Genomic DNA, 288,358 nt, shown 5'->3' on the forward strand with positions numbered 1-288,358 from the left:
CCTGCCTTTCTTGCATGATCATGCAATTCCACTTGGCTGTAGCTTGCATAGAAAAGGAGTAACATGGGTTGAAAGTTGGGGGAGAGTTTCCCACTGGATTTCAATCCTTGCATGTGACTGACATTCCTGCTGCTAAAGCCATCTTGCAATGAAATTATGGCATTTATCTGTACAGACAATAGAAACTTTCACTGCTTCTTGGCATCATCTTCCACACTGTATTTATTATTCACATGGTGCCAGAGCCGTGTATACTATGCAGGGAACTTTACTGTCAGTGGGAATTACATGCTCATTTATATTGCTTAGATATTTCAAAGAAGTAAGAGAGCTCAAGATGGTTTCGGAATAGCATCAGCCTGTTGGATTTCTTGGCTTCTCCAACTCAATTTTAAGAAACCATCCACGCTAATGCCTTTATCAGATTCAGCTTCTGATTTACACGTGAGCTTTTTGTAATAAAACTGCCTTTGTTTTCCGTACTGCTCTGAGCACACAGATGAAGTGTATTAAAGCACTGAAAACTCTCTGACAATGGAGATCCCAGAAATAACCAATAGAGCTGGTGACAGCTGGTGATAAATGTTTGTGTAGTATTCATACAAGCTCAGAATATTTTTAATATAAGGCAGAAGCAGAAATAATGACATTACTGAGGAAAAGAAGTTAATGTCGCACTTCTGCTTAAGAGCAAACACCAGAAATGCCGGTAACTTCCTGAAGTTGCTCAAATGCAGCAGACTTACAAATCTAGATGAAACGGCTCGAGCTTTTGTGTTGAGCATGGAGACATATGGAATAACTCTGGGGCACCCAGTGAATTGACAGTGATGTAAAACTGTCTCGGTGTCTTCACAAAGGACATCTAAAAGATGCCAACAGTAGCAGCATCTTCCAGGGTCTTACACCTGTGTCTACCTGAAGAGGCATTCTGCAGAGTCAGCTCTTCGCACAGTGGCAGGGCTGCAGTCAAGTCTTGCAATGTAAGACCTCACAAGTGGCCCGAGTCCTGCCAGCAAGTAGCACCCATGTGCGTGTGTACGCCATCAGGACTTCTCCCTCATGATGTTTGCCTACCACCTTAGCACCCGCCAGCTGGCGGAGGTGATGGCTGATGTCATGCAGAGCAGAGAGGTGAAGGTGGGTTCTCTCCCTCCTTGCCCACAGGAACAGCTGCTCTGAGACAAGATGGAGGACAGCAGACCTTGCTGCCTCGGAACTCTCTTAACCTGCATCCCCAGAGGAGCTTATCACTGCCTGTGACTGCATTTCTGTCTGCTGTTCATGAGACTTTTTCATTCCTCCTTCCCCTTCAAGCTGCTTGGGTCTTATTACTTATACCACATTTGTGAGGGTTTTGCCTCTCACAAACTGTCTCTCTGAACATTCCATGAGCCCCACCACTATGTTCAAGAAAAAAATCCCCTTCTCAGCTGCTCTGCTCCGATGTCTGTTGTCTCTGAAGAGGTTCCAGAGGAACAGATTGCTCATTGCAGACCTGGTCCAGGTGCACTAATTTTTCAGAGGGTGCTGCAATTTACCCCACCAGCTACAGACTCACAATAACCACATGTTTTGGCCGGAGCTTTGCATCCAACTGGGCAAATGACTTGAGCTTTCCAAACTGGCCCTTTGATTGCATCACAGTGTTGCAAGGATTTCCTCATTATCCCCCTTCATTAGACTCTTCATTCCTCCAATCCCACTGGTTCTTCAATTTGCCTGGTTGCTGTTTCCCTGCTTCTAGCAGTCCAACCTGTGACAAGGAGCTCGTTCTTCTACAGCATGTTGCTTTTGACCATGTCTGCAGTTCCCGCAGAAGTCCTGCATGCTATGGCATCTGCACCACTGAGCAGAAAGGGAAAAACACTCCTTTGTTGAGCCTCATGTGCTTGATTGGAAAACATCCCAACTCCTACAGCTTTTCCAGAAAAGCCCTGCCTGGATTCCTAGCATACTGCATCAGGGACTTGGTGTTTCTAGGGTCTACGTTTCCTACAGAGGCTTGCTGCAGACACCAGGAGCCCCCAGCCATGGGACCCTGTGGGTGCTTCTGCTTTGCTGCCACAGGGGCTGCAAGCAGCCCCTGGCTGGTGGGTCCTGCCCAAGCTGAGGGCCAAGCACTGGGTGACCCAGCTGGGCACCCCATCCACCAGGTTTTCATCAGGGCCCGGAAACTGCCCCCCCCTCCTGTCCAGTTCATGAGCCAGGCTCAGGAGCAGGTTTCATGTCAGAAACCTGAATTTTGATGTGAAGTTTCCCATAGGAAACTTATTTTTTTGTGTTTGGCTTTTGCCTTGCTCTGAAGCTGGGCTCTGCTCCCCTCCTGCTCTTCTTCTCTACAGTTGTCCAGGTCCTCCCTCCTCTCTGAGGAAGGACTTTTCCAAAGTCTTTGCATCACCAGGTCCCTCTGACCATACCAGGCTGTTCCTGATCAGTACAGCCGGGCTGGGTTAGATGAGCTGGCGGCACATTCTGTCTGGGACATTGCACAAGTCCCATTCTTACCATGGTATATTTGTACTTCACCCATCACACCATAAAATACTATACCTGCAAAAGGTACATCACTGGCTCTTGTCCAGGAAGATGAAGGATGTGACTGACATAAGAACTGCATTTTCACATCAGGGCTGAGAACAAACAGTCTCATCACAGTTAAGGACCTTCATCTGCTTTCCCAGCAAGGATGCCCGGGACTGAGGGGTACAAAGACAGCTTTTGCCAATGCCCTATAGTTTGCAGGTGGCTTTTAATGAAAAAAAAAAAAAAATAATAAAAAAAAAAGGTGAGAAAGACTCTATCCCGCAGGAAGCATGGAGGGAAAAACAACATGGACTAGCTAGTGCCAAGCTTTCCTACTTCCCTGGCTCCTAGAAAAGACCCAGCTATGTGAAAGCTGCTCAGTGCTAGTACTAGTGCTCTCTGCTGCCACGGATTCACCTCCTGCTGCAGGCAAGAGCTTTGATTTTTAATTTAGGAACCACACAGCAACGTTCAGCAGGTGGGAGGGGTGAGATGCTGGTACTCCCAGCCCAGCACTCCCGGCTGCCTTCAGAGCCAGCTCCCCCAGCAGGAGAGCAGCAGGGGAGCCATGAAAACAAGTTCAGCCAAGGGAAAAAAAAGCAAGAAATAGCATTCTTATTACAAGGTAAACAGCATTAACTCTATCTTGGGGGAGTAGAGACATCACAGCGATAGGCTTTTCTGCCCACAAGCCATGGAAGGGCGGTGGAACGTGTTCCACCCTCCCCTTGTGTAACGCTCCCCACGCAGCAGCTGTAAATAATCATTTACCTCTGCGTGCTCCTCTTTTGCTGCTTTTTTTAGGGCCTTTCTTCTTAAATGCAGATCCTGGAGGGGTGGCTGCACTGAGGTGTGTGTGGCACAGCCTCAGCGCCAGAGCTGGCAGGGCTCTGCCACATGGGTCCAGAGCTGGAGTGGTGGCCCCGGGTTACTCTGTGAGCAAAGCTGCCAGCTGCAGTAAGGGGGATGGGAGAATGTGGGCTGCATTTGTTGTTTTTCCAGTGAAAAGAGCTCAACGGTTCATTTTAATTATTGTTTTTCCCAGATCTGCAATAGCAGATTTCCACACTTTGCAGTTCTCTAGAAAAGGTCTGGTAAAAACACATTGGCCAAAACACATCTGTCAGCGAGCCAGATCTGCTTGTTTACCTGACTCCATGATTTCAAAGCAGGTGCTCTGAGGAGTTGTTTGAACCTTTCCTGACTTCAGGTGCTCAGAAACTGGGGACAGAAAGGGGAGGCCAGTCCTTTCCCATGTACTGCTTTTTTTTTTCTTTTTTCTTTTTCTTTTTTTTTTTTTAAATGGGTAAAAAATGCCATACCACTGACCTAGACCTATGGGTTGTTTCTTTTCTGGAGGTTTACTGATCACTGGCATAGTGTAACATGACAAAAGCATCCTTTGGGGAACGTATATGGGATGGATGCTCTGGGAGCATGAGCAGAAACGCACCCGTACCCAAGCACACGGCCCTGTGCAAGGAGCAGGTGAAACGAAGGAGTAACAAAACCCTCTGCCGCTGCCTTCCTTAAGGGAGGGATGTGGCCTTGGCCCAGCAAGCAGAGTCTGCACAAGAGGGAGTCTAATTTACAGTGCCCTGTAATTTGCTGATGCCGTAATATGTTTAGCTTGGGGAAAAGGCTCTGTTGATGTTAACGTGTTCGCTCACATTGGAGCTGTGGTATGTTCCATCAACATGAAAAACAACACCACACTGGGCTGTGGCTAGACCATCCTTGTGAAAATAACGGGGCAGTAGCTCATCTGGGGCTGAGCTGTCAGGGCTTCCATGAAGTGGGAGCAGCCCCCTGAACCCTCCAGAGCCAGGTAGGATGTGACAACCCAGCATCTGCTGCAGTGTTGATCGCTCTTTGTTAAGAACTACTGCCCAGGTTAATTAGACTCAAAGTATCAGCACTGGATCAAGCAATATTTCCCTAAAGCTTTTGAACTGTCCCACAAATCACTGATGACAGTGTCAAAAAACAAAGCTCCAGTCCCCATCTACAACTTTTCCCCTAACTGCTGCTTTTTGAATCCAGACAATGATGACGAGGATGTTGTTGTTAGTACCAACAATGACAGCAGAAATAACATGAATGATCTCAAGGCATGGACTGGGGTGCCAGAGTGATATACCCTGCATGGACACCGGACAGACAGACTTACACTGAGAGTGAATAATTACTGCTTTGTGATCTGGTCCTGCTTTGGGATACAACATTGTCATGGCTCGAACACGCCTCTCCGTTTGCCTACAGATTTGTTATTAATAATTGCTTACACCTATGCAGCACTTGAGCTTGTGGGACTGCTTCAGGCTGTCTGCTTCATGTTTCAGGGTAAGTCTGCAGGACTAAGCCCTGCAGAGAGAGAAAATACCTGTTTGAAATGCAAGCTAATTCCAGAGCAAGTATTTATCTCCACAGGACTTACATGGCTCTTTACAGTTTTATCTGCACACCTAGATTCTTCATCATCCTTAGAGCAGCCTGCTGGGTTAGAACGGTGTGTTCACTCTGCTTACAGATGGGCAGCAGGCAAACTATAGCCCTGAGCCCTCAAATCACTGAAATAAAGGGAAGTGCCTACAGATCCATGAGGCTCTGAACTTGAGCCTCCTGTCATCTGTGCTGATGCTCCAACCTTCCTTCTCCTCCTCCACAAATCCACCATGCACTCAGGGAGCTCTCTGTGTGTTGGTTTGGGACTGACCAGCTGTGGTGAGTTATTTGGCTCCGGGTGCAGGCACAGGATAAAGATGGACCGCTTTGTCCTCAAGCTGCCCTGGAAAGAAGGAGGTTTCACTTGCTTCATCCTTGCTGGCCATGTGCTCTTACCTCCTTCTTTTTTGCCGTCTCTGGAGCTTAGCAAATAGTTCTCTGCCAGGTTTGTCACGTGGGTGTTCAGACCAGCAGAAAGCAGGGAGCAGGGCTGAGACCCTTCAGCTCAGAGGCAGGGGAGAAAAGTGAAATGGTGGGGTAGGACCATGCTTTTGGCACTGGCGAGCCCCGAGGCACGGCAGGCCAGCAAAGTTCCCAGGCTTTCTGCAGAATTCTCAGAAATGGTAACAGTAAGTAAGACTCTGTCTGGTGTTTTAGGCTGCAGAGAAATGATGAAGCTTTCCTTGCACACACCTAATTCTGCTCAAGGAATGAATTAGTTCTGACGCAGAGCAGCTCTTATCACCACAAGACCATGCTTTAATAGGAATTTCCTTACGATTCTTCCTCAGAACCTGGGTCAGGCCAGCTTTGAAAGATGATGACATCATGACCCACATTAGGAGCAGATGAAAACTGCTCTTACAGACTTGCACTTTGCATGAACCTTTTTCCAAAGAAGACAGATCAGGTGTTTCAGATTGAGTTAAAAACACTAATTACAGCCATAGCAGTAGTTCAAAATATGACAGGCCTTTTATAACATGTTTGTTTCTGTAGATCACAATGTCAATATTGCAAAAGTGTAGTTTGTTTCCATCATAATCAAGTTGTCTAGCACTGAATAATGGACTAGTGGAGGGTGCCTCTTTTTATCTTGGCATGCACAGAGCTCAGCAGTGTGTGTCAACACTGCGAACACTTGAAGGATTGCATTGCTTTGTCTGCTTGGACCCAAAAACACAAGGGCTTTGGAGGGGATTCAAGCTGATTCGTAAAGTACCTGCTCTAAGCCAGCTTACCCCCTCCTAATACTGGCAAACTTGCTTATCTATGTCCTGGCTTTCAGAAGTTAGCCCTCCCTTTCCTCCTATTATTCACCTGGGTAATGAAATCAGTGCGCTGTGAAAGGGGCAGTGATACATTCTGCATGCGAACTGGCAGAGGTTTCCATCCGCACTGCTAACCCCAATTCTTTCAGTATTACATAAATATTATCGTTCCCCAGCCCCTCTACGCAATGGCTTCAGTTTAGCTGTGCCAGGTGCTGTGCAAACAGCTCAGCGCTCGAAAAAATAAATAATGTATTAAGGGTGGGACAGAACCAAATATATACACCTAAATAGACTTGCTCATGCATGACCAAAACGCAGCAAAAGTTCTGGTGAAGCAGGCAGTGTTGCATTCAGTGCCCCTGAGTCTGCACCAGGAACTACAGCACCAGGACGCCTCTTCGGGACACAACTTGGCTGTTCCTACTGATTTTAAAGAAGGGATACCTACGGAAATGATAGGATAAATATAGCACATAGGGTCCCAAGGCTGACCACAATTCCATCCCTGTTTTGATCAGTTGAACATTTCTTTCAGAGTAGCTGCGGATGACACATGAAGTGGAGGGAATGCCCTGCTCCCTTCCTGCCAGAGGGGAGATGTGCAAGTAAAGCAATGCAAGTGTTTCCATTAAGAAGTTTAAAGAAAGGCTTGTTTGGGGTCACCTGTGACATGGGTGACTTTGATTCACATTTCCTGGACAAATGGGAGCTAAAAGCAGTAATTCGTTGACGACTTCCCACGGGAGATTCTTGCAGGATATTTGAGTTTACACTTTTTTGCAGAACTGAAAGAAGTTCAGAAGAAATGCTCATAAAAGCTAAACAAACGCTCTTCCTTCTTTCCCTAGAATTCATCTGCAAAACAACTCACAATGCAGCTAACCAAGACCAGAAATGTTCCTCTAGGAGTTGTGAGTCGTGCCTTTTCCTCTTAAGAGCAACTGAGGTAATTTCCTACAATAGGCTGTTGCTGTCAGCATCTGTAGTGGTGTTTTTCTTCTCAGGACGTGACCACATGTATTTGCAGAGACCACTGGTGCACTTGCTGATGGATGTGCCATAATGCCCAGCTTGGGATGGGACAAGGTGTCCCTCCCCACAAGCATGGTGCATGGTCTGCTCCTAACACCACTAACTCAGCTCTGGCTCCATTCTTTCCCATTCTCCTTGGAGCTCCCTCGGCAGTGCAGTCTCTTCCATGTCAGAGATTTCTTTTCTCCTGGTGGATGTTTCTTATGTGGATTTAATTCTGGCAAAAGGCAGTAAACTCAAGCTTGTGGAGGCTGCTGTGTGCTCAGACCAGAGGAACAGGGTGGGGGCAGCTTCCTACATGTTATATCTAGTTGACCAGAGCGGGTGGGGAAGGGAGGCTCTGGGCTCCATCCAGCCCAAAACCTGTGGGATGGCTAAGGATGGTTACTATAATGATGATATCTGCTTCCAGAGAAGACCAGAAGAATGTGGTGGGTGCAATCTAGGACACATTCCCACACCCGCCTCTGTATACTTAAGACTCATTCAGCTTGAACATCCAATTAAGCTTGATGGCAGCAATTAAAAAAAGCAGCAGTATCTGTTCTTACTCATCTGTGAAAACCAGTTAGTGAGATTCTGTTACAGATGATCAGTCAAATTTTAAGCTGACTGGTGAAGTTAGACTCTCAGGATAATTCTGCCTTTTGGAAATGGTGAGCATGTGTGTCAGTGTAACACAGCACAGCCTTACACAGGCAGCCTTCCAGCAGGGTGAAGTTTAACTACTCAGTACAGTGGAGAATGGGAATCTGCTCTAGGACCTGTGGGAGTAAAAGTGTGTTTGTGTGAGTGTGCACACATGTAAGTGACGTACACACGTGTAGGTGGCATACACACACTGGACTAATTTTGCAAGAGTGAATGCCAGAATGTTAGAGAAGATCACAGCATCTGCTTGAAAAAGGCTTCTAGCAGCATCATAAGAGTAAATGAACGTTAGGACTGCTGCCATTTGTAGGGCAATTTCTGTTATTTTTATATGTGATTCCCACTGGGAAAAAGGCTAAGTCCATCTGTTTGCTGTAACAACACAGGAAGAGAAGAGGTTTTGCTTTTATCCTGCTATTACAGCTACCTTTGTCATCATATCCATTTTCTCATCTGGTTGTGGTCTGTATTCAACCTATCAAAGCTCTTGCCCATAGCTACTGTTCAGTAAACAGTAACAAGCTACAGCCAGCTTTTATCTAGATTGAATTAAACAAGCAGCAGATCAAAGATGTAACATGTTTACCTTTCCTTATGCTAATACAGGAAGGGGTATACTGGACCCCATTAGGAAAGGGTTTTTATAATATAAACTCATGGCTTCAGCTGATTGAATAGAAAGCTCTTGAGTTCTGAGCTGAAATGTCCTAAATGTGGTTGACAAGCTTCTGACAACACTAGTGGTGACCCCCTGCTTCATTTGGGTGCTCATGTCAGTTCAAATCCAGAAATGATCCCAATCTCTCCAGACTGTTACTGTTTGAAAATTACATCAGATTTTCAGATCTGGAAGTGCCCCAAGGCAATCCTCAGCTACCGACTCTCGACTTTCATCAGCCACCAATACTTCGACTAAGCCCTTTCTCCTTTCGGATAAACAAACCACCCTTTGCCTCCCTGATCCCCATCCAGCAGAACAGTCATTCCCGAAAACGAAAGCAAGCTAATTTACTGATCTAAACTGCTCATTTCCCAACGTAATATTCAACGGTGTGAGTCATCTGGAAAGACTCTCCCCTTTTCCGTTAAGGTCAGAAGCAGTTTCAGTGGGGAGCAGGCAGGTCACGCTGCCTGAGCACAGCGCCAGGCTGAGCTGGCAGCACCGGCAGTGGAGTCCAGGTGGAGGAAGACTTCCCACATCTGCCTCTGCCACAGCTGCTTGCTGCACTGCTCGGGGAAGTATATTCTTTGCATGGTTAAATCTGGTTATCAGCTCAGTTACACCGTGGCAAGGCAAGAATAACTCCGTTGGAATCAAATGCCAGAGGAGCGTAAATAAAATCCAAAGCTGACTGTAATCTCAAAGGAGGTCAGGTGAACAAGATCGGTGTCATTGCCTGAACCTTCTTTTTTTAATGACCCTTTTCGGGTGCAAATAACTCAGTTTAATAAAGGTAGGTGCTGCCCCAGGACTCAGTGTAATTTGGGTGACAAATGAGGGATGGCTGGGAGGCAGGCAGCTTTGCCTAACATTAGAAACAGTTTCATATCTCTCTCAGAGCTGCAACAAGGAGGACTTTTCTTTGTGTTTCTCTCCTCAGACAAACTTCCTTTGTTCTGGTGCAGTTTCTCCTCCCCTGGAATTTGCTGTCCCAACTACCTCGCTCAGTCACGCTCAGGCTTGCTCCAACGCCAGCGTCTCAGAAGCCTTATGAAACATTAATGATCCCCACTCCCCTCGTACGCTGGTACCGAGCCACCCAAAGAGAAGCCGCGGAACCTTTTCCTGTGACAACGTTGGCCCACCAGCACCATGCAGGGAGCACAAATGGAAGGATTGCACCTGCTGGAGCTGGGACTCTGGGTACAAATATTGAGTGACTCAGATGTCCAGAGTGGTGGTTGACTCATTAGGAGCACAGGAGTCTTGTCTGAGTCCCATCTTTGCTGATGAGTGTTTTCATACCCAGGCACACCTTGACCAGTGTGGAGGACAGGGAGCTACTCAGAAGAACCACCAGCCCAAGGTTAGGGCACTCCCCTGGGAGGACCTCCAAAGTGTCCAGAGCAGGAATATGAATTAAATCTTCCACCTCTCACATGGACATCCTAACCTCCAGCACCTGAACAGGCTGCCTTTGCTCAAGCTGGCCCTATTTTTGGCTTTGAGAATGCATGGGGCAGAGGATGGGGAAATGCCCATGACTTCTCCTTTACAGTGTCCAGCTCGAGCTGCTCCTTTGTGGGCACCTTGGCACAGCTTGGTGAAAACTTGGGATGCTGCTGGGTATGTGGACACGCCTTGAGCGAGGAACTATAGCCTAGGAGCCTGGCCCATTCCCACCAGCTGAGAGCAGTCGATCAGCAGTCTCAGTGGCTGACTCAGCCCAGCTCTCTCATTCGACTTTACTGAGGAGTACCTCTTCAATCATGGTGTGACTTCAGACTCAGGTGAATGAGACACTCAATGAAGGAGTCACTCTAAGATTTACGCATTTGAGTGCAAGCTTAGCTGCTGCCTTAGGCTGGGGTCCTTGTCTAAAGGGCAACAGCAGAGTGCAAAGTCTAAGGCACCAAGAACCCTGCTGTAAGAACCCTCCTCCGTTTCATTGCTGCTCATGGAGCTGCACAGCCACTTCTTCACGCAGAATAAGAGCAGTCTGAAACCTCCTGCATAATTTTTAACCCTTAGCATGTTCCTCTACACATAGAAAGTCCTTTTGCAACAGGTAGGATCAAGCCTAGAGTCAAAAAGTAGCCCTGCATTCAGCGAGGGAATGCTCACTGCTAGTGTCAGAGCCATGCTGCTCAAAGTGCGATTGTGAGGCCAAGTTTTCCACATTAGATACGAGCTGGCGTTGTTGGAGGAAGCAAAGTTTCACCGGGAGATGTTGTTTCCATCAATGCTGCCTGCACCTGCCTGTGCAATACCCACACTGAAGTTATGAGGAGGGGGAGCAGGAAGGGACAGAGCTCTGTTTGAGTTGGTATCTACACCCTCACCTCAGCTTCTTGTTTTATTCTGGTTTGCATTTGCTCCTGTGCTTTGCAGGAGCAAAACTCAAGTTTCAGGAAGCATCTCATTAAATTTTCCGTATTTTGAAATAGAGTGACTCACTCTTACCGAGCCAGCCACTCTTTTGTCCTTTCTCTGTGTGCTCAACTGAGCACAGTACTCACCCCTGCCCCATGACTGGCCCCAGGGGTCCAGGGAGCCAGGGGTCCAGTCAGCAGTCAATGCTCATCACCTTGCCCCTCAAAAAATGTCCCTTTGTGGCTTTTAGACACAAACATGAACATACATGAAAGGGCAGTGGGTGGGGGCTTGTGCTGAATAATAAGCAGCAGCCAAACAAGTCGAGCAGGTCTGTGGAAGCAATTCAAGGCAGGCAAGCCAAAAAGATCGGTAAGGTGAGATGTAATTATAATCCCTCTAAGCTGGGACATGAGGAGCTGAAGGATCCACGATGCAAACATCAGCTGTGCAGCCCTTTTACACCAAGGGGAATTAGGCCCCAAGTAACAACATGTTTACAACTCCACGTTTGTCCTGGCCGAGCTAGCCCTGTGATGAATGCAACTGCGAACGCATGGTACCTTGGCCAGGCCAGAATCTTTTTGGGTGTAAGAGGAGATGGGGAAGAGGGACACAGGGACATAGGGAAACTTTATTATTTTTTTTTTTCCTTTCTTGTGTCCTATCCTAAAAGTTTTTAACTGGAAAGTGATTTATTCAGGATTGTTCCCCTGTTTTCCATTGTGTGTCATGTGCTTTACTGGTGTATCAATGACGAAGGGATTGCAGAGCAACAGCTCACATCCAGCAAAAGTAAAATGAAGGTTCAGAACCCAAGTGAATGGTCGCCAAACCTCTACGACCCTGTTAGATAACAAAGAGGCCAAAAGGTACCTTGGTTTTCACCAGGAAATAGCCTATGGAAGCATCCTTCTCATTCAGCTAACTGGCACTTGTTTTTCTTCAGCTGTATGAAGTTTGCAGTCTCAGCTGCCCAGCAGCACAGCCAAGTGCCCAACAAACAGCTAAAAGAAAACCCTACACTATAGCCAAAGACAAAGCTTAACCTAAATGAGCATCATCATCAGAGTAAGTGGGAGAGTTTCAAATTGTCCAGTCACTTCAGATAAGATACAACTTTCTACAGCTAAAAAGGCAAATAAAATCAAAGGGAAAAAAAAAAAAAAAGCAAGCAGCTGGGGAAATGCTGAAAGCTTTCAGGCTTTGTTCTTTCATCACAAGAAAGAAAGAAAGAGGGGCACGTTTGCCCTTTGTAAGTTGTATTTAAGAGCTAGACCTTTCTTCATTTCGAGCCAAGGGAATTTTTGCTTTTGAGTTTGAAAAAAGCAGAATCAGGGCCACGATTTTAAAAAAGCTTAAATCCCAGGCATGTTTTAGAAACAGATTCAAAAGCACATGCTCACTGCAATTATCTATGCCTGCGGTGTTTTCAGACATGTGGACTTCAGGAAAACAATAGCCAGCCCTGTTATCAGCACAAAGGAGGATCAGTTTGGAATTACCGTACCTGTAACATCGGCAGCCCTCAGCTCTGAGGGTTTCCAGTCCCACTGTTGTTCATCTATGAATTTCCTTACAACATGCCTGAAATAAAAAAAAAACAAGGCCATTCCTGACTTAAGTGTGAAGCAACTGGGAGAGCTGGCACCCTCTAAACAATAATTCTAAGCACAGGTGTTGCCTAAACCAGGGGGATATTCTGTCAGTGGAAACCTATGGCTTTTGAAGCAGGAAAAAATCAGATGGTGGGGGTACCTCAGCACTGGGGTGATGGATATGTCCCTGGCTGCAATATTCCTGTGTACAGGAGCCAAGACTGTTTCCATCCATTTAAAACAAAGGACCATGGTGAACCCTTGCAGCCCCAGAAGATAGTTTCATGGAAAGGTTTGGAGATGATAGCAAATATCCTCATGCTACCTGGTGTGATCACTCAGAGGCACACATATCTTGGGTAGCTGGGTTGGGCTGGTGAGGAAGTATCTCTTGGAAGCCCTCAGCTTGTTATTTAGGTTAACTACATGTGACTCTCATGTATTTCAGTTTAACACTCCCAAGGACAATATTGTTGAATCTCAGAAAGTTGGGTGGGACGCAGCTAGGCATGGGCAGTCAAGCTTTAAGGACTGAGCTGGAAAAAAAAGGTGATGGTAGAAGTCTGGTGAGTTTTAGCAGGTTCTGGCTCCCTGGAGCAGGAGCTCCAGAGGAAGCAGTCCTTCTGTGCTGTTTGTACTGCAAACTATAACGTGCAGGCAGCATCATTGCTTAACCAAAATGCCAGAAAACTCTTAAAAACATCTTAAAGATCTTGGGTCTCTATCCCAAAGGCTGCAAATCCTCAGTGGCCCGGGGCCTCTACGGTGTATCACTGTCGGGTGATGTGTGATCCTGTGGGTGGCTGCTGCAGCGGAGTGGAGCCCACGGCAGCCAGTGGGGAGGGGGGACACACTGGTATCTGCAGCAGTCATCTCGGCTCCTTTCACAATCGATGGGGAGAAACTGGGAGGAAGGCATGATTCACCCGACCTGCCTGACACACCGCATGCGTTGCGGCCTTTCTGCCTGGAAACTGCCCTGCCAGACTCTGCTGCCACTCCCTGCCTGCGTGGCTTGTCACCCACACCCCGCACTGCCACGTGCATCCTCCGCCAATGGCCCCTGAAACCCAGACCCGGGGCAGGACGCTGCCACCTCACTGCTGGCAGCTTGTGCTGTGTGAGTGCTGCCATGACACAAGGTAGCACTCCCAAACCTGCCTCTTGCATGGGTGATCCCTTGGCACCTTGAAGAGGGAACAAGCTTGTGTCACCCTTATCCACATGATCTCAGCTACGCTTTTTGTTTCTCCATCTGCCAGAGGAGGAGCTGAGATCTGCACCAGGTGTGATTCACGGCAACTGCAGCCTATTTGTGCCATTACTATGGGTAAGCCCCATGGTGATGATTAGCAATCACTTATATAAAACACCAGGTTTCCAGGGTATTGAGCACCTGTGAGCCATGATAAATTGTAGGCAGGGTGTTTAGGAGTTCCTGGACTCCTCTGGTCTCTGGCAGGGGCACCCATGGGCTCTCCTCTTTCCCAGGCTAACCAAAACTATGATGCTGCATGGCAGGGAGCCAAGGTAACAGCCTTGCCAGAGGGCTTTCCCCTGCTTGGAGAGATGATGGATACTTGTACCTCCCTGGCAGGCTTATCTTGAGAGAGAACCAAGCCAGCAAGAAAGGACTTGGGATGGAGAGGAGGTAGAGGGTGTGATCCTGGAAGGGAAGAGGCAGGACAGACTGCACTGAAGAGGGGATTTGGAGAGGGGGAAGCGCTTGGAGGCTTGGCTGGGGAGGAGAGACTGGTGAAGGTGTAGGGTGAGAAGGTGACAGTCGAATGTGGGGGTTCTGAGAGCAGCCTTGCTGGGATCATAGGATAGAGCTGGGGGAAGAGCCAGTGGAGGAAGGGAAATGTGGCAGATCGTTTCTCCCAGCTTTCTGCTGCAAATTAGCAGAGACAGGAGAGGCTCTGAGGACAGATATGGAGACTCAGTCGGTCTCTATCAAGTTAACCCTTCTCTAAAGACTTGCTGAGCAGGTAGCCCATCCATGGGTCATGCAGGAGCTAACCCCGATGTCTCATTTTTCTGTACCTGGTGGAAATGCACCACTTGCCGCTAACTCAGCACGTGCAGAGACTGGGTGAGTCCAGGCTGATGGCAGCGGGATGAGAGTGCCGGGTGGCAGGCTCATCCCCCCCGGGGCTCCTGGCAGGGACCACGCTGAGCCTTGATGAAGACGGATAACAGGGGCCGGGTGAACCGGTCCTGCAGGGAGCCTGACAAAGCCAAACAGCCAGCTTGTGTCCAGCTCTGCTGTGCGCTGCTAAGTCACCTCCATTCTCAGCCAGAAAAACTCTCTGATAAATAAGTCAGCCAGCTCTGTATTTACCTTCCAACGCTGGCCAGCACTGACATGCTTTGCAGAGCCAGGCCCAGCTCCAGCAAGAGGGGGAGCGCCCGGGAATGCTGTGGTGGGGAAGCAGGAGGATTTATAGCTGTTTGTAATGGGGGTTGGGTGGGTCACCTGGGCTGAGGGGGCCTCCCAGGTCCTTTTTCTCCCTTGCCAAGAAAGGCTTTCCTTGTTTGGCCTCCTGGACAGTTGGATCCCGCAGCCCCCTCCCAGGGAGCAGCGCCACTTCAGAGTAGCCGAGCCTGGGAACCGAACCCACGGGTAGGGCTTGCATCTCATGGGGAGAAGGATCCTGCTGCTGCCGGCGAGGAGTTGGGCTTGGGGGGCCGTGGGGCGCTCTGCAATGAGCTGGGCTGTGCATACCTTCTGTATCACTGAGCATTTCTCTCTCGCCAACTGACCATCTCTCTGTACACCCCCACCCTTCCTGGCTGCCCTCACAGTAAACAGCAAGAGAAAGACATTTTTCAGGGGAAATGGGGCCGATGCCTGGCCCAAGAAGGGTGCCTAGGGGTGGGCTGTTTTCTGGGTGCAATGGCTTCGAGAGACTAAGTGTTTTACCAGCCAGCAGAGCATTCTACAGGGACTGTAGCACCCTTATGTTATTCCACCCTAGACCGACACACACGTAGCTAAAGCTGAACATCCCCCACCTCTGCTCACGCCACCATCGCCTCTGCTCACTTGCTGATTTTTTTTTTTTTTTTTCCCTTTGCCAAGAATGCAGGAACCTGCTGCTCCTGGACGTCCCGGAGATGAGTTTCCGCCTCAACTGCTCCCGCTTCCAAAGCGGAGCTGAGAGTGCAGCCAGCCGAGCCGCCGGAGAACTGCACTTTGCCAGGGAAGCACTTGGCAAAGGCTGCTGGAGCACCCTGAAGTGCCGGGAGCAGCCAGCCTTGCACAGGGAAGGGGCGTGGGGCTGGAAGGGGAGACGTGCGGGGAACCCCGCATCCTCCCTGGGGTGTGGTACGGCTGCGGGGAACCTTGGCCACTGCTCCGGAGGGGGCTGTGTGGGAGGAAGGCTCGTGATAACAATTTTCCACAAAACTGGAAAACTTTGCAGAGCGTTTCATGACGGTAGGTGTCATTTAGGTTTTTCCCTTGAGAAAATGGCTATGCTTTCGGAAGGACTTTTTGCAGGAAAAGACAGAAATCGGAGGAAGGTCTAGCAGGCTCTCCCATAGCTAGACCCTGTGGACAGGGTCAGTCTTTCTGGTTCAGTGAATACTGAATATTTATGCTAATTGAAAAGCCTGGCAAGGCGAAGGCTGCCTCTACAGCTCCGTGTGGTGGTAGTCCCACTCCCTGTCTTAAACTGCGCAGAACACAAATTTCATCCTGTTTTCTAAGCAAATGCTCTGACATTGGGGTTAGATGGGGCTGTTGGTTTGGGTACTTCTGCTGTTGGCAGGGCTTCCCCCCCCCCAATCTCTGGGATTTCTTGCCCTAGTTAGGAAACCGGTTGCAGAGCATTACCACATTCCTCCAAACACGAGGACTGTTTCCCAGGCTGGTAAGCCCCGACCTTCCCATGCCGAAGTCTGTGGCCAGGTGAGGGTCAACGTGCTCCCCTCCAGCCCTGCCTTGCCGCCTGCCTCACCCACCACCCACCCGGGCTTTGCAGGCGGGGTTGCTGGCTGCAGCCCGCTGGCTGCTGCTCCTCCGGAGCCGCTCTCGCAGCTCCATCTGCAGGTGCTCAGCCCAGGCTGTGCCTTCACAGAGCTCCGTTCCCCGGAGCGTGGATTTCAAACCAGGCTGCATTGGGCATCCTGTTCTTGCACAGCCCGTTGTTGTTTGGCCCTTTCTGTAGGGTTCTTGCCGTTGGTTGCGACACCGGGGTGCTGCTCCACCCAGCTGTCCTCCTGTCTGCCCCACCACGCAGTGTGTTCTCATGCTTTGCCCTCCAAACTCTTTGAACCAGTCTGTGAGATCCTCCTTATCCTCCTTCAGATCTTCCCTTGAGACAGGATTTCACTAGGACACTAAGGAGAAATTCATCGTCTAGCTATGAGGAGAGGAAGGGGGTGTGGTGGTATCTTTAGCTCCCATCCCTGCTGGGACATGGGCTCCTGGTGTGATGTGAACCATTTGCTGACATCCACATTTTTAACTCTCCAGCAGTTGTTCTGCTCACTGCTGGCTTTCTCTGGAGAACAGGACCATAAAGCCATGGGCAGCAAGTCCTGGGAAGGCAGTCTAAGGAGCCTGCAGTGTCCTGTCAACATCTGCCCATGTTATCCCCCTGCCACATACAACTGTCCCTGGAGAAGGCAGGAAGGTGTATTTGGCCTCAGTGCAAAGTCCAGCAAGAGTTATACCAGAGCCTATAAGAACATTTTGTCATCCTGGTGCCCCTCTTCACTCAATGGTCCTCAGGACACACAGAGGACAGTGGCAGCCTGCCCCCAGCTTTGTGCAGGGCTGTGGCCAGTCCCTCTGCACACTGGCAGTCTCTTCCCTAGAAAGCCCACATCCTCCACAGACCAGAGCAGCTCTCACTGCTCCTTTGGTGGCTGTAATGGTTGTGATGGTGGCTTTTGTATACCTTTGAAACCACAGCCACAAGGTTATTCCATTGACCCAAGTGGTGGATGCTCATATTAGCATGCTATGAGAAGAGGGTATGAGGGTTGGGAAGACCTTAAATACCCTCATCTGCAACTAAAGCTGATAACCCATGAGCAGCCATGACTGAGGAGGGGCCTTCTGGTCTTGCATTACTAACAGCAATGCAAAGTTCATTAACAACAATCCTACAAAACCTAGTTTGGGGCTTACATGTGCAATTCATGTCCTGTTTGCTGTGTGAAAGGCACCTGCTCTGAGATGTCTGTGGGCAGAGCTCAGCAAACTCTCCACAGGTGAGAATGTCAAGGTATTGGCACAAACTCTGGAAAAACTGTCCAGGAAGAGGCTCCTCAGCCCAGGGCTGACTCACTGTCAAGTAAGGTTTCATGATGTTGTACTGCCGCTGTTGTACAAGATTTCAAGATAAACGGGAACACTGGCCTACGAGGCTTTTAACACGACAATTTTCCTTGGCACATGAAAACAAAGCTGACAAAATGAGCAAGAGATGGTCCGTCCATTAGGCCTCCAGCTCTGTTTGAGGCAAGGCGTTCAGGCTGGGTTGCTTATGGGATATGTGTGGATCCCATTAATCTAAGACAACATGAGTGTGGTCCCTCCTCTCAGCCAGATGAGCGCTTTGCACCTTGTCTCTTGTGCCCATGTGCACAACGCTTGCCCATCCATCCATCTGGAGAAGACAGCAGCAGGGACAGTTAGACTGACCACCAGCCCAGAGTCTGGGAACAGTTGGCTCCGAAGCTTAGGCTTGGAGAAATCCCACCACCTGTGACAAAAAGAGGGATAATGATGTCTCAGCAAAAGTTGTTTAGAGCTGTCATGGGGATTAACCTGCAAAGTGCTGTAGATATCCGAAATGCAATGTTACTATTACTGCCTTCCACTCAGGCAAACAATGTTCACTTCATTTGAGAGCTTAAAGCAGACTACTCTCATTATGACTCCCAGAAGAGTTTTTGCAGCCTTTTGTGTACATGACCTTGTCAGGGCTGCTGTGACCAGTTTGTGTGAAATAAACTGCCATGATCCTGTTGATTTTTTTAGCAGTCAAGCATGGTTCGTTCATCAGGTTATTTGGCTGATGCAGAGACCAATGCATCATTGGGATTTCAAGCCCCTGGACTAAGCCCAGTGCCTTTCTTGGCATAGCTGGGCTGCTGTTGGCCTGACTTCACCTGCAGGTTTGCAAGCTCTCCATCCTCAGCAAGCTGGCAAGAAGCACATAGATAGCATAAATCCACTTACACTTTCACACATGGTAAATCCAAGCAGTACAGTCTGGAGCAGAGCTTGCTCTGCTTGCTTCAAAACTAGAAGAGGGCAATTAGGAAGATATTATGTGATGGGAAAACGTCTGTTGCACACAGCTGGGAAAGCCAACAGAGTAAAGAGGATCTCTGTCTCTGAGAGGGGATGGGGGGAGCTGCTTACCAGCCCTGGGACAGCTTCGCGCAGTTGATAAGGTGGCTTTCTTGGAGGAAAGGAGCCAGGAAGGTGCCTAGGGAGAGGCAGCTAGCAGGCTGCGCCAGGCTGCAGCGGCTGTGAGGCGAGGAAAGGCCAGTAGGTGGTGGTGTGACCTTGGCACCTCTTCGTTACGGCGCTGATGCAGCGAGGATGGATCATTGCGAGGGGAGCAGAAGCTATTGTCCGGGGTTACCGGCCTCTCAGCCCAAAATCCTGCCATGCAGAACCCTATGCCCTCAGCTACAAGAAGCCCAGAATTCCACTGCATCCCAAACAACCCTGGGCATGCTGCTCACAGCCAGTCTTTGTTCTACTGAGTCCCTGGGGTTTGTTGCCCAGCCTCTAGCCGAGTGACCGTGTGGAGGAAGGAGGGGGGAGTTTGTCTACGAGCCAGCTGGTTCTGGCCTTCCTACCCTTGCCCCTTTCTTCCCCACTGGAATGCAGGGGCGGCTGTTTACCCGCCTTGCAGGGGAATGAAAAGCTGGCGAGTGAATCAGAGGGGAGGCATTGTACCCTGCTAATCCCCTTGAGTGGACACTTGTCAATAAAAGGCATGAGTTTGTTTCTCAAAGCATGTTTTCTGCCTCCTCAGTACAGCCAGGCAGCTTTGTCCCCAAAATGCTGACTGGCCTTTTCGAGAGGCTGTCAGCTGTAACTTCACACATCAAAACGGGACAGCTCAACCCCTCTCTGCCTTGCCTTTGCTATCGCTCCTCTTTTCCTTGGGTTTTGTTTGGCTTATCCAATATCTAGCTCTGTTACACAAGAATTATGCAAACCTAGTCCTTATCCTTCTGCCAAATTATTTTTCCTCTGACATTTCCCTGTTAAAGTGAGATGCTTCCCAGGCAGCAAGGAGTCATCTTACTCCTCCAAGAGGGGATGGATTCAATGCTGAGGCACTGCTGCATTTCTGTGGGAGTGAATGAGATACCAGAGAGCAGAGGGATGCAAGAGGCAGCAGCATGTCTCCTGGACATGTTACCACTCTGGCAGGATGGGGCAGTGCTGGGTGGGACAAAGTGCATGGGAAGAGAAAGGGAGGGACTTCCTACCATGGGCTGGTATTTTTTGATCTTGTATTTTAGAGCCTTAAATTCTCCCAGAATGGGAGTCTGGGCAAGGACCCCCACACCTAGCAATGGGGAGGTCTCCCTCGTGGCCATCTCCTGCCTGTGACACTCTAGGTTTTCTGTGTCCCCCTGGTTTTGCCTGCACTCAGGACAACCCTCACACCTTTCTTTTCGCCATCCTTGTCCTTCTGCTCTGGCATCAGTTTTCAACAATAACTTCCTTGCACTCCAGCCCCAGAGGAAGAGCTGGGAGGAGGGCAGCAGAGTGAGGAGACAAGGAGCTGGGTCAGGTGTTAGGGAAGTCAGGGAGACCATAACTTCTCTCCAGTGGTTCATCCTCCTGCCATGCCCCCCCACAATCACTGCACCTCACTGCATTCCGAATTTCTTCTGCAATACAGACCCCTTGCTTGCTTTCTACCATTCACGTCCTCCAGCAACTCCTCAAATACTCTGTATATTCTCCTATTCTCTCTCTGCAACACTCCTATAGTCCCCTTCTTGCCCTACCTCATTCCAAGCAGATAAGGGAAGCCACCCTCACTGCTCCAGTTTACAGGGTGCTGTATCCTCCTTCTCCCCTCTGCACCCATCGAAGCCAAGCAGCTGAGGACAAGGAGTGTGGGAAGCATTTGAACTCCCTGGGCAGCTATAGAAATCATAACATTGAATAATACCCTCCCATGCACCCCAAGCCTAGGGCTGCTTCTTGCGCAGGCAGCATGCTGAAGAACGTGGCCCAAGTTTTCCACACACTTGAGGCCAAATGCTGATTTATTCATGGCAGTTTTCCAATCAACTGGAGTAGACCAGGACTTAGACCGAGACACACAACCTCACTAATGTTTCACATAGCTGTACTTACTCTTGCAACATGATGGTCTTGTTAGTAGTTGGAAGGCTTCAGAAATGTGCAGAACAGATGCAGGTAATTTGGGGTTTCCAGTCTTGGGAATATTTTGTGCCCATTGAAGTCAGTGGGAAAGCTACCACCACTTCCAGAGGGTGCTGGAATGCCTCTGAGATATTTGGCAGAATAAATTTGACTGTCTTAATGAGTAAGGGAAGGCTTAGGTTTTCCATCAGATAAAATAATCAGCACCAGTGAGCTCTGGAAATGGTTGTGTTATCACTTAGGTGTCTCATGCAAAAAAAAAAAAAAGTCTTGAATGCAGGAAAAGGAGAAAAAAAAAAGATTTTTTTTTTCTTAAACCCTCTGGGCATTCAGAGCACCGTGAGTCACCTTAGAGCACTGACTGGTTTGGAAATCAGGGTGTTTCTTAACCACAGTTTGTTATGGGAACATGCAGCCCATGTCAGACAAGCTGGTATTTCTGTTCTGAGCAAAGAGCTTATCTGGCAAATGAGTCAAACTACCCAAAAGGCCCACATTTATCCCACTTCTATGGCACAACAAGGTCCAAGTCCCACACTGTGGACTCATGCAGCTATGTATGCAGCGGAGTGCATTTCAGGAGGACCTTTGAGATGCAGATTTCCAGGAGCTCCAGATGGCCCGTGGGTTGCTTCTTTCCCATATCATGGGTGTTTCCATGCACCCAGCTCACACATTGGTCTCAGGGAGGCTGTGTCTCCTCCTCAGCTACGCAGGGAAGGCTGCAGCCTCAAAGGCTGAGATTCAAACCTTTGCTGCACCTTTTCTTCTTCTGGTCGGTTATGCCATGCCTTCCCTTCCTCCAATAAGGAGGTTACATTTTCCTTCTGAAAATGGATTGAGAAGAGAGAGGAAGAGCCCTCCATGCAAGAGCGAAACCTCTTGCATGGCGTGAGGCCAATTCACCACCTCCTGTTACACTGATAGGTAACAAGGGTGTCACCTGCATGATGGGGGGGATATTCCTAGGAGACCTTAGGAATCTTGGACTAGATACAAAAATATCTCTGTATGGAAATTTCGTTCATTTGTGAGACATCAGGGACTCTTTAAAGAAGCCATGAAAGAAACAGTCATTTGAGCTTGTTGCTCAGGGAACTGCACGTTTTCCTAATGGGGGAATAAGTGATGGAAAAGCCTCCTTCCATTATCAAATCCTTATAACTGCCCCCAGCCAAAGGGGTGTTTTCCCTGTAGTGTATTTTCACTTTATATTGTGTTATTTCATCACTTTAATATCCTTTGCTTGTATTTCTTCAGTTCATAGCTACAGAAAGTAACTTCAGCTGTAGCTATCCTGCAGCCAAGCTGATGTGCTCCATGTAGGAGGTAGTATCCTGTGGGTGACCTTATGGTGACTTCACTCAGTGCCTCACAGTAACCTATAGATACTGATGCTGTAAAAATGGTTTTGTGAGAGGTATAAATACAAACACCATGAGATCACATATTCCGAACTATAACTCAATGCAGACTCTTGGAAGAAAATCGACTCAAAGCCCTCCTGGAAAAAGCTGTCAAGCACAGCACAATTCATAAATTTTTCCGTAACCCCAAACGTACCATCAAACAGGCTTCTTTTAGAAAGTGGTGCCATGAACCCCATGATGCCTGGACATTAGTTAGATTACTTGTAATCCATCCAGGATGGGGAAGGGGAAGGGCTATCTTGAGTCCTCTGTGTCCTGTATCTTGACACCTCACAGTGTCCTCTGAGATGTCCTCGGGGACCTCCATGTGAACCATTGTGCAAGGCCACAGGACAAGAGTCCAGTGCTTGCTCTGCAAAATGAGCCTGATGGTTTCAATCTTGTGCCATGCAGCAGCTCCCCTTACCCAGGGAATAATAACCAGCCTGGCTGCTTGAGGACAGTCCCAGCAGTAAAGCCAGTGACTAAGTAGATTGGGCCCAACCAACCCAGCGTTGACCCTGGGTAACGAAGACACATACTGTGCAGGAAACTGTGCTGAACCTCTGTCTTTCTGGACTCAAATGCCAGCAATGTGAGATTCATACACATACCTACCCACCAGTTTAATTTTCGCTGTCTTTTCTCTATACTTCTAGGCAAGCCAGAGCAAGGACAGTTCAAGCAGGACTTCTAGCAGCTTATTACCCTTGCTCTGGAGCCATCATCCTTCAGATTTCATTGGAGAAGATTAACCATCCTGGCAGATGCACCTGCTGGCATTCAGAATACCCAGCATCTGCTGTGCAAATGATTTAGTTACAGTTAACCTGGCTGTAAAAGGTACCATAGCAATGAAAATTACAGCATGGCCACGGGGACCTCAGACCTCTTTATATCCCATCTCACACTTGTCTATTAGTGTCTGATGATGTTGCACAAAAGCCTGGAGTGGGAAATCAAAAAGAACTATGGGTTTAATTAGAAACCACTATGACCATTTAACTAGGCATAGTGATGCTTTCCAACCTGGAATTTGCCCAGCACTCAAACACTTGCTATTTCAAATGAGTAAAAATGGACAGAAGTTATTCTACGTTTCAGGGGAAAATGGCACGTCCAGTCCTACAGACCCTCTAAATCCATGCCAAGGCCTCAGTCCAGCATAATCTTTAGTGCATCTCTCATCATACAGTAGCTGGGCACCAGGCCGTCCTAGCACAGCCCCTGCCAGGAGTGGCGACCCTGGCTCAGCGTGCTGCACATCAGCCTCTGCTACGCTGCATTTTTTTCTCCCTCTTTCCGGCAGTTGCTCTTTCATTATTCACTGGAGCAGGGACTGGATGCTGTGACAACAAAGTTTGTGCCACAATCCTGCAGAGTGCCTCCCAGACCAGTAAATAGTTGTTGATATTGAAAATAATCCATCCGGGCTTCTGTTCAGCATCAGAGGAGGAGAATACAGAGACTGTACAGGACCTCCACTGCCACCTCCTACTCATGCTGCTTTTAATGAGCTTTAGCCATGCTTGTCAAGGCTGTGTCTCAGCAAGGGGCAGCAGTGCAGGAACATCTGGCTTGGGAGGGGTGCCAGAATTTAGCCATGACGCAGGACCCCATCCCTCAGCGAGGTCAGCCCTGGTGACTGCTGCAGCGTTGCCCCTATAGGTTTCATAGGACAGAGCATGGGCTGGGTGCCCACCTGCACTTATAAGCAGCACCTCCCAGTAGAAGACCTTCCTCTGTGACTCTGTCAAATGCTCTGAGCTAAAGGTCACCATGTGGTCCATCTGCCTGAGGCATTTCCATGGTTTTGGAAAGTTTCAGCTATAATTGTCCTATTCTCTGTGGCTAAGATTTGGGACACTTATGTAGTTTTGAGCATTCTTGTCTCTGGTTTGTTGAGAAAACAAAGTGCTGCCCAAGCCTGGAGGTTTGGCAGGAGGTGCCCAACTTGAGTGGAAGGTTTTCTGCTTTCCCCAAATTGGCCAAGTTACAGATGTCTGAAATGTTGGTGCTTGTGGATGCTCACTGATGTGGCTGATGTTAATAGAAATTGTGTCCTAGATATATTAAATATGCCATACCCTGAAAAATCAGCATATTGGTGCCTCAGAAGGCACACCAAAATTTGTTGCTATATTTCGTCTTCATTTTGTGTGGATTAATTTTATACAGCTAACATGGAACTAATAGTATTCCTTTGTGCAAAGAAATTAATGAATGGCAGAGCAACATCTAGGGACAGCAGAAAACAAGCAGAGAAAAGCTTTAAGTGAAGTTGTGTCCTCAGAGCAATATTTAAATGCTTGCACTGAATATGACCTGAAGCTGCATGATGAAGAATGAGGAGAATACAAACCATGAAATTATTTTGTATTACATGAACGTCTAATCTGTGGCCTAAGCAAACCACAGTGCTAAGGGGGAAGGAAGCAGAAGGGGTAAATAATGAATGATATGCCCCGGAGGTCTCCTGTAGTGCATTTATATCATGGGTACAGCACGAAGCAATATAAAAACAGCCTTAGCTCTAATACCCCCTAATTTCAGAGTGTTTGGCAGTACAACTGTCACATTCTCATAGAATTTTCCTTTTTTTTATTCAGTGAATATACACAGTTACAACTTTTGCTTATGCCTCCCAAAAATATTGTTTGCTTGTCTGGAGGTGTGTAAAACTCATTGTTCTTCTATTACTATATTCACCCTAAAATCCACTCTAGGTGTGTGTCTGCAATGTGGGGACTCCATTCTGTTTCTCCTTTCTTCACGACAGCCCAGACTAGGTCTCTCCCACAAAGAAGCCACCTTTGCACGGCATTAGGCTTACTTTCATAATAAATTACTCCCAGGCTTTTGGATTACTGTGGGATGGAGAAAAATTATCCTTTGTTTTGCTTAGCCAATTTAGGAGCAGAGAACTTCCTTGCATTTAATGATAAAGGCATTTTTTTGTGGCTTGCCTTTGGTATCCCTGGCTCTTTGACCTCCCTCAGGCTTGCATTAATCCTGTGGATCTCCAAGGTCCTAGGCCTCTTTCAGAAACCTGGCCAGGCTCAACCTGGATGTCTCTTCAGCTTTCTAGTATACTAGATGAATGTCAAAACCACCCCTAACTTATAACTCACTGTGGGGTTAATTTCTGTCCCCCGAACCCAAGATGCCAGGGGAGGGAAGGCAGCCAGAGACTGGAACCCTTCTCCATTACTCAGGACTGGCTGGCGTGATGGGAAGGGGGAGATTTCCCTTGGTTTGTTTGTCATTGTGAACCCCTAACTCTGGATTCCAAACCTTTCACCCAAAGCAGGCCAAGTTTTGAGTACTCTTACATTAAGCTCCTAAAGAGCTTCAGCTGATTTATAGGTTCGGGCGGAAGACATGCAAACCCCTATGCTTTTTGGCACAAGTGCAGGTAATATCAAACCTATGGGCTTCCAATTAGAAACAGCATTTAGCACATATGTAGCACCTGCAGCCTTCAAAGTGCTGCTCGAGCGTTACCAGAGTCCTGGGAACGTGGCTCTAGAGAGGTAAGAGGCTCATGCAGAGACTTGGCTCCGAGTCTGTGCTCTCTGTCTGCTGGCTCAGATGCACATAGCAGACTTTTCCATATAACCATGATCTTCCTCTTCCCAGCTCGTGCCAGACTGCCTAATCATAGCAGGTGTGGCACAGAGAGCAGCAGCCTTTGGGTAGCAGCCGCTAAGCTAGTCAGTCCCGTTGCAGCAGTTTTGTTTGTCCTTAGAGAGTCTGGAAGACCTTTGTTTCCTTTTGTGGTAAAGCCCTATGGAAAATTGCTTGTTTAAGACTTGACATCTAATGGCTATACTAATAAGTTAGGTCTCATCCTAAAAGTATTCCTAAAAAGATTTTGCTCTCCAACTTTCAATGTCCATACTCTGTGCATTTAAAAAACATACCCAGACCAGTCTCTACACAACACTCTTAACCAAAATGCCTGCTCTCACCAGCTAGCAGTTGTTGTGTGAAACTAGACCTGACTACAGACACAAGGAAATGGATACCAGTCAACATGGTGAGTAAATCAGATGAATGCTAGTGCGTTTTTTTAAGCATCATAAGTTTCTTTTCTATCTACTTTTCTCTGTGTCTAGCTGCTTTCTGGTTTTATGTTGTGAGATCTTGAGAGATGGGACTTGTTTTATTATGCTGCATTTGTATAGCACTTTGCACAAGTCCTATGTGCTGCCATAACTTATATATACACACACACACATATATATATATATACATACTCTAAAAATTCCTGTGTATGTAATAGGTTATGTTGCTTCCTGGCCTCATGATGAGGTACACGATTAACCTATACATCTAATGCTTGGATCAGCTTCATTGCTGGTGTAAAGCAACATGGCTGCCTGGTTCTTGTCCTGTGATAGCAGGATTACTATATTTAACCTGGCAGTCACTGAAATATTACATGTAGCTAGAGATTTCTGTCTGAATTTCCTCACATGTATGTGTCACTGTGAGAGATCATTTTGTACCAAGCTGCGCCAGTTATCTCTTACCAGCTTTCAACCCTTTAGGGAGAAGTGGCTGCTCCAGGGACCTGATCTCAGCTCTGTGCTTCACAGACCTTATAGACTGTGCTGGAAATCAGCAGAAATGTCTTTGAAATAAGTAGGTAGCACTGACATATGATAAGAATCTGTCTCAAAGTATGTTTAGGGGAGAGATGCCTTGATTTTTTTTTTTTTTTTCCTCCTAGTTATTTGGGTAAAGGAGGAGAAAAAAAAATTAGCTAAGACACATATAAGACAAACAGAATGGTTGGAGGCATAGGTGTAGAAGAGGGTGCTCTGTATTCATGGGTGCCTGCCCAGCCTCTTTCCCTTTGATATGAGGAGAGGTGGCTCCTTAGTTCTCAAATGCAAGGATTTGTTGTCTCAGTGTCAGATTGCTGAATGCCACTGAAATGTCTCAGTCTCTAGTTTTGCTGTGCTAAGTTCAGCAGAAATCTCTATGGCCAAACCACTGCAGAGAGATGAAGCTTCTGGCACTGGTAGCTGATTTCCCTTGTATTTGGGGCTATCTCTGCCCACTTCTGCATGGACCCTGCTCTGTGTTCAGGGCAGAAGGAATTCAGCCTTGACATAGCTTTTAGGCTGAACACACAAAAACCTCAAGTAATGCTTTCTTGAGCACAGAAGCTCACTCTATTCACACAGAAACATTTGTGTACGTGCAAAGCTGGAGGTGCGGGATGGGAAGAATGAGTTGCTGTGATGTTTTGTGATGGAAAACCGGACACACAGTTAAAGAAAAAGGGTCCCATTTTCTCCTGTTCAAGCTTCATTGGGGAAACTCCAACAAAATCAGTGATGTTTGGCCCAGAAAGTGAGCATGTTGGCATAAGCATAAAATGAAGCATCCAAATGCTCACAGATGATTTATGAGAATTCCTAATGCCTTTACTGCCATTTCCTCCAGCCGCCTGAACTCCTTCCACACCATCCTCCCATCTGAGACCAGGAATTAGCCTCCTTTTTCCTAAATGCTAAATTTGGGGAAGACATCTGACTGAGCAGACCCTCTCTGCAGATGCCCATGGGGATGGGTTCAAATATTAAAGGGTTTCTCTTGAGATAAATGTGCTAGCTCAAGTCCCCTGGAAAACCAAACACCTCCCTTGGGTTTCTTTAGCAGGTAGTGTTTGCCCTTGTGGAAGCACTGTCTGTGTGTAACGGATACAGCATCAATTAGGGAAAATCTAGCACCAGCAGATGGGCTGTGTGATTTGATATCTCCCCCCCTGTAACATGGGCAGTGTTATTTTGCCTCGGGTTCTTTGCTTGTTCATCTCTTCCTGCTCAGTTAGTCCCAGAGCTTTTACATAGGTCCTTCTTCAGCCTCCATCTCGTCTTCTGTTCTTAGGGCAGGGGGTGTCTGGGGCTTCTGCAAAGCCATGGTTAATGCCCTGCAGAGACCTGCCAGAATTTATGAGGGAGTAAGAGGGTCACAGACCTTTGTTGTCCCTGCTAACCTGGCCATCATGAGCTTGAAAAATCAGTGCAGCCTCTCATTTCAGCTGGGGCACTGGCCTCCTGGTAGATCTTACTGACACCTCATTTCTGGGGAGCAATGGTCAAAATAGGCTCCTTCACTCCTATGTAACCTTTGGCTGGAGATGTGCTGTGCTGAGGACAGGAGCCAAAGGTGGCTGCAATTTTTAAGCAGCTGGGGAGCTGACGGTGGCTCACTGAGACCACAGGCCTGGGGAGATGCCCTTGCTTGCTGCTATCTGGCACTGACCCTGATATCAATGGCAACCCTTAGCACTGTCATTGCAGCTGGATTTTGCTGTCTTTCCTCCTCAGGCTCTGCCTCTAGTTGCTGTGCTGTGCATGAGCCATCCCACTTGGCCTAGGGGCTGACACTTGCATCTCTACCAGGATGCTGCTTTTTGGGGAGAGAGGGGTTGAAAAAAAAGATGTGGGCACAGCATCTCCGTGTGCCACAGATATGCAGGATCCTGAATGGCAAGCCACTTTCATGGCAAGTCAGAGAATATTCCCTGAAGCCCTACCTGGCAGCCAAACTCTGGCCAATGCAGTATGAGCCGTTTTGCTCAGATGGTTAACACAGAGGGAGAAAAGTTTCCCAGGGATGACTCACAAATTCCTGGTGGTGAATATGCTAAGGTTTGTCTGAGATGAGGTCAGCTTTAACGAAGCACTAATGCTGCAGAAGGGGGTTAGCTGTTGACTTGGTCTCCATTCCATTTGTGTACAAAGAGGCACCAGCAACAGCAGTCCAGCACTGGCACACATCCCTCTCCAAGGGCTGAGCAAACACAAGAAACTCTGCCAGCCTCTCCTTCGCCATCTCTCCCTACTGAATTAATATCTGCAAACTTGTCTGGAAGAAGAGTATCAGCAGTTCCTTGGGATTTGGTCAGCGCTGATAACCAGCAATGTAGCACACTTATAGGCAGAGATGGAAACAGAAAGAAAAACAGGGAAATACTGCAGGCAGTGTTAACACCAGACTTGCTTTTATTTTAGCTTTCAAGGTAGTTTTTCCAGATTTAATGATGTTCAATAGTTAAAAAGCACATTCACTTCTTCATAACCCACAGCATATTGGACGTCCTTGTTCTTAAGTTGTTTTGCTTTCTAGGTATTTGAGAGTTTAATAAGGTTTTGCGTTTGTTTAAGGAATTATTGCCGACCCAATTGAAAGATAATGGGACGCTGTAGCCTTGCCAAGTGTTTTTATGCTTCAGTAAAACAACAAGCAATTTACACAAGGCAATAAAACGATACCCTGCGTCCCCAATGAAGAAACACAAAGCAATGTTTGAAATGATGTCTAGCTCAGAAAACAAATCCACCCTTACTCAATGCACTCCATAAAATAACTTGGTACAAATTCCCCCATATGCTTTCCTTTTCCCAGAAGTTTGGAAAATTAGCACAAGATAAGCTTGAAAATCGTGTAACATATCAGCATAATTTGTCCAAAGGTACACTGCACTGCAAAACAGCAGACTGGCTACTCATTAAGACTTCCAAAGTGGCATAGGTTTGATCACATACTACCTCATCCTTCATTTCTTTTCTCTTTGGGCTCTGTCACTTTTAGAGCCTTGCCCTATTGTGTGAAATGCTGAAGGACCCCATCTGATGTAATGATTTGCCTCTTTACCCCCTCTGCTGCAGGGCTCAGGCATTTGATGGCATTTTCTACACTGTCATTCAGAAAATTTGAGAGGCTGTGCTGTCCTCCTGCCCTTTGAACGGCTCTTTTGCCACACCTATCCAAGGGCTGAGAGCATCCCTGAGCCCTCAGAGTGGCCTCTTGTTGCCTTGCCTACTGCTTCTGTGATGGCAAAGGAGGATTTTGGAGCCCACCCATGTCACAGTGGACACCTGCATCCCATGATGGAAGTGGCAAGACACTAATGCTAGCAGGGAAGTAAAAGCCCTATTCCCTCAGAAGCATGCTGTCATGTGTTTTGCCTCAAATTGAATATTGAGCTTCAAAAGCCTGCCTGGAGCTCCATCCAAAAGACCTCCTGGCCATAAGGATGCTCTGCCTTGCCGCTTCAGGGACTGCCATAGAAAAGAGATTTCAAGTTCTGTTTTGACTAAAGTGGCAAGAAGAGGTCTGAGCCCAAAATGGGCTTACTCTTTGCAGAAAAGGGTTTCTGCTGACTGTTCCAGTGGGAAATGAAGCCTGAGTTTTATATTTTGCCTATATGCAGTGATTTGCATTGTAAGTGTTGCTGTTGGTAGTGAATAAAGACTCAATTTCACTTTTGCAGATGCCAACTGAACTGAGGCCCTGAAGTATGCAATGGCAAAAAGCATGTAGAAAATCATAGCAACACTGCCCTTGATTTCAGCTGTGAGTCAGTGTGGAAACACGCTCTCCAGGGCTGTTTGTGCAGCCCCTTTCAAAACCCCTCAAACCCAGGATTTCCAAGCATGTTTTTTTTCAAAAGCTTGTAGTCATTCATAACAGCACTAGCCCTATTGGCATGAGGCACCCCCAGATCAGCATCCAGCTGTGGCCAAGGACCTTCTGAGATGCTTTTTAGGACTGCAATCTCCACCCAACCAGCTGCTAATCCCTTAGAAATGCCCTACACCCTGCTTGGAAATGCTCTGCTGACCTTTGCTTCATGGCGCCTGCCAGCCTCTTCAGCAGCTGCTGCTCAGAGTGACCCTCCTGGCTTATAACAACGGAGGCTTTTTAAAGAAATAAATATACAGTCTGGCCAGTTGCAAAGCCAGGTTCACAGCAATCTTTCCTGACAAATAAGGCCAGAATCTTCTTAAACAGAAACACATCCTGGCACAAAGATTAAAGCTTTTGCATATCTCTTTTGCCATTAAAATCCTACTTCTCATGAGAAACCTCCCTCCTCCTTCCGTAAAGGTTCCAGCCCGTTCGCGCTATCCGCTTGTCAGAGTATGATGGATTAACGCAGCAAAAGGTTGCTGAAGCTTTTAGCTTTCCTTCTCCGAGCGTATACTTCAAAAAGCACCCTTGGCCTGGCATACTGAGCAAATTTCACTCGTAGTCCTGAAGGCTTGGCCAGGGGGATGCTTGTGAGACCAGATCACTGTTCTCTGCAGAAATTACAGGGGTCAAAAAAGTAACCGCACTCTAATTTCTAACAGCTGAGATCTTTGACACAAGGAGCAGATACAAAAGCAGCACTGTCTGTGGCTTACTTATTTTTCACTAGAAGCTGTATTACAGAAACTAGAAAATTAAGGAAAACAGAGTTCTTGCTACCGTGTTCAGAGATCTCCTCTTGGCTACCCTCCTACATATTTTTTGGACAAGTCCCAAAGGTAATGCAATTTAGCAGAGAGGGAGCGAATGCACACTAGGGTCTATTTTTAGTGATTACAGTAAGGCTGAGGTCTGCTCCCCCCCAAGCCGAAAAAGGCCCTGGAGAAACTGCTGCAGCTGTAGTGAACAGCCTGTGCCGGTGATGCCCTCTCTGCTGGGGCACTCGCCTTCGGTACCTGGCCTAGCAAAAGGTGTCCCCATGCAAGGTCTCGGGGGGGAAAGTCAGGAGACCTGGTTATGTCCTGAGTGATTTCAGGCCACTCACTTCCCTGCCTGGGTGCGCAGCACCTTGCGTGCTGGGGATCTGCTCCCTCCAAGGCCTTCTCCTGCTCCCCTTGGAGAAACAGCCACTAATCGCAACAACATCAGCTTTTACAGAGCAGTACACCACAGGGAACACAGAGGCAATTTCCCTTCCCGTTCTTCAGCAGTATTTCTCTTCTGCAATTTCTCTAATTATAGGGAACGCTTCAGTGAGACAGGATATTTGCTCCTCTCCATTATCACCATCTGGATGTGCTGCTTTTGCCATATGTTCCCCAGCTGATGCTGCAGTCACCCTCCGCACTGCCACTGCTGGCTGGCCTGCAGCTGGTGTCCCTGGTGCTTGGCATCCTTAGAAGGGAAGGAGAGGGTGGCACAGGGGAGTTCAAGGCAGATGCTGATCCTGCAGGTTTCAGTGTTGATCTTAAGCAAACTGGAGTCACTCCATATCCTTACACCACTGCTCCACCATATCCCATGATTTTGATACCAAATCTTTCTATAATTTATACCACTGTGAAACCAGAGTAAATATGCTGCTGCAGGGGAATTTGTCCAGCTTTACTTCAGCTTTAATGAACCTAAAAATTAGCCATGGGGGGAGAGAAGGAAAAAGAAAAGGGAATGGAGGAACATGTCATTGCTTGGATTGGCAGAATTGTTCAAAAACTGAATGTTTTCCACTGGCCTGCAGCAGCTCTGCAAATAACTGTATTATTCAGGCACCCATTCCAGTCTCATTCCTCCACTCACCCCTTCCATCCCTCCCAGGCCTTCTTCCAGCAGGAAGGGCCCTGCGTAGTACTTGTGCAGCGTCCAGCTTTCCCCAGTTATTGATACAGGTACAAAGAGTGGAGTGAGAGGAGGAATGATGGTGCAATCTCCTGCATGCCTTGGCTGGCCACAGACTCTCAGTCTCCTGATTACTTTTGGTTGGGCTTCTTGGTTGGGGCTGATCAAGTGTTAGGAAGTTTCTCATGGGCTGGAGGCCAGGAGGTGCCCCTACTGCTGTGTGTTACCGAGCTGCTACCAAGCAATACAGAGTAGCTGCTATGGACCCACCCCCAGGCGAATCTGGGCTTGGTCCATTGCATGCTCACAGCCCTGCTCTGAAACCTTGGTGTTTCCTCTCATTTGCCCCAGGGCCACACAGTTGGCTTCAGCACTCCACCTCCAGAATTACATCTGTGAGGACAGACCAGGACCCCCAGAGGTCTGCCTATTACACAAAATGTTAAGAATTCAAGTTCTGCTTCCTTTCCCAAGGGTAATTTCCCTTAAGACAGGATTTTGCTGAGATATCCTGGGTTGGATATTCCCTTTCCACATCTGGGTGGGAAGCAGTGTGCCAGCAACCTGTCTGCCTAGCAGCTGTAGTGAAGTGAGTTTTTATGTGTATAGCATTAGCAGAGCATTTTAGGATTCTCTAGGATGAAAACTACTGCCATATAAACCTATCACCTTGCAGTAAAAATGGTTCTGCCAAATGCACTTTGGAGTATATTTAGTTTTAACCACCTCTGGGCCTCTATCTCTGCATGCACACTATGTCCACAATCTGTCCCAACATCACCCTCATGAAGATTTCTGAATTTTAACCAGGGCAGGTCTTTGAGGAGATCAGAGAGCAAGTACAGAGCTACACCAACTTATACTTAACTGCACACCATTTCTTCCAGTTTCCCTTGTGTTGCGGATGATCAGACTGTGGATGTTGATTTATGCCTTTTGGTCAGATTAGTCAGAAATGCATTAATTTACAAGAAAGGTGGACTGTGAAAGGGGATCCACAGAGAACCCGATACTTGTGAAAAAAGTGAGCTCAATGTCTTTCTTTTATAGTCTCTCAGCCCCCCACCTTTTCACTGACTGATAAAAATTAAAATTGGGAAAGACTGTCAGCACGAGAGCCCCCTGCTCTGTCTCCACTATGCTGCCAGTGGCGAGAGCCACTGGTGTTTGCCATGGTCCTGCTGGGGGACGGCAGTGCTTCTGGTTATCACCGCTGGCCCCGAGCCATGCCTCTTCCAGGGAGCTCCTCTCCGTGGTGTGTGTCCTACCATTGCCAAATTTGGTTTTCATTTCCTCAGTGGACTTTCTTTGCCTCTTGGGCTTCCCTTGCAGCTCTCTTGCCTCCTCTGATTTCACGGGCAGGATGTTGGGTTTCCCCCTGCGACAACTCTCCTTTCTCTCCCATCGGTTGCCCTCCTAGTGGGCCTCTTCCCCCTGCCTGACGTTTCCTTCTTTCTTCCCACAATAAGTCGGAGTCTGGCTCAAGTGGAGAGCTCTGCGGGGAAAGGAAATATTTACTCTCAGGGACCCAGTCTCTCACTGCTGGGCAACGCGGGGAGAAAGGTCTGTGGATAAAACCTTGCTGTTTGCAAGTTTTGGGGTGGGATGCAGCATCTACCTAAGCTGGCTCAGCAGACCCATGGCTTTATATAATCTTATTTTTAAATGTTTTCTAAGTGCTGAATGATATTTTGAGACCAGAACTGATAAAGGGAATGACAAAAATAATAAATGCATCAAGGTGCCCAGATTATGAGTTAATGTGTAGGAAAAATATGTATGAGGTCATGTAGAGGAAAATATAGCCGTACTGGATTTTGGGGCAGTTATATTGATTTTAATGGGAATGTTCATTTGACATTTCCACTAAAAGACACAATAAAAAAACTGCTTCAGACAGATCAAGGGGCCCTTGAGTATTTTCCCTATTGTCCCACTTTGATGCCCACATCTCGCTTTCACAAACTGTGAAATGTTGCTCAACAGCAGCTCAGTCCTCACTTTTCACATGAACAGCCATGTTGCACACAGCAGAGCTGCCACCACAAGGAAAACCGGAATCAAATCCACCAGATATTTACCCCAAAGGTTTTCATGGTCATGGTTTTCATGGGGAGCTCTTTCCTGGAGAGGTGGTGAGTCCACAGATATCCACACCAGCTGCATGGGAGCCTGGGCCACTCCATCCACACACTCTCTTCTCCACCAACAACCTCATTTTGGGCAGAAGAGGAGGTTTGCTATGTGTGGCATGTCTCAGCCATCCTCTGTCTTCTCCCTTCACATGCCACCACAGGGTACTGCAGTCATGTCGGAGAGAAGCGTCATCTGTGGCTCTGCCCCTCCTAGATGAATTTCACGTCCTTCAAACCTTACTCAAGCAAGCTGTTTCAACTAGCCTATCCCACCCTCATCCATTTACCATGTATGGGACCTCCTAGAGCTACAGCCAGACTCCGGCTGTGCATGCACATGCTCTGCACTTGACCTATCACTTTGGCAATGTCACCGACTTCGGTGCAATTACAGCAGTCATGAATTGAACACTGTTCACCCTCTGAAACTGAAACTGCCACAGTTTACAGCTAAAGTTCAGACTGTTACACAATGAAACTATTCACACGTCTCATTAACTCTGGACTATGCATTGAAAATAACTGTGTCATATGACTCTATGATTAAATTTTCGCAGTTTATATCATTTATAGGTACCTTCCTGTTCATAACAGCAACTCTCTCTAAATACGTAAAACATTTTGTGCTGTCAGCGTAGAAGTGCTATGTGGAGCACAATATAATAATTCCTTAGTGTTATTAATTGTTGTCACCCTAAAATAATATAGGCCATGGAGGTATTTTAAATCCAAATGCAAAGACACAGGCGTGTGGCCAACCCGTCCAAGACACCAGTGTGCTTGTGGTGGTTGTGTATTTTGTACTTTTTGAACTTTATTTTTATTGTTTTTTAATTTATAATGGCAGTAAAGTAGAGTCCAAGTTTCCAAGTAAGCCAAGCATACAGGCACTTGGAATTTAATAAGGTTATACTGTTGCCTACACATGGGAAGACACAAGGGTCTTCTGCTTATGTGATTTATGTGATTGTATTTCTCTGCTGAGTGCCAACAGCAAGCTTTGTGTTTTACTTGTCTGTGCTCTTGTATTAAGGTTTTTATAACAGATCCAGCAGAGGGGTTTCTGTGTATCACAAAGCACTTGCAGACTAAAGCACATGTCCAAAGCTTTGAGAGGCACAATGGAGGGATCATTGCAGAGATGGCTTTGGGGAGTTAGTTTTGGTTTGTGCTGCAGTAGAGAAGCGATGGCACATTCTAGAACACAAAACCTTGTCCAAAACAGGCAGAGATACAGTAAGTCACATGAAAAGAAGCAGAGAGACAGGCCAGATCAGGACAAAGAAAAGAATGAGCTGTCGAGGCTGGTATTAATAATTCAGTGTAGCAGAGAGAGATGTGGACAAGCCTGGGCCAAGGCAACTTTACTGGATTATGCAAAGGAGGATAAGAGATGACCTTCATGGTCTGTGTGAGGAAGGATACACAAGTGGGTTATGCACTTAGAGCAACATCGTAAGCAAAGCTTTGCTGGCAATCATTTTGTCCGCCTGCAGAGGTAATGTCTCTGCAGGTGTCAAGAGGAAGTAATTGAAAAAGAGGCTGCCATCAGCAAGATACGAGATGGACATGCTTTGGAGAAATGTCAGGACAGAGGCCTGCTAGGACAGAGGATATCCTGGGTTCTTGCGATTGTAGTTTATGGAAGAAGAACATAACAGCATTTTATCATAGGTTAGATGTCTGTTTGGGAGAAAACGATAGTCAGCTGCTCCCAGGTCCTGATCCTACAGAAATATTGCTAGAAGGAAGTAAAAGTGAAAAGGTTTAGGATGAAAAATTAAAGGCCTCCTGTTCGCCTGTGCTGACCTCAAGTCATCAGTGACCCATCTGGAGTGATGCGTCAGAAATAGGCTCAAATGTACAGTGGAACAGCTATGGGGAAGCAGATTTGAAAGTCAACAGCAAAGAAATCACAGGTACCGCCTGGAGCAGATGCGGTGGCATCCCCAGCATGCACCTTATATTCTCTCCATCCATATCCTGCTCTGTTGCAATGTGCGACATCTTGCTGTGACAAGAATAATAATTTACAGAGAAAATTCCTCCTTGGCCACTCATCCTTTCACCCCTCCCAAACCTAGACTAGTTTCATGTGACTCTGATGATGGATTTTTCCTAGGAGAGTCCCAAAATGTGATGCATGACTATTATTGCAGCACACCTATTTATTTGGTATTAATTTCCTGATATCTACTGACATTCACAAGCACCCTCACACCTTCCTGAATAAAAAAGGTGTTGGGCAGATGGAGGCATTCTACAGAATTGAGGTCTGGATTCAGGTTTAGATCACAAAGTACTTCAGTATTAGTTTTGATATATTCAATAAACTTGTACTTTTGTACATGAGGCAAGGACCAAAGACCTTCAGTGAGGGTGTGTTGTACTTTTCTGTCTGATTCAAAGCTCTCCCTCTTTCACTAAGGTACATGGCTGAAGAGGTCACCTGTGTTTGATTTGGGAATCATAAAGTTTGTCCATGAATTAAATACAAAGCAAGTCTACAAACGAAACAGAGAGGGCTTGAAACTTAGGTCTGCTTGTAAAGTGCATGTTGAAAACCCATTTTGAAAGGCATTCTAAAATTTGCTCTTATCTTGTTGCCAAATCATCAGTGGTTTGACCCACATATCAGAGTTTTCCTCAAGAAAAAAAAAAAGCTTCAGATGAATCTATTTACATAGGAAAAGGTCTTTCAAAACAACTGCACAGGGGCCAGGATCAACATCTGAACACGGCCTGAGTTGTTACATTTTTAGAATTATTCCTTTCATTAGAGGCATGAGGGATAGCTGAGGCATCTTGGGGCCTGATTCAGACCTGTAACATCCTAAACTAGTAATTTCTCTGCTGGGTGAAATCCTGCCTTTATACGTGCAAGGCTTCTAAACCCAGCTCCTTTCCAACTCTAAGAAGGCAAGCCCACCTTGCCTGCCATGCTGCTGGCTGTAGCAGATGCATTGCTGATTGTTATGGTTCAGATCTTCTGGAAGAACAAGACCCCCAATCAGGGGACCAGCAAACTTCTTTCCATGTGGTTGCTGCCTTTTCCTTTAGCCAGTGAGCATGGGTATGAAAATAAGGGTGGTTGCTCAAGCACCTAGAGGTACCCTGGATTGAGTGCCTTGTATGTGCCAACTATTTTTGAGCTCTTTGCTGCAATTAGGTAGCAAGGAAGCATCGAGCTGAGGGAAAGCACGAACTTTTGTGAACAAAGAAAGTGTGACGCTAGGCAGGAGGACTGCAAAGCGGGGGCAGTGGCAGTCTGGTCCTAGAGTGAGTGAGTGCCTACAAAGAAAACCCTGGAGGAAGTGCGGCAGAATCAGCCTGCAGGGTGTCAGAACTAAGAAGCTTGTCTTCACTGTTTCAAAAAGGACTTTTAATGAAAGGAACATCTGGATTAGAAAACACAGCAGTCTGAAATAAAACATTTTGCTTCACTTCATTCTCTCTCCAGTCATTCATGTGCTTTCTGCATTCCTTCCTGCGCAGGGCCTCAGTGTCATCACTGCACGTGCAGAGTTGTTGCTGACTTGGAAATAATACGGAATTACATACAGCACTTCTGCAAACAGATCATCTGAGGTGCATCCTTCAGAAAGTGCACACAAGGAGCTGGCTGCTTTATCTCTGATTTGGGGCAGGGCTGACTCCTAGTCTAAACTTGTGCTGGCACCAGTGGCACCTCTGTGACCCTTGAGAAGGTTGAAGTAGCCCTCTCATAACGTCATCTCCATTCCCCAGGAGTGCTGATAACCCTTCCCTTTCAAGGGCTTTATCTGGACCTGAGAACTCGTATTGCAAGGGAAAGTGGTTGCAGCACGTACCTCTCCTGCTGGAGATCTCCCTTCAGGGTGTGTTTCCCCTATTGTGAGTGCCCTCCCCAACACGTCCGTCTGGCAGGGCAGAAAGATGGAGGGACCCAAAGCTTTAAAACATTTTGTGCCAATTTGCAAGAAAACGACAAGGAAGATTATTATGAAATCTTTGCTAGATGAGAAAGCTTTTCACCAAGAACTCTAGTAAATCTCTAGCCATGTGGAGAAAAACTTCCCTTATGTGAAACTGTTGTAAACCATACTCCATAATCTGATCACTTGCCCAAAGAGAGGCTATTGAGCCCTGTTTCTGGTCCTGAGCGCAGAGTATAAACAAGGCACAATTTGATCAAAGCCACTAGAGCAGCAGAGAGGAAAGCCCAGCATGACCGTGAGGAACATCTGACTTGATGTAGTAACAAAATCTGGACCAAATGGGTTTCAAGCATCTCCCATTTGCAGCTGTTCTAGTCTATGAAAAGATAGCCAACATCTATAAAGATATTCCTGAAATGACTGAAATAACTAAGGCCACAATCCCTTGTGAGAGACCCTACTGAGCACAGTGCTGTACGCACAGACTTTGGAGTATTCGCGCTCAGAACAGCTTACAGTAAAGCACCTAATGGGACCCAGGATTTGCCCATTCCCTCTCACTCAGGAACAGCTGATTTCAGCCAAATTAACTGTTTTAATATGAAAAACTTCTTGCTGACAGGTGTTCAACACTGAGATTATTTAAAGTGCCAACTCAGATTTTTTTTTCATGTGTCACTAGGCCGCATTGCCAAACGTCTTGTCACAAGAATGCCTCAGAATTCATGCAAAAAAAAATGAGTAACATTTTTGGCAGGGCAGGGCTTTGCAGCATTGGAAGAGAGAAACTTTGTAGGAAGCGGGACAAACACACAGCTGGGAGCTGAAAAGGCTTCGCCAGCCACTCACTGTGCACATCCCAGATGATTTATTTGCCCAATTCCCAGCGGCGGGAGGCTGCCGGCGCAAGGGGTGGAGAACCCAGCGAAAAACGGCTCCGAGCAACAGCCTCGCAGAGGGACAAGAAAAACCCCCTGCGTACAGCGATGCCAGCCGCGGGGATCTGGGGAAGCAGGAGGAGGCGCGGGGCACGGAAGGGAAAAGCGGGAGGAAAGGCGGCTGCTGCCATGTCCATCACTCCGGGGCGATTTAAATTTCACAACGTCATTTAAAAAAAATCCCTGCAGCCACGGGGCGACCCGCGGAACGGGGATGCTCCGAGCGGCGCCCGGCCAGTGGTTGCTCCCCCTCCGCGCCACCACCTCGCTGCGTGGGGGGGCCGGGGCCGGGCCCGGGGCCGGGCCGGCGGGGCGGGGCCCTTTAAGAGGTGCCGGCTGCGCGGGAGGGCGGCACAGGGCCCGGAGTGCTCGGAGCCGCCCCGCGGCCCCGCCACCGCCTCGGGCAGAGCCGCAGCCGAGCCCCTCGCCCGGCCCCCGCTGCACCCAGATCCGTTGCACGGTGCCCGGTTCCCATTGCACGGATCCCCCGCGGGCTCTGCCGCACTGCACGGACCCCCCCCCCCCCCCCCCCCCCCGCCCCCGGATCCCACTACACCGTGATCCACTGCACGGTGCCCGGCTCCCGTTGCACAGACCTCCGGACCCCACCGCGGCGGATTCCGCGGACCCCCGGACCCTACCGCGCCGCCCTCTATTGCAGCCCGCCTCCGGACCCTCCCGCACCCAGCCCCGCTCCACGCCGCTCGGAGCCCCGCTGCACCGGACCCCCGCTCCGCAGCGCGCTGACCGCCGGTGCGGCGGGGATGGCACCCGGGAGCCGGCCCTGGGGGGCCCTGCTGCTGCTGCCGCTGCTGCTGCCGGCGGCGGGCGGCGGGTGCGCGGGGGAAGGCGGCCCGCTGGAGCCCTTCGACGCGCTGTACGCCAGCGGCGTGGAGGCGTACTACGGCGGCGACTTCGCGGGCGCGGCGCGGTGCCTGGAGCGGGCGCTGCGCAGCCGGCGGGAGCTGCGGGCCGCCCGGTTGCGGTGCCGGCGGCGGTGCCGCGGGCAGGTGCGGTTGACGGCTCCGGGTCCCGGTGCCGGAGGTGACCTGCCTTTCTTCGGCTCGGTGCTGCGGCGCGCCGGCTGCGTGCGGCGCTGCGAGGAACCGCGCCTGGGAGCCGCCTCCCGCCACCGCGCCGCCGAGGAGGTGCGCGCCGATTTCCAGCGCAGGGTGCCCTACAGCTACCTGCAGCGCGCCTACATCCAGGTAGGCACCCCCCGACCACCCCCCCCCCCCAAAAAAAAAAAAAAGGCTATCCCCTCTTCCATCCTCCTAGAACGTCCCAGGTGTGGTCCCTCCTTTCCATCTCTCCCAAGCCGCCGAGGTATGGTTCGCCCCTCCATTGTCACTGGTCTTGGCCTGTTCCCGACACAGAGCATCGTGGATGACAGCTCGGACTCTGTCCAGCCTTGGCTTACCTGTGCTTTTCCTGTTTAGTTATTTTCTTTTGGAGGAGGGATGGTTTTGTTTGTCTTTTAGTGTAAGATAGTGTAACTCTGAAATTGATTTGTCTTCAGTTTGTGGAGAAAATCCCCTAGAAACCCCCCAGTAACACCCTGCTGCCCTCTGCCAGAGCTCTTTCCCTTTCAGACAAACTGAACTGAATCATAGAATCATTAGATTGGAATAGGCCTCTGAGTTCATCAAGTCCAAATGTTAATATCACCATGCCCACTAAACCATGTCCTGTAGTGCCACATCTACACGTTTTTTGAACACCTCCAGGGATGGTGACTCCACCACTTCCCTGGGCAGCCTGTTCCAACGTTTGACCACTATTTCAGTAAAAAAATGTTTCCTAATGTCCAATCTAAACTTCCCCATGTGAAACTTGAGGCCATTTCCTCTTGTCCTATCACTGATACTTGGGAGAAGAGACTGACCCCCCCCCCCCCCTACAGCCTCCTTTGAGGTGGTTGTAGAGAGTGATGAGGTCTCCCCTCAGCCTCCTGATGTCATGTTCCAGGAGCTGGGAGTGTGCGTGAAGCTGGGAGGTGTATAACCTCTGCTACTGGGATCTGATGGTCTTTATCCCATTGTGTGATACGAAATACTTTGTGTAGCACTGTACGGTCAGTATTTAGCAATCACTGACATCTTGAGTATCATCCTCTTATCCCGGTAATTTCTGCCTTGTAGCTGTTACCTTCCCTGAAGAACATGGTGTTACTCTTTGAATTTCCTTGCCAAAAAGAAGGAAAAAACCAACCAGGAACAAACCCACAACAAAGAACCCTCCATGCCAGGACAGTTAATGGTATTTTTCTTTTAGTTCAAGACTTGCGTTCTGTCAAGCCAGGTACCTGTAGTAAGTATTCCTGTTCATGACTAGTAAGGACAAAAACTGTGGGAATTTTATTTCATGCCAAGCTGGATGTTTAAAACCTCTCTGGATTTCTGCTTTATTTGAGCACATTCATAACCTTTTAGTTGCTGTAGGCGACATAGGTGAAGACCTGCACAGTGGAGAATGGGGAGGGTGATTCTGCTGAAATCTGTTTCCAGCTGGAGAAGCAAACATCTGTCCTAGGCAGTGCCAGTGCCTGTGATGCAGTGCCTACAGAGCAGCAGATCAAGGAGACAAATAATCAGCTGCTGCATTTTAAAACCCTTTGGAAAACCATAGCTATGCTGCTTTTTCTGTACTTCCTTTTCTGCCATTGCCTTCATGTCATTTTTACAAGTCAGGGACTAGAACTTTGTAGGCTTAAACTCTGGTGTCCGTGTGCTGCATAGAGTTCTTGCAAGAAATCCTGAGAGTGAACTAGGACTATAGTTAGGCTCGTATGCAGTCTTGGTGAAGCTGTCAGAAATTTCCTGTGGTCCTTACCCTGAAAGATACTCTATGTAATGTCACCATCTGTGGGAGGTGACACTAAATTTGTCATGCTAAAAAATTAAGTGATTTCTTCTCCTGAATTCAGAGCCTTTCCCAGAGTCACAAAGGTTGCTCATGTCAAGCTCATCGAAAAAACTTTCCTCTAAATTAGTTTTTGTCTCCCATTTCAGTCAAATCATTATACAAAAAAACCAGATGATTTTGGGATGTGATCTGTTCTTCCATTTCTTCTTCTTCTGGGTCTGAGATTTTTATTTTCATAATTTTAAAAATGCATTGTAACTTATCAAAGCAATGCATTGAAAACAGTCTTTTTTTTCTTAGGTGTGACTCATCTTAATTTGCTTTTGCAACATCTCGAAATTTTATATTCATGCTAACAACACTTTGATTTTGCAGCTCACTGGTGGAGTAGTAGATGGTCTTGCTATCTGCATGGAAGCCTGAGTTTCAGGCACTGTAGCTAAGGGAAGGTACTCTTTGAATAGAGCTGTTTATGTTTTTAATACCTTTTTCTTTAACCCTTTCTGATGCTCTTGGGTCTTGTAAGCTGCACGCTGATCAGCTTTGTCCCACAGAGCAGCTAGGAGTGGTTTGTCCACATCCTTGCCTCAAAGGTGCCTGTGTGTGAGCTCTGTTCCCAGGATTTCTCTTTTGATCTGGCTCAACAAGTCTGTGCTCAGAACAAAATGCCCCACGTTGGATTTGCCTGCACTTGCACAAAACATGAGGTCTAATGTCTGGCACTTACATACACTCGGGTGTCAACCATACCCTCATGCCAAGGCTGAGTGCGAAGGCTTTGACTTGTTCCCCAAGGGTTGGGAGGCATCGGCACATGCACCCTCCAGGGAGACCTCACCTGCAGCATCCACTCGGCGTTTTGTTTGAGAAGGGGACCTGCAAAGTGGGGCTTGAGCAGAGCCCCCCTACATTGTGTGGGGGGTGTGTGGGCAGGCTGCGTGGCTCCAGGGGCAGCTGTTTGACCCCCTGGTTTGCTCCTTGAAACTGGAAAGGAAATGAGATGAGGTTAAACATCCTGCTGCGTCTCCTGTCTGGCCGCTCTGCAGGCTGCGTGGGGAGGCCTAGATGCTGGGCACTTGCGTGGGGTGCCGGCCGGGCCGGACAAACGGCAGGGGTTGGTGGCATTTGTGGTTTGAGAGAGGAGGAGCAGCCTGGAATGTACTTCCCACCTCCCACTCCTGCTGACCTTGTGCTTGTTTGTTTCTCAGGAGGGGAGAAACACATCCCTTCGGGAGGGAGTGACAGAGCAAGGAACAGATTAAAAAAATCGAAGGGTTTGGCTCTGGTGCGGTGCTTTGAAAAATGGTGCTGAATAAACATGAGCTAATCCTTGCAACACTCTGGTGGGGTATGAAAAGCAAAGGCTTTTAGTCCTGCTGGACAGACGCACAGGCCAAATGTTGGCTTGCACCATGCGTGCCTCTGGCACTTTTGCGGCAGCAGAGCCACCCCATGTGCCCTGGGAGCAGGCTGGGATCTCCCACTGCCTCTGGTCTCTCACTGCAGAGCAAGTGCCTGCACAGCCTGGCCCAGTTGTGGTGTTGTGAATTAGTCTCTGCAGTGAATTGGTGGAAAACTGATGTTAGAATTGGAGGTTTGGGACTTCTCTTTGCTGCCTACTGGACCATAGCAGTGGCTGCCATGGGCTGCATTGGTACTGCTTCTGAGCAGATGCTCAAGATACTCCTGCATGGAGCACTATAAAGGGGCAGGAAGGTGATGACATGGTGTCAAGGGTTGAGGCTGGGCCGGCCACTAACGAATGACAGATGCTCTCTATTAGCCCCTCTCCCCTCCCAGAAAGGGAAGGGAGAGAGAACTAGGGAGAGAGACTTACAGATTGGAAAAGAAAACTAAAACAGCTTTAATGAAACAACAACAATAAAAGGTAATAATAAAAATAAGAAAGCAATGAAATATATAAAAATATATAGAAACCAATACCGAACCCAACTCCCCTCACCCTGATTATGATATGTCACCACTGATGCTGCAGGGCTGGCACTGGGGCAGTCCCGGGCTGAACACGGCAGCAGACAGGGACAGGATGCAGGAGCTGGACTCGGCACCAGGTTCAGGGAAGCACGGATTGGGATTGAAGATAGAAGAGCAGACAGAGTCCTCCTCAGATGTCTGCCATCGAAGAAGAGAGATTCACTCTCATGATCGCTCAGCTTTATACTGAATATGACGTATATGGGATGGAATATTCTGTTGGTCAGTTTTGGGTCACCTGACCGGTTCACTTCTCTCTGCATGTGCGACCTTTTACGTGCTTGTGACCCTTTTCACTTATGACACTCCAACACGGTGTACAAGATTTAGCAGTGACCTTGGTTTCTATAAGACCAAGTATAAGCAGGGGCTTTTCTGGATACCATTGTTTGGTATTAACTATAAACATCAAGCATTATCACTCCTAGGAGCAGTCACTCTCTGGAAAAACATGCTGTTGATTTCAGAAAGTGCAGTTACTTAGAAAAGATTTAACTGAAAAGTAAAATCACTAAAACAGAATTACTTCTGGTTTAACCTAAACCAGGACACATTGTTAGGTGACCAACCAATGGTATCCCTTTATAAGAACATATCTGATCAGCCTCTAAGTCTATGTCATCTATCAGTTCCCTAAATAATTTCCTGATTTTATTTTTTTCTCTGTACTTTTCTGAAGTAGAAACAATGATCTTCTGAAGACCACTGTTCTGTTTCACAGATGTGATCTGAGTGTTTTTGGTGACTCTAGCATGAGTGATCGCTGTATCAATTACAAAACCAGGTTTTGCTTCTCTTCCACCCTACTAAACCTTACATCAAGGTCTCTTTCCCTCATCTCACCTTGTTCCCAGCCACAGCATCCCCTGACCTGTTTGCTGGGTTGATTGCTATAGCCTGTTTTCATTTTCTCTGTATATTGGTGTGCCGTTACTGAGCACTTGCCCCCATTTTGTACATGCTGACTCACAATAGTCTCATCTTCCCACTTGCCTGCATGCCCCGTTGCACATCAGTGAAGCACGGCAGGAATCATACATATGTAGTCTGTAACCACCAGCCTTGGAACTAGATGACAAAAAGCCTTTTAGACTGTGATTGGCTTTAAAACAATAAATAAAACAAGTCTTCCGCATATAGGGCATTGCTTCTCATTTAGTAATGTCAGATTGTAGGTGGAGCAAAAGGTGCAAGAGTCTGACTCTATCTGACTTGTTCTGTCCTTGTCTTGAGTTCCCCCTTGCCATGTCTGAGATGTGCTTCAGTTCTGTTGTCATCATGTTTTCATGTGTTGCAAGCGTAAAACATTAACGTTTAGGTTTTCTGTGTTGTAGGAGAGGCTGTTTATTTGTTCTTTAAAACTGTCATTTAAAAAAAAAAATCTTTTTCTGGTCACACAAACTTTATATAAGCAGCTTAATATTTCTAGTGGTGGTGTTTGGGGAGAACTTTGGCTTTGCACTGTTATCTTCTCTGCTGGGTCTTCCACGCTGGAGCTGATGGGGCAGTGCTGGAGGCACTGCTGGGACCTTGTCTTTGGGTCGCACCATGCTCTCCTGCCCCCACCCCCCCCGCCACCAAGATTTCTGAAATGCAACGCAGACAAAATAATGATTTGATAAAAGGAGGAAGAAAAAAAGAATCGGAGTGTGAGCCCAAACTTCAGAAACCTTTGTGATACAGATTATTGCCCTGCTCTAGTTCTCCCTTTGAAAACTCCTTATTTATGAGAATCCAAACTCAAGGGAGGAGACTTACGTGTGTAAAACCAGGCCTCTAACCACTCCAGACTGAATGTTCTGACTTCTGCCAGTGCTTACGTGAGCCTTACCAGCAGCCACACTTGGGCGTCTGTCTCTGAGTGCCTGTAATAAGCCTTGGGATGATTGTTAAAGACGTGTCCACTAAATTCTTCCTCCTAACTACTCACTGCTGCTGTCCTGGATTGGTTGGGTTAGAATCACAGCCCAGCCATGCCAGGCAGGCTGTTAGCAGGTTCAAGTCAGCCAGGGCAGCTCACCTGAGTTAGCTACAGGGGTAGCCCATACCACAGTGTCATAGTCATTATAAAGGAGGAAGGTTTGCTGAGGAAGGGGAGCTCCTGTGGGGTTCCTGCTGAGGTTCCTTCTGCTCCTCCTCTGGCCTTTCCCAAGGACTTCTCTCCTGTTGATTGTGATGACTGGATATTCATTTGGCAAAGTATAACTCTATATATCTGTTGGTGTTGGTGCTGTTTCATTAAATCTGTTTCACTTCTACCCACGAGTCTGTTCTCCTTTCTCTTGATTCCCCTCCCTGGCTGGTGAGGGGTTGCTGGGTGATAGAGTGACTGTTATAGTTTAGCCCCAGGTACAGGCTAAATGTAGACAGCTGCCCATCTCTGTGCTGTTGCACTGGGCCAGAGTCTTTTGTCTCCTTGACAGACATCTGGATTATGTACCTAGGGATTGTGGAGTAACTCTGAGTTCACACCAGTGTAGTTGCTTTGGAAATTTGGGTTGTTTCATTCAAAGGCTGATACTTTCCATGAAGGTTTTGTTCCATTTTCCTTCATGCTGCATTGGCTTAAGCAGATAATAGGGTCCTGTCTTGGTGTGAACCACAGCCTTTGGGGGAAAGGTGGTGATTTCACTTATGGTGTCTCATGGGTAGTGAGAGCAAAATCCTGCTACTATAAAGTCTTTGGGGGAGCAGCCTACTGAGGCTATTGCTCACCACAGCCACCACCTGTACTGCAAGGTCTGCCCGGTCAGTTGGTCTTGTTTTCATAGGATTCATATGACACATCCTAGACAAAGACCTATAACAGAACTGTTGGATAATCATTATTATTTGGATTATTGCTATTAGCAGTGTTTATTTATCTTTAATCTTGAGCGTTGGTATTACTCAGGTACCGGTTAAATAAATAGATCCCAGAACCGATCTCTTGGAACGTCACTTTATTTAGCTTTTCTGAGAGAGCATTCCTACTTTTTACCAGAGGGTAAATGTTAGTGCTCAGACAGTTAAAATTATGTAGACAAAAATAAACTCAGTTTATGGGATGGAAAACTCTGAGTCTTGATGGTTAGATCAGTGTCCTTGACCCCGACTAAATATCCTGCCTTAAACCCGGGACATTGACCCAACTGCTCCTGCCTCTGTTCTTGCTAACCACTTCAAATTAAGTGTTTCTGAAATGTTTCATTTTGGGTTTAAAGTATCAGAGAGGGAAAGAGGTGACCCAGTGGTTCAATAGTGACACTAGCAAATGCAGACCAGGCACATGTTTTCGTGGTGAAGGCGAGCTAGCAGTTGAAACCAATGTACCAAGAATTACACTGGACTCCCTTGCTGTCTTCACAGGAGACCGGTCTTGACTTTTTGGACTTGACTCTGGGCTGGTGCTGTACTAAAAGTTAGACTAGATGATTGTAGTGACTTTTTGCTGGTTTGTTTTTTTTTTCTATGATTGTTGTTGGGGTTTTTTTGTTTGTTATTTTTTTAATAGAGCAAATCCAAAAGCAAAACTATGGTTTTGCAGATTTTGACATTATTTCAGCTGATAGTAAATTAGCATGGCCCTGCTCAGCACCACTGCAAATCAGGGCACAAAATGGTCTTAGACCCACTAAGCTCATTTCATACAGGCTAGTAATCAGCCATTTGGTGGCCAGGGCTACTTTTTTTTTTGTCTTGCTAAGTTCCTTTTTCTCTCCTCATAGCTATGCAGTCATGCCAGGGCTCCAAAACATACTGGTGGCAGGTCCCAGCCTGTAAAATTTCTCAGGCTTTTGGTGCTGTGGCTTGGATGATGGAGAAGTGGTGTCACTCACATGGTTTCACTGGATCTTTTGAGGTCTTGATCTAAAGGCATCCCAGCACATGAGCTAGGTTAATATCCCAGCTTGATCAAAACTGGGCACCGATAATGCAGGAGAGCCCATTGGCTTTGGAGAACAGCCTCCTCCTGCTGTGCTGTAACCTGGGAACCTGCCCCTTCCCTGTTCTTTTATCTCCTTATTTACTGTGGTTTTTTGCACCTTGCTTTTCAGTTATGTCACAATGGCTTTCTGCACTGGCTGTTCCTTGGCAGGGCCTTCTGCTGAACTGCCCCGTCCGTGTGCCGCGTTGCGCTGGGATTTGTTAAATGGCTTTTTGTGTTGCCTGTTAAATCTCATCCATACGTCCTGGCGAGCTCTGCTCTGGCTTCTACTGAGTCCTTATGTTGTCCTTGGCCACAGGAATTACTAATGGCAGCTGACAATGAACTGCATGTGAATGAGCAATGCAATTTAGCCCTGCTAAGCAAACTTATGCCCAGTACTTGCTAGCTGTGCCTGAGTTTTCAACAAGGATTATTCCCATTTCCTCATACAACTGGTGATTTCACCGTGATGGTGTGGGCAGTAGTGACAAACCACGTTGGGAACTGAGCTGTTTGCTGTCAACCTCCTGAGCCTTGCAGGAGACTTGCTAGCAGGACTCTGGTCTTGAGGCAGCGCTTGATATCTGGAGCAAGGGATTCAAGGGGTTATTTATCTTAGTTTTTTCCTTTGGTGGTGGTATGAATTAGTCATTGTGATTGGGTTTGTTCCCAAGGAGTAGGGACCCCTGTACTCTGCACATGGCGTATTTCCATGTGTGTAATCTGGACCGAGGCCAGGCTGAGTTTGGATAAATCAGTGTGAACCTGGAGTGACCCAGTGAGGGCTGTGGAGTTTCTTTGCTTTTACACTGGGGAAACTGAGGTCAGGATTTGGCCTGTGCTTTTTAACAGTAACCGATGGCAGGAAGGAGGGCGCAAAGTTCCCTGGATGCTTTTATTTCCAGCCAATGTATCAGCAATAAGGTATTGACATTTTTATTTCTTGGCCGTGAGCTGATGATGACTAAGGAAGGCAGGGGGTCTGTCTGTGGGTGGGTTCAGGCAGCAAAGAGCTGTTCCTACTCAGTCTGTACCTCCCAACCAGTCATTCTCCTTTCCATGACAACTGGTCAAACAGACCCTCCAGAGCTGACGTCAGGGGTCAGGGATTTGGCCACCTAATAATTATAGCAACAGAAATAGCATCCCCACCCCTTCCTTCCCACATGCTCCTGCTGAATCCCGGCTCATAAATGTCCTTTTTTTCCTTTCTTGGATGGGAAGCAAAGCCCACATGTATTAGCTGGAACATATGGCAGAGTTTGGCTGCAGCCCATCAGTTGTGAAGGCCAAATACTCGCTTGTAGCTTCTTGTTCTCTTAAAAAAAAAAAAAAAAAAAAAAAAAAAAAGGAAAACATGTTCTTTCAGGATTGGATGAAAGGCTGAGTCTGTGCTCCTGCTGAGATGGGAAGCAGATAGGGTGTGGGACAGCATGCTGACCATGCTGTCGTGGTGAGGAACGTGTCCCCTCACAGTGTGGAGGTGACAGGCTGGCCACTGGGAGGTGGTCTGGTGGCAGCTGCCACCACCCTCTGCTCCCTGCCCTGATGCTGGTTCTCAGGTTAGACAGAATTCGCAGATGGGCTGCTCAGGAGAATGTCATTAGCAGCAGGGGTGCAGGGCAGCTGAGAGATTTTAAATGTGGAGTAGCCATGGGCAGGAGAAATTTATGTCTTTGTAGCAATAAACATTTTATTAAGGGCAGGGGGAATGTCTGGGAGGTGGTGGAAAACCCTTGAAGGAGAAGAAAATGAAGTAACGTCAGAAATGGACTGTCTGCACCACCAAAATATGCCTCTGTCCCAAGTTTCACACCAAGGCACTAACCTGAGATTTGTGCAGTGAATAGTTTTCCTGAATGTGCTGAATGACAGGGGTTCCTATGGGAGATGCGTTCAGTGCTCAAAAACTGGGATTTAGGTCCAAAGCCAAACTCACATTTGTGCCTCTAAAAAAAAATAATCTTGTTTCCACTATAGCAAATTGCGTCCTTAGGGTATGGAGTTCTAATTTGGTAGCAGATCAGAAGCATATTTTGGGTGTGCGGTTGGCTCCAAGGAGCAGTGCGAGGTGCTCTGCTGCCTTTCTCCCATCACCGGGTTTCTTCAGGGCAATACCACGCTGGGTGCAGCTGCCCTCTGATGCACATATGCCCAAGCTGTCTGTAGTCTTGTGAGTGTGGGTACCACAGCATGTAGCTGGTGTAAGTATGGTTGGACACAACACTTCCATCGGGAATAGCTGTGGCTACAATAAATGGCAATTGATGCTAATGTGGCTTCTCGCTGACCCGCACGAGGCTGGTAGGTTTCTGCCCTGGCAGAGCCAAACCTTTGCTTGCCACCTTGCCAAGCGGTATCGTTCCTTCTTTTGCATGGAGATGCTTTGTCAGGTCCTCTGCTCCCGATCAGTGCAAAGCCACCCTGGGTCTTGCATGTGCTCCTCTCTCCCAGCACAGAGGATTTTGCAATGGAATATAAACAAACAAACAAAAAAGGTTGATAGACAGCAACATGCTGCTTTTCACCATGGTTTTTCCAAAACAGCTGCAGTGGTGGCCTTGATCTGGCATCATGACCCTGCAGAAAGACAAGCCTGAGACCGTGCTGTTCCCTGTCAAGGTTAGAGGCAGGAGCGCTTGAATCCAGAGAGTCTTCTGCTTGCAGCTTTGCTGCAAAAACAAAGGGTGGGCAAATCCTGCATGAGAGTATTGCAAGTGGGGCACTGCCTAAACCCACAGCTCTTTGAGGTGGGGCCTGGACTCCCAAGGGTGTGATGGAGAGATGTGCTGAAATTCATAGCCCAGGGCTGTGGGTGCAACTTCTTTTGAAGATGGAGCCAGCCATATCCCTTCCCAGAAAAGATCAGTGTGGTATAGAGAGAAAGAGCTTGGAAAATACCCTTGAAAATATTTGCTGAAGGTGTTGCTGTGACTGCCCAGGGACTGAAGCGACGTCTGTTGGTTCCCTTGCTTAGAAAGTTCTGTTTTTAAAGCGGTTTTTGCCAAGGCACTGCGTGTTCTAAGGCTTATATATATTCTGGGGCATCCGTGTCCTGAGTTACTCTGTCTCTTTGGAAGCAGATGAGAAACTGCAAAGTTTCATTGAAATAGTCTGAAAGGAAGAGCACTGACTTGCAGTACGTTGCACTGTGCTGCTGCTGGAAAACACTACCCCATCCAGGGTTGTAAGCCTCATCCAAAGGATCTGTGAGCAAAATATTTTAGTGATGGGGAGGAAAATGCATTGTCTTATCCCCATTTTTCTTACTTAGCTGTGTAATAAGTGGAATTTTTATGCACTAGTATTCCTGAGATGCTTCGTTGAACAAAACATTTCATTTTGTTCTTGAGAGATGTGTAGGTAGGTTTGTTTTTTTTTTTCCCCATTATTCTACTAAACCTCATTCTGTTTTTAAGGAAGCTAGAATTAGTTAAAAAGCATTATTTTCAGAGAGTTCACCTCACCCATGTCCCTTTCAGGTGTGTTGCAAAGCATCTTACCTGCCAGGACTGCTGGCATGTCTCACATGTTGCAGGGGCTGAGAATGGGCTGAGAGTGTCTCACATGTGGGCAGAAGTGATCCCAGGGAATTGTTTGCAGGCTGTTAAACAAGAGCTGGGAGATGCACTGATCTCTGGAGGTGGGTGAGGGAAGGCTGTTTGTTTAGAGGGGACTCGAATTGCTTTTAGGAAAGGCTTTTATTGCTTGGTGGTGTTCCCCAGTCCTGCTGATCTCTCCTGCTAAGAGCAGGAGGTTGGGGCAGGGTTTGCTGCAGCTTGAGCAAGTGGTTCTGGTACATCTTGCGCTATGAATTACCATGGTGTGGAAACAGCACACTTCAGGGTGCTCCAGTGACTGAAAATCCCCGTTGTAGGCTGCTGGGGAAGCTGGTCTGCAGCTTTGCAGGGACTGCTGCAGCACTCCCAGCCCCGGGGCAGGCAGAGGGTATCCATTTCATACAGCTCCATGCAGCTGTGAGGCTGGTCAGCATGGTGTGGAAGGTGTTAAGCCCCTGCAGGTTGTCTCTTAATGGGCTAAGCCAAAATGCCGCCCCCAGCACTAGCATTGCTGGTGTTGGTGCGGACTGGGGCTCCTAACAGCCAACATAGCCTCCTCAAGCAGACAGCATGGCAAGAATTGAATTGCTCTTCCATTTGGTCACTTCTGTTCCCATCGCTTTAAATACTAATGACTTTTGGCAGCTGGTAGTTCCCCTCATCCCTTGGTTGGCAGTCTCACTCCATTTCCTTTAATGTAAGCGTTTCATCCTGCTGTCCAGATGCTGGTGGCTCTGCTGCTTCTGTGCAGTTGGTGCTCTGGGGTCAGTCACAGACTCACTGGCTGTGACTGCCCATTTGAGTTTGTCTCTTCCTCCAGCCAGCCACCTTGGCTCACTAGGGTACTGCTAATAAAACTTGATTTCAGATGGGATCCTTTTATAAGGCAGGCAAATAGCAAATAAAACCACAGTGCGCTGCTTTGGCAAGCAGTTTGTCCACTCAGCAGCTGTCAGCTGCGTGTCCCTTCCATACAGCCTAGACCGTGCTGCAAGCTTCTGGTAGCTCTCTGTGAGCATGTTCTGTGTGTTGTAAGGATGCAAAGGACATCCACAGGCTCCCACCACTCTTTATTTATGTCAGGTGGTCAGCTCCAGCAGTGCCCCATACAGCTTTGCCAGCATTTGAGCTGCCCGGGCATCCAGCGGTCCCCTCTGCCCAAACACTGTGGCAGACCCTGTTTTATCTGTGTGTGTGTGCATCCACTGGGCAGTTATTCAGCTCTAGGCATCTAACCCTCTTTGCTATAGAGCTTGTTCCCCAGGTGATGTCCATGCCTGGCCTCTAGCCTTCAGCTGGGTTACAGCTGAAGCCTGGCTTGGGCAGGCTTCAAGCAGCACTTTCAGGTACATGGGGGAGCTGAAGGTGTTGCACCCCTGGGCTCCCATCAGCATGATCCTTGTGCTCTCCTGCTGCTTCTGTTTCTGTGTTGTGCTTTCCCGGCCATCCTTCCAGTTCCTTGGGTTTGCTCTGTGCCACCCAAACTGGCTGAATCTTTCTCTCTGTGACCTGAGTATCCCTAGGCCTGCCTCACCAGTGTATAAAGGAGCAGACCCTATACACACTCAGTCCTTTAATGCTGGAATAGGATCTCATTCCAGTAGCCTCAATGACTCAGGCACAACATGTGACATCAGTGCCTGGTTTTTCCTGGGTGCCTAAGTGGGTAGTTCAAGCCTGGATGATAGGAAGGCTGCAGTGAGTAGTGTGAGGAGGTGCCTGGGGGAGGCAGCTGTGCAAGGCAGTGGCTTGTAGAGGACAAGGCTTGTAGCTCCTTGGCTGCCTGGGATGTGCAGGAGAGTTTAAGTTTTGGCAGCTAGACTCTCCAGTGTGACAGCTGAAACTCTGAGAGTGGAACTGTTCTATGATTCTTTGAATGTTCCCCAGCTCAGGTCTGAGCTTAATGAAAGAGATTTTCCCATCTTGGTGGATTCATTCCAGCCTGATTACTGTTTGGGTTTTAGATGTTCAGCAGAACAGTCCCTGGAAAATGACTTTTGCACTGTAGCACAAGGCTTTCCTCAGCGGTGTTTGTAACTCCAAGTCACTGTTATTTTAATCAGCATACTTCTGTTTTATTTTTGTATCCTGGCTGTGAAATCAAGCTAGATTATAGACTCCATTTTTAGCCTTTAATGTTTTTTTGAATCAAATCAAGCCAGATAGAGACCTAGACTCTTAATTTGCCTGGACTTTTTCTTTGAAAGTTACAGCACTTGAAGCTGTCCCTGACCTGCCAGTTATCAGTACACTCAGTTATCTTGAAAAATGCAGTGTAGAAACCATACTGTCCTTCATGATGCTTTTGAGAAGTATTAGATAAGAAAGGTTTACATGCTTCAGTCTTATTGTTTACATTCCCGTTTCTTTGTTGTTATTTACATGGTGGATGTTACTGTTCAGCTCCCAAGTGAAATTGTCAGCAGAGTCAAATGGTGGAGCCATGTTCAGAAAGGGCTCCAGGTCCTTAGGGATATTCTATGCTGCTCTTTGGGGTTGCTTTGGTATTGCAGCCAACCTGTGTGGAATAGCAAAGTCCTGCTAAGTAGGATTGACAGTTGTGCTCTTGCATGCTGTAGATGTGCATCATAGGCTCTTCTCACATGCACAGATATGCATAGAGCTGGGGTGATGAACAGGAAAACCCTACTGGTGTTTGCCTCTGCTGCACACCTGAGATGGGAGGGAGTGCTCAAGTGTCAGAGCCAGCAATGCTTGGCCCTGTGAGTAAGGGATTATTTCACTGGGATGAGAATGTACTCAAGCCTAGAAAGAAGCATCTTTGCAAAGTGATCAGAATTACTGTTCCAAGTGAAGCAGTATGCTGGTGTAGCTATCTGTGCTTCTAGATGCCATGGTACAGCTGGGTCAATAGTGCATTAAATGAACCACTGCACTGTCCATCTTACTTAAGGTACTTAATGCCAAGTTTGGAGGTTATCCTCTACTATTGAGGGAGGAGAGTTAAGCCCAGACAGCTGAGTACTCAACCATATTTAATTTTGCTCTGTTCGCTCTTGGGGCCTGAAAGGTAGAATTTGGAGAAAGGCAAAGAAGGGAGAAGGTGCTTCTCTTTTTGTAGCGTTTCCTATGTGCCAGGAGGACCATCAGCCTTTTGGAGGTTGTCCTTGTAGATTCTCCTGTTGCAAAACTGCAGTAGATTTAGGCTGCACTATACTCTTCCTTTTATGTGCCAGCAAGCTTTGCCCTCTGCTCTTACATAAACTTAGTGCTTTAGCAGTCCTGAGCATGGAGAACTAGATCTGCTTTTACTTAGCATTAGGAGTTGTGAAGCAGCGCTCAACTATCTCTTGTTTCAGAGCCAGGATGCTGCTCAGTGCAAGCAGAGCCTGTCCTGCCAGTGGCTGGTGACAACAGAAGGATGTCAGCGCTAGGGAATTTCAGACAGAGGTATGTACCAAATGCTGCTGAAAATAGCAGAGGTTAGAGCCTCCTGAGTTGCACACTTTGTTCTTGGTCTATCCTGAGGACAACTGCTGTGATTGCCAGACTGCACTGTAAGTTGGTGATGGATTTAGCAGAGTGCCCTCACAGGTGTCTGGATTTGAAATCTGGTGATATTAGCAATAAAACTTGCAGTTTTATACTGTGTAATGACATAGGTATATCTGTCCTTTAATCTGAAACCGCTGAGCTGGAAGTTGTTAGTATAAATGGAAGGGAGTGTGACTTAGATTATGCAGAAAGAAAAAGAGTTAGCAGAGTTGCTTGCTGTGGACTTAGAACAGTTCTAATGGCTCAGATTGATGCAGAACAACTGCATTGTGCATGGAACCATGTATTTTGAATGCAGTGTGTTGGGTTTTCATTCTGCACAGTGCTCAGGTGTGATCTGTCATACCTCATGCTTATACACAGCAACCACCTGATGGTCCCAACTGTGTTTTATTTGGGACTGTGTGACCCAGACGAGTACTGCTGTGGCCACCAGCAGCAGTTCATGAGGCAGGACAGAAATGGCTGGGTTTGGTCCAGCCCAGCACTCCATGCCCTGATTTGCCCATCTGTGGAATGAGTTTGATGTGCAGTAATTATACACCAGGCACTCGGCGTTGTAAGACATAACTGACATAACGTGTTTGGAGAGTGTCAGATGCGCTGCATGATGTTTGTGCACTGTGAGTGAGCTCCGATGGGAATAGCATGTATAAACAGTAGCAGATTAATTGAAGATGTCCTGTGCTGCAAGAGAAACGCCCAATTATGGAAGCGGTTTGTGCAGTCAGTAGTGCTGCCTGACTTATTAGCAGTGCATGAGCTAACTGTCCTCTCAGTGGGAACTGGTTATGCTGTAGTACGAACAGTCACAACTGTCCTATGTATGGAAGAGGAGACATACATGTCAGCCACGCGGGTCTAGGACAGGTCAGCTTCGGACATGACTCTCTGTTAGAGCTCCTTTGCAGACAGCAGTACAGTGTCTGTGTTTCAGCAGCACTGGACTCCGTACAACAAACATCTGTGGTTAGGTGTTCCTTATTACCTTTGCAGAGATCTTTTTGACTTGGGGACCTTCAGTGTATTTTATTCCAGATGTTTTTCCCTGAGCTGCTGCTGCTGTTTAAAGGGCCCTCAAAACCTGATGACATCCCTGGGATCTGAGGGAAATGGAGCATCTCAGATGAGTGGGAGCCCTAAATTATGACCAGGCTGCAGAATAATGATTCTCCTTGTTTTGGGCCTTTAAAGCCTGATAGGATCACTGTAGGAAATGTGACACAAGGGACTTTTTTGAAGTGGTTCCTGAGTTACAAACACTTTCTGGTTGGGATGTTGGCTAAATCTGGAAAGCCAGCTGCCTTGTCCAGGGGCAACAGCTTTCATTTCACAGAGCAGGGTGCATCTGGCTGAGGATGACAGGTGAAGTGGGGGTCCTCAATGTCCTGGACCCAATCCCATCTCATCATTGCACCACAAATTCCCCTGGGAATCTGCTCTGCACACCTTTCTATTTCTTTCTGCTGAACCTCGTCAGCAAAACCCTTACAATCACCACGAGCTAGTGCAAGGAGAGTCAGACCTGTCTTCATGGCCCAACCAGCCATGGGGCTGAGCAGGCTGACAGCTCATCCTGTCTGCAGCTGTGCTGCTTGAGGAGAGTAGTTGAGAGTGACTCTCCCTTTGCAGCAAGACTTTATCTATTTTTCATATTGCTTTTCTTTAAAAGGAAAAAGAATCACTGCTGGAAAAATAATTATTTCAACATCCATTGAGAGTTTTTTGGAAAGTTGATATTCTGCTTAATTTCAAATCCATGGAGTGAACTGTAATTTCAGCTTTGGAGCGTGTTTCAGTTTCGTCCTCCCGTGGGAGAGTCAAAAGAGAAATGTAAGTGAGAAAAGTGGGACAGGGAACAGAAACAGTAGAGGAATCGGGGGAAACGAGTCACAGTGTCAAATGTGCTTGGCAGACTCCTGTGCCAGACCGGAGGAGGAGGTCGTGGGGATGCCATCTTGTTGCGGGGCACTCACCTGTAGCAAGTTTTGAGGAGAATGAGTGGTGATGGATTCAGTTTGTTTTGAAAGGAGGAACGTGAAAAAAGGTTGGATTTGAACTTCTTTGTTCAGAAAGCTGGAGCAAGAATTCATGCTGGGACTAAAGCAGCTAGGCAGGCCCTGCTGCGGCTTGGAAAGAGGGAGCTGATGGTAATATCTTGCAGGGTCTTGACTCTGCACAAAGCAAACAGCTGTCATTCGTGTCTTTTAACTTGTCAGGTACCTTGTCTATATCACGGTTTTGAAGGCTGTGTAGCTTTGATTCCACCCCCGTAAAGCCTGTGTGCCAGGTGTCTGGCAAAGCCAGCGTTGTCATACAGGGGATTTGGTCCTTCCCCCAGGAGGGACAGATCCTCAGGCCAGGTAGCTGGAGAGGTTTAACCAGGGTTGCTCTAAGGTAATGCTCATCAGGTTTTCCCATCACTGAAGCATGTCCAAAATTTGATATTTTTTTTTGTCTAGATGCCACTAGTTGATTTCATATTTATAATATGGCCTTTCTTTTTTAGGGCATTGGTCTTCAGCAGTGAGCATAGACACATTTCTTTTCTGAACTACGGTTACATGTATTGTTACAGAAGAAAATTCAGAATGGACCTGATTGCTAACCTGGGAGCCATCAAAAGAGCAATTGCAAGCATCTTAGCCTGTTCATAAACACCCTTTCTACTACAAGTGAGGATTTCCAGGAGCTTTTGGCATTCGCTTTAGCAAAAGGGATATCACTGACGTGATGCTGTACCCCAAACTCTGCTTTATCTGGGATATATGTCTTGGTAGTCAATTACACAAGTGTTAGTACGTTAAACTGCTCTGTGATGTCTTCTGCAGAGCTGTGCAGGGAGTCTTGTGGATTTGGGACATCTCAGAGCTTGCTTGTTGTACACGCTTGTGTGCACTCGTGGGTGCAGAGCTTTAGGAAAGGTAGCAGTTGTATTCCTTGAATCCTTCAGAGTTCCCCACTGGAAGAAAACTTGGCAAAAATATGGCATCCTGAATTTGTACATGTTTGCTTCTTTGTTCACATTTGCTCATATCCCTGGAGGAATGAAATCATTTATTTGATTTGCCCTACTGCTTCACACTCCTATTTATGAATGGTAGGGAACAAGACTGGGAGTATGAATAGCCTGGCCGCATGTGGTTTTGAAAGACGTGTTTGCTTGCACATTCGTGTCCGCATAGAGTAGCTGGCTCTGAAATCCTATCAGTAAGGCTTTTGAGTAACTTAAAACCTTTCTAGTAGATGCTTAGAATTTCTTCCACTCTGACATTGTGTAAGCCCCTGTTGAAGTTTCATTACCTCAGTAACCACAGAAAAGCAGCCAGGCTTTTCACTGAAACCTTCTCCACAAAGGTCTGGATTCTTCTTTTTTTTTTTTTTTTTTTTTTCCCCTTCCTTTTCCCTTGAACACAGGGGATGGCTTATTGTAGTTTAAATACAGGGTAGAAGGCCAAGATCACATATGGATCTGCGTGGCAGCCATGGTAAAGATGGAGTATGAATGTGTCTTGTCCCCTGGCTATTTCTGTGCAACTCTGCACTAAATATGGAAGATGACCTGTATAATTTTCAACATAAGAAGGATATTCAGTGCTTTCTTTAGAGTAGCTTATAAAAGACTAGTCCCAAACAGCTGCCTTTTCATGGGCTGTTCTTGGTATTTTCCATGCTTTAAATAACTCCAGAGCTTTGCATCATGCTCTAGTGGGAGTTTTCCCCACTTTCTCTCTAGAAATTGTTCCAGAGGCTTATGTGCTGGTTCAGTGATTCGCCACTGGGTTAGCAGGGTATCGTGGCAGGAGCAGTCATAAGATTTCTCTACTGCTCCTTCTCCCAGGTGTGGGTTTCCCGGCAGTGGGTCTTCAGCCCTGCCCAAAATGGCACACATCCTCCTCAGCGTGAGTATCCCCTTACCATGTTCACCACCAAGCCCCATCAAGGTTGCTTCCAACCTCACTCCTCCTGCTACTGATCACATAGGTGAGAAGAGTTACCCAGGAACAAAAAATGTATTTTTTTCCTATCTTTTAGTCCTGGCTGGTTTCATGCCAAAAGACTGTGACAGTGTATGCCACTGCTATGTAGACAGCCCTAAAATCTCCTTGTAAAAATTTCAGGCAAATGTCTGCCAGCAGCCAATACATGGAGCTGCTGAGGACTTTTTCTTGCTGTGGGATACTGCTAGGACCGGGGAAAGATTTTAATTTTTGCCGTTTTTTTCCCCCTGTTTTTTTTTTTTTGGAGTGGCCTGACCCCAAACAACTGAAATCAACGGCAAACTGAACATCAAGTGAAAAGGTTTTTGATTTGAACCTCCTGAACTCTCAGTTTAAATCTGGTCAAGTTCCACTCGCCCACGCTTAGAGGGAGGCAAAGGAAAAGACCTTTTTAGATAGCAGGCAATGCATTATATGTGTCTCCCCAGACACTCTCATTGTCAGGTTTTTTATTCAGGCACCTATAAAATTAAGGGATTATTTTCTTTGGCACAAGATCATGCCTGTTTTCAGAAGCATCCAGAGTGGCTCTGAATGCTGTGGTTACTGCTGCTGAGGGAATCTGTGCCAGGCAGCTGCTCTTCATTTTTAGGGAATTTAAGAAAGTTCATAGTGCTTAGCTGGTGTTTTATGTTTAGTAAAGCCTCTATTTTCTCCCTCAGAGGTTCATTAATCACATTATTTGTTGCTTAAGCAGCAAGGTAGGAAGCAGAAATGATTGATGTTATTTGCTTATATACGATACAAAGTTGTTCGAGTATGAAAAAAAGATGAGAAGACTTCTTGGTCCTGAGAAAGAAAAGCTGTTACTTCTGTCTGTGCTGTGGGGGGTCCAAGGCAAGAAGCTTACCTTAGCTAAGCAAATAAGCACACAAAGCTTGTCTAACAGCTTTCCTCTTTCATGGTGGTGATGGCTTTTTTTTTTCTCCAGCTAATGCTTTTTTTGTGTGTAATCTGCGCAGAGCCAGTGTGCGGTTTGGCTCCATGCTAGTGGATGGGATGGTCAGAGCCAGTAACAGGCACACAAACTTCTGGAGTTGATGGACTTTCATCTTGGAGACCCTGCAGTGCATATACTGATGTGGAAGATAAATGACTGAGAGTGTACAAGTTCAGCAAAGTGAAAGGAGGAATGAGAGTTCCCTGCTCTTTGTGTCTGTAGGCAGAATCTGCTGGGCATCAGACACTCACCACCCCAATAAAATAAAAAGATATGAAGGGGCCAGAAGTTTGATCATGTGCTTTACCACAGATCACACCACAACCTGTTAGACTTACTCAGTTTAAAAGACTAAAAGGCCCCTGTAAAGTGCCTTCCATAGAAAATGTAAAAAAACCCCAACCAACCAAAAACAAAAACCAAAAAGCAGTGTGTGACAGAAGGGTAGCAATGTCAAATGGATTGGCCTGTGTCCTGCTCTGGACAGCATGGGTCTCTCCAATGACCTGAAGTCCATCCTTCTTTCTTCATTTTAAAATTAATTTCAGTCATGTAGGTACAGCCATTAAAAATCATGTGCAGGTGGGAGGGTTTGCTCTACACGTTTTCATTGCAGATAACTGCAGAAGGAAGAAGGCTTCGCTGCATGGTGGGGACTGGGCTAAACTGTGTCTGTGTTGGCAGGAGGACAAGAATTGTCTCTTCTTTAGCAAGCTGTGACTGTTTGATCTAAACTTGTTGTGGGGCAGCAGGTGTGAATTGCCTCCTGCAATTCATGTTTCTTCTATATCTCCTTCCTATGCCAGACGCTATCTGGTTCATCAGCACAGCCACTTGTTTCCACCCTGTGCTTCTGGTTAGACTTAACCAAATCCACAAGTGGGGTGTAAGGGGGAAACAACTCTTGGTCTTTCCTTAATATCCCCAAGACAAAGGTTTGCCACATCTTTCAGTGGATGGTTCCTCTCTGGCTGTCTCAAGTGTGATATGCAGTAGACAGGGCAATGAACCATTTTACCATAAAAGCTGTGGTACTAGAGCTGCTTCCCCAGGACAGCTGATGTTTCACACTCCCTACTGAGAAAGTTGTGCTGTAATCTGCTAGATAAAGAAAGTATTTTTATTTCACCTCCCTTTCACCTCTGAATGCACTGCTTGCTGAGGATCTGGCTGTGCCACAACTGCACATTTTTGCAACAGGAGGAGGAGGTGGCTTTCAGTTACCACAGATGCTGGCCTTACACCCTTACAGCTTGCTGAGTCAAGCAGATGCAGCCAAAAGATGATGTAGGTTGCATCTCAGACTTCCCAGGTTTTTCCACCCTTGCAGACCTCCCAGCTGGTCATTGTGGTTTCAGCTAAAAATAGAATTAAGGGACTTGATTCATCCTTTAGAGAAAGAGCAGAGGAAGGATGTGGATTTTCATGTCTCTTCAATGCAAGAAGCATTGTTGATCCTATGGCTTCAGGAGCTCATCACTTGAAGCCTTCTGAAATGTACAGAGTCTGGGAACTGCTATCAGCTCTTAGCCCTTCACTGGGACATGGGGGTTGCTGTACTGACACTGTGTCAGCAGAAGCAACACTGAATAGGTCAGAGTAGAAATACCAACATGGCTTTGTCTGGAAAGTCACAGAATGGACCAAACTCTCACTGAGAGCCATTTGGTCACAACATTTTGAAACCAGGAGCCTGCGGTTTGGTATCTTCTGCTGTAGGACAGCAACAAAGTAAGATTTCAGAAGCTCTGAGGACTAACACTGCCATGAACCTCACACTGAAGTTCTAGAGGCAAACGTTGGTGTTGGCCTCTTGGAGAGCTGATCGCCTTCCTACTCCAGCCCTGGGGAGTCAGGACACTTTCTGGCTGTGATGTTTTGGACTTTGATGCTGGCTGCTGCAGCACCTGGAGCTGGGAAACCTTGCTGGGCTGGGAAGTTACTGCAGTGCTGAATCAGAAAGGCAGATGGGGAAGATGCTAGAAGATGCCTATATTGTGACATTTGTCCCAAAGAGATTGTTTCCCAGAAGAGAGTTGTTATACTTCTTTCACAGCTTCAGTTATAAGCAACCAACCTGGAATGGAGCCTGGAAACTGTAGAGAGTCATGGGCTTTTTCATTCTTGGTTGTACACATGCCTCTTCACCTTGGCCCTTGAGAAAGAGCAGCGCTGTGGTTTATTTTCCAGCTCACAGCCAAGGCAGCCTCATCTCATGGAAATTGGATCCTCGCAGAAGAAAAACGTAGAGGGTGTTGGATTGTTTTCTTTGCCATTTATCTTGTTGAAGAGAGGGTGAAGGACTAGGAATCCCCTGATTAATATGAATTGTCTATAGTGTTTTGGGATGAATCCCAGTTTCCTTTGGTTATTTTTATTTTAAAAGGTGTGAAGTTCTAATCTGAATTCCATCAAGCAACTTGTTGATGCTTCTCATGCAATAGATAGTTCAGCTGAAATGTCTCAGCATGAGGAAACAGTCAGAGGCTCTACGGGTGCTCTGGGGGAGATCAGTAAATTAGGCTGAAGCTTGAGGAACCAGCTGAGGAGAAGGCTGATGAAGGCAGTGGTGCACTAGTGGCTTCCTGCCTATGCCTGATGCACTACAGATTGATTTTATGCTCCTGTGTTTTCAAAGATGCCCATGCCATCAGTCAAGCAATTTTTTTTCATCTTCCTCTTTCCCATGTCTATAGCAGTGGGTTCAACAGGATGCCAAGGAGCAGCAGGAAATCAGAGGTGATATGCTGCGTGGCCAGCACAGAGCTCCTTTGACTTCTGGTTTCATGAGGAGGCAGAGTTGGAAGAGAAGCAGTTTCCCACCTGGAATTTCTGCTTTGGGTGCTGGGAAGGTTATTAGGGATTCTGATCTTAATTAGGAATTTTCTATTTCAATTAAGATCCCTGCCAGATATACTCGAGCCCCATGCCAGATGTGTCATAAACTCTTCCCTTCAATTCTGCTCCTTTGAAGCTCCTTGCAATAACTGACTATGGATATGCAGTGAAGAAACCACATTTGGATTTTCTAGTGAGAAAACCTATTTGTCCCAGGCTTTTTGTTGTTGCTGTTATTACTCTTAGTAGCATTGTGTGCACTAGAAAACAGATGATTAATGGTATGGTTGGAGGGGGAGGTTTCTTTTTGGTTTTTTGTTGTTAGGCAACTGACACAAGAGCAGCTGTATCCACTTAGAATAAAGGTCCCTAAAGTGGCCAGCACTGGGCACTCAAGGAAGGACAGAAGAACAGTGAAAATGTTGTGACGCTTGCCTCAAATGCTTGCCCAGCCTCCAGAACTGGTGGCTGTGGGGCAGCATAGATGCGAGTGTGATGTCTGTGCCTGTGAGAGCCTTCACTGGATTTTTTTCCTCTATGCATTTGTCCGGTTGCTTTTGAACTTCCATAAAGGTTTTGCATCCATCATCTCTTCAAAATGTAATGACGCTCTGTGTGAAGACTTTCCACCTTACCTTTGGTCTGAAATCATCACTCCTTCCTCTTGCTAACCCTCATTGTAATGTATTTATTTACTGGTGACTCAGTCAACTCCTTCAGAAGCCTAAAAGTTCTTGAAAAAAAAAAAGGCAGTGTCACTGTGTAGGTAACGTTATTTAAATTGTCCTTTCATGCAGATGTTTGACATATAGATTTCTGTGCCATATTAATAATGTATATGTTTGTTTATGTGGGGGAAGGAGGCAGGATGGGAAGGTTGCTGGGGTGGAGGGATCACAGGGCAGTATGGGATAATCTAAATGCCAACAGAAGACTCTGCGGTCCAACCGACAAACGCGCAACAGGGTCTGCTGGGAGTGGGAACTGGGCAAATTCATAGCACAGATAGGATGTTTATTTTCAATATTAAGGGCAGGTAGCATTGCAGTGATTCCTTAAGAACTAGGGCAAATAGTGTGTCCTGGGAAATTTTCTGAACTAAAAGTGCTCAAGGTCCTTCAGAAATTGAAATTAATTCTGAAAAGTCATAGATGTGTGTGAATGTTGGGTTGGGAGGCACTTTAAAAACTTAACTAGTCCAACCACCTGCTATGAGATGGGTACATGCCAGATATTTATCAGATATGTTTTTAAAATCCTCCTGAGAAGGAGAATTCCAAATTCCCAAAGGAACATGTCCTTGAAGTTAGGAATTCCTTTCATGATACCTAGATAAACATTTTTGCATGCTACAAACTAAGCCAATGGATAGACCCTGGCTTCTCATCACCTTTCTTTTTATATGTCAGCCTCTTACACATTTGAAGGGTGTTTTCAGCTCCCCTCTCAGTTTTTTTCAATTGTATCTTGAGAAGACCCTCTACTTTCAGCCCTCCCTCCTGGACCTGACCTTTTAGAGCCATTTTATCTCTCTCTTCCATCTGGCCCCTGCTCCAACTCTGCTGGACTCTGTTTAGCTTGTGTTCACTTTTCCCAAAGCATAGCCTTTGCGTTTCTTGCTGCTCATGTCCTGCAGTGGGACTGCTAAGACTGATGTTATTGCGAGATATGCTGTCTGCAAGAGAAGCCCACATTCTTCAAATTATTCTAGCGCATACATTTCTGCAGAAATAAGATTATTTGCCATGCAGGTGTATCCTCTGTGTTTCTATGTCCAAGGCTGGGTTAAAATTATGCAGGGCTAAAGAGATATTTTTTCCTGGAGGAAAGTGCTTCTGGAAAAGGCTCTTCCTACTGAGGGAGCTGTCACAGATACAGACCAAGTGGGGGGTGACACTTACTCGACAATGCTGACAGCGTGTGCAGGTGAGCAGATGTTTTGGAGGCGATAGGATGGACAAAGGCAGCATTTCCTGTTAGAGATGGTTAATTTGCTGAGGAAGCTGGGTTCGGGGCCAAAAGAGCAAGAGCAGAAAAGTCCCGTGGGTGGTTTCTTGTGGTATTTTTCCGGAGGAGATGCTGATTTAATACTTCCTGTTGTTCAGTGTTGCAGTGGAATTCTCTAGTTCCCAGAGCAAGAGAGTTCATGCTGCTGAGCCCGTGCTTAATGGTGTGCAGTGCAATGGCTGCACATGCTCTGCCCAGACATGGGAGATGCTAGATGCTGCTGCCTGTTGATCGGGTAGGAAAACACTGCTGAATTCATGAGGAGGGGTCTAGAGAGCAGGGGCAGAGCTGCAGGGTATTGCTGTGGGAGCAGATGGCATTTGGGGAGCCCCCTGCCTTGCTGGGAGCTGGTTAATGGGATAATGGGTCATAGCATGGGGTCTGAGCCAGCTACACAGCACCATGAAGTTGCAACTAGTGTTGAAGACAATGAGTTCCATAGTGTTTCACAGAGTTGCCTGTGGTCACCTTTATAAGTAAATTCCCTTTCACTCGATAATCAATTATCTGATCCAGACAGAGGAAGTCCCTCATCATTCTCCTCCTCTGAGGTAGCTCAGATTCTTTGCAAATTAACTTATTTTAGAAACTGGAAGCACAGGATACAAGAACAATGGTTAAGAATCTCCTCCAAGTAGTGCTCAAGTGGGTGGAAACTTAATATAGGTCAGACTGCTATGCCAAATTCTGACTATCCAAATTGGGTAGCTGACTTTTTGCTTTCCTATATCCCTTCTCAGATCAATAAGCATCTCTATTACAATCATGTCTATGGTCTAAGCCACACAGAATATGTGCTCCTTTGGGCTAAAGCTCTTAGGTGAGCTCTCTTTAGAAAACTGGAGATGTGTTTTTCACCTTTCCCCCCTCACTCTGTGGTCTCTGACTCCAAAGAGAGCTGATAACCTGTCTTCCCCTCATCCTGGCTTCATACTTACCACAAACCGCTGACAAACAATAGCAGACCAGTCCATAAGTGTGCTGTCACTCCACAGCAGGGTCATCATGCTTCATCATTGCAAAAGAGCAAAAGTGATAGGTGTCTGATACCACGTGCTCTTAATACATCTACCACCTTGTGGTATTCATTTCAAACAGCTTTACATATACCATTTTTATTCTGTTTGTGTTTGGTTTACCAGAGTTAAAGAGTTCTAGTTAAAAACTATAGAATTTTAACTGGCCTTTCCCTTTTCCCTTTTCCCTTTTCCCTTTTCCCTTTTCCCTTTTCCCTTTTCCCTTTTCCCTTTTCCCTTTTCCCTTTTCCCTTTTCCCTTTTCCCTTTTCCCTTTTCCCTTTTCCCTTTTCCCTTTTCCCTTTTCCCTTTTCCCCTCTCATGGAGTTAAAAGTTCATTTGTTTATAGCTGATCACATTTTGTCACCCTTCCAAGCAGCAAGTAGTGCTTGGCAGGGTGATGCTGAGACTGCATGGGCCAAAAATTATAAATACCTTGAAATTAAGGTTGCATGGTCCCAATTTAATTTTTTATAGGGGAAAAAGCATTGCTTCATGTTACAGAAGGAAAGTGGAAGAAGTGGAGAAAATCCAGTGCTTCAAGCAAGGTTTCATCCAAGAAAGGAATCCAAACAACTGCTGTCAGCTTGTGGCCTCTACAGACAGAGGCAATTCCATAAGAGGACGTGAGCGTTGCAATGTACTCCTTTGTCCGGGGACTTGGCTCTGCTGCTGATAGAGCATGAGGAGAAGGGGCCAGTGATAACTCAAAGATGCTGTTTCCAAAATGAGCAAGCCTCCTCATGAACAAGGATTAGATGACAAGGGCCCTTCACACTGGTTAGGTAAAGATTTGGGGAGATGGACAGGAATGAGCGTCCTCCATAGATGACATCTGAGAGTGGTGACAAGTCATAGAGAGGACGGGGCATGCAGGAGGTCCCATCTAGAAAGTGTTTTTCCTGTAAATTCTGGATTTCAGTGAAACTTAGGTGGGAGGAGGCCGCATGTGTGTGTGACATTTAGCTTGCAGAGTTTTGGGACACTCCAAGGTCATTCTGGAGTATTGGCTACCTGGATTTATCCTTTGGATGTAAACCACCAAAGTTCTTACCAAGTACACGCCTGTGCTTCATGGTGTCTCAGTGCCTCACTTGTAAAATGAGTAGCCATAGATAAATTCATTGTATTTGGAAAGTCTTATAATGCATGCGTATTAAAAAAGGATAGATACAAACCTACATAAAATTCTGGGTGAGAACTGTTGGAAAGAAATTTTGGTAGGAGTTGAGCAGTGATTTAGGGGAGAGGTGATAGTAGGGATTATGGAAGAGTTGAACTGATATGTTCCTACTTTAATTGAAAAAAGATCCTAGGGAAAAAAATCCACAATAAATTTCTGTCTGGAGGTGGACACCAACATTTAAATACCTGCTTTGGTTTTGCCCTGTGGTATGAGATAGCAACCCTATTCAGCAATATGTTCTAGTTAATGGGTCAGTCTTCTCTGGAACGCAGAGATCAAAGGTTTTTAGAAAATGCTTCCTTCCCACATGGAGGGCTATTCCTAGTATTATTTTTGGAACTGGGATTACCAGAAGTTTTCCAGGAAGAAAATTGCAAATCACAGTGCTCTGTGGGCCATCTGCTTAATTTCTTCTTGTTTTTTTTTTATGCGTGAGACAGTTTGGAGCCTGTACATAATCAGACAGTCGTGTTGACTGATTCTGGCATGTCACAGAACAAACACCTTGTAGCCTGGACCAGATGTGGAGAGGCTAATGAGGTGTCCGTAACCAGAGTGTGAAAACCTGAAGCTGCAGCAAAGGTTTGGAATTTGATACTTCTTGAGGTAATGGAAATTAGTGCTTTAGGCAGAGTGCAGATTTGGGCAAAAGTGCTATTAAAGGCAATGAAGCAGTATATGAATTAGAAACGAGGGATGTTACTTTGAGAGTTGAAGACTGGCTAGAAAGTGACGTCCCTGGAGAAGCTTTCATGATGCTTCTTTATATTTGATTATTTTCGACTGCTGAGAAAACATAGCTCAAACATGTAATTTAAATTCATAGTCCGCTTTCACCTGGAGCATGATTTCGTATCTTGCACTGAGAGCCTGAGCAATGCTTGTGGGATTGTGACCTGACTCTCTGCGCAGGGTCTGGAGCACAGGAGTGGGTGCTGGGTTATAGGCTGTGAGTGGTGACACACAGCCACTTCTCCCTGCTAGACATGGGTAGCTGGAAATGGGGATGGTTAGAAAAGAGACTGTTTTGGAAGCTACTAAGGGATGCTGAAATTTCTTCAGGAGCAAGAAACTTAACTTCCCAGCTGTATGCAGTCCCCTCAGACCACTATCACTTACTTTGGTGTGCTTTGTCTTCCAGCCCCATAACTCAGAACTGTTGGTGACCTTGTTTTTCTCTTCACTTGATTTTTTTGACATCATCCTTGGAGTGTGACAGCCTATTGGGCAGCACAAGTGGCATGGGCAGAACTAGCTAGTCTCATAGCTGGAGATGTGGCTTTGCCTTCACCTCACTGGTACAGGATCCTTGAAATGCACATGGTGGGACACATCCCACCCATCTGTGGGTGCTGGGAGTCTGCATGCCATCATCTCAGAGCTAAGGCAGGTCCTCCATGCTCCCACTGCCCATTGCCTCCTTGGAAACTGAACCCAAGGAGTGATACCAGATGGGTACCAGGTGGGGCAGATGGGGCAACCTGTAGAGCGCAGGACATGCAGTGCACATAGTGGAATCAGGGCTATCCAGTGAGATGACTTTTAATCTGGAACTCGCTATTTGGTGTTCCCAGTGATTTCAGGCTGTAAAGTGCTCCCCATTCACCAGGGTGGGATTCCTGCCCTGGCAGCTGTGCTCTCAGCATAACACTGGTGTTGTGGGCTGGACTGTGACTGCCAAACTCCCCCCAGATCTGCAAAACTGCATTTAATTTTGAATGCAAACTTTTTATGGCAGCATTCTCTTAAAATGGCAAGGAATCACCATGCCTTGGAAATACCTGCGTAGCTTGGGGTATCTTGCTAGCACCCAGGTGTTGCATGTGTTAGACCATCTAGACAGATAGGAATAAATATTTTAAATCATTCTTCTTAGTTTAGTGCTTTTGCTTTCCGTTGAGACAGGGCTTTTCATTTATCTTCCTTTGGGAAACTCCATATGTTTGTTTTCCTCTGGCCTGCTTGGCATGTTGAAGCAAAATGATGTGATTGACCTTTACGGTTACAGATGAAGCCTAGTTTCCGATACTCGTTAATTTAGGATAGCTGCAGGAAAGTCTCAGAAGCACTATAGATATTGCAGATGAAAGCAGAAGCTGAATGGCTTGTAGAGTTCAGCACTTTGGAAATTTGTAAATATTCAGCTGAGAGAGATGTGGAGCGTGTGTGTGATTTACTGGGTGTCCTTGGCAACCTTTACCCTTACTGAAGCAGAGGAGGAACAGCCATTACTTTTTCTTTTTTTAAAAAAAAACAACTAGCAAGTCTTTTTAAATTTTGCCTGTGGCTTCCGTGAACTTATAGATTTGATGGCCTTGCTCTTACATCCCAGTGAAAGCCAAGGGCATAGAGAAGAGGCAAAGGAGGCACAGAGTGGTGGTGCTGCCTGGGGACCCGTACCAGTGTGCTGTTGCAGGCGGCTGCTTCCCAGTGGATCACAGCCGGAGCTGTGGCACTTTGGATGCTGTCCTCCGGGCATTGCTTACTTTGCAGCTGCCAAACGCTGTCTATGCAAGAGTCGCTCAGTGTTTTTCTTGGGGATTTTGGAACATGTTTTCAGCACCACGTGGATCACATGAAGCCCCTGGTTCCTGCTGGAGTGAGGAGGAAAGCTGGGCGCAGTTCCCTGCCAGTGCGACCATTCCTCCCCTTCCCCCTGATCTGCTTGGTCCCTCCCACGGAGTTTCTGAGGAGGGGGCAATAATCTCTGAATCCAGCTCCAAAGGACTAGGGAAAAGCAGCCTCTCTCCTATGCAGTCTGCTGTAATAAACCTTAGCCCAGAGCCTGTGGGACAGACGAGTAAATCCTCAAAGCCTGTGCTGAGAGGGACCACTCCATGTAACTGGCTTTTGGTGGCTGGGTTTGTACAACACTAAATGTTCAGCGAGGCTGTTCCTGTTACATCTCCTGGGCTCTGATTTAACCATGAGACAAACCGCTGCTTCTTGCAGCATCCCTGCCTGCTTGCCCTGCCCCTGAGCAAGTTGAGGCTCTAATGGAGTGAAGCCACAGCAATTCATGGGGTAGCTAGTGACAAGGCTGTTTACGTATCAAGTTCCCTCTTTCTAACCCAGTGATTTCACACTTTGAACACTGCTGTTGGTTTAATGCTGAAGCCAGGCTTTTCCCAAGGAACAGCAAGCTCAGCTGCAAGAGAATCACTTAAAAAACAGTTTCCTAATTGCTATTGCTTAATTAAAGGAAAGAGCATGCCAGCTCTGTGTTCTCATGCTAGGGAAGGGAGGCAAGCAAAGCTGGGAGGGAGAAATCTCAGAGGAAGTCTGGAGCAAAGTGGGTTTGTGCAGGTCTTAATGGTCTGCTAAATGCTGCTGAACTTTTTCACTGGGCTGCAAAAGCTGTTACAACTTTTTTTTCTCCTGTCCCTTCTTTTCTTCCCCAGACAGAGCCAACTCTCAGAGCCAGCAGCTTGGTATGGTATAGACTGAAGGAAAGGCATTGGGCTTAAAAAGTCCTGGAGGTTTGTTTCTATCTATCTCCCTGGTGGCTTTGAGCATGTGGAATGTGCATGTCTTGTGGTAGCCAGCATCTGGGCCAGCAAGTTAGCATGGAGCAGTGGAGCACCATGCAGTTACCTGCGTGGGTCTGAAAACAGTATGTGTATGGTTGTGTTTGCATACAGCTGTGCCCTCAGCTGAGGGACACTCCAGGCAGAACTTAACTTGTTTCAGCACAGCATCATGGAAATGTGCTTATTTTGTTCCAGCTGCGTTGCTCTGATGTCTGGATTGAGCAGTCCCGTGGCTTCCAACTCTATGGTGTGTGTTACCTATGGTCAGGTGTCTCTGCACCCATGGGGTGGACGTGCCTGGTGCTTCACCATTCTGACTCTTTGGCTCTAATTTTGTAGCTTTTTTTTTTTTTTTTTAGTAACATTTTACTACCTTGCACACTGGACTTTGAGGTCTAGAGTTAGGAAGGGCTTGTGTAGTCTTGGTCTCTTCACCGCCTGTGACGGGGTCCTCTCCTGGGAAGCTGGAGGCTGAGCAGCCCAGGCCTGGCTACAGTCTCCAGTGGGAAGTGCAAACAGGAAGGTGTTCATGTTCAAACTCAGTAGCCAGCTCCCAGCCAGCTTGTTTATAGCATTAACCGTCTGCTGCAATAGAAAGGCCGTGTTCAAACAGAATATCCATATGTGGGTCTTGGATGACAATGAAGTGAGTGAAGGTATGAATGACTGGGTGTCCTCTTGCTGCCTGGAAATGAATATATGCAGCAACTACCCTTGCGAGTTCAGAGAACAGTTTAGATCCATCTGCAGAAATGCACTGAGCCTCTGCAGTGGTTAAATGTCTGTTTAGACTTGGAAGGAAGGACTGGAATATAAGATCAAAGGTGGATGGATGAGGCTGTGGGTCTCCGCCATCTGCTAAATGCATCACAGGTAGCAGGGCTGGCTGTGCGGCAACATTGAATTCCCAATGCCTCTTGCAGAGGAGAATTCCCGTTGCCGGCATTACATCGCAGCCCAAGTACGCAGGCTGCGCTGCACCGCAGTAGGGTTTAATTCTTTTTCCAGACCAGCTTTTAATCCACTTATTTTTCAGTAGGCCTGTTTGAACATAAATGAATGTAATTAAATGTGTGTTTCCCAGTTGGATGAAGGCAAGGTAGAAGAAGGCAGCTGGCCTGGAAGGAGGCACAAAGGCTTTGAAACAAGCTGCTGTGGGGTGGTCTGGTGCTCTTTTTGGAGTTAGTGAGTATCCAATGAGGAAGATGCCGGGGAAAATGTGGCTTATACCCATGTGAATTGCTTTGATCAGAATCCTCCTGTTTGTTGTGGAAGTGTGTGGGACTCGGCAGGGGAATCGGTGAGAAAATGAATGTCTTTGGGATTTCAATTATTGCTATAGCATGTATGTGGGGGTGTGTACATGTTGTGCTATTGCTGTAGATCTGTTGCAGTTGTATCATCTGATGAGGTGCTGAGCAAAGAGCTCTTAAGGTCAAGGGGTATTGATGTCATTCAGTGTTTCACAGGATTTGACCCGCATGAATAAGCTAATAAGATACCTTGGTGTGTGTTATCACTCCAGGACACCGATTACTTATGAAACATGGTCACCAAACTCCTAAAGGACACTTCCAGGTCACAGAGACACAATGAGGTGAAAAAGACCAAGTCAGAAGTCTAGGTTTCTTCTCAATTATTTCCTCACCCCATTTTTTTTTTTGCAATTCCAGTTCAATAACGTGTGATTTCTCAAATTAGAGAGTCGTGTTCCTTGATGCATGCAAGAATGGGTCTGCATCTGTGTCTGAGCACAAGGAAGAGACGTAGTCTCACCCTGTTCTTTACAAAGAACCCAACAGTTAGCAGATTTGCAGGACAGAGGAAAATCTGCTGTGGCCAAAAAGAATTCCTCCTCTGTGACCAACCAGGAGTAGGTGTCTGGCTGGCCATCACATCATCACTCACACTGCTGTTTGAAACCTGGAAGGTGTTTTAAGGATACTTTTGGAAACATGAGGATACTTTCTGTATCTTACCGATGGGTTCAGCCTAAGCTGAACATCCCTTTACCTGGTGTCTCCTTTAGGTATGCTGGGGAATATGTCTTTTGATAATGCAGAAGTTGCATACCATGCAAGGTTGTCCTCTACATTTCCACAGGAGTTTTCAGGGGTGTAAGAGGGAAGAAACTGTGGTTATGCCTTCTTAGGCAATGTGGTTTGGGTCTGTTCTTAGATGCTAGTTATTACAAAATAGTCAAATCTGCTTGCTTCCACCAAGAAAAGGAAACCTCTTGGAAGTACTGCTTCCCAACTGCTGCTTGCCTTCATGTGTGGGGGAATGAAAAAATTGTGAGTAGGTTGTGAGTTTGTTATTCATGTGGTATGCAGGAGGACCCAATCAAGATGTGAAAGGGAGCATCTAGGTATGAACACAGGTAAATTTTAATTCTCACACTGCTATGAAGGCAATTCTTCATCTCTTGTTGGAGTGTGGGGTACCTTGAACTGGACCAGTGGCAATTCTCTTGAGTCTTTTGACTGATGTGACTGTGGAGCCTGTGATCAGATACAAACCTGAAGCCCACTGTGTGGGTGGACCTAGCAAAAGGAGTCCCACAACATCTGTCCATGCAGGTGGTGTTGCTTGGAAGTACCTCCTGGAACTGAATCTTTGGTTTACTTGCCCATCATTTTGGGAGGTGAAGTGGGATGTAGTTTCAGTGCCTGAGTTTAGTACTTTCAGAATAAGACTGAATATTTTTTTATGAAAATCCTCTGGAAGCTTTAAAAAAGCCAAAATTTGCCATCAAATCTCCCCAGAACTAAGTTCCTCCCTAGAGTGTTCTCCAGCATGCTCCCACTCAGGTCGGCACCAGATCAATTTCATGCTGGGGGACACTCAGAGTGCTGCTGGGAGCAGGTCAGTGGCCAGCCTGTGCATTGGGAGCATGGCATGGGCTCAGGTTTGGCTGCTAAAAGGGAAGGTAGCCTGAAGGTTAAGGGATAAATAAGCTGTTGCTATCACTACAGTTGTTGACCACTGCTGGCTGGTGGAAGATGATGCATGATGCTCTGGATTTCTTTCTCTTTTCATGCAGCCAATGCTAAAACATTCATGCACACTGAAGAAGCTGTGTAAGGGTCATTTCTCAGGCTGCAGAGGGCCAGGTTTTTTTCGGCTGGCAGCCGGCAGCTCCAAGGGTCTCTAGCATCTCCCATCAGTGGAGGTGGGAGAAGGGACAGGAACAATGTTTTTGAGTTTTTGGTGATGTGGAGTGTAGCTGGCTTGCTCCTTCCCTCCCTGCCGCAGCTCAGTGGGGACAGAAGCTGCGCTTGGAGCAGTTTGCTCACCCCCATGGTGACAGCAGCCACATCAGTGCTGCGTAGGAGATGGAGCACAGCTGCTCCGAGCGGGTGAAAGATGAGAAAGCTCCTGCCATGGCCTCCCCAGGCCTCTCGTCACGAATTCCAGAGCTGCTGCCTCAAAGTGGCAAGGGGGGACGAGGGCAGGGGACAAGGGGCGCGGGGAAGCCATGGGCCCAGGAACTGGGGTGGAGTGAACTCAGAACCATCCTGTTGCTTTGATGGGAGAAGCAGGGCAAGAGATGGGAGTCAGTAATTCCAGTCTTGGCTTCCACGCTTTATTACTGCTGCTTTCAGCAGACTTGTTTGGCGGGAGGAGCTGTAGGGGGGACGCGAACAATGGCTGCTCACATTTTCCAGCTGTCAGATACTTAATGACATTAACTCTCCAGCCCCCTATGTTTTTTATTTATTTATTTATTTTTTTTTTTTTTTCACTAGCATAGCCAGCTGAAGTGCTGCCAGCATCAAGCTTGACCTGAATCCTGGCCCTGATTGCTGCCCTTCACCTCCCAGGGGGCCTTGCTCTGCTGGGCTGCCTTCCAGCAGCAAAGGGGGTGTTTGCTTGTAGGAATCAAAGTGCAGAGCAGCTGAGGTGCAATGGGGGTCCCAGGTCTTCCGCTCGAGGAACTGTGAATGTACATTAACTAGGTGGATGTGTGGGAGGGAATTTTCTTCTCCTTGAGAACAAGGAAATATTTTTTTGTGTATGGAAAAGGCATCTATTCTCTGCATGGGCTACTGAAAGCAACAAAAGCCATCCTGTCTCAGCATCCCAGAGAAGGGGAAGGTTCAGGGCTTTGTCAACTCCATCATCCTGCTCACCCACAGCCGCTAGTGTCCCTACCTTTAACCCTTTGTAGCCCCCTTCCTGCAAAGGCTGGCAGATTCACATTGCTCATGCACTGAGCCTTCTCCCACCATCCCAAGCTTTGCGTCATAGAATCACAGAATCATAGAACAGTTTGGGTTGGAAGAGACCTTCAAGATCATCGAGTCCAACCTTTGCCCTAGATCTATCAACACCACTAAACCATGTCCTTAAGTACAACATGTACCCGTCTCTTAAACACCTCCAGGGATGGTGACTCCACCACCTCCCTGGGCAGGCTATTCCAATGCCTGACAACCCTTTCAGTAAAGAAATTCTTCCTAATATCCATCCTGAACCTCCCCTGGTTCAGCTTAAGGCCATTTCCCCTTGTTCTATCAGTCACTGGGCTGCAGGATCAATAGAGCTCTGAGCAGGCTGAGATTTGAGCCTCACATCCTGGGAGCTTCCAGTTGCATTCTTGAGCTCTCCTAGTACTAGTTTTGGGTTGAGGGGCTGCTGAGCTCGGGAGTATGCTAAGCTCTGCTGCAGCCTGGTTTGTTCAGTTATTGTGAATTAGCAGACAATTTACATTCAGCCTTTCCAGGGGCTAAGGGTGATGGGGGAGGAGACACTCAGACAAAGAGGAAAAAGGAAAAATACCTTTGGACTCTCTCCAGCTCTACAAGTTCTTGAGCTGAGGTGCACTGCACCACCTCTAAACTGATCCTTTCTGCCTAGCTTTGACTCCAGGCATAGAGTTTGCCCTTGTTATGGTATATGCATTATATGTAAGTGCTTGTAGGTCTGTACAAACATTGTACACAGTTTGCATGCTGTCACAACATACCTGCTGCTGTGTATGGCACACTTGTGTGTTTAGATGATAAGAGCTCTAATGCTTTCAGGAAGCTATGGCCTGGGAACATCCTGAAGGTTTACAGCGCCTTTATCCCCCACTGCAGGGTACCTGCTCTGTATGTGCTCTCATGCTTCCCTTACATCGTGTGCTCTGGGTTTTGCACAGGATCTGGAGGGGAAAAAAAAAAAGCTAATTTAGGAACACCCTAGAGAGTTCCAAGAAGTTGCTTCAATTAATTCTTTGGTATTCCTGCTTTTATTTATTTTTGCTGCCATAGCAGTAGGGAATCATAAAAGGTCAGTGCTTTAGTTTGTTGATCAGTATACTTGCACATTACCAAACCCTCTCTGCCCCAGAGAGCCCAGGCTCTGTCTGGGGTGTGATGGACCCAGCGTGTGAGAGCCAAGGCACTGAAGTCTGACAAAGTCTAAACTGTCGTTCTGTGTGTCAGCAAGGAGATGTCCTCTGCAGGTTTTGATTTAAGAGCTGAGAGCCTTACGGGTCAGACTCTTGAGCCACAATTCGTTATTGGGGTTAAGTGCCAGCCAAAAGCATTTTTGCTCCCCTTTGCACTGAAAGAAAGTGCACTTTAATGGCTTTCAGAGGTAGAAAATGAGGATGTCCTTCCTCCAGCACATCAGAGTGGGCGAGAGGACCATCCGGCTTGTGTTTCCCAGGAGCTTGCTGTAGCTTGGAGGAGACACTTGCCAATTTACCAGCAATGCAAAGGCAGGAGCGTGGGAGGATTCCCATGGAGTGGTGAGTAGGAGTTGATAGCTTGTACCTCACAGACCTCCTGATGTGCAAGAGAAAAACTCAAGTATTAAGGGCACTTGAAGGCTGTTGTTCCTGCAGACACCACATTATTCCAGTCCGCTTCACCTGCGGCTTCTCCTTTTTGCACCGTTTCATTTTCTGCTTGACTGCCAATGAAAGCAATATGCTATTTTGATATTATTAGTGATAGAAAGGCCTAATCAGACCTTTTCTTTCCTTGACAATATCTGCCCTGCTTGCCTGGGAGCTGATCCAGCCTGCCTGGCTGGTCACGCAGCGGGATTTCCAAAGGGCTGTGGCACAGCATCCTGCTTCCTTTCTTGATGCTTATCCCACTTACCAGGCACAGACAGCTGTGGGAAAAAGTGAGCCTGACTTTGTCATCCTCCTTGCTCTGAACTGACACCTCCTCAAGTTATTAATGTGGCTATCAAATCTCAGCTGTGGGCTGAAACTTGGCAAAGAAGATTTTTGGGCAAAGCGTGTGTGTGGGACAGGATATAACAGATTTTCCTGTAGGAAGCATCCTGGATCAGGAACATAAGCACAGAAGAGGGGTCAGGTTTGACTTGGTTGTAACTGCTCTGGAATGTGTATCCTGTAATGACTGTGAACCCCAAAAGCAAGGGCCTGCTTACTCCATCAGCTCAGAGCTGGTCCAGGCCCATTCCCATGGCCAAGTCTGCTTTCTCCTCGGCTTGCAGACTCAACCCAAGTGACTTGTTTCTGTTTCCCAGCAGTCCCAAGGGCAGCTTTTTAACCTTAAAAGTTGTCTGGGAGAATTAATAGGAGGGGTTCTGCACTGGAAACTCTGGCTGCTGATGCTTAGAGGTGCAATTAATTGTTGGGGTTTATTTTGCATGTTAAACTAGAAGTTATACAGGCAAATGCTGGAGTTGTAACATCTGGGTTTATGTTGGGAGCTAGGGCAGGTGAGGAAACATGGCACTTCCCTGACCAGGGCTGAGCTTACTGTTCACACTGTCCTCGCTGGTGTTGAGCTGATGTGACCAAGTCCTGCTGGAAGAGCTCCTAGGCCTTACCAGCGTGTGTCTTGGCATCATGTGTAGCACAGCTAGGCTGCTGTGGGCTAGCATCATGCTTGGTGCTGACTGCAGCCATAGGCACCACTCTCAGCTCTGTCCTCACTGAGCCTGTGGACATGGCTGGGTGGGTTCTAGCACAGTGTGGTCTCTTGGGTCAGTGTGATGGTTGTAAGTCCAAGTCACCGGCACTCATTTTTTTTTTCTAATCTTTATTAGTAGCACATTGTATGTTTAATCTGCCTAAGCAGACTTTGACCTGAGGGACCTGAAAAATGGGGTCTTCTTTAAGCCAACACAAAGCAAGAAATTATCTTACAAGTCTAATGCCAACCTGAACCATCATCACCATGCCTCCAGCTTTCTTCACAGCAATATGATTTGTGGGCAGGGCACTCGTTCTAGTTTCAGATTTCTTCCGTCAGTATTTGTGGCTGTGCTTTGCTGTATCTCTGACGCCTTCTTGCCAGCTAAATGTATGGTTGAGTCTTATTAGGGTCATTCATTACAGTGGTCAAAGTACAGTACGAGAAATACTGATTTCTCCCTGGGAAACTTAAAAAGGTCCCCTCTCCCTATCTGCAGATTTGATGTAATCATCTAAGCTATGGAGTTAACCTTTGGCCACAGAGGGCAGGAGGTGTGTAGGGACCCCTGCAACCCAGCCTGTCCGGTGATGCTCAGAGGCAGCCATGTCTTCCTTGGGAGGGTCCCTGCAGCGAAGAAGGGAGAAATGTGAGCTGGAAGGGAGCAGAGCCATCGGCTGAACACGACCCAGTCTGCTTCTGTGTGCTTGTGTCTGTGCTGCAGCTCAAGTGCCAGCCTGGCTAGCACAGCAGCTAGCTATGTAGCCAGTATATGAGACACAGCTGGATTTAATGTGCCAAATTAAGAGAGGGCTCAGGGAGTGGCTTTGAAGGGACAGGCAAACCTGGAACATCTTTTTTTTGGGCCGTTTTACCTGTGGTTGTATGTTGAGCTCCCCTTCGCATTAGGAGATTTGCCGTTGACTGCGGTGGTTCTAAGTCTTGATGCTTTCCTGCACCTGTGTGTGAACTCAAAACCATTCAGCTTTGTGTGTAGTGTCTGTTTTACTTCTCCTAATGTTCTACAGGAAAGGATAGTGAGGGAAACCCGCCCAGCACCAGCATGGTTGGCAGTACCCTACAGATGTTGACATGCCCATACAGTGCATCAGCTTGCATGCTGTGTGCCGAATGGCAGCGTGGACACAGTCATTGCTCCACTAAAGCAGGTAGTGAAATGCTGAAAAGGGTGTTTCACTCCAGTAGAAGAAAAGGTGGCTTGGCCAGCGCCTCTCTCTGCGTCAGTGCAGCACCATGTCGTGCTCTGACACCTCTCATGCTTTGCACACACTTTCCTCTTTTTCCATGCTGGACCCAAGCAAGGACTGCTGAGGAGGATTTTCTTTTGTTTTGTTTCACCAGTTTTCTAATTTAAGTCTCCCTGTTGCTTCCTCACTCCAAAACTACTTCTTTGGCAGGGCTGGGAGAGTGAGTCACGGCCATGGCCCAGGATCCTGCCTCCCACTTTGGCCAGCAGTGCTGCAGCTGGTTCAGAGAGATCTGCTCGTGATACTTTGGCTGCAGGGCATGGAGGTACTAACCTGGAGCAGGAGGGAGGCTTTGCTGGTGTGAATAAATTAACAGGTTAACGAGCAAAAATGCTTGCTCTGATGTATGAACCCAGATCATTTCCTAACGTGTTGCTTTCCAGGGAGAGGGTTGTGTGTGCTCACTTGGTAACTCCAGCAAACATCTCCCAAAGGCAGGATCACTCTGAAAAGCAAAACCACATGGGAGATGCATCTACACAGAGGCTGTCTCTAACATCACGGGCTGAAAAATGAAACCAGATTGTAAATGAAGCTTTTCCTTAGAGACTGAATTTGCAGAATTTGTTCTGAATAGGGGTAGCCTTTTCATGAGGCTCGTAGGCAACATTGGTTTTGTTCTTTCTGCTGATATCTGAGTAAGTGCCTTGTGCCAAAGCCACTGCTGGAAGAAGAAACACAATTCCAGTTGGCAGCGCTATGAAATTCAAGGTTTTCTGGGAGATATCCCACCTGGTTTCCAGCATGGTAGGACCCTGTGGGCCAGTCCTCAAGGATTTGGCTCCTGCATCCTACTGTGAAAAAAACCAGAGAAAGTAAATTTGCAGACCCTTAGAAAAACAGCCTGGTGAGTGAAAATGCCAGTGGCTGCTGCTGATAAGAAAGAGAGGGAGAGCAGCAGGAGGTAGGAATGTTTTGTTTCTGGTGCCTTATGTTAAAAGCAAACAAAAAGCCCTTCTTAAGGATAAAGGAGACTCTGAGAAGTGCTGTAGGCTGCTTGAGACATGCAGAAATTTGTCCACAATCTTGAGGACTTCCAGACTAGCTTCAAGAGTGTGTGTGTGTGTGTGTGCGTGTCTGCATGCTGGCCAGACAACAATGAACTGTTTGAACACCTTTTGAGTCAGAATACTGTTTTCTTACAGGGGGAAAGGGAAGGAAGGCTGGTGCTTTGGGCTTATATCAGCAGCCGTCTGTGGTGATCCCCAGATGCTCTGTGTGGATGGCAGGGCTGGCTGTGGCTCCTCTATGCAGACTGGTTCCTGAGGCACTGAGGTCTCCCACAGCAGCTGGTCTTCTGCAAAGTCATGGCTCTGCAAGGCTTGAAGCTCCTCTGCCCGAGCTCTGCAATTTCGAAGAGAGCTTTTAAAATAACGTGGGAGTCCGTGGAATTACCCTGCTGCGCTATGTCAGCTGTTGACACAGCAACATGACAGTATGTCATCACTTATTTCCTGCTTGAGGGATTGTAAAGCCTTTTTGCAAGATATGGGCCCATCTGCTTTCCAAAAGCTAAGCTTTATTGTATCTCTCTGGTCCTCACTGTCCTCTTCCAGATTTGGTCTCTGGTGACTTCCCTTAACCTTGTTCATGAGCTCTCTGGAGTGAGGGCATCTTAAAGACCTCAGTTGACTTGGGCATGGGAAAAGGAGTTACCCACCTTCTTGTATGTGTTTGGGGCTGCACTGGCCAACTGGTGCAGAGGGCCCTGCTCTGAGGCTGGCTCTTTGGACTGCTGTTATCAGATATGTAAGTAACAACTTTTCCGTGGTAGGGCTGATGAAGAGGACTATTCTGTGCAGTTAGTGGGCATGTAAGCCTGACCCCTTTCCCTGTATAGCCTGGAACCAGAAGTGCTCACAAGCCAGCTGACCTGTTGGGCACAAGAGAAAGGAGTGTGGTACAGCATGCGAGTGAAATATGGCAGTTGCCTTGCCTTACAGCCCTGGTTTGAGGCATCCAGGGAAGATGGGAAGCCCTCAGCCCATTCCTGAGGGAGAAGTTTGAATCTCAAGCTGCAGTGAGAAGCCTACCCTATCCTGCCGGCATGCCCGGGCAAACCAAGGTGTGCAGCTATTGAGAAGCTTAGCTGGGGCTCTGGCCCTTCTTGATGCTTCACTCAAAGCAACTCTGTTTTTTCCAGGGGAGTTGAAAGCTGCTACTGCTGTTTGTCTGGTGTAAAATCTAGCCCAGGGTTTCTGGAAAATTGGAGGTTAGTATTGTCCCTCCTGAACCATCACAAGACAGTGCTTTTGCTGCCACCAGTGCCCCATAAATCAGAGCCTTTTCACCTTGCCAATGGAAGGACAGGTCTATGTGCAACAGGGAATCAGACATATGGACGTTCTCATGGTAAACCCTTTGGAGAGCTGCTGAAGAAGGAGCTTGGCTCAGGTCTCATGTCAAGTAGGATGAGGGAGGGAAATGTCTCCAGCTTATTTGTGGTCTGGCAGCCAGAGAGCTTTCTGCTGCTGTCACTGGAAACCAGGGTTGGGTTTTTTTTATATTTGCATCATTCCTGGGATGTTTCTCCTGCGCGCGCCTGTGCCGCAGCCCAGCAGTGTGAGCTGAGCGCACTCTGCCAGACATCGAGGGCTTGTGGGTACAGCCCAGGCCCCTGAAACAGGCTCCAGGCTGAGCCCTGCCATGCCATGCTTTGCTGGGCTTTGCAATGTAGCCGAGATACCTGTGCCGTTCCCTGCTTCGTGGGCTTGGAGAGCAGCTTCAGCATGGTGAGCTGTGCTTCCCTGCGTGGGGAGAGGCTCAGGAGCATCCTGTGCTGGGGAAGCGCTCCCCAAGAGCGGGAGGGGAGGGATGCTGTCGTCATAGGAAGCATCTGTAAATAATAACCTGGAGGGCAGAATGCAATAATGGTGCTGGCTGTGCAAGTCTGCTTATGCCTCTGTTTGCCAACCAAGTCACCATTTAGGTTGTGCGGATTTTATTCTGTGGCCCAGATTTATTTTGGCTGGAAAGCTGCATGTTTCCAGTGAAGTTACACCTGCAGTGATTTATGTTTTGAATAAGCCTCAGCAAAGACTAAAGCACATTTGTCAAAAGTTCTTCATATTTGTACTTTTAAAAGCATCTTTTTTATTTTAATTTTTTTTATTTTAGAAGTATGCTCTGCTTTTTTAACAGTAGTCTGGGCTGGGAGTAGATGAATGTTTTTCCAACAGCTTCTTGAAATGAACAGCTGTTGTGCACTGAATCAAACAGAAGAACTTTGTGGAAAGTAAGTCCAAAGCGATTCTTTTTAAAAACAAAAACAAAATTAAATGCAATATTATGGTTAGGTGCACGTGCCAGGAAGCTCAGTGAGTAAATGAAACAATAGAGTTGTGACTTGGTCTCCCTGCTCATACTTAATCCATCAATAGCTGGCTGTAAATTTATGTTTAGAACAGAAATGTTGGAAAGTGGTGCAGCTCTCTCTCTCTCTCTGCAGCATGGGATGATCCGAGATGATGTTAGTGGTGTGTGGTGGTGTGCACGGCCTGGGAAACCCACCTTTCGCTGCATGGTCTGTGGAGTACCATTGGCAGCTGCAACCAGAACTTAGGTTTAATGGGTTTGGGAAGACATACCTATGGTTAGGCTCTAGGCTTCGTGGCTTACTCAGGCTGAGTAAGTGTGTTTTGGATCTTATGAGAGATCGGATTTGAAACTATAGATTATTTCCTAAGTGATGTCTTTTTAAATACTGAAATAACCCTCGAACTGTTTCTGAGGGGCTGCTGTGCTGCTGTCTTTGAACTGAGATGCAAAATGCAGGTTCTTCTCACTGGTTGTGATGGGATTTCTTAAGGCTCGTGGTTTCGCCTCAGCTGTTTGGGGTGAGTCCCACAGGATGTCATTACATCCTGGCCACCTCGCTGCGGCTTCTGTTGCAGTCTCTGCCCCTCGCAGTGGTGGCCCTGGATCATCTTTAACCAAATTAGAGGACTTTTGTGAACGAGACGGTGAATAGAATCCTTACTGGTAAGGTTTATTAATATAGTGAGCCATATTTTCTTTCAAAAATGCAGACTTGATACCAGACAGTGAGAAAGTGACTGGTTCGGTTCTGCTGCTCCAGGCCAGGGAAAAGTTAGCAAGCATGAAGTCTGCTAGATGGCAGAGTTCCTCCGCCTTCATCCACGTCATGTGCTGTCACTGGAGCTGCTTGCAGGTTTTATTTGCTAGAAAAAAAAAAGTCTTTTTTTGAGGGTTCCTGAGTTTGCAAATTGTGTTTTCAACAAAATGGAAACATTCGCAGAGAGCAAGGGTGAATCAACATCTGGCAATTTCCTCAGCCACCAGATTTTTTTTCTTTCTTGTGGATAAATGCAAAAAAGAATTTAAGCGAAGTCTTTGTGCACATAAAACCGTCACTGTCCAAGCATGATTGATTAGGGACACTTTCTATTTTCCTAATTCTCTTACTTAATCTTGGCATCATCCGCTTTTTCCGTCTTAGCTATTTCCACTGGAGATGAAACGTTTCTTTGCGAAAGGACAGGAGACACCCACCCACATCGGAGACTCCTTGGACAGACGAGCTGCTGTTCCCCACAGATCGTGGGGGGAGTGGGGAGCCACCCCTCCCTGGCCACAGCTCAGAGCAGCAAAGTCGCAGTGAGCCTGACCCTGTTTGACTTCTTTCTAGATCTCAGTCTCTATAAACAGCCTTTTATGGTATTTGCCTTTCAAAGAGGAACCAGGGTGTGGATGGGAACAGTGACAAAGAGCCACTTATAAGGATTGAGTGAGCTCTTATAGGAGACTGGTGCATAATTTTAAGATCAACAGGAAAATCTTGCAATGTCTTAAGCCCTGAAACGTCATCCGAGAGATTTAAATGCTGTCATTCAGCCTCTGAGCAGCCAGGGCCAAAAGGTTCGTGCTCTTGTTTACCAGGGAAACTGAGTCACGGAGATGCTGAGTGACTGGTAGAAGAATTCCCAGTAAGTCACAACCAGAGCCAGGAATTAAAAGCAGAAACCCAGACTCCCTTTGGAAGTGCTCGGAAAACACTGGGTTCTGGCAGCATGACTTCAGCTGTGTCCTCAGCGAGGGCAGACAGCTTCTCATTTTTTGCATACTAGAAAACAGTTTTGCCCCAGACAGCGGGTAATGCCTCTCAGCCTGCCAGGGTGACATCAGTAGTGGGGCTGCAGCCGGTAGCCGGGGCGCAGAACGTGTCAGTGCTGTGAGTAATAACAGCCTGTGCTTGGCAGGGGGATCCCTGCCAGCATCCCTGCAAGAGACACCACCGCCCGTGTATGCTGCTGCGCGTTATTCGTGCCCGGCTCCCCGCAGGCTCCGGGCTGCTGTTCATCCCGCAGTTGCTGGCGGGGCCCCCTCTCCGGAGGGCTGCCGTCCTTCGCTGGAGCTGCACCAAGCAGCCGCTTTCCCCGTCTCAGGCAGGCAGAGCAGAGCAAGCAGTAATGGAATAAACACCTGCATTGTGCCTACAAGTGACAGACACATCCTTTAGGAAATTGCTTCCTGGTGCCAGTGAGAGCTGAGCAACTGAGGAGCAAGTGCTTGGATAGCAGACCAGTGAAGGTCATCCACCACCGTAGATGCTTTTAAGCCCCTGACGTGAAGAAGATTGTGGAGGAGTGTGTCTCTACACCGTTTCCAGCAAGTAGGGCCATGAGAGTCTCAGAAGTTGGAGCTGAATATTGTATGTGTTGAAGTTTGTCCAGGATGTGGCTGGCATCCAGCCTGGCTCTATCCATATCTGCCCTCAGAACAGGAATCTGTGCTCGGAGGGAGATATTGGTGTATTTTGCCTCTGTGTTTGTTCCAATGGTGAACACAAGTGGTGAACACAAGTCTCATCTTTGAAGTCCTGTTCTGCAAGCACCTGTTGCAGATGTCCCTGTGCCTGAGCAGCAGCCCTTGTGGGACATGGTGTCAGGGCTCAGTCCCTGCCCAAGGACTAAGTTCTTCCTCCACTGCAGAGCACTGCTCTCCCAAAAGTGCCGTCTGCTGGCCTGAAGTGGGAAGAGCTATAATGCTAAAGGGCCACAGAAGCTGGTTACAAGCATGGCAGAGCTGCAGGGTCAGGATTTAATACATGTCAGAGGTAAGAGGTGCTTTGCTAAAGCACCCTGAGCCTGCAGCACTTCCCTGGTGTGCTGGATCTGCAGGGAAAGTCCAGGCAGGCATGCCAAGGAAATACAGGCACAGGCTTGCAATCTCCAAGCCGTATATGTTATGTACTGTGGGTTATAAATAAGCTGCATCACTAACAACATGTTTATGAGAGAGGCCAAGGAAGATGGTGGTACAAAAAACCTCAGCTCTGTTTCGTTCAGGCTGTTTGGTATTTCCAGTTTGATGCTTGGTCACCAACGCTAGAGTGATCAATGGGAAGTGCTGGCTCTGATGCTCTGGTCTCCCTTCTGAATTATACCAGTCCCCGGGAGTCCAGTCCATGGACTGCTCTTGCCCAGGGTAATAGGTCTGTGTCTTATTTCCAGCTTTTGGCTGTGAGGAAGAAGAAAGTTGAAGGTAGATACCTGTAGGAGGGCAACCCAGAGTCAGATATGTGGGATGTGCTGCTGATCAGCCCTTTGCAGAGGGCACATCTCTTGATTGCTGTCAAGGAGGGACATGTGCCCACTTTCTCCTGGGTCACCTGTTTGACTACATGTGCACTGCCCAAACTGGGATCTGACACATCCTACCCATGCTGTTCCATCAACTCTTGCGAAAGCAAAACTGCAGCTCACAGCTCTGCTCTGCCTTTCAATAGGTGCTTTCCCAAGCCAGGATAATAGGATTAGTGGAACTGCCTGGAAACCTCAGTCAGAGGAAGCACAACCCCTTAGCAGAAGTCTTCCTCGCCTTTCTTCCCCAAGTAGGTTTGCTGTAGGTCAGTCCCATTGGATGCGGTGCCTGCAGCCGCTGCTTGGCTGCCCGCCGAGGCGGGTGGCAGCTCCTGGGCAGCTCGCTGGGTAAAATCGCTGCTGCTGCATTGTAACTCTATTCCTGTGCATTTGTAGGGGGTTTTTTATACGCTAATTAACCAACAGTTTGATTTGATGGCCATATTCTGAGCACTGTTACAAGGAGCTGATTGTAACTCAACATCCCAGCCAGCCCCTGGCACAAAGGAGGGATTTGAAAGTGCTGCTCTGTGTGCAACACATTTGGCAAAGGCTCCTTCATCCCACCACTGGATCGAATGTCCTGATAAAGAAATGGAGCTTCTTGTGAGAAGCTTGTTTCACTCCTTCGAGGAATGGCATTAGGAGCCAGTGACCCTGAGATATGGTTCTGATTTGCCGTGAGACATTGGGCTCCTTACCTGCAAGCCAGAGAAAAATGATACCTCTTTGCAGGGGCCTTACGGGGCTCAGCTAAGATTAATAAGGGAGGGAGGGGAGATGAAATAGCTGTGATATTTTTACTGTTATTATTAATGGTGTAGAGTGAAGCCAGGGCATCTCTATGAATAATCACTGCAGTTTGCCTTTTGAGATTTGGCTGCATTTTTTCCCTCACGTGTCCTCTACTAATGAGAGCAAAGTTTGAGTTTGTAGGAGGAGGGCTCAGAAACCAACATTTCTCAGTGTCTGAAGAAAAAGCGGAGCATTTCCTGGTGCAATTAGGTCCAGGCTCTCAGGAAATGAAGGCCGTCTAGTTGATAAGTGTTTAGTAATGATTACCAAGCTACGGCTGGGGAAAGCGAGCAAAGTGTTTTCATTTCAGAAGCAGCAAATCCAGCTGAGACTTGTGGTGTGTGTCATGTATGGTGGCAATTGTCCAAGTGGTATGTGGCCTTGCTCGCTGAAGCTCGAGCCAAATTCACCCTGATGTAACTCCACAGGAGACGCTGGAGGTGCACCAAGAGCCTGAGCAACAGTGCACACTCCTCTGTAACATGCCCCTGGACTGTTGGAGGTGTCATTCTGGAGGCTGGTGTTACTCTTCTCTCAAAGCCAGCAATTCCTCTCTCAAGTAAAAGTGCTTGTCAAAGCTTATGGAGCTGGAGAAGGGCAAAAGTCACACTTGCAAGGGTAGAATTACATCCTCTCTGAATGAAATACATGTTTCTTCAATAGTACTGGGTAAACTGAAGGTGGAAGTGCATGAAGGTGTGTTCTTCAGTGTGCTTTTGTTCCATGTGTCAACCTCAGCTGCAGCAGTCAGAAGCCCTTAAGAAAGAGCTCCAGAATTCTTCTCCAGAATTTGCAGGATCAGATTTTGCTGAGAACACATTCAGCAGTTGCTGCATTGTGAAATCAATACAGTCCGTCTCATGTCAGCATGCTCATCCTGTCCACCAAGAGAGCACCCTTGAGACCTGATGTGCTCTTAGTGTCCTGGATGAGAGTATGGGTTGCGGGCCCCCTGCCTGCCCTGTTTTGTCTGCTTTCGTTTCAGAAGATGCATTTTTGGGGGGAAAACCTGTCCCTGTTTTACTCAGATGGGTTTGAGTTTTGGTGTAATGAACATTGGAGGAACCTGAGGAAGTTTGTAGTGCTGCTGCAATGGCTCTTGCCTTCCAGGCATGTAAACGCAACACATGTGTAGGTGTATTTTGCAGCAACCACCATGTCTTCTGAAAACACTAACATAGCCTAGCAGTAGGTCTTTCTCAGCTACACATCTACTCCAGTGAAAATAATATACTGATGTCTTAAAAACTTGCAAATCCCTTATTTATTGCATCTTAAATAAATTGTTCCAGAAAGGATTACACAGCTCCCTGGAGGATAGGTCCATCAGTGGCTTTTAAGCACAGTGGTCCAGAGACAAATCCTGGTTCAGGAAGCCTGTAAGCTGCTGGTTTTGCTGACGATGCCCTGTGTGCGAGGGTCACTGTGTACCTGCCATGTCCGTACGCTCTGCCCACAAGTGTCCACACCTGGCCATAGCTGGGAGATGGTTCCTGGGATACGTGAACCTTTGGCCTGAACTAGTTTGGCAGCCCATGCAGGTACTGCCCCTTGCAAGACCTTTCCTTTGCTTTCCAGACAACTGAAATTACGTTGCAGAACTACGTTTTCACTTCCCTCCTTGTTATTTCTCCATTCTCTACAAGCTTTGCTTCCAATGCAGTGCCTTGATGCTGGCCCAGTAGTGGTGAATCTGTCAGGTAAGCAGAGAAGTTTCTTTTCAAAGATGGCAGTTTTCTGCAAAGTCACCTAAGGTATAACAAGCTGGGTTTGCTTCCCCTTGGTATCAGTCAGTTCCCCTCATGGTGAGCAGAGCCCACTCCTGATTTGTAGGTGTTCTTTAGTGTTTGCAGAATGCTTATTGAATTCGAATGGTGATCTGATGATTTATTTAATCAGGTCTGCAGAGCCCTAATGCCCATCACCATCATGATGGTTTCGAAGCATTCAGCAGCTGCAAGTCATGACCCATCATTTTATGACTTGAGCCCTGGAAAAGGTATTCCAGAAACATTGTGTCTGGAAAAAAACATGGTAATTAAAACCTTTTCCTTGAAGTCTGTCAAGGGTTTTGGGCGAGGGGATGATGCATAGATATGCTATGAGTCTGTGTTCTCCTTGGGATTTATGGTTTGTTTGCTTCTCCCTTTGCTGCCCCATTGTGGCTCAGGGCAGAGGGAGATAACAACCTTTTCCTCAGCACAGTCCTGTTTGCAGCCCACCCTCTGGGGTATGCACTCTGCTTTTCAAACAAAGGCTCTGATGTTAATAAACTAAGCTGTCCATAATCACTGTCAGAATTAGTCAGTACCTTCTTCAGGAGATGAATTGCTCAAGGGAAAGGTAGGGAGAGGCAGTCTTCTAGCCTGGGACAGGGCTTAAATAAGCCAATTGACTGAACTATTTACATCAGAAAAGGGCTGAAAAAAAAAAAGAGTATAATTTTATCACCAGATCAGTGTGGCTTCCTGACTCCAGGATGGTCATGAGTAATCCATGTGTCCTCTCAGAAGAACATTTTCTAGGGGCATGTGTAGCTGTTTGGGTGATGTTGAGTAACAGCAGACAAGCCTATGCATTTTCACAGGAAACTTTGGCTCCCAAAGGGCATTCAACAGCTCATCATGTCTGACTTGCAAAAGGTGCTGAGCTATTGCTAAACCCTGGAAAGGGAGGAAAGTTTCTGCTGTAAGAATTTTTCTGTTTGTCTCGGATTTTTCTGTTGTGTTTTTCTTAAGTGTGTTAGTAATGGCCTCAAGTTGCACCAGGTGAGATTTAGATTGGATACTAGGAAAAATTTCTTTACTGAAATAGTGGTTAGACGTTGGAACAGGCTGCCCAGGGAGGTGGTGGAGTCACCATCCCTGGAGGTGTTCAAAAGACATATAGATGTGGTGCTTAGGGGCATAGTTCAGTGGTGGGCTTAGTAGTGTTAGAATAATGGTTGGACTTGATGATCTTAACGGTCTTTTCCAACCAAAATGATTCTATGATTCTATAGTCATTTCTATAGAGATATCAATGTGGAGGCAGCCTGGTTAGGAGTCTGCCCAGACTGTTATCAGTGTTATCAACCCAGTGCAGCTCTACTAGTTGCAATGTCCAGGGAGGAAGGATGCTAGAGAAAATTCACATCTAAACTGTAAAGCTGATGCTTTATGGGTCTCAGAGAGGGAAGATACATAAAAGCAGGAAAAATGCAGAATCTGGAAAACAGAGAATAGGTGACAGTTCTGCTAATTTTGTATCCAGTCTCTGACTTGCATTGCTGCATTCTTGCAAACATACTGGAGAAATGCCATCGATCCTTTCCAAGCAGAAGTATTGATATCCAGCAGTTTGACAGGATAAGCTGCTTTGCCTTATTCTTCTAGGCACATGGATGGCATCAGCCTGTCACACACAGCCCCCAGGTTATTCACCATCGCTTGTGTAGTATATGTTAATCAGTTCAGTCACAAGAGTATAACTTTCATTCTCTCATTGGCAGAGGAGGCTGTGTGTCTCTGTTGTTTTAATGAAATCCTTTACTCATGGGAAGTCTTTTGATACAGACATGCTGCAGCATGCTTTAGCCTTCATCCTCTTTAGAATAAACACTGTTAAGTTTGTTTCTGTGCCGATGACTCTGTTGTGGATTATACTTGTGTAGGGAACTTAGACACTGTAAGACTCCCCTCAAAAGCACCGTGAAGTGATCCTCTCCTAAGCATTCCCCATTCCATTTCCGTGTCATCACTGCTTCAGTTCTTTCATCACAGATGAGTTTGCTTTGTTTCTGGCCCAAATCAAATGCCTTCAGCTTCCTAAGGCTGGAAGACTTTGTGGAAATGTAGAATATTGTTATGTCCCTGTGACATCTCTGCTGCTGGAGAGAGTGCCCTGTCTGCTTCCTCCTGTGACTCACACTTACATGATGCACCCCCCAGCCCATTTAACTGCCTGCCAAGTTTGTTTTGTTCAGTTTTTCCCCTAAAAGCACACAATCAGTTTTATCTTTAATCAGATTGAAGCATTCCAGCCTCGACCTTCCTCTCTTCATGACCAAAGGGCTCCCTCGCTCCTTGCCAGCAGGTTTAGCAAGATTCACCTCCCTCCTCCCAGGTATTTCTGAGTCTCTCTGCCATGGACCACCTGCCTCTCTATCCATTATCAGACAATATATCAGATGAAACTCATTATTTGTCTAACAGGCTGTAGCCCACAGGACTCTTGCTGGTGGTCCGCAAGGAGGGGCTAGTCACATACTGCTTGTTCTCAGCAGCTCGATTTCATTAGCTTAAAATGCACAGGCTAATCTTTGACTGATACTTTCCCAGGTGTGCAGCGACTGGCGCTGCCACAGGGATGCACTAACAACAGGAGGAAGGACATGCATGAGAAAAACTCCACCCTGGAAAGCCTGGCTGACTTTATACCCCTTGTCTTTTAGTATCTAGCACTGCTTGTTGCCATTAGTCTCTAAGTGTGTTGCTTCTCCCATGCTACTCATCTCCGAGGGCCAGTGGCTCATCCCGAATTATCTGACCAAGGAAAACTCTAGGGTGTAGGATCCTCATGGGTAACCATCTGCACAGATTCCTGAGGGCTGAATACATCCCGCCTCTTCCAGTGAAAATTACAAGGAAGGCTCTTACTTAGCTTTCAATTCATGCTGGCATCCTTAAAAATAGAGAAAGAGCCCGTTTCTAGCCAGATGCAGCTTTTGGAGCAGCTGCTCAGAGCCTATGGTCCAGGGTGCAGGATGTTTTGCACCACTGACTGTGGTACGGCTATCATGTGTTGGCAGTGTGGTTTTATGTTTGCAGCTGGAGGGAAGGAGACAACTAGCTAGCTATCAGCTGATAGACATGACTTTTTTGTACAGAGCAATGTGCTGAATCCATGTACTGCCAGCTCCTGTCTGTGATCTTGGCTGTCATCTAATAGCATGGAGGGAAGAATCCCATCTACAAGAGGTTTCTTAAAGCCCAAGCTTTAAAAATACAGTTCTAGGGGTTTTGCTTTTTGCCAGGAGAGCCCACACTGCATATTATAGGATTTTTTGCTTGTTGAAAATACTGTTTCACACCCAACTTAGCTGTCAGCAGAGTATATTAGACAGGACTGTTTACACAGGACAAAGTCTGGCTCAGAATGTTTTTCACAATCAGTCAGATCGAAGGTTCAGTAAACACAAACACATTTCCCACTGCTTGCTCTGTGGATGAGTCCTGTGATGCCTCAGTGTGTTTGAGATTTATGTGGGAAGGGTCCTTCCTGCTGGGAAGTGGTTTTGCAAGTCACTTGCTGTAAGTAGTGCCCTGCTCCTTGTGCAGTATTTGTTACACCACATGTGCACTGAAGCATATGATGCTCAGCCAGCAGTGTGTGAAAATCTTCATTCATACCTGCCTGGGAACAGCTTAAGAGGAGCATGTCAAAGAGGAAGGAAGGAAGTGTCTCAGTCTAATTTGCTTTCTCAATGAAAAATGGCCTTTTCAGGTGGGGTGATACAGTCAGTCTGCTCAGCCCGTACATGTGTACACTGATGTAAAATACTTCTAGCATGGCTTAGGTGGGAGATTTGTTAGGAAATCTGATTTCTGTCTTGGTTAATTAAAAGAATTTGTTCCATGAAGAATATTGAAGTGGTTTGTTCAGTTTGGTTTTAAATTTCCTAGTGTCTGTCAGTTTCTGGAGACTAATTCAACGTCTAGTCAGCTCTTTTGACTGTGTAGCTACCAATCCGCTTATGTTTGTGTACTGAAAAAGTGCTTGTTGGAATAACAAAAAAACCCAAACCCTTCCTAAGTTTCCTTTCTCATGAGGACGTTTCCCTGTGCCAATTCTCCAAGTTTGTTCTGTTTTGGATTTGGGTCTACCAGAGTGACTGGTGAGCAGCAGCACACAGCGAGGCGCACTGGGGTGGTCTGAGAGGAGTCATCCAAAGCACATTGAAGGTTGTTGCATTTTGAAAATGGAAAAGACCTCTGAAAAGATGCATGTGGAGCCTCCAGGAAGGCATCACTACTGCCCCCTGTCACAGTAGTAGCAAGGATGGTCGCCAACCCTATTTATCTTGAGTTGGAAGACAAGAAACTGGTAAACTTTTTGGAGGGCAGGGCATGGTGCGTTAATGAACTCAAAGGCTGCTTCACGTCTTTGTCGCTTGATACCTATTCCCTACACTTGACTAAGGCCCTTTTCTGCCATGTGCTTGCCTTGCTCTCCGATTTCAGTGTTTCTGCATGTTGAGCAGGTGCCATTGTGGTTGCAGACAGCTCAAGCATCTTTCTGCAAATGCACGATCCCATCAGCAGAGGAAAAATTTCCTGATAACTTCTCTGGAGAATTTCTTCCTTCTCTAGTTGCAATACTAAAATAGTTGAGACAAGGTCACGTGCTATTTATAGCCATCTCACTGCTCCTTGCTTCTGCTTGCCCAAGCAGTAAGCTCTGTATAGACACAAGATTAATCCTTCATGACACTGAACCTTTTATTTTCCTTGTTATCTGTGCTTACTGACTCCAGAGCCTCACTCCTCTGCAGAGCCCGTTGCACTAAGCTTTTGATACAACACGGCAGCAGTGGAGCTGTAGAAAAGCTTGAAAAATCAGTATCTGTTCAGCAAACCAGGAGTTGTCTGGGAAGTTTGAGACTTTCGTTTCTAGGTCAGCTGAATGGTTTGACATTTTTTCTCACAAGCTCCATGCCAAGCTCATGCACTCAGCAATTAACTGAGGTTACATGTAGATAGGTCCAGTCTTGGCACGGCAAGAAACGCTGGGGTTTTGAGGGGTATGACACATTTTCTAGTGTATAAGCCTTACTTCTTTTTCCCTCTCAAAAAAGAAGTTTTATTTCAAACTATGTCTAAAGTGCTGAAGGTACCTTAATATAGAAGCAGATTGTATTATGACAGTCACACAGAATGCATGACAGTTGCCAGTATCTGATAATATGTTCGATGAAATGAGAACTCATTGTGAAAAATAGTCTCACTGTTCAATGTAAGCAAAGTGGGGGTGCACCATGCTTCCAGCTGCACGAGCAGACTGCAATGCTCATCTCACAGACCTAGTGTGTGCCTGTTCTGCTTCGTTATCCCGACTGCCAAGCGCCAGAGAGCAAACTTTAAGGACTGCAAGCTTAGAGTCATTGTAGCTAAACCCACAGTGCTGTTGTGTGGCATATCTCCTAGGGGAAGGGACTAAGGGTCTATGCAAGCTTGCTGAGCATCTGGCATGAGAGAGGCTTTGGTCAGAATTCATCTGTCTGCAAATAGTGAGAGCAAGTGTGAATTCAGAGCACATGCCTGCATGTGGAGCTGAACCAGTCTGAGCTGTTTTCAGGTGGGCATTAGTGATGAGGTGAATCCTCTGTATTTCCCTTTGAGGGACGCAGCAGCCAAAGTGATGATGAAATCAAACAGTGGATTAGACATTTTCCAGTGAGACAGTTCATGTCCTAAGCATGGCAGGTTAGTGACAGTGGCATTACAGGTACAAATTAGATTGCTCGGCATGGAGTTTACTGGCTGATATGTAGTTTGACAGGTACCAGAATGATGATGAACTGTTAAGGGACTGTTAACATTATATTACGTGTTTCATCATGCAGCCCTTGAAAGCTTCATAAAGGATTTTCTCAATGGTTATCAATGAGTATTGGCATCAATTGTATAGTGATGCTCAAAGTGTTCACTTGAGGTCCTTTCTCCAGCCTATGTTTGGTCCTGTCTAATGCTCTGGTTAAAACAGCCTTCCTAATCCAAGCCACTACTGCAGGTTGGAAGTTGCAGTCCCATTAAAGTCCAGGCCAGCACTGTCCCAGGTGGGAAGAAAACAAAGCATTTGCAATTTGCAGAAATTCTTTAATCTGAGGTTTTGCTGATTAAGATAATTTTCCTGGTTTTCTGTGAAAGGAAACACTCCTAACATTTGAATGAGGAAAAAAAAATACTTTTCATCATCAAAACCCAGAAGCACTGTGTTTTCTCCTTCTTGGCTCTAGCTGTTGGCATGGTGAGATCAAAATGGACAGGGTGTTCCCAGGGTGCTCTCGGCGCTGGTGTTCTGATTTCGTGTGTCTGTCCTCTCTGGCCTAAATACACAGGATTTGGTACAAAGCTGTTGCGATAGTCCAGCAATCTCGTTCCAGTGGGGTGAACAAGCAGACCTTAGAGCACATACTAAGGTTGTGATTCTATAGCTGTCATTTTTTCCTTGCTGATTTTCATTCAGTGATGATTGTACAAAGATCGAAATCCCCTTGTGTTGCATGCTTGCATATGCTTATGGTCCCTGGGTTGCTTGCCATCTAAATAAACAAAATGATTACTCTGTGGGAGAAAGGCTATTATTTGTATTGTTATTCATTTAAAACAATGGAAAATCAAGCATAAAGAAAACAAAATGTTTTTTTTCCAGTGCCTGCACAGTGAGATTGTGACAGGGCCAGGAACCAAGTCCAGGTGTCCTGAGTCCCAGCCCAGACCTTTAAACACCAAAATATCCTGCTCCTTGCAAATTCAGAGTGTTTTGGCAAAAGTTTCTCTGGAGTGTTTCATAATTAATGTCAGTGCTAGACTCTGAACATGTCTTACCAGTTAGGAATTTGCTTTTATATCCACACATCCACTTAAAAACTCCCCAAAACTTAGCAGCTGTTGGCATCTTTGTGTTACTTGAATGTTTCTAAGGCAAATAAGGGACATGATAAATTGAAAAGTGTTGAGTTGAGTTCTGCTTTGAGTCCATTTAGTGAACTCCAAAGGTCATCTCTGCTGTGAAGAGCCAGCAGGACGAGACACAGTATGAGCCTTGTTTCAAGGGTAGGAAAGGGATTTTCTGTTGTGTCTAGAAACCGTGATGACTCTTTCTATCTCACAGAGGTGGATTTTATCCAGGAAGAACTAAGCCTGTCCTAGGATCAGTGACAGTTTTTGACAGCTTTCTGAAAAGGAACTAGAACCAAAGGAAAAAAAGAACATCGCACAACAGACTATTGCAGCTTGAGTCTCTAGGGACCAGATCCCTTGCTGAGATGCATTTGTTCCCTTTTGAGTCTGCACAGACAGGATGCTGTCTGTGAACAGAAATCTGTGGTATGGAAGAATGCAATTCTCCCAAGCAGCTCAAATAGTGGCTTAATAGCAGTCCTCTGGATCAGGTCAGCAGCTCATGTGTCTCTTACAAATCTCTTGTCCCATGTTGAGCTCTCTAATTACCGTCTGCAGCGGCAGTCCCACCTACACTCAGCATGACCTGAAAGTACCCATCATGAGATGCTCTGGTTGGTCCTTTCTCCTGTATCAGATGCTGTCCAGCTGCAATGAGCTTTTTCATGATGAGATTATGTTGAGATGAGCTTTTTCAGGGTGGGATATATGTTCAGAATAGGAATGTCTCTTTTTTTTAAAAAAAAATATTTCTACACCAAAGGGTTTGGGGTTTTTTGTGCTGTCCTGGATAAAAATGGCTTACAGTCATTTTGCTCGCCTGCTGTGAAGCCAAGAGGTTATTCTGGAGAGTAGAGTCCTTAGGAAAACTCCAAGCTAAGGGCTGGAATAGATCTTGTTTTTGCAGTAAAAGCTGGCTTCCCTGCATATGTTGTCAGCACAGAGCTAATCCTGAAAAACTTCTGAAGTTTATACAAGACAAATTTTTTGCATTTCTGTGGGCATTGCAGCACAGCAGTGCTTTCGTGTTCAAAGGGCATATCTGGAGAAAGGGCTGAGATTGCCATCTGACCAGAGCTTTCATCTTCCTTTTGGAGGTATTCACCCATGCTTGTTTGGCCAGCTCTGCCCTGGCCTTTCTGGGAACTGCACAAGCAATTTTCACTGTGCTGGAGCAGCGGAGCAGCAGAGGTGGCTTAGTAGAGTTGCCTGCCTGGCGTGGGTCTGGCCCTGAGGCAATGGCTGGGCTTTTCCTCCAAAAGGTCTTCATGTAACCAGGCATCTGCTTTCAAAACATCTCCATGCCCCAGTGAGCAATGTGAGAGTGTGTCCGGAATGGCCTGTCTGATATAAAAGTGCCAATTTCACAAATCTCCTGGTAGATTTGGGTGTTTGCTCCCTTTTGATGTCTCTCTATCAGAATCACTCAGGCATCCCTGACAAGCTCAGCCAGTGATTTCCAACAGCCATGATGTCTCCAGTTGCCACCAGTTTGACTCATGATAGCCCCCTGGTTTGCTCTGCAGACTGTGTTTGCACTTGTCCTAATCTAAAACACCCCATATAAAGCACTGGGCACTTCTCAGGGGGATTTGCACCATGCCACGAGTCTCGGTGCATGTCCTGATGTGCTCCACATCTTCCCTGCTTCCGTCACCTTTAACTCTCCCAATCACTGTCATCTATCTCTTTTTTTTTTTTTTTAAATGCAAAAATTGTTTTAATTAGCTTGCTGCACTGTCTAATTCCACCTCATTTTGAGGAAAAGCCAAAGGAAACCTGTTACAGTAATTTTTTAGTATTTGCCACTTGGAAATTTTGTTTGAGAGTGGAGATTCAAAGAGCATCCAGCTGCTTCCTTTGCAACCAAAACACACTCCCTCCACACTGCCCTTAGAGAAGGTTACCTTGCAAAAATCATGCGTGTCTTCACCCTGTGTTTTCCCAAGTCTTTGCCAAGCTTTGTGTACAGTAGGAAAGGAGACATCATTCTGACAGTTAAACAACTGGGGTATTTTATTAATGCTGGCAGACAGCTCTGCTTTCCAAATAGGAGCAGATTAGGTGTAGGTTTGATGCTTCCAGGGGGACTCTCCTTGTCCAACCGAATCGGACCTGTCACTCTTGCCCCGCTCCAGCTATTCCTGCTCAGAGCAGAATTCGGCATAAAAAAAAGGACTTTTTGCCATGCTGTTGCTGCAGACAAGTGCCCTGGGCAAATCCTTTGCATTTTTTCCGTTAGTGTTTCACCACAAAGCTTTCACAAGCCATGCATGCAAAATTGCCATAGGATGTACATACGCAGGGGCATCACTTAATGAGAAGGCACCGTGATTTCACCCAGATGTCAATCCCACTTGGTTCAACAGGAGTTCATGTATTATCGGATGTGTATTTTAATTTTAAAGATGGTTGCAAACACTTCTGCGGAGGTAACAAGCAACCTGCTCACAAGGTGGTTGTTCAGACAATTAACAGTTCAGCCACATCTCTGAAGATAATCATATGTCAGAGACGAAACTAGTTATTATATGCCTGGTTGGTGATGAGTGTATGCCCTCTCTGAGCCCCTGAGAAATGCAGAGTACTAGGCAGTTCACAGGGGCTTGCTGAAAGAGGTTTTGGGTGTTTCTCATGGCTTGGTGGAAAGGCAAGCTATAGCTGATGCTCATTAAGTGCATGTAAGTATTAATCGAGTGTTAATGAGCCCCAAGGAAGCTGCCATTGTCTCCTGGGGATGAGCAGAGTCTTGAGGGCAACCATGGCCTTGCCTTACCTCACCTCACATGGCCTCTCTGCCCTGCTTCAGGCGTAGGATAACAGTGTGTGAAGCTTATGCTTCTCTGCAGGTCTCTTTTTCAGCTCTCGTCACTTTGCTGATTGAGTTGTCCGGTAGGTACGTGTGCAGGTTTCTGCAGGTGGGCTGCCATACCACGGTGGCACCATAGCGTAGGCGTGCCTGAGCTCACTGGCTCCGGTGCCTCAGGAGGAGCCTAGTAGCAGTGACACAGGGTTTGGTGTGGGTTTCACTATCAAGGAGAACACTTGGGTACAGCCTTGCCAGGGCTAGCAGTAGCCTGGTCCTGGCTAACAAGCCTGGCCGAGCCTGCTCAGATTGCAGACGTATCCCAGTGGCCTGACTCCACACCTTGCTGGTACTCAGTGGTGTTGGCTTTCTTTCAGGAACAAGTGCAGTAGCCATGGAAGTGGCCTTTCTCCTGCTAGGTCATGCAGATGTTTCACCTGAACATCTGTCCTGCTCCCTGAGCTCCCAGCAGCTGCTGTGGGTGTGTTTAGCGCTAGCATTTCTGTTTACAAGGCTTCCTCCAGGGTGAAACTAATGTCTGGTCTCAGCTCTGAATCTCTAAATACAGAATAACTTGATATACCAAGATAAACTCTGCTTAGTATCTCTGCCACTTTCAGCAGAGTCTGACCTTTTGCTGCTATATGCAGCTGAGCTTAATAAATGGTCCCAAGTCCCAATTTACAAGGAGAAGCCCTTAGTCTGGACCTAACTCAGCCTCCAAGGCTTGTAGGGAGAGCGGTCTCAGCAGCTGCTTTCCCCTCCTCTCCATCTCATATCTCATGAGAGCATCTCTCCACCTGGGACTGTGCAGGGGGTTGGAGCAGCTCAGTTCAAAGGATGAGCAGCTGGGAAATAGGCTGGACCCCATCACCGATTGACCATGTTGCAGACAGATAAGTGACTTGTCTGGCTCTTGGGAACTCCAGCTCTTCTGGCCTCCGTTGCACTGGGCTTTCCTCTCATTCAGCTGTTTTCTTTAGCCTCTGCATTCAGGTTTTCCTTGGTTATCCCATTATTGCCCAGTCCAGTGATGCCAAAAGGATGTCAGAAGTATAGGTGTCAGAGGGTGCAGCATAAACTGCTGTGTTCACTGTCCTATATCACCAGCTCACTTGGTCTTTCTTATCTTGTTACAGCTGAACAAGCTGGAGGATGCAGCAAATGCAGCCCACACCTTCTTCATGGCAAACCCTGAGCACATGGAGATACAACAGGACATCGAGAACTACAAGACCACGGCAGGGAAGGTCAGCTTGATTGACCAGGAGGCCAAGCAGCACATGGTGAGTCTGAGCTGAAGAGGTGCCTGGGTTAAGTGTCAGGCAGTCTGGAGAGAAGACTTTTAGGAGGCCGAGAGCATTGTCTATGAATGGAGATGTTCTTGCCAAGGTCCGTATTACAATACGGCAAAACAAACTCTCCCTTTCAGCACTCTCCTTTAAGGCAAGCCAGCTCCTGCTTTTTGAAGGCACTCTCTGCTCTTTGTTTGATGGCTACATCCCCAACCTGGTCCTTCTTTTTAGGGAACTCCGGAGTCATCCATGCCTGTGAACACGCATCAGCAGGCCACGTTGATGGATGCTTCCATGGGCACTGACAAACATATCTTGGCTTATTTGTGTTTCTTTTGAGCTGTGTTCTTCCACCTGGGTGGGGTACATGCACATGAGTGGCAGTGCTGGTGAGGATGAAGGGTGACAGGCAGGAGAGTGACAGCTTTTTCCACCTCCCCAAAGCAAAAGCCCAACACAAATGCTAGGGCCACCCCAACTTTCTGATTTCACAAGGCACAAGGAAGCAGGAGTAGCCGTTTGTTGTAATTAATGGAGGTGTTCATTAGGGGCCATTCTGAGACAGATCTGCCTGGGTCGAGAGCAGTCTTTTCCCTTGGCATTCAGTGTAGTTGCTGGGTAGGGGGGTAAAAACAAAGAAAAGGAATGTTTTTTCACATAATGCATAATCCAGTAGTGGCACTGAAGATTCCCTAACTATGGAGGAGTTAGGAAGAGGCAGGTTTACGAGATTCCACTGGTCCAAAAGTCCATTGATGGCTTAAACGTGTTTTGGTACAAGTGCTTACGTCTGGAAGGTACCCAAGGAGATCATTCTGTCCCTGCCTACTTATACCTTCTTTTGAGAAGCACCTGCAGTTGTCAAGGGGAGGATGCTGTAGTCTGAGCAGCATGGCCAGCTTACAGTCTTGTCTCCTGCCTTCCTACTTTGCAGGAGGACTACAGTGCTGGAGTAAGGCACTACGACAAGGAGGAGTACGAGCTGGCCATTGAATTCTTGGAGCGCGCATTGAAAGGGTACTACTCTGAGGATGAAGATTGCCAGATCATGTGTGAGGGACCTCAGAGATTTGAGGAACATGAGTACCTGGAATATAAAGCTGGCCTCTACGAAGCTATTGCAGGTGAGTTCTTTTTGCATCCTTAGGGTTCTCACCCTTGGCCCTGCAATGTTTTTAGTTACTGAGTTTGGGCCTTTGGCTGGATTTGGTGAAGTGTCTTCCCTTCCATCGCTGCTGCTGGTGAGTCATGCTGCAAGTGGTCCTTAGAAGGCCAGAAGATGCAAATCCAGAGGGCAGGGAACTAGAACATCTCATTTTGGTCCTGAGTAGGAGCTGGACTAGAAGAATTCTATTTCCAGATGTGTGGAGTGTTTGCAACTTTCCCTGAGAGCTGGAAGTATAGGTGCTTTAACATAAACTGCCTTGGTTTCCCCCTGTACACAGTCTCACATACCTAATCGGAATCTACACATTGCTGGCCGCTGTTTTCTGTTTTTCAGTACATATGAAGAGAGCAGCAGAATCCTCCTGGCCACACTCCAGATGGCCAGGAAAGTTGCCAAAAAGGCTCAGAACATAGATTTCCTCCTCGTCCAAAAAGATGGATTTGTCATTAGCACAAGCCCATCTAATTATGATCTTGACTGAAATCTCTGGAGAGAATTGAACATTGCTGTGTAATCTTCAGATTTGCATGTGTGGCTCTGAGCCAGGGGGGATTAAAATGGTTCATTCTCGATAGACATGAGATTACATTTAATTAGTCGTAAGGGAAAGAAGAGCAATAAATTAAGGTTTGTTTGGTGACAGCAATCTTATTTATCTGCTCATGGTCTTGGAGTTGCATCAAGTTCTGGCGTTTTGCTTCTTGTGTGGAAAATACTCCACTCAGATGCAGATTGTTTTTTGGTTTTGCATAATTCTGTTTGTGTCGAGACAGGAAATCTAATTGAAATGACCAAGATGAGACACCGCCAACATACCGGATGGGAAGCTGCCTTTGTTGGGTTTATTTACCCATGCAAAAAATATGAGAAGTGTTGACTTTTTTAAGGCTAACTTGGTACCAGCGTAACTGTCAGCTGATCATGCCTGCTTTTAAAGCCATGACCAGAATACCAAGGGCCAGATTGAGCCCTCCAAGAGAGAAGCCTTCAGTGGCAAACAAAACCCACCTTCCTTCTTGCTGAAAGCTGCTGCTCGTTAAACAGGTTTTGGTCTCTGTGAAGTTGTTTCTGTGCTGTGCGAGTGCAGCCCCAGTGAACAGAGAAGTTGTTTCTGTGCTGGACCATGTGGAGCACAGACGTGGTCATGGTGTGGTGGTCCTCAACCCAGCACATCACCTGGCAGCAAGAACAAGCCACATGGTCTCTGCAAGTGCCGTGACTTGGCTTGACCACATATGCCTGGGGTTAACAGCTCCAAACCCCAGGGCCGTTCAGGCACCCAAAGAACCAGGAAAGTGAGTGCACATGGAGGGAAATAAGATACATAACGCAACTGCTTTGCTACAGGGAAATAAGTGGTTCCTTACAGGACAGCATAATCTGGAGTTTACCCCTAGGTCCAGGGCACTCAGGCCCAGATGTTTCAGCAGGGAGTGGGAACACTAATGCACTAAGAAAAGAGAGTTTAAGTTTCTTCAGAACTCGTTTCTCCTTTTAATCCCAAGCTGATTTGCTGTGCTGCTGCCTGGGGTTGAAACAGTCTCACCTCTTCACCTCAGGGACAGATGCATTTCAGTGAATTAATTCCGGTCTATATAGCCTGTTTCTAGGGCACCTTGACAATACCAAGAAAAAAGCAGTGCTTCTCAGTGATGGATTATTCCACATCTAGGATACTTAAATAAGTTTAAATTACATCAGAATTATTTATGTCCTTTTCCCTCTTCCTTTCCTTAATGTGATACCCTGGATGTGTATGGTAAATCAGATAACTACCCAGACTACCTGCCCAGAGCAAATGGGGATTGTTTTGAGTTTCCACTTGAATTCATTGCAAATTCCTCAGGTTGTTTTTGGCAGCTCTAAGAAGTGCTTTGGTAGCTGAGCACATTTTTTTTTTTTTCAAGCCTGTGTTTGTTTCTTAAGGTTTTAAATGGTGTACAAAGACAGAGCAAGCAAAGTAGATTTGTAAGTACGTTACAGCAAAGGCTCCAAACTGGAATCAGATGTCACTGTTGGCTTTGAAATTGTACAGCTGATACCACGCCTGTGTTGTGGACTCCCGCCAATTAAGAAACCTTGCTAATGGCAGATGTTTACCACGTGCTTGCATTTCCCTGGGAGAGATCTCATCTTTGAGAAACAGCAAACATGGGGATTTTGCTGCCAAAATTTGCATCTTGGACCTTTGAGACTTATGGCGCAGGTGCCTTGCTTGGTTGTGCTTGAGAAGCTGCACCAGCCCCTCTTGTCCAAACCTCCCCATGCCCTCAGGAGCTTTCTTTCTGCAGAAAGGCGAGCATTAAAGATGAGCTGAAGGAAGGGAGTGTGGAGATTGCTTTTGTGTGGCAGCACATGTGGCCTGTCTTTACATCTCTGCTTGATTTGTGGGTGTCCCTGCCGTTGCTTTGGCTCTTGGGGTTGAAGAGCTACCTGCCACCTGCACATCCCTGCACCCATCAGGCTTTCCTGGGCAGAAGCAGCATCTCCTGGTACACAGAAGAGCTGCTCAAGCTCCCTCTACAGTTGACAGAAGGAGAAAGATTTTCTCAAGGGGAGCAAAAATGTGACTGCAACTCTCCATTGGCTTTGGGAAGGAGCCCGAGCTCTTTCTCTAGGTGCACAGTCATCTGCTGGACCAGAGCAGCTTGAGTTGCATGTCCTTCAGTTGGGGAGATTTAACTTCTGTCTGTCCTCGTCTCAGCACCATCACCATCTTTCTCATTTCAGATTGTCTTCTCTTTTCTTGACAGATCATTACATGCAAGTCCTGGCCTGCAAACATGACTGTGTCCGAGAACTCGCCACGCGTTCGGGCCGTATCTCGCCCATCGAAAATTTCCTTCCCCTCCATTATGACTACTTGCAGTTTGCCTATTACAGAGGTAAAGGCTGCCTTCTGTTCCTTGTAGAGCTTGCTGAGTTTTGTTACATTTTGTACAAGTTTGAATTGTTTCATGTGGAAATCAGGATATTTCCCCATGATATCTGTGCTACAGTGATGCAGTTGCATAGTCTGAAAAAGTCAGGAAGCAAAGGACGTTGGAAATCGTCTCTTCAAAAGTCAGGTTGACTAAAATGCAGTTAAGTATTTTCGTAAAAGTGTTTTAAATTGTCAGTCAAGTTTTAAATGAATCATGCTTTTTTAGGGTCCTTTAATTTGCCTTTTGGTATTAAAATTCTGGAGATTTATATGTTTCACATTTTCTGAAACCAGTTGATATATTTTCTATGTTAATATACAACAGATATACAAGTTAGCCCAAGCTTATCCTAAGATACCAATTTTTGCCAATTGCCAAATACTTTAAGATTCATAGTAAAGTTGCAGCAGTTGGCAACGTTGAAAAATATCAGGAGTTGGCAGTGCTATAAAATACTGCTAGTTGTGTAGTCCTGTATGGTATTTTTTTATGTTCTGTTGCAGTAAAGAAAATCTAGGCAGAATACTGGTATCTCAGACTTGTGCTAAGAGCTCTTTCCTGAAAAAGGCAGAATGTGCGGGGATCAAAATTGCTACTCAAACCTAAAGCTTCTTCATTCATCAATGCAATGGGAAGAAAGCTGGAGGAGTCAGCAGTGTTTTGTGCCGACAGAGGCTTTTTTATTCCTCTGCCCGATTAGAGGTTCAATGTGGTGGTTAAAACCCCTGAGGGCCCTGGGAGATGCTGCACAGAAGAGGCAGTTTGCTGCCGGACAGCATCCACATCCTGCTCATCCCATTGGATCCAATTTGGATTCTATCTGACCTGTGCATGACCACAGAGAAGTTGTGTCTCTCTGCCTCAGTGAAGTGGAGCAGTTAAGACAAAGTTGCATTGAAAGAGCCTTGTGAAGTGCTGGGCTCACCCTTCAGCTGATGGAGAGCTCAGGCTCTGGCCTCCTTCTCTGCAGGCTGCCCTCCTTAGCTCTGCCCTATGGTGCTCTGTGTGAGCCCCCAGCACTGCCAGCAGGGCTGTGCCCCGCCTCTGCCACCCCCTGACAACTGTTGTGTTGCCTCCCAGTCGGTGACTACGTAAAAGCCCTGGAGTGCGCCAAGTCCTACCTCCTCTTCCACCCGGACGATGAAGATGTCTTGGAGAACGCAAGTTATTATGAGGGCCTCTTGGAAGGTACAATGGATCCAGACACTGTCAAACCCAGAAAGGTGAGAGTGTCATCTGAGAGCCCTCGGTGGGAGGCTTTAACAAAAGCACTAGCTGGAAATAAAAGCAGCTTGGCAGCTTTCCCACAGTGGGACCACTTTGAAAACAGATGTGGAGATGCTAATTGTCAGGGTGCAAGTCCAGGGTCACTGGTGTGGGGGAGAAGCTGGAGGGCAGGATCTTCTCTAACTGGGGACTTCAGCTTAGCAAAGCCCAAGCAAGGGCAGGGAGAGCGATGACTGAGTGCCACAACAACGTAAGCCCTCTTCTTGTTCACTGCTGCAGAGGAGACATGGAGGAGGATGAATGCAACGAAGGCCTGAGCAGAGGGCAACCTCTGTTAAGAGAGGGCTGAGAAATATTTTCCCAAGGGAAGGTTGGGATGTCAGCATTTCTCTCAAGTCACTGAGCCTGAGAGTTCAGCGCTCAGCCTCTTCTGTGGGGAGTAGCTTTGCTATCACAGGGTTAGGCTGGGGTCAAACAACCAAGCAATCTGTGTTCAGTCACCCAGCGGGACAGGCTTCCTCTCTGGTCCAGGCAGCCTTTATCTGCAGCCCTGGGGCTGCCTTTCTCACGATGCAGAAGAGTAGAAGTTCCTTCCATCCCATCACAGCCCTGCTGAGGTTCATTCCCCTTCTGCCATAAGCAGAGTGTAGGCAGGAATTGGATTTTTCCATTCCCTTGGGAATTCCTTGATTTCCAGAAAAATCAAGGTGAATTTGGTAGGATGCTAACAAAGAAAAGGGAAATGATGAAAAGAGAACAAGAACAATTATCGTTTCTCCTCGCAAAGTGAATCTAGGAAAAAAACTGAAGTTGACAAAAACATTTCATTGTTTATGGTGTTTTGAAGTTTTCTGTAAAAAAAAAAAATTGATGTTTGTTTTGCAAAGTAGTTTTCTAGGAGAAAACCCAGTGCTTTGTTTACAAATTTTTCATTCAAAAAAACCCCTCTGATGGATGGTTTCCAGCTGGCTATTCTTTGTGGTCCCTTCCAAGCGCCTTGAGTGCATCCCAGGCTGCGATGCTGCAGCCCACCCACCGCCAGGCTTTGGGCTCTGCATTGCAGATGGGGAACCAAGGCACAGCCCAGCCAGGGTCCCAGCTCTGCCAGCCTGAACCTGCTTCCCATTCTACCACCGAGGCTTCTCTGGCCAGCCTCTCGCCCAGATATTTAGAGGCTTTCCAAGGTGCTCAGCATTCTCTGCTAGCTATGGACATGCATTCTGGGGATTCAGGCTTCCTGGACGAGTTGCTGAACACTTTCCCTTCTGTAATGTAGTGAGCGGCTCAGCCCTGTGTCCAGGGTTGCTCTAAGGCATGACCCAAGCATCCCTCACCCTCTAGGAGTCTGCAGTGTTGCATGAAAAGCAAACCCTTCTGGAAGCAGAGATGCATTGCCTGTGTCTTGTGAAAGCTGCATGTGCAACTGCTCCCTTTTTCCTCTTCTTTTCAGGAAGCAAAAATGCTGCTGCGGCGCCATAAACTGGAGTCTCACCTCTTGCAGGTGGCTGCGGCCGGCCTTGGATACACCTACACAGAGCCGGTAATGCCTGGGTCTGCTATGGCGGGAGCTTTAGAGAGTTCACAGCTATAGCACCAGCTTCCCCGCCTCGCCTCTCCTATAAAGCGAGTCTCATGTAGGTGGCTCAGGAGCTGGGTCTTGGCCTGGTTTGTTCCCTGTGAGAAAATGGTGATGGCAAAGCTGGGAAGGTAGCCATTCCCAGGCTGAAGGAGAAGCAGACGCAGCCTAGTTCAGCTGTCCTGCCGTGGTGTCTGGCTGTGTCTTGGCCATTGCTATAGTGGTGGGGTGGGACAGAGAAGGCTGGGCAAGCCGGGCTGTCTCCGTACTCATCATATAATGCCAGTTTGCATTGGGGTTACATTTTCAATTTGGTGACCCCAGGAATTGCCCAAAGTTGTGTGGGATGGATACATACCAGAGAGGCTGGCTGATGTCCCTGGGTGCGAGGCAGAGCAGGTAGCTCCCTGGCTTTGCCTGGAGCATTAAATTAAGAAGCATAACTTCTCTCTTTTCCCACAGAACTACTGGAACAGGTACGGCGCCCGCCAGGATGAGCACAGGTGAGCCACCACCCGCCCTAGCTGAGCTGGCAGCTTCACCAGTCCCAGCAGGGGGGTGAAGGGGATGTGCCCATGATGGGGTACCAGCCTGCCACTCGGGGCATCCTGCCCATTCACCCCAGAACACCGTTATGGTTGAATTAGGGCCTGTGCCCCTTACCATTACAAACATTCCCATGAGCACCTTATTTTAGCCGAGTGCCTCGAAACCAGCAATGGTCTAGAAGGAACTTGGTCAATGAGGCAAACGGTGCTGTTCAGGTTTGTTGATGTCTGTGCTTTGCTGGTGGAAACTGTTGTTTCCCTTAACACAGGACAGGGTCAGGGCTTCTACTTGTATGGTTGTGACATTTGTACAAAGTACCAATTTGCCCGTTTTTTTCATGTATTGGTTTCCAAAAGGTGCAAAACAGTGTATTTCCCAGAACTGGACACCTGTGGCCAAAGTCACGATGTTCCTCTTCTCTCTTGCTCCTCAGTGTCCCGTCAAGTATTAGCAGTGAACCAGAGGATGGGCCCCGGCTGTCCCTGACAAAGAAACCCATGCCAAAACCAGATCGAGAGTTGAAGGAGGGTAAGTCTGATGAACGTGTTTCAACAAAATCAGAAGTTTTTTTCCTATTGCTAGAGACTGCAGACTGCAAAGGCTGGCTGCTGAGCAGTGAGGGCCAATCCTGTCTGAGGGGGTTGAAGTTTTGTTGAAGAGACAGAGAAGTCTTCAATGCTGCCACAGCATTTCTGGGTTTGTGGATCCCACCAGCACTGCTCTCCTCTTGGACTTGCTTTTCCTACCTGCTGAGCGGCTCAGTACGGAGCCCTAAGATGTAGAGCTGGGAGGCTGGGTCCTCCTCACCATGGGGAAGATGGCACCAGCAAACAGTAGTCTTTCCCCCAAGGTGCTTTTAAGATTAAAATGTTCCCTGTTGTCCAGACTGCAGAAGGATGGATGCTGAAGGCATTAGGTTTTGGGAACTCTGGTCCTGATGCTTCGCTATATGTGCTGGATCACACCATATTAACAAACATTTCTGTTTGCAGACTGGCTTGTGATTTCATGTCTTGGCTTACATCAAATCACTTGTTTTAAGGCCTGTCAGCAGACATTTCAACTGATTTCAGCACATTTTCGGCAACCACAGAAAATACTATAACGTTTTCTACTAAGGACAAATTTTCCCCCATAACATTTTTGAAAAACTTGGTAGCCAAATACTCTCTGCAAAACAACAGGATCTCAAGCCAGGAGGTGTCTTGTGTCTCTAATGGGCCAGCTCCACAGCAGCAGGCAATTAAACCTGCCTGTAGTGCAATGGATGGTTGCGCTTTTTGGAGAATTTCACAGTTTTCCATGGCCCAAGTTGTCTTCAGCTACTCAGTGTCATGTTCAGAGAGTATTGTTATCCCTTCTCTAGCCATATGTAAAATAGGCAAATACCACAGGAAGATCCTGAAGAGCTTGCTTAAGCCAAGAGCTGGTTGATTTATATTTGTTGGCCTGTTTGCCTTCTATAACGAAGTAATTTCAGAGTGTGTCTTTCTCTGTTTTTTCTTCTGTCTGTGCTTTTATTCTGGTTTAGTTGCAGAATGTTTTCAAGTTTACAAAGAAAACTGAAACCGTTCAAAAAGAAAATGGAATTTTTTGTCCATCCAGCTGCTTCCTTTCTCTGTTGTCTTTTTTAATTTCTCTCTTTTCACTTGGAAAAAGAAGAGAAAAGGTTGAAAAAGAAAAGTCCGTTTTAATTTTGTACTCCTCTTCTGTACTTCTCTCCTTTCCCCCTTCTTCCTTTCCGCCAATGTCTTCACTTCTAAGAGTCCAAAGAATGCCCCAGTTTCTTTGGGGTGTTTTTCACAGAACATACAACCAGGAAGCAGGTGTCTCTCTCTGCTGGTGCTTAGAGGTGGTGGGGGCAAGGAAGGCAGCCGGGAGCACGCTGCTGGTGTGGGACAAGGGTTCAGTGTTCACAGCACAGGGCAGCCCCCACTAGTTCCCTGCGAGGAACAGAAGAAACTGGGAAAGTGGTGAGTGGTGCCTTCCAGGTTCATCTCTCATGTGCCTATGGCTGGGGAAGAGAAACATCCGAGCTGGACAACTCAGCCCTGAGCTGGAGTGTGCCAGGAGTTTGGATTTCAGAGTCCTGTTTCTGATCCAGCTGCATTTATAATAAATAAATGCTATTACTGAGCAGCAAGAACAGCAAACTGAACATGAGGAACATCCAATCTTTTCCATTTCCAAGAAACCTAACTCTTCAGAAATAAAGTCTTGGGCTAGTGGCAGGGCTCTGCCCTCAGAGTTACATGCCCTCCATAGGCCAAGGAGACCTTCCAAAAACACACAGTGTGCCTCAACAGACAGGCAAAGTAATAATAAAAGCAGTGTAACAGAGAAGTTTCCTTGTGCCACATTGTGAAAGGAGCTCTGTGGCTCTGTTTCACCTGTTTTATTGCGGCTTTGTGACAACAGGTAATTTCCCCCACAGTTTAGAAGCATTTCACCTTCTTCCTGGAGAAACATCTGGTTTAGGTTTTTATTGTTGCCATTTCTTTCATTCTCCCTTTTCAAGAAGATGAGGGGAAGAGGCTTCAGAAGATGGTGATTTAGTGGCCTTGCCGTGTTTTTCTGATCAGGTAAATTTGTTGGGAATGGATACAAACTTCTTGTAAAGAGCTAATCTCTCTCTTTTTGCCCATTTGCTCAGCATCTGGCAAGGCTCAGTCGCCCCATACCAGACGGGATCCCAGCAGTGTGCAAGCCCAGCCGTGGTTGTATTCCTGTCCTAGGGATGCTACCTGGGACCTCCAAAATGCAGCCAAGCCGTTGGCTTCTGGCAGGCAGAGGGAAGCAGTTCGGAGGCACGGAGCGAGGGGTGGCAGGGATGGCAATGGCAGCTCCTTTGCCTCTGCAGAGGTGGATTGTCCTCAGCATCCTCTGGCTTGCCACTACCAGCCCCCTTCTTGGTGGAGAACAAGCGATGCTTGCTGCAAGCTCAGCACCGCATTAGGTTTTCTGCATGTGTAAAAGGCAAAAATCCCACTGATGACAATTGCAGAGAGTGGCTTTGCATGCCAAGCTGGCAAGGTCCACACAGCACAAATGCAGTGGAAACTTATGGCCTCCATAGATGTTGGCTGCTGGGCAGAAGAGCCAAGTTAGCTGGTGTTTCTCATCATGTTCCACTGTGTTTTGGCGTTTTCAGGCTGTGGTCCCTGTGTTTGCAAGGCAGCTAATGAGAAGGTGGAAAATGCTGATGCTCTTGCAACAAATTGATTTCATCTCCATGTGTTTCCATTGCTTCTGTTTCTTTTGTTGCTGATGTGAGGCCAAACTGCTCTCTGCTGTGAAGCTCTTTCCCTGGCAGCGCACCCAGGTGACTTCAGCTGTGCCTCAGCCATGGTACAAGATGTCAGCAAGGCCAGGGCATGTTCAGCAGGGTCGTTTTGTGTCTCTCTTTCCATCAGGGGGTCCACTTCTCTATAGCGACGTGAAGTTTGTCTACAACTCGCAGCAGCTGAATGGCACCCAGCGAGTACTACTGGATAATGTCATCTCAGAGGAGCAGTGCCGAGAGCTTCACAGGGTGGCCAGTGTGAGTAGGCAATGGCCCTGGGAGGGACATGACTGCCACCTGGGCTGAGTGCCTGATGCTCTCCCCAGCATCTGGCTTGTGAGAGCTGAATGTGTGATCAGCTCTGGGTTCATGCCTCGCTCTTGAGTGTTGCAGCTGATGCCAGGATGCCAGTGGAGAGCTCTCAGACCTTATCCCCATAACACACCCATAACTGCAGCACAGGAGCTGCTGCTCCATCCTGGGCCATTCTTAGAAACGCGCTTAGGACAGAGCCCGTGCAGGAATAGGTCTTTGCAGCATATTATGCACAACCCCAAAGGGTGCTCATCCACAAGCCTGATTAAGCCTTCTCATTCATGAGCCTGGGAAGGGACTGAGGGTGCCTGCCTGAACATCCCTAGTTGGGAGGAGGTGGGTGGCTGTTTTCCACACCTCAGAATGGACTGTGTTCGTGGCAGGCTGCAACACCTTCCCACCCAGCTCACCTGTCCCAGCGAATGCATCCCTGGGGAAACTGGGGAAGAAGGTGCCAAGTGCTTCCATTGCAGCTCTCCCTCCAATGAGGAACCAGTTCACTTCTCAACAGTGTTCATGTCTTTCAGGGGATCATGTTGGCTGGAGACGGTTACAGGGGCAAAACCTCCCCCCACACCCCAAACGAGAGATTTGAAGGAGCCACTGTCCTCAAAGCCCTTAAGGTACATCTCCTTCCCTCCTCCTCCCCCAAGCCCTCCCTCCCAGTCAGTGTGTGGTGCTGACCCTCCCTTGCCCCTTTTCCTTGCCCAGTACGGCTACGAGGGACGCGTCCCACTGAAGAGCGCCCGGCTTTTCTACGACATCAGTGAGAAGGCTCGCAGGATCGTCGAGTCCTACTTCATGCTGAACTCCACGCTCTACTTCTCCTACACCCACCTGGTGTGCCGCACCGCCCTCTCCGGTGAGGACCTGGGGGGCTGGCAGCGGAGCAGAGCTGGGAGGACAGGAGAGGTTCAGCCTGCACAAGAGGGTTTATGAGTGGGGTACTCGAGCCTGAGAGTAGCTCTGTTTTGCCTGATGCTTAAACTAGTGGCTAAGGGCTGGGCAAAGTCACCCTCCCCACAGCAGCAAAGGGTAGGCATTTCTGTCCCAAAGAAGCTCATTTTTGAGGTGTCTCTTGTTTTTCATGTCTCCAACTCTTCCTCTTTTCTCCTTCCTCTTCTCTCGCCTCCTGTCACTGTCCCTTCTCCTTTCCACCCTGCAGCTCTCCATCTTGCTTCCCTGCGGTAAGGAACAAGCAGAGCTGTGCAGACCTGAGTCCTCAGATGTTGCCTTTTCTCCCCAGCCTTTCCTTTCCTCCTCTCACCTGTAAACATCACCCAGAGTGGTTGGGGCAGGCTCCCCACCATGACAGACCCCTCAGAGCATGGCATTTCCATCTCATCCACCCCTTCTCCTCCCCCCTTCCTCCACATGGTCCTGCCTAGGCCAGCAGGAGAGGAGGAACGACCTGAGCCACCCCATCCACGCTGACAACTGCCTCTTGGACCCCGAGGCCAATGAGTGCTGGAAGGAGCCTCCTGCCTACACCTTTCGGGATTACAGGTAGGAAGGGAGGGGGAGCTGCTCCCAAGGGCACACAGGGACCCTCCCCAAGGCAAGGCATCTTGCTTCACAGACCTAAAGCTGGCACATCCCAGCCATGGCAGAAGTGAGATCCAGCAGGCAGTTTCTGGTGGCAGCAAGCGTTGTGGCTAAGCTTCGAGCCAGAGTTTAACTATTAACTATATTGTCTCGGTGATATTTTAGCGTCAGGAGGTCCCAGCTGTGGCCCACGGGTCTGTGTCTCTGTCAGGTGGTTTTGGTGCAAAACAGGAGGGTGAGAGCTGGTGGGACCCAGGGGACATTTTGAGAATTGTTCCATAGCCAAAGAGATCTGCTGGTTCTCAGCTGTGGCTCTGAAATGGGGGTAGTTTGGGTGGCCCCAGCCAGCCCCACAGTGGGACCTCTCCCTCTCTGGCAGTCCCGCACCCACGTCTTGGTGGAGCAATGAGGGATCTGCCCCAAAGGCAGATATCAGCTTTGAGCCCTCCCTGCTGCTCCACTCACGAGTGTCTCCTGCTTTCTCCCCCAGTGCCCTTCTATACATGAATGCAGATTTTGAAGGAGGCGAGTTCATTTTCACTGAGATGGATGCCAAAACTGTGACGGTAAGTGGGTGCTGTCAACCAAATGCCATTCCTTGGCAGCCCATGCTCAGGGGCTCTGGGCTTCCCTGGGCAGCCCATGGCTCCTACCTTGCAAAAAACCCATACAAAATCCTGCTGGCAGAGGTGCACAGACCTTCTGTTCCCTTCCCAGAGGCTGTGTCAAGCAGGAAACCTGCAGATCAGGAGTTTGCACCACCCCTGAGCAGGCAGAGGGATGGCTGATAGTCGTCCCTGCCTGGAGGACTGCTGAGCTCCCACCCCATCTTGTGGCCAAACATGAAGCGATGCCTCCATACATATGCAGTGCCTGGCCCAGGTATCTTGCACTGCAGTGGGTCACGGCCGTGGACATCAGTCCATGAGAGGAATGGGGCTCAGGCATGAGCCCCCACCTCTGCATGGTGCCGTTAGGGAAGCTGAGCACCCCCTCTGTGGTTGGACAGAGGGTCTGGGCTCCATGCTGGGGCTCTGGAGTCTAGTAGATGCTGGAGGGTAGATTGCATCTACCTAAGTGCATGAGGGCTGATTTGGTTGGCACTTTTGCCCCTGAGGTCCTGCACGATACCTCTTGTGGATCAACAGAGAAGAAGAAAGAGGCGTTTCACAGCCTGTGGCAGGATTAGCCTGAACCTTCCGGGAGTTATGCCATGGCCCTATTTTGCAATAGGTGGTCACCTGCAGGTTTTGCATCTCCATGCCACCATCTCGTTTCTGCATGATGACTGCACAGCAGAACCAAGCCTCATAACTCCCTATTTACCCCACACATTTTTGCAGCCATGCCCAGAGCTCTGCATGTCCTCCAGAGCAGTTCACCAGGTCCTGGGGTGATGTAGAGAGATGCCCTGTAAGGTGCCAGGCCCTGGACCATGGTGAGCCCAGACATGGCCAGTGTGTGCAGCCATGCTGCTCCTTGCTACCACGGTGTTGCCTGTTTTCCCACAGGCCTCCATCAAGCCCAAGTGCGGGCGAATGATCAGCTTCTCATCGGGTGGCGAGAACCCCCACGGGGTGAAGGCAGTTACCAAAGGCCAGCGATGCGCTGTGGCTCTCTGGTTCACCCTGGATCCGCTTTATAGAGAGCTGGTGAGTCCCTCTGTCGTGATGTGAGGGGACCTGGGGGATACCAGCATCCCACAGGAACCAGGACCATCTTCACCTTCCAGCCCCAGCACATCTATTTTTACCCCACTGCACCCCCTTGCAGCAGCATTCCCATCCACGGGGACATAAGCTGGTGGCCATGCTCCTGGGCACCCATCGCCCTGGGTCCATGGGGTGCAGAGCCAGGCTGGGGTGACGAGTGGGTTGCGGGAAGGCTCTGTTCAGGGCTGGGCTGGCCATTTCTGACACCTAGTGGCAATAACCTGATAAACGGGGAAGGCCTCCACAGCAATCCATAGCTCAGAGGTCGGAGTGGTGTACGGCTGCTGACAGGTCCTCGAAGGAGGTTTGGCAGCCTCAAGTCTGTGGGTCTGGGCACCCGGTGCCTTGGAAGATCTGGGCTGTGGTGCCTTTCACCAGGCAACCTCCAGATTCTGTTTCAAAAGCCTGCTGCACCAGCCCCTGGCTCCCTTTGACAGCAATTCTGGTCTATAAAAGATAAAAGTCCAAGTAAAATTAAACGCAGGGAGAGGGCAAAACTCTTGTGCCTTTGCCTTGTGATGCAGATGGGCTGCGAGGTTTTGGGAGAAGTTTATTTTCAGACATGCAATTTACTGTCTCTGCTTTTTGGAGGTAGCTGAAATTCCTCCTGGAAGGAAGGGATTCCTAGGGAGCTGGAAATCCACGAGGAGGGGACAGGAGGAGGATACAACATGGCAGTGGCTGCTAGTGAAGTGTGATAAGGGAAGTGCGGTATGTCAGCTCTGCCCCAACCATTGCAGCCCCTGGAGGGAGGAGGGAATTAGGTACTGAAGTGCAAAGTGATTTGATAAATTTTGCCCAGCAAATCCCCAGCTCAAGTCCCAGGCTGTCTGCTGTCCTTTCAACTACACTGTTAGTCCTTGGATGAACTGTTTGCTGTGGGTCCTCCCAGCAGGCTGAGCCGTGCTGAATAAGCTGAGAGCAGGTGCTGAATATCTGTTGTTGCAGTTTTTTCCCTTCCCCCCTTGCAGGAGCGAATCCAGGCAGATGAAGTGATTGCGATGTTGGACCAGGAGCATCTAGGACCCAGCGAAATGGACATCAACCCAAAGGATGAGCTATGAAATAGGCCAAAGACTTTTTCTATTAAATATTTATTTAATATTGTTAATCTTATTAGAACCCTTCTATTTTTGTACAAAGCTGCTGTATAAATTAACAGGTTAATACGATTGTGGAGTTTCAGGAGTGCCTCTTCTTGTTTAGCACAGCTCTTGCTGGGACCCCTCATCTCTGTGCCAGCATCTCCTGCTGCGACTGACTCTGCCTTTGGGATTCCCTGTCCTTCCCTCGTACTTCTCAGGACTTATTCAGGCCCACTGTACCCCCTTGGAGAACCCTTTTTTTTCCTTTCTCAGCCAGAAAGAGCTGCTTCTTTTTAGCCTCTGCTAGAGAAATGTCTCAGGTGTGATAACAGACCAGTCTTCCTGTCCCTGCTTAGTGCTGTTTGAACACCCAGGCAGTGCTGCCCTGGGGGAAACTGGAGCACAAGTCAGTTGTTTCCGTCTCAGAGCCCTTCACCGTTTTAAATATGCTTTTTAGGAAAAAAAAAACAAAGCAAAACCCAGGTCTTAGCAAAATGCGTAGCTGTGCAAAGCTGGTGTTTGGGCATTAATTCTGAGCAGAGCTTCCAGAAATCACCTGCTGGGCAGGGACATAAGCCGTGCGCAGGTGAGAAGGGGTTTGATTTGCAGCGGACTCTGGTGAAATAGGGTCTGTCACTCATGTTCAGTCCCTGCTCTTGCTAATGGCCTGGGATGCATGAAAAACTGCTTCACACTGCATCTGTTGACCTTCCAGCCCAGTGCTGCTGCTGGCAAAACCTGAGAAGTCATCGTTTCCAGGTCCATGTTAGAAAGCAGCTGAAAGGCTCAGGGATGTTGCAGTGCCATGGTGTTGGGTGACCATGGTGTAGCTTTGTACTCTGAATGTCCTGGCTGCATCCTCCTGTCCTTTCAGTGCAGGAGCAGCAGATGTTCATGGTGTGGTAACATCTACTTCCTCAGAGTATTTCTCATCCAGTCTGAGGATGTTGCGGTGAAAGCACATGCTGCTTATCCCAGGAGAGTTACTATGCCAGTAACTTCTGCTAAGCTAGTAAATCATCCCTCTCCCACAATTGAATTAACTCCTGTGTGTGGGATCAGAGCAGTCCTTACCTCAGTCAGAACAGACACTGAAGTCACAGAACTGCCTACACCACAGACATAGGGACAGCTTTTATTTTGACCCAACAGCTGCTTCTGCTGCTAGAAAGCGGTTCCTAAAAGGCAGGTTGCAGCAGTCCTTACTGTTTAATTTACTGCAAGGCTACTCTCTCTCCAGAAGGCACTGCAGGGATCTTGGCCAGAGTTTACACCCCTGAGCAGCTTTGCTCAGCTTCCTGCTCCATTGGCACTTTCTCAGTCCTTTTCTGCTCCCCTCTACCAGCTTTGGCGTTTCCAGGACTTACTTAAAGTCTGCAATAGGGAATTGTGTTTTCTCTTTGTTCATGCAGCTTGTGCCTACCCAAATCTCCCAGGCTCAGCAGCAACCTCTTCTCATCCAGTCACTGGCTGCAAAGGCCATAGACAAGGATGGTCCTTCTGTGAAGATCGTCTCAAAAGCTGGTCCTGGGCAAGATAAAGCGGACCTCAGTGCATCTGGAAAAACTGAGGCCAGACTGTGAATAGGCTCCATTACTGCCTAGAAAATGATGGGAGGGTCATTTGCTGCACCTCTAATATGGAATCTTCCCCGGGAGAAATCTCTGAGTGTTTCTGAGCCACCAGTGTAGCTTGTTTGTTGGAGGTTATCTGCCTTCCTCATAGACTGTTGAAAAGATTCATTGTGTTTGCTCCCCAAAGAACTGCCCACAGATCTTTGCTTTCAGAGACCCTTACCTGCTTAAATGCCTTCCCTGTAAATGCTTAACCTCCCTGCCTTTTTCTAAAATAGCCAGAGGAAAACCTGGAGGGAAGAAAGGGAGGGCAGCTGGAGAGCTGTTGTTGTGTTGTCCCTGTCTGCACCATGCTATTGCATCGAAGCCTTGACTCCTACATACTACACCTTCAGCGTGAGTTTGTGCTGCCATTCACCTGACAACCATGTCTGCCTGAGTGCATCCTTCAGAGCTGTGTGTCGTGTCCCCCCGTCCCAGCAGCTCGGTGCAGCCCCTGCCCTCCCAGGGGCTATGGACATCCCACCAGCTGGTCCTCTCCTGGGGAGGCAGGGTGGGGAGCGCATTGCAGGTTGTGGTTTGTTTGCTGCTGTGGTGGTTAGCCAGAGCTGTGTCTAAATCCAGGGGAAATAAACTGAACACAACGTCTGAGCCTGTCTTTTTCTTTAGCCAAATATTAGAAGGGGAGACTGGGGAGTATGCAGCTTGTCTCACGATGGTGTCTCTCCCTTTGGGGTTCCCTGCCCCAGTGCTGGAGCAGAGTCAGAGACACCAATGTGGACAGGATAGAGCAAAGTTGCATGTGTGCATTTGGCTGCCTGTCCATCTCCTTTGCTCTGTATCCAGCTGCCTAGTAACTTACACACCATTGCCACACTTAAGTCAATTGGGAGAGCAGGAGAAGGGTGTCACAGCCCCTGTGTGCTGCTGGGGTGTGCAGCAGGCTGGGGAGTGAAGCGGGGCACCGGCCAGCTTCTGGTGAAACAACAGCTGTGGTGGAGCATGGTGGAGCAGTCTCAGAAGAATGCAACATTTTGGGACTCAGGTGCAAACACGAACTCCAAATCCCCAGGAAGGTGAAAGACTCCGGGCTTCCTGGGCTGTGCTGCTCTGCTGCCGAGACCTGCCTGCAGTCTGTGCCAGGCTGAAGCCAGGAAACAGGAATGCAGTGAGTCAAAGGCACTTTTCCTGTTTGTTTGTTTTTCCAGCTTTCTGCTCCAGCAAAGTCTAGCTCAGAAGCAGATTTTTATTTCTTCTGCAACAGCAGAGTTGGTTGCCAAGTTTATTGGCACACTGTAGCCTCACAGGAGCAAGTTACAGAGCTCTTTGGGATGTGCACCAAAATACAGTGTAGGCTTTTGGGTCTCTTTTGTATCTGAGTTAGGTGGGTTGCCACCAAGGTGGCTTGGCCTCTGAGAAATGAGCGTTAACTCAGATATGATGTAGAGGCCTGGTATATTGCCAGAGCTGTCAGGGTCACATCCAGACCGCCCGCATGGCACCTGCATCCCTGGAAAAAGGAAACTAACAATATACTTAATGTATACACTTTTCTTTGGTCAAATACGCCCCAGGGACAACCTGGTGCACTAATGTTTTTCTTCCTGCTACATTGGCTCATGTTGGTTTTCCTCTCTTGCTCTGCTAGTCTGGTAATTGCTGCTTCCCAAAGCCCCAGAGTGAAGCAGCTCCCTGAGGAAGCAGTGCCTGAAGTCACACCCCTGAGAATAAAGCTGATGTGCATTTCCAAGCAAGCTTCATGGCTCCCACGGCAGTTCCGAGCTCCTCTAGCCAAGGCTTGGCCACCGAAGGGAGCCACAACCTACTTTTAGCATGTTGGCCATTTATTAGACATGTCCCAGTTCTATCAGTGGCAGTAGGAGCAGTCTGGAGACAGAGATGCTTGAACCATGTCTTAGTTCCTCGTTAACTCTGCCATGCACTCCTAATACTGATAATATATGCAGGGTGGGATTAGCAGGGTTGATTTATGACAGTCGAGAAAAAAAGAAAACAACTCATAAAAGAAACTTAATAGAATTAAGAAGTATTTAAAACAACAATTGAAGTGTGTGTGTGTGCATGCGTGCGTGCTTGGGTGCGGCTGTTGCTCTAAAAGTGAAGCCCTGCATGGTGTTACTCAATGTCAAGGGATCTTTACTAGCAAGGAGCTCTGCTTTTGTTTTGACATTCAAGTGGGCCTGGGCCAAGTTTGGTCGCCCCTTGCACAAGGCTGCTGCTAGGGCTTGGGGGGGGGTGGGGGGGGTGGGGCTGGAGGAGCCCAGTCTGTGCCCTAGGCACAGGGAGTCATTAGTTTTTCAGGAAAAAGTATGAATGAAATGGATGCCTTCGTTAAAGAGAAGATGAATCATTGCACTTCACAGTCAGGGATGCGGCAGCAGACTGTGCAGAGCCAGCAGCAGGGAGGGCACCGAGGTGTGGAGAGCAGCAGCTAGCAGTGGCCGCAGTAGCCAAACAAGTCACCTGATGCCTCGTGCAGAGGGTAGAAGCACCTTGTACAGGCTAAGAGCCACCAACAGGGGCCAGCAGAAAGTCTGAGGCTGAGCCTCTTTGGGCTATAAATGCCTTACTGCAAGTGGCTAAGGAAAGTTTCCCTCTAGCCAAAAGCTCACCCCTGAAACCTCATGTGAAAATAATATCTGTGTGTATTTACAAATCCCTGCATCCACAGGGTTCAGTCAGGAATCGGTCAAGGCTGAAATACCTAGAACTCTTTATGGCCAGTGGCTACACAGTCTAATAAAACCTGGGCATGCCCATAGACCTTAGCCTGTGAGACTTTTTGAGGCATTAATTTTAAGCAACTGAACCTCACCAATATTGCTGTGGAGGCTTAAGGCCATATGGATAAATCAGTCTCCAGCAGCTCCACTGGATGATGACTAATTCCCATTGATTCCAAGCTGGGGCATGATAAGCTTATAAAATGTGGTGTGTTTGGACCTTTTGTATGTCCCCTTTACTTCCCAGGAGCTAGATCAAAACCACAGCAACTTTGCTGACTTGGAGACCCAGCAACAAGCCCTGCAAGCAGCCATCTGAGCTGAAGACCCTCTTCTGCTGCCACTCCATCTTACCCTGCAGTGCATCTCTCTTGCCGCCTCCCCACCCTGCTGCTTGGTCTCTGCCCCAGTGATGGACTATTTGGGTGTCACTGTGCCTGCCAGCTGCTGCACCTAAGGTTGGCCAGTCCCTGTGCAAGGGTCTCCCCACCTCGAAGGCACTGTGGTCATGGGTGGGAGCAGCGCCTGGCCTGTTTTGTCACCTTTGCATTACAGCTGCTGGCTGGCTGCAAGTTGCAGTGACTTGGCCAGGGGAAAGATGCAAGCGGAGGAAGAAGATGGAGTTTGCACTGGGTACTGCTTATCCTTCCTGGCTAAACCTGGCCAGAGCCAACCTGAGCATTCATGGGCAGCCGAACCCATGAAAAACCATGATAAAAAAAAAAAAGATTGCTTCCTCCTGTCCACACCCTTGCCCAGCCTAGGGGAAAAAACCAAAATCAGACAGCTGGCGCTAATAGTGCTGGCAGTGAGATAAAAATGGGCTAGTCCTGCTTTGGGGAAGAACTATATTAAAAAAAGGAAAGAAGCATACATGTCTTTTGTTTCCGCAACTGCTCCTATGCCCACACCCCACCAGAAGAGCTGCCTTTTCCTGCAGGAAAAGTTGCTGTTTGTCTGTACATTGGGGTATGACCCTAGCTGGGTCCCACAACATTATGTTCTTCCCCAAGTGTGGATGGGAACATGTATGTGTGCTTTTTCCTCCCACCATCCCATTTTCACAGTGGGCACCCAGGCCCAGAGCATAAGGTGCCTTGGTGCCAGTGACAGCACCAGACCAGTGGAGGGTAGCTATGCATGAGGGCAGATCCTGCACTGTTCTTCACCCCAGGCACAGCCCTGCCTTCACTTTGGGCCTGGGGGGACCCACATGGACAGGTGTAATAGTCACCACTGAGAACAACATGGGCCCCACATATCCTTCCAGAGCACGGCATAGTATGTGTGGGTCACTCATCTGTCCCCAGAGCACACGCTGCACCGGCAAACTGCTGTCTCCACAGGTCTAGTGGATGCCGTGGCCAGCCCAGCGTTACTTTTATCTTGCTTTGAACACACAGTGAAAGTTGGCACTGAGTTTGTTTCCGTCTCATTTAGCAGAACTTTGTTATGCAAAAAAAAAAAATAATAAAAAAAAGTTAAAATCATAAATGTCAACATGTCCCAACCCCCTGGCCACCATCCAACCCTGCCAAAAATAAGTCTAGCACACTACAGGAACTTGAGAAAGCAAAACAGGCACCTCAGAGAGCTGCCTGGCCACCCTCTCCTTGTGTCTGAGGCAAGGTAGTGCTCCGGTGAGCTTCAGGGGAGAGGGGTTTGGCCTCAGTCTGGCTGGGTGGCAGCGGGCAGCGTGCGAGGCCGTGGCAGCAGAGCGGGGGTGCAGGCAACCACGGTGCGTGCCGTGGCAGGAGCAGGCAGCGGGAGGGCCCTGTGGGCAAACGGAGCTGGGCTGGCGAGTGGACACACTTGGCAAAGGAGCAAGTCAGCTAATGATCGTTTCCAGGGGTGGTTTGGATAATGAGAATGGCAGTTCTAGTAGGTATTTCCTGAGGTTGAGCAGGGCAGGGCAGGGGGAATTAATATGAGCTCAGTTTAGCTTCTACCCCTCCTTTATTTGTAATGAGATATAAACAGCAGAGATGGTAGCGGCACCATCAGTCTGCTGCCGCGATGGGCTGAGCTGATAAGCAGCTCCCGCACTGTCTCACATGCGAGCCCAATGGCTCCAGTACATGGGGAAAAACAGCAGGAAAAACACCCCTTTTATCACACATGGCTTTTTTTTTTTTTTTGCGATGGCCTTAGGGTGGCTTCACTCCCAAGTTCAGGGGAAATACATTGCATTGGACTGGCCTGGCTGCTCCTGGCAGTGCCAGGAACGTGGCTGATGTTCCAGTGCAGCCCGGCATCACCATTCTCTCCTTGCAGTGCTTCTGCAGCCAGCACTGGCTGAAGGCACTGGACTAAGGGCTGGTCCCTGCTTTGTCAGTGAGAAATGAGGCCACCACTTGCCACCAATATGCTTTGGGGAGCTCTGGTGCAAGAAATGAAACTGGTTGATTTGACTGTAATGAGGCAGAAGCTGGAAAGAAGTGTCAATGCCCTGCAAGACACCTCCCAAATGCTCATGGTGCTTTAACTGAACTGTAGCAAAGGTGGAGAAGAAACTCTCTTATGATCCCCCTCATAGTGAAGATAACATGTAATCTCTGGCAAATTTTGCAAAGAACTTTGTTGCACCTGTGACAAGGTTTATTCATAGCAAACCTAGAGCCACCTCTGTGTGTATGTAGCTCTAGTAGGGGAGTTTTACCTGGAAAACCACTGAAACAAAAGCCCTGTATTTTAAAAGCCTCATATCAGTTACAGTAACTGGACACACATAGGCCCCAGCTGCTGTGGGGCACCTTGGCACCAGGCTCATCCCTGCAGGGCTCTTTGCAGTGGCTAGGCACAGCGGAGGTGTTGTCCAAGCTTGACATCCCCTTCACCACATTGTTAGTCACTAGCCACATGTCATGATGCCCACTAAAACCATCTGTGGTGATGTGCATTTCTGCATGAAGCCCTTCTTGTGAAGCCCCCATCAACATATGCCCATGGCCCAGGGATGGCCAAGTGCCGTGGGGGGCAGCTGCCCAGTACTGGGGGGATTGTGGGGGGCTGGTCCCACCATGACAGAGAAAGAAAACAACCCACCGGCATCTTAAAACCAGTTTGCTTCCCCCAGGCACCTGGGGGTTGTTTGTTAATCTCCTTTCGTTTCGACACCCTGTGTGAGAGGCTGGGAGCTGGCATTCATTGCTCCTGTGGTGCCAGCTCTGAAATTGTTTTATTTGATTTGCCGGCCAAATTAGGTGGATGGGTGGAGACCGAATTTTTCCCTTTATTTTTGTTTTCAAAAAACCCTTCTGGCCCTGGGTGAGGCAGAAGGAGCTGAGTAGTTTCATGTCTATCTTCTCTGTGACAGTTACCTGCCTACAGCGGCAGGGCCACAGCCCAGCTCCTTCAAGCACAGGAGCTGGATGTTGGGGACAGGCTCACTGTCCGGGTGGGGAAAGCCCTCAGCCACCACATACAGCAGCTTTTTATACTCCCCCCCCCAGCCTCTCCAAGCACACAGGAAAAAGCTCTAGTGTGAGCCCATCCCTCTTCACTCTGCCCAAAGGGTCAAAGGAAAAATAAAGCCTTTGATTTAGGCAGCCCGTGGCACTGGGAGAGGATGGGGCATGCTGTGAGCGCCTCATCAGCAGTGAGGTGATAGCTGAAAATCCCGGCCTTATAGCCTGGGCTTATTTTGTACTGCTGCAGGGAAGGGGTTTGTCACCAAAGGTCCCCAGGGAAAGCCCTGAGCTGTGTGCGGTTGACAGCCTGAGGTGCTCTGAGCAAACACTTTCAGAATAACCATCCCCATATCAAAACATGGCCCCAACAACAGCTCTTAGAGTTGGGAAGAAGTATATACTGACTTTCTCCTGAGCTTGGCTGTGCCCTGTACTTCCCCAGGTGACTCACTTGACCCTCGCAGCACCTCCACAAGCAAAGCAGCGTGGGAGGGTTTTTCCCATCTCACTTGTCGCTATGAAGAGAAGGATGGTCACATGCATCTTCCAAAAGCTCAGCTATGAGCAACTGATGTGCTGTGCTCTCCTGCATGCAGCAAATTGCCAGGTCCACCTTGCCAGCCACAAGCCCATGGTGCTGTCACCAGGCTTTCCTGGGAGCTTGTGCTTTCCCACCCCTCTGGAGCCACCCAAGAGGCTGCAGGGAAAGTGAATGTACTTGCACAAAACCCAGGCACTGCAGGGAGTGAGAAAGCCTGGTTGATGAGCACAGACCCCACCCTGCTCAGCTGGCACTAGTCATGTTCCTCCCTGTTTGCTTGAACATCTGCACCGGGAGCTGTGGCACTGACCCCGCAGCCGTGACCCGCACCCTGTCAGTTCCCTGAAAGTAGCCTGGCTGTGGGGTCTGCATGGCAAACAACTGCTGGCACACCTGCCCATCCCTCACCTGCTGGGACCGATCATGCTGGCTTGAGCTGCTAGCATGCCACTTGGGGGGGAATCTGGCCAAATCTACAAATTGTGTTTGCTCTGAGAGCGTAACGAATCTTTAGCAGTTCCCCTGGAGGTGGAAGATGCTACATCCTTTCTCCCCTTTCAGACTAATTACACTGAAACAAAAGGTGAGATACACCGTACCAGGAATGTTACCAAGCCTTCGAGTCCTCCACCCAGTGGGATTAGGTAGGAGCTCTGGATGGCACAAATACAGATGCCGGCAGCCGGCCTCCCTCTCCTCTTGCTCAACTGCTGGCGCCACCAGACAAAAGATAACAAACATCTCTCCTGCTCTCATGATGGAGCTAGCAGCAAAAGAAAATTTCCAGGTCAGAAGCTCCTGCTGGGTAACCCATGCTCCAGGCTATGCAGAAGAGCTGCCATCCCTCAGCACCTCTTCACCCCAACTGTGAACACCATGTAGTACCTGCACGTAGGAAGACCCAAGTGCTGCACACCTCAGGCACTGCCTTGAGCTCTCCTCTGCTGCCTTCAAATTGCATCTCACTTTCAGCACTTTGCTCTTCCTAAGGGATGATATGGCTGCTGCTGATTCCTCCTAAATACTTTTGAGTTTTCAGGAAAACCCAACAGGACTCTGCTTTCCCCTCCCTTGGCAGCTCTGTGAGTCATTGGTCACCATGCTGCCAGATCATGGTAGTCTGAAGGCAGCTCTGCCTTGCAGACACACTCAGTATAAACAGGTATAAATGCACCAGACGGATCCTCCTGTTCTAACCTAGGAGGGGGAAAAGGGCAGAGTGCTGCCTGCCTGGAAATACAGGCCAGCTTTGGGAGCATCATCCAGACCTTCTCCCTCCCTGCTATGCCTGGCCCATCCCCATCAGCACTGCTTTTTCTCACTTACCACGGAGATGCTCACAACCAGCTGAAGCAAAACAAATGGGAAGAAAATCAATACAGGCTTAGGAAGTTTGCCTGTATTGGTATAGATGTGTGTCTTGAGCACCATTTTCTACAGCCTCACTGGGTTTCATTTGGCTATCTCAACTAGCTGAGAGCCTTCTCAAAGGTATTTCAGATGCCATGGCCTAACTAGGCATGCAAAGGTTAACCAGTGCGCTCCCTGGGCCCAGCATCTCTTCACTTCACATGGAGCAGAAGGAAGGCTCTACTTCTTCTTGAACATGTGAAAAAGAGTCAAGTGCTGCAGTCTTCCCAGCCAGACTCTCTTGCGGGGCTTCATCTCCTGTGAAATGCTGCAGTAACTCTGTGCTTCATCCTGGCCATGGGGGCACCACAACAAAAACAACAGGAAAAAAATTAAAAATCAAATTTCAGTCTTCTCACTCTGCTCCTGAGACTTCTCCAGACAGCAGAGTCCCTTCGTCTGCACCTCCTTACCTGCCCATCTTCATCTAGCTGCTGACATCCCTAGCAGGGTTTTCAGTCATGTCCAATTTCCTCACCTCCAAGGCAAGGCTGAAATACAGACAGCTGCTGCCCATAGCCTGACTGTAATGTACTTTGCTTAATGGTTACTTGCTAATATTTTACCCTTGGGTGAAATGATAATGTTCAGGGCTGGGTGGAACATGTTCAGCCATCTCTTCTTCAGGGCAAGCTGAATCACTGCTGTTAGAGTTGTGCAAATGGAGTTTGTGTGCGGTTTTTGTGCATGTGTTTTTATCATGAGCCCTTAGCCTTCAATGGAGAGCACAATCCCACCTGCTGATAGCTTCTAAACACTGGCTTCCTTCTGTTCAAGTCACTAATTAAGCAGCAATAAAGGCTAGAATATAAACTATAATAGAAGTAACTGTCTTCCTACCCATAGCACTTAAAGCTAGAAGAAAACTTTTCCATAGGAAAAGCAAACAGTGAGGTCTGTGTCCTCCAGCTATCTCCCTCAGTGGCAGGCAGGCACTGCCACAGGCTGCTCCTCTAGAAAATGGAAGCCCTCTTAGGACTTTCAAAGGATGTTGTGGGTTTGAGGCTCAGGTCAGAGCCTAAATGCCAGAAGGGAGGGGACTGGCTCACACATGCTGATGCTCAGGGCTGGGTATTTGCTCAGCGTGCAGGAGCTCTGCATCAGCCTTAAGAGGGCCGAATGCTGGCCTGGAGGAAGGGTGCTGGACACTGCTCTGGGACCAGGCTTTGTACGTATGGTCATTGCTGCACCTTCGAGACACATTGTGCTGGAGGTAACCGTTACCTCCTGTTTCTGTGAAAAACATCTCCATGAAAATACTCATGTTCATCTTCAGGTTGGCAACTCTCCAGGTTGAGCAAGGGCTGCTTGACCGTGTCCTTGGAACAAGAAATCGATGCATTTATCTTGCATTTCACCATGGCACGTGGATAATTTGATGCAATTGTGTAGCCACCCACACCTTTAATTAATCAAAGCTCTTTTCACGAGGCACTGTGCAATATTTTGTTTCCTAATGTCTCTGCTACAGAGTACTAGGATCTGTTGTAACATTTCTTACCCAATTACCTTGAGGCCAGGGCAGGAGTGAGCAATGGGGGGCACCTTGCTGCCGAGCAGAGACCTTGCGTGGGCAAAGTATGGCTCTGGAGCCCAAATCCTGCATAAGCGCTGCCCGTGGATGTCAACATGACACATCCCTCCCCACCTGCCAGCCAAGGTGGGTGCCGTCCTCTCTAGCTCCCGCTTGGGAGGTGAAAACTGTCTCCATGGCACAGCCCTGAGCTGCGGCGGGCGCCTGCCCAGTGCTGGGGGCTGCTCTCACCTTCGGCCTCCCCTTGGGGCAGAACCGCATGTGGGCCAAACGAGTGGGGCAAGCTTTTAAAGCACACACCAGCCAACCAAGCTGGAGCCAGCGCATGGCCTCCAAGCCAACAGCCAGCGGGGAGCCCCAGGGCAGAGCCCCCCCCGCCCCGCACAGCACCCTGCGGAGCCACGCAGGTGCACAGCGGAGTGCTGGGTGCCGCAGGCCCTGGGTCGGCCCTGGCAGGGTGCTGTGCTCCCCACCCAGACTGGCTGAGCTGCCTGCCACGGCGGCGTGGGAGCCCAGAGCCGACCGCCGGTGCTGCAGCCAGGTGCTGCTGTGGGAGTTCCTGGCTGCGGTGGCATGTGCTCCCTGCAAAATACCTGCTGGTATTTTCTCAGCTGGAAGAAGAGATGTGTATCGCTTTGGCAGGGAGGACTTTTGCAGCCAAGGCTCTGTGTGTGTATGTGCGTGGAGGGAAGGTGGAGCACCTCTCATGCCCTTGGGCAGGGTACGCATGGTGCTGGGAGCCCAAGGTGCTGCTGCACGCTGGCTATGGCTGCAGGGTGTTGCAGCATAGGGTAACCATGCAGGTCTGCTTGCCTCCAATGCACCTCCAACCTGCCTTCTGGGGTGGGTAGGCTCTGACTTGGGAGACATCTCTGGGCAGAGGTTCACCAACCGAGAGCACAGCTTCAGGCTTTTTTGCACCCAAGAGCTGCCTGGAGTGAGAGCAGTTGCCTCTCCCAGTTTGGCAGGTGGTGGGTTTTGGTCTTCATCTTTTGAATTTCTCAATTGTGTTGCTGTTAGTTGGCATGGGCACAACACTGGCGATTCCCTGGGTGTACAGCAAAGGGCAGGAGAGCAACAGCTTTCCCAAGAGTAGAAGTCGCTCCGAAACACCAAGATCACTTGGTTATTCCACCCGTGCACTGTAAACAAACAAACCTTGCTGCTGCAGCTCTTGCACATGGGATGCGAGGGGAAAGGTGTTGAAAAAGGCAGTTTTATAAAATTCATGCCCACGCCGTGAGGAGGGCTGATGGGGGACACACAGGCTCAGTGATTCAGGTTGCACCCAGCTGTGCTGGGGAACACAGGACCACAACAGTGGCAGAAGGAGGGCTGGCACCACCCTGCTTCCATCCCCCCAGGCCAGCAGCAGCCACCCGGAGCTGCAGCAAGTCCTCGCACCCCTATTTCGTGCTGCCGGCGGCAGAGCAGCCCCCGATGCTGGGAGCTGGGCCGGTCCCGGAGCGGGTCCCGCTAGAGGGCAGCGGCTCCCTGGGTAGTGCGGCCGCCACCCTCCCGGCTCGTCTCGGCTCGGCTCGGCATCACCGCTGCCCTCCGTATTTTTATACTTTTTTTCTTTTTTTATGAAGACAACATTACAAATCTCCGTGACAGAGGAACCATCATGGGTGAGGGATGATGTACTCAGAAGCGCCTTGACATCAGTGCACCCAGATCGCCTGGTGTCTCAATTTTCATATTTTTTTTAATGCCAGATTGGATTTCTAGTCTCCCTCTTTTTTTTTTTTTTTTTTTTTTTTTTTTTTTTTTAAAGTCTGCTGCTAGGCAGTCATTCAGAGAGTGCTGGCAGTTAGAAGTGGAAAAGCACCATCTCTTCACCAGGTCTGCCAATTTATTTTACTTCATTCTCTTTAGACCCTCTACCAGTCTCTTTGCCACACGCAGAGCCCTACAGCCAGTTCCTTGCTGCTAGATTGCACATGGCTGTGCCATGAGAGTGTCTCTCACAGTGCAGCCACAAGCCTTAGGAACTCATCAAAGCTGATTGCATGACAGAGCCATTCTGCTTAATATTAACAAACAAGCTTAGTCTTCCCTTGGCTTTGATGCAGGCAATAATGAGACCACCTCTTCCAGGGCATGATTCAGAGTGGGAAGCTAATATGCTCTGAATGGCTCCCCAGGGACTTTCTTGCCCCTGATGACGCAGGGAGCCTAATCTCCTACCCTAGGCAGTTGGGGGAGACAATGTAAGCATCTCCCTTGCATGCTGTAATGGTTGGTATCAGCCCAGCTGCCCGTGAGTAATTGCTGAGCATGCCAAAAGGCACCCACCTTCTGTTAGAGAATGTATCCCCATCATCTGGGGAAGCAGCATGGCCAAAAAAGTCACTGGCTGCCATGTTCATGTTATCACTGCATGCAAAGGGCAGTGCTCTGCAATAGCAGTGAGAAAATCAGCTGGATGGTGCATGGAGACCCTCACCAAACACTTAATCTTAGAGCTATCCAGTTGAAATCCAGTTGCCCGTGGACCTGTTTCTGATGTTGCTGTGGGAGCAGAGCAAGGCATGGTATTGCTGTGACTGCAGCCACCAAGGCAGAAATACACTAGGTACAAGCAATGTCCTCAGGTTTGGTTGGGACCCTTCTCCCCTGGGCTTCAGTGCTTCAGGCACACAGTCACTGTACAATGTCCCTGGAGATGCCCCTCAGTGTTTGCCCATGCCCTGGGGCTGCAGCTGCCGGTCCCTCATCCCACCCCAAATCCTGTGCTTCCTGCCCCCCCCCCCCCCCCATAACATAGTTTTTCCTTTAGTCACCTGTGGTCCCAGACATCCGGCTCATTTCATGAAGGCAGAACTGATGTTTCCCAAGAACAAATCATATGACACTGTAGGATTGTTTACAAGAAAGTCAAAGCATTTTAACAAAACCAGCTGATCCCCCTCCACCTCCCAAAAAAAGGACTTTGAGCAGTTTGATCCAAGGAAGCACACACCTGCACTCACCTAGCAGCAGGACATGGTTGTGATGGGCAGCCCTGCAACACCCATAGGTGGACAGAGGGGGCTGTGGAGGGGCTCCAGCTCCTCACTGAATGAAAGGCACCTACTGATAGATATAAACATATAACAAAACTAAAACCACCTGATTCCACAGTACTGATGTTGAGGCCTTGTGCTCAAAGAATGGTATGTACAGTTGGGAGAGGCTGGGCATCTAAGGAAAAGGGATCAGTCCATGTGGCCCTGATCAGGAGAGCAAAGCTGTAGCAAAGGGTGAATGCCATATACCTCTGAGTAAAATTTTGGCTCCTTAATCTCAGGGAAGCAAGATGGGAGAAAGCTGCAGCCAGTCCCTGCCAACAGAGCATAAAAATTAGCTTCCTTCCAATTTATTTGACCTTCATGGCTACTGTATACAAACATCAACAATAAGGCTCCAAAACTCCAGCATCCACCCTTTTCTATATGCTCAGGAAGATGATTCACTGCTGTCATGGGTCGCAGAGAGCCAGTATATCTCAGGACCCAGAAACCACCAGCTCGAGCCTGGCAGCCAGGTGAGGCTATTTGCCAAACCTGCCTGGCAAAGGCTCAGCACAGGCTCAGCCCGTGCCAAGGTGGCCACACTCCACATATGGGTAGTGGCTGTGCACTGCCGCGCCATGGAGCAGACCACGCAGAGGAGCTCTGCAGGGCCTGGTGTAGCTCCTCACCAACCTTCACACAGCAATTGAAACAAGCTATGCGTTTTATAGCTCAGTAAACCAAAAGGCCGAACAGCCCAAGCTCCCATTTGGTGCTAGGGTTGGGCTGCCCACAGGTTTTCCTGCTGAGAAATAACTCGCAAAGAGGCAGAGTGAGATGCCAGGTCCTACAATCCTCCCACCACAGCGCAGGCAGCGGCTTTGCTGTCAGGAAGGAAGGGGTTTCTGCTAAGCCATACAGGACAGGAAGAACATGATGAGCAAGGCACCCTTCACAGGCTCCCTTCAGATGCTTGCCAAGTTTTATTGTGTCCGGATAAGTTTAATTCCAGGGGACTGCTAGCTTCAGCACACTTGGAACTAAGAGCATAGAAGGTCATGCACGTCTTCAGAGGTCCACCCAGCCTTGCAAAACACAGCTGGAAGCTTGTGAAGGACCTGCCCTGAAAACCTGATGCCTGCGCGTGAAGCATCCCAATACCCAAAGACAAAATTCCAGTGGATACGAGTGGGGGGCAAAAGGGAGAGCACCAGCTTGGGATTCCTCAGTACTGAAACCCTTGCTGTAACATAAGGAATGCAGAAGCTCCCTAGTCTGGCTGTGGGTCACAGCAGACAGCAATCACAACCAATCAGCCAACTTATTTCAAGCCTACCTGGTTAATGGAAACTGAAATCCTATTTTACTTGATCCAATTTGCTCATTTAGAGGCAAAGAGCCCATCAGCTGAAACAGCAACTTCTTGGCAGCCGTTGTAGTAGCACTTCTCTCTTTGAGGGCAACATACTAGTTTTTAACACCACATTCTAGCAACCCCTGACTGCCAGAGTGCAACTAGCAGACTGATGTCTTTGCATATTGGTATCCAGAGACAACTGCTTCTCTAATACTTTGGCAAAAAGGAAAAGAAACAGTGATCAGAACCAAAGAAATCAGGCAGGCATTCCCTACCCTAATGGTAAACATGAAACTAACCCCTAAGAGAAGACATGGCCTTTTCTTCTTCTGAGATCTTTGTGGCAGTTTTTTGGACTCTCTCGATTCCTGAGCATCCTCCCCCAGCTGTAAGCCAGGAAAACTGTAAGAGGCAGACATGGGGCCCCATAGAGTAACCACTGATGAAGCTGGGCTTTAATGTCGTGGTCCACAGACAGACTGAAGCCCCTGGCTGATGGAGGACACTCCATCACTTTCAGGGCAGCCACCACACTGGCTCTGAGCTGCTCTCCTTTCAAATCCTTGGAAGAAGAACTGAGGTGCAAAGAAGAGGAAATGGCTTTGGTAGAAGAGAAGATGCATGGGGAGATGCACAAAGGCTTTGGTGTAAGCTAAATAAGGAGGACAAACCTCCCCAAGCTCCAAGGGGGATAGTGGACATGGCTGTGCAAGGCTATTTCATGAGTGCAGAGGTATAAAAGGGCAGCACTGATCCTGTCTGTTGAAAGTGCACATTCCCTCCCCCTGGCCAGAGCACACAGCAGTCACAGCTCCATCATGTTGAGCAGGACATTGAACACAGGCACCTCCTGGTGCCCTGCTCAGAAGCAGAACAGAGAGACCTGATGAAAGAGCAAAAAGGAGCCATGCAAATGACGCAAAAGCCAGAAGCCTTCACAGTTCAGCAAGAGGCTTACAGGGGGCTGACCCATTTGTTCTGCCAGAAAGAAGGCAGATGGATATGTGATGGCACCTTGTAACACATCCTTGTGCTCTGGATGGTGTGGGGATGAGAAAACTGCACACATGGGCAAAGCCAACACTAAGCCCTGTCTGCTCAGAGGAGGAAGCAGCAGCAAAGACTCCTGCTCATTTCCAAGAAGGCGCACAGGCAAGAAAAGAAGTTGTTTGGGAATTCAGTGTCATTTTCAGTTTGGCTTTTATTTTCATTGACTTCGACAACAAGGTGTTCCAAAACACACATAGGTCTTGGTGCAGGCAACACTGTCATTGCTACAAGCATTGGCAGATTCTCAGCTCAATTAACCCATACACTTTGATGTATCAAAACAAAACAAAAAATCACAGCTCTACAGGGGATGGTAAAAGCTACAGCAGTTCAAACTCACTTGAAGATTCCAGTTATACAGAAGTGGGCTCCATAGTGGTATACAGTAGAAAGGTTTTCACAGCATATATTTTAATCATTAGTGATGCAGCAGAAAAGCTCCATCTCACTGCTGCGTTAAAAAAAGCAGATACTGAAGTTCTTGCACCCAGACTCTGGGCACAGCATTAACTGCATTAAACTTTAGTCAGAAGCTTCCTAGTTCCTAAAACGACGGTATTTTTGCATCAATATTTGTACAATACTGAAGCAGCTCAGAAGGATTACACAATGGAGATGCAAAACCTTGGGGGCGAGAAGGGCACAGCCTAATTCACCTCCAGGAATTTGCAAAGTACCCGCACTAACACTTTCCCCGTACTAACACTGCCCCGCTGAATTAATTTGTGCATCGAGTCAAGAGCAAGATGAGTCACTTCTTTTGTGGCATACAGAAAAAAAAAAAAAAAAAGACGACATAGTAAGTTTTCACACTGAGCATGTTAAATACTTTGAAATCTAGGACACTGCTCTTTGAAGTGTTACAATACAAAATGATAAAACAGGCTTTCAGTACCTGCCCCCTCCCCCCTCAACTGCAAAGTAACACAGGAATCTCAGTATGAAAAATACAAATATATTTGTCCAGTGATGAGTCATTTGTTACAAGGTATACTGTAAGCGTTCTGCATAAAAATAATAATTAAAAAAAAAAACACAACAGGAAAACAAACATTTCATTGTGGTTCTGTCAGACCCGGTAGCCCAAGAAGAAATAAAAAGTGGCATGTTATGCTGTAGGAAACAAAAATTACACATACAAAAAAATACTTATATACACACTTTACAGGGTAACCATCTTGCATTACCATTTAGAGCTATCCAAAATAGGCTTGCACAGTTACCAAAAGGCAGTCTTTGAATGCAACGCAGACCTGGCACAACAGATAGATGGAGGAGGATGCTAACAATATCAGACTTAAATGAAATAGGTGACACACAGCAGGGCCCAGAAAACAGCCACTGCATTGAAACGAGATTATTTGTTTGTAGCAAGGTAGGATGACAAGGTATTTAAGCTGGTTTTTTCATCTTTTCCCCAGCCAAAAAGAGTCAGGCTTACTGTTAAAAAGAGCAAGACAACTTGAAAGCAGCTGTACTGAGTCGAGCTCCTCAGTTTAGGGTTCTTTTGTATGTATGTTAGAGTCTCACTACCTTGGCCAATATAAATGTGAAAACATGCACTCTGTTCAGTTACTCGTCCACAGGATCACTGGCAGTCAGAGGAATTGCCTCAGAGCACAGCTGCTGTAGAACCAATAAAGAAAAAGCAGAGAAAAATCAATTTCTCATGTAAACATGACTTTTTGCAGTAGCAACACATATTACCAGGAGCTGGTCCTTGTTCCAAGGCAGTTGGAAATTTCTTTCTGTTTTTACTCTCCACGTCTATTCGCTCATCACTTAGCCTGTAGTCAGCACCAACAAACCACAACAGGCTCCAGCCTGCTACAGATAATGTCTAAAGATGGTTCTACTTCACAGGAAACCAATCTACCCTGGTCTAAACAAATTTTCTGTGCTTGGGATAGCTGAAGCCCTGCAAATCAGGATGCAGCTCTCTGTTCATCCTCTGTTCAACTGGAGGCTAGGCAGGCAAACCCCTATGCTAAACTAACCAGGGTGCATATGTGGCAAAGCCTAAGCCTCTAGCTTAAATGTCAGTAGTAGTACAGAATGGCTAAAGGTCAGGTGGGGGACAGAATTCAAGAGTGACCAGTGGCTGTATTTGCATTTTTATCCTGAAATAAGCAAACCAGGACAGATGCATGAATGTAAATTCAAAACAAGAAGAGACAGCAAGTTTGGTTTTTCTCAGAGAAGGCGAGGGAAAACGAAAAAAGTGGGTTGCAGGTGGCCATAAGTGTTGGCCTGCCCAGCAAAGTGCATGTGCTGTCTCCGCTGGAGAATACTACACATGAACAGAGCACTTAGCTCTGTGGGAAGAGGCTGTTTAAGTGCAACGTTCAGCAGACCAATTCCCATTTATTCTTTGGATGAACTGCCAGTTCAGGATTTAGCGGCTTCATTTTTTTTTGCATTTGGTTTTGGGGTTGGGTATTTTATTTTTTTGGCTTTTTAAAAATTTATTTTAACTTTCCTGCTTTTCAAAGTGGGATTGCTGGATGAGAGAAACAAGTTTGCAGGTCAGGATGCCCACAAGTTGTGTGAGGATTCAAAAGTCAAGAAAAGAAGCCCTCTCCCCAAAGGAAAACACAAAACAAGAAAAATGCCTTCTTGAGGTCAACGGCTTTCAAGGAAATACCACCCGCCTTCCCCCTTCGCTCAGCTCTTCCCCTTGCAAGAGCTGGGGTGGAAGTTGTGGTCCAGGAGTACGACCTAGACAGCATCAAGGGCATAACCTAGCATGAGTGAGCAAGAAGGTTCCCTCCGCCCTTCGTTCAGGGGTGCAGTACCAAGCAGAAGGAAGACAAATGAAGGGCTGAGCAGTTTGTGGCCGAGGCGGAGTGGAGTGGGGTCCATGGGGCTCACTCCCCTTCCTCCTTGATGCGTTGCTGTTTGTTGCGCCGGGCATCCATGTCAAAGTTGAAGTCGTTCCACTCATCGCGAGGCGGGAAGGAAATGGTCTGCCGGAGTGTGAAGCGGACTGCATCGATGACCCGCTCCCCCCGCGTTTCACTGGAGCCCACGCTGACAGTGGAGGCGCCACTGGGGGTGCGCAGGAGGTGGGGAGGGGAAGAGAAGTCATGGAGCTGCCGGTGGTCCAGGATGCCCTTCCAGATGGCATGGCGGAACTGCTCTGGGATCTTGAGGCTCACCAGATCCTGTAAGGCAAGGTGGAGGGCTTAACAGGGGCAATCCTGTTAAGGGCAAGCTAGGTGCCAGCAGTAGAAGCAGCCTCTGGGCCGCTCTGAAAATGCTTATTAACCAACAAAGCTGCTAAAATCGAGGTGGCCGTGATGCACTGCAGAAGACCAACCACTAATCCTGAAGGTGGTAGTTCACTTCTGAACAAGCATTTGAAGCCATGAGGCAGCAAGGACTACTGACACAAGGTCTGTTTTGAAGTTACATAAAACATGCATTCATGCATAAGATATGATGATCTAAAAGCTAGAAATTTAACTGGACTGCAAGACCTCCAAGACAACCTCAGAGAGGTCTGCTGATTATCTACAGAGGGAGATGCCGGGCTGCAGAAGTTCAGCAGCTTTGAAAACTTCTGTGTTTATTTCAAAGCTTGCTAAAGGATTTTAGAATCCAAGTCTGAGCTCCCATATTCAAAGCTCTATGTGTGACTCTATAGGAACTGCCTTAATTACTTGAATATAACCAAAATTTAAGAACAGACACATAACCTTAGAAAACTCAGGACTTTGAGGCCCCATCATCTCTGGTGCAGCACCTGAGGGTAGCATTACCTAAACTCTGGGAAATGTGATATCAGCTTCTGAAAAAATTAGCAACCAGCTTTGGTTAATTTGTGTCAGCTTTTCTAGTTAGAGCAGCAAGAGAAGAAAGGCAGCCACACTAGGAAGCAAAAGCACCACAGCCTTGCAAAGGCTCAGGGCAAAAAAAGGGGACAGCCAGCTCTGAGGAGAGCAATGGCACAGGAGAGGGAAGCAGCAACCCTGCAGCAAAAGCCATGCGAGAGAAAAAAAAAATAGCATCTGCGCTGAGATGCCAGTGGTAAGGGAAGATCGTTAAGGTAAGGCCAGAAAACAGAAGCAGGGAGGGAAAAATGCAGACCACTTCTGGACAGCCTACTTGTCTGCAGGCAAGTGAAATGTTTCAGAGCAGTGTAAACTGAAACCAAGCCTTGCAGAATTAACAGGTGTGTGGGCTGGGGCCATTTCGGGGGCTAAAATGCACAGTGGTGAGGAGCAGGAGATGCTATTTCTCTGTGCCAGGCAAGGCAGTTACAACGCTGGCCCTGAGTCCAGCCTCTCTTTACCTCACACTAAGTCTTCTCTGTGTGCAACAGCCTTAACTAATCATATTAAAAAATAAAAAATAAAACCCCCTGAGTTTGGATTTCTGACCTGTTCCTAAAGCAGGGCCAAGAGCGCAAACAAAGGAAACAGTGAGGAGTTACTTACATCCATGGAGTAATGCTCAATCTGATAGATGGTGGTCAGCCCCTGGGTCGTGAAATAATCCACACAGGATGAGCAGCCCAACCTCGCTAAGAAGCTGCAGAGGAGGAAGGAAGGAAGGAGAGAGAAAAAAGGATCACCCTGGCTGCAACAGCCCAAACCACAGAAAAACCAAACACTCAGCCAACCTGCAGCAACAGGAAACAAAGCTTTCACCCTTGACTTGACCTTCTCCAAGACATCCCAGGCCAGCAAGAAACATCACTGCTGCATCAAACAAACAAGGGACTCCTTCAGCTCGGTGCCTAGCAAACACAACCCTTGTGGCAGCACCTTGCCTTAGTCAAGAGCTGGTGCTGCACAGCCTGGATCTTGGGGCAGGAAGGCTCACGTGGACCCTCCTGCCAGGTCACTTCACTCAGAAGGTGGCTAAGCCCATGGCAGCCTGCTGCATGGATAGAGGGCTTCAGCAAGGCAGTGAGTCTGGGCCTCAGACACATCATGCACACAAAGTACTTCAAATCAGCACATTCCTCCCTAAGTGTAAAGGATTCCTCTTTTATGGGCAGCATCTTTCAACCTGTTCAACCTCATGGAGGGCAGAGGGGCTTCTGACCCCAGCTGTGGCTTGTCAAGTGACCACAGGGGAAAAAAAAAGAAAAAAAAAGGAAAAAGAACTATTTGCAAGACTGCCTGGCACTCTCAGCTCCACCAGTCCAACAGATGCTGCATCCCTCAGCTTTCTTGCAGTCCTAATGTCCCTGTTTCTCTCAGGTGCTCAGAGGGAGAGGTTTAAGGCGTGGTGCCCAGAGGATGCCAGCCCCAGGACTGCCAAGACCCACTCGGATCCAGTGCTCCAAGAGAATGGGGCAAGGCACCTGGCAGGAGCCTTCAGGCTCCTGACGTAAGGCCTCTGCTCCCTGCAGGTGGGAAACGTGTGCTGGGCAGCCTGCTCCCGCTCACCTGACGATGCTGCAGTCTGTGGGGTACGGAGGAGGGGGGGTGCAGTGGGATGTTGAAGGCATGGAGAGGGGAGGAGGCAGCGCCTGCGTGGGGCTGAGGCCATTCATGTCGCCGGTCATGGCCATATGGGTGCCCATCATGGGAACTGGAGGAGAGAAGGAGGAGTATATTGTTATCCAGGCACCCCCGGACCCCTGCTTCACCCCCAGCGTGGCACCAATGGACAGCACCCACAGCCGAAGCAACCTTAAATCCACTCACTGGAATTTCAGGCAGGGCTACAATGACTGCACAAGGACTGGATGACAGATAGTCCTTCAGGAGCTCTCCCCTCACCAGACCAACTGTCAGCAGCACCGCTTCATCACCTTCCCTTACAAACAGGCTCGGTAGAAACTTAAGCAAGACTCGTCTTGGCTTTCCCTGCCGCAGGAGAGGAGCAGGACAGAGCCAGCAGAGTAACCCAATACAGAAGCCAAACATCTTTGTTTTCAGAGACACTGAGAGCACCCGAAGGGAATCAGCAACAGGTGTGGGCAAGAGTCCAGCGCTTTTGAAATAAATAAATAAATAAATAAATAAAGACAGCCAACCAACAAAACTCAGCCCCCAGAACCATGTCTGTCATCCTGGATTTACAGGGCTGCTGGGTACTCTTCAGAAGCCAGGAGGAAGCAGGTTACAGAGCTGCAAGATGCAGATACTTCCTTTGAAACTAATAATTGTCTTAACTGAACAGAGGGAAAAAAGTTTGCCGATGTTTGCATCTCTTCTGCTGGGAAAGGAATAAGAAACAAGTCTTGGAAGACAGATGACAGTACAGCCAGCCAGATCTGCAGCAAGAAGTAGCTTTGTTCACCCCTGTGAGGCTCAGAGCAGGATGCTGAAGCCTTGCCCTGTGGCACAGCAGCGAGCAATATTTGGCTCTGCAGGTTCCCAGCAAATGACTCCAGGCTCCCCAGCCTAATACTAGCCACTTGGAAATACCAAGTCTCCTTGCTCAGGCTAGTGGGGAGCATGCATGAAACAGGAGAAGTGAGTGTTTCTTACTGTTGGTTCCCATGCCGTCAGGGATGGTTGTTGGGGTCAGGGCATTGCGCTGCTGGGGGTTAATTAGCTGGCTGACCGAGGGCAACTTGTTCATGCTGTTCATTTTGCTGAGCGGTGGAGAGTTGGAGCCGTAGGATGACTGCGACTGCATGGAGGTCCTGCAAACCAAGGAGATATTAGGACAGGAATCACAGCAGTTGGTTGTTAAGAGCATACATCCAAGGGACTACATTTTCTGTGGCAGTAGTGAGTTACTGCTAGTGAAATTACTGACATCATGGAAGCATCACAAAGATCATTGGAGAGAGAGTCAACAGGAAATAAGAAGTTTCCCAGATATTCTGGGCATTTAAAAAACAAACGGTGAAATGGCAACACAGGAAACCTTCACTTTTGGTTCACATTTTTTTATTTAAGGTAAAGTTTCTACGTAAGTTTTTCAGTTGAAAATAACACATGCAAAGCTAGCAAACAGCCGCTAAAAATCAAGAAGAGTATTTTTAAGTTAAGATCTCTTTGTGGTCAAAGACCTTTTTTTGTAAGAATATGAGCTGAGGAAGCCATCTCAAACTATCCTAACTGCCTCTAAAACCTGACTGCAGAAACAATTTTCAGATCATATCACACTTACCACTTTGGTTTCTCAAAAATGCCTAGTTATTCATATAATCAGGTTATTTTCAGGTGTATACATAACAGCCAGAGACTCTTTGCTCAAGACAGATTCCATGCACTTTAGGGACCGCTACTGAGGTGGTCAGAGCTGCCTGGGGTGCCAACATGCAGCTTGCACTAGTGTTAAGGAGAACCTGGTATCCAAACCCTACAGACTGCTTGCAAAGAGTATCAGATATCTGCCACCACTCGACAGCAGTACTAGCCTCCCTCAAGTCCAGACAGCCCCGAACTCCATCCAGCATATCCACAAACCAGGCCAGAGAGGCTTGCTGGCAAGCTCCCCCCAACCCAGCCCCGAGGGTCCCAGCTGCAATCCCGCCTCGTAAGCGATCCAGACTGCAAAGACCAGACTGCTTCTGAACAGCAGCCCAGTTCCCAGATCAAGTTACGGCTGTGGCATCCCATCTGGAGTGGGGTCTTATTTGGGATATGCAGAAAATGATCATTAAAGCAGGTCCAACAGCACAATTGGCAGAGCACTGCCATGCCACAAGAGAGCAGGTTTTTCTCTCTCTGACAACACGGGCATTTGCAAGACTGGGCAAAGATGCTGGGGAAGCGTGCCCGCTTCCCAAACACGATGTACCCTCACAAGCCGTGCTTGCCCAGCAGAGCTGAGGTCATCCGGCTCGCCACGGAGCCAGGCACTCGTTCGGCCATATCATAGTGACCTCGAGGTGAATATACAAGGGCACATTCCCATCTTATTCCCCATTGGAAAACTTGTTCTTCTGGGTATAACTGGTTACACCAATTCCTGGGAACTGGCTTTCCTTCTATGCAAAGAGAGTAATTATTACTTCAAATAAGTAAAGTGTAAAGAAAAGAAAAGGCTTATTCCTAGATAATTTATTAAAACCTTCAGCACTCAAGGTCAAGTTTCATGCAATTACATTGTCTCCAGCTTCCTGCACTTTTAAGACTTGCAGTGTTGGGTGGAGAAAACATCTATGCTAACAGGCTAGAGTATCTAAGGCCCTGAAGAAATGTTACCTAATTACACAATTACAGGAGGTACAGAAGGGTGTGAACTGTCCTTTGGCAGTGAAGATGCAGGACAAGATCCAGCAAACTTCATAGACTCAAGGAAGTGGAAAGCACAAGAAGGTTCACAAATTAATATTAACGATGGCAGCAACTCCCAAGGGGAAGTGAAACTGAGCCATGAAATTTAGAACCAACTTTTCAGGGTGAAGGGAATGATTCAGATCTGAGGTTTCAATTCACCAATTATAAAAGTTGAGGCCAGCCATGAAATTCAAGTCAGGTTGACACCACCCTTTACCTAAGAGGCTTCTGGATTTAGGACAAAAATGAGTATTTCTACTTAACAGTTTCAGGCACCTATCCTAACTAAGCTTCAACTGAAATTAATACACACCTGAGTAACCTCTTAGAGCAAAATCTGCATGATATGCAAGTGAGGAGGTCACCACGTACACAGTGAAATTCCAAATCGAATTAACAAATATTTCCCCAAAAAAGATTTAGTTGCATTATTTAAGCTCAGGACAGATTTTATTCTGACAGCTCACTACTAGAAACTTTTTTTTCCCCCCCAAAGGCTGCCTGTTGCTACAAAACAATATTCTCCAAGGAGGTCAGTAGTGGGCCTAACTTTGCCTTCTCCACCACCAACTGTGATCTCAGCAAAGCTTAGTTAGGAGACTACAAAATATTTTGGGGATTAAATAAAAAAATAAAAAGCAGCAAATGAACACAAGCCAACCCAAAGCACCCTACACTATAGAAAAAAAATGCACACTTTAACATATAGCTTAAGGACTCCATTCTTATCTCATTCATACTCATAAGAATCAAGATTAAGACAATCAAGCTCAAGTGAATAAAACAGGAAACAAAAGCATTTTTCTTCATACCAGTACTTGTTTCAACTAAACTATTCCATCACGCGAGCAGACACGTAAAAAGTCTAGAGAAAGCCATCTAGCCAAAGAAAAGTTCCAAGATAAATACAATGCAAAATTTTATTGAAAATTAATGTCACACATCAGTATAGCAACAGCCTCAGAAACACAAGAAAATGTTTTTGGTATTAAACACACAGACTACATGGTGTTTGAGGATTCATTTAAAGTATATTGCTTTTTTCTCAGTTTTTTTTTTTTAAACAGGTATTATAAGAATGTCATGCACAGTGATTTTCATTAAAATTACACTTACTATGTCCCAAGAAACATTAGAAGTAGGAGCATTAACATTTCTTTGATATCAATGCCAATGAAATGCATTTTAATATCAAGGTATAAGGACTTCAATTAAGAGGCTATTATACATCTTGGAACAGTCTGATACGAAAGGCACTGAGTCACATTCTGCAACTGATTTTTCTCTCTTCAAGAGGCTTTGTAATTATTTAGCCAATAACATTTGCAGTTATGCAAGCTCATATGAGGGCAATTGCCTTGTGCTTCAAGGCATATACTGATCATCTCAAGAGGTCAGGAAGGAACTTCCTCCTTCTCCCACATACAAAGCACAGTTCAGTTCACAGGCTACCTTGTATAATTCTGCACTTTCCCAGCTCACTGGCTATCAGCCCTTCACCAGAGGTAGGAAACTGCTTGGATAGACCAGTTACCTGATTCAGTATATAAGTCCCAGAGTCCTCGTTCACATTAGATGAGCACACCATCGTGCAAGCAGCCTCAATGAAAATGACATCAAAGGTTCATTAAGTGCAAGAATAGGGCAGCTCAGGCTCAGAGAGTTTAAGATTTCACCCAAGCCCCTGTGCCTAGAGTTTGTTACCCCTGAAGACCTGCAGCTAGTCATGAGACAGAGAGGCCCAAGTGGAATTGAAGCTGTCCAGTTCTGGGCCTGCCTTTCCTTACCATAGCCACAGCAAGTGCAGCAAGGATTACATCCCAAGTTCACATATTGTCAACACGCCCACGGGCAATGTTTTTTCAAGTAGTGTTGCCCACCGAGCTGCGTAACACTGGGATGTAACTAGTAACGGCACGCAAGTGACGTGTCACAGATGATGGTCAGTTGCAGTTACCCACTTTGAAGGCCTGTGAAATAGGACACTAAAAAGCAGAGAGATACTCTTGCTCTCCACATTTCAAACATCTGCTATTCTAAAGCAAGCTGTAGTGCATCTTTTCAACGACACAAGTAGTTTGTAGGCTTGGTAGCTAACTGGGAGCATGGAAAGGAGGAACCCTAATGGTCACTAGGCAGACAGCAACTATAGTACAAGGACAAGGGTGACGATAATGACTCCCCTTAGATTTCAGGTATGGGTATGGAAATTTTACAAGGCAGGCAGTGGATGCAATCTGCTGTTCAGGGAATGGAGCTATAATACAGGGAGTGGATATTCATCAACTAGTTAACATAGGCTGATATGACCTGACCAACTGATGAGGTCCAATTAGTCCACGTGGTTATTCCTTGAAAGGAAAAGGCTTACTTTTCTGAAGCCCTAGAGACGGTAAAGAAGCAATCAAAACACAGCTGGGGAAAAGTTATCTTCTTTTACCTGCAGAGAACAGACTACAAAGCAACTCCAATTGCTTCCAGCTCCAGGTTATTTGATTAAAAAAAAAGTTTTAAAAGCACCTTTTAAGATAACCACCTTATAGCTGAAGAGCAAATCAAGTAACCATTATGACCGGTTTTACAATCATCATCCTCTTACACATAAGGAGGACAAATTGGAAAGTGGGACAGTGGGATCCAAATAATTTACGTTCTTGTTTGGTGGATGTCCCAGGTGCTGTATTGCCCATCATGGCACAAGAGATTTCCTAGATGTCAGACCAGATGATGAACTGGAGCATGAGCTGGAATGTCCCAGTGAGGGCTGTGGATGCCTTGTATCTTCTGGTGGGCTGCCTCCTCAAACTTGCTGGTTGGCAGGCCCTGGAGCAGAGCTCTAGATACAATTCGTGTCTGTAGCACAACAGTCCCTGTTGCGGTATTTCCATATTGCCATCCACAAGCAGACAAAACCAAGATCCAGGAATAGACCTTCATTGGAAGGACAGACTGACAGTGCCAAGCATAATCCTGCATCTAGGCTGCATTTGCAGTCCAGATTCCCACTTCTCACAGGGAAAGGAATAGCATTGCCTTTCTTCTCCCAAATAAAAAGGCATAGAGCAATAGTTATCTGCTTTGTGATCTCGAAGTACTTCCTGGAGTTTCCAGGCAAAGTAAAGAGGCACTTGATTTGGTTAGCTTTACACAAGGAACAATGGTAGAGCTGAAATTGTACAAAATAGTCACTGCTAGTGTTTAATTAGTTATTATTTATACTTAATACAATTTTTGGGGCTCTTCTCCATCAGCCCTCCCCCACACTGCTATGGTAAAACAAGTCTTGCTAAGTCAATGAGGGAGATATCCAGAGATGGTATATGGCTCTCAAAGGAGATGTTAGTACGAGTTATCACCTGCTGAGATCACAGCTCTGCTGCCTGGAAGCAAATGATGTGATGTGCAGAGATAAGAGTCTTCTCCCACTGCATCAGGCTTTTTTCCTTTGTGGGTGGCCAGGAGGCCTGCACTGCATTTGGGAGACACCTTCTCTTCAGGCTGTGTCTAACCACAAGTGTGTCAGAGCTGGGTACACACCTGCCCCAAATAAATCCAGCATGGACAGCACTGCAGGCACGCAGCGCCCCACCAGTAGCGATCCAAAATGCACTTCATGGACACAATAAGCAAAATCCACTGGTTGCAGGATTAATGGACAAGGTGGCCATAGCCTGAAGCCATTTGGCTGAGTCAACTGCAACATATGCTGGCACAGCTTTTCTTAGAACTATGAGGTTTGTAGTGACAGGGTAAAACCTAGTAGGGTTGATGAAAACTTTAAGGCAGTATCTAATAACTGCTGACCATCTGCAAGGAAAGGGGCAAGCTCTGACCGCTTTTCACAGGTAGGGCAACGAACAGTTTTGAACACTCAGCTGCAAAGGGACAGGGACACTGGGCACACATGTATGTCATTGGAAGAAAGACTTCAACCTCACATTCAACTTGTGCAGCTCAGCCCACCACTTGAATTGAGCCCACAGAGTCAGGAGGGACCTTCCTAAATTCAGCAAAGCTGGATTAACTGGTGCTGGTGCAAAGTCAAAGTCACCCAGTCTTCCCTACAATTTTGACGTATTTTAGGTCAGACAGTTTAAGATTAGAAATAAGGGGAAACAGATCATGATGCCAAATTAGTGGACATTTCTACAGAAAAAAAAAATAGTAAATTGATTTCTTACCAGTGCCAAGTCATAAAATTATTACCTCCCTCTGTCCAGCAGTATAAATACTTCAGCTACCTGCACTATTACTGCATGACCAGCATTAAAACAGGCCAAATTGACTATCACAGACTGTTTAAACATCCCCCCTCCATCTACCCCAGCCCATGAACACATTTTTTAATTTAAACAAGACAAGAGGCATTTTAAAATTGAGACCTGCTCAGAGAAACCCTGCTGAGTTTTACAGAAATAAGAGGAAAGAGTATCAACACATTACAAAAACAGGAAGAAAACGTTACACCAAGACAGACAACATTGTGGTTCCTGACCTCCCAATGCTACAGGCTACAGCTAAGAGGTCTGTAGAAGCGTCTGTTGTTTTTGCAAAGTTTGAGTCCCTTCAGAAGATTACTCTCACTATTTACTCTGTTGCTATCAGGCTGTATATTTGCCCCACTGTTCCTAGTCCCGCCAGCTGGGCAAAGTGACCCCACCAGCTCGGTTTATGGATATACTGATGGGTTGGAGGGCCTGGAATGTTTTAGGATGGCATCAGTCTGTTTGGGAGGGTCTCTCCTTGAGTCCGTGAGTTCACTCCTGAAGCAGGCCGAAAGGAGACTGTAGAGAAGGAACCAGAGAAAAGAAAAAGATGAATGTACAGGACCCTTCGCCAACCACCAAGAGAGAAACAGTCACTTTCCACCTTCATGATCACAGTATGGGCTTTGAAGGAGGGGAAAAACAGATGCCTTAGCACCAACAGTGAGGGTATGTGACAGGGAGATTTAGAAAGCTGGAAAGCCCCAGGTACAAGCGAGTGGTTGGCAAGGAAGAGAGAAGAAATAATTGATAGGGAAATCTGACTTCTGTGTCCCAATCTCATGGGTGCAAATGGTGCCTTGATACTGTTCCCAGCAACAAACACAAGAGAGAAAAAGCTCTCAGCCAAAGGGGGGGGGGGGGGGGGGGGGGGAAGAGGCATCTTCCATTGAGCCCACTTCGAACTTCAATTGCTTAAAAAACAAAAGCTGGTGCTAGGGAGAGAGGATAGTGCCTACCGTGAAAGGGCCATATTGATTACTTCTCAACTACTCCCCTTTTCAAAGCCAGGGGACTTTCTGCACTAAAGCAAATGGGTCCCTGGGGCTGCCAGCTGACACAGAAGGCACTGCACCCTCAGTCAGCAAAGCAAACGCAGCACGTCTTCATATACCTAATCCCACACTTTTTCTTGCTTACTTTCCTCTCTAGTGAGATCACTGTCCAAGTGCCTGGAGTTCATAACACATGCAAGCACAGCGCTACAAAGCCAAATCAAACCATGCAAAAAATTCACTATTAGCTTTCACATCAAAAGTGAGAATAACATAAAGTGGAGGTATGAAGAATACCTCCCCCCACAGCCCCCTCCCCACAACAGCAAGCACCAGGATCCTTGCAGTTGCCATCTCAGCTGGAGCACTCCAGGCACTAGATAGCTCAGCTCTGTCATACCTCACGAGGTTAATTCATTCTCATTTGGATCATGAGCTGTGCTGCTCACTAGTTTTAAAGGCAGCCAGTGGGCTGGTAGCTGCAGCCCTGCTGATATGAGAGAAACGTTTGCTGGGATATAAGATCCCACTGGGACATAAAAGCCCTCTTCTTGGTAGCCGTTGGAAGACTGTGAAACACTTCAGTCATGGGAGCTGGAGTTGATCCTTATGGGTCCATTCCAGCTTGAGATATTCTATCATTCTACGCTATGGTCCATTGAAATAAGTACTGTTATGAAAACAGTGCTCAGGGTGAAACCCACCACAGGAAATTTTGCGGAATATGAAAAACTGTTTTCCAGTGAAACCCTTAAAGGCTGCATTTCCTGGGAATATTGATGGTAAACATATTCCACAGCAGAGTACCAAAGAAATCTTCCCTCCCCAACAAAGCACAAGCTACCTCTGGTATCTCTGGCAGCAGGGATCTTCTGGCAAAACCATGTTTTAAACAAATGGTGTCAGACCATGCAAAAGAAGTCTTCTAAATAAACGTGTGTGCTGCTATTCAAATATGGGCCCCAGGATTTGGCAGTGAAAAACAAAGACTAGAAACTACAGAAAAACCCTGAATACTTGCCACCTATGATCATGAAGGTATTTGGCATAACAGTATATAAGAGAAAACCATGCACAAAGGAGCAAACAGAGAGAGGAGATGAGACAGAGAAAGATTGTGGTCTGGCACAACGTGGAGCATTGCAGTATTTTAATCATCTTGTGGGACACAAAACTTTCTGATTGTCACCAGATTTGTCCTTTTTATTCTGGAACAGTAAGACATTTGCATCTGCTGGCCTGCCAAATGCAATACTAGTCTGTATGTGCACAAGAGCAATTATACTGTTGTTTTCCAAAATGACAGATTTATACATTTAAAATATATAAATGATAATCTCATCCTTGCTTTTCCTACTCTTCAAAAAAGATGAAGCTTTCCATGTTGTAGGAATGAATGGGTAACTTCTTCCCACACACCTAAATAGCTTTTCTGTGTTAACTATTGCTCAGAAAAGTAAACTGAAAAATCAGGCAATTCCTCCATCAAGGGTTGACTGTGGAGCACATGTGGATGCAGCTCCATTTTGAGAAGAAAGAGCCAAAGGCAATTCACAAACATCCTGGCCCCACAGAGCCCTGCTAGGACCCTACAGCTTCCTATACATTTAAATTTGGTCACTGCATATGCACTTTCCTAGTTCCCAGTTTAACATACACTTTAAATGAAAGCGAACTGAGTTTTGAAAGCACATCCCTACTTATAAATTGAAAGGCACTTTCTTCTAAAGCCAAAACAGACTCACAAAATAGTCACTGCACTGCTGAGTTTGACCAGCCTGACAAGGAAGCAGTGGCAGGACATCTGCCAGCAACCTGCAAGGTTGCTTTTACCCAAACCAGTTCCTACAATGTGTCCTCTCCCCATTCTTCCATCAAGACCTGAAGCTCGTTTATGATACGTTTTTGGGGTGCAATTTCGTCTGTGAGTCTTTTCAGCCTAAATGCCCCTTTGCCCTGAACACATTCCTTCAGAAATTAAACCATATCCTGGATTATTGAGGAAAAAGCACCAGAACCCAACTGCACCTAAGAAGATATTGCCTGAACATGCGTTTCAGCACAGAGGGCCCTGCTTGGTGGCAGGCTGTCGGCAGAGACAACTGCAGCAGCTCTGGACAAACACTGAAAGTTATTTTTCTCCCCATTCCTGGCATCCTTAATAGCTCTTAATGTTTCTTCCCAGTATCTGAGCACACTCAGCAGCTGAGAAAAATGAGTATATAACTGGCAAGTGCCAGGAGACATGCCGAAAGAAGTTTCATTAAATTAAATGGCTGGACTTACACATGCTGGTCTCAAAGGTAACACAAATACCAACCTCAGTTGCCAGGAACCCATCCTATTGATATAGGAAGAATGAAAACAGTAGTTATGGCAAAGCAACTGTCAGCATCAAGTGAAAGCTGTCATCTGCTGCCGTCCATTTCTGCTTACAAAACCATTTCTCAACTGAAATGGCTGTAGTTCAGGTGGAGCTTTGAAGACACCCAGCTGAGTGCACAAAGGCCGTGATGCCTTGGAGCTAGTAAATAGAAGCTATAGTATATACAAACAGTGCAGATGACTGCTACAAATAAATAATAATAATGAGAATTTTAAGTGCCTCAAAAGAGAGTCCAGAGCCCAGATGCTCCAGCCATTTTGGCACAAGGCTTTTTTCACACCTCCACAAGACTCCAGCTGACACTAAAAAACACACTGGTCAAAATGTGAACACATGCAGAGATCTGGCAGAAAGCCGTGGTATTGCAGAAGTCCTGAGACAAGGCCAAGGCACCGAAATAAATCCCTGCAGGCTCAAGTGGGACTTATGTGGTGCCTTGGCCTAGTGCTAACCTCTGCAGAGGAATGAGTTATACCCGCAGCCTCTTGACGCGTGAGCTTACCAGCAGGAACGCGTGAGATCCTAAGCACTACCGCTGGCGGCTACCTACAGCCTGGGTGACTATTTTCTGTCACCCGATACAGCAGGTGAAGCAATGCCCACGAATGACACTGCTTACAGTCTGTCTGGGAAGACATTCTCTGACCCAGTCTCTGTAACTGCAAAGCTTTGGGAACAGAGGGGAAAATGGAAACCAGACACTTATTTGGTCCTCCTTCTCCCCATCTTCCTGGCACTTACACCACCCAAAGTAATCCTGGCACAGCCCTGCCAGCTGAGTTCAGATAGGGACTATGTCTGTCCAGATGGAAAGTTTCTCATGCACAACACGGAAAGCCAGTGAGAAAGTACAGTTTTTAAAAACACTTTAAAAGTGCACATGTAGAGTCTTTCTTTGAAGTGTCCGCTGGTCACAAAGGAATGATTACATGTTTTATCCTCACTCCCAACTTTCAGCTTCCCATTTTATAGCTGAGAAACCTACAGTATTTATACCCCACCAAGACACCAACCCTCCAACAGCACCAGAGAGGCACAGCAGTGAGGCCTGAGCACTCGGCCAAGCCAGTGCTCACAGCCCCAGCGCCACATGCTCTTGGCAAGAGGCTCAGATGGATACCCTGGAGAAGTCACGGAGATGGCTCCACGTTTGCTGCTGTTCTCATGGAGCAGATAAGAGAAAAGCACACCCACTCTGGGTCTCCAGCTCGGGCACACACATACAGCACTTTAGCAGGTTTCTGTCTGCAGGCCCTACCTTGCCGCACTGTGCCTTGGGCTCCAGGTGGAAGTCAGGAATGGGGCACTAAGCCTGTCCTCGTTCACCTTCCGAGGCCAAGAGGTGAATTGTGTGGGATGAGAACTTAGACTAGGCCTTGCAAGCGATCAGGACATGTGCCTGGGGAAGGAGGACTGCTTTGTCACATTGCACAGGTAGTGAAATCTGCATCTGAAACTCAGATACTCTCAAGCTCTGTACAGAAACTTAGCTTTGGCGAAACTCCTGGTGTAGATTTCTACCAGCTCTGACCACAGGGTTAAGAGCAGCTATGCTGTTGGAAAGGGTTTTGCCAATGCAGTACTCTGCAAGTGCTTGGCCCTTGGTCATCCTATGAACCACATCCCTACGAACAACTGTGCAGAAGCCTTCTGTGTCTCTCTCCTCTCTCCCCCTTCCCCACCATCCTCACTGCAAAGGTCACTGCCAACACACTCATACTCACTGCTTCTGGAGCAAGTGCTGGTGCTGCTGCTGCTGCTGCTGCCGGTAGGTCTCAATCGTGTGTTGGGGAAGGTACTGCATTAGTTCCAGGGACTCTTTGATCTTTAATAGCATCTCATACGTTTCCCGTCCCCTCACCTGGATCATGGGAAAAGGAAAGGAGGGAAAAGAAAAGCCTTAAAGGACTGCATCTATAGTCCTTAGTGACAGTCATATTAGCAATTTTTAGATAAAGTCAAGCGAACAACCAGAGCAGCATGCAAATTCTCTGTTTACACTATGCCTATGCAATAAAACCACTAAGCCGTATGCTAGAGGTACAGCAGATAATGTTGAAGAGTGATAATCTGACACTGCAGGCTAATGAACTTCTTGGGGTTGTCATCTGTCTGAATGTAAATCTATGCCAACCAAAAGCAGTATTCTGATCCAATCTGTTAGAGAGAAAATGTCTTTGCCTGCCTCAGATGTAAGCAGATCTAGTGCTGAATCTTACATGCCTTGAGGAAGGAGAAAAAAAAAACAAAACAAAAAACCAAAAAAACCAGTACTTGAATTTGGCTGTCAGGTTTGGGTCTCACTTCTCTAAGCGCACTGTGGTTTGTGATTTACCCAACTAAATGCGGCTCATGGGGAAGGAGCTAAACAGCCAGTTACAGATACTTCTTGCCCTTTCTGATTCTACATTTAATACAGCATATTTAACTTCTGTCACTACATTACAATGGTAATTTATAGAAAAGCCACAGAAGCATCCACCTTTGTCAGTAAAACAATACCCATTATCTCTAGAGAAAGCTCAAGTACCACAGACCCAGAAATGGCAAAGAAGGAAATCCAGTTAAGGTCTTCAAGACAATGTTTCCACCAGGACAGACAGATCTCTGGGAATAGTCTCATACGGCTTGCACAAGCCACTATTAAGTCAGCAGCTAATGGGATTTTTCATATACGTTGTTTGGAATACGTATTTAAAATAAGTAGCTCCGGAGATTAAAAAACCCCAAACAAACCCACATCCCATCCTCAGATCTCTCTGAGGTCTAGGTGAGCAGCTGACTGGTCTCAAGTCACTGAAGTCACTGAGGAAGATATTAAATATAAGGTAAATGCAAAGATAGAGAAAACTCACAGGCAAGTATAAGAGCTCATCATCTGGTGAACGTCTTTTTTTGATAGATGTCATCTGTATGCCATGAGTTCCTTGTCGAAAAGCTGGAAGAGAAAGCCCAAAAGCATCCCATTTAAAAACAAACAAAAACAAAACAAAACAAAAAAAGAGAGATACAAAAGAAACACAAAGCACATGGCCAGCTGAGATCTGCAGTGCTCTGGAAGGGTCTCTCTGTCTCCGCCACTCCATAACTGTGCTTGCAGCTCCCGACTCCATAAGGCAGACGTAACTTTGCAGGTGTTGGGTGGCCATACTGCTCAGGGAAATGGATCAGCCAAGGAGCGCTGGTAAAACCCCAGCAAGCTGCACCTAGAACAAGCACTGGCCTTTTGCAGAAAAGACTGTGAGCTTTGGTATTACAGTGCTCATGAGCTGTTGGTGGTCAGTGATCCCTGAAGGCAAGACAAGGGCAGGGAGCAAGCAGAACTCACTGGGAAAACAAAGCCCCCCTCCAATCTGCCTCCTGTTAAAACCTGCTGCCTTGCTGTTCAGCCTAGTGCCATCACTGAGCGTACACGGGAAATCAAAGCTGAGTTTCCATGTCTTGCTTGTCTGATGGGTACATTGCACTCTGTAGAGCACAGAGAGAGGCCATTTGCCAGAGCACCTTCGACACACAGCAGAGTTTACGTGCAGTCTTAATCTAGATCCCTGCGGCTGGAAGACACATGCCACAGCACAAGACACTGGCTAGAAGGAGCAAAGAATGACAGCACAGTTTCAAACAAGCAGTAAAGGTTCAAAAAGTGGTTATGCAGTCCCAGCCATGCACCTTGAGGTTGGCAAATAAACACCTCCTCCAGCAACTGCTGGCAGGGCTAATCTAACGTAGGCAGCGCTGAAAGGAAGCCTGCAAACCCAGATTGTCAAATACTGTTTTGTGAACACCAGCTCATTTTTCATGCTGATTGACCCTGGGAGAACATATATCTAACACCCTTCTGCCTCCAAGCCCATGCACAGCACTGCTCCATCCCCATGGCACAAGTGCCAGGGCCACACCTGCACCTGGTCACAGCATGATTTGCAATCTGCCCAGCTCTGCCAGCTACTTACGGCGCTTCGTACCATCACCATTCTTTGTGCTGTCGGAGACTTGCTGCTTGCGGATGCTGTCCTCATCTGCTTTGCGATCTCTGCCTGGGCAAGCGCAAATGCGGGCTTCAAAACATCGGCGGCCCAAGACTTGCCCACTAGGAAGAGAGGCGAGAGGAAACATCAGCTGGCAGCTCAGATACGGGCCAGCAGCATCCCTCAACTTCACACCAGACTATGCACAGACAGACCCAAATCTCCCATTTCCCAGTCAGGATGCCACAGGTGCTGGGCAACTCCCACCTGCAAAGATTTGAAAAGTATCCTGTGGCCCCTTTCATCACACTGTCTCTAAGGATATGCAATGCTGCCCTCAGCAGAAGAGGAGCCAGAAAGACACCTCTCAAGCAAAGGGCTGCACTCGTGATGCACTACTTACTCTCTGGTTTCCAGTGTCACAATGATGAGGATCGGGCGACGGTTCATCCCTCCCACGCAGCTACTGTTACACATGAAGTTGTACAAGACTGTTGTGAACTCCGTACCAACCTGGATGAGACAAAGGAGATGAGCAGAAGAGATTGTGGATTGAAAACTCTGCTTTTCCCAGGCTCTCCTCTTGTACTTCCACAACTGTGCGGCAACCAGACCAGCATGAAATAGGCCCCACCACACAGCTTCCTTAAAAGAAATTAAGAGCTCCTGCTGTCAAGGAATAAAGACGATGTTTAAAAGCTCATTTCTGACAAAGAGGAAGAGGGGATTCACTGTGATGAGGATGGGGAAAACGCAGGATCCTGACTCCTTCAACTAGGGTTACAACCCCCATCCCTTTGTGTGCCAGGATGCCACCACTTTGAGCTCACAACATACCTGGGGTGGCTCGTAGGGGACCAGCACACTCTGCCTCCCGGTGATGGGGTCTTCTACATACTGGGCATGGCTGTTCCCTTCCACCCTGATCAGGTGGCTGGGAGGTGCAATCTGCCCTGCAATGACAAGGAGGTAAAAACCAAGACACATTGTTCAGTGAAGCAAGGTGACACACAGGGCAGCAAGATCTTCCAAGGGAAATCCTCACACCTAGCCCCAGAGGTCTATTAGAGCACACACGTGCCTCTCAGATCTTAAAGCATCCCTTTCCCCAGGTCCTTGCTGCCAGACATCAAAGACAACACACATTTTCTCAAGCTCACACTGGACACCTGTGAGTAAACTTGAACACTGGCTTCCCAAGATGCCTGATTAAGCGAGCCCAAGTGTCAACTGAATGGCAGCTTACAGCAACTCTTCCAGCAGATAACTTCACATGGATTTTCATATTAGCCAAAAGCCTTTCTTTTCCTCCCCCTAACACATACACAAAGCAAATCCCTTCAAGTCTCAATTCCGACTCTTTTCCCCATCAATTACTAGCCCTCTTCTGTTCCTTCCATCAGTCTTGATCCTAAGGAGCTAAAAAAGATTTAAGCAGCAAGAGAAATATGCATTTAATTAATGGTCAACCTGAAAAATCATGCTCGCTTACAGCAGCAGTAGAAGGGAACATGATCTTTTTTATTTCTAGGCCCCTTTCCAATAATTTTAGAAAAAAAATTTTCCTTCCTGCAAATTTTATTTGGTGTTTCTACAACATAAAACTGAATTCTAAGGAGAGAAGCCCGTTATGGATTCATCTCAAGAATTTCTTTTGTGTTTGAACTGTTCATTTCTTACTTGAAATACAGCGTATTTCTAGAGAAGTAATTATTTCAGGGTAAGAATTTATAGGTTTTGTGGTGGCTGTTTTTTTTTCTTTTTCTTAAAACTCCACTATTGAACCAGGTATCAACCCTCAAAAAATCCAATTCTGTCAGAAAAGCACTTTCTAATATGAGAAACTATCGTGGAGAACTGTCTCACTCCACTCCGGTTTTACACTCCCAAGTCCTTGCTTATTTTTGGACTTGTCTATCTGGCTGCACTGTAACCAGCAAAGGGATCCAGGCTCCAAGACATCCTGCTAACTGACACCAACTGGGTTTTTTTACAGTAGGAGATAAATAATGCACATAGAATAAAACAGATGCTCATCTGAACTTACGTGAACTTAAAGTGGCCAAGGCAAAACAGAGCCCAGCTCATGAGTTTGCAGAAAACCCTAGGACATTTTTAAAACAGCTGCTATTTCACTAACATGAGAAGAAGCAAGTAAAAGATTAAAACATTAATACTGAACCGATAGTGTTAAATGTGCAGGAAGGTTGCCTACAGTCAATGCTGGCACTTAGCGTTATCCTACTAGAGATAAACAGCCCCTCTGTCTTTGAGGCACGGATTAAGGACTGGAGATGATATTGCATCCTGTTACTAGATCCCTGTCCCAGCGACGTGGAAGCTCATTCCTGAGCACAAGAACAGCTGCTTCTCATTGCAGGAGCAAAAGTAGAGTGGGGAAAGTCTGCCAGAAGGGCACTGCCTGCCATGGGGACAGACACCCATCCAACCAGGGCAGGCGTGAAGTTTATTTCAGTATTTTCTTCCCAAGGACATGTTTGCACAGGGACAGTTAAAGTATAGTACGAATCTTCCTGTTAAGCCTGGGAAATAAAAAGCTGCACAAGATGTTGCAGGGAGGTCTGCTTTCAGCAGGTTTGCCGTGAAGCTGCCGCCAAAGCCCCACACTGGTCACTCATCCATCAAGCACCTTTGGAGAGGGACTGCCAGCAAAGCACTGCCCTCCTTACCTTCGTTGAACTCCCGGCTCAGCTCATGGTTCGGGCAGCGCTTGACCACTTCGGTGACATGTTCAGCTTTCTTGTAGACTGGCATAGCCCTGATGACAGCTCCCTGAGGTGGTGGGGTCATCACTTTGATCTGGATGGGACATGTCTTGGCGATCTGGCAGTACAGCTTTTTCAGTTCAGTGGAATACTGAATGGGGGAAAAAAGCAAGAGAGAGTCAGCATGTTCAGCTAGAAATGGAGGCATGCCAGAAGGAAGAAGGATGGTTTGCACATGTAACTGAATGCACCAGCTACTGCACGTGCATTGCATTTGTTTACACAGCAGCCACACTTCCAGACAAGTGGCAAAAACCCTAGACCTTTACCTGTATTAGAATAGCAGAGTGTAAATCTACATCTCGGTTCTTCGAAGGTAAAAATCTTCAGATACAGAGCACTGCTTTTACACGAACAAATACCGTCTTTATTTCTCTTGGGCACACACCCCCTCTTTCCAAAGGGGACACATTATCTGCCTAACAAAACGCACACTATTCTTTTCGCAGCACCCTGTAATCCTGGAAGCACTGGAAACCACACACAAAGTGTTTCATTCTGTTTTGTAAGAAGCCCTCCTACGTTTGCAGAGGGCTGAAATAAAAACACGAACCTTGGAATCAAGCAGTACTTTAAATCAAGACCCCGACCATTTTGGGAGTTGTACCAAACCTGACATTCCAGTCATCTTTTAAAAGCACCTCACACCTCTGCTGACCACCTCCATAGCAATCGCCACACTTCTAAACTCAAAGCATTACATCCACAAAAGAGGATGTAAAAAATAAGATAATAAAGATTTTTTTTTTTTTTTTAAAAAGTAATCAAAGGTCAGAAGAGTTACAGCCCAAAGACCAGGTCCATGGTGAGACCTAGAGCACAACCCAGCAGATGGCTCCAAAAGGGAGGTTGTGACCACGCAATGAACACTTGGAACAGAACAAGATGCTCTTATTCACTATGCTAATTTAGAACATATTAGATTCCCTTTTTTAAGACATTCCCCAATGTAACAGTAACACTGGTGCTGCATTTTCCTGAAGTGCGTTCATATCTGGAAACCTTTACTCAGCAAACATCAAGGCATGGGCTGAAGTCATTGGTTTCTGTTCAAAAAACCCTCATTGAAATAAGGGCATGTGCATAGTAGGAGTGGTTGAAAAGAAGCTCTCATGTGGTTCAATGCAGTGTAACCTGAACCCATTTTTTTTGATGTCCTCCACAAAGGAGACTCTCCAGTCTCCTCTGCTGTACAAGGTTCTTTCAAAATATGGCAGTTTTCGTCAGTACCCCACTCCAGAGGCATTCAGTTTTCTCCTGGTGCTCAGACATTTGTGAGCGCAGACCTCTCCCAGTAACCACGTAACCCACAGGAATCGCTGGCATTTCCCCCCTTCCATCTCTTTGGTTCTTGCAGAGAAAGAAAAGTGAAAGCCCCAAGGTGGTTGTTTTCTCGAAAAAACATCTCTAGCAGTCATGGGCAACACAGGCCCGGTCCCCACTGTTCAAACAGAGCACCAACAGGTTCATACCAGTTGAGAGCACGACTTGGCCATCCACTCTGCTGGGATGGAAAGAGCCAGCGCATGCATGGGTGGGTGGCAGGTGACGTGGCAGCAGAAGGATTAGCTAGTGATATTCAGGGATTATTTGGATTTCAAAGTGTACATATTGCTAACATAGGAAAAACCAAAGTTGGGAGAGACACAGGAGGAGAGAGGGATTAAAAAATAAGCCAAGCCAGTCCCTTCCCTCCTCACTCAACGCCACCCTGCTGTATGGCAGAGAAGATGCTACAGGTATTTAATCTAAGGAAAAAAAAAAACCTCTTTAAAATGCAAAGGCCAAATTGTGCAATGTATTTTATGTGCCTTCAGGCTAGAGATTAAACCCACAAAGGATTTACCCAGCCCGCGGAAATGGGGAACATGCCAAACAATTACAAAAAAAAAGTTGCGAAACAGATCTAGATGGTGATTTATATCATACATCTTTTTAACCTAAAATTCCTTATTGTTTTTTAATTAAAAAGCAATTCCTTACTAAAGGTAAGAGTGAGCTCATTATGTTGTCTTTTCATCTCAAGAGGTAGGAAAGGAATCACCTATATTTGAAAGAGGAAGAAAATTTAGAAAGCATTGTTTCCCTCAACATATCAGTCTGCTAACAGCATTGTGAAGGCTTCCAGGACAGAAAGCCTCAAAAATCTCAAAAAGCCAACTAATCGCTTGGATGCCTTGACATCATTGAAGTGTAAAGAAATTGGGCACCCAAAGGCAATGGGCCGAAAGGAAAGCATACATATGGAAGTGCGATGGCGCAGGGAAGGCATAGCACACGCCAGGAGCCAACGTGTCCGGTGTCTGCAGGCATTCAGAGAATTGAATAATGAAAGGAGATACACACCCCTCGGTCACAGATCAGGAGTGTTGGTGTTGACTGTAATTTTATGTCTAATATCTTCTAAGACAGAAAGCTGGGGTTACAGGAAGGGGGGGGGGGGGGAGGGGGGAATAAATCACTGCTTTCAGAAGGACAGGAGAGGTGCCCAACGCCACCATGGATACCAAGGCTCAAGATTAAATATGGCCCCTCTGCCAGCAATGGAATGGACCTGCTCCTCATCCACCCTTCAGCACCCCAAATGTCAGACCCCTTTGGCTACAACCAGCAGCCTGCAGCTTACATTCACAGAGAGCAAACAGGCAAGGGCTAATGGGTTATGATGAACAAGGCTGCCCAACAAAGAAATAGCTCTACGTCCCCGAAACACAGCGCAGACTCAAGAGCAATCAGTTCTGGTGAACACCTTGAACTTGGCATGTCAGAAAAGAAGGGTGACCAGGAGCCCACCTCTGCTCCAGGACAGAGTCAGGGCACAGAGAGGTGAGCAGCAAGCACCCAGCACAGAGGTGGATGAGACAGCAGGAAGGCTGCATCGCCTTTTTGTCACCCGATTGCAAGAGGACTTCAAGCCTCACAGGCACTACACAGGGCTCGTGAACATGGCACGCAGCCACAATTTCACATCTACCCCAGGCATGGCCGCCTGCGAGCATGTAATCACTGAGCAGACGGTCACTTAACACCGGTGTAAATCTGTCCACGGGGTACCTGCTGTCAGACAGTAAGGGGCTGGATTTTCCCGCCCTGCCAGCTTTGCTGCAATCGTGGGTAACCTGACTCCCAGCCATCTATTGGCATAAATAGAGGAGAACAACTAGGTCATGCTGACTTCGCGCTGGATGAGTGATAATCGCTATATCCACAGAGCAAGAGAGGATATTGTATATAGATTTCAAAGCAAATAAGCTTCAGAAAAAAAAAAAAAAAACCAAAACACAACCCACCCTGAGGCAGGAGCTGTCTGTGCATTCAGAGGGCATCTGCAAACAAAGGTCGCCCCTCTCAGCACAGGTGCTTCTCCTCAGAGGTCCCCAAACTGCCCCACCTTGCAGGAGGTGACAGTCCCCCTGCCCACCATTTTGCTATGAGAACTGACAGAGGCTCACTGTATGAGGGGCAAGATCATGAGACGAACAATTCCCAGAATGACTATTACTCAACGCACTTCTGTTACTTGCTTAAATAGGAAATCTAAGTTTATTAGGAGCAAAAATACCAAAATGAGCTTGACCCAATCAACAAGCCTATCATTCAGCAAGATGACAATAGTCATTATCTAGCAGCAGGAACAAAAGTTGGTCCAGTCTGAGGAGTGCAAGCACCACTTCTACCAAACATATGGAGCAAAAAGTTACTTAAAACAAGAGAGAGGAGCCTGCTGACACGTTACCCATTCAAGAGGGAGAGGAAAGAGCTTTGGCTCAGACTTTTCTTTGATTAGAGTGCTGCATGTCATGCTCAAATAAGCAGACTTCAAGAACTTGCTGAGAATGACAGTGAATTTAGCTTTTTGCTTAATAATATGTTTTAAAAGGAAAGAAGAAAACATTCCAGCGTCTGCAGCTCTGCCCTCCCCACCTGCTTGTGGAGACTGTATTACCCACTCTTGGCACCCTGGCTGGTAATTCAGTATCACAATATTCACATGCCAGCTACCATCAGGCAACACCTGTCTGATTTCTCAGCAAGCCCCTTCTCTGGAAGGTGTGTCAACAAAGCATTTCAAGGAGAAAATAATACACTTTTCACCTCTCAACTGGAGAATTTTTGCTACAAAGGATGGAAGTCTCCTGGAAGTAAGCGCTCAGTGCAATACAACCTGTAATGGCTTTTCACTGAGCATTCAGGTCCCCTGCAAAACTCTGATGCAGCGAAATTCCCCAAACAGTATTTTGGAAATCTACCTCTAATATGTTTTACCATCTGATCTAGCCGAGGGATTACAGCCCTTAAGTCTTTAAAAGGAGCAGGGTTCAGTCAGCTCTATGAATGCTGACGGATGTCAACTTGAAGGTGATCCCAGAGGCTGGCTTATGGCATGACAGCTCCCTGAGCCCCTTCTGCTCAGATCAACAGGTCTTTCAAATCTTTTGCAAACTTCTTTTAAGTAGTCACGTTTTAGCTCAAGTCAGTTAAACACGAGATTCATTTTACTTGACATTTTCAAAGCCGTCAGTCAGCTATGCTTTCTCTCCTACCGAACTAACGCCAAGAAGTGGAAAAAAAAGAACAGGTTAGAAGAGTGGGAAAGCAACATTTACTTGCACTGAAGTGTTCACAGATGAGAACAAGGGGAATCATAAACAAAGTAGAAAAATCAGCTACATAAAGTCTATCCATTTAGGAAAAAAAGGGCAGTGGGAAGAAAGGAAGCTACCTACTAAGAATAAAAGTTGAGACTTATGCATGCACCTTAAATGCTTGATGAACAGTCATCTAAGATTTCATTCACAAAAAATGTTTGGGGCATGGTGGACACAGCAGATATACACGTGTGCACATGCACACAGACTCTTAGGAACTGAATTGTACCCAGAGGACGCTTAGCAGAGAAGCCGAACAAAAGTTCTACCAGTAGCACTGCAGACATGGGTGTCTGCTGCCAGATTTAACCTTTGACTTAGCATAACCTTAACCCCACCGCTTGCTAGCTGACTTGTTGCATCTCCAGCTTGAGGCGCTTTGTCTCACCAGGCTGCAGAGAAAAGCAGACAGCTTGCTGCTAGCAGACGTAGCAGACATTCAAACCACAGGCATGACTGATGGGTCCACCGATCATCAGCCTCAACGTGCTTATAGACCCACCACGTGTGACAACAACCTACCCAGACTCACAGCCCATCACACCAGCGAGACATGTCTGTGAGCATCCTCCAGCAGGGAAACCACCGTGCTACGACCGGGGAGGATGGCAGCGGGAGGGGATGCTGATACAGCCCCCACCAGTACTTTGCAGACATTTACCAAACTTATCCACCCTGGGGCAAAGGAAAAAACGTGTTACCCTCTTTTTCCCTCTTAAGGAAGGGCAGCGATTCACCCAAGGGCGTCTACCTTTGCAGAGACTTAAACTTCATTTTCCCCTTGGGCTCCTCTGCCCCCTCCCCGTCCTTGCCCGGCGCGCACGAACGGTGCCGCTGAGCTATGAAAATCCTTCCTCCGAGCGCTTTTCCCCAGGAGCCGCAGCCAAAGGCCGCCTGTTGCCACCTGTCAGTCGCAGGGATTAATTACCTGAGCCGGGCTGGGAGCGGCACATTCCTCCCCGGCCTCACCCTCCGACATGTTGACATCAGGCAGGTGGGCCCCGCGTCCCGCCCCCCTCCCCCGGAGCGCGGAGGGGACGGCGGAGGGGGACGGGACGGGACACCTAGGTTCGGGGGGGGGGGGGGGGGGGGCACGGACGGGACGGGACGACACGACGGGCAGCGCCGCGAAAACCGCAAGAGAAGCGGGAGAAGCGGGGAGGAGCGTGCCGGTGCAGCTCCGCGCTGCCCCGGGGCACGGCACTCCCAACGCCGGACCGGACGCCGGCGGCAGCTGGTGCTGCGCTTTGGAAACCTTGGTGAAAAAATTAAATATATATTTATATATATGTACACACACACACACATATGTGTGCGTTGACCTGCTTAGGTAAACGGGGAAGGGGAGGGGTGGCAGGGAGGAGAACGGAGAAACGTAGCCTGCGGACAAGGATTCAGCGGGACGGAGCCTGCTGCGCCGCGTCCCCCCGGGCGTGCGGCCCCGCGGCGGAGACGCTCGCCCGCTGCCCCGGCCGTGGCCAGCAGCAGGGCTCAGCCCGCCGGCGGGGAGCCGGGAGGAGCGGGGCCGCCCACCAAGGCGCTGAAAAGGGTCGCTTGCGCTCGGCTGAGCCCTTTCTACATCCCCACGGCGCGATGCAAAGGGAGAGAAAAGCAGGTTGTTCCTCCCCCCGGCTCTGGCAGACGCGAGGCTGCGGGCACAACCACCCACTCGGCTTGGCAGAGAGCGCCAGCTCCGTGTTGCCCCCTCCCCGTACAAACCCCTGCGATTTCTCCGCACCGCACTGCCGTCCAGTCCACCCCCCACCCCGCAAACACTCGTCCCCAGCCACGCACCCTGTCTCGGAGGACGGTGCTGCAGCAGGCTCAAAGAGTGCGCACGGGGACATGCACAAGTGGTCTTGCTATGGTAGACCCCTCCCGAAATTCTCCATAATATTGAATTTGGAACACCTGCCAGATTCTCCCCCCTTTAAGAAAATAAGATCATTCATTCATGTGACAATACTTCGGCATCTTGCTTGAGGCTCCCCAGAGATTTAAATTCAAAACTACTTTGACCAGGATGTATTGTCTGCTGTAGGAATACTCCTGCCTAACGTTGCCAGCAAAGCCACAATGATAACAGATATAACACTGGTATTTTCCCATACTACTTTTGCCCTGTGAAACAGCTGTAAATTTGAAAACTTTACATTTGAGGGCTTTTACATTTCAGTTTCATATCTACAGTCTTATGTTGTCAACAAATGAAGACCTCTTGAGGTTTGGCTTGAAAACACTTTTTTAAAATCAACAACAACAACAAAAAAGAATTAACTGAAAAGCATTCTGTTTCAAGAGAAAATAAAACAACTGGGATGGAAACTTCAGAGGCAAGCTGGGAATTATTTTACAAATATTTTTTTGATACAAAGTGATGACTGTAAAGAAAGGCTTTACTATTTGATTTTGTTAGTTAAGTTCTTTTCCTTTACTTGTCTATTTTATTTTTTTAATATTTTTGAAATTAATCTCCTTAAAAACCAAAACCATAAGACTACTGCAGTCAAGTGACCTTACCTTGCATACCCAGCTCACACTCTGCTTGTGTATCAGATCCAGTTTCTAAACTGAAACTTTAGCAGTACCAAATAAGTTTCGGATGCTAACAACGTCTACTAATTTGCATTTCTGATAGACTACTTCATATCAGAAATTTTGCAACTGGGGTGAAGGTATGAAACAGCAACAAACATGCCAAAAGCCAAAGCTGAACAAATGCTGAATATCATCTTCCCTGTGGGTCACAGTAAGTACCCGGTGATGGTAGGACCCCACATTACAAAATAACATGGAGTGTTTCACCGAATGAAGTAGCTTCCAACAGGGAGCATTTGTATTTTGTTGGTACCAAAGTCTGAGGTACGCTCTCAGATACCGTCATGCAAACACAAGTTTACACACATACACAAAACACCCAAGAATTATCCCAACCATAGCATGGTTCCCTCTGATGAAATGTAACCGGCCAAAGCACACGCACTTTGCAAGCACATCAGGCTCTGGACGTGCTGATTTCCATAGGATCAGAGCGTCTCCCAGATTGTGACTCTGCATATCCCTGTGATGTTCTTTTCATAGGCTCTGCTGATTAACTAACATTAACATGGTCAATTTATGGGCCATCAATAAAACACTGACTGTGGTATCTCCTTCCTCAAAGGAGTTTTCTTTAGGATGATTTTGCAAATAAAGCCTCCCGTACATGGGGCCTCATGCTACATTTGTATACTTCAAGCACTGGGGCTTTTTTGGGTTTCGTTTTGGTTTGGTTTTGTGTGTATAAGGGCTGAACAGAGGGTCTTTTTATCCTGTTCAACTCAGCCTCTCAAGCCAATATCTGGATTTCCCAGTGACTTCTGTATTACAAATGCAGAATAACATAAGCAGCCTGTGTGACTACCAAAGAAGATACGACACTAAGAAACATACACTGTACAAAATCCACTCTCATGCTACCCAAACTCACCTAAAGGCTGTGAAGTTTAAAATTTGACAGAATAGCGAAGAGTGAACAAATTTAGGCTAAAAAATTAGTTAAAATTTGATTTAAAAAACATCTGCTTCAGTTATTGAACATTAATTAGTAAGCCAATAAAATCTGACAGCGAGTGTTTTAGTCATTACGGAGAATGCAGAAGCAGCTCCATGAATAACTTCACTGCATTTCTCCCCTCCTTTCACAGCTCCACTATCCTCAAAGACACATCCTGCTTCACATCCTCCTAGCAGAAGGGGAACCCACTGCAAATGGAGTGCTACACTGATGTTACAAGTATTTGCATCTATATAAAATACGTACCTGCTGGCAGGTAATGCAAGCAAGTGTACAGTACATATAGGACTACATGTGTCTTCTTACATGAAACTAAGCTGATTAGTATGACACCAAATGTCACATCAGCTAGACACTGTGACAATGACATAACCAGCAATAGTCCTTCCAGGCAATTCTACTCATTACACCAGAACGCATACCTCAAAGCTGCAGGTGAAAGACTCCAAGACTTGATTTAGCAGAAAAACCTTCAGCATATGCTTAACTTTTGGCAGCACTGTTAACCACTGCCTGCTTAAGTTGGTATGCCTCTGCACAAGGGCATTTGTGAAGCTGAACCTTGACTTAAGAAAGGTTTGATTCAATCGTATTTTGAAGGAAACCAGAATTTTCTTATAAAGGACTCCAGAAAATAAACTGGAAAGAATGTACTCAGGCTCCCATCAACAAACCCATCCTACCACCTACTGCTCCTGACTCATGTGCCTCAGCCTCAGATACTGAGCACCAGAACCTGTTCTGCTGATGGACTGCTTTAAGTAAAGCCCAAGTTGGCCATTTCAAACCTCCTCCTAGCTTGGCATGGGGAATTAAACCTTCTTACAATTACCTGTCTCAAGTTTAGCCAAAGAGGAAGGCTGCTGGTTTTTTCCTATTAACTTCCCAGATCTCACTTGTTTCAAGTCCGCATGTTCCAGCATGCTCCATCCTACCAGCTCCAAACTCCAAAAACTCTAACCAGCCAGAGGAAACATTGTCTGAAGTAATCAGACACCAACTTTTAGTGCATCTCTCTGTCACTTTTGTCCCCTGTTGAAAGTCAAAGTGTGATGAACTTAACCATAAGGAGGGAAGAACAACAACAGCATGTAGACATTGTCCCTGCTGATTGTTTCTGTGCATGCTCAACTAAGATAAGCAAATGGTAAAGCAAAAATCCTAGAGTTCTCCAAAATACTCTAGGATTTGGAGAATCCTAAGATAAGCAAATGGTAAAGCAAAAATCCTAGAGTTCTCCAAAATACGCCTGCTCCCACCAGATGTAACCTGGTTTCATCAACATGAGTCAGCTGTAAGAGTCCCAGACAAGCAGGTCAAGCCTTGCAGCCCCCCTACAGAGTAGACAGAGGCTTTGGGTCCTCAGCAATTTAGGATACAGTTACAGGTTCAGCTAGCTCCACACCAGCAGGGGAGGAAGCAGGGTACAAGGAAATGCCACATGTAAGACCTAACTCCAAAACACTTTTTCATTCCCTCATCTACAAATAAGGATATTTCATTAATACCTCAGAGGAAAGTAAATGAGTCGTTAGTACAGTGTCTGTTACAGCAGAAGGAAGCCAAGCTGGACAAGTGAACATGTTAAAAAAAAAAAAAAAGAACAGAACACAATGAAGTTGTTCTGGCAATGTAGTCTTTTCAATCAGCAACATCCCAAGCCTACAATTTAGGGGCAGACTCAGACCTGGAGGTATCAGGCGCTCTGCCACAGACTGCACCAGCCATTCAACACCTTGGAAAGCAGGACACTTTCCTAGATGGTGATAGATTTCCACCCAAATTCTGGCTCATGCCAAATGGCTGACCTACTTGCAAAATGCCACAGGGTCAGCATATTGCGAAGGGAAGAGCATATGTGTCAAATATGGGCCTATCTTCCGAGATGGGTCACTGACAGGCTCAGAAGAGATGCAAGCTTGTCGTCTTTGTACTCTTATTCTGATAGGTGGCTACAGGAGAAAAAATTCAAGCAATTCAAAGCTAAAACCAAGTTTAATGTCTTCTAACCTCTCATACTTAACACCTTTGCCCAGATATATTTTGTTTCCTCATCACTCTTTCTTGACTTAGGGTTTGGATTCAATGGACTTTACTTAAAGGACAAATAACCCCTGAAGAAGTTCACATAGAGAGGATTTGTATTTTTTCCTCACCTTCCTGAAGCAATACTGAACACATAGTAGGACTTCTCTCACCTATTAAGCCTTGTGCATATGGCCATAAGAGATCCCTCTTTCGTTCCTCCATAACCCATATGGAGGATCAGCTTCCCTACTCATTCCAGATGGCCCAGCAACAACCCTGCTGCTGGTGAGTGCATTACTGACACAAACTGCAGAACATCTCCAGATAGTGTAGCTCAACGTAAGCAAGGAGTCCCAGACTTATTTCAAAGGGGGCAGCTTCCAGCATTCCCTCATCCAGAGGGAAAGTTGGCAGGCCTGGCTGAACACCCCTGTTTCCTCAGATGGTTCACCACACACCTTCAGATCCTGAATTTGTGCACATGACAGCTCAGGGCCCTCCCACAGCAGCCCTATGTAGCTCTTCATCTGAAGTTTACACCCAAAGACACAGTTCAGACAGAGACGGTAAGAGAGTTCTGGGACACCACAGCACAGCCCAGCAAACGTGAAAACATCTGAGACTGCCCCGTGACACATGGGGGTTATTACTTATACAAAAATCCACAGCCAAAACACATTTGGTCTTTCCTGAGCAGAGGGCAAGAAACTCTGCCTCTGCAATGGACTAAGCAGTTTGAGCAGGTTGATGCCTACGTGGGTATTTTCTTGGCTGGGCATGCCTACTTCGCTGTCATGCTGTGACCAAGTGTGGGACTGCTCACTGGGTGTCCCTCGAGTGGGGAACCGGCCATTGCACCCCATGGAGGAGGGCTGGTAGCTAACCAGGAGGCCAAGGGTCTCAGCTGTGAGCTTGAACACTCTGCTAGAATAAGGGGCCACCAGACAAATCAATCACAGAGCGCTCTTCAGTATGTGCACTCTTCACAAAGACTGAACGGCTCCAATGGAAAAAAGTGATCCCCTTTCTCTCCTACTCACCTTCCTTTTCCTCCCTGTTTATTCCACCTGATAGAAAGTACAGATTTCTCTCCACTTCTTCCTTCTAATAAAGTATTAATCACACCTATGGGAGGTGATGGAAGGAAAGACAAAGTATTAAATGTGACAGGCTCTCAAAGTGGCAGTGCCAGTGAAATGCATCATTAAGGTGAGTAATTTTCCTGTTTACTTCATAGGCTCTGAGCCCCCCCTTCCCTCCCCCCCCCTTCCTCCCCACCTAAGATGTGGGCAGGACCCATCAAGGCAAAGCTTTGGAAGCAAGCAGCGGCGTCCCCAATTTCTACATAAATGCTGCAGGCCAAAGAGCAAAGGCAAGTTCCAACTGAGCCCTTGACAGTAATCAAGCACTGCGGCGCCTCTGGTCTTGTCTTGTGCATACCTTGCAAGTAGCATCATGTCTTCTCGCTGAGATTACACTGGCAGTGCACACAAGCGCCTTGTTCCTTGGCTTCTATCTCAGAAAAAGAAAGTCCTGAACACACACACACACACCCCCCCGCCCTTCTGCTCCGAGGGAGACCATTTCGCTCTAAATCTTCAGCGTACTGTGAGCAGCCCTTTCAGAACAGATTTATGAATTTGTAAGAAATCTCTTTTGTTCCCGTGCAGAAATGTTAGTGCCAGTCCCTTGCCAAAAGGGCATTGAGTTTTCTCCATTAACGTCCAGGAAACTTTCCTGAGTCAGATCTTGTTACATTTGAAACAAAGTGCAGGTACCAGCAAGCCTCTTCCATGATAACAGCCAGGGCCTGTCCCATTTCCTGATCACATTACACTCAGTTTCCAGAATAACATCTATGCAAATGCTGTTCTCCTGCTTGCAGAGCATTTCATTAATAATTAAAGTGAAAAGCCAACAAAGCTTTTCTGGCCACAATGGTAAGCGATGCAACAAGCTAACACGCAGACACCGAGCACGGACAAAATTTCTTCCTCTGTATTAAGACTGTCTGATAGGGCCCTTCTCCTCCTGGAAGACAGAGAATCCAAACTGAACCAAACCATTTCTGCAAACATCCCTCTGTTTTCTGGATTTACCGACCCAACAGGTACATACTCTAGTTCTGAGTCACAGTGAAAACATAAGGATTAGGAAAGACAAAAATCACACCTAACTGAGCAAGTCATAGTTTTACTGAGAACATAAAGATGTAGTAACTCAGATCTAAGCTAGATCAATAAAGCATGACAGCAGCTCCAGCATACTTAGGATGAATGGTGACTAAGTCAAACCTTTGAACCTTTTATTCATACAATTAAGCTTTAGGGATGAATGGCAAGAAAGTCAGACAAGAACACACTCACTAGTTATTACCAGCATTTGCAAGGTTCCGGGATCTGTATTTTACCCAGATCCTCCTCTCTGTCAGTCCTCTCCTTCCATCCTCAATGACCTGGCTAAGCACAGTCCTTGAGCTAACTCCTGTGGTTTCTCCTGAGCCTACTTTCAAAGTCAAGACATGATTCAGCAAGGTGTTTTAAGCAGATGCCTACCTTTAAGGATGGGAGTAGCCTTGCTGACTCCAACAGAACCCAACAGATTTCACAGGGAAAATTCACGTGCTAGAGGTTATGCGCTCGCTTGAGCGCCTGACTGAACCAAGACCTTGATTTTCCTACATACCGTGGGAAACAGTTTGTCAAGAACCACACTGAGGAACACAGCAGCGTTGGTGCTGCAGCCATCAGGCCATCGAGACTTCCTCACCTCCAGAACACAACACCTCATCACCAGGCAGCTAGTGAAGTCAATGCTGTGGCTTCTTCTCTGCCAGGAAGAGCAACAAGCCCATCCCAGGCTTGGAGTATTCCTTCAGTTTTTCTCATGTTCTCCAGCAGCCCTGAAGCTATGCGACTGCAGCAGCTAAGGGAAGACAGCCATTCTGCAGAACAGCATTTAAAAAGGGAGGAAGGCTTGCAATAAGTTTGGGAAATGTTAGCAGCAATCCTTCCGGTCCCTCATATAGAAAACAAAATCTTCAGTTTTGCATGTCCTACCACCCCCCACCCAAGAGAACCCATTTCAGTTGACATCCAAGCCAAAGGAAGATGTGCAGTAACATGGTAACATGCTGCATGAGAAATGGAAGGCTTGAACACAGCACAGTCCACACCTGTTTTAGCCAATTCTTAGGTTGCTTTATTATTTTAGCAAGAATGCACAAGTGCATAAAGCAAGCTTGCAGAGACCTGGATGCACTTTACAGGCAAATCTACAAGCCTCCTAGGTAAACTCATCAGAAATAATTGCCCATGTGCTCCATGACATAGTTATAGATCTATAAATTATTGGAAACAAATTACAGCAAGTCTCTCAATACCTAGCAATTGTTTTATTTCACTTGGTAACTGAAGGATAATCACGTAATCTGCATGAGCTAACTGGAAACATAACAGGAACGAACGTGGATTTAGATGCAAATCCTGACAACCACAATCTGAAGATGGCTTTCCAAGAAAAACACCAAACAGCTTTGTACTTGCAGACCTCACTACCTCTGAACTGCTCCATTTGCAGACTGCAAGTTCTGAAGACCCCAGATGCTTTGTAAAACAACCTATCTCATTCAAAGCAAGACTGCTTTCCCAAACAAAAAGCAGTCTTTGTTGCTGGTTAACAATGAGAACAGGAATAGTTCCCTGGGAAACGTAATTTTAAAGTCAGATTTCCCAACTAACCACACCCAATTAGTAAGTAATGTCATGTTTTTAAGATTATGGAATCCTTGCACATTTTTCACCAATTTCAATTTTGTGACTTCCTCCGTCTTCCCAACAAAAAACCCCAAACAGAACTCACTCACAATCTTATATGGATTGAAGGTAGCTAATGTCAAGCCCCTTCCTTCCTAAAATGAAAAAAACCAAACCAAACCAAAACAAAATGGAGCACAACAAGGCAGAGTTGCAACATCAGAAGAAGTTACTGGCTCACACTGTCCGGCACTCCCATTTTCCTTACAGCTCATACATGATGCATCAGGGAAAGGTGCAAAGCCTCCACGGACAGAATGTGCTGTTGCCCTGCATGATGCTGTGCAGATGAATTTCTGCCCTTGCAGAAAGCAATCTTTGTCCTGAGATAGCTACCATGAGTCTCATGAGCTTGCACGACTGCAAGTGCTATCAAGGGTAAGATTTAAAAACAGCCCCTTAGCAGCTCTGAGTTTAATGCTATCCAAACGAGAAGGTGGGAGAAGAGTTGGGACTAACACTGGCAAGTCATTTTTAAGTGTAGCCTATTGAAGACAATCAACTGGCAATTTGAACATGCAGAAGTTAACTACCCCTCCAGAATTTTATCAGCCGCCACTGTGTAGAGGAAGGCACTACTAAACTATTGGCATAAACCAAAAGACTCTTTCCATCCACCAGCTTCACAATTGAACAACAGAAGAGAGTTCCACAGGGAAACAAGTATTAGCTCTCCAGTTGCAGGCAGCAACCAGGATGAAAAAACCCCCAACTGAGTAGGATCAGACATATGACAAAACACACCACAAGGATGCAACCATGCTACTATGTTGGGCAGCAGGATTATTATCACATAAAGTAGTGTGCAAGGCTCCTCTGCACAAAGCACCGGGTGAGAAGAATTAAGCCCAGTTTTACAAAGTGCGGAGGCAACAGACTGAAACAATCCAGAGGGAGACACCTGGGAAGAAGCAAGCTGGTGAGGGAAAAGAAGCCCTAGTCACAGCACACCAGCTACCTGATCCTGGAGGACAGCAAACGATAGAGGCACAGCTAGACTGTAACTGTTGCCACATATTTCTTATTTAAATGCAATTTGTTTAATCTCAAGTTGGATTCAACCATCAAAGATTCTCTTCTGTAGCACACTGACAGTTCACTTTAAATCTCTGCACCTTTAATCCTTTAATTAGCCAAGAAAAATGTGATCTCAACTCTTCCACCAACCTAAGCTAATTTTCTGCATGGAGCTTCCAACTCCTGTAGGTTACAGGTTTTAGCTGCTCATGTAGCCAAGGGGAAAAAACCAAAACAAAACACCCCCCCCCCCATCCCATTCCCACACAGGCTGATGTATGCTTCTCCATGTGCTGCCTCTCCAAAGGGTGAGCTCCTTGAAAAGTCCTTGTAAAAGCAAGAGACATCCATTTTCACGTTGCAGTAGTGGGCTGGGAGGCATAATTACACCATGCAATTCAGAGAAAGAGTGAACAGAGGTTGCGTGGTACAGGGGTGGCTGGAGGAATCTGGGGACAAGGCAATGTTTGCACAGGAGAGGGATAAAACTGGAGAGTTAAGCCAACGCTTGGAGTAAGACAGCGTCATTCCCACCATGTCGCTTTGGCCATCTTCGGTGATTTTGGGATGGGAGCTCTGAAGCAAGCAAACAAAACCCCGATAGCCAAAAATTTTGGAAACTCTTTCCAAAAGATTTCTCCAAAGAAGAGCTCTGCTATTGCTCAAGAGTGTCATAACAACACAGCTCTGAAGAGACAAAAGGAAGATTGCATGAGGCACCAGTGCATCAAGACAGAGACCCATTCAGGCAGCTTAAATTATACATCAGGCTTTTCATGCAGTTCAGCAGAAAAAACTCAAGCAAAGACAAGAGGGCCACCTAAAACCCTCTTGTCTGAAGCCCTAAGCATGGGTAGTGAGGTACAATCTGCACCTGAACACAGCCCCAGTTGCCTCTCTAGGTCAGGATGCTCCTTGAGGGCAAGGCAAAAGCAACCAATGCTCTTGCTCAAGGCCTGCTAAAGGCATGCCCATAGTGCAGCTGCAGGGACTGCTGGCTTGCCATATGCTAACCAAGTGTGCGACATGCGGGAGAAAGGAGTTCAGACATGGCCAAGCCATCTCTGCACAGCCCCCAGACTGTCACGCTCAAGTTGCAACGTGACGGAACTAATGAACCTGACCCGTTGCTGCAGCACCACACAGACACAGCAGTTCTCTTTCTAAGTGCAGCCTGAGAAATCCATGCAGTGTGGCATGGAGCCTAAGGCCATCTCTAGCATGGTTGCCTACCTGCTGAGCATGGACAACCTGTAGGAGGCCTTCCTGGTAGCTGGCCAGGGAACGCAGGTGAACAACAGTACCGAGAGTCACTAAGGACTTGACAAATGCATGAAGACACGGCAGTAACCTCACTCTGGTGGGCAAATGCACAATGGAAGAACCCTGTCTACATCAAAGGCAAAGGACAGGCTTTTCTGCATCTTGCAGTTCCTTAATTTGCTTGTGTGTTGGGGCCTTGAAGAACATTAGCACATGACCAGGGCTGGCTCACTTAAGCATTTTTGGCAAAGTCACAGCAGGGCTTGGTGCAAGGCAAGCAGGGGAAAAAAAGAAAAAAGAAAGAAAGAAGAAAAAAAAAAAAAAAGAGATCAAATTGTAGCCTGCTGGTTCTAAGCACAGACAAAATACTACCCAGACAGTATTACAACCTCCTCTACATAGAACAGGACGCTTTGAATGCATGTCCTTCTTCTCTAATAGGGTTTTAGAGGCACTGTGTTCACACTCCCCAGTGTATTCAGCCAAAATCAGTTTCCCCCAGCTTCCCAGCAAGGAATCCAGCCCATAAGACAAGAAAAAATATCTGAGCAACTGTTACTGCACTCCACTGATAACAGATCCCAGCCACATGCAGTCTGTACACTTAAAACTCACATTAGTTACATGTGCAAGCCAAAAATACAGCTGCATGTGTATCTTGGAGGTCAGCTTAAAATAAAAAAAAAACAAAAACCAAACCCAAACCACCACAGAGTTCGGTATGATGATGAGAACCAGCAGGATGATATGAGAACCTCAATATCAGAACCTCTGTTACCAGCCTCACCACTTCAGCTGCTCCTGAGTCATATAACTGTTCTACACTGCCACAGGCCTTGAGAAAGAGGCATTTCAAGTGCACAATTAAAGGCAGGCAAACAAGCTCTGCAAACTGCAGTTACTAGATGTTCAGTCTATGTTCAGTTCTTACAGAACAAAGAGGATGGGAGTAGCTGGCAAGGAGCATTTGACTGGGAAGCTGCATTCTGGTGTCCAGGCAGTCAGCCTGGTAACTGAATCTCTGCACACTCTTTGATCAATGTATTACAGAACATCCTTCCATTGACAGTCCTCAGGGTGGGTTCACAAAAGTAGCAAACGGTTACCAGATTCGCTTCAGGCCAGAAAGCAAGCTCATTTTGCAGCACCAAGGTGAGTAGGGGTTTTTTTCCTTTTCTTTTAAGAAAGAAAGAAATAAAAGAATCTACAGTGCTCTGAAAGCAGTTAATCAAATTATTAAAGTGCTTAAAATTTTAATGAAAAAAAAAATCAAAGCTATTAAGCAAACATTCAGCTTGATGTCTCTTTCTCTTCTTACCCACCCTTCCTCAATGCATTCAAAACCTCTTTTTGCTGTGCTACAACATGTTTGAACAGGTACTAAGATACAAACAAGTCTTGGCCCCATCTCATACAGAATGGATTGGTTGCAGATGTTCTCCTGCAAGCTACATCTTGCCTCCTGCAAGAGCATTCATCTCCAAAACACATCATTTCACCTACTTTGCCTGAAGCCAAAACTCAAAGGTTATTTAATTTTTAATTTTTTTTTTTTTATTAACTCTAACATACCTACAGCTGTGCAAGCAAAACCCCATCTGGTTTTTCAAGGCACAAAGAGGTGAGCAACTAAGTTTAGATAAATGTAACCAAGTTGGGGCAGTCATCTTTCTGTTCACTTCTGCAGCAGCCAACAGCAATGTCAGGGGTGCAATAAAACAAAAGCCTGCTATATTTCAGAGAAGCCTGACACATTTCACTATCTTCCTAGGACAAGTCAGACATGAGCTCATACAGTGGCAGGTGAGTCAGTGACGAGTCAGACAAGAGCTCCTTAATTAAGCTTTAGGGGCAGATGATCCCTCGAAGGTGTAATCAGATTGGTATGGCCAGTGGAAAAATAAATTAAAAAAAAAAGGCGGGGGGGAGGGGGCGCTGCAAAAAAAGCTGAGTGAACTGTTACACCCTTGCTGAGCCATACCAGGCAGGCTGAAGGCAGCATACTGCACAGAGCTGGAGAGCCCCCAGCACACAGGAATACCTGACCATCCTGCACCACTCCCTGACAGTCAGCATCCGCCTGCATGCTCAGCCCTGCTTCTCCCAGGAGCAGAGAAATGCTGACTTCCCCAGTGAGCAGGTTATGCTGGGGTCACACTGCAGACACAGTGTGATCTGGGGGGTCCAGGGCAAGATGCACCCTATGAGTCAGACTTTCAGAGGCAAAAAGGTGGTTGGCAACATCTCAGGCCTCTGTGGCAGAGAGGGAAGTGGTCGTGAGTTAGTCATTCCCAATCACTAACCAACAGAGTCAATCTTGGCCATGTGCTTTATCTACCCTTAAAATGCTACCAAGCCAACCCACTTAAGAGAAAGACCCCATGAATTCTATGTTTAGGAAGCTTCCCTGAATAAGTTACAAAACCTATTCAACACAGAATATCAGTGTATTGAAACAAAACAGCCCCATTAAACAGATTGCAATCAGCAGGGTGACTAACAGCATCAGAGCGTTCTTGCGCTCATGATGTCAGACACGCAGCATGGAAATGGTTTTCTTCCAGCGCATCCCTGCAAATTCAACCTGGAACCCGGCTCACCCATGGAGCTGTTCTTCCCGTCAGCCAGGGACTGTGCTGCAGCGCTCTCCCTGAACACCAGCAACACCAGTGTAACCCAGTTCTCCACGTCTTTATCTTTGCAAAGATCAATCTGCTGAAAAACAAACCCAGAAAGAAAGACTCCAACCTCGGCAGCCCTTTCGAGAGGCATGGCAAAGGAAACAGGCAAAAGTGACTCAGACAAGTCAGCACACAAAGGGGATGCCAAATAAACACCAAATTTATTAAATCCTGTATTACAAAGCAATCAGGCCACATGCTTTGTCTTCGTCAAACCTTCAGGACTAATGAGGACTCTCTGAAGCTTTTCATAGGGGCCTCATCACTTCCTTCATGAATGCCAGTACTGTAAGAAGTTTTAGTAGAATATCTAGAAATGCAGACTTTTTTGTTGGAATCCACTTTGCTCATATGCCTACAAGAACCCACCAAAAAAAATTACTTTGTACGAGTAGTATGAGTGGCTTGCAGCAGAAGAGACGGGAGACAAGGAACTCATCGCAAAACCAGCCACCACCTCCCTGATAAATGAGCAGGTGTCATTCAGTGCTCAGCCACCCAACAAACATCTCACAGGAAGACTTCTCTCCCACCCATGGCTATGCTGACGCTCAAATGCAAAAAGAGCGGGTGTGCTGCCTGCCCCACTGCCAGCTCCCCGAACACCCTCCAGGCTGGGCACCAAGCCCAGCAGCACTGCTCCTGTTCCTTCCCCACAGGAATCCCTTCCAGCCCCACATTTTAATGGGGGTCCAAAGAGCTCTGGGTGCAGGTTTGATACTAAACCTGGGCTCACTCTGTGCCCATTGCAAGGTCAGGAGTAAGTCAGTTCCCAGCCACAGCTCATGCGGTTGAGCTAATGAGCCCAGACAAGTGGCAGGGTGAGTTTGCTGAGACTCAGCACTGCAGCTAACGTAGCAGTGCTGGTACAGCATAGCGCTCTGGCTACGTAACAGGAAGAGCCTTTCCTTCATGCCATAGCCCTCAAACAGCCTCTACATCAGTAATTTTCACACCTGTTGGCCCTGACACAGGTAAAGCTCAAGATCTCAAGCCGGGGAAGCAATAATCCAGCCAGCACTAGGGCAGTTTCAAGCTTCAGCCTGGAAATACATTTTGGTTCCTTCAAAAGTTAGTTTGCAAAAAAAAAAAAAAAAAAAAAAAGAATGCCCTGTAAATAAAACAGAATAAGAGGCCTGAAAGCTAAGGCTAGTGATACGGGATGCACAGCAAGGAGCTGTCCCCAACTGTGCCCCCCAGGCATTTCGCATAGGGGGTCTAAGTGCTTTACAACACAGGATCATGGTGACACAGTCCCAAATTCGAGGGTGGATGTGTGGAAAGGGGAAATAGGAGGAATGGAGGCAGAGGGAATGACTTGCACAATGTTACCCAGATTACATCTAAATCACAGGGCAGGAGCAGCTCTGAGGCTGGGCTCAGAGCCAAATCCACTGCTCATCAGTTCTGCTCCCCAGCAGGGCATCTCCAGGCAGCGTGGCTTCTCTCCCCAGGAAGAAAGCGTAGTGCACCCCAGGGCAGACAACAGTGGTGGAGGAGAGTCCCAAGGCAGTATGGGCATCACAGCTAATGGGGAAAACAACAGAGCCAGAAAATTTAGACCAAGTCCCATCTCATTCATTCAGGAAAGATAGGCCAGCCTTTGCTTTCCTACATTTCCTCTAGTGCATTTTTCAGTAAAGCTGAATTTAGATAAATTTCAGCAGATCACATGTAACAGCAGCTCACAAAACACTCCTTTTTTATCAGAGAAGTAACATTTTCTCTCCTCAAAAAAAAAAAAAGGAAAAAGAAAAAAACAAGGCAGAAGTAGCACTCTCCTCCTGTGGGTCCACTGAGTTTTGCTCCAATGTTTAAGTGTGATCTTTAACAACTGGAAACAATAAAGTTTGTATCAATCAAATAGACTCAGGTCTATTTGCAAGAGGATCTAAGCTCTTATTTGGGTAGCTATCCTACTGTGTTTACAATAACAAATCTGACACACCTGCACCTAGCAAAACCTCATGAAAAGATTTCCATTGCATAATAAAGTTCATGCTCTTTCTATTCAGAAGCCATCCCTACTCAGGACACTTCTTTTTTAAACAAGGTAGGAATTTCTTCATAGCTCATGGTCTGCCAAGCACTGGAGCTGAACCCTCAGCATACAGAGCATCACCAGTGCAACACACACAAAATTATGCTTGCTTCAGCACACCACTGAATTGCTGCTTGTTCTGTATCAAGTTGGCAGGGAAATACCATCCATGACAACTGTGGTATACCAGCTGACATAAGGAAAGGAATGATCCTGTCCAAGGGCGGTCTTTGTCTGCAAGGTGAGCAATACTTCTTGCACCAGCCTACCTGAAAACCTTTACCCAAAAGTAATTCATTAAATAGCCACTCAAATATTTTTTGCACAACCTCTTTGTAGGGTTGAAATATTTTCTAGAAGGGCTCCGTTGATGCAGTTTAAGTTATACAGCTCAATGGTATGGGGGACACTGGCAATTTTTTAGGAAACTCTTCTTGCCCCAGAGCAGGCTGCCTCCCTTCTGGCCCAGCGTGGCATGACCTTTGGCAAGGTAAGGAGGTGACTCTGCTGATGCCTCCTTTGAGCTCTGCCAGGCTGCTTTGCATGCTTAGCACTTGTGAAATCCAGGAGAGCTCAGCAGCTTTTATAAGCCAGCCTGGAGGCAAGTCCCCATGCTGAACACTACAAAAAACCCAAAACACCAAAAAAAAAACCAACCCAAACACCACCAAAAAAAACCCCCAAACCACCACAAAAAAAAAACCCACTGCAAAAAACTACTAGTTCAGAAATTTTGGCACTTCTGGTGCTTTGGTTTCCCTTCTCTAAAATGGCGGCTACAATCTTGATTTGCCTACCAGGCAAAGGTATTTGCTGATGAGGGAAGTAGTGTTTGTGCAGCACTTTGAAGATTTAAAGTACTACATTAATCCTACATGTTGTTCTTAGTACAAGCCAATTTTTACCTAAGAGGAGGAATAGAAAAAGAAAAGGTGATTTAAATAGTGACCCTCCCCTACTTCAAGATGTTCACTCATCTCCCAACATCAGCTATTCTTATCTGTAAATGTTTTTTTAACCCTTCCTTCTCATAGTTCTCAGAAACCACAAGTCTCATTCAGCTTTTATTTGAAAAATGGCTTCTTTCCAGGTGGTGGCTGTTTCTTGTAAAGTTAATTCCTTTGGTAATATTGCTGGAGGCACATTGGTATGTTTGGTGTGTGTGTATATACATATATATTTTCCCCCTTTTCACACGGTGTTGTTTTTATATATGTGTAGTGAAAGATACCTAATCCAGGATTATGGTTCTCTTTATTCCTTTCTCATGAAAGTAGGTGGGGCTTTTTTGTGCAAGTTGCACTGATGAAAATTATGTTTAATTAACACTTTTTCCTCTTCACATAGACAAAAAAAAATTCTCATTAGGAATCAAAACCCAAAAGTTTCGTGCACTTAATCCTTTCCCTCTGATTTTTGTTTCAAAAATAACTAAAACCTTAAAACAAATTTTCTGAAGAGGAAAAAGAAAATAAGAAGTGCTATGTCAGTACAACTAGAAATTGCTCGTGCAAAACAGCAGAGGGATCTTCTGTTCCTGTGGAGGACGCAACCCCTCCCCATGACTACTTTCTCCATCCTCCTATGTCTGACCCTAGCATCTCGGTGTTTTTCACTTGCAGATCCTGGGAGACCTGTAGCAATCTCTAACTGGTCTTCTGTTACACTGAGAGAGAATCAACAACAAATGTAGCAACCAAGAGGCTAAATCCTAGTTGAGAGAGGAGGACATTCACACCATCTGAAGCCTAGCTGGGCATGCTGGGTGCCCAACACCAACTGTGCTGTTTGAAGAGCAGACCACACAACATTGCAGGGCAGGAGACACAAATATTTTTCCCAGTGCTAGCAGATACTAATTCATATAATAAGTAAATAACTTCCCTTCTCATCCTTCCTGGGCATCACTAGCTGCATGGGTTACAGACTGCTTCTTACAGCATGCTCTTACATCACAGCACAACTCTATCATTACAGAGGATGCTGGTCTAATAGAGACCATTTAGCAAAACTCCAGTTCGTCTAGGGAGGCTATATTGCCTTGGTAGGATTTACAAAACAATAAGAAATGCAAAAAGGAAAAGAAAAAAAACAAGACAGCTCATATCGTAAGACATTTTCTGGAAACTATTACACAGATCTGTACAGCTGCTTGTAAGTAGTAACACAAGAAGATAACTGCTAATAAAAAAAATATACATGACAAAGAGATTAGGGAGAAAAAGCACAATCACATTCTAATGGGAACCTACTGCACTCAGATCTCCTTTTACTCAAGCATAAAAACCCAAACAGAAGCCAGCAGGCCCCTCCTGGCTGGTTCTCACAGGTGAACTGGTTCTTCCCAGCTTCGTTAGCTTGAAAACACCTCCCTGTCGTGAGAAAGGCACCTCCTTCAAAGACAACAAGCCCGGCTCCTCTCCTTCCAGTAAATGACCTAGGACAAGTTACATATGCCTCAACAGCCTTAGTGTTAGGCCCTGTAATAGCACATAGAGGGAAACACACTTCACAAGCTCTTCAAGCAGGAAAGTGTGATCACAACCTCCCTGTGCACAAGAATGATGGTGGCAAACAGTGCCCACCCTACCTCCCTGTCTGCTCCTTGCCAAGAGGCAGTATGCACTGGAACAGCCTCTTCAGGCAGACATGGCTACAGAGAACTTGAGGAAGCCAAATCTTAACCACTTCTCACCAGAGACAAATGCCCAAATATGGAAGCACTCTTGCTTCGCTGAGATCAGTGGGGAGCCAAGCCCTTAGCTCATACCATTGCATCAGCTCTCTCAGCCTACCGCTTGTGAATCCAAAGGCTGCAACCCCATCTCCTCCTCCGCTGCCTGCACCTTCCAAATCACTTCTCTCCCTTTACATTACAGGCATTATTTCCCTTCCTCACTCCTGCTGTAACGAGGGGAATTGTCACTAGCAAAATTAACTTCACTGAGCAACCAGCTGGGCTGAAGAGAAAGCCTACGTTTAGAGGCATGAAAGGATTAGCAGAGTGGCCAGTAGGTGACCAATTTCACGCTTGGCGAGGTCTGCAGACCTTCTGCACAAATGGGTCTCTTACAAGGACCCTTCTCAACTGCCCTGTGCAAACAGCTAAAGCCTACATCATTGCTGACTAGGAGCCTCTGAGAACAGGGAAATTCAAAATCCTGTAACAAGACCACTTCCACTCCCTTTCTCCTGACAGCTTTAAAAATAACATTAAAGGGTGGAATTGGAAAGCTCAGATTGCACTGACCAACACACCACCAAGGAATAACAAAGCTAAGATTTCACACAAACACTTAGCAGAGCCCCACATGCATGTTCATTGGGAGAGTCACCATCCTCTCAAAAAAAAGTTTTCATGTATGATGCAGACAGATGATCAGCAGCTAAGACAATACTGGATATTACCAGTGTTACTGAAACAATGCAGAGAGAATGCTGAACACATAATTAAGCACTGTTGAGTCAAGGCAGTGTGCACATCTAATTGCCATCTCATTGCTTCACTGTGCTTGTACACGGTCCTCTAATTCATGTTATAGAAACATAATTCATGTCATAGAAATTGGGAAAAAAATTCCCAATTTTACCAGGTGGTTAAGGACACAGAATATATTTAAAATTAAAATGGAATGAAGCAATCTGAAATAATAATAAGGCTGAGATAGCCCAGCCAAGGAATCTATACTCTCAACCACAGAAACCTGTTATTGCTCGTGTGGACTAATTTAAGTGCATTCCTTTCACCTTCCTTAAAATGCAGCTTTTCCAAATCCACTAACCCCAGCCAGCACAATCCATTTACTTGCTTTCATGCATGTTGCACAGACTGTTATCCAGCTTTGCCAGCAAAGAGAGTCAGAAATCTGAGCATTTTCTTACAGCTGTTGGTACAGCTGAGTTTATTGAGAACAGGAGAACTGGTGAGACTGACTGGAACACAGATTGCAGCTTTGCAGAGCTCAGTGTTTCATAACAAAGCCCTGCAAGGACCAACCCAGCTGAGCTCCAACCTACTGCAGGGCATGAGAATAAACTGCTAAACTCAGGTATTGCCAACACCTAAATTATGCAAGTCTTGCAGGGCTGGGTGTCTGTCTTCAGCATAATCAAAAATTTGCAAATAAATTTCAGTTTTCTTTTAAAAACTTAATGCTATTTCTGCTTGTTTTTCCTTAACTCTCATGATTACCAAGAAAAGCTTTAAAAGATTTAGCAGATGCACCCTAAAGGCTCAAAAACCTGGGGGAGAATAAGAAGAACCTGTTTGTCTTTTTAAGAGAGTCTCATGACTTATAAGGTGGTATCTTGCTTATGGGGATGGGCGGATCCGATTAATTTTTTGATAGCTAGCATTTGGCAGTAATGTTAACTTTTACTTACCTTGACATACAATTTTAATTTTTACTTTCCTACTGCAATCATGTTGTTCCCCATGTAACAGGTTCTGCTAGTGACAGGTGATTGCTAAATCTTTTTTTTAGGGGGAAAAGCCAGTGCAGTTGTTTGTTTATTTATTTGCGCTCAGAGTGGGTGGGGGAGATCGGCACACAACTTACTTCCACAAAGAAAAAAAAAAAATCTGAGGTGGCACACTTTTGAAATGCCTTATTTTCTTCTGCTGCAGAAACAGGAGGAGATATTGCAAGGCATGGAAATATGGGAATTCTTGCAGAGGAAATATCCCACAATAAGTAAGACATAGCTCTGCATAAAGTCTTACTTCACCCAATTCATAGGGCTTGCCGCTCAACCTCAACAACCTACTTTCTATCCCAGAGTTACAAATGATAACTTCTTGTTCCTTTGCAGTGTGGTTTTCCAGAAGTTTTTATTATACTACGAGTATGCATGTGAAAAACTTTGTTCAATTTAGATTGTTAAGGCTTTTGGCTTTTAACACTTCAGTAGAGTTTTAATTGTTAAAGATTTTCCTTCTGAAAAGACTGATCAACCTGCTTATATTCTTACTTGTGTTCTCAGGTCATTAATAAAAAAAAAATAATCAAGGATGCTTATAAAGTCCTCTGCAATCCAATCTCAATTTGTCATCATTAATTAGTTCAGCATCGCATACAAATGAAGACCTAACCTGATTAGACAGCGTGTTTTACTGGAATTCCTACTTAAGGTCATGAAAGACTTCAGAGAGAAAGTTTGTAATATTTTCAAAGTGAACTGCTCATACATATGAAATCACCCTCTCACCTAGCAGCAGCTAATTTTTCTCTCTGCAATTTTTGGCCAGGTTTCCCCCCCCTCCCCAATTAGGAACCCATCACAAACCCAATCAGAGAAGCAATCCTGATGTTAGACTCACCTCCCTCCCAGCCTATCCTATACAAATACCGCTGATTTGACAAAGGGTGTTCACTGTCTGAGGACAATAAACCTGCCCCATAGAAAGAGTCTGCAGAACTTGGAGGGGAAAAAAAAAAAAAAAAAAAGATTTTAAGAAAAAATATGATCCTGTGATTCCAGAGCTGTCTTCAGAGACAGAATGTTTAGGTACACACCAAGTACCCTTTCTCCTTTCCCCCACCTCCAAAAGAAGTAACCTTGGGATCTACATGTGACTCCAGATTATTGCCTCCAAAGGACACAGAATACAAGCTAAATGCAGAAAGTGACTGAGGAATCTGAAGCACCTTCACAGGTCTCTAATCCTCCCATGAAAACAGCTCTTGCTTTTTAAAGAAATAACTCAGTCCTCTTACCATGCCCACAACCTTCGCTCCCATGACCTAATCTGACATGACTCAGCCCAGAAGCTCAGAGGAGCTCCGGTGAAGCGTGTTGTCAGCCAGGACAGCAGATCCCCTGCCAGTCACCACTGAGCCTTCCCAGCAGGGCAAGGTGGGTCAGCCTGGCTCATCCTCTCCCAAACACGGGAAAGCGCAATATAATGGATTTCCTTACTTAATACTGTTACCCTGGGGAACAGCAAGAGGGGAAAAAATGAACTAAGAAACAAGGCTTTCAAGTTTTGTACTCTTAATAAGGGTGGGGCCATCAAGTAATTAAACTTTTAATAGGTCACTGCAGTGGAAGAAACTCTTCCAGTTAGGTAAGTTCCTAATCCATCATTAAAAAAAGACGACAGGCATTAATCAAAGCATATGAAGTCACATGGCGAGGGGATGAGCAACTCCGAGAACTTGCTTGTGCTGAGAGGATGGGGCAATCACTCCTCCTTTCATCAACATTTCACACGTTTCCACATTTCTCAGGATGGCAGCAGGAAAGAGAGCCTTCACGTCCTTCCCCACCCACCCCACTGATAAAGCTGTCGAACACATATTACCAACAGCTCAAGAGCTCATGTGAAATGAGTTGGTGGATTAATTAGCAGAAGGGCAGAGCTCTGAAGATGGAAAGATGCTCTATGAGAAAGGCGTATTGATTGAAGGTCCCCAGCCACCACCACAAGACTGTCATCATCCACTGTGAACATACAGCACACTGCCAGCTCCTGCATGAGCAGCTGAATCTAGGTCACTTGGCTTGGTACAGGGACATCTGGACCATGCTTAGTCCTCTCTGATCAGAGCACTGTTCGGGAGCCCATTCCTTTAGTAAAATACATGGACTTATACCTAGACAGACCTCAACTGGTACAGGGGGCACACTTTCATCTGTTGGTAGCACGATCCACATCAGGGCAAAAGAAAAGGAGAGGAGGCTAAATGTGCCTTTCCCCGAGGCTGCACAAGTTTGGTGACTGTAGTCACCAAAGAGTAATTCTATTTATTTTTTTAAAACGTGTAATCTGATCTTTGACTACTACCCAGATCCACATTAAACTCAGCCCCCACTTCTACCCCAGAAAGCCACTGTCACTACAGTGAAACATCTCAAGTGCTTGCTTTAAGCTCACGAGCAGCTCACTCATCTTCAGCTCTGCTGGAGCAGCCTATTACATACGTTCGAACCTCATTTCAAAAGACCACTTTTTGTAGTTGAAAGAACAGCATCAAACGCTCTCATTCCCCTGCAGCTGCGTTAGATAATTCTTTGTACCATACGTATCAAAAGAGAATGTCTTTTCACATCTCCTTCAAAGGACCCTCTCCAGAATACCCTGCAAAAATCCAAGGGCAATATTTTCTTGCTCTAAGAAACAGAAAGCAGAGCTGACCGATAATTTCCTTACCTAAAGGGAAGTGAAAATAAATAATGCATGTAGTGTAAGGGGAGAAACCTGGACATGAAAACAAGTGTGAGAACTACAGCAGGGCATCACTCCCAATGTAGATAAGGAAAAGGTGCAATTTCAACCTCACTTAAAAATCTTTCACCCTTTTATGCATAAACAAATTAGAAATTTGGTCATGAGCAGACCTATCGCATTTTAATCCCATTTAACATAATTATCTGAACAAAGTTACCGTTACCAGTTTTAGACAAATTATACTGGAAAAGACTTTTAAAATACAAAGGATGCAAACTTACAGCAATTCATTGTTACATGGCATCTTTATCCAGAATGGAGCACATGGGCTCTGCTGCTTTGCTGGCAGCAGTGGCTGGGATTGAGTTTTTTAGTTGCAATTCCATCTAAATTTTGTTTAAATTTGAGATCGAAGTAGTTCCTTAGATTAAAAGACCCACACTATTTAAATGCTTTTAGCTTTTTTGTAGAGTGTATCTTTTTTTGCTTTAGGGGGAAAAAAAAAAAAAATCAAATACCTGCTTTTATTCAGGTAGCATGGGGTAGGATATTATCCACCGCACCTACTTGAAGTGCCTGAAGATGAGGAAGGCAAATATTGAACAACTTTAAGACAGCAATATTCTTCACTGCAAATATCTCCACTCTGGAGACCTAAACCACAACAGGATGCACAGCCCTGGCTCTGCCATGTCTTGAGGTACAAAGCTTCTAGAGCTTGAACAATCAAGCTGGCTCCACCAAATATCAAGAACTGGGCTTCAAGTTTCAAGCTCCATACATTTTTTTTTTTTTTTTTAACAAGGAAGGTACTATTCTGACAGCAAGAGCAAAGCATTAAGTTAAAAAAATAAAAAAATATATATACACACACAAATAACCCAAATACCACAGGGCTGACCTGAGCTGGTGACACTGGGTTTCCCACACCAGCTGCAAGATGGGAAGGACATGGAGAAAGAGAAAGCCCCACAGTCTGTGAGTCAGAACAAGGAATACCACCGCTGTCCTGCTGGCACAGCCCCATGTGCCAAACCTCACACAAACCCATGGACGTTGAATAAAGCCAAGGGAAGCACTGAAGCCATGCTTATGCCCACCTCATGTTTCACTCCAGCATACCTGCTAGACCCAAATGACCCAAATGGAGAGCCACCATTTCATCACACGTGGTCTTTAGGCAACTGTCTTTTTGCAAGGCCTTTTATTCACCTGGGATTTAGTGATATTAGTAAGGGTTAAATTCCCACCACACCCTCCCAGAGCGGCCAAGATAATCTCCCCCTTCTGTGTGACATGTCACGCGCTGAAGGCAACATGGATCGCTCCGTTCTTGCACAAGCATGGATATGTATCATATGATTAATGTCACTACTGGCATTGGGACTGAAGCCAGCAAAGGAGCAAAGTGATGCTACATCCTTACCGTCCACGTTGCTGACTTTGCTGTGCTGGACTGTTGAAATGATACATCAAAGCTGTGAGGTCCTGGGTAGTCTGTGTTGGAAGGGATGGCTGGGGAGGGTGAGAGGGCATCAAAAGTTGAGCTGGGCTGGGCATAAGGCGAGGGGGCCGTGACGCTGTTCTGCGCATGCTCCGTGTTGTAGGGGCTGGTGGAGGAAGAGCCATTCTGGATCTGCTGGTCCATGCTGTTCAGGAGCCCCAGGTTCGTGTACTGCGGCTAGAGGCAAAGAGATGCACAGGAGTGTTATAGAAGCAACATTAGCACAGGCTGACTAGCCACAGCATAGCCTTTCACGATGGAGGATGCACAGAATAATCTCAGCATCACCATACATGTGTCACGCCAGGTGGAAGGAGATTTGCAAAGGATACACTCCCCTTTACACTGGTAACTGAAACAGAAAGAAGTAAAGCTTCTCACATTCACACAGTGGATCAACAGCTGAGCTGGGAAAACAGTTTGCCCGTAATAAGGAGATGATTTGCAAGGCAGCAAGCCATCACAAGAAGACAGGATCCCTACGTCTAGCAATACCCAGACTGAGACCTCTTTGGAGGGACTGGTATAATCTGATAAAAATCACTAGGTTCCTTATGGTGCAACTGGCTCTAACATGTACAGGGCTACATTGCCTCCAAAGGTCTTGCACTGTACACAAGGACTGCTTCTCTTCTTGTGGATCTGATTCTGCTATGCACGGTGACATTTAGGGCCTCTAACTCAGGTAGCAACTGCACTGAAGTGTGATTCACTGGAGAAAATGTTCACAGCACTTAACCAGATTGCACCATGCACTCAATTCCCGGTGACCGGTCACAGACAGTAGTAGAAAGTAATTAAAGGTCTCATCAAGTAGCATAGAAGCTCACAGCATGGAAGGCTTCCCCACATACTTAAAAAGCAGTTGCACAGTGTGTAGCACTTAAATGAGCAGACGTGGTTGTGCCCCAAAAGTAGCCTCCAGGTACAAACAACATATGAAACAACTGAAGACATCAAAAATGAAGGCTAGAGAATGGAGTATAGAAAGGCAAAGGTTAGATTAGGGAGAGGTTAGCAGAAAAATCACATGCCTAATGCCCTAAATTCTATGTAACCCTGGTCCCCCACCTCAAAGAAATGAGAGTGGAACAAAGTTCAGAGAAACGTGACAAGAATGAGCAAACTCTTTCAATGCCCTCCTGTAATACAGCAGTAGATGACAGATTTTCAGCCTGGAAAGAAGACAATGAGGAGAGAGGTGGAAATCAGTATGACAGAAGTGGATAAATTCCTAAATGATATGGGAAAAGCAAGTAGGAAATTCATTTTCATGCTCTCTTAATAGAGGGGCACAAGAAAACATCTTGAGCACAACTCTGGTTTAAACACACACAGAGCGGTTCTTCACAAAACCCACAAATAAACATGGATTTTCTGCCACAAAATGCTGCAGATACTAAAAGCCTACATATGTTCAAAAAGGCATTAGACAAGTTCTGCTGGAGAAAAATCCATCAAGGCAAGTGTATCTGATTTTAAAATTCCGAACCACAAATGGTGGAAGCTGTGAAAGAACTCTGGGGAAAGACAGTTACACAACTACCCCACTCTTTTAATCCTCCAGAGGTCCTGGCATCGGCCATGGAGACAGGGCAGCAAGGTTCAGGCAGGTACACATCTTTGTGTGTGCCCAAAGGGCATTGTTTCTGCCCAGCTTAGGGAGTACAGCATCCAAAACGTTTGTGGTACCCATGGCCAAGAGCTCTGGGATCAACCAGGAACATGCGGCAATAAATGCACCTGGTTCTGCTGTTAGCTGCTGATGCAGCAGAAGGGATTTCCCCTTGTCTAAGGGTCCAGACACCTCTTGTCCCTCCACGTCCTACAGCTTCAATCCCACCCAGAGCTATCAAGCTCAGTATTTCAGTCAGTCTGCTCCCAACTTTCCTCCTCTTTCCAACAGTTGCTCCTTTTCCAGAGACAACTTGGTGTTATCAGCCAAGAAGAAAAAATTCCCTGACTCAGATCACCAATCTCAGGACCCTGACCAAAAAGCTTTCCCAATACTGGGAATCCCACCAGCTTTGAGCAGCACATCATGACTCCTCCAAGGACCTGAAGGGAACCACACAAGCTATCTGCTGAGCTCCCCAGGGACTTCAGACAAGCCATTTAACACCCAGCTTTGACAGTCGTTTCAACCATGGAGGAAAACAGGCTGCTTCCTTTGCAAGGCTGAAGTGCCCTCCCTACACCCAAATGCTTTATGCTCTCAGCTGTCCTTCCAGAAGAGGAGGAAGTAGAGAAATTTAAACCACCAATTAGCGCTCTCTTCCTTCAGTTTCCGTCTGTTTCATTGGAAGGTGCTGATATTTTATGGAGTTTTAATTAAAAACTTGAGGTGAGGCTGGTGCTCTGGGGTCTTCAGTGAAGGACATGGGACCTTCTGGAGATGGATCAGGTTGCTACTATGACCTGTGCTGGGAAGGAGAAGGTCTGATGGGGAATGGCACAAGGGACTTCATTTTGAGAGTTGGGATGGTCTGCAGAGAGAAGGGAAAGCTGGTTTCCTCACTCGCTCTGTCAGTGATGTGCTGTGTCCTTGGGCAAGCCACCTCGCCTCCCCCTCCACCCTCAGTCTACTTCAGGCAGCAAGGTCTGCAGGGCAAGGATTACTCCTCACTATGTATGAAGTGCTCCACTTAATGGGACTCTGTTTTGTCTGAGGCCTTCAGGCATGAGAGTAATAAAAGCAATTACATATTGAGTCCTAATCCTTGGTGAACCAGTGACTCTCTGTGCTGCCTCAGGTTAGTCATTTGCCCTCCCTGCCTCAGTTTCCTCACCTATAGCAGTGGGGATGTTATAGATGTCCAGCATCCCTGTTAGATGGGCAAGCAAGTATCCGCAACTAGACTCAAAGCACACTAGACAGTTGACACAAGAGAAAGTGATCCAGACTGGTGGTTCTTCTCCAAAAGGAGATCACAGCTTTGGCAATGCATATGACAGTTACGTCTCATCTCCTGCGGGCTATTCAGGCAACCAAGACCTATTTAACGGACTTTTGATACATGTTTTCCCTTGAGGCTGATTCTATATGGGAAGAGCCAGAATGCTGATGTAATGCACAAGGAACAGTCTTTTGCCTGTTTAATAATTCTGTATTTAATCAAAAACCAAATCCCTGCCCTCTTGCTCCAGAATACCCTATTAAAACCTGAAGACTTCTCAAAAATATAGAAGTATCACTCAGTTGATTCATCTCTCATGGAGATTAGCATCAGACACACTCCCTAACCAGCAAATGTTGAAAAGACGTCTGTGATGAAAACAATCTCCTAAACCAGTTCAGACATACAGACAGCAAAACAATAGTGTTTCAGCTTTCACTTAAAAACTATACCCTCTAATCCCCGGCTATTTAAGATGATGGAGAAAGATGGCCAAACAGGCAGTTGACATTAACAAGGCAACACGGTCTAGAAACGCTGAAGGTACTGCCTGGAAGTCAATTTGGAAAAAAAAAAAAAAAAAAAAAAAAAAAAAAAAAAAAAAAAAAGAAATACAAGTGCCCCATTAAAATTTAAGATATCCTTAAGAGAATCGAAGATCCCTAGCATTCCTTTCAGTCCAGAAACCATCTGTCTAAGTGTTACCAGCAGAGCAGCCATTCCACCACATTTATACACTGACATGCCACAGCCAAATGCCATGTCCCCATTTGCTCTTTAAATAACTATTAATCTCCTTGCACTTATCCTCATGCTGACACAAGCAGCTGTTGGGCTCCCCTTCTACCTCTCCAAGTCTCACCAGCCTTTCACCTTCCCTGGCCCCTTGCTCTCCTCCCCAGGCAGGTGCTCCATTCCCGGTGACAAAGCCACCCTTCGGGTTTGCATTTGCGCACACATGAGCACTAAACCTCATCTCGAAGCTATGCCTCAAGGCAGACGGAGAGTTGTTTGCGCTCAAGGGGTCAACATCTGAATTGCTTGCAAGACTTTAGTAGGAATCAGATAAGGGTTTGGGAGGCACACGCCTTCTGACAACACAACAATTGGAGGGGCAGCAGGCCCGGGGAAGGCGCACGCAGGAATTCAGCCGCCGCCACAATAAAACCCCTTGGCCCCAGCCACGCTGCAGATGGCGAGAACAAAGAGAGCAAGGGGCTCCGGGCAGGTCTGCAAGGCATCGCCCTCAGGAGAGGTCTGCAGGGAGTGTGTTTGCACACACAGAGCCTCCTTTCACCATTTACAGAAAGAAACACAACAGCATTTAATTCAGAAATTAATTCTTGCCAGGATTGTAGCCTAGAATTTAGCGCACGGTCACATTTTGCTGAAAGGTTGTTTTAAACAACTGCAGGATACAGTCCCACCACCAGTTTCTGGCAGAAGCAGAATGCTATTTAGTGGAAAAAAGAGAAATGCATGCAAAGCTGAAATAATGGATTATCTAATTTTCAGTGCCTTTGTTCTCTGTTTTGTTCCCTACATCAAATTTCTGAAACTATTGGTATCTCTGAGGCATTACAAAAACCTTCAGGCGAATTTAACTGCAAATAATGAGAGTTACAATTAGAACTTAGACTATGTATTTTGGAACATTGTTTCAATAATGTGTCTTGAACTATCAGATTCGCTTCCTGCATCCCATCAGCTTCACTTTCAGGTTTTCATGCTAACTCATGCTTCTAGATTAGGGAGCCATGGTTTCACTGAAGAGGCTGCTGAATTAAAAAACAGACTGACAACTGAAGAATTGTTTAATCACGGCTCTGCTGCCACGAGGACAGATCTCCCTTACGAACGCCGCAGACAAGGTAATGTAGAAAGCCTCCTGGCCCCTGCAGCTCCAGGGCACTTGCCACAAGAGGGCAATGCAAATGCTCCACCACACACAGCAGAACTGATGTGCCAGGGAAGATTCCCCAACCCACCCAAACTAGAGCCCTTCTCACCCTGCCCTGCAGCAAGAACCCAGCCCTGGCTCTTGGGCCAAACCCACTTTTAAGCCCATCGTGTTATTGATAATGTTATGAGATAGATTTGTGAAGAGGGACCCGGTATGAAGGCATGAGGTAGCTAACGCAAGAAAAGTTCTCAAGGGGACTTCCACGTCAAAAATCCCCTAAAATACACAACTATTAACAACCCAGTTACCAACCTTTCAGAGAAAGTTTTGAGAGTTTCTCTACTGGAGAAAATAAAGAAGTTATCATCTTCAGGTGTAGAACACTTAGATGCCTCAACCCCTATCAAAACCCCTCTCTGTATCTCCAAAAGAACATGCATCTATGTTCTGCACATGTACTGATAAAATTTTAGTTTTCACAGCTGGATCTATGCAGCTTAAAAGCATTGTCCAGCTACTCAAAAAGCCTTGCAAACCACTACCACTGCTGCTTATTCTCCAAAGATATGAAACGATGAAACTAATATTAAACTACCATGGTTGTTAGCAAGAAGATTTTGAAAGGCACTTTGCTAATTCTGTGCTTTGTCCTTGACTGCGCCACAACGGATGCACCACAGCTAACAGTTGCAGGACTGGTAGGAAGTAGCTTATTTAGTAGCAATATTTTGGTGCTGGACCAGGCAAAGGTTCAGATTCCCGATGGAGAACAGCTCTCAAGAGCAGCAGGATAAATGTTTTCCAGAGTGCTTGATGCCTATCCAGATCTGAAGACAGACACCTCAAATGTATCAAGAAAGGTTTAGACCAACGTAGTTTTTCAAGCCTTCCTAGCAAAGGATTTTAGTAGGTGGAAATAAAGCACTTAAGCTCAAAAGTTCTTCTATCGTAATTATTAATCAAGATATTGCTGACTGCAAGACTGCACAGCTCAGAAGACAGCTGATACAATACCCAATGCAGGCACGCTGCTTGTGCCATTACAAAGAGGTGCAAGAAATAAAGGACTCCACCCATACCCCTCAGCTAAGATCAGGGCTGGAGCCGAAAGAGGTACCTAACTCACTCATCGCAATGAAAGGTGTGATTTGGTTTGCATCTCTAGCCTCTTTTCTCATCCAAAAAAAAAAAAAAAAAAAAGAGACTGAAAAACTTTATGCATCACACTTTCCACTTGACTCATGTACATCTGGACTGCACTCCTTTCGGGAGGAACAAGCTCCGTTTGGACATCCCTGTGGTCCCTTCCAAGCCATGAGGGGAAGACGTGTACAGTCATTTCAACAGCACCTCAGGCCCAGACCCCCCCAGAGAGCCAGGGTGCCGACAGCATGTTTTACAGATTCTGCAATTCCCCCCAGCTCCATTTCCAAAATAGAAACAAATCCTGTGCGTCTGTTTTGAAGAAGTTTTTCCCCAGAGCTACTATGCAGCTAAATACCTCAAGCACTCAGAAGCCCACAGATAAAGTGATAATGTGCACCATATACTCAATGTGAAGAGCGAGGGAGCAAATAACTTTGGTTGAACCAAAGTTATCAACAATTACCAAGATAGACCTTAGGAGCTATAGTACCTGGGAACCTAATTACCACGTGTCCTGGCTTTTAGCACCATAACAAATCAATCTGATTTCAGTAATCTTGCAGTTAAGGCATTGCTTTTTCCAGGAAAAGAAGAGAATATTTCACACCCTAGTAGCATGACAGGTTCTCAGCATGGTGGAGTGCATTGGCCTAGAAGAGGCCCTGGAGTCAGTAACTCTTGTTTTGGCTATTAGACCTGCTGCAGCATAACCAAACCTTTAACATCTCCTCAGATCAATCCCACCTGTAACCTGGGAGCACAAATATTTCTGCATACTGTCTCCTGCATTATTTGGAAGGGGATCTATTTGATACCTACAGGGCTATGCAATAAGCACAACCACAGTAAGGCCTCCTGTAAAGAAAAAAAAAAAAAAAAAAAGCGTGTGTGTCTGTCTGTCTGTCTGTCTCCCCCCACAATTGTCCTGCACGGGTAGTTCATGATAAGTAGTAAGATAACCCCAGCAGGTTGCCTGGACAGCTTCCAACACCACCTAAACACATAAAGCACAACCTAAAGAAAAGAAAACAGAGTCCTTCATTTCACCCATCTGGGGAGAAGATGTGTGTGTCTGTGTGTGGACTGAAAGAAAAACAACATCCCCCTGCCCACCCCACCATCCCCCCCCCCCCCCGCTCCCCCATACCCCACCCCAGCGTTAAGTGACCAACTGAAATCATGCCACCATGTTTAAAGTTCAGATACGCAAGCTTAAAAAATTGCCTGCTCTACCTACTCATACAGCATCTCTTCCCTTCCAGTAGTCATCAATCAGCCCTTTGGCCATGGCCAGCTTGGTAGACTACATATGCTAAACAGGAGAAATCAGTGCACATCAGTAATTTACAAATACACACCATCACACTTGAAAAATGCTATAGTTTGTATACTGGGGGGAAGGAGGAAAGTCTGAGTGATTTTCACTGGGATTAGTTATTCCAGTCTGTGTGTCACGCCACATCTACACTCTTTATAAAAGCAGCACAGTTTTAAGAGGCATACACAGTAAGGCGCAGCCCACATGTTCCCACTGAGACACAGTTCTGTTGAACTCAGCAGAACTTCTTGTTCAAGTTAAAGTCCCATATGCAGGTATTTGTGAGCTTTGAGAATAAGACAAATTAATGAAAAGCAATGTGAGGCAAGTTTCCTGTTCACCCATAAATGCTGCAAGCTTTGGAGTTGTCTTTTTCCCCCCAGCTGTAATTGTTTTGCTTTTTAGCTAAACTTTGAGTTTTGCCCCTTGGTTAATTCATTTAACTCAGCAAGAAGTATTTTTCAGCCAGAAGCAGGGTGCCTTTTAAAACAAGCACAGCCCAAAGCAGGAATGCCTGTAATTCCTAACTCCTACCACCTGCCACAGGTTCATGTAAAAGAGTTTGTCTAATTCAGGGATTATCAGAATGACAGTGCACCCCACTTCACACAAGTATTAAGTCTGGACATCCTACACTGTGTAAGCATTTCTAAATATTTTCCAATGTGCATAAAAATAATACCACTAACTTCCCTAGAACTGTGGTTTAGGCTTTAAAAAAAAAAAAAACCCACAACCAAAAAAACCACACCAACAAAATTCTGATTTGGGCTCTTGAAAAAAGTTCTTGCATAGAAAACAACTTCATTTCTGAAAGTCAGACCATTTTATGCAGGCTTTCATTACAGTAGCCAGGCTATGCTTAGTTATTTTGAAAATTCAGACGGTTTAAAACAGAAAAAGTCCAAGATCCACCCCCCTGCAGACAGTCATTTCTTTACTCTGAGCTTGTGCATGGCAATTTGACATGTAATTGGAACACATGTAAACAAAGAGAGGGGAGATTAAAAAAAACAAATCATACCCTAGCATCTCTATGAGATGCAAGAAATAATGAGACATTGGAACTCCATGATCTTAGAGCAAATTGATTAATAACCCAAACACTCAGCTTCCTAAAACTAAAACGGAGGCCAAGTTTTCTATGTTCTCCTATTACCAGCTGGACAACTCAATGTCAACAAAGATCTGAAGAGCCTTAAAGTGCAGACCAGATGGAAAGGCACCCCCTCACACTCCCAAGAGGTGTAAACATAACTAAAGACAAAGACCTACATCAGGAAAACCAGAAAAAGGCTGCAAGATTTCAGCAAGGCTTTTTTGCCTGATTTCAGTAGCTGAGAAGAACTGTAGGATCACAGCTTGGCCAGGTGCCCAGAAATCCTATGTGCTGAGTTTGTACAGCAATATTGAAAAGTTGGATAAAAAAATAAAAATAAGTCTTTAAATACAAGAGGAACCAATTAAAATACAAAAGGGGAAGTAGGGAGGAGAAGCAGGGACTGGAGAGGAAACCCCCAGTAGCTGATTAATGCTGCCTTGCTTCTTGAACACTTTACTGGATGGTAACCATCGATGGTTATCAGTCATTTCAGACATGCAGCATTTCATTGTGTCGAGAAGGCAGCATTAGGCCGGACAGGATATCTGTGTGTCATCCACAGTGAAAGGCTGCAGACACTGTAACCACCAAAGTATGGCCATAGGGCACAAGGACAATGAATAATCAGGGTCAGAATAGCACCAGGAGTTGAAGTTAGCTCCTGAATTCATCATTATGCTCAATAAAAATCAGAATACGCCAGCTTTCAGACACCAGGGTAAAATACTTCAGTCAGAACAAGAAACTCAGATCATCTGCAAGTTAAATAAGTCAAGCAGTTAAACACACACCAAGAGAAAAAAAAAAAAGGAAAAAAAAAGCAGCCACACACATAAACCCCCACACCCATTCTTTGAAGCATCGTGCAACTACAGAATATAAGAATTCATAAGAAGAGTTATAGGAGGGCAAAGGGCAAATTAAAACAAGTTAGAGCAAGCAAAGAAAAAGGGTTACACTGCAGCACGAGAGTCTCCACAGATCAAAAGGAAGATCTACTGGATTTTCTGTCGTGTTTGGCCATTTCATCTGTCCAAAATCAGTCAAGAAATCTTCTGGATGATGTTCTCAAAACAGCAGACTGAGAATCTTTCAAGATTGAGTGGGGAGTCAAGAGGACCGGCTGCCAAATTCTGATTATGCCCCATATGCAGAGAACAAAAGGAGGCAGGGCTTTTTCTTCCAAAACTTTATTTTGTGTGCCGCTCCTGACCTGCACCAAGCTGGTGTTGCCTGCCCCAAGGGTCTGCTGGGGTTCAGTACAGCAGCACACACAAAGCTGGGAGACCACCCTAACTACCCTCCCTCTGCAGTACATGTCAGAAACACACTACACATCACTGCTGCAACCTCCTCCTAAGATATGAGCAGGAGTATTATATGGCGTTTTCCAAAGACGCCAGGGTGTTCATATACCAAACCCAAAAGCTGGTTTTTGAGAGAAGAGGGGATGTGTGTGTGTGTGTATATACAGACAACACATGCAAAGGCGGTGCTTCTTCCACAGTCACTTCACTCCATCAGCCTTACAACCATCAAGAATATCTTCCCCAACCATTTATATCAATGTTATCACATATTCTGCACACTCAGATTTTCCACAGGGCTCTCTGATATGGGCCCTCCCATGTCTAACTGCACAACCCAACCCATTTTTCAGTGTTTCCCTCCCTGTCCAATACTGCTGACTTCAGCAAACACCAAGATACATGGTGCCACGGTCACTTATACAAGACACAGCTTTGGAGATCTACATGTGAGGTACTCAGCTTAGATCCATGGTTCGATATGAAACAGCTCACATTAACAGAAAGACAGGAACATTTTCTGCTCAGACAGATCTCCCATAATTTTAGTGGTTGCTTCTTGCAATAAGCAAGTTAGCTAAGCTGCCTGCAAGGAATTTCTAGTCATTTGCCCCCACAGTTACTCTGACTGCATGTGATTTCTATAACCAAAGACAGAAAAGGGTTCTTCCAGATTTTTTGAATAACAACATACCTACTAATTTCCATCCAATACCATGTTAAACTCCCTACCCCTCCAACTTGAACATTCACAGGTCCTTTCAGACACACAGCACAGTGGACTGACAAAGGCTCATCTCAACAGCTTTCCCACCTTAATATTTAAGTAGTAGTTTCCTGTTCGCAAAATAATAGATCACATCTAGCCAGTGTATGCTCTAGTTTCCTTTTTAAGAACTTCGTGCACACTTATCTCCTGCTGAGAGAGGGTGGAGTAAATTTACTCATCTCTTTAGTTCTAGTCAGTCACCACCAGCACTCCCGAGGGAGTCAATTCTTACGTTATAGATAAAATGCAGGGTAAAATTGCAGCAGTACGAAATCACAGTAAAGGCTTGCAAAGGCTATTGAGGATCTCAGAGACGCAACTTAAACCTGATGAATCTAAATTTTACAGAGCAGTAAGTCAGAATTTTATTCTTTTCTTTGAGCAATCACCCCCAAAATATATTGTGATGCACAGACATCAAAACGTTACCTAAAAACCCCAAAACCCAAGCGAAATGATTAAATACTTTGAGTCATTTCCCATGCAGCAGAGATCCACTTGCTGACTTGACACTTTTGCTGGCAGCATACTTAAGTCCTATAAAACTACAGGCTGAAGGAGCACATCCACCTATTCCTATTGTTCTGTTCACCTCTGCTCCTCAGGCATCGCACACCTGTGCATCAGATCCCTTATGTAGCTGGACTGCAGCTCTGCAGCACATGGATTTGTGCCTCAGCAGCACAGCCAAAAAGCCCAGCGTTGCACCTCCTCCCCTCTCCCCATTCCCAGAAGTCGGCAAGATTCTTTGTATTTACTTCCTAGATGTGGATTAAAACGGAAAGATTCATATCTGCTGAGACACAATCCATCCCTTTCATTCCCAGACACTACCCCACCATAAAATATTTCCCCTTCCCTCCCTAAACTGGGCGTTTCCTCCCACTCTTTTGCCCTTGGTAAAAGCATTCATCATCTTGCCATCTTGAGGAAGTTGGACTCATCTCAAATTTCACCAGGTCCCCTTGTATACCACTTCCCAAAGTCCTTGGGGGGAAGTTTAATCCGGATCCAAGCTCTGGAATCAGTCCCAAGAGGTTGCTGGGATCAGTGCAACCAATGCATTAATTTTCAAGCATGCTCAGCCTTGCCACTTGGGTCCATTTCCAACCAGAGCGGACAACTGAGCACAAGTCCAAAAATATATCACACCTTTGGTCCATCTATTCTAGATATGAACACCCACATCCTGGTTAAAACACTGCTCCTTTAGTTGTACCATTAAGACTACAGGTGAAACAGCAGCAGCAAGGGATTTACAAAAATACAAGATATCACAGTGCTCTTGGATCAACTCCCAAATCACTCAAACCTAGTATAAATTAAAAAAAAAATACCACAAACAAACAACCAACCCCACCCCCCCCCCCCAAAAAAAAAAAAAAAAAAATCAAACAAACCTAAAAAACCCCAAAACAATCACCAAACAAAAACCCAAACACCAAAACCACACATTCCCATTTTTGCTTCCTGCTTGTGCATGGAGCTCGTAACAATGGTCAGTAATTTCAAATAAAATCATCAAGTTTAGATTAAAGTTACTGAAAACGATTGAAGTTGACTTTGGCAATGTCAAGGAACTAAAGTTTTCATGTTTCTCACGTGAGACTTCCTGAACAGTCATTTCCTACTGATTTTGCTCCTTATATTAGAATCCTTACAGAATTAAAACCCCAAGCCTCTCAAATCTCATCCTGCTCTGTTTGCTCCTTGCTCAAGGTAATTGCAAGCAGCTAAGCTAAACCTGGAAAGCCTCTCATAGGCTCTTCTTTAGAAAAGAGTTAGGACTCTGCCCCAGGAGCCAGTCTGCTTATGAGATGTAAGTTCATCCCATGTTTCACTGCACTTCCTTCTCAGTAGCTCGTAGACAAACCTGAAAACTCTCGTTTGTCCTGGCATGCTCTACTAAGGCTTTATCCCATGGCTTGCCCCTGCTGGAAAGCAGCTCTTTAATTCCTCCGACAGTTACAGCATCTTCTCCCAGCACAGCAAAGCTCTAATGGGAAGCTTCGTTTGGGAGACTAAAGACTGGAAGATTTTTGAGAAAGCATTTAATACTATAACTGAAGAAACCAAACAAAACAGGAAGTTTTTGAAGAATAGCAAGTTTATTCACTTGAAGAGACCCACCCACATGCCTAACCATGGCTGAGCTCATGTATAAAGATCATGGCCTTGGTTAGCTGTCAAGGGACTGCAAGGCCATCACGGCACTGAGACAGCAGAGAATCTGGGAAATGCATGCAAGTGAAAAAGGGTTGAACCTCAACACCCTTGGAGAAAAATTATTTTCCTCTTAATTCCACTTGATACCAAAAATCACTTGACACTAATCCAGGCCAAATGGCACAAAGAGCTTGAGCTCACTTCTCTGCTGGAAAGGATGGAGTGGAGTGATGCTGGTGGTATAAGAGAAGCTCCTCTCCTTTCTGATGTTTTATGCAACTTTGCTTTAAAGGAGTTACATTCATTTTATTGCCTACTCTGCACATTCTCAAGAAGCGTTGGAGGCAGTGCCAGAAAAATAACAGGGCTTAACAGTGTCTAGCGCAAATCCTCGGTACAAGAGCTCCTTTCTGAAGCGTTTCCAGATTTTTTTTTTTTTCCAGTGGGAACGTTTTGTAAATAGAATTTAAAATTTGCCTTGAGCCAGACAACACCCGCTTTTATTCAGCCCTTCATGATAATGAAATAAGAAATTTCTCCACTAGTTATAACCAACGTCTTCCAGAGGAAAGAAAGCGCAAAGTGCATAGTTTACACCCTCTCACAACCCACATTCACAGCTTTCCTATTGCAGATGCTGTGTCTTCCTCATGGGACTAATGAAGCTTCTGTCTCACAGAAAGAGAGCACCACTATTGGAAATAAACCCTTCCACTAGGCATAACTTGGCAGATGCAACCCAAAAGGTTGCCACCAGATGGGTTGAAACACACAAGGAAGACAATGATTCCTTCTGTTGCTTCTCTACACTCAGGGACATGGAGAAAAGAAAAGCAATTTCACTTGAATTAAAGCCATTACTTCATTATTAAGACAGACAAAGTAAAAAGAAAGAAAAACGACTCCTGAGGGAATTAGGTAATAACCTAACAGGGCTTGTGTCAGAAGAAATCAGAAAATTCAGGTGTTGGTGACATTGTGGAAGATTCAAACCATCGGACTGGTAAAAATAACCAGTCAAAACAGCAGTTCTTGTATTCCCCAAGGCATAATCCTGAACAGAAAATATATGTATAATTTCATCCCATCCCAGCTGAGGCCAACCTAGAGCAAATAAAAATGGATCATCAGCTACAACCACCAGTTCAAGATGTAAAATGTCCTCACTGCGCCACAAAGGCAGCCCTTTTCCACCTCTCACAGTGAAAACTTTTCATTTTAGGAATTACCCAGTATTAGTTTTTTGCCAAATGAAGCAAGCTAACAATTTGCCAGAAACAGTAGATCCCCTGTCCCTAATTTCACACTGCTTATTAACCCTCATTTTGAGCACAGAAAGTTGTAAAACAGAGATGCAATTTCCAATCTGATGTTTAGTGTAATTTCATTACTGTGCAGACCACAAAACGTGTGTGTTACTGAGCAGTAATGATATTTTACACACAGCCAAACTATCCCGATTTCTGCAGAAGTATTGCATGCCACACAGTGAGAAGTTAAAGCTGTGCAGACAGACAGAACGTCATCAGGTTTCATTTTTGTCTACCAAAGGACATACTCATTCATTCTTTCCACCCACATGCAGGTTACAATCACTTATTTCTGGGCTACACCCACAGCCTTAGACTGCTGAGGTCCAGTTCTTCCATCTAAAGCACGGAGAGAATTTCTCCAGGTAGCACCCACAATTCACTGCTCAACCCCTCCAGCGGGGGTCACATAGTAGAATCAAGACTGATACCACCAAAATTTTTCAGTACCCCATTATGAAACAACAGAAGATCATCCATAGCACAACAAACCTGCTCCAGTAAGTGTTCGGACCCTTGTTGAAAACACACTCAACTCTTGCCCTTCCCTGCATTTCTCCCCCAGAGTATCCTCTTTTTTCAGCTGTGAGGGAGATGGGAGCACATGGCAAGAAGCAAGTCTCAGCTTCCTGCTGCCCATCTCTCTAGACTACTGCAGTCTCTTCATTGGCAAACCCAAACAGGGCATTAGCATCCACTTAGTCTCTCCAAACAAAAGATACAGGCATATCTAACCTCAGGCTTTTCTATTTCAGGTTAAACCTTTGCAACTGGACTGCAGTTTTAAAGCCTTTCAGGGGAAAAGGTACCTGGTTATACAGGGCCTCTACATCTTTGCAGAAGGCCTTTGCAGACCAAGGATAAGACACATGCCTCACATGGATAATAAAGGTCAGTCACACTTTTACTGCACACTAGTGAAGCTGGTGCTCAAAAATAAGCTATAGCTCAATTCTCAGATTCCTTAACCTTAATGTTTGCTGAACCAATGTCCCAGATAGGTGCAAGCAACGTTCCTCTCACTGAGGAGGTTGAGTTCCCTCAGGACATCCTTCCAGGCACCCCAGAGACCCACATGTCTGCTCCTGTGAAGAGGAAGGACTCACATCCAGGGCACTACAGCTCAAACACATGCATCTGAATTGTTATTTAAAAAGCTAAGAGGGAAAAGAAAGACAAAACCAAAAATGCACCCTTCTGAACAGGCCATCGTAGCCCTCAAAGATACTTGCAGCAATCTGTTTACAATTTTTCTTAGTTTCCAGTGTGAAGGAATGCTGCCAAAAAGCCGTAAAGCAGAGCACAAGATGTTTTAATGTAAAACTAGTTTCCCCCACTCCCCTCCCAAAACTATGATAAAAATCTAAATGGAAAGATTCTTTAATTTGTCTCTCTCCCACAAAGAGCAGGAAGATACTTGGGAAGGCCTGAATGATATACTCAAAATTCTAGGCACATATTTCTTATCAGTGTTTGAACAAGATGCGTTTATTCTTTTGGCAATGCTTTAATTTGATTTTAGCAAAAACTCCAAACACCGCATCATCATCTCTGCCAAATTGCAGAAGAATCCAGAGTCCCCAAAGGGAATCTCTATCGCTCTCATCCTCCCCTCCCAGCACCCAGGAAACTCAGACAAGACTGGACAAACTTGCAGATACCCTCTTCACACCCTATTTTGTGCATGCTCCCCCGCAAACATTTGTGCACAACACCTAAAATTCCAGATATGGAGATGAGGTAGGAAGACACAATGAGATCCAAAGGGTTCCTGTTCATCAGCACCTCATCACCCCATCATAAACACCCCAACGTCTCTCTCCTTTTCACATCTCCTACTCATAAACACACAAGAATGGATCTCCAGGGTCATCAAGTCCAGTGCTATGCCAACAAAAAGCTTAATTGTTCTTATAGTCAACCTAGATCAAATCCTGGGTTAGATTAAGCTGGGAAAGTGGTTGGGGCAGGTTCCACCTCCAGCCTTTCGGGGCTGTGATTCACTTCAACATCCTTCTCCCCTCTCTCAACTTTTCCTCAAGCAGATTTTGCCCATTTGAGAGGAACACCTCATCTTACCGCGGCATTCAGCACTGTGCTTGCGGGCACTGGTGCCAGAGGGCCATGGGTGATGGCGTGAGCTTGCCGCCCTGACCATGCGGCCCGCGCCAGGGCTTGTGCAAGGGTTGGTTCCCAGGCTGGAGGGTGGAACGCACTGCACTGCCGGCAGGCGCGGAGGGCAGCAAGCATCCTGGGGTGGCTGGGCAAAGCACCCTGAGAAATGAGCTTCTGGTGGGAAGGGATTCCTTGCTCTCCATTTTAAAGGTTTATTTCAACTGGGACACACACACACACACACACACACACACCCTACAATACCCCCACACACACTTTCCCCCTTCAAATAAGTTCTTTTGTCTGCTTTGAAAGCCCAACTGTAGTCTATATCAACGTTTTCATGAGTTGGTATAGCCACCTTCTGCCCAATCCAGCAACAGCTCTAAAACCTAAACTCCAGCAAGCACCAGTTGTAACAGATTGCTACTTCTATTTTCACATGTTTTTTGTTTTGTTTTGTTTTTTTTTACTATTATTATTTCTTTTTAAGGAAATCATCCCAAAGCCTACATCTTGTTTTCAGGCTTAAGATGGGTGAGGTTCATCATCACCAATATACTTTAATTGAACATTAACAAGTCTCCCCCTCTTTTGAGACGAGTCATTAAAAAGGCTGCTCTTACTCAGAAATAAAACCAACGCAATGCTAGTCAGGTTTTCCTTCCCCAGCATACAACACTTCACTGGATGAACAAACTCGGTGCACCATGCTCAAATCCAAGAAGGGGAAATGGTGGTGGGGAAACCCCAGAGCTAAAGCCTTTAAAAAAAACCTGACAGCAACAGTGATGAGCGTCATTTAAGCAGAGCGAGAACGCTCCTGAGTGCATTGCTTCTGACAGATGAGCCCAGCAAGTCAACCATAGGGACTCCACAGTCCCACTGCTGCTATTCAGTGAAAGTCGATCAGATAGCAGCAGACAAATAGCACCAGGCAAACACTCCAAGAAGTGCCCTCTCCACATTTAAAGAGTTTATAATTAACCTAGGGGAAAAAAAAAAAAAAAAGTCACCAATTCGGGTCTTCTGCATGGCAGCAGCAGTTAGGAACCGCGCTCATGCTGGGTGTTTGCACTCCTTGCAGAAGGCACAGGGAAAGCACGCTGGTTTCAGTTTACCCCTTGCTCTCCTTGAATCACAAATCTGCCATCCCAGGCGTGCAAGCCCCAAGTGTACTTTTAACAGGCTTTTCCTTGCCAGCTATTGCATCTCCTAGCTGCGCTCTCGGCCTTCCAATTCCTATTTTGTTTTCTTTTCCAAGTGGTTGAGCTTCTGTCTGTTTCAGGTCTCGTAGCCCGTGCCCTCCACTTGAAGCATTTTCACCAGGAATATACACATGTGCACACACTCACACACACACACAGGAGTTTTGGCTGCATTGCCATTCTGCCGAGTGTCAACACAGCTGCTGTCTCCGCTGGAATGTAAACCAATATTGTCGTTAGATCTCCCTCAACCCCAGGTAACTTTCTTAAAGATTTGCACAGCATGTGGCAATTCTCCCCACTGACACCTTACAAAGCATTGTCCCAGTTGGTTAAGAGCACTTAAAATAAAAAATTTTAAAAAAAGAAAAAAAAAATAAAATCAAAGCTGCATCTGAAGTTTGCATTCCACTTATGCGCATGTGGTGCAAAGGGCTGTAGAAAGCAAAATGCATCCATTGTACACACACTCATCCTCATATATTATGTTTAGACAGACACCCTGTATAAAATATCTTGCTGCTGCTGCTGCAAGTCATGAGGCAAGGTGTAACAGAACTGAGTAAAAGGGTTATCCGTGTGGACGCTAATGCAACATTTGCAGCAGAGAACCTTTGTTTGCATATTATTTTACTGAAAATGGTAAACTAAGACGGGGTTTATAATGCATTTTTGGTTATTTCCTAGATACTATCCACTTTCAACAACAAACAGCAATTTTGGCAATAAAAGACTAGTGAGTTACAACGCAGTCAACACAGATACCGTTCAGACTGCTACAGGAAGGCAATCCATACATGTTGCCTACAGTGAGCGACTGCTTTGCCTTGCTTCTCCAATAAAAGAAAGTTATGTTTAGCTGCCCAAGGTTCCCAAAACAAATCGCTGTCCCAAATGTAAAGACTCAAAAAGCTCTCATTCAGATATTGAGCCCAGCAAACTTCGCTTCCCATTGTAAAGTGCAAAAGTTTCAAAAACCAGTAAACAAGTGCACATTCCACACCTAACTTTGGGACTACAGGGGTGAAGAAATTGCACGCATTCACTAAAAATAAAATTATATTAAAGATACAGCTCAAACCTAGAATCCTTACCTCGCTATACTGGGACTGGGCATTGTTTTCCAGGTACAACATGTTAGCAGTCAAATTGATCAATGCTGCTGTTCTTTCTTCTGGCTCCAGGATTTTGACAAACACCTCCCACCCCCAAGAAGACCCTAAAAATATGTGATGCTACTTGGAAGATAACAGGACTCGGAGTGTGCCTCTCTGCATAATTGAAGTTTCCCTTATATACCTAACTATAGGCAAGGAGGAGGAGGTGGGGCTCTCCTGCCTTACCTGTCCAATCTGTCAAAGTGCCACCTGGAGTCCTCCACTCCAATGGAGAGAGGCCTCTCCCAGCTCATTAAGTAGTTAGAATTCCTTATCACCAATCTCTAAAAAGCAAAGGGAAGGGAAGGGGGGGGGGGGGGGGGGGGGGGGGGGGAATGACCAAAAAAAAAAAAAAAAAAAGGAAAGAAAAAAAAGAGAGAAAGAGAGAGAGAAAAGAAAGGAAATGCTAACTTTCCCCTGTCACTTTTCTACGAGTTTGGGAACTCAAAGACAGCCACGGAGTTGCTCCAAAGGAGTCGCTCCAAGAAACTTCTATTTATTTATTTTCTGAGAAGTCTCTAGGGCTTTTTTTTTTTTTTTTTTTTTTTTCCCCAGGCACAGGCTTTACTGCTACCAAAGCCCAAAATGTTTGGGCTGGGATCGAGCTGCAGCACTCGAGACCCACCGTGCAGTAACACAGCCGAGCCTCTGGCTGCGGCAGTATGCAGGTTTGGGACAAGACCCACAAGGAGCTTTCTGAGAAGCAATCACTCTTTCCTGCACCATAATCCAGCTGCATTCTCCATCATCTGTGTGCTCTCATCCACGCTCATAGCCAACAGGTCCTGGACATCACTCCAGCTACATTTTTTCCCCCTCCTTTGCAATTGCTTTAACTCACACTGCGGTAATAAGCCTTAAAATCGTGCTTAAAACAAGAACGTTAAAAAAAAATTTCAAAAGTCCTCCAAAGTGACTCATGATTTTGAATTCATATATGGGAGAAGTTGTTGGATACTGCTCAGTAAAAACCTGGACACTGTGCCTACAGAACACTACAGATTTTGAAAAGAAAGATAGGAAAAGCACTTAGCCGAGACTCGACTTGTGGGAGAACAGAGAGAGCAGACAGGCAGATCAGAACCGCCCCGCTGTGATTTTGCTCTGAAGGAGCAGACAGAAATCCCCCGTCCTGTCCCGGTGTCCCAAGCGGAGACGCCTGGAGCGCGCCGGCGGTGGGAGGTCTGGGCTGCACCCCTGGCAGACCCCGCCGCCCTCCCAGGGGGGAGCGGGCTCACCCCGGGCTGCTCCGAAACACCCCACCCGAAGGGGTCCGCTGCAGTCCCACGGGGCGAGCGGGATGCAGGGAGAGAACAAAAGCCAGCTCGTTCCGCCTGCTCCCCAAGAGCGGGGCAAGCGCCACCGAGCAAGGGGAAACAAAACGCCTTTTTAAAGGGGTGGGGAGGGGGGGAAAGAGGAAACCAAACATCCAGATCAGAGCGCGGCCGCCTGCCCTCCCAGCCTAATGACAGCACTTCAGACTTTTATTTGAGGACCTGTCGTCAAGCAGACCGGTGCCTAATTGCCGAGTACTCGCCCGAACTGCGAGCGCCCACAGCGAACACCAAACTTCCCGCCGCGGGTGGTGAGCGACCCACCCGCAGGGGCTTTGGAGCGGGGAGAGGGGTCCCCGGCAGGGCTAAGACCCACTCGTAGCCTCAGCACCTTCGTGCAGCCCAACCTCTGGCCAGAAGCTGCTGCTGCTGCTCTCCGCCGCGCCGACTCCCTCGCCTTTGGGCATCATTTAACCCCAGCTTCTCTGGGTACGCAGGGAGGGGACACCAGGTTCACAGGGAGATGAAAGCGAGCAGGCTGTGCTGCTCAAGGTGCTAACGGCTCTCTAGGCTGCCTTCTCCGGCATAGGGCAGCAGTAGGAGCCACCACCGACTTGCTGCCAACCTGCAAGTTAAAGGACTCTGCGAGCTCACAGGCAGCACATTCGTAAGACTGCCACTAATAAAACGGGACAAAACCATCTTCAGGCAGGAATCAATGCAAGAGCAGACACAGAGCAGAGGATCACAGTGCCCTCCCTACCCTTCAATAGCCCTCTGCCCCGAGAAGCAGGATATGTGTCTCGTTCAAACCTGTGAACACAGCTCGACAGAGGACTGCTGTGTACAAGAGCAAAAAGTTGCAATCATTTCCAGTGCACCTTCCCAATTCCTCCTCACTGAGCACAGTGCAAGGAGGTGTTTCCAAGAACAGGCTGCACAGAGGAGCACTGAGCCCTCTCCAGTCAAGGGATGGCCCAACCTACCACCACCAGCACATACCAGCTCTGGTTGGGGCCATAGGCACCTTCAGTGCTCCTGAACTACCAACAAGAGCCTACTGAGCACACAGAAGGCTTCCTGCATCACAGGAACAACTCAATAGACCACCACCACAGCTCTGTCCCCTCTCCTCGATCTTCCCCAGCACTACCTAACATCAGGGGCTATGCCTGGTGTGCTCACCTGGTCTCACCTGAGATGCGTACAAACCAAAAATCCATGCAAGTGCTAACCTGGAGATACAGGCAAGTTTGCAGCACTGTTAGCCAAACAGGTCACTTTTCAGCACCATTTCAAAGCTTGCATGGAACTGGACATCAAGCTAGAAGCCATCTGTGGCTTTTCTGTTGTCTAATAGTGAGGAAAATTTATGCTGTGCTCAGAGGACCATTTTGAACCCTGAATACTGTCAAGTTTTTTTGATACTGACTTATGAGTTCAAAAGCTATGGAGGGGAAGGAAAGAGGAGGAGAAGGTACATACATAGATCTCCCAACCTGAGCAAGTCATTGCAAAAACCTCTTCTACTAGCTGTGCTATGAAACTCAGAAGATCCTCCTTTTCCAAGTTATTAATGCAGCACTGTTGTGTTTTGTTATCTGCTATCTTCTGTCCCACAGGTGGCTGGAGGTGGTTGTGGGTGAAGCAACACCCAGATGCACTACACAGAGATATATGGAAGTTTATCCAAAGAGATCTGCATGTCAAACATGAGGAGAAGTGTATATAGCATGAATAAATTGACATGTCAGCACAAATTCCTGCCCTCTGTACACACAGCCGCAACCTGGCTCAGTGTTTTAGAGATATTAGCCTATGTGGTCACCTTGAAGTGGATGCTGGACAAGTGGCTTTTTGCAAATCAGTCATCCACAAGTGATACAAAGGAGGCCACCACCACCACCCTGACAGGGGTGTCAGCAGTTAATAGAGAATGTACCAGACTCTGCACCCACCAACATTGCTGCAGCCCAGGCACAAGTGTACCCCTCTCATCACCCCAGGGCTTCAAACTTTGTTTCACTGGCTTCAGACCTGAATGCACCCACATCATAAGATGCTTCCCACTGTCCCATAGGATGACATCCTGCCTTGAATATTCATACCAGTGCTGATGTCAAAAGAGAAGAGTAAAGGCTTGATAACTCACCTTTCTCTTACCATGATAAAGAAAAGCTCTTGGAGTCTCATTTGATTCTCTCCTTTTACAGATGCAAAAATTTCACATAGATGAGTCCCCAACAACCTAATAGCAGTGAGGCAGCATCTCAGAGGCTCTTAGAGGGAAACTTGACTCCCTAAAGTAGCATATGCTTAAATGGCTGAGTCACAAAACCAAAGTGATGCCCCCCACTTCTCAAACTGCACACTCACTTCTCAGCAATGGGGCAGTGGTAGTTATCATTTATCTGAGCCTTCTGGACAAATCTCCAAGGGAAACATCAACATCAGTCCTGTTGCAACTGTGATGGTCGAAAGTCATGGCAAGACAATCTGTAGATAGAGATTATGCCTTATACCAATTAGCCTAGCCAGAAAAAGCAAATAGATTCAGGCAAAGGCCCTCCTTTCACTTGTTAAAAAAAGATTACTTCACTTTGAGACCAGATGAAGAAGGTTTAACTCTATTCTTCTAGTCCAACAAGCTCTCCCCCATCCCAAACAGGAAAAGAACAAACTCAAAAATAAAGAAATTGACCCAAAGCATCAGGAGTTGTACAAAGCCTGGCACTTCACACTTTGAATGCTCAGTTGCATTGAACTTAAAAAAAAACCAAAAAAACAACACAAAGCAGCTCAGCCTCTGGAAAGGAAATCTTTTTAAAGCAATTTACCTCCAATATTGTAGGAAACTAAAAATAATAATTGCTAGTTCAGATTTGAAAGTTTCAGCTGCAAACCTACCAGTCTGACTCAGATATTCTAGAAAGCTTCTGGCAATGCTCTGTGGCTCCAGCTGTTGCGTTGAAGAACAAAATAATACGCAAACAAGACCCCTAAGTTTCCAAAATGAAGCATAGGCCAAGTCAAACTGCTGATTCAGGTTTTTTGTTTGAATGCACTTTCCTGTGCTGTTACATGGTCTGTCCCAGCCTCTCTCACGGGTACCACTTGCAAGTTCTCAATAACCCTTCGTAGACACAAGTTAAGTGCGCTAAATCACAATGTTTAAAAATGTAATTGCCACAATTGTACTGTTAATTGAAGATTGTGTAATTTCTTGTAGAAGGGGTGTGTGTGCGCACACCTGCCTGTGCGTTAGGTGGTTCATGCAGAATTTCCTGCAGATCAAAGGAAAACAAAAAAATCTACTCAGACCTCTCTGCTCTTGTAAAAATAGCATCTGGATCAACCACACCACCACGGACTGTGACATTCACTCAGCTCAGAAATGCTTACAAATTAGGACTGAGATAACAGAAGGAGGAGGGAAAAAAATAGAAAGTGGGTTGTGGGGTTTTTTTTTGTTGTTGTTTGGGGTTTTTTGGGGGGCTTTTTTTTTTTTTTTTTTTTTGTTTGTTTGTTATACCTGAATAACTGCTGAATGCTCAAAACCCAAGCCTTTGGGAGTCTTCCTAGTGAGCACTTTACAGGGACAGATGTGATAGACTGCAATAGCAGCCGGGTTACAGAGCAAAAAGAAAATACTCTCAAATTGTAAAAGTCATCCTCCCTTCTTGAAAACTCAGGCAGAACTGGTCTTCATTGCTCAAACCACAAGGAGGAGGGGGGGAAAAGAACCCAGCATATACGGAAACAGGGACTTCCCGCCGCCCCCCCTTCATTTTTTTTTTTTTTTTAAATATCATCTATGGCAAGAGAAGACAACAACAACAACAACAACAAAAGAGAGGTGCTGCTGAGAGGCAGCATCCTGTCCGCTACTGACTGGATACAGCCCTGTGCGCATCCCGGGCAGGCTGCTCCGGAGAATCCCGTAGGAGGTGAGGCTCATTCGGCTGTAAGAGAGGGACAGGCACCCCCGGCTCTCGCAGGGTTAACGGCTCTGCTGCGCCCCCGAGCAAAACCTGGCTTCCCCACCGCTGATCCAGGGACAGGTCTGATGCCCAGAGCTTCCTTTGGAAAGCACCCAAGTGTATGAGCTTTCAAGCTATAAACGTGCCCTGGCTGCAAGCGCTTAGTACTGAGGATCAACCCCTTCTTCCAAGGACTTCAAAATACACTTTTTTTCCCCCCCATTTTAAAAGCGCAGGGTAAAGATATGGACTCGCCGAGGGCAGGAGCAGAGCCCAGGTCCCGGCTCTGCCCACAGCGCAGGTCGGCTTCTCCTCCTCCCAAGGAGCGTGCCCTCCCCAAGGCAATCGCCTGTCACAACAGCCCTGCCCTCCGACCCTGGGTAAACATCTGCGCACGCTGCTTATTTGAGCTTCTATGGCCTCGTTATCTCTCACAGAACACCCCGAGGGCTAATTAGAGAGTTAATGGCATCATGTCAGGAGATAACGCTACATGGGGGGAGCGGGGAGAGGGAAGGTGGAAAGGAGTTGTGAAACAAAACCAGTTCCCTTCACAACCGCTGTGCAATATTGGTTTAGGAAGAGCGCACGCAGCCCCCAGGCATTCTGCCCTCCGGCTGCTGAGCTCCATTTAATAAGAGAGCAAGACACTCCTCTGGAGCGATTCGGCTCTCCAGCCAAGATGATGCAAGATCCCCATGCCTTCCCTACCATCTGCACAACCAAAACCCCTCCAACCCCATCGAGGGTGGTTATCCCCACCAATGTGCCAGCAGGGACTTACTTTCCACAGTTTGTGTACGACATGGTATGGGCACCCAGCATACAGATGGTTTATCAAAAAGTGCTGTCTGTTTATTAATTTTTCCACTTTTTTTGTACTCTAGTGATTCTCTTTAAACAACAGTTGCTTTCACTAAAAATGTTCAGAGATAAAAAGGAAACAATCGTCTGGATACAGAGATCTTTGCAAGACAGCCGATAAGCCTGAAAAACCACTGGCCAGCAGACACTTGAGCAGACACTTTTGCACTGATGAGTGCAAAACCACGGGTCAGCACACACTCGCACATGGAGACATGACAGGGAACTTTGGCGATTCAAACCTCTGCTATCAGCAGCTCTTTTGTCAGAGTAACAACCCTCAACATTCAAACTGCATTTTTGCCTGATGAGGACCTTTGGATGCTCAGCACAGCATGCTTGACCCACCTAACACCCTCCTCCAAAATATTTGTAAAATATTTTGCAAAAGTAAGAGAGAGGCAGTTGCACAAGAAAATTCATGACGATTGCTCCTGAGCAGCAAGAACAGTCCCATCCCTCCAGCTGGAGGTGGGACAGGGTCACAGCACCAACCTGCATCCCAGCATGAGAGAGAGTGCTCTGGCCAGGGAAAGGGAAAAGCAGGAGATAGAGACAGATTAGAGTCTTTGTTTTCAATTACGAGAGAGAAGCAACTGTTGACAGACCAGGGTTGTTCTTGCACAAGCAGCTGAGGGGAAAGCATTTTCTTCCCTTATCTTGTATAAACTACAGATTGCACTGTTCATAAATGCACAATCACAGCAGCTCTTTCCAGCCAGCCTCTGCTACACTGCCAACTCCCTCTCAGACAAGCCCTTGTACAATAATCTGATATTAAAAAAAAAAAAATAAAAATTACTAGTTTGCAATAATTTAAGAACAGTCTCCCAAACCTCTGCTTACACCCTGACCCTGCAGCTGATGGCCATTCACGCTTCTCACGCGAGCACGTCACCGTTATCCTGTATTGCCCTGGTGTGTTGGGCCATGACATACACCCCGAGGCATCCAGGGAGCCTGTTTGTTCCATGTTTCCTATGCAGAAATGCTGTATTTTACAGGGTTGGTCTTTGCCCAGGTGCGCTCTGTCTGCTTTCACATGTCATGTCCACTACTAGTATGGCAACAGCCACAGGGTTCAGTTACGCGGCCAGACCTTCCCCAGAAGACTGATTGCTTTAGTTTCTGACTTGTTCAATTTTAATCCAGTCTGGACATCACCATGAGGTCCACCATACCTATCCATGCCCTCAAAGAGAAAGAAGGGTGCTTCAGGGTACGTTTTCCTTCTGTTTAAGCAGACTGGAGATAAAAATCCATGCTTTTAGAGTGACAGTTATAGTCGTTACCAAAAACTCCTTTGATCTTTCATTAATCTCTGCAAATTCAGATGCTGATTAGCAAAGAGTTCATTCAGCAGTAAGGGAACTAACCCAGGCCCCAAACCACTCCCTAATCTACGCTTCACAGAGATTGATTTAATTTTCTGTGACTGCCTAACAATTCACTCCCTCATTAATTTCAGTGCTATCAAATCAGCGACAGTGAGGTGGAAAGCAGATGGTAGAGACATTCAGAGGAAAACATTACCTAGTCCAAAAGTCTCCTCATGAAATAGTGGAGGAAAAAATAATAGTCATTAACAGGACTATGGGCAGGATCTGCAGAACCACGAAGCAACATATATAGTGAGACTTTGAATGCATAAGACTTTCTTCAAAGCAAGAATCCTAATTAATGCAAGAGAGGACTTTAAAAACAAAAGCTCCACCCCACAGCTCGCTGCAGCACAGACACTTTGTCTGCGTTGGACAAGGAAGGGGAATAGGACTCTCTCAGGGCTGTGTTCCAGGTTTGTCTCAGCCTGAAAGGAGCATCCCGTGAGCCTGGCCACCCCTCCCAGGCACGATCAACACTGCACCTTGCTAGAGCACTGTGATGTGCTCTCCATCCTCCTCACAAAGAGGGGGTACCACAAAGCTCATCAAAGTTTTCATTTGTCTGGATATGGTCAACTCAGTTCATCACCCTGCTTCCTGTTCACAAGAGAAAAGGGTCCCATTCGCCTTCTTCCAACAATTTGATTAAAAACCAGAACAAAAGAAAGTCCAGAGGAAGGTGAACTTTGGGGATGGCCACTCTACTTCTGTTGGTGTTCAAACTGTGCTTCACGGCTTGATGAAATGTCAGCTGCTCAAGGGGTTTACTGCTTATGGGGTCTAACCCAACCAAAGTGTTCCCAACAAATATGTGAATCGTGTTCATAGGTTAAGAAGAAAAAGAAAAAAAAAAAGAAACTAAGGGGACCCTATCAACTAGACAGAAACACACAGTGAAGCTCCCATCAAGACAGCATAAACCTTAAACTTGCTCCAGAGGCAAAAGTGCCTACAATCTGGTGCTCCAAGATCAAGATGCCTTTTAATTAAGTGTTTGTGCAGACCTTTTAAAAATGTAAAATAAGTGCTAACGCATTATTGCTCCATGCTTAAGCAAGAGCACGTGCAGCACTATGGAAACCTTTGCAGGCAGGCCTAGCTGCTTGGGGAAGATGTTTTCTGAAGTGACTGCTCCTTTTGTTCAGAGGTATTTGCATGTAGGCAGATGACAGGACTGGCAATTGCAACACTCTTCCACCTCAAGTGCTCACAGCAACAAAAGCCGAGCTGGGGAGTTAAAGCCAGCCCTCCAGAGGAGCCAGGCCAGAATGAACCCAAAGCACCCTATCTCACACATAGCTCTTTTCCAGTAGGTTTGTGCATTTCAGCTTGAAATTAGTTTATTCCTTCCCAAGATGAATGTAAAGCAAGATACTGAAAGGGCGGAAATATTTAAAGGAATTTTAAATATCTTCTAAAATATCTCTGGCACAGCAGACAAATTGCCCATTGGTTTTCTTTAATACCATTGAGAATTCAAGAAATTGGCATTAAAAATAAAACACTCAGTGTAATAATACTCATCAACTGGCTGCATTCCTACAAAAAAAAAAAAAAATGCAGCAAGCCATGGTCTGCAGCCAGAATCAGGGCAAAAAAGCACAGGAAAGGGAGCCCGTGAAAAATTATTTTAAAGAAAATGAACATGTCTTTAAAGCTCTACTACACACAGAATGAGAGATTTCTTCGGGCTTTGGCCAAACTGAATGTACAGATGCATTCTCTGCATGTATCCTTCAGCTGAAAGATTTGACCACTTCTGAATTTGGATCTCCAGCACCAAATGTGATGATTAGGTCAGTTGGAGGGATCTACACTTCAGAAGATTAAACATTCAGCAGGATTACAAAGCCAAGCCTAAATTAGGAGAGTTTATGAATTCAACTGCAAACAAGAGAGAGGTGCTGGAGGGAAACTTCCAACAGAATAATGCATTTGCTCATTATGGAAATGCCTTTGCATAATCTCAACTTTCTTTGCACAGCTATGGAACGAACAAATACCCACAAAGAAGAGAAACTTGGCAAGCCTCAAACTCTCTCAAGCACAAACCAGACAGTAGTAAAAGCTTTGATCACATCCTTGTGCTGTACAAAGTCCTTCCTTCCTTTCTATGGTCAATCTGGGAATACTTAGGCATGGAAACAGACGGCTACACAACCCACTTTGCTGCATCTACTTATCAAATTGGCCTTATCCGCCAGGTGTAAAACCATTTCCCAACAAAATGCAGGGCTGCGACACCTGCCAGAGCCATGGGAAGCACATACCATGCGTTAGTCAGCCCCTGCACTGAGACGCTCTGCCTGCACTGCTCAGCCACACCGTGCATGCCATGCCAGCTCTCTGCCCTGCTGTTGGTACACAGGGGCATCCTCCCTGTCCTATAGTCCAACCACCCCTTCACCAGCTTTCACGTGCTTCCTCAGCCATTACCTTGCAGCAAGCGGAGTTCTCTTCTCCTGACCCAGAAAAACACTTTTAAGCAAGCAATTAAAAGTTCACAGAGATTAGAGCCTGCACTTTAATATTAAAGCGTTGGATAGGACACAACATACGTCCTTCTGGACAGTGGGTTCGATTTTTTATGTCTGTCCATCATACGGTTGCACACCTGATCCTGACCACAGCCCCCAGTTGATGGGCTCCCAGGGACCCAGGAATTCAGTGCATGGCCACCAAATATGAATCACTGAACTGATTTACATGGTGCTAAGGCTGAGAGCATGCAGAAGAGAGCCAGCAGCCACTTTGGACCAGGGTAGTTCTGCGGGGGCCTCAGGCCCATTCCTTTGCAGCTCACGGGGCTACGGCATGGGAAGATATCCTGTGCAAGGTGGCTTGGGTGGCTCCTCCATGAGCCTACAGCAAGTTAAACCTGGAAAAGTTTTCTTGTTTCGGTTGGGAAGCATTAAATACAAACTCCGAGTTGTGTCATTGGGGCAAGGGCTGAGGCCAAGAGCCCCAACACCTCCATGTCTGACATGGGCCACATCCAGCCTCTCCTACAGCCTACTTTTATCTCCATCTCTGTATATAAAGGACAACAGCAAAGTTACAGAGCTGAAGCTCTCACTTTTAAAACTATGAAACACATGTACCTCCAAAATTTGTGTAGCCACCAGGCTTGGGACACCCACAGCCCATGAAGCTGAGGACTCAAACCCAAAATGATACAGCCCTGTCCATACCACCATCCCCAGGGTAGAAATCCACTCCGTAGGGAGCTCAGCAGTGCCTAAGTAAATCACACACAGCAAATCCCCACCATGATTTGCAGAAGATGAGGAAGGATAAAAAAAAAAAAAAAAAAAAAAAAAAGGCAAGAATTCTCCCTTGTGTGGGGAGGGACAGACCCAGGTTAAGAAAACTCTGACCACGGCGACTGTCTGGGGAAAGGCATTCCACTGAACTGGTTAGGCAAGGGGCTGTGGGAGGACGCCTAGCTCAGGGGCATGAAAGGAAGGTATGTACAGGGGGAGGGGGACGAGCTGCTCCATCACTGGGGACAGTACTCCTGCTCCTGCCAGTGAGGTTCCCAGAGCCCTGGACAAGCTGCTGGGATTGTGGCAGAAGACTTGCAGACTTTTCAGAACCCCGAAATAACACTTTTATCAGGATGATGCCAGCTGAAGTCCTTAGCCCAAAGCAGCTTTCTTTGGGTCCAGACTAGCATCTGTGAGCAGTTTAAAGGACTTGTGAGGGATGGTGAAGGAAAACAATTTTGCAGCTCGTATGGCAGGCTGACAAGATGCCATGAGGGCTTCAGGGCAATGCAGGGGTTATTGTACTGCCATATGCTGCTTCCTAGAGAGAAGTCTCCAGACCTCTCCTCCCTGTAGCTCAAGGCATTCAGTCAGTCAGAAAAAAAAAAAAAATTCCTATAACATTACCTGATTTCTAGCACTGCAGGACACAACCTTCGGGACCAGAGCTCCTCTTGAATGCAGGGAGCTGGCCACCACTCTGCCACAGACCCCACAGTTGCTGGCTACATCCTTGGTCAGGGAAGAGGCTGGGGATCACCTTCTCTGGTGAGCCTAACAAACAGCATGTGGCCCACAAGGACGCAAATTCAGCTTACCTTGCTGGCCATCCGGATCTCCTTCCCACGCCAGGGCCATGGCGAAGACTAAATGTTCTCTGCACCCACAGAGACCACCAGCCCTTCACTCCAGCTGTGCAAAAAGGCAGATGTCTACTGGGATTCCCAGTGTGCCTGTGGTTAACGCCACAGGAGAGGAAGGGGCACAGCCGGCAGCCTCACAGATTGGCCACCCAGGACATTGTGAAAGAGTCGGTCACAAGGCATAGAGCCAGGGAACGCTGCTGACTGTCTGATGTTACACCAGACCCACAAACTCTCCTCCTGTACCCTCAAGCTCTTTTTATCCCAATATAGTCTAGATCACAAGTTTCTTTTACCCCTTTCTTATATGGGATACAGGAAGAATATTTCTTCCTTAAAAACAATGAGAACTGCAAGGTCTTGGCTCAGCAAGAGAGTGCTGTAGCTCAGACGAGAGGGGTTTCTTTGTCACCCAACCTTCTTCTCCAGCTCTCTCCCCAGATAGTTGCATTTTCAAGGCAATGAACACAACTGATGGGTGTTCAGCAGAGCAGGACTCATGCTCATTTTCCAGCCCACTGGTAGGACAGTTTCTTCAGACACTCCTCTGAACACTGTAGCTCCTTCCCCACTGCCAGCTCTGTTTGAACAAGGAACTGTATGCCCCCCCAAGTAAATAATAATAAATAATAAAAATTAATAATAATAACAATAACAATAAATCACAGCTCTCACCAACACAACTGTTGGGATCAAGGATCTTTTAAGGCTGCAAGTTTCATTTTTCAACCATAAGGTGCAAAAAGGTGCAGAGCTTATTTTAAAGACTGATTTGGATTGCCTTAAAGTCCACATAAGGACAATTGCTTTAAATAAACCATTCTTAATTGCTTTGCACCTACTTAAATCTTACATGGTGGTACAATTTGGAGAAGAGCTGGCCTTGCTCTTTTCCTAAGACAAATCTAATAATGAGAAGCACTCTGCCTTGATCTCACTGTTCATCTCCCAGGGCCCCTCTGTTTCTGCTGCATTCCTTTGTGTTTATCTGCCCTCTTCAACCCTTTGCTGCAATCAGCTGCGTGCAGCACCTCGTGTCTAGAAGTGACATGGCTGAGGTTACAGGAGAGACAGGTGCAAGGGGAGCTCTTGCCTCGAAGCTATCCAAAGGAAAAGAGAAGCTGGAGGGGAAGAGGGTTGTAAGGTATTTCAGATTAAAGCCGACAAACAGCAAACACCTTGCCCCAGGCTACACATTCTCTGCCAATGCAAGCTGCAGTGGCTGCGAGCCCCAGAAACAGCAAAGCAAACACGGACTTCTCTGCAAGGGGGAGTTGTCACCTGTCAGGGATGTTTGCAAATTTATAGGGAGGTGGTGGTGGTGGTAAGGGGAGTAAAAAGAGCTTTCCTCAATTTAAAAGATGGGCTGTTTGCACAGGTTTGTGACGCATATTTTGCTTTGTAAAGGCTTTTGTCCAGCATTCAACTGAGTGAAGGCGCTGTCTTCCACTGAAGACAAACTGGAACACTTATTAATGTACATACATTAATGCACTCTGAGCTGCTGCCTTACAGTAAGGGTGAGGATGGGATGGAATTTCCCCACTCCCCCTTCGGCTTGTCATGTCAGTGAAAAAACAGTTCTTAAAGAAGTCACCATGCAGCTCAGCCTCCCCAGGAATGCCTCCTGCAAGGCTGGGATCAAACCCATCATAAGCAAGAGGTAATTGCATAGCAAAAGCTGCTCGCCCTCGTCTCCTAGCCCCAGTGCTCACTTCATCAGTGCTCGGAGAGGACAAGAGCAAGGGATTTTCCATTCATGTTTCACTGTACCACAGACAGGAGAGGGAGACTCTGAACAAAGGCTACAAGTGAGCCTGTCAGTTACCACAGTAATCTGCAGACAGCTCAGAGGAATTGGAGATAGAGCGGCTTTGCTAGCACTCGATGCAGCAAGTCCAGGTTTAAGCACGGAGCAAAGTTTCTGCTGATGACATTTAAACTGTTGGGGATTGTTATTTAAGAGGACATGGTTAGTTCAAAGAGAACATCACACCCACTTTGAAAATTAGGAGCCCTTCTAAACGTGGAGAATCTTTTGGACCAGCTGTTGGAGAGACACTTTTTCTGTGCTACGTTGATGGAAAAAGCTGAGATACAAATGCTGACTGAAGAAGGCTTGTACACTACCTGTCTGTGCCCAACCTGAATGAAAAGATAACCAGACTTAATGTCATTCACCTCTCCTTGTGCAGTTGGATTAGCTTCACTACATTAGCCAAGCACACACGTGACCTTGAAGTAGCCTTTTCACCCTTTGCAGTCTTGCAAAGAAAGAGAAGAACACTGCAGTCTGCCCAGCAGTCACACCAGAGTGGCAGTAACAGGTCAAACCTCCTGTCACCGAGGACTGAAGCCAGTGTGACCTGGGAGCTCTTCCCTTGCAGATGTAAACCAGTTCTTAAAGAAGTCACCATGCAGCTCAGCCTCCCCAGGAATGCCTCCTGCAAGGCTGGGATCAAACCCATCGTAAGCAAGAGGTTACCTTTCAGGTTACAAACACTGCCAGGATGCAGACCACCAACATGCCATCTTTTGGCACACTAAAAGTGGCAGTTGATTAGCCAGGGAATTAATTGACACAGTTTCTCAGGATGGAAACACAAAGGAAAAAGAAAATTTACAGGCACCAACACAAATGTCAAACCACACATGATTTTTACCCCAAAGTATACAAAACTCAGGAAGAACAGAAACAGGACATGAACAGCTCAAACTCCTGGAATACTTCCTGCTTCAGCCTGAAAGTATAGCACCTGGCTTCTTCACCAGAGCTATTGCTAAGAAAGAGCTGGTCAGTTTGTGCCAAAGGCATTGAACCAGAAACCACCAGTGCCTCACTGCATTCGGGTCTTGAGTCGTACTGGTGAGAAACTCATGGACAAGACTTGTTGCAAAAACTCTCCAGCTCTGCCTATCTGGAGACACAGGAGGGAAAAAACACAAACAAACAAAAAAACCCCACCCACCATGGTCTGAAACCAAGTTTTCATTCGTATCTGACCTTCAAAAGAAGAAAAAAAACGGTGAACCACCCCTGCCTTCAGTCAGCAGAATTTCAACTGTGCCCAGAATACCAACTCTTTTAACCCTGAAGTCACATAAACTAGCTCTAAGCAGGGACAGAGCAGGGACAGTTGAGCACCCAGGCAAGTGCAAGAGATTCCTCAGTGCTTCTGCCTGTTTGCCTGCCTCATCCCTTTCTCCTGCCATTGCTGCAGCAGAAGAGGAGCAGGTAAAGAGACAGCCTGCTCCCCCTCACAGTCCCAGGGAGACACAGAAGAGCAATGCCTTTCCATGGGTCACACGCCATCCAGTTTAGCCACACGTACAGAACTGCTGTTCACCATCACCAGAGTCACTTGGCAGAGCCATGCTCCCAACCAGCATCTGTAGGTGGGACACATCAGGCAAAGTGAGAAGGAACTTCCTTGGTCAATGACAGTGGCAATAGCTTCTCCACCAAGAGGGGGAAGATGACCCTCAGGAAACACAGCAAGAATAGCTCCTGCAAAGCTCCCCATCTATCCCCAAAGGTTAAGGAAGTTCTCACTACTCACCCACATGGGGTCATTCAGCTCTGTGTCCTGCACCCGGACGCAGTCCATGCTAATCTCTATCTTGTTTGTAGGGCCATTTTCAGATGGGCCATCGATGAAGTTTAAATCGATTGGCTGAACTGAGCATATTGGCCTGAAAAGAACAGAGTAACAGTTAAAATTGGGCCAAATTCTGTTTTCCAGCCTGCACATTCTGTGATGTCACCCAGGACTTAGACAAGACCACGAACCAGTCTCAGGACAAAGTAAGTAATTACTAATGAACAAGTCCCTCATTGCCTGTTATGCTAACAGCAGCCCCTGAACAGGACAGGGCCTGGAGGGACAGAATAATAAGGTAGGAACACAGGAGTTAAATCACTGAAAGACAGAACTCATGGAGGATTTATAGCAGTAACTGTCTCAGCATCAGTCATGGCGAGTTAGGAATGGGTCAGTTTTATTTCCTTCAATGAACCTGACAAGGTGAACTCTCCACCACCATCATCTCCATCTCCTCTCCCTCCCATCAGTAAAAGAGGAAAACATGCAACCTGGACAGAGTAATGATCCCATTTCCTTAGGGGAAAATGCCAACCGTCCACCTTAAGTGATCATGTGCTAGAAAGCAGTCAGCTCAGCAACCAAAGGTCTTGAAGAGAGTCAGTGTCACTGCTGATCTCTGTATCTATTCCCCATAGCCTGGATGTAGAACCCCTTGAGAGCCCAAGAGGTGTCAGCCATCACAGACTCACACCCACATCTGTTAATCAACAGGTGTAGAAGACTCCAAAACCCCCAGCATCAATCCCTCGAGAGGCATCCTGTCTCAAAACACCTTCTTCCACAGGTTCCACGTAATAGCTACTTACTGTTCCAGGAAGTCCCAGATATGCTGGAGCACCTCTGGGCTGAGGAATTCCCTGGGCTGTGAGCTCTGGGACATGGCCGATCGGTAGTAACTCTCCTTCCAGGAGAAGTGGCTCGGAGTTTCTACAAACCTTAAAAAACAAAAGCAAAAAAAAAAAAAAAAAAAGAAAAGAAAAGAAAAGAAAAGAAAAGGGAAAAAAAAAAAAAAAAAGAGACACACACAAAGATATGTTGAATGCATGAGCCCAAGTTGATGAAAACCCATAAATAGAAGCTATTGTATGAAAAAGGAGACACACTGAATGTCTGGAACATTCACAGCTGTACAACACGCATTCCACACTGCTGCAGATGCTGTATTTAGATGGGAGAGAATTTGGCCACCCTTCCCAATAAGTTAAATACCTCTGAGAGTCCACTAGGGTGCTGTGTCATAGGAATCCCAGAGGAAAAAAAAAAAAAAAGCCACCTTCCTTTTTAACCTCAAATAATCAACTTTCCATACAAAGCAGGTAGTCTTTTTAGCATGTGAAGCACATAAGCAGTGTGAGATACCGCTGTCACTGGCTGGTTGCCCCTCTAGATTGCATGTCCTTGGGTCATTTAGGTGACTTCTCCTACACTCAACCATTGCAGCTGAGGTCTTGGACCAAAATAGGCACTTTTTGAAAAAACTTAAATAATAATTTAAAAAATATCTTCTTTTTGCTTTATTTTCTATGGAAATAAGTTCCATCACATCAAGTTGTATCTGCTTGTCTACTACCTTCTCATCTCCAATAATTTCTGAGCCTGACCAGCTGATTTTCACCAGATTTGCTAATTACCTTGACCATATTTATCTCCTTAAGCTCCCAAAAGCCACACAGAAATAGGTGGGCCCAAGAGGAGCAGTGACGAAGCAAGAGCACTCATGCCTTCCACAGCTGCACATTCTTATCCCACTGGCCAATTTCTAAATTCAAATGCAGCAGCTTTTACACCCGTGTCAAAATACTCAACGGCTACAGGGATGTAAGGGGAGGGCAGGAGGAATTTCTCAAGTATATTTGCAGTCGACAAAAACTCTCAGTTCAACTTAATTAGAGTACGAGGCAGGTGACAGCCAGTCCTGCTACAAGGACGGGGGCACCCCACAAAATTTTCATACAAAAGGAGTTGTTTTGGCACAATGCAAGTGAACAGCCACACTCCCTGCCAGGGGAATGGCTGTGGCAGGAGCCAGGGCTATAAATGGATTCTAAAGAGAATTGGACTAACATTTGGTTTGGCACATTTTGGTACTGTTTAACACAATGGTCTAAAGAAATTGCATGGAAGACCCTAATTTATTAAGCTGCCAAAATTAAGAAAGAGTGTTTCAGAGGAAGCATCACACTACAGTTATTCTTATCCTCTACTTTTTCCTGAAGCATCTGTTTCTGGCTGCTGTCAGAGCGCGATCTATCTCTCCTCATGTATGGCTTCTTATGTTTTGATGATGACTCTGTTCTGCAAAAAGCAGGACTTCTCTCACCTCTGCTGCCCACAGAACTGCATGTTCTTTGAAAAGAGCAGATAGTTTTCCTAAGCTAATGGAAATCAAAGCAGTTTCAGCCCCCAAAAACCATAGCTGAGCATGCCTCAGAATAGGTGAAAGTATCATTTCAGTTGCTCACCCTTTTTGTGATTAACAAAAAAACCCCAACATCCTTTAAAAGTTCACGAACAGCCAAAGACAAAAATAAAATTCAGAAGCGTCATAGCCAATAGCTCTGTCTCACAGATGTGAGCACATACCCACACTACATGTGAATAAATAATCACAAATCCTCCGAGAACAGCAGTTATCCCACAGAGTGTCAGAAATTACTCCTTTCAAGCTTTCAGTCTGGTAAGGCACTTTCAAGAGTGCCATATTGAAACTCAGAAGAACAGATCTGGCCTAAAGCCTGCTATATAAGCTATGAATCAAAGCTTGTGGTAGTGTTGAAGGAGAACAATGGGGAGTGCATATTCCCCAATTTGCTCTGCTACTAAACCCGCAGACCCCAGGTACTGCTCGATACCCTGTATCCAGTCCTGATGTCTAAGGAACAGCCAGAGAAACCTCACAATGGGTTCTCCAAAGCCAAAGAGCTCACTTTTGACACTTATTTACCACTTATCACAACTGCCTATGACTTGAACACTAAAAATCACTTTTTAGGAATTAATTGCCAAGGTACCAACAACAACCATCTGTACCAGCTCATTACTACATAGACAGAAATCAACTTCACCAAAAAGAGTTATTGCAAAGCAGACATTCCTCGGAGTCCTTTTTTCTTCAAAAAGCCTCAGTGCAATGGGGTTCCTGCATGCCATGACATGCCCCAGCTTTGGTTCACAGCTGCACAAAGTCATAGGTCTCAAGAAGGCAAAGCAACCCAGGTCAGCACTGTCTTCTCTGGCCCTTGTGGTCCCATTCAGCAGCAAAGCAGAAGTTGGTTATCATAAATCTACCCTAACCAAGCACTCTTCACAGTGCCCACAGCCTGCAGGAGAGGGAGGAGATGTTATCTGCACAGACTGAAAAAGACACATTTGTTATTCTATGGCTCTGAAGCTAACAGAGCTGTTGAGAAGAGTCACACCAGTTATGGACATAACTGGTCCATCCCTGTACTAAACGCACTCCAAATTTCTCCAAAGAGACATTTTCCAGCTATGTCATCTTTATCCCTGTACCCAACCAAGCCCCTGGCTTAGATGCTCCTAACAAAAGTGTTATCAGATATTACCTGATGGCCAAAAAGGTGTGTTTCTCTATACCAAGCAAAAGAAATTCCCTGGTTAATGCTTTCACAGAGGCAAAATTTGAGACACTTCTTCAACACTCTCGGCAAAACCTCTACTACCTGTACAGCTCTATTTCCAAAGGAAGCTGCAGGATTAGGTGGCCAACCTTGGCAAGGCCCTTGTGAGAAGTCTACAGCATTACAGAGACAGTGAGCATTGCTTTTTACTTAGTTTGGTGCATCCTGCTTTCAGGTGGGAAAGAGCTGTCAAGCTGCAAGAAAACCAACTTCAGTTCAGCACAAAACTGCATGCAAACTAAACTGTCTCCTTCCCTGTGATCTTAAAATCTAAACCTAGTGTCATTTTCCTTAACAGAGCTTTCAATATAGAGAAGCAGCACCTGTCTACTAAACAGGATACCTAACTGCTCACGTTTGCTCTTCCACAAGAACGTAACAGCTAAAGCCCAAGCAAGACTCATGCATAAATTTCACTGCTCTAGTTAATTGACTTTTCCCACATCAGCAAATGCTCTAGTTTCAGTAAAATAATCCCCAAGTGCCTAAAGTTAATCACAAGATAGCAGGAGTTTGCATTGTTCAAATTGTTCCCACCAGCTGCCTTTTTTTTTTTTTTTATTAACAGACATTTAAACATCCCTTTTACCCACAACCACTCATTCCAAAGTGCGTCACAGGAGATAACACTACTGAACACAGCCTGTTATACCAAACTACTGAGTACAACAGGAGAAAGCATGGTAGCAAGTCTTGTCTAGCTTGCCCTCTGCTTTAAGTCTACAAGCTAGTTGCCTGTATTAACTGCTGAAATAGTTGTCAGTCAGCTTGCCACAAGCACAGAGCACTAACTGCATCAGGCTGGAACTACAGAGGGACTTAGAGCTCCCATCAAACTGCAAACTGAACAAGACATAACACACACAAGCCTCTTCTTTAAAAACCACCAGGGGATTGTTAATTAACAGCAACAGCAGGTTAAATCTTCTCTAAGAAGCAGCACCTCACCAAGAGCGTGGGGACACAGCTCCTGAAACACTGAAAATCCCAGGACAGTTTCACTGTCATTCATTCACCAGCAATGCACTCTCACTGAAGTCTAGCTCAGCTCCTTCCTATTTATTTTGCTGAAGCAAGAGCAGCCCAGACTCCAGGTGAAAGCATTTTTCAGATTCATTTGGTGGGCTGAAGCCTTGGGCACACTGATTGTTGTGCTGCCTCCTGATTGTTTCCCCAGAAGTGCTGTGTTACAGCCCACCGAAATGGGACTGCATCCCAGATGATTTAGTTTGCCGTCACACTGATGAGTGAGATGTCTGCAAAATATGGCAGTGAGAGCAACTTTTTACCTGTGCCCACACAGCACTCAATTTCAGAGTCTTCTAGAATGCTGAGAGTGTCAAATTTCACAAGAACCACCCCAAAACCAAAACCCACCCCACCAAAAAACAACCACCAAACAAAAAAACCCTGGCAAGCACAGCATTTGCCTTTCATAAGCCTTAGCCCATCTGCAGTGCTATTGCCATTCCCTGGAGCCAAAGGTCTCAACACAGGTGGAAACAAAGCCCTGACTGCTTGGCCCAGCCCAACATAAACTGGTGGCAAACCAGAGAGAAAACAAGACATTTCTGCTGCCACTACCTCTCACTAAGCACACGTTTCCACTCTTCACCACATTTTCCCCCTTCCTACCTTCACATCAAAGACATTAAAAAAAAGCACCAAAACAAAAGAAAAAAAACAAAACACTTTCTACTCCAGAAAACAATGACAGAAAACCATTAAACTCAACTATTGCAATGCAGCAACCAAAAAAGCCACCTTTCACTGCAAACAACCTTTCTTAGAAAGGGCTAAACCCAAAACATCAAGGATTGACTTACCACTGGGGAGAAGACACAAGCTCCTGAGGAAAGCAAGACCTAGGTTTGATAGAGAGCATGCACAGCCCCTCCTCTGTAGCTTTAACCTTAAAGGCAAATGCCACCTGCTTTCACTGATATAGGGTTAGATCTGATGCAGGGTGCAGCTTAAGCACAACTAGGGCATGTGTGAGTCCAGGAACCTCCTTCCAAAAATAAGAAAGACTGTTGCAACCAAGAGATAGCATAGTTTCCTTCATTTTTTTATCCAAAACAAGCTTGGAGCTTCAAACCTCTGAACTTCCCCTGGGTTAATAATAGAGTTTATGAGCAAACCAGAAGTGAATAAGGTGTCTCAGTGAAGGTGCTGTGCTGGGTTCCAAGAGATCCAGCCACCTCCAGTTCTCCTTAGCTTCCCTCAGAAGCTGGAGCTCTGGCATGGTTTGTGTTTCTCTCGCAGGCTGTGCAAACTTTCAAAACTATCAGTGTGGTTCACAAATGCTAAACTTCATGGCTTGATATTGGTGTAATGCCACAGCCTAAAATCTTGTGAGAAGAGATCATTCACAGTAGGGACAACCAAAATGCTTTGGAGCATTTTTTCTTCATGTTGCCAAAGTTACAGGATGTTGCTTTCTGCCTCTCTCCACCAAATTCTATGAATGGTGTAAAATTTTCTGTCACTGGGTCTCTAGTCCTCAGTCAGTGGACAAGCAGATGGGGCCAGAGAAGTCTTTCTTTCTAAGCTACAGATTTTGCTGCTTTTTCACGAGATATATTCCTCTAAAGGACCTGTTAGTGGAGTACCCAGGAAACCTTGATGCGAAGAGAACATCTACTGTTATGAAGAAAGCACTTCCACACTATACAAATGAACCCAAAGAATAATGAATAGTGTCTAAATAATGATATCTAATATGGCTAATTTTATTCATAGCTCTCAAAGTGCTCTACAAAGGAAGATGGTGAAATTACTCCCATTTTACCTGTGTGAAAACTAAGGCACCAGGAGGTCATAGGATTACTCATCACTACTCAGCGAACCAATTGTGCAGCCAGAGATACAACCTTCATCACCCAAGTCCCAGTCTGGTTCTGCTCAATTTTGGGTGTCTAGATCGAGAAATTCAAAAAGGCCTTAATTTCTTCAGATAGAGTATGGACTGCACTTCCTAGATCAGGAAGCCCCTAAACTTCATTTATCTTCAAGAACCAAGATGCTGTTGCCCAGGAAGGAAAATCAAGGCTGCAGAAATGCTGTGACCGGTTTTAAGCCACAGAATTCAGGGTGGAAGTAGAATTCAAACCCAGATGCCCAGACTAAAAACTAATCTTTCTTCCTGAATGCTTAAAGCAGTTAACCACTTAACAGACCTTAATTCATGCACAGATTAACATATTAGCCCTCAACTGTCACGGGGTGTGGGCCGGATAGAGAAGTCACAGAACAGAGAAGGCAGCAGCCTCAGCTTCAGCAATCCCAATCCATGTGCTGGTCTCTGCCTTCTCTGATTACACCTTGAAGTGCATCAAAAACAATAGTAAACAAATGATTTAAAGGTCATGAGTATTAAGCTTAATTGCCTGAGTCTTGGTGTCAGTTGTATTTTTAGTTCTTGAGTGGGCAGGGGGCTTCTTTTCGGACCGCACTGTTAAAACTTGAGGAACTTGGCAGCCCTCTTCCTGCTGGAATTCCCCCCGCTCTGCATTTTAACACAGCAGTGATTTGTAGACATCGCTACCTAATGAAGCTCACAGCTGTGCAAGAGGAGAAGGAAGCGGGGTCTGGCAGCACGGGACAAGCGTGTGCCTGGCAGGCAGTGTCATCTGGAATTCCCCGAAGCATGGAGCATGCTTGTCCCCCACAGCCACATCAGCCACCCGCAGCCAGCAAATCACACCCTGGAAGCACCCGTTAGAGACCTCTAGTAGTCAAACAGGTTCGTTGCCGTAAACAGGGAGGGGGGCAAAATGAAAGCCAAATGGTAGACAGGCAGGCTTTCAGCCCCCTCAGAGAGGAGGTTGCTGTAGAATTTCAGGGATCTGTATTGCACCTCTGTCTATGCCTCTTTTCTGTGTTTACTTCATCAACAAGCAGCCCCCTTCCCAGCATGAACTGCACTGTACTACACATTTTCCTGTTTCTTTCTTTGCCTGATCCCAAGGTCTTGGCTCACGTGAGCGTAGAAGAGACTGACTCCCAGCCCAACAGAAGTGGGTCCTGCTGAACTGCACTCACAAATATTTATCCTCCTTTAGATTTCCAGCCCAACTATCAGGTTTAACTTTTTAAAATCTAGACTTCCAGCAACTTCTTTAAATCCCTCAGATTTTCCTTCTATATAACACTGCTCCTGTGTATTAGTCCCAAAAAATATCTCCAGAAGAAGACTGATGGATGTATATGTTTGGAAAGGTGAAGGTAAGGAAAAACAAACACCGACACACAGGGTTTTTTTGAGACAGAATATGACTTTCATCTACAGTTAAAACATCCATTCTTTTTTCCCAGATGCCATATTTGTCAGATGTTTCCCATATCTAATATCTCACTAAAACCCATGTGGACAGCAGCATGGGTTATGGGGAGGGGCAGCTGAGAGAAAAGTGGTCCAGTGGCACAGAGACATGCATGAGAAAATGAAAGATGCTAACTGCCTGAAGGGTGAACCCTGATCTCAGAAGTAGCCACCAACCAAGGCAATACGGGGAACAGAAGAAGGAACTTTGAGTGACAGCGGCAAAGGGCCCTGTGACACTGCCAGTGTCCTACAGCATCCATTGAGGACAGCCTTGGAGGACTGTTAGCTTCTTCCTATTCTCTAGGCAAATGACACTCGTATTGCGGCACGCCTTGTTACATGATATTTAGAGGAATTAAGTCTCAGAAGAATGCCGATTGCATTGCTTGTAGAAAGTCTGTGTTCTTCTAGAGTCTACTATAACAGTGCATCCTGATCACCCTGTGACTTAAATTTCTCTTTAGGAAGTGTGCAAGCTGAATGGAAAGGGGTAGGAAGGGGTGGTTCAACTTTCTGGTTACTCTTTACTCAAGTCTTCAGTAGGCGAGCAACTGACCTATATCAAAGAAAGTGAAACTGGCTGCGGAGAATAATCTTCCTAATTCACCATACTGCAAAACACAATGGGGATTTTTTTCCATTCATCATCTTCTTTCAGTTAGAGTCATCTTGAGTAAGACTATGCCTACAGTGGATGCAACATTTGCAGTTTTGTGGCAGCCCCTCAAAGCATATTATATCACTGCAGCCCTGGGCCCCATGCCAATGCCCTGCTCCAGCGCTGGCAGCAGAGGTCCTTTGGGAGAAAAAACTCCCTCTGCGGTCCTGTTGCTACTGTGCTGAAGGGTTTCCAGCCTGGGCACTGCTTGGCCTGTTCCCTGCAAACTGCTGGGAACAGCTTCTGGAAGCAGAACCAGTTAAGTGCTATCAGTAACCCCTGCAGCTCGGGAACCCAATGCATCTCCTGTCTACATCTCATCACATCTGCTATCTATATGTCATCGTTATCAGCCCTACAACAGGGACCACTTTTACATAATAGAGGCATTTATTTGTCCTCCGGGCTTCAGGCAGCTAATCACTCTAGCAGCACTAGAGGCACTGTGCCCTAATTGTTGGAGCAAGTCACCCCTATTTTTTTTTTTTTCCCTCCAAGGATTCCTTCAGCACCTTGTGAACTTTCCCAGACCTCTGTTATCTCCCACTCAACCTTGGACACGTCCTGCTCCACCCTCCCCTTTTCACCCATCCTTGGAAACGACCTCCTCACCCAGCTGTGGACATCCCCTCACCTTCTGCTCAGCCCTGACACCCACTCCCTTTATCAGCAGGGGCCAAGAGAGATGGAGCTCTGGCCAAGGTGAAAGCACTGCCACAGCAATTCCTACACCTGCCCACTGCAATTGGCGCTTTCTACTCTGGGGTACAGAGCCCTCGCAACCTCCAGAAGACCACCCAGGAACCTAAGCAACCTGTGTGGGGAAGCCAAGTTAGAGTGCAAGGCTGGAGCTCAGGACACCCAGCTCAACCCCTGGGCCCTGGGTGACCTGTCCATCTTTGCCCTTCCATTCCTGAGGTATAGCATTGCCCCAAACTTTGTAAAACACAGAGACCTGCTGACCATCAGTATATCTCCAGGGAAACATACTCCCAAGACTTCCCAAATTTAAGTAATACAAGAAAATTTAAATTGTCATCTATTTTTAAAAAACATTTAAACCAAAAACAAAAAGCAGTTGCAGTTGTATTATTTTGTAACTCGCTTTTCCAGTCAATCCCTTCCCCAAACCTATTTGCAGCGACGGTTAAAAGCAGTGGCCATCTGGAGCGGGAGGAGTCAGAGATGCTGGGCAGAGGTGAGAGCTTTTACCAAAGTAAGTGAGAAAGTCTTCTCAAAAGCAACAGGAGTGGAAAATCCAGGCCCAGCCCTCAAAATTCTGAGGTATTTTTGAGCCAAGTCCAAAAATAATTATTGTAAGATAAACTTTACAGGCAAACTGTTCAGAAGCCACAAAACATTTTCAAGCCCATTTAAAAAAGAAAAAATAACCCTTTTGGTCTAAATAATAGACACCATTTACTTAGTTTTAGATACCCAGCTGAGAATGTGCATTTGTGTCTACTTTTCAAAGTTTACACACAACTTTTTGCAGCCAGCCAGCCAGCCCGCCTGATAGTTTTACATCAGGACAAAGAGTGATGCCTCCTTCCCTTGGTGCAGGAGAGGATGTGAGCGCAGATCTCTGCTGAGAGGTCTCCTGCTGGGTTGGTGCTGCCTCCAGCCCTGCCACCACATGCCAACCTGTGCTGCTCAGCTGCAGCCACAATTAAAGATGACAGAGACCATCTTTTGTAGCTCCGGGGAAGACTGCCTAACCCAAAATCACCCCATGACCCACTCATCCACCCTCAGTAATGGTATGCAGCAGGTGCCTGGAGGCACAGCCACAAGCTGCCAGGGAAGGAGACTCAGAGATCTTTGCTATTTCATTCTGCTGCACAGTATGGGGAGACCCCTTATCTTTTCTGGATGCCCAATGCGGTCTAAAACAGCTAACTACATCCTTTCCAGTTATCCAGATCCTTGCAGCACCAGAGAATATTAAAAGCAAAGAAAGCAACAGCCTCAGAAATGAAAGTGGGCAAGGTCATTTTCAAGAGCTGACAGTCATGACAAAATACAGCTATTACAGGCCTTCATCACTATTCTTCTGTAGTGCTTTTACGTATGCAATAAGGAAAATTGAAAAGTTCTGAAGAGGCACTGGCCAAAAATCTGACCTTTCCAAGGCTTGCTGAATCAAATCTGGCCTTTTGAGCTTTGTTCATCAGTATTTTTCCTGTGAGCACAGCATTTGCCCAAGAACAATATCTACAGCTGTTCATTGCTGTATATTTTTTACAAGAAGCTTGCTTTCAGTATTTGCCCCAGAAAATGTGATTCTTTCAACTGTTGTCTGACGAAATTTTGCAGTGTTGAGTACAACCAGCATCTCTCAAGTTTCAGTAGTCTACCTCCACCACAGCAATACAGAGACCACAACACAGAATGAGAAATTACTTTATTTATTACAGAAGGTAAAATAATTCAGCCAAGCGCATCAGAGCTTCAAAAACACAGTTGAGGTATTCGGAACTGGCTCTCATTAGATACTACAAGGCTCTGAAAGAGGCCAGAGCTAGGGGAAAAAAACTAAACAAACACCAAACCCAACAGAAAATTTCCACTTGCAGCCTGGGTATAGCAGCAAGGAAAGACTTCAAATACATCCACACCGCTGATCTGGCCCGGGTTCAAGGTCTACTTTGTGTATTATCCCTTGACTACATGCAAACACGTATTTCAGATGTGGTCCTGGGCTGAGCTCTGGGCTGTCTGGAGAAGAAATGACTATGAGCACTGTTGAGCCCAACCTCTTTTTTTATGTATCGTGAATTAGTTAGGCATGGTCTAGGCTGAACTTCCTACACTCTAGTCTACCACCAAATATCCTGAGCTCATCCCTTCCTAAGGGCTGCGACATCAGACCACCAGCTGCAGGCAGCACATCTCCAAGCAAACCCAAGAGAAACCTCCACATTAAGGGTTCACCACAAGCACAGCTGTTCCCCAAAACACACACTGTGCTGGGTAGCTGCCAGGGAGATCTCTGGGCTCCTGACTGCCTTGCTTGTTAACACAATAAAAATGAGATTGTGTGGTGCAAAGAGCAACTCTTACAGCCTAGGGAGCAAAGCCACAGCAGTATTTCTCCCAAAGAGTAACAGGGTTAAACCAGAAAAAAACCCAACACATTAGTTTGTACCTCTTTTAAAAGACACAGTCAGAACCCAACAACATCTCATATGCAGTGCTCATGCCTGCAGAGATGAAATCAGGCTCAGTGCTTCTTCCAGGGAGCGCGAGGATGAAGCACCATCTGAGGAACTCTCACACTGCTGATTTACATTCTCCAGACCATGGCATACAGATAGCACCCAGCTGAGCAGACAATAAGTCATTTCAAGCACAGTATTCTCTATTTAGTGGCAGATACACATAGAAGTATAGTGGATGGGAACTGACGGAGTGACTCTGCTATTAGATATGGTGAGTTTATGTAGAGTCCTTCCAAGACAGCTCCACAGAAGCTGCAAACACTCGGTGCAGCATGCAGCCACTCCTGACAATGAGATGTGTCTGCCTCACTGGGCCTGCTACTGAAAGGCTCAGTGGAAAAATAAGAGACTTTTGCAGTGTGTGACTGTGGACTTTGGAAAACCATATAAGACAAGCTGAAATCTGCAGGTGTCTGACTGCCCTCCATGTCCCTGGGGTAAATATGCTGGGTGTAGATTTGTGGGTCAGGACCAAGGTGCTCAGGGGCTGTTGTCTCAGAGCTGGTCTTGGCAGTGGGCTAAATCGAGTGCCTGCCCTCACACTCCTGCACCAAACACCATTTCTGGGGTGTTTCCAGCCAGGAGAGAGAATAAAGGGCTTCTGCCTCTCTCCTCCCTGGTAAGGAAGTTTCAGTCCTCTCCAAACCTTTCCCAAGCACTGATGCCATCCAAAACCTGCCAGAGACAACCAGATGCAGGATTCAGGTCTCTCCCACCTCTGCTACAACTGCATCCACAGAACTGAGTGTGCTTTTCTGGACCAAACTAATAGGAATACTCAGACTCCATGGCATGGCAGAGGCACACACAGCATGGGCTTTTCTGGCTGTACTTGCTGCCTTGATTGCTTGTGCTGGGGTTGCAGCCCTGCAATGTGTTCTGAGCTTTGTTTGAAGCCTGGCACAGGTTTCCTGCAAGCAGACTTCCCTGCTTGCACAGTGTCACTATCAGTAGCACTAAGGGCATACGGTGCCCAGGACACTAACACACTCTGCCAGGAATGGAGTTTCTTTTAAACTTGCTGAGATTTGAACCATTTTGATGTGTGAAGGAATCAGATCCTCTCTCTGCCAGGGTCGCCCCAACAGTTCCTGAGGAATGCTTGCCCAAGTGCTTGGTGTGCTGCAGCTACAACCCTGGGGAAGGCACTGGACACCAAGCAAGCTGCTGCTCTCACAGTTCATACAGGATGGGCATTCTCCAAATTTGTCCACCATGAGGAGGCAGCAGGGAGAGGCTGGTGAGGGGTCATCCCACACAGGTCTCAGCATGGCTCTCCTCCAGGAAGAAGCAAAGCAAGAGAAATCACGCAGCCCACGCTGATTTTCAGCCCTGGGGTACTATGCACAGCAGGACATTTAGTCATATAAATAGAGTCAGAGAGGAGAGGGACAGCTTCCCCAGACAGAGAACATGAAATATATGATTCTTTTTTAGGACAGGAAGGTCTCAGACTTGTCTACTGCAAAAGACTCATGACATTTTGAGTTGAGCCAGGTAAGGCTCTTGGCTCCCTAAGGCACCTACTCTTACAAAAGCAACACAAATTCTTTTCACTATGGACTGCCCAGGGAACTTGCATAATCCCTCCCTCAAACTCTTTCAAGAAGGTTGAATTTTACAAAATTATAAAATAAATCATCACGATGATACAGAAAGTCCCCAGAGTTCTTTAGAAGCAGGAAACTGTAAACAGCAACATCCTGTGTTTCAGTAAATAATTAAAATGCAAAACAGAAACACCAGCAAAGCAGATGTTAGGCACAGATTCCTGTAATATGAATTTGGTTGAAGCTCCCACTTGTTACCCCATCAGCCAGCCTGCTAAATCTGATGTGTTTCAGATGATAGACAATCGCCATTCACCACCCCTGCCATCAGTGATACTCCTATAGGAAAATGAAGTCTTCTGCTCAATACCACGCTAGCTGCATTTTTTAGCCCATAGCAACTCTGTAGCAGGCCAGGTATTGCTCAGTCCAAGGGCAGAGAGTCCTTCTTTCAAAAATAAGAACACTTGCAAGAACCTTTCTCTGTGTCACAAAATAGCTGCAAGACAAGGCAGATGAAGGACAAAGAATTAAGAGCAGATTATAGTCCTGGAAGACAGGAACAAGCAAACTGTTTATCAGAAACACTGCTGGTGTGTAAAGGAACGCTACCTGGAGTGCTCACAGCATCTTTGCTTTTGCAACTATGCCTGGTGCTAAGAAATTACAGGGTTGGCTCCCTATAATTTTATCAATACATTGCCACACCTAATGTGATCTGTGATTTTTGCTTGTGATTATCTTAAAGCTGTAGCTCCTGGAGTGCTATGAATACGTCAGTCTCCCATTCCATCAAAAAGAGAAATGATATTTCCAGCCTGTACATGTTAAGAGAAAAATTCGTAAATATGAACAACAAAACTTGGAAGACAGTGTAAAGAAATTTTATTATTTAACATTAAGATTTTTAATCCTGTAATACTTGGCCACCTAATGCCCACGTTAACTCTTAGAGCCAGCTGAACTACAATTTCACAGCCGTCAGCCACCTCACAGACCCCATTGACAGCAAGCACTGCAATCCCAACATTTTGCCTCACCAGCTCTGGGCTCCTCCTTCGGAGTTAGAGGCAGACACTGCTGGCAATACACAGCTGAGCAGCTGCTGCTGCAGCATCCAGCTCACCAGCACACTGCAAGCTTCTTTCCATGCATTTTTTAGGTGCATATCAACATTACTAAACTAGACAGAAATTGAACCTCCCAGGGCAAGGTTTTTTTATGCAGACTTATTTTTATGTTGCAAAGAGCCCATTGAACCCCCGATCACTTACTGCAGGGTTTCCCCCTTCTCACTCTCAGGGATGGCTGTTCTCTTTATAGCTCCATGCACTAACTGAATTCCCCTTGCTTACGTGCATCAGTATTTATCACATCAGGCCACCTGTGGCATTCAAACACCTGATCGGAGATGACTCAGCAGCAAAATCCTGTGGGGAGATGGTCTGCTACACAGTAGTAAGTGATTACAAACAGGCACCAGAAACCCCCAAGCAAGCCCTAGGAATAGACACAGTTGTTTTCATGAAGCTATCTGAGCAGATGAAAGGATATTATCTATCTACTATCAGCAGACCTAGTCAAACAAACCTCAGAAATCTATTATAGCAAAACATTTTCCTTCTGATTATTTCAGTTTTGATCATGGGCTCCCACCACAATGCCCATATTCCCATGAAGTTTTTCACATAAATGCAAAACTAGCTTAGAGCCAGGCACCAAATTAAAAGCCAAGTTTCCTTCCACATCCAAGACGCTGCTTCCTCCCCCATGCCTAATGACATCTATGAACATTTTTTTTAAGGGTTCAATACTCCTTTGGCCATTTGTTGGACATCAGAGAGATTATTTTTCCCAAAACTGACATTGAGCCCTTCTGCTCTGTATCAGGCCAGAAATCCTTGTGTCTGTTGGGAGGAACCATTGTAAGGCAGCTCGTAGCAGAAGGTACCATGCAAATCTGCAGGGGGTTATGACAAGTACCATGAACACCTTAAAAATCTCTGAACAGATGAACTATTGGGAACTTGCTTCTTTAATTTCTTCAGTATTTTGGGAAGTTGAGCAAGATGCTATGAATTAGGTATTCTCTCCTCATAGCAAAAAGGACCACATGAAAGACTCAACATATTCTCCTTATAGTCCTTTAAGATCTGGGAAAAAACAAAAAATAGTTGATTTGATTCCACTTTAGTCCTTTAAGCAGCAATAAAAGACCTCCAAGCAGATAAAGATTTTTCTTATAACAGTTTTGAGGAGCACATACCATTTTGAAGACGAAAAGAGAAAAGTGCTGTCTTTGGCAATGACTGTGAAGGGGTTGCAACATCCTCAGCACAACAACAACTCTCCGATACAGAGCAAAGAGGTCCAGTGGGGCCAAGGAGACTGCAGGGGCTCTGCCAGGAAGATGGCACTGAAGAAGGTTTAGCGTGCTGTTCTTGAGTGGTGTTTTGCAAAGATCCTATCTTCTAATCCCATCTTCAGATGAGACTGCAGTATAAGAACACGAAAGCAACCAAAGAACAGACCTCAAAGGAGAGATAAATACCCTCCCCTCCTCACACCAGAAGCGCACATCCTTAGCAAGGTGCTGGGGGCAGCTGAGAGGTCCTATGCTGGCAGTATGTCCCCCCTTGCAGAGCTGCTCTGCAAAGACCTCACACCCTTAAGGCCACCCTGTGACAGCTGTGTCTTGGACACTGCATGCTGTCCCCTGGTGTGCATCTGGCTCCAACTGGGGACCTTCTTCCATGGGATTTCTTACAAGGGTGACAGCGCAGCCATGAAGGTGACCACCACCTCACATGAGAGTTCACCGAGGCCATTAAAAAAAGCACATCCTCAGCTCCCCTCCACCTTTCCTTCCTGCGTGGAGCAAATTCTGCTCCTCCAGAAGCCACCAGCTGCTCTAAGCACACCACAAGCTGCTCAGAACAATTTCTGGCCCCTCTCTGAGTCTTTGGAAAGTACCTGCTGTATCACTGGCTGTTTCTGCAAATAGATCTATACCAAGTCATGTGGTTTTCCTTACTTGGCTTCGGGTCTGTCTGCCAACACACCAAATCTGGGCTCCCATCTCAAAGGTGAAGGCAGATGAGATTTGTCCACCCTGTCATAGCAGGAGTTCAGTTATCCTTCACCAAAGCTTAATGAAAAAGCATGCAGTTGCCCAAACACAAAGATTCTGCAGATTCTGAGATTAAATTGCAGGAGATAAAAAATTGTCTCCTGCAAGACATTACCCTATGACAGATTAAGGAAAGTTCTGTTACAGTGTCCCACAGCCAAAACTCAAGTGAAAAGAAAGCTGCTCATGCCAGCACTGATTCACAACCATGAAGGGGCACAGCATGTTGCTGTCTGTGATCGGGAGGGGTAGCCAGCACATTTTGCCTGAATGTGCCCCCTCCCAACGCAAAGGGAGGAAACTTGCTATTTCGTTACTGCCTGTTAGTAATGATGAGCACTGGGTACAGTGAGTTTTTCACCTTTGTGCTGCATTGCAAGCATTAACATTGGCAAGACTCCTATCTGATAATTGCAGTCCATTTACCAGTCCTGTTTGATACATGTGGGAACCAATGTAGAAAGGTGAAGCGACACATGCAATGCTCCTGACAAAAGATCCCTTTGAACCCAGGAGCTCTGGCTGACTGGAACTAGATCTTGCTCACCAAAATCCATCCAGATACAGCATCCAAGAGATGATGCTGCCATGGTACATGCCCTCCCCTCCCTTCCATGTCCCAACTAATTTCTGACAGAGCTTCCCTCATCCTCTTCTATAAAATAGATTTTATCTACATAACCGGTTGGGGTTTTTTTTTTGGTTGGTTTTGGCTTTTTTTTTTTTTTTTTTTTTGGGGGGGGGGGGGGTCAGTGATGTGTTTTGTGGAGTTTTTTGTTTTTTCTTTTTGGCAACCCCCCAAAACCCCAGGACCTTGTCTGAGAAACCAGGTTTCCAGTATGGGTGCTGCAGAGACCAGAGGATTTCAGGGTTGTTCCTCAACCTCTGCTATTAGTGAGATTTGAGAGGCTGGACTGTACCACATCGTGTTGAGAATATAAAGCCAGAAATGAAAGAGGAAAGAGCAGCTTGTGTGAGAGACCTTTCATTCAAAAGGGAGGAGTGAGCCACAGTGAACACCTTCAACACATCACTGATGCAAAATCCTGAGGCCTCCGATTAGCCTGGGCATGGGGAGTGGGGCAAGCAGAGCAGGACAGACCATAGTTCAGTGTGCCAGCAGGTGCATTCCCAACAGCCCCAAAAGAAGAGAGTTCCTGGGTAAAACACAGCCTAATGGCAATTATTTCCAAGAACACAAGTAACTTATCTGTAAACATCACTCCCCCAACCAGGCATTAGCTTTAAAAAAGCAGCTTTGGAGAGAGAGGCTAATTACATAGCTCTCAACAGCTGGACTTTGATCATAATTACAGTGCCTTCTTCATCTTACATTAAGTGGCTTTCAACTGCAGCTAGGTGGGCAATTCTTAGAAGGTGGAAATCCCGCCTATTTCAGATAGTTCACTCCTTTTATGACTCAGAGCTAGCCTGGGTTTTCTGCAGCACAGCATGAGCTCCCACAGTACCATCCAAACAAGTAATTAATGGGGGTCAGCAACTTGGTACTTCAATGCAGGTGCTCCTGTCCTTACAGCAACATACCTTCCTAGGCCAAGAAGCCAAAGCACTGAGCCTGCTTTATTGCTGGTTTCAAGCATTTCATGCAAATCCCTTTATAAAAGAAACAGAAAAACTTTGAGGTTTTTGCTCAACTCTATTATTGCTGAATTTAGCCTCTCTTAGATCTTTCTATTTAAGAAGAAAGATGAGCATACTCAGGATATATCTTTCCAACCTCCCTTCAGACGTTCACATGCTGCTATACTTGCGTCCCTCACTTCTGCACAGGAGTGTACGTCCCTGACAGTGTCCGGTGTTCCTCTCTCAGCTGGGCTGCAGCTCCAGCACTGAACTCCAGTGCCCACAACAAGTGGCGTTGTGAAGGAGGAGGCTGTTGTCCTGTGCCCCAGCTGAGTTGTCTGTACTTTTCTGTGATGCAGAGGATGCTTTGCTTTGATACCCACATCTATAAAGGAATAAATAGCCTAAATGAGAGAGCTGCGCTGTTGAGACAAAGGCTGGATGGCCTAAACAATAGCACACAACACTGGGAGTCTGGGCACCCAGCTATTTTTCCTCATCTATGGCACTGAATGACTGTGTTGTTCGGATACACCACAGCAGCAGCACATGGTTTCACTCCTGTGAAATGATAGGCAGTAAGTGTACAAGCATTACAATGGCACATTAGTTAACACCCCTAAGTGTAATCTGTGTTCACCTCTTGACAGAGGAAATGTTTTAGCTGGCTCCCACGCTGTCTACCTGCTGGACACCCCCAAAGTGAGGAGATTAATAGACGAAGCAACAACACAGGGTAAATCTAAGCCATGAATCTTAGCACTAGCTGGGATTTATAACTGTTTCCCTCTCCACACTGATCTACAGGGAAATCTGTGTGGCACCCACTGCCCTGCCCATTTGAACATGTTAACAGGGTTTCACTATTGTTATTTTGCAGCATGCCTCAGCTCAATGTTACCACTCCGCTGTTAAGATTATTACTAGATGTAATTTTAAAGTTGCAAAGTACGCCGGTATTAGCTAAATAAAGCACTTTGACCACATCAAAGTAAAAGTGTTTCAAACTGTGTAAAATAAATGCAATTATGAAACTATTCAATTTTGTTAAATCAGTCAGACAAACATCACCCAACATATCATGACTATTCAACCAATGGAGCTTAAAGCTGAAGACCATCTATGTCTTCAGGCTGAGAAGAGTATCTCTGGGACCAGCTTTCAGATGATTTTGACCTGTGGCAGAGCACAGCCACTAATAACTGGACAAATGCCACTCTTGGCTCATGTAAACAGACATGCATAACAGCTGACACATGTTATTACTCTAAGCTACATCTTGATCAGGTTTTATGACTGAGGGGTGTCGCAAACGCTATCTGTCCCAAGCTGTCCTGAGGCTTCCCACACCGCAATGATCACTTAAAAACTCGTCACGCTGCTAAGGTGTGGAGACAAGGACAAACTAAGGCACTGCTAAGAAAAGGAGCAGCACTTGTAGTGAAAATCCTCACTTGCCAGAGGATGTGGATTTGAAGGGGAGAAAGGCCCATTTAAAAATTTCTACAGAATACAGCCAAGGGAATTTTTTTTCTTTAGTTCCTGTTCCAGCTGGGTTTTTTTTTGCCTGAGCCACAGCACCAATTTTATGAACTTGTTCTTTGACATTGGATGGGATGAAAGTGGCAGGAGTTCACAGGGGCTAAGAAGCTGTCAGGTACACTTCCCAGCGCATCTTTATGCTTTCCAATTTATTTATTTATTTATTTATTTTTAACTTTCTATTTCAGAATTTGCCTGGCTGTGGCTTCCAGCCACCGAAACTTATTCAGTTCCTAAAAATCCCACCGATGCCAGCCCGAATCCACCTTCCTGGATGGGCACCGCTCTTGTACTGCTCTCCTCCTAGCCGCATGCACGGCCCCGGCAGGGTCAGCGGGGCTGGGCGGATTTGCAGGAGATCAGAGCGTGGCTACGTGTGCCCGGCCAGCCCTGGGGCTCGTGTTGTGGAAGGTCTTGCCGGGGAAACCAATACCCTTGGCTTCGTTTCATATTCCACTGCCATGGCAGCATGGCCAAGAACCGTGTGCTATTTCCCAGCTCCCCTCCGCTGGCCCCAAACGCAGCCCCTCCTTGCTGCCAGGTCTCCACACTCCTCCCCAGGACCTTCGCACTGCAGTGGCACCGAGCACCCAGTGGATTAAGGTGGGGTTGAAAGTCCCCCCCAAACACTGCAACAAATCATGATAGCAGGGAAAAAAAGAAGATAGCTGCCTGTAATGCCGTGGGCTGGGCGATAGTGACCAAGCCCCTTCTTCAACACACAGCTATGCAACACAAGCAGCCTTCCCCAGCACCCTGCAGAGGATGCAGAGTTAATAGTTAACCCTTCTGGGGATCGAATGCCTTCATGAGACACCAGCCAGGGCTTTTTCAAAACGCAGCCAGAACCTAGCCTTAAAGTAGCTCAACAAGTGGCTGTGCTCAGAGGATTTCACCTCTCCGAACTTTATGACTGGAAAAATACCATCTACATGTCATTTACATGCTTAAATATAGTATCTTCTATTGGGAGAAACAAACAAACTGACAATGTGATACTGTGATACCTTGTGCGGCCATGCTCTTTTATCTGCTGGAAAGTTATAAAACTCAGTGTAACAACAAAGCTAAAATAAGAGTGGTTGTCAGGCTCTGAGGCTGGCTGTTAGACAGAATGAAAAAGTATTCTTGGAAAAGTGCTCTCTCTTAGAAGGCAGTTTTTTCTTCTCTGAATCTTTTAAATGATTTATTTATCCTTTAAATTCCAAAATCTCAGAGCTTAGTAGTTAATCTCATATTCTTTCCAGGAGCTTTTTCCTTTAAAGGAACAAATAAACACACTATAGAAAGCTAAAGCAATTCCTGCACTACCCAAAGCACAGAGCAACCTTCTGCTTCAAAACACAGCGAAAAGATACTATCAGCTTTCATGTTATTTATCATATTTTTTTCCTCTAATGCCAAAGAGGAAAAGGGAGATATCTTAAACGGATACCTATAATTAAACAGTAACCTGTTAGAAAGCCAAAAATAATAATAAGCTCCACTGAGCATGAAGAGAGCAGCACATTTTTTCCGCGTGCAGCCCAGCTGCCACCGGACGATAGCAGAAAAGTTAACAATTACACAAGACACTCAGATCAAGTCTGTGATAGGAGAGAGTTACGTCACACTCAGAGACTCACCGCTGGATGCAAGGATCAGGGTAGTACTGCAAGGTGGTGAAAGGTGCCGGTTCAAAATTCATTTCCTTCGAGCCCCTCTTTGGGTACAAACCAAGATAAAATAAATAAATAGATATAAAGCCAGCAGGCTAAAAGCAATAAGGTCAAGTGGTACACGAGGTACAACTTTAGAGATTTATTTTACACTTGCGAATGGGTGGGATCTCCCAGGGACTTGGCCAATGGGATTCATCAAGTGACCTGAGCATCACCACCAGTCCCTCCTCGTCAGCTGGGCATCTTCTGCACGGATATTTTCCCCTCTTCTCAACATCCTTAATAAACTTCAGTGTACGCCGGCGACACTTGTTGGGAGCAATTCTGGGGCATCTCTGAACTTCTGATCCCGCCGGTCATTGGTTGCCTTCCTGCCTGACTTCACAGTTTAATTTTGGCAGCTCTTGCAATTTTGCAAACTGCTGTGGCTGCTGGTCATCCTCGTCTCCAAATGGCCAGAGTTTCCTCTGCTGGGTGCAGAGCCCGTGCTAAATTTCATTGTAGTTTAAAAGATTTCCTTGTCAACTCCGTGGCTGGTACCTGCGTAAAGTTGCCTGGGGAAATTTTCAGTCTCTCTCGCACCACAATTCAAACAGTCGGTTGTGGTCACAGTTTCAAAAGCTGAATGACAAAATATGGGGAAATTCCTCAATTAAAATTAACTCTGAACTTTTGCTCCTCTGCCTCCTCTTCCTGCCCTCCTCCCCCTAAGAAAGTTATCAGACATAATTGTTAATGTTTCCCTTTATATCTTTTGACCTTTTTTCAAAAGTAATTGAGATTTCTGTATAATCTTTCATTGCTTTGGTGTTCTGTAAATAATACATACATTTTCTATGTGAAAAACAATATTTTCAAATATCTTGAGGAGAAAATAAAAGAAAAAAAGAAAATATAAATCATATCTTTTTCAGGCCACTAAAGCCTAAAGAAACAAGAGCGAAGTGAAGTCCACCAAAACAAACTAGCAAAGATGAAAAGCAGATTTTATTTTCCTGAAGGAAACAGTCGTGTGTGTCCCCCCCGCCCCCCCGTCTTTTTTTTTTCCCCCTGAGTCACACACAAAATCATTCAGGAAAGCAACCTGTTTTGTCCCCCTGTTTTTGCCCTTCCATGGTTCATCCAAATAGTACAGGCTGTAAACCTATCCTGGTTTTGTGGTTTTGGAGAATGAATGAAATATGAATCAGGAGCTAAATTAAAATGGATTCCAGCAGGAAAAAATAACGTCCATGTATTGATGTACCAGTGGGATTGCATCTTCAAGCAGACGTATATGTTTTTGTGTACAAAGAGAGGGGAAGGGGCTGCCCTATAGCTCACCTACAGTGCTTCATTTGTGCTGATGTCAGCACAAACACCAACCAAGCAAAAGGCAGAAGCCCTCCGAGATAGCAGTGTTCGCCTTTTATTTCCCCCCCTGCGTTTTCCTCGTAGGAAATTTTGATTTGAAGAATGTCATGTGGAAACATTTTCTTTGCTGCCTGTGACAGGGTGGCAGGGAAGCTATTTCAGACTTGACATTCTCCACCCACAGTCAGCCTGATAGTTCCTAACATCTGTGAATTGTGAACCCTGTAAACTCGCAGGGTTGATCCCTGGCCAAGTCCAAGCAGCTTTCGCTATGATAAGTGGCATATGCCAAGGAAGAGAGGCTGGAATTGAAGGAAGTATTTATCAACTGAAGTTAAGTGCTCCCTCATTGCTGGGTACTGCTTCCTCTGCCTGGCCTGTGGAGGAGCAGTAATGCAAAACACCTTTCCTCTCTTAGGCTGAGCCCTGGAGTAAACACCAAACCTCGTAGCCTGCATCATTGGGGAAGAAGTGGGGAAATGTCCAAACCAGGTTCTGCTGGGGAGGGGAGAATAAGAATCACCCCAGGACTTGGTTACACACAGCCCAGGGACCATGGCTGCAGAGCAGCTGCATCCCCTTCTGCTGCTCTGATCAAGGCTGTGCTTACCCCTGTGCAGCCAACTGTCCCGAGGCAGCAAATATCTCCAGGGCAAGGAGGGCCAGGGTCCACCACGAACTTGTGGTCCACGCTCCTAGCCTAGCTCTGGTCTAGGCTTTGAACATCCATACTTAACCAAAGACACAGGGGGCAATTCCTCTCCCTGCACAAACCGTTTGAGCAAGATCTTGAGTTCATGCTGTCTTGCTCCAGGACTCAGTTTCAGTCTGCATCCATGGGTGTGATCATGGAGAAGCAGCCTGGCTGGGGAGGTGTATGCAGGCACCAGGCTGGGCTGTGGGTACACTGCTGAGACCTTGTGCTTGCTCCTAGAGACACATCAGAAGCTTGTTGGATTTCTCCTACCGTGCCTGGTGGGACTAGCTGCTACCTCTGCAGGCCTGGCTTCATAAAAGAGCAGCCACGCACTGTGTGCTCTCCCAACAGCCTGGAAGAGTTTGTCTTTTCTGACAGATTTCAGCCTAAAAGGCACAAACCTCATGTAAAAGAAATGCCACATAAAAACAGCTGTTCTCATGAAATCCTGCTCTACCTACTTCTCCATGGGAGCTGGAGAAGTGTCTTTCCCAGCATGGCCTGGGTGCCAGGGACAATGCCCTGGGAGCAGGGGAAGGCTGGACAATTCCCATCTGAAGACTCAGAACCCTTCTCCTGGTTTTGGCCAGCCTCCTCACCTGACATGTGCCCAGATAATGCCTTGTGGCCAGATCACACATCCCAAGTGCTTTGTGAAGTACAACAGGCAACTCCAGGAATTGGTGCTGTTGGGCTGGCCTCTGCCTTCAGGGGTGAACCTGGCCTCTGGTTTTACACTCCTTGACACTGCACACCAGAGTACCCCTTGGTATCTCATATATATTAAATACAAGTCTGTTAAAGCCCAAACTACCAATTCTGTGACTCCTGCTTTTAGTGTTGAACACATCTAGCAGCACCACAGTCAAGAAGAGGTAGTTAGTCTCCACTTGCAATTCACACCAAAAGAATAACTTCTCCTGAAAAACCATAATTAATTTTAAAAACAAGCACCACATAAATGTAATGAGTAGTTGCTTGGAGCAGGGTGCTCTTCTCACTCACAAAGCACGGGTGGGAGGGAGTGTCTAGCAAGGACATTTCCATAAAAACTTCAAAAGGGGCCACCAACTACCTGAGGGCCTTACCAGCCCTTGTGCCTGGGGCTGGGCAAATGCAAATCTCTCACGGTTTGCCTCATTTTGGCAGTGCACACAACACCTGGCTGCTTTTCCCAGAGAGTTGGACATTTTCAAGGTCCCACAGAGAACTAGACATTTTCAGCATCCCACAGAAACCTAGACATGTTCTGAAGTAGCTCAGAAGGTCTTCTTTTTGCTTTTCCCAGGTGGAAAACAGAGCCATGGAAAACCACTGCTGGTAGTGCACAAAACCCACCTGCAAAATCCAGCAAGCCTCTCTCCCCCAGACCCAGCTTCCTTCCTCCCCTCTGCTCACAGTCAACGCTTAGCTGTGGGTTGGTTCACCATGAATTTAGGCAGAGATATCTACCACTGCAGTTGAACTGTGTCAAACTCCTCTCAGCTGCAAGGCGCTCCTTTGCATAGCGCAGTCCGCAGTGGAAACACAAGCCACAGGGTGTGTGCGTGTGTGAATTGCCAGTACCCCATGCATAGCTGGGAGGCTTTCAAGGCTCCATGGTATTTGGCCAACCTCGTTTGCACTGCCCTAAAGAAAATCTACTGGGAGATGGAGCCAGAGACACTCGAGAGCTGAAGATTTCAGCAGGGGTCTGAGTGGGTACTTCAGGACTAGCAAACTTCATCATAGCAGCCTTGGGAGTGCAGGCAAGGGGGAGCTTCTCACAGTAGCAGACCTCAAATGTAATCAACTCAACAGGAAAAGGTGCTTGTGATATCCTCAGTGTTCACTACCCTTCCTAGGAAGTTTCCCTGCTAGTAGCAAGGGTGATGCTAATCTAATGGCAGCAGGCACGTGTCCTGCAGAAGCAGGGCGGAAGCCGGGGTGTCAGGGATCTGTCTGGCTAGCGGATTTACAGCCGAGCCTCTAGTGCTTGTGGTAAGCAGGCGGCATGGGGTTATGCGGAGGAAGCATGTGTGTAGGTGGGCAAGAATGCAGGGCATCGCTCCACTACTGCTGCTTTCACGTCTGGGAGAGAAAAACAGCCAGAGAAACAGCTGTGGACTACTCTCCCGTTACCCCTCCGTGCACCCTCTCTTCAATTTAAGCTGTCACTGAAATGATCACGAGATTATGTTTTAGTGGAGACAAACATTTATATCCTCAGCAGAAGACTGATGAGGATTTACAATGGTCTCCCCCGCTGCCACCCAAACTCAGTCCCAGGATGCCGATCTGCTGGTCCCAGTCCTGAACAAGGGTGAAAGGGGGAGACAGTTTCCTGACACCTCTGTGGTTCCAGTCCTGATCTATGGGTCTGAGGACCTCTAAATGACTTAGAGCTAAAGGAGACAGGGAAGGGGAGATGCGGGCTTTGCTCTGAGCCACCTTCACAACTGCTGGCTTCAGGATTTACCTGGAATCAGCCCCACCCTTTACACCAGGGGATGAAACGTTTAATTCACAGCTTGGGGTTTCCAGGGGAGTGGTTGTGGTCATTTTTTTCCTTGTTGTTGTTGTTTTTAAGTTAAAATTAATTTCTTTTAAGAGTAAGAAATCTGTGGGATATTTGGGGATTTTTTGTTAGAAAAAGTTGAAGAGAGGGAAATAATTTCCTCCCACCAGCAATAAAATGTCTTTAGCTTGACTATCAAATGGAACATAAATACACAATGTCAGTCTCCAACATTTTCCAATTTCAGCTAAATATTACAGATGTTTAAAGGTCTCAAAGATATTAAGGTTTTAGGAGTTTTATGAACAGAAGAAAGCAGAGGAAAGACAAGTTTTCAGTAACTCCAGTGAAGGGAAGGAGGCATCAGGAGTATGACCCTCATAGATTTTTGGAGTGTTTACCCAAATGCTGCAATGGTGGGAAAAGCTTTCGTAACGATTCACGTTTTGCCTCTGTCTCTGATCTCACTGCTCCAGATGTGTCAGATTTTTGGCTTTTGTGTCACACAAGCCTTCCTTCCCATCCTCCATATGGAGAGACAAGGGACAGAGAGAACAGCAAACTTAAAAATATGTTAATAAATAAAAATACCACAATTCTACACACAATCTTCCCCATTCCCCCAGGACCTTTTGTCCCTAGTACAAACACTAACCAGTAAAAAAGGGGTACTCATACCCCAGCCCCTCCATGCTGGCACTGCCCTGCACGGGTACCCCAGAGCTACTGGTAGGGACATAAGGGACTGAGCCCAAGTGGCAGCTCCAGGACAGCACTGTGCAGATGCAGCTAGAATGTCTGCAGTCCAGGGCATGCTTGGTCACCCGTGGCTGAGTCTGAGCTCAGGACTGATGACAACTCAGTGAGTGACCAGTCCAGCACAACCCCAGGCACATCTAAAGAAGCTGACGAAGGTGTCTTAATGTGCCGCTCCCCACATCCTCTTCCTCCAGCTAAATGATCCTACATCACAGTTTGATGATAAAACCTCAGTACAGCTATGGATGTCTCCTCTTCTGGAGACATTCCAACCACTGAGGGCCACATTTGGTCTTTTTTTTTTCCAGAAGTAGGAGCAGTGGGAAGTTTTGCCCCTTGATTTCATGTAGACGGAAGGAGATGCTATGAAAGCAGGCTTGAAGCTGAATATGCATTTTGGAAGCTGCAGTCTCGTTTTCTTACCTTTGAGAAGGAGTCAAACAAAACTAACTGTAAGGGTAATACCATCAGTGAAGAGCAGGTATGAACATTGGAGGGTTTTCTCTTAGCAGTTATTAAACACCAGGTCTGTTCTCTCTGTGAAGAGGGAGCAAAAGGATCCAAGTCTGAAACCAACACCAGGCCTCTAACACCCCGAACTGGAATTTTGCTCCATCTCCCTGGCATGCCACAGAAAAGAAAAACCCAAGCCTTATGGTATTCATGCACATGTGAAGAAAGCAAGACAGAGAACAGTGGCTATAGTGATAAACCAGAAACAAGGCCAAAAGGAGGGTCCCCTCCTACAGTCAGCTCCCCAACAGTGCTCTGGTCGCAAGAGAGCCTGTGCCGTCCTCGAGAGCTGGCAGGACATCACGCAGCTCCCACAGGAAACTCCTGCCACCCGAGGCAGGGAGGGAACGACAGACCTGCCGGGCAGAGGGAATTTCCCTCCCTGACGTCAGTGCAGCTGCGCCGCTGTCTCTGGGCGTTCCTGAGACATAGCGGGGCCACAGCCTGGGCTAAAGCTGGGCCGGAGAGCCCCAGGACAGGTGGCAACACCCCGCCGGGGCCAGGATTGCATATCAAAGGGGTGGCAGGAGCTGTGTAGGTGGAAGGCTTGGCCTCCCTGTACAGCTGCCACGCGACATGTCTGGCATTCTGGTGAGAACCACGCCACAAATACACACAGTGTCATTGTGCCCTGTGCAGTCAAGCCCAGGTTGGGGACAGAAACCCTGGTGACCGCATCCTCATGGGTGAAGGCCTGCCCCAGCTCTGCTGTGCAGTGGGGTGAGTGACAGAGGAGGGCAGGACCAGGACCTCCCTGCAGTTTCCTTTCTGTTTTCTAGCGCAGGCTTACGCTCATCCTTTCACCCTAGACCCATCCCAGAGTTTTCACATGCTCTGCTCCCATTATCCCAGACTTCCACATCAGATGACACGGAGTTTAGTGTATGGGCACCAAGGATATCAACTTCTGAAGTGCTGGTGACAGCCAGCAGCACCAGACCAGAAGCAAATGAAAGAAGAGGTTTTCTTTACGTGAAGCAAGGCAAAAAGCTTTCAGCAAGTTGTCTGTGTGGAGAGATTCGGAGAGAAAGTCACTAGGAAGGATGGCATTTACTGTCAGCCTTGATGGATGACACAGAAATGCAGTAGCCTGAATATTGTTGCATCACTCATCTTTCCCTCTCTCTAACTTTTCCTTGTGAGTCAGAGCTGAGCTGAATTGTAGTAATGTCTTGTTGCTGCTGTCATCCCCTGCTGTTCTCCATCTCCTGCGCACTCTGCACAAGCAGAAATCTCTCTGTCCTTTTGGCAGCTTCAGAAAAAATAAGTCCTCCGTGCAAAAGCATTGGTCTCAAAAGAATTTCTCATTTCCAAACAGGATACAACAAAAACTCACTGCTTAGCTGGCAGGGCTCTAGTTCCCAGCATTAAGGCTATGTCTCTCTTGCAATCCAAAGTGCAAGCACAGCTCCTGCAGGCATACTCAAACTAATGGGATTAAAGCCAGTTCAAGAACCAGTAGCAATTAAAACAAAAATCCCCAAAACATTAACCACTAGCGATGGAAGCCCTGGTTGCAGACCTGCACATCCTCTGCTGAAGCCTGCACTTCCACACCTCCCCAGCCAGCAGTACCCAGCTCATCCATATTACCATTAGTGTGGGTGTGTTCACACAGATAATAACTGCCCTTCCTGACTGTACTGTAGATACAGCCAGAGAACACCTGCATTTAGGGGCAAGGGGGTCCTTTTCTGGGCTCACAGCTTGAAAAACAGTAAGGACAGGATGTGCCTAGCTCTGCTAGTCAGTCCATCCTCCTTGGGATGAAGTGCAAAATCCACGTAATCAGCGACAGTGAAGGACATGGGCATAAAGTAAGGGTTTGGTGTCACTTAAGTAACATGTGAAAGTTAATGAAACCTTTTTCTCCCTCTCAGAGTAAAGCTCGTGAAAGCTGAAGACCAGGGTTTCGTGTCTTTATGGAGAAGATAATGACTCAAGGAGAATCTCTTGCATTACGCCCATCCTTGCACTTTGATGTTAATAGCCCATGTATGCATCCTTGAAAAAAATCAAAACCTCATATGCAATATGATCAAAACTTCACACCTCACTTTTTTCCAAAGTAAAACAATTTCTGCTGTGACTCAGCCTAAGAAAGTCATACATTGTACCCTTGAAGCAGTCAAAAGATTAACCCTCTCACCCAAGCTCTCAAACTCAGCCTTCAGCCTTTCAAACCAGGGTAATTTCCCCATTGCTCCAGGGCAGCAGAAGCCAGTGTTGCCCTTCACTTGGAAGTGGACCTGCCAGAGGTACCTATCACACAGTGGAGTCTCCTTCTCTGGAGATATTCAAAACCCACCTGGACATGATCCTGTGCAACCTGCTCTAGGTGAACCTGCTTTAGCAGAGAGGTTGGATTAGATGATCTCCAGAGGTCCTTTCCAACCCCGACCATTCTGTGATCCCACAGAAACACGGTCCCTCCTTCCAGGTGACCAAACTTTCCCCAAACAGCAATGCTGGTACAGCACACAGCGGGCAGATGGACAACATACAGTCGATTTCCAAGAATCAACCTCTCAAAAACCTCAGCGATGTAACAGGTTTCGAGGCAGCGCACATCTGCCGGACGGGAGGGCAGTCCCGGCGGGTGCCGAACAGTGCCACCTGGTGATGCCGGCCACCGCCGGGAGGGTGCCGGCCGCCCCGACCTCCCGCTGCTCGTGGGACCTGCTCCGAGGTGCCCGCAGACACTTTGCTCGCTGCTGCTGTCGTCTCATGGGGCGGCAGGTCAGAAACACTCAATTTGGGAGCAGTGATGAAGGTGAGGGAGGGGTTGCTTTTTGTTTTGTTTGTTTGTTTGTTTGTTTGTTTGTTTTCCCTTTCCTACCAGGTTTCCTGAAAAGTCCCGCAAGCATGAGTTTCAGTGAAGCTGAGCTGGGTCCCTCTGTTTCCCATCCTATCACCATCCATCAAAAGGCTGAGTGAGCCAAATCCTGACTTTCACAATATCTCTGCAGCCCCCTGACTTTCCATACCCTTTTCCAGGGGCTGTTCCAGATTCACTTAGAGACAGTGATCTCTGTGAGTGTGAAAGCAGAGCTCAGCTCTGCCTCTCAGGGGTGCACTAGCCCTGGAGAACAGGGGTATTTTAGCCCCTAGGCCCACATTTGAGACAAATACAGAGCTGGGAAACATTTCTTCCCTTGCCCCCCCTCTCTTTCTTTTTTTTTTTTTTTTTTTTTTTTTTTTTATGTCACCCTTCTTAAGGATAGGGCTCTAAAAGATGGTACAAGTTGCTCAGACAGCGTCAGTTCAGAAACCTTAACACTGCCTGCCTCCTGCTCAAGGATTCCCAGGCAGCATCCACAATCTGCATTAACTCTGCTAAAAGTAGCAGCTTTTGCAAGTCCTGTGCAGCCCACCTACCATACAAACCACTCCTGCACCCAAATCTGCTGCAGCTTAATACAGCGCCAGACAGCCAAAAATGCATAGGATGCTGTCACGCATTAGCCGCTGAGTAGTTATGGGCTGCCTGCATGCCTATAATCCACAACAAACATTGGGTAATTGGCATTCCCTTCATGCCCACTACACAAGAGCTGCCACCCAAGTCCTCCTGTGACAGGTCCTAGAAGAGCAGGGGCCACCCAAGGCTGATCTCAGCTTTGAGAAAAGCCTGTCGTTTAAGACAGCTCTTTCCAGCCTGCTGGAAGGGAAGGAGTGGAGACCTCTGAAACACCTCATGCAGCTATAACCCTGGCAAGTTCATCACTAATCTACCGATTGATGTCCCAGTATGCCAAGTAGATACAGGTAAATCTTTTCAGTAAGTAGTCTGGTGGGGAAGGGAAATAGCATTTTCTCTTGTGTTTTCTCAATATCCAGGAATGGTTCAGAACTATGCTTGTTTTTTTTCTGGGAGAGCTGGCATCTCATACCTTTGGCTTCATACCTTACAGACCTCCCTCTGCACCAAATAAGAGTAGGAAAAGAAAATCATTAAAAAAAATATTTTCTACACTCTGCAAAGCTCAGAGTAACGCCTTTCCATGTTGCTTTGCCTGGTGCTAACTCCTAGCCTTGTCTCCTGTCTCACAGGAAATAAGAAGCTTATTCAATTGCTTCCAGTTCTAATATCATGAGGTCTCTAATGATCCATACTTGAAAGTGGTTTTAAATATGCATTAAAAGATATTACTGGTAATACCATTTAAAACAGCTTTATAAATAAAATGTGTTCCTGTCTCAGACCACCTAATTAATGCCTCTTTCCAAATAACTTATCCTAAAGCATTAACAATCAATTACTAGGCAGACAGGCATTAAGAAAGTCTCTTCTAAAATGGATTGCAACATGCAGATTCTGTGTTAAAACAATTCACATGCCTTTTTCACACATGATTTCAGGTTACTAAGGTAAGCAAGACCACACAATATAACTTAATACATAGCAATCAAATATTTCCACACAATCCTTTCATATAGAGCCATGTCCCTATGTAATAAGTGATGCAACAGACTTTCCCTGAAGTCCCAATTCCTGCAATTGAAGCTTAAACCCAGCAAAGAAAGAATTAAAATTCTTTGGTTGCCGCTGAATCACTGGCTGCATTGGGATATTTTACTGTGCATTAGACTTTAATTATAACTAAGCTCTAGCCATCTGTTCTCCTCCCTAATTATAGATGCAACAAATATTTCACAATTCCAACCGTTAAAGAGATCTAAGAGAGCTCAGTCTGTGCTGTGCAAGGTTGGCTTCATTAGGACTCTTTGCACTCTTGTTTAAAGTGCCGGGGAAGAGGAAAAAATGTGCTGCACATAAAGCCCACTGTCATTATTAGTCCCAGGAGGCCTTTGCTGCATCAGCTTCACACCTCTTGGAAGTACTGTAAACTTGCCTCTACCAGGGCACAGGGGGCCACACTAGTGCTACCTGCTGGTGGCCTTTAACCCAGATGTTACTGAGAACTTGAGAGAGGGATGAGCAATTCAGATCACCTACTAAAGGCTCATACCCTGAAGCATCAGCAGTTACAGCATTTGGAAAGGACTCTAGCAGATATGTTCTGGGATTTTTTGCTGTGGAGGCCAAAGATGCTTCCACTCATAGCTGTCCACCTGGCTCCTCTTGCTGTGGTTGTTATCATGCCGTGACATCTAGCTAGGATGAGTCCCTGCAGGTGCTTCAGCTGTATCACTTCATGGACCAGTGTCTCATCAACACGAAAAAAGGTGGGACTGCCTTTAGACATCGTACTGTGAACAGCAGCAGCTGAAGACAAAGCCCTTACCCTGTCCACTTCAGGCCTGCTGTAGCAATAATCATCTCAGCACGATGGCCAGGCAGGAAGAAGGGTTGGACGAAGGCATGGTAGCACCCTAATCAACCAGAGCTACCATGCAGCACAGCTTGCTTAGTGTGGCATTGTTACAGAGCCAGGGTTGGCTGCCCTTGCCCATAGGCTAGTGGATAGCCCAAGAGGAGAAATTTGCTGCAGACTCTGTAGCCTCCCAGTCACCTTCCCAACACTCTGACTGCTGTCATGAGAGACAGCTTCAGCTGCCTGACTGTGCCACCACCTCCTCCCTCTCCTGTCCACAGCACTGCCCAGTCCAGAGCTTCAAGCACACTTATAGCTATAGGGTGTGCTTGTGCCTACACAAACCACCTGGACAAGTGCCTAGTGTTTTGTGATTACACATACAACCACTGACCTAGGCAATCCCTTGACCAATAACAGATAGTCAGATGCCCAGTGAGCTCCAGAGAAGTTATTCATCACAAAGATGTTGTTTCACAGCAGCTGTCTCCAACTGTGTTCAGACCCAGGTGCGGAGAGGAAGGTACTTCCTTTTCAGGTACCTGTGATGGCTTTTTGTTTGTGTGTATCTGGGGAAAGCACGAAGAAAGTGGACAGGAGAAGAAAATGTTGAAGTCAAAGCTGAAGTTTGAATGTTCGTATTTGTTAGTGTACCAGGAAAAAAAAAAAAAAAAGCACTTTGTAGACAAAAGAGAAAGCTAGGAAAGGGTAGAGTAACCCAAAAGCACATACAGTTTTCATGATGGGATTTCACGTAATTATATTTTAAATTATCTCACCTCTTGCATCCACAGCAAGTTTTCAGATTCAGTCTAGTGGTTTCTCACCACAATCTATGCAAGACCCTCTTTACATTTCAATCCATTTAGGTATATGCCCAGACTTTCACTCTGAATGTAATGTTAAAATGAATTTTTTTTTAAAAAAAAAGTAATCAACCAACGCTCTTCTGCTGTGCTTTGACAAGGACCCAAAACCACCACGTTTCTTGTGGTTTTCTTCTAAAATCATTACAACAGGGTTGAGTGGAATCACGAGGTAGGTTTGCTGAGTGGTTTGGTTCTGAGAACATAATAGAGTCCAGAGTCAAAGTATTTATCTCTGGCATCAGGGCAAGGGATCATAGTGTTTCTGTAAGTACTCATAACCATGTGCTTGCATGTCCTAGCCTCTGGGTGATTATATATCACACAAGGTGATAACACAGACACTGAGAATAACTCTGCAGGAGACACCATGCATGGAAAGAAGCGTCTTTCCACGATTTCCTTGAAGCTGGTCCCAGAGCTCAACCCAGAAGGTCCTGCTCTGTCATTCTAGTTGAATTTTAACCCACAAAGAAAACAAAAGGAGAATAACATCAGTTGCTTCCACATGAAAGAAGAAGCAGACCAAAGTTTAGCATTTTCCAAAGACCTCCTAAAGCTTTCCAGAGCCATATATGGAGTTCCCTTTGCCCTCAGCCAAGCTACAGTCTTACTTATCTCTGCAAAGGTCCTAGAAACTGGTGGCTTCCCTTTCTGACACAGATGCCTGTTTGGTTTAGACATTGATGTGGCATTCAGTAACCATCTAAGAAGTGACCAGAGCCAACTCCCACAAGGGCAGCCCATGGGTGAGAGTGCAGTCTGAAGTTCAGAACCCAAATATAAGCAGAGGTTCAAATGGCACAAAAGCATGGGATGCAGATCTGGGCTGAAATTCTGTCCTTATTCAAGTCACAACAGAATTCTCACTGACTTCAGTAAGGTTTTTGCAACTGGGATATTTTTCTCAGTTTAATTAACAGGCTACAACTATATCTTTCCCCTTTTGGTACTTTCCCACTTCTCATGCCCTGGGGAGTACTCAGCAAGCAAGCAGTCTGGGGAACAGGTATGCAGAAATCGCTCTTAGCACAGGAGTCAGCATTGTGAGCAACTTTCCATGTACTAAGAAGCTGACATAGATACTGTGAGCAAATGCCTGCGAGGAAGCTAGATTAGGGGATGTGCTTAAGGAGATCAAATAATTCACTGCAGCATTTTTCAAGAGCTAAGTTAAAAAGGAAACAATTTCTTCATTTGAATGATATCCCCCCCCTTTCATAAAAGGATAAAAACCTGCTTACTCTTCTACCCACCAATGATCAATTTTATTCAGTATGATTTCTGCCTCTGATCTCCATTTTTGCCACCCTATCAGTTTCTGTGTCCACCCCAAACCAGCCTGATCAATACTATCAATACTGTAAGCGCACAGAAAGGAGGAAAGCAGTGCAGTGAAGACTGCAGTCCAAATGGGAGCTGTTTGCTTTGAATCAGCACATCAGATGTGTGTTTTTACTCACGGACGTAGTACAAACTCTGAATCAAAAGCCAGGATTTTCCCCACCCACCACTCTATATTCACTGAACATTGCCAAGCAATAAATTTAACACGTCATGCTGGAAGATTAAGTTATGCTCCCTGCATAGCAAGGACAGCTGCACTGCACCAAGGATACACTAACAATGTAGAATTTTATTGATTTTGGCTGATCTCAACACTGTTGACCTCAAGACGTGTGATGCTAGATGAAGATTAATGGTGAGGAATCTGGATGGGATCAACTACTAGTTTCTGTAGATGCATTTGGCATGTCTGTGGGCTAAGTACGTTGAGTCGCTCTGTCCTGCTTTTCCGAGCAGACACATAGCAAGCTCTGCCTTAACCAGATAAGATTCAGCTCAGGACCAAGAGCCGTGTGGTAATGCGAACACGGCTGAAAGCCCAGGCCAACATACCCAGCACAAACATAGACACAGCTGTATGGCTCAAACCAATGCTGGTTTTTGTCTGGACCGGACAGAGGCTTACATCTGCCTGCCAACATTGCATTGCCATCCTCTCCATCCAGCAAGGTCTGATCCTACAGGGCTCTGTGCTCAGAGTGTGCCTCATACCTCATGGTGCATTCAGCATCATCTCAGCGCAGACCATCCATAAACTGTAGGAGAACCTTTTGCATTTCACAGTGGCCAAGAACTGTGCAAAGCAGGCTGGGGAAGGCATTCAGCAGATTCAGGCTGCCCTTAGATGACGCAGCTGACCTAAAGCAAGTGATTTGCAGGTGATTGGATAATAGTAAACAAGTCATCCTGCCTGCAGGGGCAGAAAGCATCACAAATATGCAAGTTACAGTAACTTTCCAGAAAAGGAGATGGAGGAATAAGTGGAGACCTGCTCTGAGATGAGTAACTGTATAGAGTCATCTGCCCTAACCACAGTGCACCTGCTTTCAGGCTCTCTTGCTCCAGCCCTCAGCACCCTCACCTTGCCCTCCCGACACTGCCACATCAAGGCAAGCACAAAGCACCTCGCCATGCTCAAGGCTGCTCAAAAATTCCCAGCAGTGCAGGAGCATAAGCAGGAAGAGGGGCAGAGCTGGGACAGGGAGCTGGAATGGGCGAGAGAAAGGACAAAGAGCCCTGTGGTCACGGCTTCTGTTGCCACATGGAAAGGATCAAAGGGAGCAACAGGCCCTTTCTGAAAACATCCTCTGCCCAGCTAGAGCCGTATGCACCAAGTTTACCCTCCTAGCAGGTACACAACTGGTGTGGTCACCAGCATGGCTTTCCAGAGCTCCAGTTGCAATGAAACTGAGAATAAATCTTGCCAGGACTGCCTTGCCATTTTGTCAGCCAGCTAACATACGCAACTGCCTGTGGTTAGAGGGAGCCGTAGAGGTAAAAACACCAGAATGCCTCTTGCTAGGAGTTTCTGAAGAAAATAAAAGGCATTTGGACCTTCTGAAATGTGTAGAAAGAGATGTCTAAGAGCAGTTAAAAACTAATGACTCTGTCAGGTAATAGGAAAGCAGCCCTTAAGCAATGAAAGATAGGAAAGCATGATTATAGCAGAGATGGCATCCAGCAGAGACAGACCCAGTAGAAAGAATAGACTAGAGCCCCAGAGTTAAGGTTGTAGAGACTCTCTGAAGACATATTTCAGCACAGATGTCCTCCAAAGCTGAATATGTAGGTGGAGAAAGTGAGCCTGGCAGAAATGGATCAACAGCTCATTCCCTGGTTGTGCAACAGGTCTGAAACATCCACCATTCTGCAATAGCCCTCTGAAACAGGTTTTTACTATCATCTTAGAAAGACATTGGAATTTGAGAATGGATCTCCAAAGATACAGATGGGAGGGGGAAAAAATAATCTCCTTCTAGGGATTTGGCTGGGAAGTATCCTGACAGGGACACTCTATCATTGCCCTATCTAAAGATATCTATAGAGCTTCTATCTACAGTCAGGATAAACTATTCCTTTTCTTTCCAGTAAGGTTGGGTCACACAAGAAGTCACAATTTTGATTCTTTTGGATTTGGGCCAAGCTGAAGTTTTAGTACATATGCTGTATCAATGGCCTAAACTGGTCGTACAACTGTGATGTTATGTCAACCCACGACCTTAAAAGAATGAGCTTTTGCAAGGAGCTTCACCACAGAAAGCTCATGCACACTGATGAAAAGTCCTGTAAATGACACACGGTTTCCTTACAGACTCATATGGATGCACCCGCAGGTATATACAATACATGCAAGTGTGCAGTGAGGGAGAAAAAAGAACCCACAAAACATGCAAAACAAGGAAGTCCTGGGAAAAATCATGGAGAAAGTTCTTCTCAGCTGTGTGCTAACTCAGATGCTGAGAACGATGAAGCTGTCTGTATTGAACTTTGCAAATGAAAAGGGTTCATCAAGAACATCTCAAGAAATACTGGGCTCAAACACAGAGTTTGCTTTCTAAGGGAAACGACCTGCTGTGGGTGAATTGCTGGTGCCAATGAGGAACAAGTCACACAAGATTACTCCAGAAACATCAGTACTCAAAATATTAACCCATGGCTTGCAAATTAATGTCACTTCAATTAACGAGATGCTGACTTGTGTTTGCAACCATTGGAGCCCGTGAGGCTTTTATAGGAGTGAGTAACAAAACAGCCAAGCTGTTCTGGTTCAGTGCAACAGTGTACACAGGGCCAGTACAAACGAAATAAGAACAGACAAAATCTCCTCCTGCCAAAGACAGACAGCTAAACGTTGTGGTGACACCATACTACTCTGGCAGAACAAGGTGAGGATGAACCACATGAAAGCTAACTTGACTATGCTGGAAAACCAACTGGAGCTGATGTTGTGAAATGCTGTCACCTGCCACTCTGCAGTGGCTCCCGCTTGGCCACTCTATTCCTGAGCAGAGCTTTAGGTCAGAGCAGTTCAAAGACAACTGCTCATCCCTGGGTACCTTGTCTTCTGTTTTGTGCCCGTGACCATATTGCTGAGTGATTCTGGTCTGGTCAGTGGTAAACAAAGCCCCGGTACTTGGACAAAGTCTGCCGTTCTAAAGCAAGATAATTATACCCAACATCATTAGCAACAAAACAATTAATTCCTAATTCCAAAGTGCTTATACAAATAAGATGGAGATAAGAAAGAGAACAAATTCTTTGCAAATGCAGCAGAGCATAGGGTGTCTGCATTTGCCTCACTTAAGTACTTATTCAAAAGGAAAAAAAATCTTCCGTACTGTGACTCCAAAAATTAATTAGTTTCAGTTCTCATTAAATAATGATCAAGTTCAGCTCTAATTAAATTAGGCTGCCTTTGACAACCAGCTACAGTCTAGCTATTGAAGGTAACTAGCTCCTTTTCCCTGCATCTCTCCCAGGTGTCAGCAGAGGCAGCGTCCTGCAGCCCCAGCCCTGCCACCGAGCATGGAGCATGACTAGGATGCCTACAGATCATGGGAGCAGCTGGCACAAAGGAAACCTCCTGGACTTCAGGTCTTCTGTCACAAGAACTAATGCCCCAGGGAAAACTAACTTCTCTGCAGAAAGACTACACATTTGGTATTGTATTTCAGTGTGATCTGCTTTTTCTCATGGCTGTGTTCGGCCCCTAACGTACCACATACCCCTACAAACTCCCTTTCTCTGGCTGCCAGAGGAGACTCAACCTGATTCAGCGTTTGTCCTCTTTAAGGTTTCCCAAGGGCAAGCAAAACCCCCTGTGCTCTGGGCTTTGGCTAGAGGATGAAGGACATGGAGGTTCTGTCCAGTCAGATACATCTTCCTTAAAAAAAAAAAAAAAAAAAAAAAAAAAAAAAAAAAGGAGGAGGGAAGAAGTTTGTTACATCACCCTATCATCACTGATGCTGGCCCAAAAAAATCCACCCCTTTGAGGCCTCAACCCTGCCTTCAACATGGGCTTCCTTCTGCATAGCTGCTTGAGGATGGTAGGATCTCAATCACAGCAATATCTTTCTTGCTGAGCTGGCGCCTTGCAAGTCTCATTATCCTGTAGCTGAAACAGGACAATTCACCTCCCACATTTTCTGCTCTTCCATCTGACTCAGAACAGAAGATTAAGAGAGAGGGATCAAACACACCCTTGGGTTAAGGGAGTGGGTTACAGCACACCAGGTGCCTGCCTGCAGCACTTCACAGGCTTCAATGTTTTCCAGCTCTGGGAGACCCCAAGCCAGAGATGTTAATGTTGCATTTAGCAGCCCAGTCATGTATCTGTCATTAGTTATCCAATTTTAAACTGGAAGCAGCTTTTTGGACCCACAGCTTCCTCTGATAACAAGTTGCACAGTGTAACTACTGAGTGTGCCGAGAAGAACAACTCACATAAGGGGAAAGAACATGACATCTGCAAGTTTCAGACACTATCTCCTTTGGGTTGCTCTTAACTTGGCAGCCACCAGTATACTTTTATACTCCAGCTCCTGAAAGTAAGCAAGCGTGAAGGATCTAGATAACCTTCTCCATGCCACTCACGAGTTAGTTGATTCCTAACATACTTCCCCCCTCTCCTTCACTTTTTCAAGGCTGGAGTCTTCACCTGCTTAGCTGTTTATTTTATGGAATCTGCTTCATGTCTTCGCTCATCCATTGATTCTTGACCAAATTACCAGAGACCCAAACCTTTAAAAGATAATCACTGGGAAACACAATGTGCAAGGAACTTGGGGTAGGGAACCACCACACCAAAACAGTTTTTCCTCCTATAAAATTTCACAAACCCCAAGAGAAGGAAAAGAAATAGAGGCAGGTAGATTATAACCGATCAGCAGTGTCAAGCCACAAATAAGCATTTTAGAGAGTTTGCATAGTAATCTCTGTCAACATGCTGCCAATAAAATGACTGAATAGTAACCTTGTAAAATGAACTCCAACTGTCTAGCAAATAACTGCATCAGCTTTCACACACAGCATCACTATTCAGTCCAATTTGAAATGTCACCTTTGCAAATGAGTGCATGCCCATGTACCTGGCACGCTTGCACCTTTATTTCTCCAAGGTGGCTGTTAGGTGCCAACTAATGTCTTTATTCATTCAATAAATGTCTGCTCTAGAAGAAAGGTAAATGAGCCCACTGCCTCCCCCACCACTCATTTCCCAGGCAAGTACTGCCGCTCCAAACTACAACAAACCTCTGTGCTCAGATCTGCGGAAACTTGTAGTGTTCCAACAAGTTAAAATTACCCTGAACTCCTTGCAATCTGAGAGCTCCCGAAGTGCCCCCACATTAAGGAGATTACACAAAAATGTGAAATGCTCAAGTCATTTGAAATTGCCATGTGATCAGCACAGAGTAAAGGACATGACTGGACTGCTTTGGATGGTTCTGTAAAGCCTTGTAGCTTGGGATTCAAGCAGCACTAGGAGACCTACACACATCCCTTAAGAAATATCAGATGGAGATGGAAAAGGGCAAAGAATAGCTGTAGCAGGGAGAGATTCCTTGGCTCAGGTAAGGTCTGTGTGCCAACCACATCCAGATGCTGCAGCTCTTCTTACTTGATAAGGCCTTCTGGGAATCAGTGAATGGAAACCATTCTGTTTAAGATATATATGCAGCGGTGCTAGTTAGGAATGTGAGAACATGGTGAACAGGACAGGAAATGCAAGCCACTAAAGAGAGACAGACCTGTAATAACCAAGACATTTTCTTAAGTATAAGCAAAAATAGTATGCGTTCCTACTTGCGTTGTTATAACACATGTACAGAAACCTCCAGAGAGCTGTTAAGATGCCTTTCTTGGGGGTCTGGTTCACTGTAACAGTGTCTGAATGCTGTGTTCCCATCTCTCCTTACAAAGGTTTCAGCAGAAGGTGGTACTGTCTTTGCAAGAAAGCTTTTAAGAAGATTTTGACAGCATGCCTTTCCTCCTCTCACTCTACAACATCCATACTCTCCTTGCTTTGGAACTGACCAGTTCCTGCCACTGCTGACAGATGCTCAGAAAAATACTCAATTCCTACAAATTTTATGCCGCTTAGTGGCCAGGTAGATAGAAAACACAAGTGCTCTGTGCTCTTCGAAGGGAAGGCTGCAAGAAGCGGTCCAGGTTTTACCAGATTTAAGAGAATCTTAATGAGAACTTTTATAAAAATAGGATGTAGGAGAAGTACCAATGGGGGAAGACTATTTTGTTAGAGCAGGGAATCCATTCCTCCACCAGAGGATCTCCCTGCTGTGGATTTATAATGCTTATTATTACATTGCAGCCTCAATATAACAGCAGCAGGGGAAAAAAAGTTCTGGCAAAACAAACAAACAAACAAAAAACCCCAAACCCTGCATTAACTATCAGACAAAGCCCTAGGAAATCCGACTTCACTGTGCCAATCACGGAAACCACTTGCCTATTGTTAAAATTGAAAAATTTTGTGATTTGTCCCAGTAGGAAAGGAAGAGAGCCTGGGAACGCACTCATTTTACAAGCCTTTATTTCCCACTTGCACAAGAGGGAAGTGTTGCTGGTGGTTTTGCTGCAGAAGGAAGCAACTCTGGGCTCATACGCCGCAGCCCATGCTGCAAGGAAAGAGCTGGCCTGGTGATGCACAAAGCAGATGTGCATATGCAGGGGAAGCCCTGCAAAACCCAAGTGACACAAGGTGGTTTTTAGCCTCTGCAGTTCCGATTGCAACTACTTCTGCATCACTGCAATGAAACTACCTACCAGAGCTGGGCTTTTGGAGGGACACACATCTGAATAGGAGCTGAACATTACACTGTGCTCCAGGAATGGGCACAAAGATGTACCCCAGGGATACCCACCCTGTCACTGGAAAAAAAAAGTCATCAGTGGGCTGTAGGATTAGCTGCTTTGGAGATGTAAATCTGGATGAGCTACGGTATGGGTGTGTTATTTTGGATGCCAAGTATCTTTTTAAGTTAGTATCATTTCTTAGTGTTGCATTAAGGGAAGAGAAGGCAGGGGAAGGAAGAGACTGAATTCCCCAGCTGAAGTAGAAATACAGCTTCTCAAGCTGCAAAATGAAGGAATGTGCAGCAAGAGATCTCAAATTCAGAGTGGGTTGGGGGGAACATTGCTCCACACTGAAGACTCCTATTTGAGTGGGGTGGGAGATGCACAGTGGACTTCTGTCTTGGCCCATGAGTCAGAGAAAGACCATGCTCCCAAGTAAACCAGCACACAGCAGAATCCTTTTCCCCTAAGAGCAGCTCTTGAATCCAAAGCCTTTTCAAAGCCAGTAAAAGAGGTACCCAGAGCTCTCACATTTATGCAGTGATGACAAGTTGCAAGAGAAGGATTCTACCTCTTGCATTGTACATATGAGCATTTCGAGGGCTTTTGACTTCATCGAATCAAAAGCCATTTTCACCACAACACTCAAAGACTTTGTGTGAAATCAAGATAGTTTATTCACCAAATTATCTCTGGATGAACTATTGCTCCTCACATGCCAAGCTGAGTAAAAAGAGAGTAAGAAGTTTTAACATTTTTCTTTGCTATTAGTCAGAGAGAAGAGTTAAACCACTGAGGCTTAAGTTTTCCACAAAAAGTCAATCTAATTAAAAAGAAAAAAATGCATAGGAAATTTTACCAGTGTGCCTGAAAACAGGGACAAAGGATAGAAAAGCTAAAGAAATGTGAGCCAAATCAGGGTCCTCTCATCTTCTAGAGTGAGTTATGTCTTCGCAATTGAGGTGTGGATTTTGCAGAAGTTCAGTCTGAGCTGCAGACTTCACAGAGTTCCCACACAGTAGAAACAAAAGCAAGAATCTCTCACACTGCTTGTGAACATTTCTGCAAGGCAGTGCCTCACCCAGTTCTTAACAGGAAGCTTCCCATTAACAATAAGAGAAGGATGACGAATGAATGCTTAAACACTCTCCAAACCCATTCACTTCTAATTGTTTTATGATATAAACATGCTAGTCATACAAGTGTTTCAGGGAACTTGTATTCTATATGTTCAAAATGAAACAAAATGGTTCTGTGGCATATCTTGTCCCTGCACTGTACTGCACGCTGCACAAATTTACTTGCAGACAATCTTGAGATGATGGTCTGGCTGTCTATTACAAATAGCATGCATAGGCACTGTAAAGACTCAAGAGCAGATCTGCATCCCGTAGCACCCCAGTTCACATAGCTTGTGTCAGGTATTGATACAAAGCTGGGGGGTGTGGAGGAGAGTAATCAGTCTTCTGTTTTGTAGAGATTAATGTAAAGTCATATCTGATATGCCATGACTAGCCCCCAAGAGCAATCCAACACTGAAGAGCTTGTAGGAATTTCCCACTGACCACCTGCTCTTGAAACTGCAGGGGGAAATCCCACACGCTCTGGGATGAAGGGAGTTCAGTTAAAAACAACCCTTAACAATTACAGCTGCGGGTTATTTTTAATTGAATTCAGATGATGAATGTGCAATAGATGATTTCAAGTGAGATAAGCAGGGAGATTCTTACTCTTGTCAAGAAGGTACCGAGTACACACTCTCCCCAGCCAGCCTAGAGAGGAACTTTTTGATCACTGAAAGAGAAATTATGGGTCCAAACTATCAAAGTCTTCTTCAGTGCTCAAAATAGCCCTAGGACAAGTCAGCAGGAGGTGCTGTTTTTTGTCTCTGGACAATCCTAAAGGGCCCTGAGAAGCTTCACCCTTCAAGGACTGACGGCAGATTTGGTGCACAGCTCTTCCTGTCACATCAACGCCATGGCTGTTCTTGGCCCTCGAGAAAGGAGGGGGGGAATGTTCTGACACTTACTGAGCTGCAGTTTGGAGCTGGCTACAGACTCCTCACACAACCACAGATACGTTGCTGAAACTATCTGGGCAATAGTTTCCCCACCAGAAAAACAGTGACAAGATTTCCTTTCTCCCACTCGCTCTTGTCCATCTAGATGATAATTCCTTTTACATGTAAAAGATGCTGTGAAACAATGCAACCAGAGTTTTTGATAATGTACAGGTACCAGTAACTAAGCTATGGTTTTGGTCTTGCAGTACCATCAGCGGCTTTTCACGTATCACTGTACATTCGGATGGGTAATTGGATGCTGAAACAGAAGCTTTGCAGTCACAATGGACGTCCCTCACCATTGACAAAGAATAAGGTTTGATAAGTTTGTCTTATTTTCCACAGAAGCTGACAAAAATATTTATTAAACTAGAGACACCGTATGTCAGGCTGAATATCAACAGAGCAATGTGGACATGTGCATAAACTACTAAGATTGACATCTCCCCACACCACAACGTCGTTTATTTATATTCTGAGCTCATTTTATCCACGCCCATGGTAGAAGTGGGAAAAAGACAGTTTTATTGTTACATGGAAACACAAGTAAATTCACTCCAGCAGAACTTGATCAACACTCATTTCTAACATAATGAAAAGAGCACACATGCAGCTCCTCCCTTTTCCTCAACTCCAGACCTTTGCGAGACATTACTTCCATTAGAAAACTATGAACTGTAAATGCATGTGTGCAAAAGAGATGAGTAGAACTGGAAAAAAAATCATGCCTAAAAGCATACACAGTGTTTCACAAGATAATTGCAGAACAAATACAAAGTAGAGCAGAGCCAGATAAACACGGACAGCCTGCACTACATTCTCACGATTATCTCAAGAGCATTTTAAAGCAAATGGAAATGGAGTAGGTAGATTTCTACTGAGCCATTTCCTGGTGTCTCAAAGATGACTAAAAATAAAAATTAGACTAGAAGCACTACTGAGTAGGTACAGGTCTTGCATACACTGTGCACATGCAGTGTCAATTCATGTGTGCTTGGAGCCAGGCATAGCTCAGCACAAGATGGAACTAACCTGTTTCTTAAATGTACTCCATAGCTGCCACATGGCAAAAAAAACCCTAGTTATGACTCAGGTGGCATTTGGGTTGGCAAGCCCCCTGCAAACACTTTCACAAACCTTCATTACAGCCTGTCCTACCCTTCTCTCTGTGTAAAGAGATCCAAGTTAGCTGAATAAGTTTTATAAAATCATGCTAAGAGGAGGAAAGGAAACCCAGCAGTTACTTGACACAATGTAAATGCAAAATAAATTTCAAGAAGCCACCACCCAAAGAACTGGAGGAAGAGACGTTCTGAAACAGTGCATCCCACGGAGCATCCCCCTGCCAGCCCAGCTTATATGTTGGACAGGTAAATCATCTGCCCAAAGGGAGCATCATTGCACTCCCCCGACTTAGCCTGGGCCTCCAAGCAGCTGATCACTGTTACCTTCCCATTACACTTTCAGAAGTAGCAGGCACTGCACTTCTACCTGGAGTGTAGGTCGATTTGTTAACTAGCTATTGAAATTAGTAATCCTCAGTTGAGTCAACAGTTAGGCAGTTGCCTATATCGCCTTACAAGGAAAAAAATATTGACACTCTTACACTGTCAACAGATCTAGAAGTAGGCAAATACAGACTGAGATAGAGTATTCAGATAACCTGCCAACCCCTGCCAACTGTAAGCAAAAATACAAACAGAAGACTCTCTGCTTTACGAAGATTTGCAACAGGGCAGCAGCTACGTGAGGATCCCTGGAAGCACCTTCTGAGATGGGTTTAAGACCAGAGGAGCACTATTTTGCTATCTCAAGGATTTTTCTATTCAGAAGGGCTGCTGATCTTATGGGCTTGAGCAACTGGAAAGCAATATCTCTATCCCCTTTGGCAGAGGCAGCAGGCACTTAGAGGTTCAGCTGCAGTTTCCAGATAACCCAATAGAATTGGAGCAGTCTGGATTTTGAGCCACTTTAACCAAATCCCTGATTTGACTTAAAACAAATCTCGATGTTGTCCTGCTCATTGTGGCTTACTGACAAAATGGACACAGGTATCCTCAGTCTAGAGCCCATCCCAGATTGCAGGGTTATAGTACATATCCTTGTTCTTCATCACTCACCAGTTTCACCCGAGGAAGACAAAAGTCAAGCAATGCTGGGACAGCAAATGCTTCAGATCATCCTTCCTGAAGCTTCTTCTCTCTTCTATGTCTTTTCCCATTGTGCTGTCTCCTGTAGTTCTTCCTTCCACATATACCCTAGAAACCCTCCTTCAGCTACTTCCCCAGAGGATCATTTCCTTGGGTGTAGCTCTTTATGTATCACTGGGCCATCCTATGGTCCCCATACCACATGGCCTGGGAGGGACTGATGGTTTAACAAGTTACTACTGTAGAAGTACCTCTCAGAAGGTCTTTCCCCAAAAGGCCAAATATCCGTTTATGAAATGAGGCTGATTGTTCTTCCTCCTAGAGCAGCTGGGACAAGGGCTGGGTGAGCGGCTGGTAACTTTTTTAGCAGTGTATTATGGCTAACAGTACTTGAAAATTGTAGAGCTCCTTTGTCGTGCAAAGACCTGTTCTTTACTGAGGTATAATCGCCAAGATTGCCTTAAGGGCATAAAGAAACCCCTCCATCTCTACACTCAGCCCCTTGCTCTATTTTTTCTGAGTCAACTCAGAGGAAGACTATTCAATCCCTTTCCTCATAAAACCCACACAGACTCTCCAACAATGACAAGTGGCTTCTTAGGCTAACCACATGCATCCCCACAGCCCCTACTTTCTAACATACTCTTGGCAAAGCCAAAGGGACACATCGGTTTGCGGTCCTGTGGGGAGTAAATCTCTAACGGAGGCCTGAAGCCCACACCAGTCTGGGATTAGCACGCATGGAGTAAATACTGGCTGCTGTTCAAATAATTAACCTCAAGGGAGGGTAGAAGTGCAGACGTGCAAGAGAAAGATTTTAAGATATCAGCTATACTTTCACAGTGCCTATGAAGGTTAAGCTCTGAGGACAGGCATGTTCCAGGTTTAGGTTTGTGAGATGGAAGATGACAAAATTTAGGCTCAGTCCATAAAGAAATGGGCAAACTTTCAGTCTGAGCTGCAATTTCTTCTACCAGAACAAGTTTGCCCAACCCTGGAGATGCTACTGAAGATATTAGCTTTGCTGAGGTTCCCACCTGACATCTTTCAAGGAGGGCAGAAGGGCTCAGAGAACTCCAACTCCACCTTGGCTTATAAACCCGCCAAACATGTTTCTTGGCAAGGTAGCAGAGTCATTTCCCCAAAGGCATGGTGGTTTTGTTTTGTCTTTTACCAGGTTCTAGCCCTGTGGTGCTAGCAGTTGTCGCTGGGAGACAATCCTAAACCAAGAAAACAAAGCAGAAAAAAAAGTAAATAAATAAAAAACCAACAAAAATATTAGGACCACAACTACACACAAAAAGGACACATTGTTGAGCAGACAAAAGCCAAGATGGATGAAAAAAAATGAATAATTTCTTTTCAGAAGTTTTTTGCTTGTTCCAAAGTAAAAACAAATGGTGGAAGAAGTCATTTCCATTGTGTTTAGCTGCTCTCTGTGGGTTTTACCAGTAGCCACAATTGTCTGTGTTGACTTAAGTATTATTTATAAGGTACAAGGAATGAGTTGTGGAAAAGTCAACCAGGGATTTGACAAACTGCAAGAAAAAGCTTAGAATTTTTTCTGGTCTTCACTGCACCTGACCTCACCAGCACTGGCCTCTTTCTGTTGCTTTCCCTTTTCTGCCCTGGATAAGAGGGTTTTACAATTTCTGCCTCTTCTATATTACAGAATACCTCTGCGGGAATACATCCAACACCAGCAGTGACACACACACTTTCAGCAACAAAAAGGAAAATGCTAGCACCTCATTTGAGAAAACATTAGAAATGGAAGAGGAAAGAAAATTAACTGATTCACTAGGAGGAAACCTACAACCATCCAGGCTACAATGAGACTACCATCTCCCCAAAACACAACAGAAACAGGGATGTGTCAGTGCAATAGGTGCAGAGATGCCCAAGGAACTCTGCATGTGGCAGCCTTGGACTGCCAGGATCGATGAGGGAAGCACCAATACTTCTGTGATAAGGCACACAAATCAGCTTAAGTCTGGAAATGACCTGGCGACGCTTCCAGGCACCATTGCGCAAACCCAGTCACTTTGTTTCTGGACAGGAGTGACATGCTGAAATGGCAGTTACTGGCTCATATCTCCAGTTGACAGATCCCCATTTTATCTTCTACCATGGTAAAACCACCTGGTCCTCCTCTCTCTTTCTTTTGCCTGTCTTGACTCAAACATAATTTGAATTACAATTTCTAAACGAACAAAAATTCTAATTTTAAACCAACTTTTGAGAACTGCTTCAGAATACTTAATACCTGTGGATGCAGAAAACTGTTTCATTTCAATCAAATATATTATGGAAGTTTTATTCAATATTTCCAGGTCAACGTACTGCGTTTAGTTGCAAAATAATACCCTCATTATTTCCTGGATTTCTTGACACTATTTCTCCCTCTTATGGATGAATGCAAACACATCTTAGAGTTTCCCAGGAGACAGAAATGTTCTTTCCTCTCCAATTCTGCTCTGTTAGCCACCTGAACATGTTGGCTGCATATTGGGGCCTGGAGTTGACTATTTACTGGGAAAGTGGACACATTTGTTATTAAAAGATGCTTTTCATTAAAAACAGAAACAAGGTGATCTAGGATGAGAACAGAGGAATCCAGTCAATGCCCTATCTAAACAAATGCTCTGAACCTGACTGTTAGAATATCACAGGCTTGCAGAGTTTGTAGGAACCTTTTCTGGTTTTGATTAGCAGAAGATGCCCCAGCTGCTTCCCTTGACTCAACTCCTAACATATCGATTTTAGTCTCAAATCAGAGCAGAAGTCAAATACAGGCAGCATGATTCATGTGCTTCTCACTTCAATCCACCCTCTTCTTCTTGGGAAATGAATTGTCATTTGCTTTGAAGTTATATTTCTCTCAAGTTAACTTTTATAGGAATTATAACCTGCTTGCTGAGTTGTTTTGGCATAAGTTGTTCTATTACTGCAGTGATCTCACTGCAGAATGCAGGGGGGTGGTGACAAGAAGAGCTTTCCTGTAGCAGAGCCATGTGGTCCTTGTGCATTCAGCTCAAGATTTGTTTTATACACACCACAGCAACTCTACTGGTACATGAAAAAAATCAGAATAGGGTCCCAAACTGTGGCAATGTTTTGACCTATGCAGCCTTGTCTCTGGACAGTGACAAGATGAACTCAGGATGTCTTACGTCAACACTAAAGGCACTGCAAACTTGAATAACCTCAGAGTGATCCTTACCCTGTGTAAGCACTGTAGCTAATCTCATCTACTGTCAATTAAAACAAATAAGAGAGAAAGAGGTTCAGCTCTAAAGCCAAGGAAATCTGGACTAGTTAAACACATCAACTTCATTTTCTTTTTCCTCTCCTAAGTTGTTTTTGCAAGATTTCACCAGGTACAATTTTAAATATGTCCTTCACTATTCTCTGTTTCTAAAGCAAGATATCCTGTCTCAGTCTACCAGCCTCTTTGATTTATACTAGTCCCTCACCTGTATTTAGTGAACTGTCATCAAATTCCCCGGCTCCCTCATGCCAGCCCTTGGTATTATAAATCTTGGACTTTTTGAAATTTCATACGAAATCTTCATTGGCTCAGCCATTCTTAAGACATGATTAATAATCAAAATAATAAAATGTAAAAAGAAAAGTTAATTACACCCATACTGGTAACTAAAATGAATAGATCTCCTGCACACAAAACAAATCCCTGTACATTGACTTCCTCTGAGTCACGCCCCAATACACCCACGCCTCGCCTCACTAAGGTATTTCTCATGTCATCGTAGCCTAAAGCAAACACCTACACTCCTGCAGAAGAGAGAACCCAACACGCCTGCAGAAGAGAGAACCCAACCTTGCAGCACTGGGATCAAAGGTGCAAAAGCCACCATCTTCCCCAGGATGTCCTGCAATCAGCAGGTGATAACATGGAGGTGGTGGCTTGGAATGAGGCAATTTTTCTCAAGGGAGAGGGTGTGTGATGGCTCCTGATGTAGCAATAAGCTCCAGACATTGGGCCAGGGGCAACAAAGGAGGACCCAGGTCCTCTGGCCTCATTCAGCATGGCCCCTTTGAGGAACATGGTTTGGATGGAGTGAAACAGGTCTCTTACAAAATGTGCCTAGTTTCAGATTGGTGCTTGCAGAGATGCTTGGACAAACATGTACGGCTTTGCATTCAAAAAGTAGGGAAAGAGAGACAGCTGTTGAAAAATGGAAGAAAAGACACATGAAGTGGTAAAAGAGGAACAAGGGAGAAGAAAAAAAGAACAAAAAAAGGTGAAGGCTTAAGTGCTGGAAATGGTTTCAAGAAAACAGTCTTTTGCTCCTCTCTGATCTGTTTTGTTGGGTTTGCATTTGTGAGCACATCACCATCTAATAACTCCAGTTTGCTGCCACAGAGCAACCCTGGACTAACAGTTTTGCAGGGTGCCACTACATGGGCAGGGAGTTTTACAGATGAACGCTCTTTGTGCAACGACCTTCCACAAAGCATCCTTGCACCAGCTTTATCTCCTGAAGAGTGGTCTTTCCCACCAGATAGAAAATTCAAGAAGTATTTGGGCTGTTGGGTTAAGAAGAAAAGCAGGTCACGTTACGGTCATGCAGTGCCCTTAGCTTGCTGTGAACCAGCCTAGTTTGAAAACCTCAGTAAATCTCAGCTGCCACAGACTGACCTCAGGTGCCTCTGGGCTGCAGCTGGTTCTCCTCACTGCTGCGTCACATGGCCTTAGGTCCCTGGTGAGCCTCCTGCCTGCTGTGGTTGTCCTCCTGCCAATGCTGCAACATGGCCGGACGTAGTTCCCAAAGCTGACAGCAGAAGCCATGGTCTGGCCTGCCACCATTACACTGTCATCAGGCAACACACCCTGTGCTTGCCCCGTGCTGGCTACGGCTTCACCAAGAAGGTCTATACATCCCAATCACAAGTCCTCACACTGGTCTCACGTTCCAAATACCTGCTGGAGACAGAGCAGTGGACACTGAGACTATGTTCTCCTTGGGGCCACGAGGCTTGATGACGAGGTCTTTACTGGGTCAAGTGCTCACCACCATCTTTGTGTCGCTGCAAAACCCACAGCCAGGGCTGGAGCTGACCCTCAATTCTGGCTTATATCATACTTGTGTTGTGGGTTGGATGGTGTCTGTCTGGGGCTATTTCGGGCAGCTCCATCATTTATTCAGGGCAAGAGTCTTATAACATCCAAGCCTGAAGAAACACCTCTCAAGCCAGCAGAGTTAGCAGCATAACTAACTCCAAAACCAGGGGCATTAGATATAGAAAGAACACTGAGTGATTGGTCTTCATGGCCACTGTAATATCTGCAAGGCTTTCCAGCCGCAGAAGTTAGAAACAAAAGTTAGTTAAATCCAAGGTCAACAGAGCAAGTGAAGCAGCATTTTCTTGCCACACACTGCCTTCTCACAGATGTGACCATCAAAGAAAAGGCTGGGGCCACTGAACTGGATATTCAGCAAATGTGCCCTTGAGACAGATGAGGAGTTGGGATGTCCCTCACCTCCTTCCCAGCTCACATGGATGTCTACTGTATCATTGAATTTACAACGGCTGAAAATCCCAGGAGACTGAGAGGTGAAGTGGGGAGCAATTACACCCATGTCAATAGCTGTGGGCTGAAGTACTTCTGCACCTGTCCATGCCAGCAGTGTCCCTACCTTGCCTAATGGTATAGAAAAGGAACATAATTAGCAGCATGCAGCACACTGATGTGTTTCAAAATCTTTGCTGGAATGCCAACACCCAGCCAAACAAAGAGAGCAGAGCACACTGCAACAAATATCTGCCCCATCTACAAATAAAAGCTCTCCTGATTTCAGTATTAGTAACCTGCAGTGAAGGATTCAGCCTACAGAGCTGCCGGGTCTATGCCAGGCAGGCACACATCAGGGCTTCTCTGCAGCAACCAGAGGCCCATGAAAAGGTGATAATGATGGCACAGTTGGATAGTCCCGAAATACCAGTTTCCCCATAAATACGCAAATCAATTAAAGGTTACGAAATGCAGTAATTTTCTATGGGTGTAGCTACATGCTTCTGAATTTAATGAGCAAGTAAATGAAGTTGGGAGAGAGAAAGCAAAAACACACTTTGGGCTTCTACTGTTTTATTCCTCAAACCTACAAAACTTCACAAGCCTTAAATCACACCTGGTGACCCTTACAGAACCTTCCAGTTCGTGTCATCCTGCAAACAGACACTCCTGCCCGCCATCCCCTTGGGCCTGATGACTCTTGGGAGGAGGGAGAAGTAGAATTGCCTGTCAGGCACAGAAAGTCAGGGACTTAGATGGGATATGGTCCAACTAATTTTACAGATGGTGTGGGGAAAAGCGCTAGATAAAATGTCAAAAAGCAAAGACCTGCAGAGAGCATTATGACTGGAAATGGACTAAGTCCAATATTTCCTGATTTCCTGTCCTTTGAAAAAGTTTTAGCACCTTTCCTTTTCCAAAGCCAGATAAGGCATCTTAAGCATCCAGAGAGATTTTATATCTCCTGCAGGAGGATGACCCTATTCCTACAAAGGACAGGCATCTCTGTATGCTCCTCTCTCTCCAAAAGCAGAACAGTTTCCCAGATGAACTTCAGGTGAACCCTTCATAACACCGCAACTTTGCCTCTTAGCTTACGACCCGATCTGCCTGGTATCCTACTCTAAAACTAAACAATTCTTTGGTGTTTTAGTGGCAAGCATTCACATATGCTTATGAGTCTTTCGGCTGATCTGCCTTGCTTCCTTTAGACAGCGAAAATTTCTGCTAATTCAGAGCCATGCCTGAGAACTGTGCCCTCATTTCATTCTCTGCTGTACTTTTTGGGGGGTCATCCTTTGCAGCAGCCCACTTTTTATGAGAAGGTGATATGGTTAGTCATTACACAGGCTTCCCAAAGCTGGAGGAACAATAAGGACTAGCCCATGCCCAGGCAATAATAGGCTTTCTGAATCATTCTGCAACAATTTCTTGGCAGTGCACTTGGGTGATGAGATACACCTCCAGATTTCTCCACTCCTCAAAATAGAAGATAATGACACTTGGGCACATTTAGTAATAGAAAAAGTAGGAGGAAAGTTGCTGTGCCATTAGAGCTGGTCATAGAATGTCTTTATTTTAGTTTTTGGTGCACAGACCCGTATTTAGTTGCGATTTGCTGCTTGCAAACCCACTTCTGGCAGCACGTTTGTCATGCTACACGCCTTAGTCCTAAATGCTCTGGCCGTGGTCGAGGGCTTCGTCCCAGATTCAGGAACTGATGCTTCTAGGTGTGACCAGAGATTTGACATTCCTTCCAGAAGAGGGCAGCAGCCCTCGCTCAGCCCAGGGCCCAGAACTGTAAAACCCACTGCTTTCCGGCCACCAGCAATTTTGATAGTCAAAATGAGAGATTTCTGCTCTGCTGGGATGCAGACAGAAAGCATGCTGCTTTCATTGAACAGTAGGTATGGAAAGCAAACACTTTGCGTCTGATTGAAATGTTTTGGTTAACCAGCAAGAGATTGCTTAAAATAATACAAAAGTTTAAACTCTACAGTGTAAACTTTAGCCACCCCCCCCAGCTTTAAATCCCTTATTCATACCTACCCCAAGCTTATTAATTTTACAGAATTAAATATAAACAAATGAAAGAATTCAGTAGCATCAAATATCACAAACCAAAGAATCCACAATTTTTTGTTAAAAAACAGGGCAAATATTTTGCCTGGCTTCTCAAATATTAAAAAAAAAAAAAACCAGATCTGATTTCCAGTACTACTATATCTGAACAGGGTGTTTAGCTATCAGATGCGTCAGTAGGATCAATACGACAGTATTCATGTCCTGGAATAATTTCTGTTTCACTTCGGTTGTGGAAGGAAGATCGTGAGTGTAATTGTCAACACAAGACCAGTCCTCACTAATATTGTGCTCTTCCAAACCAGATCTTAGCTTTGTACATTGGACTCCTCCTAAGGTCAATTTACTGCTTCACAACCATCCCCTTCTCCATGTAATAGAGCAAAGGGAATTCATTTTACTTCTAATAAAAAACCACTCTACAACTCTTATTTTAAATTTGCATTACATAGAAACCTTTAAAAAGAAGGTGTCGTTAGGCCAGGGGAGCTGGCTCTGCAACATGCTTCTTAGGTAATAATATCTTTCACATTCTGTAACTTCTGAAATATAGGTATGACATAAACCCTATGGAGGCTCATATCACCAAGATACTGCTAACTCGAGCCCTGCAGCCCTTCTCATTGGGTGCAGAGGGGAAACACTGCAGCCAATCACCCTGCCATAGTAAGCAAAGATGCTTGGATACTTTGCTCTGGAGTCATGTCCTGCCTTCAGTGGTAACCCTAGAAAGACTATCTTTTCAGTTGGTCATTAGATAATTCACAAAAATATCCCATGCTGTGATCCCAGCACAAAGGGCACACAAGAGCACAGGTGGAGCTCTGCCTTGCCTTGGGAGGATGCTAAGTTAAAACCAATGTACAGGTCAGTGACGCCAAAGGCAGTATGACAGCATTTGGCTTTCTGGATAGGGATCCTGGTGTTTGGAGAACAGTTATTGTCACTCTGGGAGACCTGAGCTCAGCTCCCTTCTTTGAGACAGGCTTCTTTTAAAAACAAGGGCATATACAATGGTTTTGTTCTAGAGTTAAAAGTTTTGAGGAAAAAAACTTTCAAGATAGATTTTCAGCTGCTGTGATGACACAAGCACAAAGGAAGCCAGGAAATTAGATGGTCTCCTTCCCATCTTCCTCCCACACTGGTCAGGACGTGAAGCTCTGGTGCGTGATAAAGTTGCTATTGCCTAATGGGCTATTGCACAGCATCTGACGTGGTGCAAATGACTATGTCCTGGTCTTTGCCTGCAGCAAACAAAGCTTGGCTCTCTTTCCTCACAAGTTAAATGTAATTTACTGCAAAATAAGTGTCCATATATGTGTTGTTATCATACAGCAATGAATATCGTCGAGCTGTTGTAATGTCCTTCCTGCACAAAGAAAGGAAGGCTTGAGCTCACAGAACACCTAAACACACACTGACTGACATACAGGCTGGTGAACTGAAGTCAATAAAACTGCTTTCGTGGCCACATGCTTTGCTGGAGCTGGGACTCTGTGTCAAGGGCAGGAACACAAAAGGTGTTAGCACCTGCATTTCACTGGGCCAAGTAAGCTTTACAAGAAATACCACTTGATGATCAATTCACTGTGAGACACAAGCCTTATGTACTGTGTAGTTTGCAAATAACTTCACATATTGCACATTGCAGAGCTTATTCTTACGTTTCTCTTTTCTTTCTCTTCTCTTCTCCTTATTTATATCAGGTAAAGAAGTGAACTGGCTGAAGATTATTTCTTGCTTTCCTAGGGAGCTGCATTTGACACAGTAAGCAAGAAATCGATCTCTTGAATGAAAACTCTGTAAAATGGTGTGGCTTATAAAACAATTCATTTGAGCAAAAAAGGAGTCACTGCTATGGGAAAAAATAAAGCTTGAAAAGAGCAAAGATCACTTGTACAATTTGGGAAGGAAAGGCCCTGAAAATATGGAAAGCAATCAGCTAGAGGTCTCCTGACAACTGCTTGTATATTGAGAACCTTTTTAAGTTAGACACCTCTGTCTCTCTGCAACTCAATCACATGGTTGAGTGCCTAATGTCTAAAAGTTAGCATTGGGAGCCAGGCTCATGGGTTGTTGCCAGTCTCAGCTGAGCTGACCCTCCAGGATTTTGATCAAAGAAATGCAATCCTGCAAAGCATAGGCAAGACTGTAGTAGAAAAAAGGATGCATAAAGCAGGACAGAATATTGAGCTGCAATTCCCCATAGGCATTAAACTCACAAACCCTTAGCTTTTTGTTTGTAAAATACTCTAGCTAAAGAGAACAGTATAGACTAAATAGTATCACAGAATTGGGCTGTCTTCCAAACTCCATCTCATCTCCCTTGAGAGTCTGACTGACAAACCTCTGGTACTGCAGAACAAGAAATGTTTGAAGGCTGGTGCCTCTGGGGGCTCCTATAAAGCCCTAGGTGCTTAAATACCTGTGTCTGTGGTTTTGAATAAATACTAAATTTCATGGAACAATTTTCCTTCAAGTGCATTTACTTCATGTACAACAAAAAACATTTTTCCTTACTAAAAATATGGGGTGGGGGGAATCTTTTTATTTGGCAAGGTCCTTGGAGAAAGACAAGGAAGGTCTCAAATACTCTTCAGCAAGGCACTTTCACCCTGAAAGTGTTCCTGTGGGCATCACGAAAATGTTGTGGGCTTCAGCTAGCTGGGGAGCAGAAGCTGTGCTCTTCAGGCAGGTGATCGATGAGACACTCCTCGCAGCAGCTGATGACTAGTGCATAGTCAGAACAATCGTTGTGGTGAAGAGCATCTGAATAACCAGCAGGGTGGGTACATGGCCAACAAACTCAGGGTGAATAATTTCACGCAAACGGATTTGTAAAACTGTCTGTTTGCACAACATGAGCTCATATTAAGGACAAAATTTGGTGATAAATTTTGTCTGTTGAGGTGAGATGTGATGGTTGCACTGGATTTCAGAGACAAAAGGAGATGGTTTTGTAGGAGTGACTTTTGTATTTGAGGGCCCCCTTTTCCTCTGCTGATTCCCAACCTGACATACCTCGACCTCAGCAGAGTTCTGACTGCTGTTGGGATGGAAAGGGCCATGGTCTGCCAGGTAAGAGCCATATTCCAGGGGGACACTGACTGCAGCAAGTTCTGAGCACACTAACTACAGGAGGGGACTACCTGAGTGTCATAGAAGGACTTTAAATAGTCTAAGCAATACATGGAGAATTCCTCCCAACAAGACCCAGACGGCTGTGAGCTTCATGGAAATTTTGAACCTTCATCCAAAGATCACAGCTCATTCTTATCTCAGAAAGGATCAAGTCAACAAGGACATACACAATGCACACTTGGTAGCCAGATTTAGGTGACTAGTTGTTATAGAAACTTGGACTATGCTAGGCAATAAATAAGTAAAGGGAAAAAAATAACTGTTTACGAACTCAGCTAAGGTGGAAGAGAAGCAATGGGGGGCTGCAGGCAGCCAGCAGGGAGAAGAGGCAGACAGCAAAGACTTCTGCGCAAAGAAATGAATGTCTTCATGCCAAACTCAATGTTTTTAAAGCAAAACGTGTAAGCAGCAAGGAGGATCGCCTCCCTTCCCTCTTTTGTCCTCTGTATCAGGTTAAAAAAGAGCACATGCACGTGTGAGAGAGAGAATTCCTTAATCTTCCTTCCAGAAGAGCAGATAGGTAGCGGCAGATTTGAATTCTGTGCTTGGGGCAACTGCTGCTCTGATCTCCAGTAATGTCTATTCTCTGTCTGTCTGACTGTGGGACTACAGAAGACCATACCGTTTTTTCCTCTCCTTGTCATGTACTTTGTGAACTCCTGAGAAGCAGATGTTAGTTGTTTCATGTGATTAGATCCTAGTTGCAAATTTCTTGAAAACTGACTGCCAAGCTGTTATTAGTTTGATTTCTTCCCCAGTATGAAAAGAATTTATCATCACCTTCAAAAAAATAACCACCTTCTTGTCCAAAATAAAGAAAAAGATACCCTTTGAGGGGGAAAAAAAATACAGAGACACAAGAAAGCTCATTAAAAACTTCTTCTCTGATTTGTGTCAAAGGAGATAGAAATGGAAGCTATCACTTGCTTAAAAGCACAAGGAGCAAGGAGTGAAAGTACACAGTGTCTCCAGTGTGAATATGTGAACACATTTCCATTTGTCAGCCGCAGCAGGTGGTTGCCTTCCAGAAAAACTAGCCACTACATGAGAGGAAAGGACATCCATGGACTCTATGTAAACACCTCTAAAGCTGCATAGCAAGGGTAGTGGCATGCATCAGGGATACCATGGCTGGCTCTCTGCAATGGTGAAAGCTCCCAACATTACACACCACAGCACTTCAGACCAGGTAGCTTGGGAGCCTTGCAGATGAGCTCTCCTTGCGTCTTCATAGAAGCACAGAAGATGACAAGCTGCAAATTCCCATGCAGGGAAAACCTGTTAATCCTACTGCCCACCAGCAGGAGAACACATTGCCACTGAGGGGCAACTGGAAGAGTAATGCAACAGGAGACACGAATGCTGTGCTCTTTAGCAGCTCTGCGCCTAGTGCATCAGCACACTTTCCTGCTGATCAGTTTCCCAGACTCTTTTATTAACCTTGTAAAAAACACCCAAACCCACAAACAAGCATGAACTATGAGGGCTGCAGGCCTCTGAGGACCAGCAAGCCTGTTAACACCCCCAGGGACTGTAAGTGCCTTCATTAGCTTTTTTGCCAAAGCTGCTTCTGCAAAGGGTCATCCAGGGATCAGAGGGAATGACAGCATGGTGTGAAAGATGAGAGGGAAGGAGAGGAGGGTACATGGAGGAGCCTGGGCAACTCTGTCATTCATCAGTCAAGGCAAGCAGCTGCCAGACCCCTGAGTGTAAAGGGAAAGGGACTTGGGTAGCCTATTTGCTTTGTTTTCACCACATTGCCTGTGCAGGCTGTCATGATCCTGTATCACCATGTCCCCTCACCCACCATGAGCTTATTCAGCACTCATTCCTGCAGGATGCAGCCATCCCCTCCATGCTCCTCAGGGTGACTGATTTAGGGCACTTACTGTAGCATTGCAGCTACAAAAGAGAGCCTCTGCTCCTGACTGACAGGGCCTGAGGGTGCAGGAGTTAGCATGCCCAGAAGGAGAAAATCCCTTCGCCCAGAAGAGGCCCTGACCTGTGCTATGAACTGGCCAGTTCCCACAGGACTCCAAGGCTCCCAATCTACCCTCAAAACACGAGTCCAGTCCCAACACCCCTGATGTGCAGCTAAGTTCAGTGCAGAAAACAGCACATATCTGTCCCTTACACCCAAACCTGTTAGGGTGAGGCTCACAGCCAGCCTGGAGAGGTTTAGAGTTCACCAGACACTTATTTGTGCACAAAGCCCACATAGATGTGCTTTACAATCCCACATTGTATATAAGAACCTCCTCTGTCACACAGACATATATATAAACCCTTCACATAGATACTGGCCTAAATTTACTCCATCTGATTCACATAAAAGCACTGGGTTTCCCATTTTCATTCTTTAAGTGCTGATGGGTCCACAAAATTTGGCACAGCTCTGCTCAACAATCTCTGACTTCTGCCATGGTAGAACAACCAGAAACTCAGTGGGGCACTGGAGCACTTTGCTGGGGCCAGAACTGAGCAGGATTTTTCTGTAAGATTTTCCGTTTTTCAGAGTATTAATGTTCTTCACCAAACATAGCACACAATTAAAATCCAACTTCTGTGAAACTTTCCTTGTCTTGAGTAAATTTCTAACATCCAGAGTGGGATTTCTGATAACTAAAGGAGGGAGAATATTAAGAAAAAAGCAAGCAAGCTCCTGCTGCCTAATAGCAGTGTGATCATGTGCAATGCTTGAAACCCAGGGCTGGGGTAAGCTCAAGGAAAGACCAGTTAGGTCATTAAAATCTTACACGGGTGGAAGAAGTGACCAGACACATTCACGGAATTTGCAGCTATTCAGTATCAAGAAAGTATCAGGATGGTCTGGGAAAGCATCTAGGGCAAGCACCACTACTTGTCTTGTTTTCACTTATTCCAAGCCATAAATGGGTACAGCCAGAGACAGAGTCCGGGCTACACAAATCCTTAACCAGTATGGCATTTCTTAGTTGGTTCTGTGGGATCCTGGAGTTCTTTTTTGGAACTGCTTCACTTCCATATAAATGCCTAAAAGTTCATTGGATTAACGTACACTTTGGATGTTATAGTTCACTGGTCAGAGCTGGAAAATGGCATGGGAAGCTTACACACAAGTTCCCTGATTCTCTCTTGGGTTTCAGCATGTGAAAGCTTCAGTTGTCATTGTAGCGAGAGACCAAATGACACAATCTTGAGAGTTCCCTCAAAATTCAATTCCCCGCCAGCAGCTACAATTCTACGAAAAGCTGAATTTGCAAAAGGTGCTACAATATTATAAGGTGATGATATCACCCAAGACACAGGCAAATGGCTCAAAGGTCCCAAGCTCTGCTTGCTGGTAACCATGGCACTGCAAATTCTGTTTGCTAAATACTGGCCCTGAAAGGGAAGGCAAAGGTGAGAAGCTCGCAGAAGGCAGGCTACAGTGCATGTTGCTAAGCCACTGAGCAATAACATGTTGTGTGTCTCATGGGTGTGATGGCATCGGTCAGAACAGGCATGTGACTCAGCCTTACCAACATTGAATCAAACCTTGAAAAGCACGTGGCTAGATTTCGTTTCTACCTCTTCTCATATGTAGGGGACACCAGAAGAAGAAAATAAAAGCCCAGCAAGAAAGCCCTTTCAATTTAATTCAGTTCATAGAAACATCAAAAGACCAAACTCCCAAGCAGGATAATTTTGCAAATGCCGGGTACTTCCTTAATGCAAGATAGCCAGGCCTTTTGAGTTCACCCATCAATACTTTGTCAGTAGGAGTGCAAGTTCCTTGTCAGTAGGAACAATCATTCTCAATTGTTCCAGGCTTTGGAGATGTGGCTGGTGTTGGACAGGAGAGCAAGGAGTGAGCTGGGCCCTGAACCCTTGGGGCCTTAAGAGTCCAACTTCCATTACTGTCCCACTAAGAAACAAAGAGCTTTGATGCTGCTTAATAAAACTCAGCACAGAGATCTCCGTGTTTATGAAATAATCAACTGGAAGTGGCCTGGCCAGGCTATGCCAGTGCTGGAACCTGAGCCCAACTGTGTGGTAGCTGGTTCAGCCTCCCTAAAACTCTGCACTGCTTCATGATGACTGTCCTTTGGCCAAAATAACCCTCATGTCCTCCTTGGGACCGTGTGCCTTTGAAAATGTTACCTGTCTGTCCTACAGCCTAAACATCAGCCAGGGAAAGAGAAGGAAGGAAAGAAAATAGCCACTGAGTGTTGCAGAGTAGGTGCAGTCAGCAGCCACTCTACTGAGTCACTCCTCTCCAGCACATTGAGGTTTTAAGGCAGGATAAGGCTTTCTCCATTCACCTTTCCTGGCCACCCTATGCAGGTGTTTTTTGCAAGTATGAGTGTTGAAGAGCCTCAAGTGCTTCTGCAGACACTAAACTGAATGTGGTTAGTCCAAGTCATAATTTACCAATACCAGCTGGCTCCTGGGATGAGCAGAAACATGCTGGGGTCAAGATATGTAAAGTAACCCTATTAAATTTTTCACTGTCTGCCCGTGCTCATGCTCATGAATGCAGTTTGCGCATAACTCATGAAAGGAGCTGTGGCAAGAGCAGGTGAACAAGAGGATGAGGTTCATGGTCTCCATGATTGCAGTGTGGCTAGTCTGGCAGGCACCACAGCAAGACCTTTGTTGGGGAGCGATACCTGCTCTGATGCTCAGAGTAGAGAAGAAAACTCACATCAGGAACCCCACTTCTGCTGGAAGGTTCCCTTACAGCTGGCAACATCTCAAAAGAGACAAGGTCAAGGAACAGTGAGTGGATTGGGATGGAATAAAAGCAACCCCTATTGCTCCCTTCCCCCAGTTCCCTGCAGCACACGAAACTGTGCTTTGGAAAAGTCTAAATTCATGCTCTTTAATTCTTTTGATTCCTACATGCATCAGCCCTGTCCTTCTTCAGCACTATAGCATGACCTCCAGAAACCTAGTTGGGATTTTATTTCAGAAAGTCTGCTTTCACAGCATTTTCAACTCAATTTAGGGCACCAAAACAACTGGCTCCTCTTCTTGCATGCAAAACTATTGATGAGCAAGCTTTCTACCCCACATCTGTGACAGTTTCAGGGACAGGTCAGCACCAAACCTCTGGTTTGGAAACTGGCTTTTTTCATAACATATGGCTCAGACTCAAAGGCCTGCATAGAGGATCAAAGTGAAGTTTGGCCCCATTATGTCAGTGGCAGTATTTTCGTGCTTCATAAAGGTTCTCCGAGCCCTGAGCCTTCAAATACAAGTGTACCACCCACTGCAGAAAACCTCTGACTCAGAGGCCCAATACCCCTGTTACACACCAAATGTCTGAGGGGCACTCAGTGCGTCTTCCATTGGGGAACGCTAGTGATGTGGGAGGGCAAGTTTACTTCTGCACATATGGATGCTACTCATAGTTTTCTAACTCCTCTTTTTCATTTCAGTCTCTGACTCAGAAGAGTAGTGGCCTTTACCATCAATAAGTGATGCCCACAGTTCTCTGTAGCTTGTAGATAATGGAGGTACTGAGAGGAGTCTGAATGCCTTGAAGTCACTATGGGCTAGAAATGCTTTTTCAGAACATGCTGTAATGATGTTTTGGTATAGCAAGAGAGCACCATGGACGTTAAAAAGACAACACATAGCTCTTCTCAGTGTCTGATAGCGCAACGATTGGGTCCTTCACCTCCCCACCCCACTGGCAGTATTTTCTGTGGTCACTGCTTGGTCACCTTCTTGCACAGATCCTCCTGGTGAATTGAGTGTTTGCAGAGGGAAGGGTAGTAGAAAAGGAAAGCCAACAGTCTTGCCTCCTGATTAATTTTCAGGGACCAGTTCATCCATAATGCTTATGACTTTGGACTTTAGGGAGGGAAGCTTACTTGGCACAAATTCTGCACATTTTTCTGTCTCTGGATCTTCTTCACCATCCATCAGATTGCATCCAACATCAGGATCTGTTCACTCTTTGGAGCAGGGACTTATTGTTCACGTACACGTGGCAACTAGCAGACACCATCCCTGCAGTACTATGCTATCAGTAACAGAATACAGCAGCGATTTTAAATGAAGACCCATTACAAACCTTAGTTTTCCAGTGAGAGTTTCACCAAATCAGGTCTGCAAAATCCACTCCAAATACAGTGTATCTTTTGCTAACTGCACTAAGCTCTTTTAAAAAACAGTTTCTATATGACGAAAAGCCCTAATTAAGCATGCAGCAGCCAAGACAAGTTCGTTGCATTACCTTGTGTAAGGCACATTCAGTTAATCCTTGTGGAAAGTCCCGTCCCTGAAGTCATTGTAACATACACACAAGTGTGCGTGCATGGGTATAAATAAAAAAATGCATCATGGACCTCGGTCACCAAATCTGGCCTTATTTGTAAGTGCTCGCCTTGCCACAGCCTTTTCTAGCCTTGACACGATGGGGAGGAGGAAGGTGTCACCTGTTGGTGTCCTTGACAGATGTAAGTGTGGGCATGCGAGGGGAGGCATTTTAGAAACAGGGAAGGATGGAAAACCATTCTCGGCAGCAACGAAGGGTCCAGCAAAGCCCCCTTATGAAAAGTTCAACACTGAACAAAAATGAAAGCCACTTGGAGTAAAAGGTAATTAGGGGCTGGAGAAAATGCAGAGCAGTGCATCTCTGCTCTGGGAACAATGGAGAGTGATACTAATGGCAAAGTATATTAGCATGCAAAAACCAGCCTCCACGTAACCTGCTCAGTCTAGGGGTGATCTGAGCTTGCTAAAAGGTTTCTATGTTATATAAGATAAATATGTTTTTTGGACCACATGTGTGACAATGCCATCACACAATTGCCTCTGTACCCTGTGGAATGTATTTCTCATGTAAGCTGCAAGATCTGGGTGACCTTCTGCTGAGATTTTAAGATTTTATGACAGTTTTGGGTTTTGTTTATAATTGTGCTGTCCAAGAAAAAAAAAAAAAAAGTTTGGATGCAGCAATTTTCCCTGAAAATTTGAAACAGACAGGAGAATTTGTTTCCTTGTTATGCTTCCTTGTGTGCCTGAAATTGCTGAGAGGAAGAATGTTGTCACATCATTTTATAGATGCTGCTCTCCTCCTTCGTCCATTTTGCCACCTTATATTCTCAGATTTGCATACACATGTAAAGTTCACTATACACAGCAGTGAGCAGAGCCAGACCATCTTAGATTCTGGGCACTGCTATAATGCAGCCACTAACAGGACTATGCACAGTTCAGCATCTGGTATATCCTCTGTTCAGGAAATTAGAGCAAAGGAATGGCTCCATGAGCTAATATATTAATTATTTATCTTTGTCTTCATCTTCTTTAATGAGAAGCAGTTGTAGCCTTGAAGCGTGGTGAAAGAATATTGATTTAAAGTGTGTCTTTATGCACTCATGTACACATAGGCGTGCATGTGTATGGAGCCTCAAACAGAACTGCAGTGAGGATGCACACAAACCCCATTGTCCTGTGTGTTAGCAGTGCCAGAGGGCCACAGGGAAAGAAAAGCGTTCTCTACTTAGCTGAGCAATGGGAACCAGTATTTCAAGTCATTTCTGCTTGCAGAACTAAACTGAACTCCCCTGCAACCCAGGTGGGAGGCAGAGCAGCCTTTGCTGCTAGCAGGGCCGCCAGCTGCAGAGCTCCTCATAGCCCTTGTGCATGCAAAGGGTGGCTTGCAGCACAATCAGCCCTGAGAGGAGGAAACATCCACAGCAGGCAAGGGCAGAGTATGTGCCAATTCCCCAAAGGCCTGACCTGCAAAACATCAGAGGCAGCAGCTCTGCTAACCCTCAATGAGCTGAAGGTCAGGGAAACAGGAGTTTGGGAAGCTGCTGCGTAGGTACCAGGGAGCAGGGACAGGTCCTTCAACCTCTGATGCCCAGGGGCATAAAAAGTGCCTGGTACTTCATTATTATTTCAGCAGTGTTTGGGCAGCCCAGGATGTTCCAGCTTGGAGCAAGTTTGGGCAGGAGACTGCAAGTGTTCCCGACAAAAGGGATGCCCCATTTTCTACACAACCACACAGCTGCCATACCAGAACTGGGCAGAACTGGAAAATTATACCATATATTAATGCGGCATGTGAGAGGGTTACAGTTTACCTTTTGTTCTTATTTAACGAGAGGGTGGGAGAGGAGGGGGTTAAGGGAGGGGTGAGATCATGATAGATGAAGAGAACTTGCTTGGCTAACTCTCCATAGCCTGTAGCTACTGCAATATTTATGAAAGGGAAGGTGCACCTTGGCAAGCTAACCTGCCTGAAGTTGGAAGGTTTCAGATGAAAGGGAAACCCTGTAAAGTAAAACTGAGAGGAGCGCCATGGCAGGGAAAGAAAAGCTGTCTCTTCACCAAGAGTTTCCATTTCTGAATGCTTTACTTTGCCCTGAAAAAACACAAAAGCAAGCAACCTGGCCAGGCCTGCTCATTCCCAGAGCATAGGAACCAAAGTGCCTACAAACATCAAACTCCCTCTTCTCCACTCAGCAAAAGTCCATTGGCATGTGCTAGCACTGCACAATTGCACTGCCTGCAAAGGCAAAAGGGTCCCATCCTGACATTGGTTGTTTTCTACTGCATTTTGCTGAGTTTTGAGGTTGTTTGCACAGACAGGGTAGGGTCCTTAGCTGTCCATTACAGGTCTGCTTTTTCAAGAGGGAAGTCTTGGAGATGCTATCATTAATGGTATTTCCTGCTTCTCGTATAGCTTTATTTACTTTAAAAAAAAAAAATAAAAAATTCTGTCAATGTTACCAAGATTCCTTATTTACCAAACGCCTCATTGGCATAGGGCTTGGAGCTTTTTAGAAGGAAAAAATATAATTTAGAAGAAAAAGTATGAATGTCAGGATCCTGCAAAATATTCTCTTGATTTCTTTTTAGCACAAGATATGGAAACAACTTTGAAAAATTTCAGAAAATTATTTGATATAATATAGATAGTTTTTAATTAAGAACTTGCCTGTGGGCAGACCCACAGCCCTGGCATCTTAACTCTTATCTACCAGCACAAGGCACTCCCCATATCCTGTGCTCCCATGGAAGAAGCAAGCTCTGTGCATGCAGAATAGGTTTTATTGGTTGCTTAACTCTTTCCTCCAGAGTCACCAAAGAGAGGTGACAAGTCATTGTTGGAATTGGAAAAGGGTTTATTTTTCAATTTGAATGAAAAATGTAGATTTTTCTCATTCTCTCTTGCCACCAAAAGAAGGATTTTAACCAAACTGGATGAGTGGCTGTGCTTTCAATTGCTCTAATTTTTTAATTATAATTTCCCTAATTGAGATCTCAACCTATCAGTAAAAAAAAAAAAAGAGCGGTCTGAAAGCTTCAAACAAGAATGGTGTGATTTTTCCAGGAGTTTTTCTTATTGTCCCTCCCTTCCCACGCCAGCCCTGGCGCACGGGGGTAGGGGAGGGGAGTGTTGGCACTCTGGAGATTCTCACACCCCTCCTCTGTCTAGACCAGGGCTATGTCTGATTTTCTATCACCCCAAGGCTACAATTTCCAGTGAAGAAAATGTTAAATTCAAAAACCATTTGCCCATCTCGGCTCCTTCCGAAACATCAAAACCCACCAGAGGCCAAATTCCCACGTCTGGCATCAGAAACCCTCCTGTCCATTTTGCAGCTTTGAGGTCATTGTTGCTCAACCAGTGACACTAAATGCTCACACTACATGTTTGGGACAGGGATAGGCATTCATGTAAAGCAAGGATTTCATGGGGACACAGAGAAAAGAGCAGATATAGCACGGGGCAATAGTGCTGAGAGCTGAGGAGGATTTAACCAATTTATGTTTACTCCTGATCTGACTCGTACTGCTGTCCTCTGACCTTTCCCTCTGGAGACCTTCGGCTCAAGCTTGCCTGCTACCGACAGGGCCAGGGTTTCGTTTGCAGCATTAATCACAGCCAGCCCTCCCCGACATCTCAGTGGCAAGCTGGGGTCAGCACTGGTGTGCTGGGAGGGGAGGAGGAACAAGAGTAGTCACTCAATCTGCTGCCTGGTGTCATGAGTGATTTATGGCCTGCTTCAAACACAGCATTGATCTGTCCTGCTTTCCCCAGTACGCTTGTCAGCATGTAATAAAGCCAATGGGAATTCCTGTGTGTTGAGTCAAAGAACTTAAGTATGCTCAGGTTTGCTTATTTAAAAAAACACACCTGAAGTCTCCCCATTTGGGAAGCAGCTCAAGATTTACAATCCTGTAGAAATTTGCAAGGGTAAGAACAAGAAATACAACCCTAACCAGCCCTTCAGGCAGCTGGCCAATTAATCTTTCCTTTGCTGTCTGCTGCTTGTTCGCCTTTCTGCCTTCAGCAGTTTTGGAAGATCTAAGCCAGGCAGCGGCGGTGACTTCCTCCCGCCTGGCCTTCAGTGAACCCCCGAGAGCCGTCCTGGAGGTGAACCCAGTGATTCCCTGGGCTGTGTCTCCTGTAAGGGCTGCTCTGGAAATCACCTGCCGCTCAGTGCAGGCTGCCCTCAAGGCCAGGCCAAATGCCATGTTCTCCTTGGTGAGGCGAGGGGCTATGTAGCCACCTGCACCTTACAAGCAAATATCCACACAGCTTGGGGATGGCTTGAACTCAGAGGACCACCAGCCTCACCAGCTCTGGGACTTGGGCACCTTTCTAAGAACAGTTCTCTCATCGCCTGGGACTGTTGCAAGGAGGGGGGAGGTACAGAGGCAAGCCAGGTCAGAAAAAACGCATCTATACCATTGGCATTGCAGGATGGTGCATGCTAAGGGACAGCATGGAGCACTGATTTCTCTCCCCACTGCTCCCAGAAGACTGCCTGCAGCCACAGCCCGTATGCGGATCTGCACCCATGCAGTGTTAGTTGAAGGAGAGCATGGGTGAAGGGCGGGTCTCACACCTTGCCCAAAAGACGACACATATGACATCAAGGGCCACAAGTGGGTTAATATCATTCTGCTATTGCAGGGTCTGGCCTTAACTGTAGCATCAGTGACTTCTGATTTCCACTACCCATCAAGAAGAAATCGTTGCTCTACTGCTTATCATGGGCTCTACTTTTAAAATACTGAAAGGGTTACACTTTTGTCCAGTACAATGAGAGAAGGCATCTTATTCTTTTGCTTTGCACTTCATTAAAAAACCCCACCCAGAACAAATAATAAAAAACTCCCCAACAAAACAAATCCACATTTTCTCATGCAACATTTTAAACCGAAAAATTTGCGTCTCAGATCAGAAAAATGATGTCAGCAAACTCCCAAAATTCCACTTGTCAAGAGTAGTTCTACTGAATGTAGCATTTCCAATATATTCTTTTTCTAATCAGAAAATGTTGACTGATGAAGCTAATCAGAAAGAAGTTGATAAGTCCCAGCAATTTTTATATTCCGACAAAATGTTCACTTTCTCTGCAAAGAAAATTCCCATTAACAACTACTAGACAATAGAATAAATGAGATTGCAGCGCAGAGCTGTTCCACAGATCTCATTAAAACTGCTAACCTAGGAGCACAGCATGCTCCATTTCAGAGCACTCATGAATCCCCAGCTCCTCCACAAAGGCAGAGGTGAACCATTTACATCAGGTATCTCAAAAATCACAGAATTCCCAATCAGTGGCCATTTGGAAGATGTTGGCCCCAGTTCAATGGATTTTAAATTTCGGCTACTGTGCATGTCATAACAATCAAAGTGCGTGAAAAGAGACACAGAGAGCAGCAGGTTCCTAAGAAATATTAGCGCCAAGTCTTGTTGAGTAATGAAGGAAAATGCTCACCTATGGGACTTTCCGTAATTCTTATCAGTTATCAAAAACCCCCAAGAGACACACATTCTCCAGTCTTGCTTTTTTCTGGGATGAACTTCCCAGCACTCTGGGGAGGGGGGAGAGTAGTGGGAGGAATAGAAACAAAACATTGGAGTAAATGCCATTAAAATGTTGATCTTTAAAACACCCACTCACATTTGGACAGCCTGGGAAGGTCAGCCTGCTGTGGTGCTGGATTCCCCAGCCCAGTACATAGAACGATTTCTGGTTTTGCCCAGCCAAGCGGTATTTCCAATAAAGCTTGTCCACATTATTGTATCTTCCCATCCTGACATACAAAGCGATGAGGAGAGTGGGGAGGAGGTGATCTCACAGGAAAAGAGGCCATTTTACGGCCAAAATAGCAATTGCTAGGGCAGAAAGGGGGATTTCTGGCTTTCTGTACTTCAGTTTTACTTGCCCTCCCCAGTCACAACAGAACTACCACTTCAAGGAGGGCAAAGATATTGAATACCCCAGCAGTGGGAGTAACAGCATCTCTTCTGCAGTTTAACACCACTAACTCCTTTTCCTTTCTGGGGCAGCTTAAGTGGCTTTTCTTGTCCAGAAGGCAAGTCTCAGGGTAATAAAAGCAGTCAGCTTGTCCTACTAGCAACACAGATGCTGCCTTATCTTTGAAGCAGAGGGAAGCTTTTCCCTGACAGACCCTGACTGGCTAAATCCTACTGTAGCAACCAGCTGGAGTCTGCATGTAAACAGCATGCACATCCGAAAGCAGCTGGGTAGCTTGTGTAAGTGCTGGCATTCACAATCGAGCACTCAGAGGCCTGCTCAAGTGGAAAAATTGTCTGCAGTGCAATCCTTGCAGTAGGGAGTTCAGCTTCATGATCAAGCCCAGGAGTGGTTTCCCTGAACAGTCCAGGGACCAGCACAGCTTAAAGTGGCTGTGAGGGAAAGACTTTGCAAGTATACTTTGGCCCCTAACTTCAGTGTTAACATCCTCCCAGCTGAGCAGGAATAGATCAAGAAATATATTGTGTCTGTTCAGTGGGAAAAAGACAGATTTATGAGGATCCGGTGACATTTGTTTATATTGGCTGAAAATCTAGCCCGAAATATCTTACAAAATTTGGTAGAAAACTGTGCAGTCCACTGACAAGAGGGTTGCTCCAACCCATGGCTTTAGAGAAAAGATGGAGGCAAATTTGAACCTGTGACTTCTCCAAAATCACCCAGTAGAGGCCCAGCAAGAGAAGTTCTGCATTTGAAAAAGATTCATACAGTGCCAAAGACTCCCTCACACTCTCACAGATAAAAGGAGAGGCGTTGTTCTTCCACCTCCCAGATCAAGCCTTGAACAATGCAATTAGTTTGAAGAGGGCAATTTGATCAGACTCAAATTTGCCTGGGGTAAAAAACAACCATTAAAAAACATCAGCTAATGGGAAAGGTGCTCAGTTTCCCCTGGGCTTTCTAGCTGTATCAGTTGGGAGCATGTACTGTGGTGAATTCATCAGAGCTAAAGGTGACAAGTTGGAGCTTAATACAAGAGACTGTAAACTCGGTCGTCTTCAGTCTTCACACAGGAAAGAACCCCAAGATGCTCAGCTCTTCACAATGCTACAGCAAGAAGGGCTGTATGGGCAAATAGCCCACAGACACTTGCCAGTGTTCCCACCACCCCAGACACTCTACCAGGGCAGGAGCTGCCACACCAACAGAACCAGTGGTAAAGTCACCTCCCACAAACAGCAGTGTAAAGCCATCAGTGGAAGGTGGGAGATACTGCCATGGTGGGAGATGCTCCCATGATCAGGCCACAGCTTGCTTGTCTCACTGGCTCAAATACCCATAAATCCTACATCTCTACACTAGGGAATGATCTTACAGCCACGGCTTCATTTTACCAGTATGAATGTGGTTCATTAAACCTATCTAAATGCCAGATGACAACCTGTTCTGGAGGACCACACAGGCAGAGTTACAGAAACATTCGGTGCAGATGCAGAGCCATCGCTGCTCTGGCGCTGTGCTTGCTTGCAGTCAGGGATGTTGGAAAAGTGCTTTGTACAGCTATACATAATTTTCCTCCTCAGTGACTGTGTGTGCATATCCACCCACTCTTGTGGGCTCATTCACTGCTCTGCAGTATTTTCTAGGCACAATCTGATGATGAGTGGCCCACATTGTCATGGCCTGAGGTACACTGCCACCAAGTACATGCACACACATTTAATCTGTCAGCAGAAGCAGCAATGTCTCTTGGGATGCTCAATACAGGCAGACTTGCTAAGGGGAAAACCAGTTACCCCAACCATGCAGATGCCTTTGAGAGCATTTGTCAGTATTGTCATTACACAGTATCGCTGGTTCACGTACCGGTGCATTCATTTGGCACTAAATGGGTAATATTTTGACTAAGTCCAGTTGTTTGAGCCAAGCTTGCAGAGGACACCTATGTGATCATGATATGTGTCACTATTGCACTCCCCTATTGGGCTTGAGCTCATGGCAGCCCCCTTGGAAAACCCTGGAATATCTGTTTAATGAACAAATTTTAACAATAGCCTTTGTGCCCAGCCTGTGTGGTAACGGGGTGTGTTTAAGACATTGACAACGCCGAGTTCCTTGGAGCTGCTAATGGGTTAAAGCTGGGACATCTGGTGAAACACTAGCCTCAGCTGTTCCTCAAATGACATCTTCTTGGGTCAAATTTATCTCTTCTTGCCAATCCATCTGCTCGCAGCCTGTCAATGGTAAACACTTGAGAGCCACAGAGAAAGCGAGGCGGCAGACAGCAGTGAAGGACAGCATCTTGGAGTCTAACTAGATAGTGATACAGGAGCAAAAATAGCCCCCGTGATCTCCCCCTCCCA

The 288,358-nt window shown here is 46.3% G+C and overlaps 2 protein-coding genes across 4 annotated transcripts; one reads left to right on the plus strand and one right to left on the minus strand.

The window, feature by feature from the left end:
* Nucleotides 1-40,066: 40,066 nt before the first annotated feature.
* Nucleotides 40,067-114,773, plus strand: P3H2 (prolyl 3-hydroxylase 2). Its single transcript, XM_086467967.1, has 15 exons — nucleotides 40,067-40,939; nucleotides 99,255-99,401; nucleotides 100,345-100,534; nucleotides 103,332-103,463; nucleotides 104,583-104,725; nucleotides 106,180-106,269; nucleotides 106,768-106,808; nucleotides 107,288-107,382; nucleotides 110,268-110,395; nucleotides 110,980-111,075; nucleotides 111,164-111,314; nucleotides 111,841-111,958; nucleotides 112,488-112,563; nucleotides 113,509-113,649; nucleotides 114,681-114,773. The coding sequence occupies exons 1-15, from the start codon at nucleotides 40,496-40,498 to the stop codon at nucleotides 114,771-114,773; spliced, it is 2,085 nt and encodes a 694-aa protein (XP_086324093.1). The 5' UTR covers nucleotides 40,067-40,495.
* Nucleotides 114,774-134,277: 19,504 nt separating this feature from the next.
* TP63 (tumor protein p63) lies at nucleotides 134,278-238,702 on the minus strand. 3 transcript variants are annotated; one of them, XM_086468499.1, is made up of 14 exons: nucleotides 238,641-238,702; nucleotides 218,169-218,297; nucleotides 217,318-217,450; nucleotides 183,653-183,907; nucleotides 153,910-154,096; nucleotides 152,057-152,172; nucleotides 151,623-151,732; nucleotides 151,205-151,341; nucleotides 150,107-150,189; nucleotides 148,976-149,112; nucleotides 137,860-138,017; nucleotides 136,810-136,954; nucleotides 135,850-135,943; nucleotides 134,278-134,574 (listed from the first exon to the last, which is right to left on the minus strand). In XM_086468499.1, the coding sequence occupies exons 1-14, from the start codon at nucleotides 238,700-238,702 to the stop codon at nucleotides 134,278-134,280; spliced, it is 2,043 nt and encodes a 680-aa protein (XP_086324625.1). The 3 variants fall into 3 exon arrangements, with proteins under 3 accessions (XP_086324625.1, XP_086324627.1, XP_086324626.1); XM_086468501.1 differs by lacking the exon at nucleotides 238,641-238,702 and having other exon boundaries at nucleotides 151,217-151,341; nucleotides 218,169-218,290; XM_086468500.1 differs by lacking the exons at nucleotides 134,278-134,574; nucleotides 135,850-135,943; nucleotides 136,810-136,954; nucleotides 137,860-138,017; nucleotides 238,641-238,702 and adding exons at nucleotides 144,275-144,389; nucleotides 222,830-222,888.
* Between the last annotated feature and the right edge of the window lie 49,656 nt (nucleotides 238,703-288,358).

The sequence above is a fragment of the Leptosomus discolor genome, chromosome 7, assembly GCF_034619465.1.
Source record: "Leptosomus discolor isolate bLepDis1 chromosome 7, bLepDis1.hap2, whole genome shotgun sequence".
NCBI classification, from domain to species: Eukaryota; Metazoa; Chordata; class Aves; order Leptosomiformes; family Leptosomidae; genus Leptosomus; species Leptosomus discolor.

Excerpts from the sequence above, each read along its gene's own strand:
- P3H2 (XM_086467967.1), top strand. The coding sequence starts at position 40,496 with ATGGCACCCGGGAGCCGGCCCTGGGGGGCCCTGCTGCTGCTGCCGCTG. Across the intron at positions 100,535-103,331 it reads CCTCTACGAAGCTATTGCAG|ATCATTACATGCAAGTCCTG; the intron begins GTGAGTTCTTTT and ends TTTTCTTGACAG. Across the intron at positions 111,076-111,163 it reads CTGTCCTCAAAGCCCTTAAG|TACGGCTACGAGGGACGCGT; the intron begins GTACATCTCCTT and ends TTCCTTGCCCAG.
- TP63 (XM_086468499.1), bottom strand. The coding sequence starts at position 238,702 with ATGAATTTTGAACCGGCACCTTTCACCACCTTGCAGTACTACCCTGAT. Across the intron at positions 183,908-217,317 it reads AGCTGAATGACCCCATGTGG|CCGCAGTACACGAACCTGGG; the intron begins GTGAGTAGTGAG and ends CTTTGCCTCTAG. Across the intron at positions 136,955-137,859 it reads TGACGGCATGGGAACCAACA|TTCCCATGATGGGCACCCAT; the intron begins GTAAGAAACACT and ends TCTCTCCTCCAG.